The 207,031-nt window shown below is 43.5% G+C and overlaps 1 protein-coding gene across 3 annotated transcripts; it reads left to right on the top strand.

Moving 5' to 3' along the window:
- Window positions 1-802: 802 nt before the first annotated feature.
- On the top strand, window positions 803-172,904 carry LOC120932350 (rho GTPase-activating protein 7-like). 3 transcript variants are annotated; one of them, XM_040344672.1, is made up of 14 exons: window positions 815-970; window positions 49,964-50,035; window positions 77,572-77,653; window positions 78,421-78,490; window positions 81,996-83,308; window positions 88,120-88,263; window positions 97,020-97,179; window positions 101,712-101,910; window positions 102,547-102,763; window positions 121,025-121,139; window positions 125,061-125,282; window positions 126,561-126,781; window positions 155,640-155,813; window positions 172,350-172,904. In XM_040344672.1, exons 1-14 carry the CDS (start codon window positions 961-963, stop codon window positions 172,438-172,440), a joined length of 3,090 nt encoding a protein of 1,029 aa, XP_040200606.1. In that variant the 5' UTR covers window positions 815-960; the 3' UTR covers window positions 172,441-172,904. The 3 variants fall into 3 exon arrangements, with proteins under 3 accessions (XP_040200607.1, XP_040200606.1, XP_040200605.1); XM_040344671.1 differs by having other exon boundaries at window positions 815-1,039; window positions 172,350-172,903; XM_040344673.1 differs by lacking the exons at window positions 126,561-126,781; window positions 172,350-172,904 and having other exon boundaries at window positions 803-1,039; window positions 155,640-155,755.
- Window positions 172,905-207,031: the final 34,127 nt, after the last annotated feature.

Here is a 207,031-nt window from a genome sequence, read left to right as displayed (position 1 = left end):
GGTTCACTCTTTTTCAGCTGGGGAACGCAAGCAAGATCATATGCATTCCCGACCTCTAAATGTACTGCTCTTTGGCAGATGCTGATGGTGCTATTAATTCTTAATGGCAATGCCACGCATGGGAATTGCCACGCTCGGGAATTGCCACGCATGGGAATTGCCACGCATGCCAAGCTGCGACGCGATTTAAAAAGAGGAGGATCGGGGTTTTTCCCCCAAAATTCTTGCAGGAAGTATATAAATGTGACATGCGTGCGCTTGCACATCTATGAGTCTTAACCCTTGCAGTGCCGGTCGCATGCATTTTCACAAGACACTAGGGGGTTGATTTACTAAAGGGAAATCCACTGCAGGTGCACTTGCTGTAGATCGCCGTAGATCTGAGGGGAAGCTCTGAAATGAGGGGAAGCTCTGCTGGTGTTATCATCTAATCATAAATGCTGTTTTTTATTTTCCTTGCATGTCCCCCTCAGATGTACAGCAACTGCACTGCCGAATGCACTTGTAGTGCAAAGTGGATTTGCCTTTTGTAAATAACCTTGCCTAATAGTGGATCTAACTCACCGCTCTGTTTAAATCTAAAAAAAATAAAATAAAAAAAATTGCCTTTAGTAATACTTTACCAAACAAAACAAAAAAAGATCAATTAAGAAAATCATAGCTTGACTTTTTCAAAATAATGCGCAAAAATATCAGATCTCAAAACCAAACTGCCATATGGTAAAGCACAGAATGGGGCTACAATATCCTCCAGAAAAGGAGGACTTGAGCTATGATCTGATTGGCTCTGTTGTGGAAAGCTCCTCCCACATGGAGTTTTCCTTTTCCCAGCCTGGGGCTGTGAGCTCAGTGCTGATCTTGGAGTGATGGGAAGAGGTGCTGGAGGGACTGACACTGGAGCACAATGACCAGGACAAGCTGGAGATAATAACCTTCCTGGATTAGCCTGCTCTGCAATATATGGATACCAGTGAGGATCTTGTTTGACATCTTTCTTTATGGTTTAACTGGGGAAGAGTGAGCAAAATGATTGGAACACGTGAGTCTGCCACACTTTCTTTCTGCTTAAAGTGCTTTGTGAAGTCCCAGAAATGAGAGCTTTACATACAGCTTCTCATATCACACATGGATCCATCCTTCTGCTTGGTCACAGCAATGTTCCCACATGTATCACAGCACTGACAGCTCCTGTCATCTCCTTCCTTACCCATTGGAGGTGCCGCTCTTCACCCTGTATTTCTTTGTAGTAGTTATTTAATTCTTTTCATGTTTTGTTTTACAGTAAAACCTTGCTTTGCGAGCATAATTCGTTCCAGAAACATGCTTGTAATCCAAAGCACTTGTATATCAAAGCATTTTTTTTTACAGGGTATAAAAGAGAAGAGAGGCACCTCTAAGTGTAGCAATAAGTTGCTAAATGTTGTACCTTCAATAAATGTAACCATACTGCTACACTTAGAGGCGCCTCTCTTCTTTTTTATACACAGTTGTGACATGACGCTACTCTTATATCAAAACATCGCTTGTATATCAAGGCAAAATTTATTAAAACATTTTGCTTGTCTTGCAAAACGCTCTCAAACCAAGGTTTTACTGTATTAGGATGTTGGAGTTAATATTGGAGTTAAATACAGATTTACTTACACGATGTACCATAGGCAGCCTTAAAGCTTTTTGTTTATATTGGCTTGTTCCTTGGCTGCCATGGGGGTGTGATCAATGTTCTCACAGCCCAGAGGTGTACCGATTGGCTGATACTAAAGATGTTGCCCTTGGAAAGGTGCCCATTGTCGGCAGTCTGCATTCATTCACATTTGCATGCCATTCACATTTATTCACTATCTTGCTATTTTACAAATACAATTCATTCTCACACAGTTCTATTCTAGACACCCATGTTCTATATTAAGTAAGTGTTTTAGTGTAAAAAAAATAAAAGTGTGTAAAGCGAAGAAAAAAAAAATGTTAAAGCGGAGTTCCACCCAAAAATTCAACTTCCGCTTTTCGGAAACCTCCCCCATGGTGTCACATTTGGACCCACTTCCGGGCATAGATTCCCATGGGAGTCATGCCACTCCCCCCGCTGTCTCCTGGGAAACACACTGGTCCCAGGAGAGGGTGGGGACCAGTGATGGCACGCGGCGCTACTCGCGCATGCACAGTAGGGAACCGGGCAGTGAAGCCGCAACGCTTCACTTCCCGATTCCCTCACCAAGGATGGTGGCGGGTGCAGTCGAGGGACGAGTGATTGCTCTGCCTTGGCTGCCAACATTGCGGGCACGCTGGACAGGTAAGTGTCCATATTTTAAAAGTCAGCAGCTGCAGTATTTGTAGCTGCTGGCTTTAAAAAAATATATAATTTCAGCGGAACTTCCGCTTTAAAACGAAGCCCTCCAGCATCGTGCTGTCGCCGCTGACAGGGCTTCCATCTTTACCCAGTCTTCATTACGGTTTTGCTGCCTTTGGCTACATGAGTGGCCGGGGGCGCAATGATGTCACTCCCTTGCATGTGCGCGGGAGACAGTGTTTACAAAGCAGGTTCTGAAGGTCCAGCCCGGTATGGCAGACCTTCAGAGTGCATGCGCTGTTGACGTCACTAGCTGCATGTACTCTGAATATCTCCTAAACAGTCCAAGTTTATTAGTGAAATTTGTTCCAAGTCTGATGAAGTACTCTTGATAACGAGTATGTCTAAGGTTGACAGGATGTCTGGCTGGACACAGTGAAGCTAGCTTTTCCATAATTGCAAACAAGTATAGGAGCAATTGTACACTCCCCCAACATGGATATCAGCTGTTACTTGCATGCCCCTATGCCCATTTATCAGCAAAGAACATCGGATAAAACTTAAAAACCTGCCAGCTCACTTGTAATGAATGCCATGTCCTCTTGTCCAGTTTTCTAATTTTTGTTACTGTAGCACTACCCCCGGGGGAGCTGCTGGTTGTTTTTGGGTGGCACATTTACCTTGTGGCTCTTCCGAATTCCTAGGGATGAATGGTGCATATAGCAATAGTAAAGGAATGTCTGCAACAAGTGTCTTTGCTGTGCTCTTTATTACCCAGTCGGGTAAAAACAATGAACGGGTGATGAAAGGGATAGAGTTTGCAGGAAGACGGAGAACAGCAGATTCAGGCGTAGTATTTGGAACAGTCCTGTTCCCATATATAACACTTTCCGTACCACTCCTGGCAGCCAGAGTATCACTCGAACATTTGTAGGATAAAGTCTCTGCCACAGGCCCTCTCTGGTTACAGTTATGGAGGCAATCCTCCGTAGGTGAATTATGCCTGGATCTCCTTCTTAATGTCGCCCAGGTACCGACTGACAGGTGATCAATCCTTCAGTGTCCGGCTACCTTGATCCCCGGTGGTTTGTCGAGACCCTTTTGGATCACCAGCCTCTCATTGGCGCTCTTCAGATGGACTCCCCACTGAACAGCTATACCGCTTGGGATCCTCAAAGGTGGGAACCCAGTCGCTCACTGGGTTCCTGTCGCTGTTTAGATGTTCCGGGCCAACATGGCCCCGGAAACCAGGAACACCACATGGCACGCACGCCCCAGCCAGGTAGGCCATAACGCTTGGGCGGCGTGATGTGCCACACTGGACAAAGAAGACCCAGAACCAATGGCGTCTGCCCTATAAATACCCTCCCCCAGCATGCACAGCGAGGCTACACCCTACTGATTGGCTGCTGGGGAAGAGCACCCAAACCTTGACTCCACTGCTGCCATCTACTGCACAGGGGTGGGAAGAGCACCCCAGTGTAACAGAATAGCCTACAGCACAGCCAAGCTGAGACAGAGACCCTGTTTTGAACATAACAATCTGGATCTTAACTACACTCTGATCTACCTCTAAATTTAAATAGCACCGGTACTCCAAAGTAACCAGGCGCTACATTACAAAGAGATTTTTGCACAAATTTTAAAGGGTTCCACTTTTCATATTTCATATTTGGCTCTGAAAGCATTTTTCCACCTACACCAAACAAGTGGAAAAGCCTTTGCACTTTAATGGCACGTACACACGATCGGAAATTCCGACAAGAAAACTGTGGATTTTTTTCCGACTGAATTTTAGCTTAAACTTGTATTGCATACACACGGTCACACCAAATTCTGACCGTCAAGAACGCCGTGACGTACAACACTACAATGAGCCGAGAAAAATTAAGTTCAATGATTCCGAGCCTCCATGTTTTTTTTGCACGTCGGAATTGCATACAGATGATCGGAATTTCGACAAGAACTTTTCCCATCGGAAAATTTGAGAACCAGCTCTCAATTTTTTGCTGTCGGAAAAAAAGTTCAATGCTTCCAAGCATGCGTCGACTTGATTCTGAGCATGCGCGGGTTTTGAACCGATGCTTTTCTGTACTAACCATCGGTTTGGTCCGATGGGGCAGCGGTCCATCGGTTCGGTTTTGAAGCATGTTTTAAAATTTTGGACCGAAGGAAAACAGACCGATAGCCTATACACACGGTCGGTTTGGTCCGATGAAAATTAACTTCGGTTCATTCTCATCGGACCAAACCGACCGTGTGTACGGGGCCTAACAAGTTTTCTTCTAAGATTGCCCTGTATTTTGCTTCATCCATCTTCCCATCAACTCTGACCAGCTTCCCTGTCTCTGCTGAAGAAAATCTCCCCCACAACATGATGCTGCCACCACCATGTTTCACTGTGGGGTGTATTTAGGGTGAAGTGCAGTGCTAGTTTTCCGCCACACATGGCTTTTTGCTCTTTTTTTTTGCTTTTAAAAAGTTACATTTTGGTCCCAACTGCTTCTCGCAAACTGCAAATGGGACTTCTTATGGTTTTCTTTCAACAATGGCTTTCTTCTTGCTACTCTTCCATAAAGGCCAGATTTGTGGAGTGCACGACTAATGCCGTGTACACACGATCGGTTTTCCCGTCAGAAAAAGTCAGATGTGAGCTTTTGGACGGGAATTCTGACCGTATGTATGCTCCATCTGACTTTTTCTGTCGGAATTTCCGCCAGCAAAAGTTTGAGAGCAGGTTTTCTGTTTTCCAGACGGAAAAAATTCCTAGCGGAAAAAACGTTCATCTGTATGGAATTCCGACGCACAAAAAAAACATGCATGCTCAGAATCAAGCAGAAGAGCCAAACTGCTTATTGAACTTCTTTGATCGCGGCTCGTCGTATGTGTTGTACATCACCGCGTTCTTGATGGGCGGAATTTGGTGTGACAGTGTGTATGGAAGACAAGCTTGAGCTACAATGGGCCTTGCCATTGTGCCATACTCTTTCCATTTTCATATGATGGATTGAGCAGTATTCTGTGAGGTGTTCAAAGCTTTGGATATTTTTTTTATAACCAACCCTGCTTTAAACTTCTCCACAAATTTATCCTTGACCTGTCATATGTAAACGGTATTCAAACTACACATGTGAGGTATCGCAGCAATTGTTAGAGCGAGAGCAATAATTCTAGCTCTAGACCTCGGGCCGGATTCAGATACAATGGCGTATCTGTCCGGCCCGCGTAACGTATCTCCGATAAAAAAATTCTAGAACATGCTGCATTTTTTTTTTATAAATTCCTTATGAAGAAAGAACATGCGGAAACACAGAGAACACACAGGTTCATAACACCGTAAATTGAACATTCCCAACATCCCCTACACATATCAAACAGAAAAGAAGGGAAGATCACTTGACAAAGGGGAATTGCTACATATGTCAGGCTCACAGGAATCCTCCGTCCCCTGCACGGCCCTGTTTTTGCGGCAAAAAGACGATTTTATCAGAAATGGGAGTGTCAAGCTTTGTAAGAACTGACTCGAACAGGCATAGTACCTCAATATCTGCACCCGCGGGAGCAGAGAAAGTAGAAAAAAAATAAGGAAAGAGTACGAGTGGGAAGGGAGAAACAGAAAGAGAGAAAGTTGAGAAAAAAAAGGGGGGGTGGGGGGGGGTGAAATATTACCATTTTCCAGTCACATCCACCCCACTTGGGGAGCGCTCAGAGTCGATCCTCTTAGGGGGACCGAGCTACTAGCTGTCCGTATTCCTTTAGAGAAGTAGAATTCGTGCCAGTGATACCGTGTTTTGGAAAATTTCTCATGTAGGCCTCTTTCTGTAGCTATCAAGTCTTCCATGTCATGGATATCCTTTACCCTCTTCAACCAACCGGCCACCGATGGAGGCTGAGTCTGCTTCCAGTTCAGAGGAATGCAGCCGCCGTGATCAGGAGCGGCAATATTAACTTTTTAAAGCTCTTACTAGGAATTTCATGATGGTGCAGAAGGAAGAGCTCAGGAGTCAACGGCAACTCCCGGTCCGTGAATTTCTGGATAATACTATGTACCTCTATCCAGAAGGGTCTCAGAATGCGGCATGACCAAAAAACGTGAAGGAGTGTTCCGACCTCCTCCCCGCATCTCCAGCATAAGTCTGTTCTCTGGGGGAACATCCTGTGTATTTTTTCTGGAGTATAGTACCATCGGGACAGAATTTTGTATCCAGTCTCCTGATGTCTTGCACAGATAGAAGTTTTTTGAGTAAAGAGAACGATCCGGTCCAATTGCTTCTCGGTAAATTGTAAGCCCAGGTCTCGCTCCCACAAAGAAACATAAGGGGGTCTATAGTCCCGGGGCGGAGATACAAGAACCTGGTACATTAGGGAGATCGCGTGTCTCAGCGGAGACTGATCCAGGCATAATAGCTCAAATGGTGTCAGCTGCCACCCATAGGCAGTCGGAGAAGACAATGTGCGGATGTAGTTGGATAACTGAATCTTCTGCCAAAAGGAGAGCCCACTCAGGGCTGGATCGTCTCGAATTTGTTGCCGATTCCGCCATTGACCGTTAATGAGAAAGTGCCGCACCTGAGACCTCTCGGTCAGTTTCAATTCCAGAAATTTAGGGTCGCTAAGTCCTATGCTGCATTTTTTAACAACGTTTTAAACTATGTCATTTTTCGGGTTGTAAAAAAATGATCGTGTGTGCTAAAACGACGTTAAAAACCCGCGCATGCTCAGAAGCAAGTTATGAGATGGGAGACCAGTTATGTTGGGCCTGGAATTCTGCTTTATTCCACTGCCCTAACATTTAGGTTTTTCAGGCAGCTTCAGTAGAGATGAGTTAATCAATTTTGTGGGTGTTAGAGAGAGAGTTTTATCTAGCTATCTATATATAATATTATCTTTCACCATTTACAGCTTTGAATGTTTGTTTCTTCTGTATTTTTATGTTGTACTGAACTTTAATAGAACCCTTTTGTACGAGAATGTTTGTTTATAAAATACCTTCCCAAACCATACATTTTCGGAACGCAGAGAAACCACAGAATGAAAAAGGTTGTGCCACCGATTTTCTACAATTCAAGATAGTTGCACACCTGTTTATATTTTCTATAATAATACACTAAAATTATTATTAGAGCAGACACACCACATAAATTACAAGTTTCCTATTAAATCTAAACAATAAAATTGTATTAAATAAATCAAAAATATGTTTGTAAATTTTAAATTGTACAGAAATCAAAGGTACTCAAAACTGTAAATAAGTAACTTGCACAAAAAAATTGGAGGCTGTGCATTAGGGTTGTCCCGATACCGATACTAGTATCGGTATCGGGACCGATACCAAGCATTTGCGCGAGTACTTGTACAAATGCTCCCGATGCCTTTGCCGATACCTGGGGAGGGCGGAGAGGGGTGGAGCGCGAGTCCTCAGCGTTGCCGGTGTAGTAAAAAAAGCATCACTTCCTGCGCAGCTACGTCGTGGGGCTCCACTGCTCATGCACTTCACCGCACCTAAACCGCGCATGCGCAGATGCTCATTTCAGTAGAGGAAAATAATAGACTAGAGCGGGCGGGCAGAGGCGGTGCGAGTTGCTTAATTACATCATCGGCAGCACTGCCTCCAGCCCTGCCCCTAATACGCCCCTAGCCTGCTCTGGAGAAGGGGGTGGGCCCCCTTGAAACTTAGCACTGTTTATATAAAGTGTCCAGTGGCGGCTGGTGCTTGGGGGGGGCGCAGACAAACTGAAAAATACTGAAACCCCCCACCAACCCCAATCAATTGCAGCCTCACTGTGCCAGTCAATTGCAGCCACTGTGCCCGTCATATGCAGCCATATTGAGGCCGAGTGCAGGGTGTACCAAGATGGGTGTTGCAGAAGCAGCATAGAAAAATTATTCCTCTCCTCAGTGTCCTGCCTATAACTGCCAGCCATCAATCAGTGACATCTGTTAGTGCCATCCATCCAGTGCCACTGCCAGCCATCAGTGTGCCACCTATTGGTGCCCATCAGTGCATGCCACCTATCAGTGCCCATCAGTGTGTGCCACCTATCGGTGCCCAGCCATAAGTGTGTGCCACCTATCAGTGCTACCTACTCAGTGCCACTTATCAGTGCTCATCACTGCTACATAATCAGTGCCACCTATTAGTGCTCATCACTCAGTGTCAGCCAATCAGTGCCGCCCATCTGTGGCCATCCATAAGTGTGTCCCACCTGTTAGTGCCACCTATCAGTAATACTTAATCAGTGCCACCTCTCGGTACTCATCAGTGCTGCATATCAGTGCCACCAGGTTTGAAAACTGTCACATGACATTAAAAAAAAGTATCGGTAATCAGTATCGGTGAGTACTTTAAAAAAAAGTATCGGTACTTGTACTCGGTTTTAAAAAAGTGGTATCGGGACAACCCTACTGTGCAATGTGGTAACACTTGATCCACAGTGATGTGTGTGTGCGTTGAAACAAACTGATGCAGGCATAAATTTTATCACGTTACAACACGTGGCAATGCATCACAATACACTGCTGTGCATAGCGTTAAATGAAGGTCATTTTAAAAAAAGGAAAAAAAAACAAGCACTGCAATGCATTGTAATGACGTAGTGCAGCACATGTGCATAACGAGCAGATCAGCGCACATAGGTTATGGGCACCAGCTGATATGAATATGCCTTTAGGGTTTTGCTGCACCGCAGTGATAATGAGCAATACTGCAATGTGTGTACTTTACACAAGACTTTTTTTTCCTCAGAGAATAAGTGCCAGGAACGCAACTATGAACACCCCCCAAACAACCCCCTTCCCATCCACATGCACACCTGACAAGTGGAATCAAATAGTGGGTGTGGCCACATTTGACTAACAGTGGGAGGTTCTTAAAGGGGCAATAAATACTACGAGTGCATTACACACAGAGTGCAGAGTTTAGGAGTGTGCTACACACAGAGTGCAGCACCTCTCTCGCTTGCAGGGATATCATACAGTGGGGCATTGGCATTTTGGCACCACGGAACAAATAGGAGATCACAGTGGGTACAGCCTACAACGCGAGGCCTCTCGCCTTCCTTGTCCCTGTCCTGCACTCAGTAGGATGTTCATTTTATATTAATTTAAATTATTATTATTTCAAATATTACATTTGTGTTTTTTCAACCTGACCACCCATGTAACTATGCAAGTGCTACTGGTTAATATACTGCCAGTTTACGCTCTAACTTTAGGTAGTTTGCCTTGGGTGTTGCCAGTATTTCATATCATGGCCTAGGTCGTGGCCAAAGAATATCGTGCTTGATTCCAGACATCCCTTTGGGGTCAAAGACAGGGCATTCTATAGACCATGCACCTTGGGGAAATTCATGGCAACTTATAACAGATTCACTTTAAGTATAAGATGGTAGGCTTTTTTTATTTTATTTTAGGTTTTATTTAGAGACCCTGTACGCAGATTAGTCTAGGACAGAAAGTGTGCAACGATGAATTAGGGCATGGAATGTGTCTTGTACTGAAATCAAGCAAACACTAAAACAATAGAATTGCTGTGGAGACATTTGCACAGGATAGACATGAGATAGACATGAGATTAAAAGGGAACGAGGGCAGGCACCTTACATTGAGGTGAATTGAAGGAAACTGTGGTTTCCTGTTCCCAAGTGGGCTGTAGTTCAGTTGTATGCATAAATTGGCAGCCTTAATTGACAGCATGTTTTAAAAAGAAACTTGGCCTTATTAAATGATTCAAACATAATGACGTTTACGTAACAGCTCTGGGAGTGAGTAGCTAAAGCAGTTGAATACAGGAACCTCATGCAATCCAACCATTTTTTGGATACAGAATAATTTTTCACTTACTGGTCTGTGGTAATGTTCAGTATACTGTATGTAGGGACCTTTTATTCTGAGGTTAGTTTACCTGTATTTTTATGATTTTAAATTTTAGCCTCAAAATGATCTAGCATTTGTCAATTGTTAAACTAAATGTCTTTTGTTCTCTTAAGATGGCCATCGATGGATAGAGTTGTGAATGAAAATAATTAAAAGAGGCACATCTAAGTATGCAGGCATCCGGGGTAAAGCTGTCCACATAGGCCATCCTCCTCACCGCCATCGACGACGTCCCTTCCACTCTGCGCTCCATGAGCGGATCAAGTCACGCTTTCAGATCAGTCTACTGCAGGGTAGTCTTTCCGATCATGATTGCAGATTGACAACAGTATTAGCCGGCAGTGCGGAGGATAGTCTATGTGGACAGCTTTAACCCAGATGCCTGCATACTTAGATGTGCCTCTTTTATTTATCAACCATGTGAGTTGCTAAATGTTGTACCTTCATTAAATGTAACCATATTGCTTCCCCTTAGAGGCGCCTCTCTTCTCTTTTATACTCTGTATCTCCTGATGGATTTTGCTTCTAATCCCCTTGAGGAGGCTTCCATTTGTGGATGGACATTATATGGTTACACAACCTGGTCACATTGCTATAATCTTTTTATATGTGTAGCACCCTCTACTTAGGTAGTGAGCTAGATTAAAAATGTTGTCAGTGCAGATAAATTTAGGCTGGCTTAGCTAAAAGCTAGGCCTGTTTGTTTTGATCTGTGGGCTGGGAGTGGTTTAGTGTAGGCTGGTGAATCACAGCTAGTTTCATCTTTTGGTTACGTCCCTTCTGTTCTCAAGGCTTCTAGAAGGAAAGAGTGGAAGAAAGGTGGAGCTGTCTGGGGTGTTCTAAGGAGCCCTGACCAATCCTTAACCTGGATTGGCAGGGGGCCGAATAGAGCCGAGCCGACCCGAGCTTCTTTCGGGAAGTCGTGACACGCTGTGTGCGCCATCGTTTAGCATGTCAATCAATTGGTATGACAATAGGAACGCCCACTCCCGTGGGATTCCCTACCCGGAAGCCGCGGTGAATTCCACGACTTAACGCTATCTACGGCAAATAAAAAAAAAGGTCAGTGTCATTTTATATGCAGGACTGGGCTGGATTTAGTGTTAGGAATTTTTTATAGGGTGAACCTCCACTTTTAATACCTGGAGTCAGCCCAGCTGGGGATGAGTTGTTCTGGTGAAAGAACTGGAGATGGAGTATTAAGCTGTTGGGGCCTTAAAGGGAGCCCCCCAGTCTGGGGGTGTGGCGTTGGGCAAGGGGGCCCGGAGCTGAACTGGAACCCCACACAACCCAATGGGTGTCCTGAACAAGAGCAGGAGAGGATAGCGGGAATACTGCCAGGCAAGTCTCCAGGAGGGATTCACCAGGTGTCGTGAGTGGCAGTTCCAATCGGAGAGGCATGCCAGAGAGGACTGGAAGTGTGCAGTCAGAGGTAAATGCTGAGCCAGTGGAAGAGATTGTGATGTTACTGGCAGTAAAGTCGGGCTGCTGCAGTCAGAAGGGCTGTCAGGGCTTGCAAAGGACTAACTGGGATCAATAGTCTACCTAGGCAAGCGAACTCTAAAGATATAAAGGTCAAGTGCAGCGCCAATTAAAGAACCACCTGTGTGGTGGAACTTAGATGACAGACAAATATATAACAAATGGTAGTCAAAAATGTGATTGAATAAGAGCAATCCTACTCCTCCAATAATAAACCTCCACAACCGTGAGTAGGTATGAAAAGTATTGTGCACTTACAACAGAATCTGTGAACTGTTGTAACAAACCATTAAATATATTAATGAATAAACATGTGAATAAACAAGTGAATCTCAAAAATAGTGATACATATAGTCCCAACCAAATAGAGAGAGTAGTCCATACACCGTGAAGGTGGTACGAATGCAATTTCCCCTCAGGCGGACGTGGACAAAGTATATCTTTCAAGATGCAATCCCAGGAACATAAAAAGGTTAGGTACCGGATGGAGTGGACCCGCAACTCACCGTACGGTGGGGGGTCTTAAAGGCTCTGATGGGCCGATTGCCCTCTCTGGTCGCCGTCTAGGTTTCAACCCCTTTTGCTGGTTACCCCAGATGTGGTCTGTATTCGGTATATTCAGGATATACCCATGGCCAGATATATTACTCCAATCCGAATCCCGTGCACCACAATAGTAAACCAATGTGTTCCAATCAGGAGAAAAAAGGAAAAAAGCTCCTCATAGCGTAAAAATTTAAAATTTTATAAAATTCCAAAAAATCACACTGGATTCCTTCAAAGTTCATATCCAAATCCAAAACAGCACACAGAAAATATAAAATCACAGCAATCACCCACGATAAGTACATAGGTAAAAAGTGTTGTCCAACAGTGCGCAGTGGAAAATGGTAAGGACCAGTGTACCCGACCGGTTTCGTCTGAGATAGACTTCAACAGGGGTGTCCAATCACATTTTTGACTACCATTTGTTATATATTTGGCTGTCATCTAAGTTCCGCCACACAGGTGGTTCTTTAATTGGCGCTGCACTTGACCTTTATATCTTTTCACAATTATCCTTTTGTTGTGTTGGCTGCTTTACAGTTTAATTTACCTTTTCAGTTTAGCGCAATATATTTTACTACATTTATTTTTTTAAGCTAGCTCTAAAGACTTTCCTATTTTTGTTGCTACACTAAAGGGGCCTGCGGTCCCTGCCTATAATAAGGAACTTTGCTAAGGCCTGGCTAAACCAGAGTTAGGCCTAACCATGTGCGCCTGAAGAATTGTGCTGGAGGGAGAAGGAGAGATCTGAATTGTTCCATACCATGCAAGAATCAATTTCTGGGCATCCCATGAATTCCTTAACCCCATCCAAGTTCTAATCCCTCAATAAAATACAAAAACAAAGCTGATGGACTTGTTCATTGTCTTGGGGTATCTGTAAGTGAATGTCGGGCTGGGCAGGGCGACAGATGGGCCACATCACTCAGCAGCCCTTACAGGGGTACCGCTACATATGGACTATAAACTGAAGGACCTATGAATAAATGGTTGTGGAATGAATCATTTTAATTTCCATTATTTCTTATGGGGAAGTGCTTTGGATTACAAGCATGTTTCTGGAACAAATTATGCTCGCAAACCAAGGTACATGGTTTGTTCGAGAAAAATGTTCCATCCTGCTCCTTTGAATTTTCCCACCACTGCGATTAAAAACTCATATTGATTTGACCCCACTTTTGATTCGAAAAACAAACATTAGAACTTTCTTTTCCTAAGAAAATCCTATACCATATGTGGGATAAATACTTGTTGATACTTGCCACATCAGATCTAGTAAATCTGGAAATATCACAAGATGAAAATGTGTTCATTAATGCGTTTCCCCAGTTTTTGTCTTGTATATTATATGCGGAGGTCCTAATATAACACAATTTTCGACAGGTTGGTCTCTGTGAATGTTCAGTTTCTTTGACATAGTAAAAAAGTTAGGCGAATGCATACCCTTAACCATATATTGAATCAGTATAAGCCAGTTTCTGTGGGTGCTTTAACTATAAATCGGGTTTTCTCAAGGAAACCCCAAATCCAAGGTAAGAGTACAAATATAGGTCAAAATGTTAGTTTTGTATTGGGAATTTCATGATATAATACAAAACACTGAATACAGCATGTAATATGTATAAGGAATCTCTTCATAATGGCCATTTAAACTATGCAATATACAGCAAAGGATTTAATAACAAAATTCCCAAAACAGAGTAGCAAGCCAAACCTCACATCGAGCAGAAAAGGTGGAAGTGGATAAACTAAACTTTATTTTGGACGTGAAAACTTCTTAATTAAAAGGGGTTTAGCAGGTATTTTTTATTTATTTTTTGAATGGTTGAGAGCCTGTCTTTTTAACATGCATTTCAAAGATGTGGTCTCCTTTCAACCTAAAGGTACCACATCTTTATGTGCTTTCCAAAAGTAGAGTGATGGATTTCAGAGCTCTCATTTTTCTGGAAATACAGAATACATTGGTCCAATAAGTGATTTCTAGAATCCTTGTTTAAGAAGACATAGATTTAATATCAAATGGCATGTTTTTGAACATTCTAGGGCTTATGATAGATGATTGGATGACGGAGAGCTCCCTCAAACTTAATGAATCCAAAACAGAACTCCTCTTCCTCCATGCAAACCGAAAACCCCCTAGCATGACGTCCACACCACCCATTATCCTTGGACAAAGCATCATCCCCAGCACAAAAGCCGAAAGCCTCAGAGTCATCTTTGACTCAGACATGACAATGGATGCACAAATAAGATCAGTAGTCAGCGGATCTCACCTCCTTCTTCGCCTGTTGCGTAGACTCATCCCCCTTCATCCCAGAAGGAGACACAGCAGCAGTAGTTGGAACAATCATCAATTCTCGACTTCATTATGCAAATTCCCTCTACCTAAGACTTCCCAAATACCAAATTTCACGTCTACAAGTTGTCCAGAACACAGCAGCCAGACTGGTAATCACCCCGTTCCTGAGGACCCTCCATTGGCTAGCCAAGAAGGATCGGACTACATTTAAGACCCTCTGCCTCACTCACAAATGTACACAAGGAAAAGCCCCGCAATATCTCTGTGACAAAATAAAGCACTACACCCCAAGTCGCCCCCTCTGGTCAACTAACCAGAACCTCCACATCTCCAAGGACCCTGGCTATGGAACGCTCTACCCGCAGACATCTGCTCGGAAGAAAACCATCTGGCCTTCAGGAAGAAGCTTAAGACACAACTCTTCTGAAGACACCAGCGCACACTTGCTACAAAAGCGCCTTGAGGCGATTTAGTTAGTTTCTAGCGCTATACAAGTTACTCATTCATTCAATGAGAAAAGCAAAAGCATGATCTGACCCTTTAAATTGATCAGTATCACAGTACGCTATGTTCCTTAACAGTCAACATAATCAGTTGCAACATAATTAGTCACAAGCTAAGCTACTATGAAGAATGGCAAAAGTCACACCACATTGGGTGTAACCACCAACAGAATTCAGTAACAACTTCAGCAAGATTAATTAAGCCAGCCATATATGGATCTAAATTTGGTGGGTTCAGCAGAGACCAGCCAAATTTTGTATCCATGCATGGGCTGTATACAAGTCTATCAATATACATTTGTATTTCAGTCAGCACCACCAGCTGTAGCCAGCAGTGCTGACCAATGTGTTCTGACGATGGTAAAGTCTCCCTGCTGTCAGAATACAATAATTCAGTGGGAGGGATCCTCCCATCAACATCGAGTGTATGGATAGGGGAATTTAGTTATTTTCTTGCGTTTCAGCCGTCTGGGTTAATGAGAAAAATACGACTCATGTATGGTCATCCTTAGAAGTGCATAGATCCAGATTGGCTTTTGGGTGACCGTATTCCAGATCACTGGTTGTATGCTAGGTTTAGAAAGTGGATTCCAGGGGGCGTGACCAGTTCATACACTCTGCGTCTATGGATGCCGAATGAATGACTCAGGAGCGCACCTGCTATATATATATATATATATATATATATGTATATACATATTAAAACAATAATGTTTTCATGCATCTTATATTGGTTTATTTATTATGATTTGCAGCAGACTCAAAAAACTATTCAAGTGCCATTAATGCATATTCCTGTCAGAAATACAAAAAAACACAGTCACTTCCAGCACTAATAGGTCTTCCAAGGTGTGGCGTAACAGATATCAGATAAAATGGTGTTGTGAAAGGTATATATGGTATACCAAATCTAGGTGGATGCTGCCTTTCTCAAATGGGTTAATCCGAAAGGAACTACAAGAAAAACAGAAATGGAAGGCGCGCACACCTTTAATAAGACATTTTTGTGTAAAAGTGGGTACTCACAAAATGCAACTGACAAAAGGCCATAAACACAGTGCATGGACATGCACAGAAAACGGGGTACAGCTAACACGTTTTGGGGGTGCACCCCCTTCCTCAGAGCTAGGCACTGTGTATATGGTGTTTTGTCAGTTGCATTTTGTGAGTATCCACTTTTACACAAACATTTCTTATTACATTTTCTCTGGTAGTGCACTAGGTGTGTGTGCGCCTTCCATTTCTGTTCAGCCAATAGAAAAAAAAAATAGAAACCTCCATATACAGAACATGCTAAGCAAAATGGCTGTTTTTGCAGAGCACATTGCTAAGGTTGCCTTAAATTTAGTTATTTTGCTGTGATAAGCCTTTTTGTTAAACAAATTACCCCTTGACAGATGTGTGATAAGCAAGGAAAAGGCTGAACATAGGATTGTGATTTGTAAACACTTTTATATTTCCTGACAACTTTCCAAAAGATTCTGTACTAAAGGAAGGGGTTTCTTGTCACCACCCTGCAAATGATTTGACAAGTTATCTATACGCCATCTTTCTGTAAACACATCTTATGTTCTAAAGACAAAGCATAATGGAGAAGCTTTCCTATGGTTACTTAAGGCACAAACAGTATAACATTCACAGTGGAAAAATGTTGGCTTTTTGGCCCTTGCGTTTTTCTAACTCAGCCTTTGGTTTTCATATTCTGCCTGTAGACATTACAGAAAGTCTGTCAGTGAGTAGGGATGAGCCCGATGTTCGAGTCGAGTGTTCGCCTGTTCACCGAATAGCGAACCATTTGGGGCAAATTCGAGAACTGGGAAACACCCTTTAAAAGTCTATAGGAGAATTCAAAAGTGCTAATTTTAAAGGCTTATATGCATGGTATTGTCATAAAAAGTCTTTGAGGACCTGGGTCCTGCCCCAGGGGACATGTATCAATGCATAAAAAGTTTTAAAAACAGAAGTTTTTTCGGGAGCAGTGATTTTAATAATGCTAAAAGTGAAACAATAAAAGTGAAATATTCCTTTAAATTTCATACCTGGGGGTGTCTATAGTATGCCTGTAAAGTGGCTTTTATCTGTATTGTGGGACCCAACAATTCATTATAGCCACAAGCAGTTTTAAATGACTTTTTTCCTTTTGAAATGTCATTTTGCTGTAAGGACTTTTCTAAACACTGGGAAAATGCGCCACTTTACAGGCATACTATAGACACCCCCCAGATACAAAATTTAAAGGAATATTTCACTTTTATTGTTTCATCATTAAAATCACTACTCCCGAAAAAACAGCTGTTTTTAAAACTTTTTTATGCATTGATACATGTCCCCTGGGGCAGGACCCGGGTCCCCAAACACTTTTTATGACAATAACATGCATTTTAACCTTTAAAATTAGCACTTTTGATTTTTCACGTTCGTCTCCCATAGACTTTAACGTTCGCGTGTTTGAACACATTTTTTGCCTGTTCGCATGTTCTTCTGCGAACCGAACCCGGGTGTTTGGCTCGTCCCTATCAGTGAATATAAAAGTGTTAACAATACCATTTGTGCAGCCGATGCTGCTACTAGGAGCATAACCAAAAACATGTACGGCCTCTGAGGCCGCGTACACACGATCGTTCCAAACCGATGTGAATGGTCCGACGGGCCATTTCCATCGGTTCACCGCTGAAGTGGTCTGATGTGCGTACACACCATCGTTCCAAAAACCGATCGGGTCAGAACGCGGTGACGTCAAACACACGACGTGCTGAATAAAACGAAGTTCAATGCTTCCAAGCATGCGTCAACTTGATTCTGAGCATGCGTGGGTTTTGAACCGATGCTTTCTGTACTAACCATCGGTTTGGACCGATCGGGCAGCAGTCCATCGGTTTGATTTTAAAGCATGTTTTAAAATTTTGGACCGAAGGAAAACAGACCGATGGGCTATACACACGGTCGGTTTGGACCGATGAAACTGAACCTCGGTCCATTCTCATCGGTTTTGTCCGACCGTGTGTACGGGGCCTGAGGCTACACAATTACAATGTTCACCAATGTATATTGTCAAATTTAAAAGAAGGTAAAGGACAGGAAATATTTCTACCTCTACAAGAATAATTATAAAATGTAATTATGGGCAAAGTCAAAAAGTACAAGTATAATGAAGTCAGGAATTAGCATGACCTAGATGTATTGCTTGCTGATCCTGCCAGTAAATCAGTTTATTTTTCCATCTTCCTTCTACAGGCCAAGCTGTCCAACAAAAGTGTCAGGTACAGGGGTTGGTACAAATCATTCAACCTGTTCATGGGTGCTTACCACAGTCAGTCTTTATTTAGTAGCTGAATCCTTTTTTTTTTTTCAAAAAACATTGCAACTGTTTAAAAAGTATTAGAGTGGACCCTGCAGTAAAATACAAGGTTTTCCTGTATTGTCCAGGCCCCCTCATCCTATAAAAAATCATAAGCAAATCATACAAAAAATGTACCTGTAAAAGTGCGATTTATACTTGCTGTATCCCCATCTTCTGCCATTGGTGCCTAGGCAAGGTTGAATTCACATTATTAAATCCTGGGGAATACAAAGCAGCCACAATTGTAAGATTCTATATGCATTTAACATTTTATGTAAGTTTATTTTAACTGTAAAAGCCTCCCTTGTAGACAATCAAAAGAAAGCCCAGCAATGCCCTGTGTCAGTTGCGGCTGGTGCTCAAAATTTTTGGGGGGGGCGCAAACAAAGGAAAAAAAAAAATCAATTGCAGCCTCACTGTGCCCATCAATTGCCGCCACTGTGCCTATCAAACGCAGCCATTGTGCCTATCAAACGCAGCTACTGTGCCCATCAAACGCAGCCACTGTGCCATAAAATTGTCGCCACTGGGCCATGCCATCAAACACAGCCACTGTGGCATGCCATCAAACGCAGCCACTGTGCCATCAATTGTCGCCACTGTCCCGATCTGTCACGATCCCTCGATGTAGTCCCGCCCTCGATGTCACTTCAGCCAATTAGGTTACCGGTAACCAGATCGGTAAACCTGATTGGCTGAGATGCGTGTCAGTGTTAACCAAGGAACGCACACCCCGCGCGTCCCCTGGTTAACTATTTGGAAGCCGCTGGCTCTGATAGACACTTCCACAGCTAACCAGCTGCCGTTATTCAGATGGCCGGCATTCACCAGGGGGCCAGCCATCTGAATAGTGGGCGGCAGCAGCGACAATACATAGATTCATGCAATGCATGAGTCTATGTATTGTTTTTCAGTGGCGGTCAGGGCCGTCTTAATAGCATCATGGACCCCTGGGCAAAGTAATGCTCTGGGGCCCCTACAATGGAGACAATGAAGGTAAACAGAAATCAAGTAGGTAGGAGGTAGGGGATATCTAGGGTGTAGAGGGGTCAGAGTGCTGGGGGCATATCTGGGATGTAGAGGGGCCGCCCGGGCTGAAGGACCAGCTGCTTTGGGGAAAGAGCAAGGGCCCCCCATGCAGCTGGGGCCCCTGGGCAGTGCCCAGGTGTGCCCTCTAATTAAGACAGCCCTGGTGGCGGTGCAGGAGTGAGAGGGGGCGGCGCTCCTGCGCCCTCTATGGATGCACCGCCACTGCCCTGTGTTATAAACACAGTAGACAGCATGACTGGAGATGGTTCCTTCGGGACAGTGCATTTGCGTCAAAGGGGTTAAGCAATGACTAAAGGTGGGTTGGTGAGGGGGTATTAATTTGGTGGCAAGTTATTTGTGGGGGGGGGAATTAAAAAGGAGGAGACTTCTGCATCACGTCAAATCACATTAATTACGAGGGAACAAGTTTTTTTTGTCACTATTTATTTTAGTTAGTTTTTTGTTTAAAATAAATAATGACTTGGGCTTTGTGTTGTGTTGGAAAAATGTACAAAAACTGCGATATGGGAAAAAAAAAATGAAATCAGTAGTACATAAGCGGGGACTCATAGTATAGCATATAAATAAGAGATTAGAGTCGCGCTAAAGATTCAATTTTACAGATATATCTGACAAATCTGCACATAAACATTCTTAAAATAGTCCCCAAGTGCTTGTAATTAAGAGCCTTGAAGTTTCCTCATGATAAAAAAAACGTCATCAATCACCTTAAGTGAAGAGTCTATTGTTTGAGGAAGGAATGGACTTTCTAGGCACCAATAGTTGACACAGAATACATTTTTATTGATGCAATCCCAAAGGATGGGTAATTGAATCAACAGTACAGTACATATGAGTAAAAATACATTTAAAAAACATGAATTATCACAGAATAATTTTGTAATAATAAAACAACTCAAATTTTTTTTTTTACTAAAACCAAAAGAGGTCCACTAGAGACATCAACGTAGGTTGATGGCTAACGTATATGTTAGTAGACAATTTGCATGAGCTCTATATGTTTCGCAGTTGAGTGCTTCTTCAGGAGATATAGGTTTTCTAAAAAGGAAAAAATAGACTATTATTGGTTTACAGTTTAGTATTGAGCTAAACATTCGTAGATAACCATAGACCGTATCATGCGTGCATTGAAGCACTATAGCAAAAATTGCATCTATGACCAGGGTTGCCGTAGCGTCACCAATAGGATAGCACAATGAGGGACCATACACCCCGAAGATGTAGGGACACACCCAGAAAAGTTTGTAGTGTTAGAAAAATGGGTTCATGCAAAACATGAGAACATTGGTATGGATGTGCTCACAGGCTGCAGAGGGTACCGCAAAGTAGTGAAGGAAAGGTAATAGTGGTGGGGGGGATAGGAATACAGATCAGAGAACCTCCAATAAGAACCAACATGGTGATGGAAGGGCCTATATATGATGACACAGGAAAAAAGCCAGAGGCAATAGTTATATGCCTACCATTGATTTTAAAGTCCAGTAGGAGGAGCTGGATAAGGAGGTAATAAAAATAACCAGATTGGACATTTGGTGAAATCTGGTTATTTTTATTACCTCCTTATACAGCTCCTCCTACCGGACTTTAAAATCAAACTTTATCCATTACCTTGGATGGTAGGCATATAACTATTGCCTCTGGCTTTTTTCCTGTGTCATTATATATAGGCCCTTCCATCACCATGTTGGTTCCTATTGGAGGTTCTCTGATCTGTATTCCTATCCCCCCACCACTATTACCTTTCCTTCACTACTTTGTGGTACCCTCTGCAGCCTGTGAGCACATCCATACCAATGTTCTCATGTTTTGCATGAACCCATTTTTCTTTTTTTTGTTTACAAACTTTTATTGTAAAAGATAGAAAGCGGTACATATCTGAATATATATATAAAAATACAGCATAATTACAAAAGCTGCGGTAAGTCCATATCAGAAACAAAAATATTATATGACACAGCAAAGCAATTGGGGGTAACAAGCTTCTTTTAGAGATGGGGGATAACATGGAAGACCTTGAAGGAAAATTGAGGAAAGCCGTGTTAAAAGGAGTGTGGTATAATAATGGATTTAGTTTGTATTGAAAAAGAGAGGAGAATATTCAGACCAGGGGGACCATTTATTGTTGAAAATGTGCATGGTGTTTTGTAGAGTATGGGATATTTTTTCCATCAAGTTTATCTCGTTGATCCTGTGTTTAAGTGGGTTTCGGAGTATTGTTGGAGATTTCCATTGAGATGCAATCAGCCAGTGTATGGCTACACAGATTGTATGGATGAGTCTCATATGGCATGTGGAAAGATCCGTGATGGGGGAAAAAAGCAAACAGTTGTGTATTGTAAGGATAATTGGTTTATCTGAAATTTTGGAGGCGAAGCCTTCAAGCTGTAACCAAACGTTCTTGACCTTATCGCAAGACCAGAAAACGTGGGGGAAAGAGCCTGATTCATTACATCCTCTAAAGCATGAGGAGGAGACTGAGGGAAAAATAGAGTGGAGTTTAGTCGGAGTGTAATACCATCTTATAAACACTTTTAGGGCTGTCTCCTTGATTGCAATAGATTTGGTGCATTTGTGTAAATTGGTTATACAGTTGTCCCAGTTTACTGGGGAGTACGTAAAGTTAAGGTCCTGTTCCCATTTAAGCATATATGATAATTTATTGGGCTCTGTGTTGTTGGTCAGGATGATATAAAGCTCTGAAATGAAACCCTTCTTCCTGGGGGAATCGCGACAGAGTTTTTCAAAATGAGAGGGAGATTGGGTGTTTGTAGTTTTGAAGTGAGTGTCAAAAAATTGTTTAATAAGGAGGAAATTGTCGAATTCCGAGTCCGGAATCTGATATTTAGCTTTCAGAGAGGAGAAGGGGATGAAGTTCGTACCTATAATAAATTTGTTAAGTGTAGTGAGGTTTTTAGTTATCCACCAAGAAAGGTCTATTGGAGAGTTTTGTTTGAATTTTGGGTCTCCTATAAATGTAGCAAACGGTGGGGATTTAGAGGTGAGGTTATATTTTTCATTATGGAGCTTCCATAAATGATAAGAGTGCGCTACTATTTGGTTTCGGGAGTTTAGGGTTGGAATTGAGATTTTATTCCCCCAGAGAATACCCGAGATGGTGAACAGGGTTATTGAGGATTTCTCAAAAGCTATCCAGGGAATCTTGGAATGCGGGATGTGCCATTGTGCTGTTTGGGTCCATCTTGCTGAAAGGTAGTATAACCAAAGGTCTGGGAGGCCGAGGCTGCCAGACTTCTGGGAACTGTGCAAGACTTGTCTAGGAGAACGGGGATGAGAGTCCGACCAAACGAATTTGTTAATATCAGATTGGAATTTGGTGATAAGAGATTTATTAATTCTAATGGGGAGTGCTCTAAATAGATAAAGTAATTTTGGGAGGAGTGTCATTTTAATCGCTGTGATTTTACCGAGGAAAGAGATCTTAAATGATTTCCACATTTTAAGTGTCGTCCTTAATTTTTAAATCATCGGGATGTAGTTTTTGATTGCTAGGTCATCGAGATTAGGGGTGAGGTGAATACCTAGATACGGAAGAGAGTCTGGAGTGTAAGAAAATTCGAAGGAGGAGCGTATGGAATCTAATTCCAATGGGGGGATATTGATGGGCATGCCTATTGATTTTGAAACATTGACTGTGAGGCCTGAGATGGATGCGAAATTGTTGAGGGTTTGTAGTAGGTTAGGAAGTGTATTTACCGGTTGTGTGAGGAAGAGTAGCATGTCATCTGCATACATACTTAATTTATATGTGTTGGGTCCAGATGAGTAACCTTTAATATCTGGGTTGGTGAGGATTGCTGTGGAAAGTGGTTCAATTGCTAGTGCAAAAAGTAAAGGGGAAAGGGGGCAGCCCTGTCTAGTACCTTTGCCTACTTTAAAAAATTCAGAGTTACAACCCGGGAGACGTATTCTAGTGGAGGGGTTATGGTAAAGTGCATGAAATGCGTGTAAGAATTCGCCAGTGAAGCCATATTTCTGCAGAACACTGTCCAAGAATGACCAATGGACACTGTCGAAGGCTTTGTTTATGTCAAGGCTGAGCAACAGAACAGGGTTGGAATGTAAGTTGGCATCCTGGACTATATTCGTGACTAGCCTGATGTTATCTGTGATTTGTCTTCCGGGGATGAAGCCTGATTGGAAGGGGGAAATGAGAGTGGGGATGATAGAGGAAAGTCTATTAGCTAGGAGTCTGCTGAATATTTTAAGGTCATTATTTATGACGGAGATTGGTCTGTAATTTTGGGGGAGTGTATGGTCTTTGTTGGGTTTTGGGATTAGGGACATGTTAGCAAGTAGCATCTCATCTGGAAAGTGATCACCTTTTAATGAACCCATTTTTCTAACACTACAAACTTTTCTGGGTGTGTCCCTACATCTTCGGTGTGTGGTCCCTCATTGTGCTATCCTATTGGTGACGCTACGGCAACCCTGGTCATAGATGCACTCCTTTTGCTATAGTGCTTCAATGCACGCATGATACCGTCTATGGTTATCTACGAATGTTTAGCTCAATACTAAACTGTAAACCAATAATAGTCTATTTTTTCCTTTTTAGAAAACCTATAGCTCCTTAAGAAGCACTCTACTGCGAAACATGTAGAGCTCATGCAAATTGTCTACTAACATATATGTTAGCCATCAACCTACGTTGATGTCTCTAGTGGACCTCTTTTGGTTTTAGTAATTATTTTTTTTTTTTTGTTTTATTATTACAAAATTATTCTGTGATAATTCATGTTTTTTTTATGTATTTTTACTCATATGTACTGTACTGTTGATTCAATTACCCATCCTTTGGGATTGCATCAATAAAAATGTATTCTGTGTCAACTATTGGTGCCTAGAAAGTCCATTCCTTCCTCAAACAATAAACTCTTCCAATACAATTTAGGATGTGGCATCGCAGTACCCTAGGACACCCATAGTCCATCCTATGGTTTGTGTACCTTAAATTTGTCTAAATTAAGTGAAGAGTCCGCCACCAGTTAGTAAGGTTTACTTCTTACCGACTCCAAGTGATCCCCCTTTACAGAGGATCATACAGCACGCTTGGTTTCTACCCAGACTGGGTCTTTCTCTCAATGCAACCTTACACCTGTCCAGGGGGCACTGCTCACTCTCTCACAAGGATCGGTGGATGGTTTATTATAGAAAACATAAAACTCCATATAGCGTAAAACCTTTTAAATCGTTTATTCAAAGTCAAGTAATGTACTTACATATCGATCGTATCATAAAAGCCTTCAGTCTGGTGTGCCGGCCGCTCTGGGTGTACCCCTGTCAAAGTCACGTGACCTGTGACGCAACACGTCCGGATGAGCCGATGCAGACACTTCCGGTGTTTCGTTATACTGGACGTGCAGTGAGGAGGAGAGCTGCTTGCAATGCTTACTTATATCAATATGCGTTTTGTGAGTAAATGTGAGTGAATATTCTCTACTGAGTAGAAGTAATCAGCATATAGCAATCTTGCGCGATGATGATGTTTTATTTATTTTGAAAATCAATTCACCTGTGTATTATTAAGTTGATTTTTACCACACTATTAATTTTATTTAACAATCATTTAGAGCACATTTGAATAGCTGCAGCTGAATTTCACTAAAGCAGGCCATACACGGTCGAATTTCGAACAAATTTTCTTTTCAAGATCAGAACGTTTTTTTTTTTTTGTGATCCGATGATGCCACCATTGATTTTTGAAATTCAGCCGACCAAGCCTTCATGTTGCTACAGAAAATAATTTTCGTGGCCGGTAATATTCTTTTCTCTCCGAGAATCTTCTTCTTTTCTTGCAAATGCGCATTTTTTTTTCTATTACATTTCTAGCACGATTCTCCTATCATTGATTAGAAAATCGTTTGTTTTTCAAAAATTTGATTGCCGCACGAAAATAGGCTGTTGCTGCAGCCCACTAACAGTGTGGAATTCGTATGAAAATTCTTTGATACGATTTTATGAAGAAAATTCTTTCGAAATTCGAACCGTGTATGGTCGGCTTTACTCAATTAGTCTTTATTTATTTTCATATTAGCGCTTAAAGGGTTTGTAAAGGAATTTTTTTTTATCTTAATAGCTTCCTTTACCTTAATGCAGTGCTGTTTTCATGTCCTCATTGTTTGTTTTTGCTCTCAAGTTGCTGTAATTCTTCTCTGATCTCCACACTTCCTGGTTGTCTGTTTCCTGATAACCACAGTACTGGGAGCTTTCTCTCTGTGGTCACTAATCAAGGAGGTGTGATTACTGTGTGTCTAAAACCCCACAGCACCAATCAGTTTAGTTTTCCAAACCATCACTGCCCTGTATTGCCTCTGTGGCTCTGTACAGCAGAGAAGCAGAAAAAAAAGGAAACAAAACTAGAAACTACAGGTACAATATATGATTGATTTTTATCTATTTTTAAACGTTTTTTAAAAGGAATCAGTTAACTATTTTTTCTCTACAGTTGTATTCAAAATTATTCAACCCCCACTGAAATTGATTGTTTTGCCCAGTTTGACATTGATTTTGATCATCCTGTCATCCTGCTTACAATTAAATCAAAGAGGCACGTGTAGGTCAGACAAATATAATATAACATTTATAATGAAATAACCACACATGTCTTTTCTGTGCTCACATCATTATCAGTTTTATTCAACCCCCAATTGACATTCAATCTTAGTACTTAGTACAACATCCTTTTACAGTTATAACAGCTTTTAAACATGAAGCATAGCTTGACACAAGTGTCTTGCAGCGATCTACGGGTATCTTCGCCCATTCGTCATGGGCAAAAGCCTCCAGTTCAGTCACATTCTTAGGCTTGCGCACTGCAACTGCTTTCTTTAAGTCTCACCAGAGGTTCTCAATCGGATTTAAGTCTGGTGACTGCGATGGCCACTCCAAAATGTTCCAGCCTTTAATCTGCAACCATGCTCTAGTGGACTTGGAAGTATGCTTGGGATCATTGTCCTGTTGAAAGGTCCAACGTCTCCCAAGCCTCAAGTTTGTGACGGACTGCATCACATTGTTATCCACTATCTCCTGGTACTGAAGAGAATTCATGGTACCTTGCACACGCTGAAGCTTCCCTGTACCTGCAGAAGCAAAACAGCCCCAAAGCATGATTGACCCCCCGCCATGCTTCACAGTAGGCAAGGTGTTCTTTTCATCATAGGCCTTGTTCTTCCTCCTCCAAACATAGCGTTGATTCATGGGCCCAAACACTTCTAATTTTGTTTCATCAGTCCACAGAACACAATCCCAAAACTTCTGTGGTTTGTCCACATGATTTTTGCATACTGCAGTCGACTCTTCTTATTCTTTGGAGACAGCAAGGGGGTGCGCCTGGGAGTTCTGGCATGGAGGCCTTCATTACGCAGTGTGCGCCGTATTGTCTGAGCAGAAACTTCAGTACCCACATCTGAGAAATCTTTTGTCAGTTCCTCAGCAGTCACAAGGGGACTTTTCTCCACTCTACGCTTCAGGTAGCGCTCAGCAGTCAAAGTCAGCATCTTCTTTCTGCCACGACCAGGTAGCGTTTCAACAGTGCCCTTTGGCTTGAATTTGCGAATGATGCTTCCTATGGTGTCTCTTGGTATGTTTAACATCTTTGCAATCTTCTTATAGCCATTGCCCTTCCTGTGACGAGTAATCACCTCTTCTCTTGTCTTCCCGCACCATTCTCTTGACTTCACCATGTTTGTAACCACACCAGTAAATGTCTAGAAGGAGTATCACAGTCATTTTAAAGCTGCCTGATTGGTGCTTATTAGGCTTTATTGATGCTCCCTGACATCCACAGGTGTTTTCAATACCTGATTGAAAGCACTTCAATGAACCTCTGTTCTTCAGAGTGGTAGTCTTTAAGGGGTTGAATAATTGTGTAAATGAAGAATTCACAAAATAAACATTTACTACTGTATTACAAAACCAATTGATGTCATTTTAGTTGCATATGGTTCGTTAAGAAGTCCTTGTAGGATTTCATTTTGAATACAATTACAAATGTACACTAAATTCCCTAAAACCCTTTACAGCATTGGGGGGTTGAATAATTTTGAACACAACTGTATACCCTGTAAATAGTCATTTCAGCAAAAAAAATGTTTTATTTACAACTCCTTTAAGTCACCCATTTTTACTGTTCGGGTATGCTGGATGTCATCATGCTGTTTAGGGTGGATAGAGGAATTTCTTAAATTTTTTTTTTTTTTTCATTCCGTCCACAGAATGAAAGATCCATGCGTGTATGGCCAGTAGTGAGAGACGCATGCTGCCAACATGTGTGCCATGGGTACATGTTATGGGAAATGTTAAAAGAAATGTTTTTGAGATTTAAAAACAAACAACAATTATACTCGTCTAGATGGATGCAGCATCGATCCAATGCTGCATCTGTCCCCTGCTGGCTCTGCAGTGAGAACCTCAGTTCTCTACCTCCACTCTGAGCAGAGGGCAGTGACTGTTAACCACTTAAGACCCGGACCATTATGCAGGTAAAGGACCTGGGCCCTTTTTGCGATTCGGCACTGCATGGCTTTAACTGACAATTGCGCGGTCGTGCGACGTGGCTCCCAAACAAAATTGGCGTCCTTTTTTTCCCACAAATAGAGATTTCTTTTGGTGGTATTTGATCACCTCTGCGGTTTTTATTTTTTGCGCTATAAACAAAAATAGAGCGACAATTTTGAAAAAAATCTATATTTTTTACTTTTTGCTATAATAAATATCCCTAAAAAATATATATAAAAAAAAAAAAAAAAAATTCCTCAGTTTAGGCCAATACGTATTGTTCTACATATTTTTGGTAAAAAATAAAATCGCAATAAGCATTTATCAATTGGTTTTATGGCATTTTTATTAATATTTTTTTCCGTTACTGCGACATTATAGCGGACACATCGGACAATTTTGACACATTTTTGGGACCATTGTCATTTTCACAGCGAAAAGTGCTATAAAAATGCACTGCTTACTGTGAAAATTACAATGACAGTGAAGGGGTTAACCACTAGGGGGCACGAAAGGGGTTAAGTGTGTCCTAGGTTTGTGATTCTTACTGTAGGGGGGCGTGGCTGGACGTGTGACGTCACTGATCGTCGTTCCCTATGACAGGGAACAGACGATCAGTGACAAGCCACAGAGAAGATGAGGAAGGTTTGTTTACACTCACCTCTCCCCGTTCTTCAGCTCCTGTGACCCGATCGTGGGACACCGGCGGCGATCGGGTTTGCGGGTCCCGCGGGCGCGGTCACGGAGCTTCGACTGGGTCGCGAGCGCACTGCCGGCGGCACGCACACGACCCACGGCTGGGCAACGTACATGTACGTGCTTGTGCCATTCTGCCAACGTATATCGGCGTTAGGCAGTCCTCAAGTGGTTAATCAGTGGTTCTCTGCTTACCCCTCTATTGCTCACTGGAGCGCCTGGCTGTGGAAGGGGGCAGGACGGCTGGCTCAGGCTTTCAATGTATCGCTAATGCTGCATTCATAGCTGAGCATTTGTTTTTCAGGCAGAAAGTTGCGTTTTTTGCCGCGAATTTGTACAGGTCAAAAGGTCACCAATGAAAAAAGAAGAAAAATTCCCAAATCTGTCCAAATTGAGCTACAAAAAAAGCTCCAGAACTTTTTTGAGCTTTGGGTGTTTGTCTTCAGGCAACGTGGAGTGAAGATGTGAACCAGAATAATTTATTTTTTTTCTTCTCCAATGTTTTGGAGCTTCAGGCTTCAAGCTACAAAACGCTGAGGTGTGAATTGGGCTTGAGAGGCTGAGCCAGATACTGGTCCAAGCATCTGGGTGGATCCTTACCATATGGTCGGGATCTGGACCGGCTGAGTGACATTTAGCCCACTGTTGGCTAAAAACAGATCACAGGATACAGAACTGCACTCCTGTGATCCATAAGAGAAGTATGGTCAAAAAAAGCTTTGCCACCATCATCACCCCCCCTGCCACTATCATCACCCCCCTGCCACCATCATCACCCCCTGCCACCATCATCATTCCCTGCCAGTGCCACTATCATCACCTTCTGCCACTATCATCACCCCCCTGCCACCATCATCACCCCCCTGCCACCATCATCACCCCCCTGCCACCATCATCATTCCCTGCCAGTGCCACCATCATCAACCCCATGCCACCATCATCACCCCCTGTTACCAAAGTCCTGTAGCTGCCTGTCTCAGTTGCTCTCTCTGCCACTGAGAGTGAGTGTCCCGAGTCCGACCGATGACCTTTTTGACTGCCTTGTTGTGGGCTGGCTTTGCCACTGCACTCACCACCAGGCTCAGTCGGCCTCAGCCAGGAAGGGGTCTGCCGTACCAGTCCTGTCCAAGTCCACACATCTCCGACTCCCGCGCGCGTTACCCGCCATTGCTTGCTCTGTCCACTCCACCACGATGCTCCTCCGTCCCCCGCTCGGCTCTCCTGCCTGACATATCATTGGTTGCGCGGCGCAGTGGGTGGGCTCGGCAGAGGCAGTAGGAAGACTCGGTTTAGGAGGATCGTATTTTCTCAGCAGATTCCGAAACTGCGCATGCGCAGTCCTGACCTGAGCCGCGGCGTTTTGTACCGCGATTTGCGGCGACAAAACGCTGCGATTGTGAATGCAGCCTCACCCCCTCTATGGAGATGGTTCACATCTCCTATGCCGAACGTCCGGGACTTGTTTTCAAGCGGCAGGCGTACGGCGTTTGGCGTGGAGATGTGAACCATCTCCATAGAGGGCAATGTGTTTTCATCCCTCCAGCGTCTCGGGGCTGCTGCGGCGTCACACTACAGGCGACAAAACGCCTAGGTGTGAATGGGGGCTTAGGCAGATTCACCCTCTGTATGTGTACTGTTATTGAAAGTGAAATTAAAAGAAAATCCAGAATATTGGATTGACACTGGAACAGTAATAAAGTTGAAAACTTCCAATGGGGAAACTAGTTTCACTTAATGTTTTGGCTATGGGACAGGAAGTGAAGGGAAGTCTCCTCTATGGGACATAGATGGCAAGAGAAAAAACCTGAACATTTGGACCATGTGTACAGCTGCCTGTTAGACAGACGCTGATTGAACGGCATGCTGGAAAACAGCTGATCAGCATTCTATCAGTGCTCATAGCCAATGGCTCAAAACGCTGACTGGTGTGTTTTGGGGTGGGGCATACAATAGCTCAGGAGGGATATCACTTTACTGACATTGCATAGTTACTACAGCAAGCGCCTCGTGAGCCGTTGAGTTTTTTTTTTTTTATTCAGCCTGCTGGGTTAAATGGAAACAAACTGCCTGTGTGTACCAGGCTTAAGTTTCCAAAGCCTTAGCTAACGTAATCACTGTAAATCAAAAATTGCTAGAAGCAGGCAGCTACCGCAACAGTGTAGAGAGCATGGCCCAGATCCACAAAGAAATTACGCCGGCGTATCTATTGATACCACCACGTAATTTCTAAGATGTATCCACAAAACAAGATACGACTGAATGTGGGCTCGATCCGACTGGCGTACGTCTGAGGCCTCGTACAGACGAGCAAACATGTACGATGAAAACGGTCCGCCGGACCGTTTTCAGCGTACATGTCTGCCCGGAGATTTCTGTATGATGGCTGTACTCACCATCATACAGAAATCCGCGCGTACTCGATACGCGGCGACGAGGCCGCGCCGTCGCCGCGACGATGACGCGGCGACGTGCGCGGCCCTGGCAGTTCAATGCTTCCACGCATGCGTCAAAGTCATTTGACGCATGCGAGGGATGGCGGCCGCTCAGACATGTACGGTAGGTCTGTACAGACGACCGAACATGTCCGACGGACAGGATTCCAGCGGGCATATTTCTAAACATGTTTAGAAATATTTGCCCGCTTGAAAAAGGCCCGGCGGGCAAATGTATGCTGGAATCCTGTCCGCTCGGCTGTACAGATGACAGAACATGTCTGCTGAAACTGGTCGGCGGACCAGTTTCAGCAGACATGTTCGGTCGTCTGTATGGGGCCTTAGTACGCCGTCGGATCTTAGGTGCATATTTATGCTGGCTGCTAGGTGGCGCTTCCGTCGATTTCCGCGTCTATTATGCAAATTAGCTACATACGCCAATCCACAAACGTATGTCCGCCCGGCGCTTTTTTTTACGTCGTTTACGTAAGGCTTTTTTCAGCGTAACGTTACCCCTGCTCTATGAGGCGTACGCAATGTTAAGTATAGACGTCGGGCCAGCGTCGAATTTTCCGTCGTGTAAGTCGCTTGCGTAAAACGTTCGCGAATAGGGCTTTGCGTAAATTACGTTCACGTCGTCTAGGCATTGAGCGGGCGTAATTTAATTTGAAAATCCGACGTGATACTGAGCATGCGCGCGCATGCGCCGTACGAAAAAATTTACGTGGGGTCAAGATTGTTTTACATAACACACGCCCCCCTGTTCCCCCCTTACGTCGGGAGATTTACGCTACCCTGCCGTAACTTTAGAGGCAAGTGCTTTGTGAATACAGCACTTGCCTCTCAAAGTAGCGGCGGCGTAGCGTAACTACGATACGCTACGCCTGCCTAAAAATACGCCGCCCTACGTGGATCTGGTCCCATGTGTCCAGACTAGAACTAAGAGCAAAGAAGACTTATTTTCTATTAACGCTTTTTTCTTCTACGGGAGTTCAGCAGCAGCAAAAACGGGGGTAAAAAGCCACATTTTTGTATGCATGTTGTGTCTGGCTTTTATCAATTCTATTGAATATGAGGAGGGGAGCTCCCATCAAGTTAAAGGAAGGCCCGTAGACATGGTGTATCTGGATTTTTCATTTGATACAGTTCCCCATAAACGTTTACTGTACAAAGTAAGGTCCGTTGGCATGTACCATAGGGTGAGTACATGGATTGAAAACTGGCTACAAGGGCGAGTTCAGAGGGTAGTGATAAATAGGGAGTACTCGAAATGGTCAGGGGTGGATAGTGGGGTTCCCCAGGGTTCTGTCTTGGGGCCAATCCTATTTAATTTATTCATAAACAGCTCTCTGTATTTGCTGACAATACTAAGCCAAGCAGGGCAATAACTTCTCCGCAGGATGTGGAAACCTTGCAAAAAGATCTGAACAAATTAACCACTTGACCACTGGGCACGAAAACCCCCTTAATCACCAGACCAATTTTCAGCTTTCGGTGCTCTCACAATTTGAATGACAATTACTCAGTCATACAACATTGTACCCATCTGAAATTTTTGTCCTTTTTTTCCCACAAATAGAGCTTTCTTTTGGTGGTATTTGATCACCTCTGCGGTTTTTATTTTTTGCGCTATAAAAGAAAAAAGACTGAAAATTCTGTAAAAAAAAAAAAAAAAAATCTAGTTTCTGTCATATTAGCAGGTTATTTCTCACACACAGCATATGCATACTACAAATTACACCCCAAAACACATTCTGCTATTCCTCCCGAGTATAGCGATACCACATGTGTGCGACTTTTACACAGCGTGGCCACATAGAGAGGCCCAACATGCAGGGAGCACCATCAGGCGTTCTGGAGCACCCAGGCCAATTCTGACATTTCTCTCCTATATGTAAAAATCATAATTTATTTGCTAAAAAAATTACATAGAAACCCAAAACATTATATATGCTTTTTTTTCAAAGACCCTAGAGAATACAATGGCGGTTGTTGCAACTTTTTATCTTGCACGGTATTTTCGCAGCAATTTTTTGAACGCGTGTTTTTAAAAAAAAAACAGTTTTGTGCTTAAAAAAAAAAAAAACAGTAAAGTTAGCCCAATGTTTTTGCATAATATGAAAGATGAAGTTACGCCGAGTAAATAGATACCCAACATGTCACCCTTCAAAATTGCACACGCTCGTGAAATTGCGCCAAACGTTGCTACTTAAAAATCCCCATAGGCGACGTATTGCAAGGTATTGGAGTATTGAGGGTATTGCGGAGTATTGGGGGGGTATTGCAGAGTATGGGGGGGGGTATTGCAGAGTATGGGGGGGGGTATTGCAGAGTATGGGGGGGGGGTATTGCAGAGTATGGGGGGGTATTGCAGAGTATGGGGGGGGGGGGTATTGCAGAGTATGGGGGGGGGTATTGCAGAGTATGGGGGGGTATTGCAGAGTATGGGGGGGGGTATTGCAGAGTATGGGTGGGTATTGCAGAGTATGGGGGGGTGGGTATTGCAGAGTATGGGTGGGTGGGTATTGCAGAGTATGGGGGGGTGGGTATTGCAGAGTAAAATAAAAAAAATGATGAGTGCAATACTCTGCAATACCCCACCCCATACTCTGCAATACCCCACCCCATACTCTGCAATACCCCACCCCATACTCTGCAATACCCACCCCCCCAGGGTGGGTATTGCAGAGTATGGGGTGGGGTATTGCAGAGTATGGGGTGGGGTATTGCAGAGTATGGGGTGGGGTATTGCAGAGTATTGCACTCATCATTATTTTTATTTTGCAGAGTATTGCGCAGGGATGGCTGGATCTGTGACTGCAATTGTCACAGATCCAGCCCACAGTGCGGCGGCTGCTGCTGCCGCCCGATCCCCCCCCCCTCCCTCTCCTCTCACACTGTACCGAACGGTACAGAGAGGAGAGGGAGGAACCGGCGTCATTACATGACGCCGGTTTGTTTACAAGTGATCGCGCCGTCATTGGACGGCGCGATCACGTGGTAAGGAGCCGCTTCCATTGGCTCCTTACCGCGAGTGCTGTTGCTGCGGGTCCCGTAGACCCGGCGAGCACCGGCGATCGCGTGTGCGCGCCCGCTCGGGCGCGCACAACGCAGTCTCTGGGAGGACGTACATTGACGCCCTCCTAGAGTACAGGAACCGCTCTGTAGCCGTATTTTGGCTATAGGGCGGTTACCAACTGGTTAATGGGGTGGGCAACTACATGGCAAATGAGGTTTAATGTAGAAAATTATAAATACTGCATTTGGGTGGCAAAAATATGAATGCAATCTACTCATTGGGGTGAGAACCTCTGGGGGAATCTTGGATGGAAAAGTCCTGGGGGTCCTAGTAGATGATAGGCTCAGCAATGGCACGCAATGCCAAGCTCCTGCTAACAAAGCAAACAGAAAATTGGCATGCTTTAAAAAGGGGATTTAAAATGATAATTCTCCCACTCTACAAGACTCTGGTCCGGCTGCACCTGGAGTATGCCATCCAGTTCTGGGCACCAGTCCTCAGGAAGGATGTACTGGAACTGGAGAGCGTCCAGAGAAGAGCAACAAAATGAATAAAGGGACTGGAGGACCTTAGTTATGGGGAAAGGTTATGAGCACTGAACTTGTTCTCTCTGGAGCGGAGAGGCTTGAGAGGGGATATGAGTTCAATGTACAGTACAAATACCGTACTGGTAACCCCACAATAGGGATAAAACTTTTCAGCGAAGGGGAATTTAAGGTTAGAATGCATTATTGTGGAAACGTGGCTAAATATGCATAGCGTTAATGTGCCTTTATGTGCATTTAGGTGTTTTTTTAGTCTGGGTTCACAATAGAGCGGCTCACAGCAGGGGGTCCGGTGCATCTCCATTCACCCGTAAAGGCCTGATTTCAGCTTAAATATTTGGCTGAATTTGGATCTGAAACGGACCAAAGGACGCATAGGACTCCTGTGCAATTCGCACCAGAGTCGCTCCGGGGAAATGTGTAAACAGGCGCCATAAAGAGCCGGTCACAATTTTTTTTATGTTCAAAAGCTGTTCTGAATGCACAAGTGATTTTTTTTCCCCTCTAAACTCCTATGCAGGGGTGGATCCGGGGGGGGGGGCAACGAGGCAATCCCCCCGAGAAAATATTACCGACTCCAAGACACAGCCACCCTTCTAAACTATATTGCCAGAACTGGTTGCTAGGGCCGCCCGCCTGGCGTCTAGCAACCAGTAACGTCACAGTCTCAGAGTGAGGCAAAACGGAAAGAGGCCTGCACCTAGTGCTGCACTGCACAGCTGTCTCAAACCACCTCCTCCTTCTCCGGTGTGCAGCGGCATTGGAGGGAGTGGCTTGGCAGTAAGGAGGGACTGATTGATGTGTGTGTGCGATCTTCTTCATGCCAGTGTCTCTACCGCTCTGCTCCATCTCCGGCGCCCCTTTGGCCCACCACCACCCGTCACCCGGCAGCATTGCATGAAGAGAGAGTGACTTGCAGCAGCTGGCACAACCTATTCTGTCTGTGTGCTGTTGCTGCTCCACTGGCTGGGCTTGCTCAGATCCACAGCTGCCTGAATTCTCCTCCTCCCACTTGTGGCCTGCCCGAGCAACTGTCTGAGGGACCCAGCCCCAGAGAGGGGATAAAGTGAGGATTGGATGAAATAGTAGTATACAGTAATAAAGGAGAAGGTGAGTGAAAAAGTGGGGAGGGGGACAGTAATGAAGGAGAAGGTGACACAAGTGGGGGATAGTAATCGAGAAGGTGACACAAGGGGTGGAGAGGGACAGTAATAAAGAAGGTTACATAAGTGGGGGAGGGGGACAGAAATAAAGGAGAAGGTGACACAAGTGGTGGACAGTAATAAGGAAGGTGGCACAAGCAGGGGACAATAATGATGGAGAAGGTGACACAAGTGGGAGACAGTGATGAAGAAGAAGGTGATACAAGTGGGGGAGGTAGACAGTAATGAAGGAGAATGTGACGCAAGTGGGGGATAGTAATGAAGGAGAAGGTGACACAAGTGGGGGACAGTAATAAAGAAGGTGACACAAGCAGGGGACAGTAATGATGGAGGAGGGGACACAAGTGGGAATGAAAGTGTGGATAGAGGTGTCAAGGCAGTATGATAGGTAGATATTAAGAGGGAGACATCCCACTTAGGTTAAAGAGTTGCATTGGTGGGATCTGTAGCCCATAGAATAAATTCAGAGGAATATCGGAACATAGACCACGAGGTCCAGGTCTTGGAGAATTGTTCCTCTTTACCTGTTTCCTGCAACAATATTTGTTCCAAGCTATTGATTCGCGTCCACTTCAGTTGCCCAATCCCCAAGGGAAGGCATGTTCGTCGACTTCCAATGTCTGGGCAGAACTGTTCAAGCTGCTGGCCAGAAAGTGACACAGTCGTTTTTGATCGATTAGAGCGGTCCAGGGAGCATAGATAGAAGAACTACCTCATGAGAGGGTGTATTTGAGGTTACCATGAGTCCGCAGAGGGGGCATTCCCACCAAATGTGGAATAATGTTCCTTTGGATGACAAGCAATGCCAGCAGGTATCCAAAAGCACCACGTTTATCCAGTTTAAAGTCGACGGGCATCTGTACCAACGTGTCAACAACTTAAACCCTTTTTCCTGAGCTTTGGAGACTAAGGGCATTTTGTGAGTCAGAATGAAGAACTTTTGCCAGTCAACAGGTGAAATGGAGTGACCCAAATCTTCCTTCCAGGCCTATGTGTATGGGGGAGGTCGAAAATTGGAAACCATTTGTAGGAGAGAGTATAGTTGAGACCACATGCGTAGGGAGGTCGACCTGAACAGCATGTTCTCCAAGTCTGTCAAGTCAGTAAGTATATCAGTCAGGGATGGGAAGGTACGAAGGTAGGACATCACTTGTTGCCTCTGCAGCCAATGCATCGAAGTATAGGGAGATGGGCCAGAGGGAACGTTTTGAATCAGAGAAGAGTCTGAACGTAGGACTTGGGCAAGTCATCTGTGGTTCTCCTTACACCAAGGTCCAAAACTCACTCCCTGTAGGGCCCGTGGAAAAGCCAGAGTCCCAAACAGTGGTGTCATTGGTCCTTTTTGTGGAGATAGGGTCTTGGAGGAATTCAATCATTTTCATATTTGTACAGTTTGTCTGGTGAGATCGCCTAGGGGTATTCCTCCTTTCAAGAATTCAGCAGGCGTCCACGGCAAGGCGTGGAGATCTATTGGATTGAGATGGCTGTCTATTTGTACCCATAATTTGGTGAAGGAATGATGGAACAAGTTAAGTATACGCATGAGTACTGCTGCTCTATAGTATATTGAGGCATCTGGGGCTCCAGCTCCAATACGAATCTTGGGGAGCGATAGAGTCTCATAGCGTATCCAAGGGTGAGCCCCCCCCCCCCAGATAAAGGAGGAAAACAGTTGGCTGAGCTTCTTAAAGAACCAGGAGGGTATGAACATGGGAATAGTCTGGAACAAATAGAGAAACTGAGGGAGGATGTCCATTTTTAGAGCATTCACCCTACCTAGCCATGATAGGCGTTTCTTCATGTAGTTTGAGAGATCTGTCTTGGTTCTAAGCTGAAGGGAAGCAAAGTTCAGGGAGAACAATTGGGACCCTTCTGTGGGCATTTGGATTCCGAAGTAACGGATGGAAGTGGAACCTGTTTTAAAGGAAAACTTAGTGGAGACTTGGCAGAGGACCTCCTGGGACAGTGAGATGTTCAGGATTTCTGACTTAAGCCCTGTACACACGGCCTGGAATCCCGTCTGTTTTAAAACCATCAGTTTTCCCGACGGGATTCCTGCCAAGCTTGCCTTGAAAAGCCATGTATACACACGACCACACAAAAGACGCGCCGTTCTTTTGAATGGCAAGAACGCGGTGACGTCAAAGACTACGACAAGCCGACTAAATTACCTTCTATGCTACCGCGCATGCGTCAAATTTTTATCGAGCATGCACATTTTTTTTCCCCTTCAGGTAAGCATACAGACGATAATTTTTCTCGACAGAAAACACTCTGCCGGGAATCCCCGATGGGAAAATAGAGAGCAGGCTCTCAATTTTTTCCCGCCAGTTTTCCTGTCAGGAAAACTGCCATGGAGCATACACACGGCCGGGTTTCCCGGCCAAAAGCTCTCCTGGCAGTTTTCCTGCTGGGAAAACCGGTCGTGTGTACGAGGCTTTTGTATGATTCACTTTGAAGTTACTTCTATTTTCAGAATAGGGTGGACAGAGACCGATTCACAACATAAGAGACATAACACAGGTAATATTTTGTCATATTTATACTTTCCCACAGAGCTTAGTATTCTGTAATGTTAGCATGTCATTTTTCATGGATAGTCAGCAAGAATGAACCACTGCAACTTTATGTGAACGCATTGGTTAACACTGTGCATGCGCAAACAGATTGGTGATAAGTTATTTCCTATCCCTATTCAATCAGCTGCAGACTTTATTGAATGGTTCCATGTGTTCTGTCATTTATAGTAATGTACAAGCTGGCTACAAATATAACCAAGGTTTGCACGGGGTTGGTGGCCACCTCATCTGTAATAGATTCTTTCACTGAGTTGTTTGGTGTATATTTCTTAAATGCATTTAATGTGTTTGAAAATGCAGTTCCTGCACAAGTTGCATAGAATGACAGTTTAGAAAAAGATTTGAGACTCCGTTTCTTCTTTTCCCCTCTTTCTGGCCCCTGTGTAACAGATGGCCTATGTGAAACATCTTGAAATTTGTGTTACACTCGTTAGATTTTACTGCTGTTCTATGCTTCTAAAACCTACTAAAGTTGTTTACATTTTTTCAGGCATCTGGTGTGTGTAATTGTGGAAGGTTAGAGCCTGACCCCGCTCCTGTGGGAATGTAAAAGCATTGCCTCTAGAGTTTTATTAATTGCTGCAAAATGAGCAGTTAAATCTCCACATCTGTTGCCTGTAGGCCGGAAAGCAAGTATAAGAATGAGGTGATATTTGGCTTTGAATACATTTTTGCAGAAAAGCTAACAATTAATTTTATATTGTATGCATTTATATTTCTAATTCTAATTTACAGCTTTTTGCTAGAATAGCTAAATCCTACGTACAGGAATTCCAAGGTGTGATGTTTGTATTTCCTGTTTAACTTCTAACATCGCCCTCGCCACAGCTACATAGTTATCAGAGGACGTGATCAGCATGGGGCTTCCAAAATAACCTAAAAATCACATTTAAAAATGTATACTGTGAGTTTCCAGAAAAAAAAAAAGACAAGTGAAAACAATAAAAACACATATTGATACTAATATCTATATAAACCTGAAGCTGGATAATAACTGTTTATTCGCGTACGACTGACGTAAACGACACAAAATTGGACGCTGTCCCGACGTCCAAACTTAACATTGGCTACGCCTCATATAGCAGGGGTAACTTTACGCCGGAAAAAGCCTTACGTAAACGACGTAAATCAATGCGCCGGGCGCATGTACGTTTCTGAATCGGCGTATCTAGCTCATTTGCATATTCTACGCGGAAATCAACGGAAGCGGCACCTAGCGGCCAGCGTAAATATGCACCCCAAGATACGACAGCGTAGGAGACTTGTGCCGCTCGTATCTAGGCAACAGTGAGGCGTATCTGATTCTATGAATCACACTCAGAGTTACGACAATGTATCTGGAGATACGCCGTCGTAACTCCTTTCTGAATCCGGGCCTTAATGCTTAGAGGATGCTCTTTTCCTTGAAAAATAGTGGGTCTTGACAGTCTAAAGCATTATAGCTAAAGACCATGGGGCAAGTCTTTTTGGCACCTGGTTACCTTGCACTGATGCACAAATTCTGGTACCCAGTGCAGTTTCCAAGACACTACACAGTCACAGGGATCAGTTTAGGGACTTTACTAACAAGTCCACAGGATAGCTGCCACCTTCCAGCTTCCTTTGGTCACAGTCCAGTAAGTGAGACGGCACTTCTCAAGACCAGATCCTCTGAGGTGAGCTTCTATGATTGGCTCCAAACAAAGTCCATGCAGGCCTTCAGCTCTGACACCCCTGAGGCCTCTGGAGCAGCTGTACAGTCTATGGGTAAAATATGTGTAAAGATTACTAAAGCGCTGATGTGAATATAGTTGAACCAAAAAATGTTTTTGAACCAAAAATATTAAGATAATCAAAAGGTGATTGCTGCTAATATTGTGTAGTGTACTGATGTCACAAAAATAAATGAATTAAGGGTTAATACAGCGCTATCATCAACCTTAATAATACGCCCGACGTAAACCACTGCGACACGGTCGGTCCATCATTTGCATGGGGTGAAGCCCACTTACACTTACGCTGGCTTACGCCTTCGAAAATACGTTACGCTGGCGCATCTTGGTGAGTAATGTCTTTTTGAATACACTACATGCCTCTCCGCGCTGCTCCGGCGTAGTGTAAATAAGATACGCTTTGCCAGCATAAATATGCGCCAATGTATCTGAATCGCGGCCATTATCTATACATGGGGCCGGATTCAAAGAGATTTGCGCATTTATTACGGAGGCGCAGGGCAACGATTTTGCCCTGCGCCCCCGCAATTTTTTTGTGCTGCCCTCGATTCACGGAGCATAAGCTCCGTAAATTGCGCGGGCGCGCCGGCAAAATGCCCGGCGCAAGAGCACGCAATTTAAATGATCCCGAAGGGGGCGGGAATCATTTAAATTAGGCGCGTTCCCGTGCCGAGCGTAGAGCGCATGCTCCGTCAGGAAAGTTTCCCGACGTGCATTGCGGCAAATGACGTCGCAAGGACGTCATTTGCTTCAAAGTGAACGTGAATGGCGTCCAGCGCCATTCACGATTCACTTACGCAAACTACGTAAAATTCAAATTTCACGACGCGGGAACGACGGGGCAGGGGCAGCCTTGCACGAAAACCGCCGTACGTAAACGACATAAATTGTGTACGCAGGGCTCGCGCAACGTTGTGAATCGGTGTTAGTATGCAATTTGCATACTATACACTGAGCACAACGGGAACGCCACCTAGCGGCCATCGCTAGAATGCAGCCTAAGATATGCGGGCATAAGAGCCTGAATCAGGAGCACTCGTTACGCCGGGGCAAGTAAGAAATTGCGCTGTGTAACCTATGGTTACACAGGCGCAATTGCTTCTTGAATCCACCCCATGGTATATAGCTATATTTTGTGCATTTAGGAATGCATTCAGTTTCTTTTTTCAAACAATCTACTGAGTTGGGCAGAACTATTCCACATTTTCACAGCTCTTACTCTAAAAGAAGCCTTTACGTATGTGGAAGTTTAAATCTTTTTCTCTAGATGTAAAAAGTGCCCCTCTGTCCTTTTGTAATGACCTTAAAATGAATAAAGCTGGCTATACACTAGTATATTTTCCAACAAATGTTTTACCAATATTTTTTATTTGGTAGTTGGACAAATGTTATTTAAAATTATTTAAAGATGTGTTTGCTTTTAACTGATTTTGGAATGAAAATAACTTCCTGAATGAAAATCACATGCATTGGTGAAAATTGGTCCATTCAAGAAAAATTTCCCATCGTGCTCCTTGGAATTTTCTCATCACTGTGGTCAATAACAAATGTTGATTTAATCCCGCTAAGAATTATAAAATCAAATGAACATTCTTAAAATGAAAATTTAATTATATATGGCAATCATATCCCCATTTAGTTGCTTCTTTTCAAGAGAGACAACATTCAGTTAGTTAGTCTAATCTTTCCTTGTAGCAGAGCTCTTCCATGCCTCTTATCAGTTTGGTTGCCCTTCTCTGCACTTTCTCCAGTTCTCCGATATCCTTGAAATCCAGAAATTGTACTTTTAGGCCTTGTACACACTGGGTTTTTGCCAAGATCTCCTAAATATGTTTTTCCTGGGCGGAGAAAAGCAGCGTCAAATATGTACCTAAAGCTGCATTTTTGTATAAGCATTTAGATGAGTTTAGGATCGTCAAGCGATTGGGCTTTTTTTTTTATTTAACCACCGCACAAACATTTATGTCGGCAGAATGTCACGGACAGGCAAATGGGCGTACAGGTACGTACCCCTGCCGCAAGCTCCATGACTGTGCCCGCGGGACCCGCAGACTCGATGTCCTGCGATCGTGTCACGGAGCGATGCCTGTGTAAACACAGCATCTCCCCGTTCTGCCTAGTGACAGGACAGTGGTCGTCTGCTCCCTCTCAGAAGCAGCGATCAGTGTCGTGTCACAGTAAGCCCCTCCTTAACAGTTAGAATCACTCCCTATGACACACTTAACCCCTTTCTAGCCCCCTAGTGGTAAACCCCTTCACTGTCAGTCACATTTACACGGTAATCAGTGCATTTTTATAGTACCGATCGCTGTATAAATGTGAATGGTCTCAAAATGGCGCCAAAAGTGTCCGATGTGTCTGCAGTAATGTCGCCGTCACGATAGAAATCGCTGATCGCCGCCATTACTAGTAAAAATATTAATAAAAATGGCATACAACTATCCCCTATTTTGTAGACGCTATAACGTTTGCGCAAAACCAATCAATAAACGCTTCTTGCAAAAAACAAAAAACGCAGAGGTGATTAAATACCACCAAAAGAAAGCTCTATTTGTGGGAAATAAAGGATGTCAATTTTGTTTGGGAGCTACATTGCACGACCACGCAATTGTCAGTTAAAGCGACGCAGTGCCGAACCGCAAAAAGTGGCCCGGTCATTTGACAGCCAAATGGCCTGGGGCTGAAGTTGTTAATTGGTCAGAATAAGGTTTTACTTTTTAGCTTTTTAAACCTATTGCCCATGGGGATATATTTTGAAGTGTTTGCATACAGTCGGTTTTGAAGCATTTCCTATTTATGTTCTGTGTTGATGACAATATTCCCTATGTCTTAGAGAGCAGTCCTCAGCCTTGGAAAATTTGCTTCCAAAAAAATTGTGTTTTTATCTTTCCAGTATATGATTGTTATGTACAGCTTATATTAAATTAAATCCTGTTAAGGTCTGTGCATCCCAGATATTCTTTTGTATGAACTTTAGTAATAAGCTGCACGTTACTGAGACTATCAGGTCCAGCAGAGCATCATTTCCAGTTGGGGCTTCCATAAACTGTACCATAAAATTATCTTTCACTGTTCCAGCTGCACCAATAATCCAGTAATTTTTTTTGGGTTGTAACAATCCCCCATTATTATCATTGACCCAGTCCTTACAGCCCATTCTATCTTTGCAAGTAACTGAGTCTCCACTTCCTCATTAACACTGGGTGACCCGTAACAAAATCCACCAATGAATTTTAAAGTATGCTCACCTATATATGCAGCTTCACCTTTTATGCATCAGCACCATCAAACTCCCCATCTACTAGGCTCTTTCACACCCACTTTTAGATCACTTCTCACATAGAGACAGACATCCAGATTCAAAATACCAATGAAATCAGTTTTTTCCATGCACCAAAGCTTCTACTTTGTTTGGTAGACTTATGGTTTTGATGAAGAAAAACTTTAATCTGTTGTTGCATTTTTTTCACTTGCGCCTTTCATATCTTTTATTTGTAGTGATGTAATTGCCAAGGGTTGTTTGTAAAATGGTATTCTCCTCTCTCTATAAGTTACTGACCCCTGTCTTCCTTTTCTGCCCCTTTATATTTTAAAGGGTAGACATGTGCAATTTGTTTAGTTCCAAATCCATTTTTTTAAATGTCAGAATTTTTAATTTTTTTTAATTTCTGAATTTTCCGATTTCCAAAATTTTGAATTTCCGAAATTTCAAATTTCCAAATTTTCGGAATTTCAGAAATTTGAAATTCGAAAATTTAGAATTTTTGAAAATGTGAAAATTCGAAATTCGGAAATTTGAAATTAAGACATTTCTGAAATTCAAAAATTCGAAGTTTGGAAATTTGAAAATTCAAAATGCCAAAATTCCAAAATCCCAAAATACCAAAATTATGGAATTCGGAAATTCTAAAAATTGAAGTTATTGAAATTCAAATTCCAAAATCTGGAAATTCTAAAATTTGAAAAATTCAGAATTAAAAAATTCGGAAATTCTAAAATCTGAAAATTTGGATTTTCAAATTTCTGATTTTTAGAATTTATGAATTTCAAATTTTCAAATTTCCTGAATTTCTGAAAAAAGCAAAAAAACGAATGAAACTAAAACCAGAATAAATACCTTTGTTTCGGCAGTGCACATGTCTACCAAAGGGGCAGACAAGTAAGATACCCATCTAGCCTTGCAATAAAGTTCCTAGATCAGCAGACTCTTCCATTTAGATGCAAAGCATATAGATTGTACCCCAATGAAAAGACTGTATATAGATTGCCCAGATCACATTGCTGGACACCAACATCAATTAAAATGACAGAAAGCAGAAAACCAAGAATGTATGGGACTTTACGGGTGCCCTAGCATTTATACCAGGGGTCCTCAAACTACGGCCCGCAAACTGCCCTTCCATAAGATTGAAGCACTCGCATTCCCCTCCCCCTCCCTTCTGCTGCCTAATTCACGCAAGACAGGAAACATGAAAGGTGCGGACATAGGGTGGGATATTTCATGTTAAGAAGTGGGTGATTGGTTACTAGACAGTGGGGTGGTTCCAGCAACCAATCACCTGTCTTTGACATGAAAAGTCAAGCCCTGGACCTGTCATGCTTCCTGTCTTGCGTAAATAAGGTAGCAGAGAGGAGGGGGGAGTGCAAGTGCTGCGATCTTATGGAAGTGTGTAATATCGATGGGGGGGGGGCTCTTTGATTTGGGGGCTCTGTGATGGAGGGCTTTGTGATATGGGAGCTCTGTGAGAGGGGGGTGGGTTCTGTGATATGGTGGCTCTGTAAAATAGTGGCTTTGTGAGAGGGGGTGGGTTCTGTGAGAGGGGGGTTCTGTGATATGGTGGCTCTGCGAGAGGGGGGTTCTGTGATATGGTGGCTCTGTAAAATAGTGGCTTTGTGAGAGGGGGTGGGTTCTGTGAGAGGGGGGTTATGTGATATGGTGGCTATGTGAGAGGGGGGTTCTGTGATATGGTGGCTCTGTGAGAGGGGGGTTTTGTGATATGGTGGCTCTTGGGGGTTCTGTGATATGGTGGTTCTGCGAGTTGGGGGTTCTGTGATATGGGGGAGGCTCTGTGATGGGTGGGTGCTGTGAGGCTCTGTGATGGATATGAATCTGTTATGAGGGGCTTTGTGATGGGGGGCTCTGTGATGGAGAGGAATCTGATGGGGGGCTTTGTGAGGGTGGGATCTGTGATGTTGAGGAGTCTGTGATGGGGAGGCTCTGTGATGGGGGGGCTCTGTGATGGCGAGGAGTCAGGCCCCCCAACAGTCTGAGGGACAGTGAACTGGCGCCCCTGTTTAAAAAGTTTGAAGACCCCTGATTTAACAATGTACACCACAGTTATAATTTCTACATTTTAATAACTTGAAGACTGGCATGTTAAACCCCCTTTCTGTCCAGTTCATTGTTCAGTTTTCAGCACTATTACACTTTGAAAGGCAATTACTTAGTCATGCAACACTATACCCAAATTAATTGACAGATGAAGCTTTATTTTAGTGGTATTTAATCACCAGTTGTTGTTTTATTTTTTTAATATATAAATAAATATAAAAGGCCTGTAAATTTAGCAAAAAACCTGTTACAAAACCTTACAAATAATTAAACATTCTTAATATATTTAGGCCACAATGCATTGTGCTACATTCCTTTGCTAAAACAAAACTAATAGGTGTAAATGATTAGTACACACACTCCCAAAATAATTCATGGAGTACCTTAGATAGTTGCAACTTTTTGGGCATTTTTTTTTTGGGGGGGGGGGGAATGAAGACAAGTTAATTGTCACATACAGCATAGGCATACTTACAATACACCGGAAACACATTCTTCTATTATTCCCTATTATGGGAATATAACCTTTTATGAGCCTTTTGCTGCCTAGGTGCATAGGGGGGCTCAAAATCCAAGGAGTGCCTTCAGGCTTTCAAGGGACATAAATAGAGCATCTGAGTTCCTGACCACCTATCACATTTCTTGAATCGCCCACAAAATTACCCCCTTTTGCAAAACAGACTCATTAACACACCCTGCATCATCCACCCTCCTACCTACCCACACATTCCCAGCTGTACGTTTTTAAATTAAATGCAATCAATCAGTGATCAATCAGTGAACAAAGCTGAACTTAGCCTTTAGGGTTAGCATCTCTTTCCACCACAGTGACCTTTTTTAGCCTCATCACCTTGAACCCTATTGGAAAAGCCTACTGACAACAGATGGAAGACATCATTGATCATCCTTTTTTTGGCATCTCTCACAACTTTTCTGAGAATGGATGATTGCACGTAGTTGCTTTTAGCACCCTTTTCTAATTCTATTATGGGCTTACCCAGCGAAGGAGGGAAACAAGGAACAAGGACTTCTCCTGCTATGCTGTATACTCAAATACTGTATATACACACTTGGAGAGCATTTGTTTCTAGTCTTGTCTTTTATGGGGATACATCTGCATTTTATTTATTTATCTACTATTTCATTATTTTTACAGCAGGGAACTCTCTTTTACCCAAAAAGCTATTGTTCTGACCTGTTTTCAGCAGACAGCAGGCTGAAGTCCGTTGTCTGCTGACGTCACAGAGCCGGTCCAGGCTTGGGCAAGACCGTGACAATTAAGTCAGGATATGCCTGGACCGGCACCAGGCTCAGCCTCTCAGTGAACCACTGAGAGGCATAGCTGGTTGCCCCCAGCCCCTACACTGCTCCAGTGAGTGTTCATGCGAGGGGGGCAAAGCAGTGAGCTGATGACTGACATCAGCTATCTGCTCAGGGAACTGTGAGAACTGAGCCATCGGCGGTGTTAGATTGCTTGGTTCTCAGTGTTAGAGCCGGCAGGGGACAGATGCAACATCGGACCAATGCTGCATCTAGCTAGGTAAGTATGGTTTTAAAAAAAAATAGATTCCCATGCTTCTTTTAATGGTTTTATCCTGTACAAGTTATGTTGAAAAGCTGACTATACTAATTCATGTATTAGTAATCAGGCAATCTCTTTCACAAGCAACATGCATATTATAGTTTCAGAGTACAGTTACAGAAATAGAAGTGTTAACAGTGGCGGCCCGCCCATATGGGGCGCTCGGGCGCCGCCCCCCAAGCTGTAAAAAGAAAAAAAAAATTAACATTTTTTTTTTTTTTTAAATGTCACTTTAAGAGTGACCAGGCGCTGGACATGCGGCGGTCTATGGGAAGCTGTATACTCAGTGGGCTGTATACTCTGTGCTGTGATGCTGGGGCTGTATACTCTGTGCTGTGATGCTGGGGCTGTATACTCTGTGCTGTGATGCTGGGGCTGTATACTATGTGCTGCAATGCTGGGGCTGTATACTCTGTGCTGCGATAGTGGGGCTGTATACTCTGTGCTGCGATGGTGGGGGTGTATACTCTGTGCTGTGATGGTGGGGCTGTATACTCTGTGCTGTGATGGTGGGGCTGTATACTCTGTGCTGTGATGGTGGGGCTGTATACTCTGTGCTGCGATGGTGGGGCTGTATACTCTGTGCTGTGATGCTGGGCTGTATACTCTGTGCTGTGATGCTGGGGCTGTATACTCTGTGCTGTGATGCTGGGGCTGTATACTCTGTGCTGCGATGCTGGGGCTGTATACTCTGTGCTGCGATGGTGGGGCTGTATACTCTGTGCTGCGATGGTGGAGCTGTATACTCTGTGCTGTGATGGTGGGGCTGTATACTCTGTGCTGTGATGGTGGGGCTGTATAATCTGTGCTGCGATGCTGGGGCTGTATGCTCCTGACACTATGGGTGGAAGCAAGTGGAATACAGGTGACGGAGTGAGTATTCTATAAGGGGTGGGGCTTATAGGAAGTGGGAGGGGTCAAAAAGGAAGGGTGGGGTCTGGCGCCCCCCCATCCTAAAACTTCACCAGCCGCCACTGAGTGTTAATAGTTTATTTTTATCAATTAACAAAATGGAAAATAAATGCACAGAAGAGAAATCCAAATCAATATTTGATGTGACCACCCTTTGGCTTTAAAACAGCATCAATTCTCATAGATACATTTGCACACCGTTTTTGAAGGAACTCAGCGGGTAGGTTGTTCCAAACATCTTGGTAAACTAACCACATTCTGCCTCAAATCTTTATGTTTCTTCATATAATCCAAGACAGACTCAGTGATGTTGAAATCAGGGCCTTGTTGGGGCCAAACCATCACTTGTTCTCTACATTGAAGATAGTTTCTAATGACATTGATTGTGTGCTTGGGGTCGTTGTCCTGCTGCAGAATACCTTTGGGGCTAATCACATGATTGATGATCTTTACCACCAGCTTTGTATAATTGATTGTTCATAGACCTAACTCTAATCTTACAAAATCCCTGACTCAAGTGTACAAAGTGTGAAAGTGTAAAATACAGTATTTGATTTTGATTCTCAATTTTTTTTCTGTTCGCTCACTTTGCTTTTTGTAAATTGATAAAAATAATAAATTAAAATATATACGGTATTTAAGCATTCTTACTTTACAACATTTCTTCACACCTGCCTAAAACTTTTACACAGTACTGTATGTTGATAGATATTCCAACCAGCAATTCAATGATAACGTATTGTTTGATATTTTCCATCCATTGGATCTGTTCTGCATAGGACACCTGTTTCCCAAAATGATCATTTATAACACATACATCGAGGAACAGTTTGAGCTCCCTTTTGATTCCCATAATTAATTTTTATGTGGAACAGGTCATCCTGTTATATTGTCTCTCAGTAACTCACAAGGCACCACCAGTAAGTGTGCCCTAAGTTTCCCAAATACCTTTTTCTCTTGCATGTTTTACCATTTTATATCCAATTGACTCAAACTATGCCCACCTTCAGTGCCATGTTTTGCAATTTTACAAGAAATGTATGTAGTGGGTATGAAAATTCATCATGGTAAATAACATAAAAATTGGATGTTATTTACCGTGTTGAATTTTCATTGTCTAGTATGCTCAATTGTATCCAATAAATGCCATTTTAAATCAGAAATTGATTCATTATATTCTGGTTGTGTTTCATGTTAGTCCAACAACCGCTTCTCCCCTCCTTCCCCCTTCTCCCTTTTCCCTCCCCCAATGCCACCTTTTTTTATAAGTAACAGGGATGGAGGCCATGGCATATATTACATTATATTATTATAATGTCCCACCCTCTTTCCTCCAATTTTTTTCCCTCCAATTCCTTCCTTTACACTTATAACACTTACTGGCCAATAGGCTGGGAGGAGACCTCTCCTTATACTTTTTTTATTATATGTTCCAGGTTAATGACACATTTACTTTAAACAGGTGACACAACTTACAACATTTTTAGTTGGATTACTCTGTAGTAATATATAGTTGACCCAAAGGGGGTATTTACTAAAACTGCATGGTGCAGAATCTGGTACAGCTCTGGTGCAGCTCTGCATAGAAACCAATCGGCTTCCAGGCTTTATTGTCAAAGCTTAATTGAACCAGCTGCACCAGATTCTGAGTGCATCCGTTTCAGTAAATCTCCACCAAAGTGTTTCTCAAGCCAACATTTTTTATTTGTACATTTTAGTTAGAGTGTCAAAGGGTTAAACCATTGTCAGTAATAATACCAGAGGTTCTCACCCTACCTACACTAAAAGGGAAAAAAAAAAGTGTCAAGTAAGTTAGCATTTTATATACAGTATATTGAGTTGTTAAAAGTAATCTTTGAACATAAGAATGACTAATTGTGTTGGCATTTCTTTCTAAGGCTGCACATAAATGTTACCTTCTAATTCCAGCTATGCACAGAAGCATCCTAATGTATTGTGTGTGTGTGTGTGTGTGTGTGTGTGTGTGTGTGTGTGTGTGTGTGTGTGTGTATAGTATGCATGTATATTGTTGCAGTTGATGTATACTGTTTTACACAGTCAAATTTACATTTCTTTTTTTCTGTCATGCTAGAGATTGAAGCAAAAGAAGCCTGTGACTGGCTACGAGCAGCTGGATTTCCTCAATATGCACAATTATATGAAGGTAATTGTATAGGCCAGGGTTGGCCGGCCATTTACTACTTCCGTTAGATGCTAAGGGCTCGGTAAAATTAAATCCGCTGTGTTTGTTTACTGATAACAAGTGTAAATATAGTGGTATGCTTTGGTGGTACAGCTCTAGGAAAATATTATGTTATCTTTTATTGACAGTATTTCTTTGTTTTTGTAGCAGTGGAATAAATACACGAATGCCTTTATTTCATTGCCTTCATTCATTATTTCATTATATTAAAAGAATGGATCAGAGAATACAATTTGTATTTGTCAAATTGGAAATTGTTTTATTTTAATTGTCTTTAGAGTGCATAGTAGAAAAAGTCTAGATAATATTAGGAAGCAAAATGTGATTGTCCCACAATTTTTCTGGAAAATGCTTAAATGCCCCTTTTTATGCAAACGCTACGATTGGGTCCGCCTGTCAGTTTGTCACGAGGGCGTAAACGAAACCTCCATTCTCCTCTATGTCCATTTACAACCGCCTTCACTAAAAACAGACAGATGGGGATCAGTTCCCCTTCCGTTTAGTGGATTGAATGGCAGTCGAGTGTAAACGGACAGGCGGTCCATTTCTATCCATCTGCTCATAGAGGAGAACATGCATAGACAGAGTACACACAGACCTGTTACCTGCCTGTTCAGAGGGGATCAGTGGACAGATCTTTTGTTGAGCAAGCAAATCGCAGGCGGAGACTGCACCGTGTGAAAGAACCCTTATTGAAAAAATCACGATTTACCATTACAACAGTATAATGCATCTGATACACATAGTTTCTAATATGGAGAAAGGTTTCTTTGCTACGGACAAAACACCAAAGCACCACATCCCTGAAGTAAGAAGATATTATTGTGTTTATGGGATTTTTAAGGTGCGTAGACTAGTAAGTGAATCCAAGGAGGTGCATTTAAAAGATGCATTTTATTTTTAACATTGGATAAAATACTGTTTAAAAACAGTATAGTACAGATTCATATATACAGTCCTTAAGGGTACAGCAAGACTAGCATGGTTCTCAACATGTTTCGCTCTAAAGCTGGATTATCAAACTGAAATCAATGGGAGTTCAGGGATTCTAAAAACGCTACAGCCAGCCAAAGACTGCAGGAGACAATTGGAGGCCTTTAAAGAGAAAGTAAACCCTGATGGGTTTTACTTCCTCTTTTTCCCCTGCAAAGTAAAAGCATAATGGCTTAGTATCGCATACTGGCTCATTATGTTGCACTTACCTGCAAAGAAAGCCAGCGAGAGCCGACGGTATATATATATATATATATATATATATATATATATATATATATATATATATATATATATATATATATCAATATATATATATATATATATATATATATATATATATATATTACAGTACAGACCAAAAGTTTGGACACACCTTTTCATTCAAAGAGTTTTCTTTATTTTCATGACTATGAAAATTGTAGATTCACACTGAAGGCTTCAAAACTATGAATTAACACATGTGGAATTATAAATAACAAAAAAGTGTGAAACAACTGAAAATATATTTCATATTCTAGGTTCTTCAAAGTAGCCACCTTTTTCTTTGATTACTGCTTTGCACACTCTTTATGAGCTTCAAGAGGTAGCACCCCATCACTCTCCTTCTTGGTCAAATAGCCCTCACACAGCCTGGAGGTGTGTTTGGGGTCATTGTCCTGTTGAAAAATAAATGCTGGTCCAACTAAACGCAAACCGAATGGAATAGCATGCCGCTGCAAGATGCTGTGGTAGCCATGCTGGTTCAGTATGCTTTCAATTTTGAATAAATCCCCAACAGTGTCACCAGCAAAGCACCCCCACACCATCACACCTCCTCCTCCATGCTTTACGGTGGGAACCAGGCATGTAGAGTCCATCCGTTCACCTTTTCTGCGTTGCACAAAGACACGAAATCTACAGAAATCTTGGTAAAAACACACCTTTACCCCATTAAACTGGATATCTTGATGCTCTCGGATAAGGCACTTGTAGTTCAGGATATGCGCCACCATAGGTCTAGAGCAGAAATATGCAATTAGCGGACCTCCAGCTGTTGCAAAACTACAAGTCCCATCATGCCTCTGCCTCTGGGTGTCATGCTTGTGGCTGTCAGAGTCTTGCTATGCCTCATGGGAATTGAAGTTCTGCAACAGCTGGAGGTCCACTAATTGCATATCCCTGGTCTAGAGAGATGGCCCAGTGGTAAAGGGCACACAGGTGTTATATGGGCTTGTTTTATAGAGAATAGTGGAGTGAGGGTCTCCCTACAGCTCCAGAAGCAATTGTTCTACGAAGTCAATATGATTTATACAGTTTATTCTTTACGGTAGCTGAATGTTATTCCTTTTGAACCTATTCCCAAGATCCTAATTTTTCTGGTTGCTTGCCAGTGCTAGTTGTGAGGTGGTACAGGGTAGCTTATTTTCCAGATTGCTTATACTTCCTCTTTCAGGCCGCCCAGATATTACCTTATAGTGTCCACCAATGCTGCACATTTATTAGCATTTGCCCTTAAGACTAAAACTAGGGTAGATTGCTTCCAGCGCATAGGTGTCCCGATCCAGATTGTCTGGTGGAATATCAGCTGTGGCACTAGTAATGGTAGCCATGGCCATGAACAAACCAGCGCCATATCTTGTGAGATCTCAGGCTCCTCCTTGAGTAACAATGACTGGGACCCCAAGAGTTTACAGGTATATTACAGGATAACGCTTGCAATGTCTTTTATTGTGTTCATCTTAGCTTTCCTGTCTTATTAGTATTTTACTTTGTTTTGTCAGTGCATTTGGAGAGATGCTGTGGTAGGCTGGACTGGGCACCATTTTGGTTCTCCAGGGCTACAGTTTCATCTTGGTTCTTGTAAGTCATTTTCTTAACCCCTTCTTGCCTGCCCCAACATCACTTTAAACAGTTCAGAATGCACAGGAGGCTGGAAGGATTGGCAATCATGTAACCACTGTCACAGTGATCAAATGACTGGAAACTGGACCCGCTATCTACCAATGTATAGTCCAGACTGAATGCTCACTGCACGCTTTCAACACATAAACAAAGACTGCCCAGCAATGGATATGTGTGGCAAGTGGGCATTAAAGCCCACATTTTTTTTGCTGCACATGTGTGTCAGGTAGTCTTAAAAGGTTAAAGGTGAGGGCTTACCAGGAATTCTGAGGGCTACCAAGATTGTCTGTAACCAGCATGGGTCCACTTTTGCCAATAATACTGTAACGACACCCCGAATATGAGAGGGTTTAAAGTCATTTAGGACATTCCATTCCCGAACACCAAGGCAGCTACCGACACTCCAGTCAGGAAAACAAGAAACCCATACGAATAATTCTCTCCTAAATACGAGACAAGGCTCTGTATGAGGTTCAAGCAGGAATCACAATCTTTATTGAAAGACTACAGGCTTATATACAGTAAAATAAGAGGTGCATACATATCCTGCTCATATTACTCTTAAAATACACCTGTGACCAGACCTAATTAACATGAGCTAATTAACTAATCCCCTTTAGGCAGCCAAGATGACTCAGAGACATGACCTTTAGGCTAGACTTGCTGTCTTTTAGCTCAGAAGACACAATCAACATTATCACCAATCAACACAGAACTCCTTTACACAATGACAGGGTCAATTGGCACAAGCAACAATGAAAGACCCTTAAGCCGCGTACACACGACCATTTTTCATGAAGAGAAAAATTCAATTTTTTAAACTGGTCGTGAAAAACGGGCGTGTGTAGGCTCCAGAGCATTTTTCGCGATGAGAAAAATGGGCATTAAAAATTTAGAACCTGCTCTATTTTTTCTCGTCGTTTTTCACGTCGTCGTTTTTCTCGTCGTGAAAAATGGTCTTGTGTAGGCTTTAACGACGGGGAAAAAAATGGTAATGCTCAGAAGCAAGTTATGAGAAGGTAAATTTGCATAATCAGCCCAAAGGGTGACGCCATTCGAATGGAACTTCCCCTTTATAGTGCCGTCGTACACGTTGTACGTCACTGTGCTTTGGTCGAGCATTTTTATCACGATCTTGTGTATGCAAGGCAGGCTTGAGAGGAATCACGTTGAGAAATACTTTGTTTTTCAATGACATGAATGACGGCCATGTGTACGTGGCATTAGAAGTTATCCTAGACTCATTTACATTATAACAGACAACAGACAGACAGGTGGATGGAGTTGAACACATCAGCCTCTTTGAATTAACATGTTGAGTTCAGAATCAAACAAACCAGGAATAGTCTTTACGTATATCCTGGGAGATATTGTGGATAAATATTGCTGTCCCATCTCTGGAACGCGGCTAAATCCTGCATTCCCCTTACCTGGAAACAGTGGTAGAAGAACTGAATCAAATGGAAGATCTGGTCTTGACTACCAGACAGAAAAATGAGACTTGTGTAATAACATGGTCTGAATGGAACCTTTTCATTAACTCGGAGGGAATGACCTTTATTGATGTGAATCATGTTAATTAAAGGAGTGAATATAGTAAACCCCTTGATAGGAACTGGCCCCTTGCTGGAGCCGCTTGCCCTGATGGGGGCTGGGGCGAAAGAGGAGGTGGAGAATTTAATGGTTTTCTCTTTTTTGGGTAGGGGGAGGGAATTAAAGGGGAGGGAGGAGAGGGTTTGACACCCCAGGTGATGGATATTTTAGGACGGTGAATCTAGGGATAGGTTCTTTTGAGATCATGACCAAGGCCGGGAAATTTGCTTGATTAATAAATTGGGATGATGGGATTATTGACTATGCTGCTAGATAGCTGTGCTTTAATTACTATGATGAGGGATTAGTGGCTTGTAATATGGAAAGCAATACCTTGGTTGTGGTTTTATGTAAGGTGTTTTTCTTTTTTCCTCTGAAATAAAGATATAAATAGCCCTGGCCAAGAAATCATTAAGGGCCCGCCTGACCCCCCCCCCCCCACTCCATCTGAGCCCCCAGGCTTCCAGTTCTGGGAGGGCGTCCATGGATACCCTCCCAGAACCCTGCCTGTACGCATCTACAGATCACGCTAAAGGGCCAATCACAGCAGCCCTTAACGATTTGATCAGCTGATCACATGTAAACAGACTTGCCAGTTATCGGCAATGTCCTTTCCTCACACACTGTGTCTGTGTAAGGAAATAAGGGCCGTTAACCAGCAAGACTGTCAGTACATTGGTTACACTGATAATCATGGCACTGATGATCAGTCCCATTAGTGCTACCTATCAGTGCTCATCAATGCCGCCTATCAGTGCTGCCTATCATTGCCTCCTCATCAGTGCTTCCTTAGCGGGACTCTTAGCTGAGAACGTCTCCCTCATACAGCCCAGAGCCTGAATTGACAGTTCCCCCTCCCTTCTCCCTTGCATGGATGGGTGAGGAGAGAGCTGATCTACTCCTTCTCCTCTTGCCCCTCTCCTCCTGTGTGTGCACCATGGGAAGTGTGAAGCCCAGCAGCTGAATGATCAAATTCAGCTGCTTAGCTTCACACTTCCTGCAGTGCACACAGGAAGAGAGGGGTGGGAGGAGAAGAAGCAAATTGTCTCTCTCCTCTCCCATCCGTGCAAAGGAGGAGGGAGGGGGAACTGTCAGTGCAGGCTCTGGGCTATATGAGAGAGACACTCTCAGCTCAGTGCCCTGCAGCCAGCAATCCCACTGGGGACCCCCTGACAGTAACATTCAGGAAATATTATACATCTTGTATTTAATCATATTTAACATTATGTAAAACGAAAGCCAAACTCTGGCCAAAGCTTTGTTTAAAAAAAATGTTTTTTAAAGGAAAAGTGATTTTAATGATGCTTAAAGTGAAACAATAAAAATGAAAAATTCCCTTAAATATAGTGCCTGGGGGGTCCTCTTAGCCTACCTGTAAAGTGGCACATTTGTACTGTGTATAGAACCTGCTGCAGCAAAACTGACATTTATAAAGAAAAAATAAATAACATTTCTAGATTGAGATGGGTCTGCCTCCGATGAGTCTGCGTATGCGCAGTACGCAACGTCACTCCAGCTGTCTGCTGCACGGCAGGTTCAGTTTGTTAAACAGCGGGTTTTGCCTGTGTCTAAGGGCGAGTTAAAACACACCCCACAACCCACCCCGCAATAGCGAGGCAGAATCTGTTTGCATAGCGTCAGATACTGCCTCCGATACTGCCTCCGACGATCTGTGCATGCATTGTGTTGACTTTACACCAGCTGAGCCACATATCAGCTGGAGTGACGTTGCATACTGTGCATGCGCAGACCCATCGGAGGCATTTTTCAACTGGGAGCAGTATTTGATAAAACAGCGGCAATACAATTCTTTTTTTTAAATGGCGTGGGGGTTCCCCTCCCAATCTATACCAGGCCCATTGGATCTGGTATGGATTTTAAGGGAAACTCCACATGAAAATGTTTGAAAAAACAGTGTGGGGTCCCCCCTACAATCCATACCAGACCCTTATTTGAGCTTGCAGCCCGGCAGGTCAGGAAAGGGCAGACTAGCAAGTCCCCCCCCTTTCTGAACCATACCAGGCTACATGCCCTCATCATGGGGGGATTGTTTGTTGGCTGCATGTTGAGGACAAGGGTCTCTTCCCAACAACACTGGGCTGTGGTTGTGGGGGTCTGCAGGCAAGGGGCTTATCGGAATCTGAAAGCCCCCCTTTTTTTTTTTAAAGGTAAATTTTGAAAGCCCCCTTTTAACAAGGTGCCTCCAGACCCCCCCTTCCATGTGAATGAGTATGGGATACATAGTACCTCTACCCATTCACCAAAAAGTGTCAAAAAGAAATAAAAACACACACAATTTTTGACAATTTGTTTTTTATAATGAATGTCCCCCAATGTAGATCCATCATCAATCATAACTCTGCCACTGCTGGATTCTGCAGGCAGAGAATTTTTTTTCAGTGGCGGTGGTATCTTGATTGACACTGAATCTTCATCGGGAGACATTTTTTTATTTTTATTAAAGGAATTGTCAAAAACTTTTTTTTTCTTCTTGTGGACCCCATACTCATTCACATAGGGGGGAGCTGGGATCTGGGGGCCCCTCGTTAAAGGGGGCTTCCAGATCCTGATAAGGTCATGTGGCCTGGTATGGTTTAGTAGGGGGGGTGCTCTCTCCCTTCCATTTTCTGGCCTGCCGGGCTGCATGCTCGGCTAAGGTTCTGGTATGGATTGGGGGGGGGGGCACACCTTTTTTTTATTATTATTATTATTTTGTCATGGGGTTTTGGGTCTGGTATGTTATTTTTTTTTTTCATTCAGCTATACCAGCTATGCCCTGATTGGGCAAAGCTTTGCCCAATCAGGGCTTAGAATGCACTGTGCACAAATTTGGGTAACACTGTACCCAAACAAAATTTTTATAATTTTTTTCACACAAATAGGGATTTATTTTGGTGATATTTAATCATCACTGGGTTTTAAATTTTTTGCTAAATAAACAAAGACTGAAATTTTTTAAAAAACAAAAACATTTTCATAGTATGTTAAAATTGTTTGCAAACAGGTAATTTTTCTCTTTCACTGAAATGCGTTGATGAGGCTGCACTGATGGGCACTGATGAGCATTGATGGGAACTGATATGCGGCACTAATGGGCCTGGACCTGGCACTGATGGGCAATGGAATGCGGCTGCGTACACACGACCATTTTTAATGGTCTAAAAAAAAGAATTTTTTTTCAATCCGATTATTGTTAAGCCTGCCTTGCCTACACACGATCGTTAAAAAAAATGCTCTAGCAAAGCGCGGTGACGTACAACACGTACAACGGCACTATAAAGGGGAAGTTCCATTCGGATCGCGCCACCCTTGGGGCTGCATTTGCTGATTTTGTGTTAGTAAAAGTTTAGTGAGAAACGATTTGCGCTTTTCAGTCTGTTAAAGCGTGATGAATGTGCTATCTCTATTACGAATGCTAGTTTTACCAGAACAAGCGCTCCCGTCTCATAACTTGCTTCTAAACATGCGCATTATTTTCACGTCTTTAAAGCCTACATACTACCATTTTTTACGATGTTAAAAATGACAATGTGAAAAGCGGCGCAAAAATTTAGAGCATGTCCTAAATTTTTAATGCCCATTTTAACGTCTCGAAAATTGCTCTGGAGCCCACACGATCGTTTTTTATGACATTAAATAAAATGTAATTTTTCACATTGCAAAAAAAGGTTGTGTGTACGCGGAATAAATGTCCCTTTTTACACAACCCCCGTTATCAGCTTTCTTCTCCTCTCCTCACCCTGTCAGCGTGAGGAAAGGAGTGCCGATAACAGATTTCTGTTTACATCCGTGATCAGCTGTGATTGGACACAGCTGATCACGTGGTAAAGAGCCGCTGATTAGCTCTTTACCTCAATCTGTGATCAGCAGTATCTGGAGGACACTGTGATCACAAAATGCGTCGCCTGTGCCCTACTGCTGGTGCGATAACAGGAGGCCGTCAAACGACGCCCTCCTAGAACTAGCTGGCCGTGTTGTAGCTATCATTTGGCTATAGTGTAGTCGGCAAGTGGTTAAAGCATATCTAAACCCCAAAAATAGGTGATTCATATTATAGCTTATCAGTTTGTAGATATGGTGTCAGGATTGTTTTTTTTTTTTTTTTTCTTTCCTTTTATTTTCATCTGGTTATCCTGAAAGTGAAGCAGTCCATACATTGTGCTATTTTCTTTCCATCAACCAGGGGTTGAAAATAAACCTTTAGCCCCCATTCACATCTAGGCGTTTTTACGCCTGTAGCGCTACGCTGCTGCCGCCAGAGGGCTGGAAACACATTTCCCTCTATGGAGATGGTTCACATCTCCACGCCGAACGCAAGGACGCCTGACGCCTGCCGCCTGGAAAAAAGGTCCCGGACCTTTTTTTCAGGCGTCTTTCGGCGTTCGGCTAGGAGATGGGAAGCATCTCCATAGAGGGGATCAATCTGGGGCACATCTAGGCGGACAATACCGGCGTTTTGTCGCCGCAAATCGCGGTACAAAACGCTGCTATTTGTACCGCGGTTTGCGGCGACAAAACGCCGCGATTTCGTCCGCCTAGATGTGAATGGAGCCACATTTATTAGTGCATTTAGATGAGATTCCTGCATTTGGTGTTTGTAGATTGGCCTCTCGAGGCAAATTATGCCTAGTACACACAAAAAATAATCGAACAAATAAAAAACTTTCCGAGTGATTTCTGATAATCAGATTGTTAGTACACGGCTTTTAAGAGCCGATCATGACAGTTAATGAAAAAATCAGCCAAAGAGAACAGCTCCGACAGCCGACAAAAGCTGTTAAATGCCTGAGGCCGCGTACACACGGTCGACCGTTCTCATCAGTTAACCGATGAAGCTGACTGATGGTCTGAGGCCCCGTACACACGACCGAGAAACCTTGTTCGGCTGTCAGAAAACTTGTCGAGCCAAATGTTCCCATTGCCCAACGAGGAAATAGAGAACATGCTCTCTTTTTGGCTCGACGAGTTTCCCGACGGGTTTCTCGGCGAAAAGTGTACACACGACCGGTTTTCTCGGCAGAATACGTCTCCCATCGAGTTTCTTGCTGAATTCTGCCGAGAAAACCGGTCGTGTGTACGGGGCCTGATGTGCCTACACACCATCAGTTAAAAAAACGATTGAGTCCAACGTAGTGACTTAAAACACAACAACGTGCAGAGAAAAATGAAGTTTAATGCTTCCAAGCATGCGTCAACTTGATTCTGAGAATGTGTGGGTTTTTAACCAATGCTTTTGCATACTAACTATCGGTTAGGCGTCCATCGGTTCAATTTTAAAGCAAGTTCTAAAATTTTTGACCGAAGGATAACTGACCGATGGGGCCCACACACGATTGGTTTGGACCGTTGAAAAGGTCCTTCAGTCCGTTTTCATCGGTTTGGACCGACCGTGTGTACGCGGCCTGAGAAGTGACGTCACCCATAGGGTTATTATGAAGCTTTCGTTGTCGGCTACCTGTTCTGCACAATTTCACACACAGAAGCGGCCGCTGACAGCTCAGTGTTGGACCGGAGTGGCTTCAGAAAAGGTATGTATAATGATTTTTGCTTTACAGGGTTAGATAGGTAAGGCTTAGGCCTTGTACACAACGTTGGACCGTTTTCATCGGTTCACCTCTGAAGTGGCTGTACGGCCTATGTGTACACACCGTCAGTCCAAAATCCGATCGGGTCAGAACGCTGTGACGTCAAACACACGACGTGCTGAATAAAATGAAGTTCAATGCTTCCAAGCATGCGTCGACTTGATTCTGAGCATGCGCGGGTTTTGAACCAATGCTTTTCTGTACTAACCATCGGTTTGGTCCGATGGGTTTGGTTTGGTTTTGAAGCATGTTTTAAAATTTTGGACCGAAGGAAAACAGACCGATGGCCTATACACACGGTCGGTTTGGTCCGATGAAACTAAACTTCGGCTGCAAGTAGTTTTAGAGATTTTATTTTTAGGCTGAACTTCTACATTAAGATACTCTATTAGCCCCTGCAGCGAGATCATGGGGCCAGATCCACGTACAGCGGGCGCAACTTAAATATTCGGATTTAAGTTACACCGCCGCAAAATTTCGACCACAAAGCACTTACCTAGAAATTTGCAGCGGTGTAACTTAAATCCGTCCGGAGCAAGGCGTGCCCAATCTAATGGGGCGAGTCCCATTTAAATTAGGCGTGCTCCCGCACCGGACGTACTGCGCATGCTCCCGGCGCGATTTTCCCGACGTGCTTTGCGCAAAGTTACGTTGCGCCGAGTTTTGAGAATCGCGACGGGCGTAAAAGAAAAAAAAGAGTTGCGGCGGGAAAAAAAAAATGTAAACATTTTTTTACAGCGACGCGGGAAAGAAGGGTCTACTTTTACATGGTGTACTAAGTTTACACTTTGTAAAAGCAGCCCTAATTTTGCGACAGCAAACTAACACTTACGGAAAAAAAACGAAGGGAAAAAGCTTTGTGGATCTCCGTAAGTGCTAATTTGCATACCCGACGCAGAATTTCGAAGAGAAATGCCCCCAGCGGCGGCCGCGGTACTGCATCCTAAGATCCGACAGTGTAAAACTATTACACCTGCCGGATCTTAGGAATATCTATGCGCAACTGATTCTATGAATCAGTCACATAGATAGAAACAGGGATACGACGGTGTATCAGTAGATACACCTGCGTATCCCTTTTGTGGATCTGGCCCATTGTTCTCAATAAGTGGAGCGTCATAGATGGCTCAAATTTTGACTGATTCCTGCTTTATCAACCAAAAATTGTGCCATTGTGGCCCACAGTCATCACCCAGAATGACAAAGAAATAAAAAAATTGGCTTAGCCAATTAGAAAAGTATCAGCCAAACAGTGACTGCATCCCTTCAGACACAGTCTCTGTTTAGCAGCTCATCGTATATAGGCAGGTATAGGTGCTGCAGCTGCTGAATACAATATCCAGTGGTGGTTATTCCTTCCATTCATACTGTTTAGCATGGATGAAGTATGGATAGATAAATCAAGCCATGTATGGTTAGTAATGTAAAGTGTTCACTTAACGCAATACTGCTTAATTTAGGAATGAGGTGCTGTTAGTGTTGAGCAGAATATGCCATATTCGATTTCGCGATATATCTCGAATATATATTCGAATATTCGAGATATATTCGCTAAATTCGAATATTCGTGATATTTTATCGAAATTAATTGAATGCGATTTTTCGCTATTGCGAATGCGAAAATAATTGCGATTTTTTTAATAACTGCGGTAGGAGCGCTCTGATTGGCTTAGAATATTCGTGATATTTTATCGAAATATCGCAACATGCGAATGCGATATTTATTGCGGAATTTCGAGATATGCTGGAGGAGCGCTCTGATTGGCTTAGAATATTCGTGATATTTTATCGAAATATCGCAACATGCGAATGCGATATTTATTGCGGAATTTCGAGATATGCTGGAGGAGCGCTCTGATTGGCTCAGAATATTCGTGATATTTTATCGAAATATCGCAACATGCGAATGCGATATTTATTGCGGAATTTCGAGATATGCTGGAGGAGCGCTCTGATTGGCTCAGAATATTCGTGATATTTTATCGAAATATCGCAACATGCGAATGCGATATTTATTGCGCAATTTCGAGATATGCTGGAGGAGCGCTCTGATTGGCTCAGAATATTCCTGATATTTTATCGAAATATCGCAACATGCGAATGCGAAATTTATTGCAGATATTTCGAAAACTGCTGTAGCAGCACTCTGAAATCGAATATGTATGATATTTTAACCAAAATACATATTGCGATTGCGATTTTTCGATCGCGCATGCGCAATTGCGCGAACAACACGCGACCATTTCCTGGAGCCTTGCCAGTTTCCAACTTATGATCGCAGCGCAATCACACAGCAACATGGTTGGAAGCAATTTCACTAAGTCTGAGGAAAAGTTGCTGATTTGTGTAAGTATTTTGACCACTGTTATTTCATCATCTTCAACTGCATTTTAGTCTAGTTTAAAAGTTAGTATATATGATCAGATATTAGTATTTCACAAAAAATGTGTCTCCTGCTTTTACAAAACTACAAGTCCCAGCATGCCTGGACAGCTGCAGACACCCTGGTTGGCAAATGTGTATTTAGGCACTTTTCCTTGTTATTTAGCATAATGAATTTAACATTTTATTGGACATAGGACGTATGCGAACGTCCTGACTTCAGTGTCCTCAAGGCCCAAGGACGTTCGAATACATATTGCCCTTTAGATGTTGCAGAACTACAACTTCCAGCATGCCTGGGAATGCTGGCACTTCTAGTATTGTAAGTTCTGCAGGCCCACATTTTTCAGGCCTTTATGCACGGGTCTCTAAACTGTGGCACCCTAGATGCAGCAAAAGTAAAATTCTTAGCATGCACTGACAGACCGTGGCTGATGGGAGTAGTAGTTTTGCAACAGCTGGAGGTGGACTGGTCTTGAAACCCAGAGTTAGGTAACAAACCCGTAGTGTTTTGCAACCATTCTGCCTCCAGCTGGTTATTTTCTGTTGAAAAGCCTGTGGCGTGCAAAACACAACCCAAAAACTCCACCCGGTGCAAGGAAAAATTTGCACACACCTAAAGAGTGACATCACAAAAAACTGCGACGGTTGCATACGTCAGTGGTCCTCCGAAAAGGTCCCGTCTCTGACCCCCCGGGGCGTTAGGCTCCTAGGCTCCTGACAGGGAAAAGAGTTACTGTGGTCCATACAGCCGAAGCCATATGGACCCATCTCGGTCCAAGCAGCGCAATCAACACGCGAACAACACGCGACCATTTCCTGGAGCCTTGCCAGTTTCCAACTTATGATCGCAGCGCAATCACACAGCAACATGGTTGGAAGCAATTTCACTAAGTCTGAGGAAAAGTTGCTGATTTGTGTAAGTATTTTGACCACTGTTATTTCATCATCTTCGACTGCATTTAAGTCTAGTTTAAAAGTTAGTATATATGATCAGATATTAGTATTTAACCAAAAATGTGTCTCCTGCTTTTACAAAACTACAAGTCCCAGCCCAGCCCAGCATTTTAGTCTAGTTTAAAAGTTAGTATATATGATCATATATTAGTATTTCACAAAAAATGTGTCTCCTGCTTTTACAAAACTACAAGTCCCAGCATGCCTGGACAGCTGCAGACACCCTGGTTGGCAAATGTGTATTTAGGCACTTTTCCTTGTTATTTAGCATAATGAATTTAAAAAATTTTTGGACATAGGACGTATGCGAACGTCCTGACTTCAGTGTCCTCAAGGCCCAAGGACGTTCGAATACATATTGCCCTTTAGATGTTGCAGAACTACAACTTCCAGCATGCCTGGGAATGCTGGCACTTCTAGTATTGTAAGTTCTGCAGGCCCCCATTTTTCAGGCCTTTATGCACGGGTCTCTAAACTGTGGCACCCTAGATGCAGCAAAAGTAAAATTCTTAGCATGCACTGACAGACCGTGGCTGATGGGAGTAGTAGTTTTGCAACAGCTGGAGGTGGACTGGTCTTGAAACCCAGAGTTAAGTAACAAACACGTAGTGTTTTGCAACCATTCTGCCTCCAGCTGTTTTTTTCCTGTTGAAAAGCCTGTGGCGTGCAAAACACAACCCAAAAACTCCACCCGGATGCAGTGAAAAATGTGCACACACCTAAAGAGTGACATCACAAAAAACTGCGACGGGTACATACGTCAGTGGTCCTCCGAAAAAGGTCCCGTCTCTGACCCCCCGGGGCGTTAGGCTCCTGACAGGGAAAAGAGTTAGCAACGCATATCTCCCCTATACGTGTATCCTGTGTTGTTAATAATATATTCATAATTATGCAAATGATAATGGCTGCTATATTTATGCAAAAAAGGTGGCGACCGAAATGGCAGGATATAAAATCTTTCATGTTACCCCTGTCATTGATTAATAAGGCGAGAATGCTTCCAATTGTTGAATAGCATACATTTACGTCATATATCCATAAGGCTGTCAACAGAAGTATTACAATATACTTTGTTCTTCATCTTGCAGAAGTTCCTGGAAACAGGATACGATGAGCTGCGGAGGCAGCCAGAGAAAAGGGCTGTGGTCAGCGCCCTAATCGCTGACTTTGGCGGCCAACATGACCACAAGGCAATTGTTAAGAAGTGGTCTGACCTGAAGAGGCGCCAAATGGTTCAGGTCAGACGTCTTCGGGCTAAATATCATCCAGGTAAGTTATTGTTGACAGTTATGTTTTTTTTTTAAAAAGTGTATTTTGTGCGTGAACTCGAAAGAGAGAGGAGCCGGCCTGCAGGAGTTGGGAGGCCTCCCCCAGAGGCAATCTGCCACCTTTCTCCATGCCCCGGTTGGCAATGGCGGGTGTGAGGGGGTCCTCCCAACCCAACCTCGCATAGCACACCCACCAGGGGCGGGGCTGAGACCACCAAACTCAATTCACAGGTAGCCGAGAGCGGGATCCGAACCCCTAGCTGCAGAGGTGAATCAGTTGTCAGTGCAGTGGCAATCGCGTGGAGCCACCGCAGCTCCTTTGGTGACAGTTATGTAAGGTCATATGTAATTCATGTAAGGTCAGATGTTGTTAACCAAGATGCCATGTTGTGCTAACATATATCACCACCGGCCAAGGTATTCATAGTACTGTTGAAAAAAGACATGGGACAGCAGACAGGAACACAGAAGTTATGTGGGAACATAATTTTCCCATTGCTTTGCATGGGACTTTAAAGAAAAACCCCGACCATGGCAAGTGGGGGTGGGTAAGGTTTAAACCACCTATCCTATGTTTGTGGCTGACATATAAGTAACCTGTGTGCCAAGTTTCATATAAATATCTTTAGCCGTTTGTACGTGATGCTGGAACATACATACATACATACATACATACATACATACATTTATGCACACACACACGTTGAGTTTTATATATATAGATTACCACTAAATTCCTGTGTTAGGAGTGGGGTTGTTATAGTAATCCCGTGTGCTCCATCAGGCCCTTTTTTTAACATGAGATGGTCTGAACAAAACAAAGTAGACAAAAACAGCTCATTTTAACATGGTTGCATCCCAGCTCACGCTCAGTCCCCTGTAGTGCCCACAAGACCCTTTAATATAACATTGTCCCATTGGTTAACTGTCTATATAAATCAATTTGTATTCATATACAATACAGCAGAGTACACTGAATTTGCATACGTCATTAGAAAACATTTTTATAATATATGAACATTGTGTTATTATAGGAGCTCCAATGCCAGTTGTCCGCGCCAAGCGCAGAAGGCGCCAGGCCGATGAGGAGGAGGAGGATGCGGCAGAGGAGGATGCGGCAGAGGAGGAGATGCATGAGGAGGAGCAGCCAGGGCCCTCCCACTCCCCAACCCCAGCTCCTGTTGAGGAGCAAGCTGAGGAGCTTCCCCCCCCCACCACCCCAACTTCTCAAGCAGAAGAGCAGGAGGAAGAGAGCGGTCCTGTGAGCCTCATTCAGGAAGGTAAATATGTGCACAATGATTAATAACATTTCAACAACAAAATGTAGATATAAAAATGGACAACATATAAAGCGCACCTGTCAGATTGTAGAACCATAATATGGTATTGATGCTAGAAGTATACAGGTAGTGCATAATTATTAGGCAAGTTGTATTTTTTGAGGATTCATTTTATTATTGAACAACAACCATGTTCTCAATGAACCCCAAAAACTCATTAATATCAAAGCTGAATTTTTTTGGAAGTAGTTTTTAGTTTGTTTTTAGTGTTAGTTATTTTCGGGGGATATCTGTGTGTGCAGGTGACTACTATTACTGTGCAGAATTATTAGGCAACTTAACCAAAAAATAAATAGATAGCCATTTCAATGATTTATTTTTAACAGTGAAACCAATATAACATCTCAACATTCACAAATACACATTTCTGACATTTAAAAACAAAACAAAAACAAATCAGTGACCAATATAGCCACCTTTCTTTGCAAGGACACTCAAAAGCCTGACATCCATGGATTCTGTCAGTGTTTTGATCTGTTCACCATCAACATTGCGTGCAGCAGCAACCACAGCCTCCCAGACACTGTTCAGAGAGGTGTACTGTTTTCCCTCCTTGTAAATCCCACATTTGATGATGGACCACAGGTTCTCAATGGGGTTCAGATCAGGTGAACAAGGAGGCCATGTCATTACTTTTTTTTATTTAATACCCTTTCTTGCCAGCCACGCTGTGGAGTACTTTGACACGTGTGATGGAGCATTGTCCTGCATGAAAATCATGTTTTTCTTGAAGGATGGTGACTTTTTCCTGTACCACTGCTTGAAGAAGGTCTCTTCCATAATCTGGCAGTAGGACTGGGAGTTGAGCTTGACTCCATCCTCAATCCGAAAAGGCCCCACAAGCTCATCTTTGATGATACCAGCCCAAACCAGTACTCCACCACCACCTTGCTGGCGTCTGAGTTGGACTGGAGCTCCCTGCCCTTTACCAATCCAGCCACGGGCTCTTCCATCTGGCCCATCAAGACTCACTCTCATTTCAGCAGTCCATAAAACCTTAGAAAAATATTTCTTGAGATATTTATTGGCACAGTCTTGACGTTGCAGCTTGTGTGTCTTGTTCAGTGGTCATCGTCTTTCAGCCTTTCTTACCTTGGCCATGTCTCTGGGTATTGCACACCTTGTGCTTTTGGGCACCCCAGTGATGTTGCAGCTCTGAAATATGGCCAATCTTGTGGCAAGTGGCATCTTGGCAGCTGCACGCTTAACTTTTCTCAGTTCATGGGCAGTTATTTTGCACCTTTGTTTTTCCACACGCTTCTTTTGTTTGATGATCACGCTTCAGAAGCTTTGCAACTTTAAGAGTGCTGCATCCCTCTGCTAGATATCTCTCTATTTTGGACTTTTCAGAGTCTGTCAAATCCTTCTTTTGGCCAATTTTGCCAAAGAAAAGGAAATTGACTAATAATTATGCACACCTGATATAGAGTGTTGATGTCATTAGACCACACACCTTCTCATTACAGAGATGTACATTACCTAATATGCCTAATCTGTAGTAGGCTTTCGAGCCTATACAGCTTGGAGTAAGACAACATGCATAAAGAGGATGATGTGGTCCAAATACTCATTTGCCTAATAATTCTGCACTCCCGGGATGTGTTAGACACATAACAAGTGTATACACATGATAATGATTGATTAATAAGCAAAAAAAAATATTTATTTATTTGGTAACGTTATTTGAAATCCAAATGTTTTTTTATTATATCCTAAAAGCATCAAGAGATATGAGGAGGCAAAACAGACTCATCGAAAAGACGCACCAGAAGATCCTTCAGAACCAGCGGAAGATGAGCTACCTCACCCAACAAAATGCTCTGCTAGAGCAGCAGCTATCGGGTCAGATTGCGGAAATGCACCGCATTCAGAAACGGATTGAGAGCTATATTTAAATTTATTTTTTTTAAAAAAACGTATTTTTTGGAAATGTTTCATTTCTTTTTGAGATAGAGTTGTAGGTTTTTCAACACATCTAACTTCACATCAAACAAATCAACATCAACACATTTAACTTCATAATAAGCAAAAACATTTTATACTATTATTTTATTTAACATTAACCTAGGACAAACTAAAGCACACGACACAGACACGACGAACACAAAATAAACTGTTGAAAAATGAACATAACAAAAGCAACAATATATATATATATACAAAGAGAGAGAGAGGGAGAGCAAGAAAGAGAGAGAATGCAGATGAGCTCTTGCAGTCAGCCCAATGGTTGCAGTATAAATGCCGCAAAACAGGGTTTAACATAAGGTTCATTGTTATAGTTACACTTGCTGTTTAGATCCGGTCTGGTAGTCCGGTCTGGTAGCTTGTAGCGGAGGCTGTTGGTGGATCCGCTGTGCCAGAGAGGTCATGAAGCTTTACTCAGCATGGAGGCAGCAGCAGGAGTATTAAAATATAATATAACTAGACAATGCATTTCCTGAGGAAAATGCGAGTGGGAATGCTGAATAGCTTAATTGGTGAGCCCCTTGCCAAAGACATTCACCATAACCACTACACTATCTTTAGGACACACAGCTTCTTTCTCTATCTGCAAAGTATAGAGTATGCTGACTTCCTGGTCGCCCCTCCCCCCTCAATAGGTTTCCCCTCCCCCCCAGGTCAGTGAGGAGGAATATTGCACTGAGGTCAGGAAAGTTATTTATGGAAAGAAATAACATTACAAACGCTTTTAATTCACAGATCTAATACATGATTTAAGCCTCCAAACAAAGCTTAATAAATCCTCAAACGTACATGCAATTGATACAACGACTACACCGTTTGAAATACACGGCCCTTGTAAACGCATCGATATGAAATTTATGTAGATAAACTTAAAAATGTGGCCATGTCTGCGATTTAGAAAAGAGCGTCTTTGTGAGTTCTGCAGCAACATTTTTTAGATAATTTCACATGAGAGTCTATGAGACATAATTTCTGGCTGTTGCTCCAATAATTAAAACTAAAATACGTATCGCAGAATTGGTCACATTGCCATAAACCAGACAAGCATAGCTACGTTTTGATATAAAAATTGTGTATGAAAAGTAGATCTTGTGGGCGTGAGACCAATTTGTTTCCCCTTTTTGTAAAGATATTTTTAATTACAAAGATCTCCAATGTTAAGGTCACATGACAGACTCTAAATCCCCTCCATAGGATTACATTATAACCTATTGCATTTTTGTGAAAAATTCGCAAAACGTAAATTGCGTTTTCACCAAAAAATTGTAAACGATAACGATCTGAAAAGTCATAGCCGGATAGCTAAATATTTTGTGACCGCTTTAAAGTTTTTTCAGTGTCTGTAAGTGAAAGTATGAAGTAGCTGAAACTTTTGGCATGGCATGTGAATTCAAAGGGGAAAAGGATGTTCTCATTGACTTCAATGTTTAAAAAAAGGGTCTAAAAGCTTAAAATTTATAAAAGTGTAAAAAGTAGAAAAAAACTTGAAGAAGTCCCATCATTAGCTGAACGAGACGAACATTTTTACAGTTGAATGGTCTCAATAGCTGAAAGTATGCCGAAGTTACGCAGAACCAAAAAACGTAAGGAATAATAAGATTACTAAATTTACGGATATCAATACTGGAAATGTTTATTAAAGCATTCACACTAATTAAGATTAATACATTTACGGGTATCCATACTAGGAATGCTTATTAAAGCATTCCCACTAAGTATCACACAGGCATGATTTACAAGCAGTAGTGGTAATAGTAATACATAGCATAAAAACACTTGGGGAATACTTTACAGCATCAGTAGTGGTCATAGTAGTCAATAGTGTACCAAAAAATTGGGACACAGGTGTCTTGACTGAGCTGTAATAGTAGTAGTAGACATTGACAATACAGTGTCAAATCACTCGGGCAAGAGGTGCCATGATGAACAGCAGTCTTAATAAGAGTATATAGGGTGTGAAATAACTGCTGACATAGGTGTCTTGACTGGGCAGCAGAAGCAGCAGTAGTAGTATTAACAGTAGTAGTTGATACAGAGTCATATCACATGGGCAGGAGGTGCCATGATGAACAGCAGTAGGAATAGGAGTATATAGAGTGTCAAATAACTGCTGACATAGGTGTCTTGACTGGGCAGCAGCAGCAGAAGCAGCAGTAGTATTAACAGTAGTAGTTGATACAGAGTCATATCACATGGGCAGGAGGTGCCATGATGAACAGCAGTAGGAATAGGAGTATATAGAGTGTCAAATAACTGCTGACATAGGTGTCTTGACTGGGCAGCAGCAGCAGAAGCAGCAGTAGTATTAACAGTAGTAGTTGATACAGAGTCATATCACATGGGCAGGAGGTGCCATGATGAACAGCAGTAGGAATAGGAGTATATAGAGTGTCAAATAACTGCTGACATAGGTGTATTGACTGGGCAGCAGAAGCAGCAGTAGTATTAACAGTAGTAGTTGATACAGAGTCATATCACATGGGCAGGAGGTGCCATGATGAACAGCAGTAGGAATAGGAGTATATAGAGTGTCAAATAACTGCTGACATAGGTGTCTTGACTGGGCAGCAGCAGCAGAAGCAGCAGTAGTATTAACAGTAGTAGTTGATACAGAGTCATATCACATGGGCAGGAGGTGCCATGATGAACAGCAGTAGGAATAGGAGTATATAGAGTGTCAAATAACTGCTGACATAGGTGTCTTGACTGGGCAGCAGCAGCAGAAGCAGCAGTAGTATTAACAGTAGTAGTTGATACAGAGTCATATCACATGGGCAGGAGGTGCCATCATGAACAGCAGTAGGAATAGGAGTATATAGAGTGTCAAATAACTGCTGACATAGGTGTCTTGACTGGGCAGCAGCAGCAGCAGAAGCAGCAGCAGTAGTATTAACAGTAGTAGTTGATACAGAGTCATATCACATGGGCAGGAGGTGCCATGATGAACAGCAGTAGGAATAGGAGTATATAGAGTGTCAAATAACTGCTGACATAGGTGTCTTGACTGGGCAGCAGCAGCAGAAGCAGAAGCAGCAGTAGTAGTATTAACAGTAGTAGTTGATACAGAGTCATATCACATGGGCAGGAGGTGCCATGATGAACAGCAGTAGGAATAAGAGTATATAGAGTGTTAAACAACTGCTGACATAGGTGTATTGACTGGGCGGCAGCAGCAGTAGTAGTATTAACAGTAGTAGTTGATACAGAGTCATATCACATGGGCAGGAGGTGCCATCATGAACAGCAGTAGGAATAGGAGTATATAGAGTGTCAAATAACTGCTGACATAGGTGTCTTGACTGGGCAGCAGCAGCAGCAGAAGCAGCAGCAGTAGTATTAACAGTAGTAGTTGATACAGAGTCATATCACATGGGCAGGAGGTGCCATGATGAACAGCAGTAGGAATAGGAGTATATAGAGTGTCAAATAACTGCTGACATAGGTGTCTTGACTGGGCAGCAGCAGCAGAAGCAGAAGCAGCAGTAGTAGTATTAACAGTAGTAGTTGATACAGAGTCATATCACATGGGCAGGAGGTGCCATGATGAACAGCAGTAGGAATAAGAGTATATAGAGTGTTAAACAACTGCTGACATAGGTGTATTGACTGGGCGGCAGCAGCAGTAGTAGTATTAACAGTAGTAGTTGATACAGAGTCATATCACATGGGCAGGAGTTGCCATGATGTACAGCAGTCTTAATAAGAGTATATAGAGTGTGAAATAACTGCTGACATAGGTGTATTGACTGGGCGGCAGCAGCAGCAGAAGCAGCAGTAGTAGTATTAACAGTAGTAGTTGATACAGAGTCATATCACATGGGCAGGAGTTGCCATGATGTACAGCAGTCTTAATAAGAGTATATAGGGTGTGAAATAACTGCTGACATAATTGTCTTGACTGATCCAAAGGAGTCATGGGAGAAAATCATGTGGTCAGATGAGACTATAATATAATTTTTTGATCATAATTTCACTAACCGTGTTCGGAGGAAGAATAATGATGAGTACCATGCCAAGAACTCCATCCCTAATGTGAAGCATGGGGGTGGTAGCATCATGCTTTGGTGGTGTTTTTCTGCACATGGGACAGGGTGACTGCACTGTATTAAGGAGAGGATGACCGGGGCCATGTATTGCAAGATTTTGGGCAACAACCTCCTTCCCTGAGTTAGAGCTTTGAAGATGGGTCGAGGCTGGGTCTTCCAACATGAGAATGACCCAAAGCACACAGCCAGGATAACCAAGGATTGGCTCTGTAAGGAGCATATCAAGGTTCTGGCGTGGCCTAGCCAGTCTCCAGACCTAAACCCAATAGAGAATCTTTGGAGGGAGCTCAAACTCCGTGTTTCTCAGCGATAGCCCAGAAACATGACTGATGTAGAGAAGATCTGTGTGGAGGAGTGGGCCAAAATCCCTCCTCCAGTGTGTGCAAAGCTGGTGTAAAACTACAAGAAATGTTTGACCGCTGTAATTGCAAAGAAAGCCTACTGTACCAAATATTAACATTGATTTTCTCTGATGTTGAAATAGTTATATTCAGCACTGTAAATACATCAGGTCCGGGGCTTCATCAGGGAATGCATGGCAAGGGACCCTTCAGCGCCCTGAACCGACGACGGGTGCCAGAAAGTCACCGCCGATCCAGGACTCATTCATCTTTATGAATGTGAGTCTGTCCACGGAGTCTGTGGACAGACGGGTCCTCTTGTCCGTGACCACCCCACCTGCCGCGCTGAATGTCCGCTCAGATAGTACGCTGGAGGGGGGGCAAGACAATAACTCCAGCGCATACTGAGCGAGCTCGCGGCAGGTGTCCAATCTGGCAACCCAGTACTCCATGGGGTCGTCGGTGCTCATACTGTCAGAAGCACCGACGGACGCCATGTAGTCTGCCACCATGTGGGCCAGCCGCTGGTGGTGACTGCTGCTGCTGCTGCTGGTGGTGGTACTGGGTCGCTCGGTTTGGAAGAACATCCTCATCTCTTCCATTAGGTCCCCTGCTCGGCTGCAGCTGGGTGCAGCCACCTGCTGGGTGAGATGAGGGGGGACAACTGGAGGCCGGGGAGTTGCCTGCTCCAACCGTCTGACAATGGCTGCCTGCAGTTCCTCCATCCGGTGCTGCCTCCGGCTGGCTGGGATGAACTGCTCCAGTTTCCCCTTGCACCTGGGATCCAAAAGGGTGGCCATCCAGAAATCATCCCTCGTCTTGATGGTCTTAACCCGGGGGTCCCTCCTGAGGCATCTCAGCATGTGGGCAGCCATGGGGAAGAGCACAGCCCGCTGTGACTCCTCAATGCTGGCCAGGTGAATGAGGTGCGACTCTTCATCCCTGAGGCGCTGCTGGTCAAACTCAGACATGCCCAACCCCCGGACTATCGGTGCCCCCAACACCGGCTCTCCCTCCTGACCAGGCCCTGACTCCGGGACGACACCAGCAACCACCTCCTCCTCCTCTTCATCATCATCCTCCTCCTCCTCCTCCTCCTCCTGGTCCTGGCCCTGGTCTCGGTGGAGCATTGCTGACTCCTCCTGCTCCACCAAGGCACTCTCCCCAGCCTCGAGCAGGCGATCTAGTGTCCTCTCCAGCATGAACAGTATTGGCAGCACGCTATTGAGGCCAATTTGCTCACTGCTGACCATCTTGGTCGCCTGCTCGAAGGAGGACAACACTTGGCAGACCTGGTTTATCTGCCCCCACTGCGCACAGGCGATGAAAGGGAGTTGTGGTGAAGCCCTCTCAGTGCCTAGTTCCATCAGGTACTCCCTCACCGCCCTTTGCTGCTCCCACAACCTCTTCAGCATGTGGAGGGTGGAGTTCCACCGCGTCACACTGTCCACAATCAGCCTGTGAAGGGGCAGATTGTACTTCCGCTGCAATTTGGACAGGGACGCGGTAGCGGTTGGGGAGCGCCTGAAGTGGCTGGCAATCCTACGCGCCTTTGCCACAATGTCACTCAACCCTGGATAAGTGCGCAGGAACTTCTGCACCACCAGGTTGAGGACATGTGCCAGACAGGGCACGTGCGTCAGACTGCCAGCATGGAGGGCGGCGAGTAGGTTGCTGCCGTTATCGCAGACAACCATACCTGGCTGGAGCCTTCGGGGTGTCAGCCACTTCTGGACCTGAGCTTGAAGTGCTTTCAGCACTTCTTCTGCAGTGTGTCTCCGGTCCCCTAAACTAACAAGCTGGAGCACGGCCTGACAGCGCACGTGCCCCACACTTGAGTAGCTACGGGGGCGCTTGCTGGGAGGCTCAGCAGCTGCGGAGACAGTGGCTTGAGGGAGACCAGCAGTTCTCCCCTGGACACCCCGGGGCGGCACCACAAGATCGGTTGCCGCCGATCCCTCACCGACGCCTCGGAGGGAAACCCAATGGGCCGTGAAGCTGATGTAGCGTCCCTGCCCATGCCTGCTGGTCCAGCCATCCATTGTCAGATGAACCCTGTCGCTGACAGCGTGATCCAGCGACAGGGTTACATTCTGCACAATGTGCTGGTGTAGGGCAGGGACACCAGTCCTGGCAAAGAAATGGCGGCTGGGGACATGCCATTGGGGTTGGGCCTGCTCCAACATCTGCCTGAAGGGGTTGCTGTCAACTATGTTGAAGGGCAGCAGATGTTGGGCAATAACCCTTGCCAGGAGCCCATTGAGGGAACGCACACGTCGGTCTCCAGGGGGGAAGGGAGTGGTGCGGTCAAAGGCGTCTGAAATCGACGCCTGGCGCCGGACGGCAGTGCGGGACACAGACGTGGAGGGTGCTGTGGAAGTAGAGGTCTGGCTGCCGGTACCAGTACCTCTACTAGAGGGAGCGGGGGGGCATGACCTGCTGGAAACAGATGAAGATGTGGCAGGGGCTGCTGTACCCTGCTCACTTGTGGTGGTGGCGCTGCTACCACCACCACGCTTCATCTCGTCATACAACGCCCAGTGGTTTATCCTCAGGTGCTGGTTCAGGGCTGTGGTACCCACCCGAGCCAAACACTTCCCTCTCTTCACCCTCACTTTACAAATCCGGCAGATGGCCACGGTAGGGTTGTCTGCCACCAGGGTAAAGAAATTCCAGACAGGTGACTTCAGCACCGCCCTCCTGTCAGATGGGGTGACGCTTACTTGCACCTGCTGGGATTCGGTGCGCACAGGTGGAGCTGCCTGCTGCTGCTGCTGCTGCTGCTGCTCCTCCTCCTGACACCTCCTGCTGCCATCACCAGTGGAGACCCTGACGATGGTCTCCCTGGTGGTGACCTGGCGCACCGTTTCACCAGGGTGCCTACCTTCCCCGTCGTCACTGACGTAGTGAGCCGACGCGTCAGATGGCAACCATGATGGGTCACCCTCTTCGCCCCCAGAGATGTCAGACCAAGGGCTGAGATGTGTTGGTCTGAGGGAACCACGTGACATGGAGCCTCTAGCCTGGCTCCGCTGTCCCCTCACCCACGCCTGGGTCTGACTAGGTGCTGCTGTTTCCTGCACCAAAACAGCAGCACCAGTTTGAAGGGATGTCTCTGGGATACTGCCAGCAGGTATCCCATCCTCCTCATCCATCCCTTCAAAAAGGTCCTGACCATCAGGACAGAGCTGGAGGTCTGCCTGATGCATGGCCTCCCCCAAGAGATCCCTATCACTGTCGCTGTCGAACAGTAAGATGCTGGACTCTTGGGGGCTGGGGGGGGGTAGTACAGGCAACGGTGTAATGGTGGTACTACTGTGAGTCGGGACCGACGACTCAGTGGCACTGCTGTGCCCCATGTAGTCCACCACTACTTGAGCCTGAGATGGCAATATCGGGCGGCTGCCCGATGGGAAGAACTCCCGGATCAGGCGTACTCCCCTTGCACCCGATCCTCTACCACTAGTAGGGGCACGAGAGGTACCCCGTGCTGGCAGCGATCCAGCACTGGGAGTAACTCCCCTACCCCTGCTGCCACGGCCACGGATGCCGCTCATTATTGCTGATATGTGTGTGGGGGGGGGTAAACTTTATTGGGGGGGGAAAATGTGAACAAAATGTGTTTTTGTGTTTTTTTTACAAGACAGGCACGCAGACAAAGACGTACACAGACAGCTACTAAACTATAAGAAAAGTAGTACACCAGACAAGGACTACAAAATTAAAGAAAAAAAAAAAAGCACTAAACAAACACTAACTTTTTTTTTTTTTTTTTTTTTTAAACACAAAACACAGACACTAAACACACACTAAGCTAAGCTAGATGAAATAAATGTACACTAACAGTGTGTACACTTACTACACAAAATTTAACTAAACTGAACACAAAACTTAGCTTTTATAAAAGCTCTTTAGGGAAAACTAAACAAAATTTGAACTGAGATGCCTATCAAATATCACTGAACAGCGAACCTGCAAGATCTAACAGTAACACAAGATGAACAAAACTTAGCTTTTAGAAAAGCTCTTTTATAAAGCTCAGCAAAATGTGTTCTGAAATCTCTTGCAAATATAACTGAACAGGGAGGATTGCAGGATCAAACAGTAACACAAATGAAAAAAACAGCACAAAACAGCACAAAACGTAGCTTTGAAAAAAGCTCTTGGGTCTATTGCTTTGAAAAAAGCAGTTGATATACTGGAAAAGATCCACTGGAATCACTAAATAGCAATGCTGGTGATGATCTAAATCAATCAAGAACAAAGACACAGGAAACCAGGAACACAGAAACAGCCTCCACACTCTATAGCCAGCTTCTGAATCTGCAATGAAATGGTGCTGGGAGTGAGCTTATATAATGTCCATGCAGGCAGGTTCCTATTGGTTGCTAACCTGTGACGAGTGTGGAAGGAGAACTCTGATTGGCTCTGATGCAAAAGGGCGGAGCAAATAATCGCGCAATATTCCTATTGCCGAATATTCGCATTGCGAATATTCGGCAATATAAAATGATCGCTTCAGCTACTCGGCCCAATGGCTCTAATCATACCAGCAATGCTTTCAGACGTCTATGGAGATCACTAGGATGTGATCTGTTTTAAAAATGAAACTGTAAAAATCGCTCTGATGCGGAAGATCGGGGCGAGGAAAATAATCGCGCGATATTGCGTTTGCCGAATAATCGCATTGCGATCTTTCTGGAAAATTCAATGAACGCTTCAGCTACTCGGCCCAGGGTCTCTAATGATACCAGCAATGCTTTTAGACGTCGATGGAGATATCTAGGATGTGATCTGATTAAAAAAAAAAATTGTAAAAAATCGAATATTCGGAATTGCGAATATTCACCGCGAATTTCGAAATATAGCGCGATTTCTCGAATATGCTATATTCGAGTCGAATATTCGCAATGCGAATATTCGTGAGCAACACTAGGTGCTGTGCATTCCTAAACAGACATATATTATCTCGGTGTTATTTTTGTACACACATAAAAATGTAAGAAACCAGCTTGCCAATAAAAGTAATATGTAAATATCAATAGTAGCAATATATCTTAATATCAACAGTAGTAAGCATTTCACGTGGTTTTAAACTGATATTTTTTTGCAGTTCACAACAATTGCTTTTATTTTGTTTCAGATTTACTGTTCCCCATTGACATAGATCTTGTGAAGTACGATCATGAATTCCTTGATCAAGATTCAATGCAATCACTGCTCAGGCAAGTTATTTTTCTAGAAGATGAGCCATTTGAAGAAATGTGAAACCAAACACATAAAATTTGTTTACATAAATAATACATTTATATACTCAAAGGTTGCGTCTTTGACTGTCCATAGAGATACAAGCAGCAATCACTACTGATAGGAAAGTGTACTTACTTTTCATACTGAGGATTCTGGCCCTGAAATTTTGGTCTTGCCTCCCTTATTTTCCTTATATTTTCTTACCCGGTAGGGAAGTCCAACTGCTGTAACAAGATTCTAGTAGTTGTGATGAGGGGTAACTGTTCATCAAATTGGTAAGCCATTAGCCTTTAGTGCATACAGATTGGGGGTTATTTACTAAAGGCAACTCCATTTTGCACTACAAGTGCAAACTACAAATGCAAAGTGCACTTGAAATTGCACTGAAAGTGCACTTGGAAGTGCAGTCACTGTAGATCTGAGGGGGACATGCAAGGAAAATAAAAAACAGCATTTTAGCTTGAACATGATTGGATAATAAAATCAGCAGAGCTTCCCCTCATTTCACATCTACCCCTCAGATTTACAGCGACTGCACTTCCAAGTGCACTTTCAGTGCGAATTCAAGTGCACTTTGCACTTGTAGTTTGCACTTGTTGTGCAAAGTGGATTTGCCTTTTGTAAATAACCCCCATCCATTCCTGGTGTTGCCAACCTGAGTTTTCATTAGGGAGAAAAATTCATAGCTGACTATTTCAGTGTACTTTTTAACACGGTATTACCAAAATAATTTATTTTTCAGGCGTCTGAACACCTTGAACAAATGTGCAAGTTTGAAAGTGGAAATAATTAATCATGCCAAACAAGTACCGGTATGTTGGTTTTATTTGTATTAGTACAATTTCTTTCACAATATTTTATTATATTTTGACAACATAAAGAAAATTAACGTATATGTGTGAATATTAAAGAGTAATACAATGATACCTCAGTTCACAAACTTAATTTGCAAAACGACTGGTCGCAAACCAAATTGGTTGCGAACCGAGGAAAATTTCCCCATGGGGTTCAATGTAAATCAGGTTAATCTAAACTTTTTTTTGTTTATTTCTAAAATTATGAAATGTATGTACACATTTTATATTAAACATATATTACATACAGTCTTTTATATTAAGCTGATCTCTTTCATGTGTACATCTAAAAAAAAAAAAAAAAAAGCTATAGCTCCTCTTTAATTCTTGATTGAAACAATTCCAAACCCCAGTTGAAATTACTAATCTAGGGGCCAGAAAACAGCACTGTGCATCCAGGAAAATACCATTTGAGGGTATAATAAAGTTGTATGATTCATATGAACTATTTTTCCATGATTCCCAATCAAGTGTGCCAACCCTCATGATAGTCAGATGGCAGAAACCCCTATCTGAGTGGACTGGTTCGCCTAAGACTGTCATCTTGCACTGCTCTTCTCAATATGAACGTGTCAGAGCAAGGAAGATGGCCGCGGCTCGTGTTCGTGATATAAAGCAGAGTTTGTGAACCAAAGCAAATTTTTGTAAGCTCTTCTGTTTGCAAACCTAGTTGTTCGTGAACAGAAGCATTCGTGAACCGAGGTATCACTGTATTTGGAAAAAGAAAATATGGACAGCCGCACTCCAAAAAACCTTGATGGTTGTATTTATTTAAAAAAGGAAAAATGCACTACAGGTCACAGCACACAACATGGGAGTAAAACAGCTGACGCGTTTCGCACTATAAATTAGTGCTTAATCATAGCTGTGATTTTGGAGTGCGGCTGTCCATATTTTCTTTTTCCATTTGTTGCCTTGTGCATTGCCAGCACCCTTAATCTCCTGAGACCATACTGACACAATCCACCTGGAGCAGTAACTTTCTTTCTATCACTGTATTTGCTAATTAACTACCCCCTTATTACTTATCAAGTTTTAGCTAGAGATGCACTTTAAATATCCATTTAAATTGTTTGCTTACAGATTAGTGATAACAAGTTCTAATAATTCACTAAATGTATTTGATTGTAGAAATGTATATCATGCTTTAAATGACAGAAATTATGAGATAATAAAGTGGATTCTTCTAATGTTAACACCACATTGAATCACTCAAGAACGTGTGCCACCACCGTAGAAAACCTTGTTTACCAGATGGCAAGCAAAACCAGGCATGCGGCTATAGCCCAGCCAAGGCCTTTGCTTGCACAGAAGATCATGGAAATAAGCCCTGGATAGATGGCTGCCTTAAGATATCCACAACTCGATACCACCGTTCAATCACAGATCGTTATTTCAGCAACAAACTCAGCAGTGGACCCAGAAAAGAAAAACCAATCATAGCGTAATATTGTCTAACCAGATATTTATTTTAAAACAGTATTGCACTTACAATTGCAGAGTTTAAAAGTCGCGCATAAAAACACAGAGCCGGCCAGCTACAAACAAACTCTCGTCCTCCTAGCGAAACAGCGTGGTGACGTCAGCACTTATCCTCCACCAGACGCGTTTCGTCATACGTGACATTGTCAATGGGGAACCCATTGATCCCCATTGACAATGTCACGTATGACGAAACACGTCTGGAGGGGGATACATGCCGATGTCACCACGCTGAATCGCTAGGAGGATGGGAGTTTTATTTCCATTATTTTCTGCGCAGACAATATTACGCTACGATTGTTTTTTATTTTCTGGGTCCACTGCTGAGTTTGTTGCTGAAATAACGATCTGCGATTGAATGGTGGTATCGAGTTGTGGATATATTATCCAGGGCTTATTTCCATGATCTTCTGCGCAAGCAAAGGCCTTGGTTGGGCTATAGCCACATGTCTGGTTTTGCTTGCCATTTGGTAAGCAAGTTTTTTCTAAAGGTGGTGGCACACTTTGTTCAGTGATTCACTGTGGTGTTAACATTAGAAGAATCAGTTTTATTATCTCATCATTCCTGTCATTTGAAGCATGATATCAATTTCTACCATCAAATACATTTATTGAATTATTTGGACTATATTAGCACGGATTCTCTTATTCACTCGTATTTTGTGTATATCTCACATTAAGCTGCTGCTTCCTGGATTATGATTATTATTTTGTCTAACTGATACATTAGCACAGTATTTTTCCCTTTATATAACAAATTCTGTTTAACCAGCTGTAGCCCAACAGCTATTATTACCATAGATAAACTGGTTCTTAATGATGAAAAAATATATCTTGCAGCAAATAGTGTAAATCCAGGGAAAAACTGCTTCAACTGATGCATTCTTTCACTCAAGGGGATTGGGTAGAATTAAAAAAATTCCTTCTCCCACAGTGATTGCCTATGAAGACAAACTAATCTAAATAGCATCCACTTAAACTTCTCAGTGGCCTTTCCACAACATATGTGCATTAAAGGTGGCCATAGATGGATCAAAATGCAGCCAGTTCTGCAGGGCCCAGGTGAATTTCAATCCATTTGTGGCTGATCCTGTTCAAGATCAGTCAATCTACTGATCGACTTCTCACAAACAGACTTGCTGCAAAACCTCTGCTGTTAGCATACAATGACACAGTGTGGAGGATTCCTGCATCCACCTGGAACGCATGTATGGGGGAATCAGTCAATTTTTTTGAAGGACAAATTGCTGAGCCATGTATGGCCAAATTAGATAACCTTGCTGTGTCTCCATTGCAAAACAAGGTCATCTTGTGGGTTTTCATATTGTCCTGCATCTTTGCTGCAGGCAGATACTTAAAGGGGTTGTAAAGGTAAAAAAAAAAATTCCCTAAATAGCTTCCGATACCTTAGTGCAGTCCTCCTTCACTTACCTCATCCTTCGATTTTGCTTTTAAATGTCCTTACTTCTGAGAAATCCTCATTTCCTGTTCTTCTGTCTGTAACTCCACACGGTAATGCAAGGCTTTCTCCCTGGTGTGGAGAAAGCCTTTTGAGGGGGGAGGGGGGGAGCAGGAGTGTCGGGACACTCTCTACTTTGCAGATAGAGAAAGGAGCTGTGTGTTAGTGGGCGTCCTGACACTCCTGCTTGCCCCCTCCCCCCTCAAGAGGCTTTCTCCACACCAGGGAGAAAGCCTTGCATTACTGCGTGTAGTTACAGACAGAAGAACAGGAAGTGAGGATTTCTCAGAAGAAATAAGGACATTTAAAAGCAAAATCGAAGGAGGACTGCACTAAGGTAAAGGAAGCTATTTAGGGATTTTTTACCTTTACAACCCCTTTAAATGGCTACTAAACAGTAGCTTTAATATTTTTAAAGGCTTTCACTAGTGGTGTGGTTGACCTAGCCATCTTTATAATTGACCTGTTAATGTTATTGCTAAGTTGCCTTGGTTTTTAAACCTATTACATTTTATTTTGAAGAGTGATGAGTCCGAAGATGATGAACCCTGTGCCATTAGCAGTAAATGGTCTTATCAGAGGCAAAGCAAACGCTGGTCCCGTCTGGAAGATCTTGACTTTTCTTCATGTGAACAAACATCGTCCCTTTCTGTACGAATAGAAAAGATCCCAGTAGTGGATGCTTTGAATCGAGGAGAAAGAAATGATGCATCCTCAATGTACAGCTCCAGCAGTGGTGAGAGTGGCTGCTTTTCTAAAACATATGAAGATCTATCAACAAGCAGATCCTCTTCTAGAGCTTCATCCATAAAACATATTCCTCCAGATTCAGCTTTTAGTGGCCCTCCTTCCACTGAGATGCTAAATATCACAACTGAGAAGTTGGTTGATAAGCCTCCTGGCAAGAAAGATAGTCTGCTCAGGAAAATGGAGAAGTTTCGGCTTAGAAGCTCTGTTGTAAAAAGAACTCCACATCCGAAGGTAAAACCTATCATTAGTAGCCCAGTTCTTCTTGATGATCTTGATAACGAGAAATTGCGCAGTCTTAACTGTGTAAATATTTCAGACTTTACGGAATCACAAAGAGAAACTACTTTTTCTAGCTCTCTCCAAACATGTAACAGTAGTAGTCCATCTGAAAACAGCAGCACCATGAGTACCCCAAGTCCAATTATTAGAGTCAGAAGTCATATGAAGAAATGGGGAGTAGATGAAGAATATGTTGAAGCCTCCAATCCTACTTTGTGGAATGGAAATTCTGAGCAAAAGCTGAAAAATGAAAGAAATTTGCATGAATGTCAAATATTTCACACACCACAAGGCCATAGGCTTGGGACATTTCCTAAAACTATTACTGCAAACAGCATTCTATCGACCAAAGAGACTTCTGTAAATAGGAGAACTGGAAGCATCCATGGCTTCAACAGTACCAGGATTAGAGCTAATGGTGTCAAAGACACTGAAGCTCCACTCGTATCACTTGTCAATAGACTAAGTATTTATGATAATGTGCCCAATGTTTCCTTCCAGATTGATGAAATTTGCTCACCTGATGAGGTTTTTTCAGAACTAGATAATGTTATTGAGGATGTCAACGGACTCAGCAAACTGGTCAGTTCTTGGTCTGAAAAGATGTCAGAGGATGGGGGCTCTGATTTTTTCGACTCTATGTCATCATGCCCATCCTCTCCTAAAACTGGTCATTCCCAAGTGAAGGAAAACTTTTCAGACTATTCAGACCTCAACATTTCTAAACTGCATACAGACTGTGAATATCCAGATCTGCCATATATAACAATTTCAGAAATTCAAACTCCCCTAATCAACTGTAGCAGGTTAGTTAATGATTAATTCTGCCTTTGCTGTGAAGTGATATTTCTTATTTTTAAAGTATTTCTGGAAAAAAATATATATTGATTCTATGTCTCCGCGATACATGCGCCTTGCCCCATGTTTTCTCCCTTTAAAGTATGCTGCAAGTATAAAAAATAGGGGCCAGATCCACAAAAGGGATACGCAGGCGTATCTGCTGATACGCCGTCGTATCCCTGTTTCTATCTATGCGACTGATTCATAGAATCAGTTACGCATAGATATTCCTAAGATCCGTCAGGTGTAATAGTTTTACACTGTCGGATCTTAGGATGCAGTACCGCGGCCGCCGATGGGGGCATTTCTCGGTGAAATTCCGCGTCGGGTATGCAAATTAGCACTTACGGAGATCCACAAAGCTTTTTCCCTTAGTTTTTTTCCCGTAAGTATTAGTTTGCCGTCGCAAAATTAGGGCTGCTTTTACAAAGTGTAAACTTAGTACACCATGTAAAAGTAGACCCTTCTTTCCCGCGTCGCTGTCAAATTTTTTTTTTATTTTTTTTTTCCCGCCGCAACTCTTTTTTTTTCTTTTACACCCGTCGCGATTCTCAAAACTCGGCGCAACGTAACTTCGCGCAAAGCACGTCGGGAAAATCGCGTCGGGAGCATGCGCAGTACGTCCGGCGCGGGAGCGCGCCTAATTTAAATGGGACTCGCCCCATTTGAATTGGGCCGCCTTGCGCTGGCCGGATTTAAGTTACGCCGCTGCAAATTTCCAGGTAAGTGCTTTGTAGATCGGGCACTAACTTGAACAATTTGCGGCAGCGTAACTTAAATGGGAAAAGTTAAGTTACGCCTGCTATTTGTGGATCTGGCCCTATGTGCCCACAACCTTCCTGTATTGGGCTGACAACTCTGCTGTACTGAAAGCTCAAGCAAAGTTATTTGATGCCTAAGTTCTTCCCTGCTGGACTACAGAACACTTTCCCCTCTCCTTATCTACATGACATACAGCGGAGATGTTCTGTGCTCCAAGAATAGAGACCTGAGCAGAGCTGATCATAATACTTTGGGACCTCATTGCAAAAGAGGCAACATTGTCCACTTAAGTAATTTAGCAGAATACTAGTAGGTAGATTCAGGTAGAGTTAGGCCGGCTTATCAGTAGATAAGTCGACCTAACTCAGAATCTACGTTGACTTATGTTTAAGCGTATGCTCAAACAGAGATATGCTTAAACATATCTAAGATAGGACGGCTTGCGCCGTCCTATCTTAGATTGCAATATTTTGGATGGCCGCTAGGTGGTGCTTCCATTGCGGTCGGCGTAGAATATGTAAATTAGTTGATACGCCGATTCACGAACGTACGCCCGGCCGCCGCAGTCAATTAATGCCGTTTCCGTAAGGCATTAGCAGGCCTAAAGTTATTCCATCTATTAGGTGGAATAACAATGTTAAAGTATGGCCTCCATTCCCGCCCGAAATTCAAATTTTTTACGTCGTTTGCATAAGTCGTCCGCGAATCGGGATTTACGTTGTTTATGTCCACGTCGAAATCAATAGGCCTGTGCGGCGTACGTAGCCGCAATGCACACTGGGAAATGTTAGCTAACTTACGGCGGCATAGCCTAAACAGGCTAAGCTACGCCGCCGCAAGTTTAGGCACTTCCCTCTGAATCTACCTATAGATTTTTAGAAAGATCGATGGGTATCTTACTGTATTTGCAGCATCTTGGTGACAAAACCAAGAATGGAGAATTGTGCATGTATTGCAGAGATGTCATTTTGTGCAGACATAAAGTTTGACATCTACTTTTAACTTCTTGAGTGGTTGTTTTATATATGCACAAAAATATGCATATGTTAGGTTATTTTGCATCTACAGTGCCTTGCAAAAGTATTCACCCCTCTTGGTATTTTTCGTGTTTTGTTGCCTCACAACCTGGAATTAACATGGATCATTTGAGGATTTGCATCATTTAATTTACAGAACATGCCTACAACTTTGAAAATGTTTTTTTTTTATTTATTGTGAAGCAAACAACAATTAGGACAAAACAGAACAAGTCAATGTGCATAACTATTCACCCCCTTAAAGTCAATACTTTGTAGAGCCACCTTGTGCGGCTATCACAGCTCCAAGTTGCTTTGGATAAGTCTCTATGAGCTTGCCACATCTTGCCACTGGGATTTTTGCCTATTCCTCTGTGCAAAACTGGTCCTGCGCCTTCAAGTTGGATGATTTGTGCTTCTGAACAGCAATCTAAGTCTGACCACAGATTTTCTATTAGATTGAGGTCTGAGGCTTTGACTAGGCCATTCCAACACATTTACATGTGCCTCTTCCCCCACGACCCTGTTTGGTAGTTTTGGGGGTTTTCCAGCAGGGGGATTATTGGAATCTTACCAAGGTGGCCCCCAGATCCCGGCCGCACAGATATAAACTCATTGGGAAACATGGGGTATGGCTTTGGGTTCCAAAGTAGCATGACAAGTAGCACAAGTGTGAATGGGGCCTTAAAGCCGAATTATAAAAAAAAAAATCATTAGCACAAGGGACATTACTTACTTTTAGTGTTAGGTGTTCCTTGTGCTGCTGTGTGCTGGGTTCAAAATCTTCCTCCTCCGATGCCACCCCACCCTTGCTGCTGTAATATTCTAGTGTGGTGGGGGTTACTAACATTAGGGGAGCTGTGACAGGCTAGTGCCTGACTATGCCTGCCCTTTCCACCCAGCTACATTCAAAGAAGCTGGTACTACAGCTTCTATGAATGAAACTTCACCTGGAAATGGTGGGGGAGGACCTTTCAATCATCCACCTGCTGTATTGTGAAGTGGGTACTTGAGTAATAGAGACGGGCTTGGGCATGTTCGAAATCCCACATGCCCGATCCCACCAGGAAGCCAACACTGCACACGGTTAGTCACAGGCAGTGCGACATTTCCCAATTCACAACTGAACAGATCGGGAAATGTCTCCCTGCCTGTGATTAGCTGTGTGCAGTGTCAGCTCTGCTTACTGGTGTAATCGGGCTCATGGGATTTTGAACATACTCGAGCCCATTTATACTGAGTAATGAATGACTGTTGTGTAGACCAGTGTTTCTCAACTCCAGTCCTCAAGGCGCCCCAACAGGTCATGTTTTCAGGCTTTCCATTATTTTGCACAGGTGATTTGATCAGTTTCACTGCCTTGGTATTTACCCCAGCCATTTCATCTGAGGGAAATCCTGAAAACATGACCTGTTGGGGCGCCTCGAGGACTGGAGTTGAGAAACACTGGTGTAGACACCCTTTACATGGAAGGACACTTTTAACGCCCCAGTGTGATCAGATCTGTGCTGGTGACAAGTGTTGATTGGAGACTTTTTTCTTTTTGATACATGTGTATGTTTATTTTAAAATGTCTCTGCTTTAAATCTAAATTCTTTATGCTAGTTATACTTCAAACTACTGTAACATTATTGATCACAATTGTTTAATAATTGTTATGAGCGCTCAGACATAGAGTACTAGTTGAAGTAATACTATTATCTTTTTCTTATGTATGCTCTATACCAGTGGTTCTTAACCTGTGTTCGATCGAACCCCAGGGGTTCGGTGAGTGAGTCTCGGGGGTTCCGCGGAGGTCACACAGGGCTGCCGGTACAAGGCAGGGGCGGACGGGTGCCCTGGGTGATACCATTTCGTATAGGAGGGGGGGCGTAGCCGCAGGTGAAGCTCTGCCACGGACGCGGCCGCCAGCGCGGCCAGGGGCACTGTACAAATTGTGTGCCGAGTGCACTCCTGAATCCGGGACCATCACCTCCCGGCTCCCTTTCCTGTCTGCTGCAGCCTGTTTACTCCCCCTATGAAGGAGTCTCTTGGTCTCTTCCAGCGGCGTGATGTCACTCCACTCATGGCTGGAAGGGGGGGACTCGGAGCGCTGAGCAGAGAGCTGTGTGTCGTTGCTGCCTGTGACGAGCTAGAGAAGCAAGGACTAGTCTCGAGGAGCCTGCCTGACTAGTGAAATTTGAACCTAGCAGACAGTGTGCTAAAAAAGACTACTGAACTTGTTTAAAAGTAAGTAGAACCTGTTAATAGCATATAATTAAATGGCTGGATTGGGGGGGAGGGGAGGAGGCTGACTGAGGTGAGGTGACCAGCACTTTATTAATATAAAATGGCAGATAAAAAAAATGTTTTTGTGTTATTTTAAATGAGCCTTCTCTGACTAGCAAAAAAAAAATATATATATATATATATATATATATATATATATATATATATATATATATATATAAAAATTGCAGCCTCACTATGCCATCACATGCAGCCTCTGTGCCAAGAATTGTCGGCACTGTGCCCATCACACGCAGCACTGTGCCCATCACACGCAAAATCATATTTTATTTTTCCAATTAAGAAGGGTTCGGTGAATGCGCATATGAAACTGGTGGGGTTCAGTACCTCCAACAAGGTTAAGAACCACTGCTCTATGCAGTGATCAAAAAGATCGGTCATGTTTTAAGATGTGTATAATTAATAAATAGTGTATGTAGTGTATTGCAGCTAGTTTTTTTTTTTTTTTTAAATAGTTTATATAGTTACTATGAGATCTTTTAAATCTTTCCCCTATACAGGGCTGTTTTTGTTTTTTTCATTAGGGTGACTCCAGACAAGTAGTACTTTAGATTGTGTTTTGAATAAAGATTTGTTTAGTTTCATACAAACTATGAGCAATGCCTAATTTCTTTCTTTATAAATTATACCTTTTTAAAAAAAAAAAAAAGTGCTAAGTATGCTGGGATACAGTAAGCATTTTAAGCTGTTTGTGATTTTCAAATTTGCAGAGAAAGTCCAGAGCCTGAAAATGTTTCCATGCAAGTTGAAAGACAGTCAGCAGCTCACTTGAACAGGATCCAGAAACTGTCTTTGTTAAAGCTCACAGCGCTGATGGATAAGTATTCCCCTCCCAACAAACAAGGCTGGAACTGGTGAGTTCATGGGAATTCTGTGTGACACAATCTGCTCTAACTGAAACCCTGCCTATATTTCAGTGGAACTAAAGGAAAATTATTTAAGGTTTGCACAAAAGCATAAACTAATTTTGATTGTTTTTCCATGAGATATATTGCTTTGTCATTAGCGCAGTATTCAAAGGGAAGAAGTAATATAATTGTCAAATTTAGTGTAAATTTTATTTGTTTCGATGGAACATGGGAAGACTAGAACCACTGTCACATTTTTATTGCTGTTTATATCTCATATGAAGTGACCCACCTCTACTATTAGTGATATTGATTGCTGTCACTGGCCATTTGTTATGGGGAAATCCAATCTCTTATGCTAGTCACAAACCATAAAACCTCAATATGTATTATCCTAAACCCACAGTTGATCCAGAGAAAGGCAAAAAAATAATGCATAATCCAATTTGCTCATGGGGGGGTATTCCTTTCTGATCTCCCAAGAGGCAATCAGATATTGCTTGGATCATCTTTGCCCATAAATATTAGTATCCAGTTATATTTTGTGCATTTAAAAAAGAATCCAGGCCTCTTTAAAAAAATAACTAAATCTGAGCTGGGCAGACGCTATTTTCCACATTTTTACAGCTTTATGCCGCGTACACACGACCGATTTTCCTGACGAGAAAAATTTACTTTTTTAGATTGGCCGTGAAAAACATGTGTAGGCTCCAGAGCATTTTTCCTTGACGAGAAAAATGGCCATTAAACATTTAGAACCTGCTCTATTTTTTCTCGTCGTTTTTCACAACGTCGTTCTTCTCGTCGTGAAAAATGGTTGTGTGTAGGCTTTAACGACGGGGAAAAAAACGTGCATGCTCAGAAGCAAGTTATGAGAAGGGAAATTTGCAAAATCAGCCCAAAGGGTGGCGCCATTTAAATGGAACTTCCTCCTTATAGTGCCATTGTACGTGTTGTACGTCACCACGCTTTGCTCAAGAATTTTTAATCATGAGAGGTATCACGATCGGCTTTTTCTCACTCACGTCTGACAGACGCGAGTAGAGGAGAGCCAATCGGCTGCTCTCCTGACAGGGGGGTCTGTGTTGATAGTTTATCAGTGCAGCCCCCCCTCGGATCCCCGCCTAGGACCACTAGGGAAGCCGCCCAGGACCACCAGGATGGCCACCCCACTGGACCACCAGGTATGCCCCCCTAGACCACCAGATCTGTGGCCAGGCAGCTGTCAATCAATGCCCAGGCAGCTGACAATCGGTGCCCACCCACAAGACCTGCCAGTGCCACCATGGATTCCTATCAGTGCCATGTATCAATGCCCATCAGTGCCCAGCAGTACTGCCTATTAGTGCCACCAATAAGTACCCATCTTTGCAGCCTTTCAGTGCCCATAAGCGTTGCCTATCAGTGCCCTCCAGTACCACCCATGAGTGCCCATCAGTGCCGCCTATCAATTCCCATCAGTGCTGCATATCAGTGCCACCCATCAGTTCTGCCTACCAGTGCCCATCGGTGCCGCCTTATCAGTGCCCATCAGTGAAGGAGAAAACATACTTATTTACAAAATTTTATAACACAAATGCAAAACTAAATATTTTTTTAAAAAATTTTCGGTCTTTTTTTTATTATCTTAGTAAAAAATGAAAACCGCAGAGGTGATCAAATACCATCAAAAGAAAGCTCTATTTATGGGAACAAAATGATAAAAAAAATGTGGGTACAGTGTAGCATGACCAGGCAATTGTCATTTAAACAGCGACAGCGCTGAAAGATGAAAATTGGCTTGGGCAGGAAGGGGCGTAAGTGCCTGGTATTGAAGTGATTAATGATTAGCTTTTATTTTTAATGCAAAAGGAACAAAAATGTTGCTAAAAAGTAAGCTTATAAAGTTTTAGCTGAAGTTTGGTTTCAATTTGTTAAGCGCTTCTAAATCTGCGAGTGCATCTTACCCTACCCTGCCTTCAGACTGACATTGCTGCTGTACAAAGGTGCCTCTGTGCTCCTCAATCCAGATTGTAGGCAAACTAATAAAGGAGGTGTGTTACTGGCCAGATCACCAGATGAAAACAAAGGGGGGGGGGGGAAAGCCTAAACAAAAAAAACACTCCTTTGATTGTTAAAGCGGTGGTTCACCCTGCAGAACAACATTTCAGCATAAAATCCGGCATAGTAGCGCGAGCTACACTATGCCGGTCTTAATTTTTTTATCCCCGTACTCACGGTTATATTGTACATAGACGATTCCGTCTGCCGCGGGGAATGGGCGTTCCTAGCAAGAGGGAGGGTGATTGACGGCCGGCTCTGGCACGTCACGCTCCCCGAAGACAGCCGGAGTAGGTCTCGGCTCTTCACGGCGCCTGCGCACAGGCTATGCGCAGGCGCCGTGAAGAGCCAAGCCTATTTCGGCTATTTCCGGAGAAGCGTGACGTGCCAGGGCCGGCCGTCAATCACCTTCCCTCTCCATAGGAACGCCCATTCCCCGGAATCTTCTATGTACGATATAACAGTGAGTACGGGGATAAAAAAATACAGACAGGCATACTGTAGCTCGCGCTACTATGCCGAATTTAATGCTAGAGGGAAAAAAATTTTTTTATTTTTTTTATATAGGGTGAACCCCCGCTTTAAGCTGCAATGTTTTCCTGTTTTAATTTTAGGTTTAATACAACATTAATTAGTGCTGTTATAAAGATGCTATCTTGTTGTAACATCATTGACCTATACGTTCCAACCTCTATCGTTTACGAACAAGTTAAATAGAATTGGTTGCAAGAAAATATGCCATTACTTACTCACCACCCTCTGGATATGCTCTTGCAACCAGTTTTCTATCCAGGTACATATGATCTCATAGTTACATAGTTACATAGTAGGTGAGGTTGAAAAAAGACACACGTCCATCAAGTCCAACCTATGTGTGTGATTATATGTCAGTATTACATTGTATTTCCCTGTATGTTGTGGTCGTCCAGGTGCTTATCTAATAGTTTTTTGAAACTATCGATGCTCCCCACTGAAACCACCGCCTGTGGAAGGGAATTCCACATCCTTGCCACTCTAATGCTGCGTACACATGATCGGACATTTCGACAACAAAACCGTGGATTTTCTTCTGATGGATGCTGGCTCAAACTTGTCTTGCATACACACGGTCGCACAAATGTTGTCGGAAATTCTGATCGCCATGAACACAGGCACATACAACACGTACGACGGCACTATATTTAAGGGAAGTTCGATACCAGTCGTGTTAGTAGAAGTGTTAGTTGAAGTTTGGTAAGAGACGATTCACGCTTTTCAGCCTTGTGCTTTTCAGTCCGTTACAGAGTGACGAATGTGCGAACACTAGTTTTACCAGACCGAGCGCTTCCGTCTCGTACTTGATTCAGAGCATGCTTGGAATTGTGTGCGTCGGAATTGTCTACACACGGTTGGAATTTACGAGAACGAATTTTGTTGTCTGAAAATTTGAGAACCAGTGTGACAGACCTAGCCGGGACAGAGGCTTTTGGAGAGGACTGAATGCAAGCCTCTTGCTTTCCGATTATAGGCCAGGGCCTCAAAACAGCAAGATGGATGGGTTATCCCAGCAGACGGACCTGGAACCTTAAGACTACTTTTCCAACATTCACGAGTTGACCCGTTCAGGGTCCCACTGTGGCTGTTGGACTATTTCCCAGGGGTGAGTATTGTCATGAACCTTGGAATACTGAAGTATTTCTCCTTTGAATCAGTTACACAGTGGGGGGTCTTCTGCCCTGTCTTAAGGCTAACCACCCCCCCCCCCCCCCAGACGGCTCCATGGTCTGGAAGAAAAGCATTGTTCTGTTTGGCTGTTTATGTACTTTAATTACCCCCTGGGGCTTCTGTCTCATTACACATATCACTCATTCTATTCAAGCTATCGGACCAATCCCTGCTGACCCTGTTTCAAGTCCTCATTTGCATGGCCAAGAGGACCTAATTGAGAACTACAATGTACTTTATAATTGACCAATAGGAATGTGGTTGTTGGCGGCAGGGTGTTCAAGCTGCTCTGTATAAAAGTGTGTGTGCATCCAATAAAAGAGATTCCTGTTTGAACTTACATACAGCCTGCCTGGTGTTTGTTCTGAGCTATCACAAATTGATTCTGGATAGCTGTAGTTCGAATCCCGGAGCATCGGATGGCCTAACCATCAGACGTTGCGATCTGCAATCTGATCCAATAGTAGCAGAGGAGTGTCGAGAGTGGAACCGAGCGAGCAAGGGTCTCATTACAACCAGCTCTCAAATTTTTGTTGTCGGAAATTCTGACAGCAAATGTCTGATGGAGCCTACACACGGTCGGAATTTCCGACAACAAGCTGCCATCAAACATTTATTGTCGGAAATTCAGAGCGTGTGTACGCGGCATTACAGTAAAGAACCCTCTATGCATTTTAAGGTTAAACCTCTTTTCTTCTAATTTTAATGAGTGGCCACGAGTCTTATTAAACTCCCTTGAGCGGAAAAGTTTTATCCCTATTGTGGGGTCACCAGTATGGTATTTGTAAATTTAAATCATATCCCCTCTCAAGCGTCTCTTATCCAGAGAGAATAAGTTTAGTGCTTGTAACCTTTCTTCATAACTAATGTCCTCCAGTCCCTTTATTAATGTTGTTGCCCTTCTCTGTACTTGCTCCATTTCCAACACATCCTTCTTGAGGACTGGTTCCCAGAACTGGACAGCATACTCCGGGTACAGCCGGACCAGAGTCATGTAGAGTGGGAGAATTATCACATTATCTCTTGAGTTAATCCCCTTTTTAATGCATGCCAATATTCTGTTTGATTTGTTTGTAGAAGCTTGGCATTGCATGCCATTGCTGAGCCCATCATCTACTGGAACCCCCAGGTCTGCTTAGTATCATCCACAAATACAGAGATTGAACTGTTTACCCCATCCTCCAGGTCTATTATGAACAAATTATATAGGATTGGTCCCAGGACAGAACCCTGGGGACCCCACTTTTCACCCCTGACCATTCCGAGTACTCCCCATTTATCACTACCCTCTGAACTCGCCCTTGTAGACAGTTTTCAATCCATGTACTCACCCTATGATCCATGCCACTGGACCTTACTTTGTACAGTAAACGTTTATGGGAACTGTAAAAAAATGCTTTTGAAAAATCCAGATACACTATGTCTACTGGCCTCCCTTTATCTAGATGGTGGCTCACCTCCTCGCTAAAGGTTTATAGATTTGTTTGGCAAGAACGATTCTTCATGAATCCATGCTGATTACTGCTAATGATACTGTTCTCATTACTAAAATCTTGTATATAGTCCCTTATCATCCCCTCCAAGAGCTTGCATACTATTGATGTTAGGCTAATTGGTCTGTAATTCCCAGGGATGTATTTTGGCCCTTTTTTAAATATTGGTGCTACATTGGCTTTTTTCCAATCAGCTGGTACCATTCCAGTCAGCAGACTGTCAGTAAAAATTAGGAACAATGGTCTGGCAATTACTTGACTGAGTTCCCTAAGGACCCTCCGGGTGCAAGCCATCTGGTCCTGGTGACTTATTAATGTTCAGTTTTTCAAGTCTATTTCTAATTCTGTCTTCTGTTAGCCATGAGGGTGCTTCCTGTGACATGTCATGAGGATAAACACTGCAGTTTTGGTTACAGAAGCCCCCCCTATTACCTTGTGAAGACTGAGGAGAAAAATAAATTCAATACCTTCACCATCTCGCCATCCTTTGTAACCAGATTCCCTTCCTCGTTCTTTATGGGGCCAAGATGGTCTGTCCTCCCTCTTTTACTGTTTATATATGTCATGAATCAGGTGTGATCAGAACTGTGTGGACTGCACAAGTGAACCAGGTTTCTTCACGTATATAGGTGAAGAAAGTAATAATTTATTCATGAAATGTGAATAATATGTAACGCAACCACCTCCAATGGCAAACAGTGCACAACAAACCAATATTAGACCAGACCCCAAAATAACAATCAGATGAATAAATATAGCCAAAAGGGAATAACGGAATCGTAGTCTAGCTAAGCCATGGTCATAATGGGAAATCAGCAAATGGGGGACAAGGAGCAATGGACAGGGAGAGGGTCAAAGGGATCAGATAGCAGGGCAGGGATCCAGGGATACAGGACTGACGGGAACAGGTACAAATAGGTTTGGGATCAGGATCAGAGTCAGGTTCAGATAACAGGTTCAGGCAACAGGTTCAGGATCAAAGTTCCGATTAGGGCACAAGATGAAGCCAAGGCAAAGTGTGTTGAACTTGCCAGGTTTTTATACCATTACCTGCTATCAGGTTCAGGTGATTCCGAATTGCAGGAGGAGATATCTGCTCCATCCTACCAGGATCCACCCACTGGTGGATGCCAGCACTGCGGCCCAAATATCGCATAACACCAGCAGGGAAAGGCTCTCCTGACAGTTCCAAACTGCCAGGAGACACCTGCTGGTGGACATCAGTACTGCACACCAAATATCAGATGGTATTACCAGCGAGTGGAACCTTTCCTGACAATATACTTAAAGAATTTCTTGGGATTTTTTTTGCTCTCCTCCGTTATGTGTCTTTTGTGTTCTATCTTAGACGCCCTATTTACACTCTTATATTTCTTGTTAAATTCTTTGTAAAGTTTGATTTCTGATGGTGATCCCTCAGCATTGTATTTTTAGAAGGGGTTCTCATAAGTGCCAAAATACCTTAATTTGTAAACTAAGCATTTCTGGGGTACTAAATCAAATGCCTTAGCAAAATTTAAAAATACTCCACAGGCCTCGACTATCCAGATTACATGGTACCATTCTAGTAAATAAGCTGTCCTTTTTAAAAATTAGGAATAATGGTCTGGCATGTTGGACGATGCAACTTGATGGATAAAGTTTTAATTTAACCTTGAGGAGTGACCATGGAAGAAGCTTCTTTGAAACTTTGGTAAAGTGTATCTATGGTCAAACTGTAAAATCATATATTCATTTCTACAATGTATTTCAATTATTTCTAGCCTACTTCTATTATTAGGAATGATTCTAAAGTTTGTAAACTTGCATTGTGACACATTTACTTCCTTGAATTTGTTGCCACTTATTTACTGTGCCTTGTTGACACACACTGCTGTGTCAGAAAAATCACAGAGCCTTCTGAACTACAGAGGTGCTGAGAGGAGGAGTCTCAAGACATAAAGTCAGTACAGGAATCTCAGCTTGCAGGCAGCAAGGTACCATGGTATATTATAACAGCCCTCAAATTTTCCACTCGCACACTCGCAAAGTGGAAAATGGCTGTTGGCAAGCGTGGGGCTGCCTCAGAGTGGGGGAGTTAGCACCGCCCACACTGTTTCCTAGCCAGGGGAAGAAAGAGGAGAGGAAGAGGCAAGCCGTCCGAATCAGCAGAGAGCGGGATTGCCCGCTGTAATAGCTTTCATTAAAACTTCCCGTGTTCCCAGGGCTCACGTCACATAGCTCCACCTCTTGGCCCGGCGCCTTTGATAGACAGAATGCAGGTCCAATGCAGGTAATGAGACGGCATCAAAGGCGTCGGGCCAAGAGGCGGGGCTATGTGACGGTGAGCCCCGGGAACACAGGAAATTCAAATGAAAGCTATTACAGCGGGCAATCCCGCTCTCTGCTGATTCGGACAGCTTGCCTCTTCCTCTGCACAGGTGAGGCTGTAGTGGACACAGGTCAGGCTGCGTTCTTTTTCTTTGTTAGCTATAGCTGAAGATGAAAAAGAAAAGTTAACAGAAAATAAAACCAACATGTGCATCAGAAACCTCAATCCATAAAACAGTACAACATCAAAGGGGTGCAGAATCCCATAACCACACAGATTTCAGTCAGGCTGCACTGGTCACAGTTTAGGCTGCACTGGTCACAGTTTAGGCTGCACTGGTAACAGGTCAGGCTGCACTGGTCACAGGTCAGGCTGTATTGGTCACAGGTCAGACTATATTGGTCACAGGTCAGGCTGCATTGGTCACAGGTCAGGCTGCATTGGTCACAGGTCAGGCTGCATTGGTCACAGGTCAGGCTGCATTGGTCACAGGTGAGGCTGCATTGGACACAGGTCATGCTGTATTGTGCACAGGTCATGCTGAATTGGGCACAGGTCATGCTGTATTGTGCAGAGGTCACGCTGTAATGGGCACAGGTGAGGCTGCATTGGTCACAGGTCATGCTGCATTGTGCACAGGTGAGGCTGCATTGGGCACAGGTGGGGCTGCACTGTTGGGCACAGGTGGGGCTACACTGATAAAGTTGTTGTTAATATTTATTTTCATAACTTCAGCATTTAAGTGTCATTTTTGAGGGTGTGTTTAGGGGCGGGATTAGGGGCCAGGGCATGGTAGGGGTTGAGTGGGGCAACTGGTGGCGAGTAACCCTTAAGGCCTGGCTAGTAGCTCATGGGATATATAGTTCTTAGAAATTAAAAATAAACAGCAGAGAAGCCGCAAGCAAAGCATGCATGAAATTCAGAAAGTGTCAGAAAGAGGTGGCCAGCAGACAGGTAGAGAAAGCTTATATTGGGTTGCCAAAATAACTATTGATGGCACTGCTATTACAATGCTTATAGTATAAAATACATGTATGCTATGATCATACATTTCCTTTAACGATTTACCATGATGCATTGCTACTTCTACTTTGAAATTAAACAGAGTTGGGAGGATGTTTGTTGTGAAATATGCATGATGATTTATGTAATTCCTTTGTTTCCTTTTCATACAATTGTTTGCATACAATGATTAATTCTTCTTTAATTTATAGGAATGTTCCAAAGTTTATTCGTAAAATTAGGGTTCCAGACTACAAAGATAAAAATGTGTTTGGTGTTCCACTTATTCTAAATGTGCAGAGGACAGGCTATCCTATTCCTAAAAGCATCCTCCAGGCTATGGAATATTTGCAGATCCATTGCGTTGATCAGGTAATTTTCATCCAGCAGCTAGTATTCCCAATAAATCTTTTCTCCAAAGAAGATAATTGTAACAAAATGTGAAAAATTAGTCTTATGCGTCATCTGCTTTCTGTAAACATAATTTGTTCATATGCAGTATTTTATACTTACCGAACTCAAAAATTAAAACAAAAACTTAATTTTTTTTTTAAGCCCTGAATATAACTATAAATATAAATGCCTTTTAAAAAAAAAAAACTGAAACAACAATCTGAAATATTTAAATTAATAATGAAGATAAGTGCACAAGAAGAGATTACGTTTCATGGAGATGTCATAACAAACAGAAGACAAAGTTAGCAAACCTTAATTTTTCCTGTACTTGTTAAGCTTGGCCCCACACCACTCCCACTTTGTGACTCTCTATTGGCCTTTGAGAATGATTATCATTTTATAGGACCAATACGGAAGACAGACAAGTTTACTGAGCTTAGCTTTTTTAAGGAAAAAAGTCTACTGTCTACATTATGGCCCGGATTCACATACATCGGCGCATATTTATGCCGCCGTAGCATATCTTATTTACGCTACGCCGGCGCAGCGCACAGAGGCACTCACTGGATTCACAAAGCACTTGCTCCCACTTGCTGTTAAAGATACGCTGGGTTTCCTCTGCATAAGCCAGCATAGGTGGAAGTGGGCGTGAGCCATGCTAATGAGGCGTGACCCCATGCAAATGATGGGCCAAGCGTCATAGAAGTACTTAAAATGAACGGCGCATGCGCCGTCCCGTGTCCGCATCCCAGTGCGCATGCTCAGAATCACGTCGAAACAACTGCCTAAGATACGTCGGATTACTGCCTACGACGTGAACGTAACCTACGCCTAGTCATATTCACATACAACGTAAACTACAAAAGATACGACGGCTTGTGTTCCCTGGTCCATACCTTAGCATGAGTTGCGCCTCCTATATGGGGAATAACTTTACGCCGGACGTACGACTTACGCAATCCGCGTATATTATGCGCCGGGCGCAACTATGTTTGTGAATCGGTTTATCTCCCTCATTTGCATATGTGCATAGAAAATCAATGGGAGCGACAAATGCGCCCAGCGTAAATATGCGCCCACGATACGACAGCCTAGGAAAGTTACGTCGATCGGATGAAGCCTATTTTCAGGCGTATCTCAGTTTTTTGGGCCTGGTGCATAGATACAGCGGCGCATACTTACACTTACGCGGCGTATCTGGAGATACGTCGGCGTAAGTGCTTTGTGAATCCGGGCCTATATGTCTAGATCTCTGAAGGCCCTTGGCTCAGTTGGTGTAGTGCCTTTTTTGAGAGGTCATTTTGAAAATAGAGACATTCATTGGCACTCTTTCTAAATGGTTGTTCTATCTTGCACTGTGGGAACAGGAAAAAAGTAGGTATAATGAACCAGGTGCAAGGTAGATGGAGTAACAAGAAAAAAGGAGGAGTATCAAGAGTGGGGGGCATCTGGCTGGTAGGGCAATCTTTTTCTAAGATAATTAGGAATCCCTTAGTATGATCATAAGAAGGATTGCAGTTTAGGGGAAGCGTAAAAATCGATCCAGGTGTGCCATAATTCCAAAAAATTTGGATAGCTTTCATGAAGGCTGGCAACAGACTCCTCCATCCTCATAATGTGGTGGAGCTCTTCCACCCATTCCAAAATAATGGGAGGTGTAGGCGATTTCCAATGCCTAGGGATTAGTGCTTTGACTGCTAATATTGAGATTTAAAAATTCCCTTCTTAGTCTTAGCAATATGCCCCAGAAAAATAGGGTGACCTCTGGGGTTTCTGGCCAGGTGTTGCCTATAATGAAATGGCAGAGCTGGAAAATGGAATGCCAAAAAGGTCAAAAGGGAGGAAGTACACCACAAATGGCGCAGAATCCCTCCAGGTTCTCGCCACTTCACTAGAACTGGTCAGTAATTGAAGATATTATTTTGTGTAAGAGATTCAGGCTTCTATACCATCTAGTCAAAAGTTTGAAATTTTAGTTCTTGCCCTTGGGTGACTGGTTTTGAAGGTGAAAAGGGAATCGCTTGTGCCATCCCTCCTCCGGGATGGAGTGCCCCAACTTTCTTACTATCACTAAAGCAAAGCCCAGACCTCAATCTGGTCAGACTTAAAGATTGCTGTTCACAAGTGCAAACTATCCAACCTGAAGGAACTGGAGCAGTTTTGCAAGGAGGAATGGGCAAAAATCCCTGTGGAAAGATGTGACAAGCTCATACTTATCCAAAGTGACTTGGAGCTGTAATAGCAGCAAAGGGTGGCTCTACAAAGTATTGTCTTTAGGGGGTTGAATAGTTATGCACTTTTTCAGTTATTTTGTCCTACTTGTTGTTTGCCTTACAATAAATAAAAAACATATTTAAAGTTGCGGGCATGTTCTGTAAATTAAATGATGCAAATCCTCAAACAATCCATGTTAATTCCAGGTTGTGAGGCAACAAAACACGAAAAATGCAAAGGGGGTGAATACTTTTGCATGTGTGTGTGTGTATGTGTATATATATATATATATATATATATATATATATATATATATATATATATATATATATATTCATCCTATGGCGATACTCCAGATCAACTATATGGGAGCAGAGGGCTTGCAGTTGATGACGATCCATGAAGGCTGCTTGATGTTTAGCATGACCAGAAATAATTGGTGGAATGACATTCTCCACTGCCTCCACTCTGTTGTGGAACCCCTTTTGGCTCATGTGGAGATCCTCCATATCCCACTTGTGTCTGTCTTCCATGTCTTTAAATGTGGATTCAAGGTCTTGGTTGGAAGGAGGGAGAAGTATTTCTCCAAGGAGCCAGAGATGTCACACGCTTCCTAAATACTATCCAACTCCGGGTGGGTGTGAGTATGAGCCAGTCTGGAACCACCAGTGAAGCAGGTGGATGGGCCTGGGGAGCAGTGGCAGACCGTAATGCATGGCGCAGGCCCCCTAATCCATGCGTCCGGCCCTCTAATCTACATGCGGGCGTTGGACACATGGATTCCAATGTTTTTTTTTCTTTTAGAAGCACATGATTAGATCCAGAGGCTCTAATAGGCTTTGCAAAAGGGTGGTCTCATAGCATAGAGCCCACCCAGTTGTGCAATAATAGTGAATTAATAAATCGCTATTTTCTTCCTAATTCTCCTCCCGGCCAATCAGGATCAGCCTATTGGCCAATGGGAGAAGCGATCCTATTGGCTGTCGAGGAGGAGGAGGGAGGAGACACAGGGGAAGCCACTGCAAAGCACTAGGAGGAAGCGCTGCCCGCGACCTAGATGGGGTAAGTGCGGGGCTGGTGACCGACCGGGGGTGGCTCTGGGTGGATTGATCGCCACCCCCCAAAGAAAATATACCACCAGCTGCCACTGTTGGGGAAGAAGCCTCGAAGTCAGCTCTCTAAGGTGCCATATTGGGAGCATGACAAGAGGCCTTGCGGGGAGACTTGTGAATGAAAGTCCAAATGTCTGGCTTCAGGTATGCTGTAACCATCAGACTAAAGCTCTGGGCTTTCGTCCTGGGTTGCCTGCTCATTTCTGGGGTTGGGAATGCCAATGTGTGCAGTTCTCCGCAGTAGGATGAAAAGCAGGTGCAAAAGCTCAAGAGGTGAGCATCTTCGTGTGGCCGTTGGCAATCCACGCCCCATGAAATGTTTTAAATGTGGTATTCACCAAAGGTCATCAGGTATGCTGTAACCATCAGACTAAAGCTCTGGGCTTTCCTCCTGTGTTGCCTGCTCATTTCTGGAGTTGGGAATGCCAATGTGTGCAGTTCTTCGCAGTAGGATGAAACGCAGGTGCAAAAGCTCAAGAGGTGAGCATCTTCGTGTGGCCCTTGGCAATCCAAGCCCCATGAAATGTTTTAAGTGTGGTATTCACCAAAGGTCATCTATGCTGCTTTTGAATACTTTCACACAATCACTTTACATTGCCTGAGCTGTAAGTGTTGTCATGTTGTAACTCCCCCCCCCTTTATTTGTTTTAATGTAAGTTTAGTTAAGGGCTCTTTCACACGGGGCGGGGGACCGCCCTGTCATTCGCTGGCTCAGCAGGGATCAGCGGAGCGATCATGATCCGCCCCGTGAACCTCTGCTTGCTCAGCGGGAATCGCTCCGCTGATCCCCGCTGAGCCAGCGAATGACAGGGCGGTCCCCCGCACACTGTGCAGGGACTGCCCTGTCTTTTCTCCGCTCTTCTCTATGGGGGGGATCGGATGAACAAGGACCGTCTGTCTGTGTTCACCCAATCTGATCTGCAGACGGATGGATTGCGGAACCAGGTGAGATCGGGTGTCAGTGGATGTTCATCCGCTGACACCCGCAATCTCATAGGGACCAATGTATGTCCCTTTTTCATCCGTACACGGATGGATGAAAAAGCGGACATACGGTCCGCCCGTGTGAAAGAGCCTCAAGGATAATTTGTTAATTGGCACAGTCTCAAACACAAAATGCTTCTAAAATACTGCAAATGAATGATATACTGAAAACTATTGCCAATGATTATGTTTTTACAGGTTGGCCTTTTTCGAAAGTCTGGTGTAAAGTCTAGAATCCTGGCTCTACGAGAGATGAATGAATTAAACTGTAACTTTGTGAATTATGAAGGCCAATTTGCATTCGATGTAGCAGACATGGTGAAGCAGTATTTCCGTGATTTACCTGAACCTATATTTACCAACAAGTTGTATGAATCTTTCCTGCACATTTATCAGTGTAAGATCCTTCTCTGTTCTGCGTACCTTGTCACCCAGAAATGTAATGACTTTTTTTTTTTCTTTCATTAAATTTTAATTGTGCCATATCAGCGTAAAGTGGCAGGATCATTTTTTAAAGAACATTACCCCATTCACTCTTGCACGCTCCCGTAATTCTGTTCCTTCTTAAGACGAAACCTCTGTAGGCATTGGCATCACCTGACACTGCTTTAATGACTTCCTCTTCTCCCTTATGGGATAATGTTCATGAATAGGGATTATATATAGTGGGCATTTGGGCACCAATGATAATCCAGCAGCCAGATAATGAAAGGAGATGCCCCAAATCCTTCTAACTATAAACCTCCAAAATCTAAGTACAGTAGGTATCATATAGTAATAAAAACAACAACAACAGAATAAAATTATGAGACTTGTTAGCATTATCTGCAAAAAATTACACATGAATTTTTGGTATAGTCTGGAGAAAATATTGTTTGGGAAGAAAATTATTAGTGTTGGGGTTTCAAATAGCAGCTCTACTAAAGAAATGTAAAAAGAAACGCTACCTTCATCTGAACTTTTTTGCAGTTGTTTGGTTGTTCAGATTTTCCTGTGACTGAACCCATATAGTTTTTTTTTTCTTGTCTCTCAGATGTGCCAAAGGATCAACAAATGTTTGCAGCTCAGGCTGCTGTAATGCTACTTCCAGATGAAAATCGTGAAGCCCTTAAGATGCTTCTGTACTTCCTAAGAGATGTGGTTGCTTGTGCAAGTGAAAACCAGATGACCCAAACAAATATTGCTGTGTGTCTCGCTCCAAGTTTATTTCATTTAAACTCCCTCCGAAGAGAGAGCACTTCTTCAAACAGGTATGGTTCTGATTGTGACTGAGTAAAATTAACGTTTTATGGCATTTGTCTTAATGATCCAAAAGAAAAAGAAGAAAGAAGACCATTAAGTGAAGTATTTTTTTTTTTATTAGGATTTGTACATTTTTTTCCTCTACCCCTATCCTGGATTTACAATTTGCATGTTTTAATGCAATATGTAGTTAATGCGTGTAATACTTGCATAACTTCAACAAGTCCGTCAGAACTTGTTGAGGCTAACAACTGACAGCCCTACCATTAATAGAAAATCTGTTGCGCATGCACTGCCAATCTTGGAGAAGAGATGCTCCTTAGGAAAGATCGCAGTGGACAGTTAAGTATAGGATTTGGAGGACTTTCTGGATGAAAAAGGACAACATTTTAGGGATAACTGTACTAAAAGGGCGAGTTATCCTAGGGTTGGTTCACAACATATGCATTTTCTTTCTGCAGCAAAAATGCATAGACAGTAGGTTACATGGATTCCAATGGCATAGTTCTCACCATTATAGTGTGTTCCAGTGCAGTCAAGAAAACGTGCTGCATTTTTTTCCACATGGAACTGCAATTGGATGCAAACATCACACCGAAATGCACCAGAACGCACGTCACTAGCCTCATTAATCCTTTTGGGAAAAACATTTAGTTTAAAAAAAGACCAATCTTCTGCTTGCCCCAACATTTCTATTACTGCCAATAATGAGTCTTCACATTTCTGTTTACCAAAAAATATATTCGGTATTCTTCATATGCTGATATGTAAAAGGCCTTATATACATTATTTTAGGTGAACAGGTTTTTTTTATATATTGGGCCACAAATGCCAAAACTTGAATCTATCATATTTGATTTATGCAGAACATTTTTTTTTTTTTAAACATACAGCGGGTAAAATAAGTATTCAACACATTACCATAAGTAAATATGTTTCTAGAGGTGCTATTGGCATGAATTTTTCACCACATGCCAGTAACAACTCATGTAATCCATACATACAAAGAAACCAAAACAAATACGTTAAGAAATTAAGTTATATGTAATAAAATGGAATGACACAGGGGAAAAAGTATTGAACACATGAAGAAAGGGAGGCACAAAAAGGCATGCAAAGCCAAGACACCAGCTGAAATCTATCAGTAAAGTAATTAGAAAGCAATCCTGCCCCTTGTCAGTGCAAACTGATATCAGGTGGTTCAGTCTCAACCGATGGCCTATAAAAAAAGGTCTCTCATTACTAATGTGTCACACAAGAAACCTCTCATGATGGGTAAAAGCAAAGAGCTCTCTCAAGACCTTGCAACCTTATTGTTGCAAAACATACTGATGGCATTAGTTACAGAAGGATTTCTAAACGTCTAAATGTTCCAGTAAGCACTGTTGGGGCTATAATCCAGAATTGGAAAAACATAATTTCACCATAAACTGGCCATGACCAGGTGCTCCTTGCAAGATTTCTGTCAGATGAGTGAAAAGAATTATCAGAAAAGTGTCGTCCAAGAGCCAAGGGCCACTTGTGGAGAGCTTCATAAAGACCAAGAATTAGCAGGTACAATTGTTTCAAAGAAAATAATAAGTAATGCACTCAACTGCCAGGGCCTGTATGCACCCTCATTATGCAAGACTCCATTGCTGAAGAAAAAGCGTGTTGAAGCTCCTTTAAAGTTTGATGCACAACATTTAGAAAAGCCTGTGAAAGACTGGGAGAATATAGCCTGGTTAGATGAAATTTAACTCTTTGGATGTCATAATACACACCATGTTAGGAGGTCAAATGGCACTGCACATCACCCCAAAAACGCCATACCAACAGTGAAGTTTGGAGTTGGGAACATCATGGTGTGAACAGGGCTGTTTTTCAGCATATGGTACTGGCAAACTTCATATCATTGAAGGAAGGACAAATGGAAAAATGTACCAAGAAATTCTTGATAAAAATTTGCTGCCATCTACAAGGATGATGAAGATGAAATGAGGATGGACATTTCAGCAGGACAATGATCCCAAACACAAAGCTAAGGAAACTCTCAATTGGTTTCAAAGAAAGAAAATAAGGCTGCTAGAATGGCCCAATCAATCACGTGACTTAAATCCAATAGAAAATCTATGGAAAGAACTAAACATCAGTGTTCTTAGAAAAGGACCATGGAACCTTCAAGATTTGAAGACTGTTTGTGTGGAAGAATGGGCCAAAATCACACCTGAGCAATGCATGCAACTAGTTTCTCCATACAGGAGGTGTCTTGAAACTGTCATTACCAACAACGGATTTTGTACAATGTATTAAATATTGTAAATTTAATTTACCGTGTTCAAAACTTTTCCCTGTGTCATTCCATTTTATGACACATAACGTAATTTCTGAACTTACAAAGAAACAAAAACAATATTTTTTTATGTTCAGATTACATGGGTTCTTACTGACATGTGGTGAAAATGTCAATAGGACTTTTAGAAATATATTTACCGTATTTTCGCTTTATAAGACGCACCTGACCATAAGACTCACATAGGTTTTAGAGGGGGGAAACAAGAAAAAAAAATTCTTAACCAAATGGTGTACTAAAATATTTACCAGTGCCCATGAAATGCAGCCTGACCTGTGCCAAAGAAATGCAGCCTGACCATTGCCATTAATGCAGCCCTGACCATTGCCAATAATGCAGCCCGATCATTGCCAATAATGCAGCCCTTCATTCAAGGGACCCCCTCCTTGTACCACGACTCTCACCCCTGCCCCAACCTCTCACAAAGTAGAAAAAAATTGGCACTGTGTAGCGCTCCTCTTACCTTAACTATTGGTACTGTAGCTGTGGCTGGCTGGCTCCCGCGTCCTCTGTGGCTGGCTGGCTCCCGCATCCTCTGTGGCTGGCTCCCGCGTCCTCTGTGGCTGGATGGCTCCCACGTCGTCTGTGGCTGGCTGGCTCCCACGTCCTCTGTGGCTGGCTCCTGTGACTGGTTAGCACCCTGGCTCTGCTGTGGATGGGTCACCATGGCTGGCTGGCTCTTGTGTGTGGCTGGCTGGTTTTCTGGTGTGGGTGCATCACCCTGGGTGGATGGCTGCCACCCTGGCCCTGCTGTGGGTGGGTCACTGTAGGTGGCTGGCTGGCACTCTGCTGCGGGTGGCTGGCCTGGCTCCCTGCTGTGGGTCAGTGGGTGGGTGGCTGGCATGGTACACCCTGCTGCAGGTGGCTGGCCTGGCTCTGTGATGTGAGTCAGTGGGTGGCTGGCATGGTGCATCCTGCTGTGGGTGGCTGGCTGGCATGGTACACTCTGCTGCGGGTGGCTGGCCTGGCTCCCTACTGTGAGTCAGTGAGTGGGTGGCTGGCACGATGCACCCTGCTGTGGCTGACAGAGAGGGGAGCTGATAGAGAGAGGTGGGCTGACAGAGGGGGAGGGGTGCTGACAGAGAGGGGGCGCTGACTGACAGAGAGGGGTGGGCTGACTGACAGAGGGGGAGGGGGCTGACAGAGTAATCAGAGGGAGACCTTTAGGAGACACACAGCCGCCAAGCAGAGAGGCGGGACTCACACGTGCAGCTGTGCCGGTCACCATACAATGCAATCACTCACAGACCAGCCCCGCCTCCACATGTGACAAGCTCTGTCGAGACCAATCGCAGACGCCCATGTCGGGCACGGGCAAATTACCCCATTTGACCAATCACAGGGCGCTCATCGGCCATCGCTAAACTGGGCTCACAGCGGTCACTGTGTGTGAAATGTGCCGGCCGCCAAGGGCTGCATTTGTGCGGAAGTTGGCAGTGGGAAGACTTTCAGATTTTTCTCGTGCAGGGGGGGTGGCTTCTTTGATCAAAACACAAAACGGTCTTATGGTCCAAAAAATATGGTACCTAGAAAAATGGTGACGTGTTTAATACTTATTTTACCCACTGTATTTATTATTGGGTGTATATTAAAAGAACACCTAAAAGATTTCAGAGCGTATATTTTTAAAATTTAAACATGTTACAGTTTAATGCTATCAGTTATCTGATTGTGTGGGAAAGACTTTATCTCAGATTTGCTGGATCCCAGTAAAAATGATGTAAAGAAAACAAATTTCTCAGGCAGCTGTGGGACCACAGAAAAAGCTAGAGTGGGCTGCATCCGGTCAACATCCTGACATCTGGATGATCCTACACTAGATCAGAGTAAAAGCACATACTTCTGCCGTGGGATGTCTGCTATTTAGTTTGGTTGAAAGTCAAATCAGATAAAAAAAAAAAGTTTGAATAATTTACATGTTTTATTCCATAGCCCTTTTTTTCTTCAGAAAACACCCCTTATATCCTATTAACATGCATGGAGACTGATAGACATTTTAGCAGAATTACTTAAAAAGGATTAACTTTTTTTTTATTTTTTTTATTTTGAATGACCTAATCCTACTCTTTACAAATCTTTCTTGTATGCAGCATGAGTGGATCATTGTGTAGTGTGTTCTTTTTTTTTTTTGCGTCTTTTCTACTTAAAAAGACTACTTTGAAGGAACTTGCCAGATATATAGATGTTAATGTTTTACTTTGTAATGGAGTCTTCAAAGAAGTTCAATCTGAAAGCCCTGGCTCCAGGGATTAATCTCTTATCATCAGTTTCTTTGTGTGGTGTCATTCACTAGTGTTGTTCTGTAGATAATCAGGCAGGAAATATGTTGTAATGATGTCATAGAGAACTTTTACTTAAAGTTAAGAGTGAAAGTTAGTGATTTGTTATCTAGAATTCTCTAAACTATTTAGAATATTATTTAGGTGAAAATTATTTACAATAGGTCTTGTATACGTAATTACAAAGAAGGTACATATTTTACTTTCAATATACTGTAATTTATAAATTTTTATCACAATGAAGTATATAACCTCAAAACAACAGCAATAGATCAAACGTACATAAGCAAAACAAGAGCGGAAACATTGCCCCCCCAGGTATATGCTCCATACCAACAAATTACATTTGATGTAAAAAAAAATCTGAGCCAATGACTGTGGAACAGTACACAGCTCATATTGTAATTGGATATTAAGGTAGCATAGAGCTGCCAGCAACAGAAGCAGACCAAGTATAGAAGAGACATTCACCCCCCAGACCCCAAAACATATTTTTCGTGTAACATAATCCATGTAATTTTTCTCTTTGCTTGTGCAAGGGATACAGAAGGTTTCTTCCAAGATTTGGCAATAGTCATTTTGCCGCCCAACAAGATGCAGATCAAGCGTTGCACACTATTATGTGTACACTCAACCGGGACATTAGGAAGGACAATTTGTTGTGTTTGTGGAATTGATACACCTGTAACGCTAAGTAACAGAGCAAAGATACCATTCCAAAAGCTTTAAATCCTAGAGCACTCCCACCATACATGATACATAGATCCCAACAGGTTACACCCTCTAAAACATAACAGAGATGTGGAGAGATACATTCTTGCCAGTCTTGTGGGGATTAAATACCATCGGGTAAGAACCTTCACATTAGCTTCCATTAAGGCAACATTCACATTACCAGTAAATTAACATTAAAATTATTTATGCCATAGTTCAAGGTCCTTATTTTCTGCTAGAACCCTCTCCCATTCTAACATATAAGAACATTTGGGAGGAGTGCCCAGTAGTACCCCATAAATAAGATGGATACCTCCCCGCTGACCAGAGTCCTGTGTGCATCACTTCTCATAAGAAGTAACAGTGTGAGTGGCCTGTCCCTCTGGCTTGATAGATCTCAGAAAGTGGAAAAGCTGGAACAATCAAAAGTGTTCCATAAGAGACATCTCAAGGGTTTAATCGCAAAAACATAGTGTAAAAGAAAAATGTCCAATTCTATAGAGCCCTTTATCAAGCCACCACTGTAATGCCTTGGTATCCTGTCCCAGAGGAAAAAGCAGATTAGTCACTTCCTGCCCAAGGACGTCATATGATGTCTTTGAATTTCAGAGGGGATATCTGAATGATGCCTGCAGCTGCAGGCATCATTCAGATATCTTTCTAGAGCCAGCAGTTCTGTGCACTAAGCCGGCAGTTGAGACGATTGATCGTTCTTACAGGCAGCGGGAAGGGACACCCCTCCCTTCCGCCACCCTCTGGTGCTTACCTGGGCTCGCCTGTGCGATCGGAAACCCAGAGAAAGAATACGCCGCCACTGTATGATGATTATAGGCCAGATAGTCCCCAGTTATTGCTATGACCGTCAGAGGTCCGGGCGCAACGTTATGACGTCACGTGCAGCCGACGGAAGTAAACAAAGCCGAGTTCTTGGCTGGAAAGAAAGAGATCATATAGAGAAAGTATCCCCCAATATACACAAGGGGACTTTTAAGGTAACTAGTATACAGAATGTGAATACATTTTATTTAAACACTGTTTAAAAACATGGGGCCAGATTCACAAACGAGATACGACGGCGTATCTACTGATACGCCGTCGTATCTCTGTTTCTAACTATGCGACTGATTCATAGAATCAGTTACGCATAGCTAGCCCTAAGATCCGACAGGTGTAATTGAATTACACTGTCGGATCTTAAGGATGCAATTCTAGGCCGGCCGCTAGGTGGCGAGGCCATTGCGGCCGGCGTAGAATATGCAAATGAAGACTTACGGCGATCCCCGAACGTCCCGAACGGCCCGTCGATCTAAATCTACGTCGTTTCCGTCGAGTTACGCCGCGTAAAACTAGGGCTGAGCCCTAGTTGTCTGCCATGGTAAGTATGGCCGTTGTTCCCGCGTCGAAATTTAAACATCAACGTCGTTTGCGTAAGACGTCTGTGAATGGCGCTGGACGCCATTTACGTTAACGTCTAAGCAAATGACGTCGGTGCGACGTCGGTTAGCGCAATGCACGTCGGGTAATTTACCCGACGGAGCATGCGCAGTACGTCCGGCGCGGGAGCGCACCTAATTTAAATGGGACTCGCCCCATTCGATTGGGCCCGCCTTGCGCCGGACGGATTTAAGTTACACCGCTGCAAATTTCCAGGTAAGTGCTTTGTGGATCGGGCACTTAGGCAGGATATTTGCGGCGGTGTAACTTAAATCAGAAAAGTTAAGTTGCGCCCGGGCTACGTGAATCTGGCCCATGGTGTATATATCACCATGTACCAACATATTAAAAAGATATGACAGAATTAAATAGGATAAAAGTGTTCTCCTGGTGCTGTTTCTCACGCGTTTTAGGACCTGCGAAGAGTCTTTTCTTTAGGGGCATCCCATAAGGAGATTAACAAATTGCAACACTCTATAGTAAAACACAACATACATTAAGAATCAAAGGCCAGAGACAAAAAATGGGAGCATCGTAGAAAGTGAGTTTGGAAAAATACCAATCCAACAGAGTCTGCACCTTATCTGTCAATGGATAAAAGAATATTTATTGGATCATCCGATACCACTCTGAAGGTGTCTCATAGGAGGTGAGCTCTTTTATCACACCCATTTAGCTGAGAATCGAAAATGGTAATCACGCAAAGGGTCATGATAAAAAAAATATGTTCAGTCAATCATGAGTCTTGAAGGTGTTAGCTGTTTAATCAAGGGTCTACAAGTATGTCAAAGTAAGAGTGGTTCCTGTGGAGAGGGATATAGACACCATAAATAGCTTTCAACATAGTTGGTGGAAGTGGTAAATATAACTATCTACTGTACGTGTTAATGTGTTTGTGTGTGTATATATATATATATATATATATATATATATATAATATCCGTAGCAGCGTGTGTATACATACCTAGAGCAACTTTATTTAGCGCCTCTCTAGAGGGGCCAGGGGAAGCATATCATAATTCCTGTGTAAAGCAACCCCTCTAGAGATAGGTAAGAGCAAATCTGCTTTCACATAATATCTATATACAGTATATGCCTGTACATACTCGGGCATTGGCTAAACACTAGGATATGGCAGCATTGCAAATAACTCTCTTGACAAAATTGTAATTTTCAAATATTTAATCCCTCTCTAGTTTCCGAATCTAATTGTCGATAAGTAGATAATGCATATTGACCTTGGAATCAAAGAAAACACCTGTATTTGGATTTTGCAAAAGCATTTGACACAGTTCTCCATAAACGTTTACTGTACAAAGTAAGGTCCATTGGCATGGACCATAGGGTGTGTACATAGATAGCTACAAGGACATATGAACAAATTAATGGGGTGGGCAACTACATGGCAAATGAGGTTTAATGTAGAAAAATGCAAAATAATGCATCTGGGTGGCAAAAATATTAATGTAATCTACTCACTAGGGGGTGAACTTCCTGGGGAAATCTAGGATGGAAAAGGACCTGGGGGTCCTAGTAGGACGATAGGCTCAGCAATGGGATGCAATGCCAAGCTGCTGCTAAAAAAGCAAACAGAATATTGGCATGCATTAAAAAGGGGATTAACTCCAAGGATAAACTGATAATTCTCCCATTCTACAAGACTTTGGTCTGGCCTCACCTGGAGTATGCTGTCCAGTTCTGGGCACCATTCCTCAGGAAGGATGAGCTGGAAATGGAGTGAGTACAAAGAAGGGCAACAAAGCTAATAAAGGGTCTGGAGAATATTGGTTATGAAGAAAGGTTGCGAGCACTGAACTTATTCTCTCTGGAGAAGAGACGTTTGAGAGGGGATATAATTTCAATCTATAAATACCATATTGATGACCCCACAATAGGGATAAAACTTTTTCGCGCACAAGTGCCAACGCAATCATGTTATGTGCAGTAAGAGGAGTAGGTCATCCTAGTGCATGTCTCATTGATGGCACCTCCCTCCCGCGTCAGCGTGGCCACATCACGTGCGGCGGGGGGGGGGGAATGATTGGACCATCATTGCATCTGCATTACATCATGTACAGTGGGAGGAGTAGGCCATTCTAGTATGTGCCTCACTGATGGCACTATGATTGGACCATCATTGCATCTGTATTACAGGTGGCTGTCCACTGCATTATCAGCGCTATTGTATCATATATAATGGGATGGATAGGTCATCTTCCCATAGATTTTCCTATTAGCTGGACTTTCAATATACGCACTGAACAGCTAGCCGTTGCGCATGTGCTGGAAATAAATATGCAGTCTGATTCACTGTTTGCAGAGCAGATGTGGTAGGCATAGCAACCATAGAGAGATGAAAAGTAGAAAGCAGGTAAGTAATACACAGGAGGGCCAATGCTATTCAATAGGCCCCCCATATCAGACATAAAGATGCCATCCCGTATAGATAAAAAAAAGGGGGGTGGGCATTGGTTAAAGAGAGCATATAGGGCAGGCTCCCACAGTACCTTCAGGAAAGAAGAGACCAAGAGTGACATTTGGTCTATGCATATCAAAGGACATACAAGTCGCAGAATTCAGTGCAGTCCATAAGTTGGTCAGCCATTTCCAAAGCCACTTCCAGGGGATTATAAAGCTATCACATGAAAACAATGACATCAAAGTACAGTGTCTAGTATGAGATTACGCTCAGACGTGACAGTCAATTCGCAATTGGACATATACATTTGACATACATTAAACGGTCCAGAGACAGCCCCATTAGAATTATAGATTGTAAATAGCTACAATTGGCCACTTAGGGGGGGCAAGATGGTATTAAAGGGATAATGTGCTAAGAATCTTTTTCACAGATTCCTGACACAAAACCTCTAGGAATGGTCAAAAACTTAATTGACTTTTTAATCCTGGTGGGGTGGTAGCCCTAAGTTCCGTGATCCAGCGTGCTTCATGCTGGAGGAGTCCCCTCCCCCCTCCAAAATTTGGATGAATGTGATCCAGGATCAAAAATAGAATTTGGGGACGTATACCTCTATGATAATCCCTAACATGTCTCCCTAATGGGAGCTCAGAGTTGGCTGTTTGTATACTCGTAATATGTCTACCCGCACGTTTATGAAAATCCAATTTTGTCCTGCCAATGTAAAAACTTAGTTTTAGAGGGTTAGTTTCTAGACGAAATGAATCGTCTGTTGAGTAACTTCTTCTTAACCTTAAATACTGACTATAAGGGATTGATTGTACCAACGGTTGAGGGTGTGCACTAGTTGCATGTAGGATTGTGTTTCCCGCAGTGAGCTTTCGAAAATGACTCCCATTAATATTTTTTATGATTTTCACAACCAAAAAAGTAATCATAGCAGCACTGCAAGACATTGATGAAAACTCATGACATTTTAATGTATATAACAAACCCAAGGGTGACTTTGCCAAACAATGCTAAGGAAATAAAAAAGTAAGGAGAACTTTCAAACTTCAAAAAAATCCTATAAAAACAGAAATTTTAAATATAGGAGTGGAGAAAAAAGAAGAACTTGCTTTGCAAAAACAATACTCATACACGTGGGTGAGAGGAGAGTTAACTTATCTGGGGGTTAAATTGACATCTACAGTAGACGGTCTGTAACTTGCCAATTTTATCCCTCTGTTAAATGAGATAAAAACAGATTTAAAAAAGAACACAACAAGAGCACTTTCATGGTTAGGAAGGATAAACGCCTTTAAGATGACTACCCTCCCAAAAATAACATATAAATTCCAGATGTTACCCATAGATATCCCTCAGAGTTTTTTCAAGACCATTAAAACAATGCTGATAAAATATATATGGAAAAACAAAAATCCAAGAGTAAATTTTGGAACACTTGATGCCGCCACGTCACCAAACCAGGAAGTAAAATACTTCCACGCATGCGTCGAATCCATTCGACGCATGCGGGAGATATCTGTCCACTGGTTAGGTGTACTAACCAGCGGACATGTCCGCCGGACAACTTTCCAGTGGACATGTTTCTTAGCATAGGTAAGAAACATTTGTCCGCCGGATATCTGTCCGCTAGCCTGTACACACGATCGGATCTGTCCGCTGACACTGGTCTGCGGACCAGTTTCAGCGGACAGATCCGGTCGTGTGTACAAGGCCTAACGAGAGGAAAAAAACACGGAGGATTAGCAGCACCGGATATAAAGAGATATTATAAGGCCACGATTATTGCACGAATGGTAGAATGGGGAAGCAAACACAAAGAGAATGAAAAAAAATGTATTTGAATGGAAAATATTATAAGTAAAACAACACTTCACAAAAATGCATGGATACCACGAAAGTATAGAGTGTTGGACGTAGACACGCATAGATTAACAAAGAATGTTTTCAAAGTTTGGGATTTGATACACAAACAGAATAAATGGATCTACAATTCACCTTTAATGTCACTCACGGAAACAAATTTTTTCATACCGGGGAAAGAGACACGGTTGGGAAATAAAATGGGGGCTGCACAAATAAAGGACATTACAGAACAGGGAAAGATAAAAACACTCCTGGAGATAAAAGAGAAAAACAGGTGGGATATCAACTACTGGGAATATCTACAACTAAAACATCTGATAAATTCAATACCCACACCATTAAGAGATGAAAAGAAATTAACTCCACTAGAAAAATTGTGCTCAACGCAAATCCCAATAAAACATGTGATATCAAGAGTATATCAAATCCTGACAGAATTAGAGCTACAAGGAAAACCTTACTTTATAGTAAAATGGGAGACAGAAATAAGCAAGAAATTTGAGGACCAACAAGTTGAAAGAATAATAGCATCCGTACATAACATCGCAACTGACATGAATACAATCGAAATGAACTATAAATGTCTTTCAAGATGGCATAGGACACCCGAAGGGATTAATAATCCCCACTGTGCTGGAGGGAATGCGAACAAATTGGAACAACCACACATATATGGTGGGATTGTCCAAAGATAAAGGAATATTGGCAGGAAATTCGGGAATTAGTGGAGGTAATAACTGGAGAAAAGATAGTTAACAGCATACAAGCCTGTCTGTTCCATGAATCAAAAGAATCAACCATAAGATACAGGAAAACATTAATCCCACCATTAATAAATGCCACAAAAGGACTCATACCAAAAAACTGGCTAAATAAAAATAAACCAGACATAAAAGATTGGTTTGAAAGAGTGGAAAACTATAGCAAAATGGAATATCTTTGTAGTTGTGAGGCGGGCCAACTCAATAAATATAACAGAAAATGGAGACGGTGGAAAGACTTCAAAACATCGGAGGAATATTTGGGGAAAATAATAGAGGAATAGAGAGGTAGGAACAAACCAGTTGGGGGGGGGAGGGGGAAGGAAAAAAAAGGGGAAGGGGGAGGGGGAATATGTATTGTAGCAATACAATGTAGTGATGTAACTAGTTAATGATAGTAACTCCTCATCATCCAAAAGGGAACATTTCCACTCCCCCAGGTACAGGTTGGCATACGATGGGGCACAACATGTCCCCACCGCCACCTCCTTTTATCTCAATCTTTCGAGCCTGAAGAAGAGATAGGGGTGGGTCTTATAAATCCCCTATCTCTCCATAAAGAGAACCTATTCCTTGTAATGGACATTTGCAAGTTGGGCACCCCATAATCCCTTACCCCAGGGTATCTGCTAAAAAAAAAGATATAATTTTTGGGGTTCTGAGTAATTTTCTATCAAAAAAAATGTTTTTTTACATGTAGAAGAGGAGTGCCAGAATAGGCCTGAAATGGAAGTGGTTAAAGCGGAGTTTTACCCAAAATTGGAACTTCCGCTCATCGGATTCCTCCCCCCTCTGATGCCACAATTGGCACCTTTCGGGGGGAGGGGGGACAGGATACCTGTCTTTGACAGGTATCCTTTCCCACTTCTGGGAGTCCGGGCAGCGGACCATGACGTCAGCGCGGGGATCCCTCCTCCCTACCTCCCCCGGCTGCTGGACCAGTAAGAGAGAGGAGCGAGCCTTGCGCATGCGCAGTAGAGTTCCCGTCCCAAATTTTTTCCATTTGAATTTTTGTTGCTTTTTCATGCTTTGAAAAAAGACATCGTTTTTTGAGGAGTGCGGCGATCCAGGATTTTTCTTTCATCTCATGGTAATTGAGCACAGCCAGCACCCTCTTGGTTTGTTGGGACGGAAGCAATGGGGATTGATTGTTTTTAGAGCGGTATACTTTTCTTCAGTAGAGTTCCCGGTGTGAAGCCGAAAGGCTACACTGCCGGGTACCCTTACCCACAATGGCGGCGGCAGCACCAGACAGCTGATGGAAACATCAACTGCGGGTGCTGACATCGCTGAACTCCAGGACAGGTAAGTGTCCATTTATTAAAAACCAGCAGCTGCAGTATGTGTAGCTGCTGGATTTTAAAATATTTGTGGGGCGGAACACCGCTTTAAAGATATGTGCTAGCAGGCAAAAAGAAGAAAGGAAAGCCGGATTTTGTCTTTGCTTGTCAAACAATGCGAAGGAGTGCGAGAGAGTAGGCACTAAAACAGAAGGTCAATGTTTGGGCTGGCGACACAACAGGTAGTAAAGAGTATAAGCTGGGGTAGCCAATCTCTTCATGTGTAACCAGTCTGGCTTAGCAAAGCGGGAGTAAACCACAGAAAGCTGTGCTAACTGAGTTGCCTGGTAGTACAGTGGGAGACTAGGTAGACCTAACCCCCCTCTCATTTTAGGTTGGAACAGTATCTGTCTAGATAACCAATGCCTCTTCAGCCCCCCCCCCCCCCAACAAATACCTTGTCACTATAGGTTGAATTCAGTAAAACCATGTGGGGATAGGAGTGGGCAGGGAACAAAAAAAATTTAGAAGTCTGGGAATCAGGATAATTTTAATGGTATGAATCCTGCTGAACCAGAAAAGATTATATAAAGACCATTCTTCTAAGTCTGCCTTCAATTTCCTGAAGTGGGGCAGATAATTAAATATATCAAGTGAGTAAATTTTAGCAGTAAGCTGCACACCTAAGTATGATATATTTGTTTTGCTCCAATTAAAAGGAAAGTGTCCCCTGAAGGGAGTAAGCAACACAGCCATAACCGTAACATTTAAGGCCATCAACTGATGAATTCACCTCAAGCCCTGATACTGCTCCAAACTCCCATAGTAAATGTAAAATGTTAGGTGTGGAAATCAACAGAGATGTCACGAATAACAGTAGATCATCTGCGAAAAGAGCAGACTGGTGTTCCTGTGACCAATGCACCCCGTGTATGTCTGGGTCAGCCTGAATGGCTATCGCCAAGGTCTCTGTCGCAATTGCGAACCAGCAGAGAGAAGGGGCTGCCTTGTCTCGTACCCTGGGCAATAGAAATTGGTTGATAGAGATGGCCTTGAAGCCTTACCTGCGCTTGCGGGGCAGAATATAGGGCCTGTAAAACCACCAATGGTCATCCACATTTTTTGAGTGCCATTTTGTATTGAACTGCCTGGTGCTTATTGGCCTGAATCCTGTATGTTTCTATGCTTTCACTATGAATTGATGATAACATACAGTATATACAGTGTACTGCATGTGTATGACAGGCCTATAACCTGGCAGTAGTTTCTCCTTTTAAGTAGGGCTAAAAGAATCACCTGACCTCATCCAGCATGCTGCAGAGGAGGACTTTTGCTGTCTCTATTGAATCATTGGTCCAACATACCCCCAGCTCTCCAGTCAGCAGGGAGCATGAGCTTTGCTAATTAAAGAAATAGAACTTTGTTTCAGCAGGGGATATGTGCGACCTAAAGGGAGACCTCAACCTCACAAGAAACAGACTTTTCCACTCAGGCTGTGGCTACTTTCTTAAGCTGGATACACACTACCAGTTTTTTCGTCAGTCAATGGGCAGATTTCAGTTGAATGCAGGAGTCCCCCAATGCCAGGATACACTAATCAGCACTGCAACTGATTGGCAGCAAACCACTGATTGAAGCAGTCCCATGCAACAGAAGCCAATCTAATGACCGGCTTCTGTCAAACTAGGAGGACTACACACAGCTTGAAATTTAGCCGGTCCCTGATAAAATGGCCAGACTTTGATCTGTGTGTACCTAGCTTAAAGAAAATATACTGGAACGTTGTGCAATTTCAATATATACTGTGCTATAACACCCATAATAGTGTCAGTGCATGACATAAAAATCTCCTATTCTTGTGTAAAAAAAAAAAAATTAAACATACAGTAGTTGCATATTTAGTCAATCTAGTTCAACCATAAAAATAAAAAAATATTATACAATCCCATATACCCAACCCACAGTTAATCCAGAGGAAGGTGAAAAGCGTGGCATTGCATGCTATTAGTGAGCTTATGATCTATCAAAACCCCCATGCATGCATTGAAATTTAAAGGATAAGTTCACGTTTGGGAGAATGTTTCACATTACACCCATAGTAAAGGTGTAACATACTCCAGCTGTCTTTCCCATAGTTCTGTTAATAAATTGAACTACAACTACCATTGCAGCAGATGGCTTGTAGTTTTCAATGAACTGTGATGGCGCTAGTGAGTTCTAATAGTTCCTTGTTTTTCCTGGTCTTCAGTAACTGCATGTCTGTACGGGAGGTACAGGCAAACAGCTATACTGAGAGCATGCAGGAGCCAACTGATCACAGGTGCAATGCTTTCCAGGCTCCTGTGGGAAAAAAATAAATGCAAATTTTTTTTTCTGCAGAAACATGTGCATTTAATGTTTTCCCAAGTTGTAAACTTAGCCTTTAAAGCTTTTAAAATCCTTTAAAAAAATAAGACATTAGTCCTCTTCTTCCAAAAAGTGCCATGGGTGATAGGGGCATATCACTCCTAACATTGTCTCTCAAAATGAAATGCATTGAGAAGGGGCTCAGGTAAGTGACATCATGCCGTATTTTTCAGAGCAAATACCCTCACACTAGCAGAGGTTGCAAGTGGGGTGCCGCTCTATTAGATGCATGGGTTTTCATCTCTAGTGCTGAGTTTGGCACTTTATAATGTGATTGTATATGTCTTATTTTATTGCTAATGTTTTGGTTCAACTAAGATAAATTAAAATTGTGTGAACAAATGTATAGAAAAATGTATAAAGTTTTATTCATACAAAATCAATAAAAAAACAGCAAATAATCAAATACAGATTAAAAAGCATGGTAAAGATCTATGTATATCACCAATATAATGGTCTCCATAGGGGGAGGATCAAAGTGGGATAGTTGATCACGGATAGCATCTCAACTAGTTTTGTGGTTTCTAATGCTGCTTCGTCAGGAGAAAATCTGTAATTTGATTGAGTAATCAATAACAATACATTTGATAAAACAATATAATAAAATTTCTTACAGAGATGTCAATAGCAATATATACATGGGGAAAGAGCGATGCTGCTTACTCATAGCCCAGGCAAACACAGAACAAGGGGCGCCGCCAAAGGGTTCCCCTCGGCGACTAGGGGGACATTTATCTGGATAAATAAGGGTAAAATAGTTGGAATGGGTAGACTGTACATTTGGAAGAACTGTGGGTGAAGGGTTGTGAATGTAAGGTGGGAGTGTGGTGAAAGGTAAAATTGGAAGTAAAATGAAAACTTTTGCCTCACTTCCAATTTTTCCCAATCTCCCCCCATACAAATTTTCTCCTCATGTTCACTAAAATGTAAAGGCAGAAGATAGAAAACCATAAAGCAGAGTTCCACCCATTTAAAAGTCAGCAGCTACAAAAATTCCCCCCCCCCATACAAATTATCCATATATTGCCAGCTTAAGGCAGTAGTGCTGATCAGTGTATTCTGACAGCGGAGGGGGTGCCACTGTCCGAATACAATAGGTCAGCAGGGAAGATTCCCGTATCCACCTTGCTTGGCTGATTGAAAAACTGGTCAATTTATGGCAGCTTTACTTTAAGCTTTATCTTAGCCCTTTTTTCTTTCTTTTTTTAGATAACTGTGTTGCATACTCTAGTGTGTGCTACTAGAATGAGAATATGCCAATTTTAGTCTGGCCCAGGGATAAATGTGATTAACTAAATCTGGGTCAGGGTTATTAGAGGCCAGAGCTGAGTGACTCGTCATCCATGCCTCCCCCTGTTTCTAGAATGTGGGAGAATGTTCTAGAAGATAGTGGGCAGAAGCTAGGAGGGGTTGCCTGGAATATTTAGGGGCCCTTAGCCAGTCCTCGGGTTGTGGCCTGGCAGAGAACTAAGGAGCTTTAAATTGTTACAGTATGAGCCATGCCAGCAGGAGAGTTGGGTGGAAGATGGAGAAGCAGTGCTAAGGGGAGGCTGTCGGTGGCCCTTGAGTGACCCCTGCCAGGGAGGGGTTTTACCTCGAACTGGAGCTTAGGAGGCTGGCATGGAACAATCTCACTACAGGAGGCAGTTGGAGGGACCCTAACCAGAGAGGCAGCATGAGCAAGGAGAGGCAGTGAGTAGATCAGCATTGTGAAGGGACAGACAAGGGGAGAGACTGCCAAATGTAGCAGATCTCTCTTGACAGCAGTGTGCCAAGTCTTCATCTAACCTTGCCCTGGGCAGTCTCCATGTGTATGTCAGTCAGGAAGACTGGGAAGAGAAAGCAACCAGGTGGGCTGGTGGCAGCCAGGCGGGCTAGCATTTCTACAAGCAGTAGAACTGGTATCAGTGTCTACAGAGAAGCAGAACATGGTGCAAGATGATGTTCACTCCACGTATGCTACTTTACCAAGGGACTGAAAGTTCCTAGCCTGTAGTAGGCAATTTGCTGAGTTAAAGGGTCACTAAAGGAATTTTTTTTTTTAGCTAAATAGCTTCCTTTACCTTACTGCAGTCCTGGTTTCATGTCCTCATTGTTCGTTTTTGCTCTGATGTTGCTGTAATTCTGCTCTGTTCTGGACACTTCCTGGTTGTCTGTTTCCTTTGGACCACAGTACTGGGAGCTTCTGGTTTCGTTTTCCAAACCATCACTTCTCTATGGCTCTATACAGCACAGAGGCAGCATAACATGCAAAAACGAAACTGAAACTAAAGGTACATTATATGATTGTTTATCTATTTTTAATCGTTTTTAAAAGGAATCAGTTAACTATTATGTCTCTATACCCTGTAAACAGTCATTTGAGCAAAAAAAAAAATTTCCTTTACAACTCCTTTAACAAGAGTCTGTTAGTTCCTCCAGGAGCAATCCAGCAGAAGCTGTACAAAAAGGGAACCAAGTTTGTGCAGGAGAAAGGAAGAGGAGGAATCTGTAAATAAGGAGGACGTTGTCCCTGGTTCTGTTTTTTGGACATTTGCAAGTTGGGCACCCCATAATCCCTTACCCCATTCTAGTTATCATCCCCTAATAAAACAACAAAAACAACCAAGGGACTGATTTCTGTATTCGGATGAAAGAAGGAAATGCTGAGTGATTGGCTGTGTAGCAGTTGGGAACCCTGACATCAGCAATTCCTACACAGGGTAGTGCTACCACTGCAATGTTATTTTGTTATGCGCAAATATAAAACATTATCCTTTTCTTTGAATTTAGGTCAAGTCAGAGGAAATACAGTACTGGAAAACCAGACCAGAAAGACTTAAGTGAAAACTTGGCAGCAACTCAAGGCTTAGCTCACATGATTGCAGAGTGCAGGAGGCTATTTCAGGTACATCATTGATTTTTATCAAGAAGATACTGCCTTTTTTATTTAAAAATACACAAACTGATGCATCATCACATGGCAGCATCATCACATAAAAATATAAATAGCTCACAACTCTTACTCATGGTTGGACTTTTTTCTTGTAGACAAACTTGTTGCAGATAGTGTCTAACTCCTCTATCTAAGATATCACATGGTCCAACCATGCACCCTACTCTTTACAAATAGTAGAGGGAAACACTTTTGCACCAACACATTTGTGGAGATGCAACAACTAGGTAATACAAAATCCTGAAAATCAGAAAGAAATAACCCAACTTTTAAAAGAGTTTTTCAAATTCAATGTGCCCAAAGCCACAAATCCCTTTGCTAATTGCAATGCCCACAAAGGTAAATTACTATGCCAACAATAACAAAGCGGGCAAGTTTCTAGCCAATAGACTCAAGGCCCTGAGAGTTAAGACTAAAATCCCACATATTATACATCCCGTCAACGCAAGACACACTTACTAACCCACAGGCAATAGCCAACTCGTTTGCTGACTGTTACAGCTCAGTATGTAATTTGAAAAATGAGCCAACTACCCTTCAACTCTTTGAAACCGCTATTAGAATACATGCAATGCCAAGCTGCTGCTAACAAAGCAAACAGAATAATGGCATGCATTAAAATGGGGATTAACTCCAGGGATATAGCGATAATTCTCCCACTCTACAAGACTCTGGTCCAGCCTCACCTGGAGTATGCTGTCCAGTTCTGGGCACCAGTCCTCAGGAAGGATGTACTGGAAATGGAGCGAGTACAAAGAAGGGCAACAAAGCTAATAAAGGGTCTGGAGGATATTGGTTATGAGGAAAGGTTGCAAGCACTGAACTTATTCTCTCTGGAGAAGAGACGCTTGAGAGGGGATATGATTTCAATTTACAAATACCATAATGGTGACCCCACAATAGGGATAAAACTTTTTTGCGGAAGGGAGTTTAATAACACCCGTGGCCACTCATTAAAATTAGAAGAAAAGAGGTTTAACCGTACACACGATCGGTCCATCCGATGAGAACGGACCGATGGACCATTTTCATCGGTTAACCGATGAAGCTGACTGATGGTCCTGCGTGCCTACACACCATTGGTTAAAAAACTGATCGTGTCAGAACGTGGTGACGTAAAACACGACGTGCTGAAAAAAACGAAGTTCAATGCTTCCAAGCATGCGTCGACTTGATTCTGACCATGCGTGGTTAAATTTAAAACAAGTTGGCTTTTTTTTAACCGATGGTTATATAACCGATGGCACCCACACACGATCGGTTTGGACCAATCAAAATGGTCCATCAGACCATTCTCATCGGATGGACCGATCGCGTGTACGCGGCATGAGCGCAGGGGCGGACTGACAACTCATGGGGCCCCCGGGCAATCGGAGATTATGGGGCCCCTGGGAAATAGATTATGGGGCCACACAGTATACAGACACGCAGTATACATACACACAGAATACACATACACACACTAAAAAGGTACTGGAGAGGAGGGGCAGCTTTAATCTTGGGATTTTTTTTAAAAAACAGATTTTTACATACTATCCCTGGTTTTACTGAGGCAGGCAACCCTGATGGGGCCCCCTAGTGGCATGGGGCCCTCGGGCAGTGCCCGAGTTTCCGAATGGTCAGTCCGCCCCTGCATGAGCGTATGTTGATTGGTTTGCACAAAAGTTGTAGCGTCTACTAACTATGGGAAAGATTTATGGCATCTTTATTATTTTTTATTTTTTTTTACTAGTAATGGTGGTGATCTGCAATTTTCAGCAGTATTGTGACATTGTGGCAGGCAGATGGAACACTTTTGACACATCTGTGGGACCATTGACATTTATACAGCGATCAGTGCTATAAAAATGCACTGATTACTGTGTAAATGTCACTGGTAGGGAAGGGGTTAACATGACGGGGCGATCAAGGGGTTAAATGTGTGTTCCCTTAGAGTGTTCTAACTGCATGGGGATAGGACTGAGTAGGAGAGGAGGCATATCGCTGTTCCTACTTACTGGGAACAAATGACATGTCTTTTCTGCCCTGTGCTGGCGCTCGTGCACGCGATCACAGGTGTTCAGCGGTAATCGCGACCACTGGCCACGCGCATCGGGTCCCCCGCCGTGTAGGGGGCGCATGCGCCATCTGGCGGCTTTCAAAGGAAACCCAGGAACCAGTTAAGAACCCTCGGGTGCAAGCCATCTGGCCCTGGTGACTTATTAATGTTACATTTTTTATGTCTATTTCTAATTCTATCCTCTGTTATCCATGAGGGTGCTTCCTGTGACATGTCATGGGGATAAACATTGTAATTTTGGTTACTGAAGCCCACCGATTCCCTCGTGAATACTGAGGAGAAGAATAAATTCAATACCTTCACCATCCTTAGTAACCAGAATGCCTTCATCATTCTTTATGGGACCAATATGATCTGACCTCCCTTACTTACTATTTATGTACTGTAGAGAGTCAGCCTAGGGCAGGGTTCAGAAGGGGTTAACTGAAAAGAGCCTGTACTTCCCCTTCAGACCCGCTTATTGCCAGCTGGGCTGAAAGTGTCAGTGAGGAGTTGTGTGTTTGAAGAGAGAGACAGCAGCATTCTGTGTCAGAGGATCCATTGCTGGATTGGGGCCTGCTGGGTGAGCTAAACGATTTAAAGGCTATTGCTCTGGTACTGCTACTGTGCACACCAGTCTGTGGGTGCAGAGACTGAACTTTTTCCATATGTACACCTGTTTGTTTTGAAGTTTTGCTAAATGAAGCCACTTTTGTTTTACTGGACTGTCTGAGCCGGCTGTTCACCCTTCTGATCCCTTACAAATTGGTAGCGGGCAGTTTAAGGGGTACACGCCAGTCCCATGTCCTGGGTGAAAGCTGAAGACTTCAGAACAAGCCATGGAGGAGCTAATTAAACAATTGGCAATGGCTAATGCCCAGACAGTCATTGTGCAACAGGAGACAAACCGCTTACTGGTTGAACAGCTAACAGGACTGCAAAAGGCAGTGACCCAGCAGGCTACAATCCAACAATGGATCCTCCGACACAGCATGCTGCTGTCTCTCTCTTCAAACACACAACTCCTCACTGACACTTTCAGCCCAGCTGGCAATAAGCAGGTCTGAAGGGCAAGTACCTGCCCTCTTAAATTAACCACTTATGAACCCTGCCCCAGGCTGATTTTCTACAGTACTTAAATAATTTCTTGGGATTTTTCTTACTCTCCTCTGCTATGTGCCTTTTGTATTCTATCTTAATCGTCCTGATTGCACCCTTACATTTCTTGTTGCATTCTTTGTAAAGTTGGAATGCTGATGATGATCCCTCAGCCTTGTATTTTTTGAAAGCCTTCTCTTTTGCTTTTATATGCATTTTTACATTGGAGTTAAGCCACCAAGGACTTTTATTAGATCTTTTTTACATGTATTTCCCATTGGGATGCACTGGCCGAGATGAGTTGAATCTTGATATAGCGCGGTCATTTACCCCGTAGGATCCTGACGCACTTACATACACATACTAGGGCCAATTTTTAGACAGGATCTGATTAACCTACCAGCATGTCTTTAGAGTGTGGGAGGAAACCCACACAGGCACAGGGAGAACATGCAAACTTCAGGCAGAGGGTGCCGTGGTCAGGATTTGAACCAGCGACCCTATTGCTACAAGGTGAAAGTGCTAACCACTACACCACTGTGCTGCCCAAGGGCTAATGCCCTTATTTAATGACTCTATCTAGAATTTGCAGTTCAGTTTTGGGCACCAGTTCACAAAAAGGCTATTGGGCAACTGGAGAGTGCAGAGAAGGGCAACAAAACTGATAAGAGGCATGGAGGAGCTTAGCTATTAGGAAAGATTTATGTACAGAATTAATTTTTTGTGCTGTTTTTAAGGTACCGGACTACTGCCATGACTTCTGTCTAAGTATTTGTCAGCCAATGTCGGAACCTTTTAAAGTGACCAGAGACCCATGCTCAAACTCATTGGCAGCATATTGCAATACTCTCAAATCCTTGGAGAACTCTATGCAGGATCTTCTGAGAGACGCAAAGGACAAATTCCGTAGCTGGGTGGCATGTGCAGGATTTGAAAATGTTGAACTAGCTTACAAAAAGGTTTGTAAAATATACCTTATTCTTTTGTAGATGTGCACCTTTTACTGGAAATCCCTTTTAGCTAACTTTGATGGCAAAAACAGCCAGATACTTCAATGCAACCTACCACCAACTGTTTATTTAAAGTGCAATTTTACCCACAACAACAAGTCAGCTAACTGTTTTTCTAATTCTTCCAGTAAACTTAAAAAAAAAACAGCATCATACTAATATGCTTTTACTAAACAGGAGCTATGCCAATACAAACTACTTACAGTTACAGAAAAACAATACACGACCTTTAGAGTCCTGCAAATATGCATACATACACACACACTTACTTGAAAATAGTCCTTGGAAAAAAAGGAAAAAACATAAAACATAAAATGTCCCATGCTGTAAATCCATCGCCAATCACAATGAATAATGTCTGCTGACTGCCAAATGAAAAGTATGCCAGACAAATAAAAAGGCAGGTTCCTGACAGATTATTCCTATTATTTTATAAGAAAACACAACTGGCCTTGTGCAAACACATGCTTAAACAATAGCAAGCGAAAGAGATAATCTCATAAGAAAACTGAACTTTTTGTGTCTGAAAATCCCAAATCTGTGTGTGTGTTTGTGTGTGTATAAATATATACATGTGCACACCATTGGTACTAGTATATAAAGTAGAAAACTGTCAATGTTTGGGGTTATAATGATCTCAAGTGATAGCCCTCGTAGCCCAGTAAAGTAAAATGTTCCACGTTGCCTATTTTATTTGGAAAGCCGCTGGCAGTGGCCGTCAGAATACCCAAACAGCAGTTGAATATGATTGGATACCAGCCGCTGCTCAGGTGACATTTTTCCTGTCTGGTTCTTTCAATTTTTTTATTGAAGGATGTCGGGCAAGATGCGGCTAACGGGACCACCCACTTTGCAATATTCAAATAGTGCATAGTCAGTTTAAGATTGGGGGTAGGATTATAAATTGGACATAATTCCATAGCTCACACGGGGAATCTCTCAAGGTTCCCAGACCTTTCCCAGTTCAAGGAGTAGGGTCCATGCTTCTCACTGCTAAACTGAAGTTTATCAGTAAAAACAGAGGCAACTGCCTCTATTTGTACTAATATTCAGTCTAGCAGTAAGCATCAGAAGTATGACATAAAATGACAGTATTCAGAGTAGCTCATTAAAACTTGTGTTTATACCGTAGTGTGTTTTTCATAGAGTTGGTATAAAATCAAAGCTCTAAATATCTTGAGATCTGGAATTCTGATGGTTTGTGTATATTACGTGTTGTAATCTCAGGTGGAAAGTAATGACTATCCAATCAGGGTATGGAAAGTGTCTATTGAACTTAATGCAGCACCATACGTGGCCTTACAATATATTTTGAGAGAACAGCATACATGGGATTCAAGTTTACAGCAGTCCAAAATCTTAGATACTCTGGATGAAGATACAGAAATCTACCACTACTCCATAGAGAGCATGTCTCCAATACCATGCAAGGAATATGTCATTTTAAGGTAATTTCCTTTTTATGCAATTTATATAGTAACCTCTGTACATTCATTCAAGCACAGTACATGAGCAGCTGATACATATTAGTGTGTCTAAACCCTTACAAAGAACTTACAAATATAACAAAATCACAGTTGATCTTGCCACAAATCCACTGCTGTCCTGTGTCCTATGCACTCTGCAGTGTTATCTCAAGCATTGTTCTCAGCCCTGTCCAGATAACCTCCATGAACAATAGAACACTACCCCCCCCCCCCCCCCCAAATGCAGTGGCATACCTAGTGTATTTTATACCAAGAGCAGATAATTTTCCTACATATGTCAAAAGCAATCATTATTATTCATAGATTAAACAAATATTATCTAGAAATGAAATGAAGATCAGTACAGGACACAGGCTGTAAGTTCATGCACTCTGGGTCATAGGCTGGTACCTTCAGGTGATTAGACAAAGCTGTTGAGAACATACCCATGGGCATCCCCACCATGACCCTACCCCATTCTATAAGTCCTGAGTTGTTTGCTAAAGTCCTAAGGTGTTAGACCTCTTCTCTAGGGAGGAGCCGAACACCCCCCGTTCGGTTCGCACCAGAACCTTCGAACGGACGGAACGTTCGCGCGAACATTTAGAACCCCATTGACGTCTATGGGACTCGAACGTTAGAATTCAAAAGTGCTAATTTTAAAGCCTAATATGCAAGTTATTGTCGTAAAACGTCTTTGAGAACCCGGGTCTTGCCCCAGGGAACATGTATCAATGGAAAAAACGTTTTAAAAACGGACGTTTTTTTTCAGGACTCCTGAAAAAACTACTGTTTTTAAAACTTTTTTTCCATTGATACATGTTCCCTGGGGCAAGACCCGGGTTCTCAAAGATGTTTTCACAGGCATACTATAGACACCTAGCAGGTACAATATTTAAAGAAATTTTTCATTTTTTTTTTTAAGCAGCATCAAAATCACTGCTCCTGAATCTTTAGGTGCAAACTACAGCACACGGCCAGTACACACCAAGTAGCTTTAGGTGCAAACTACAGAGCACATGGCCAGTACACACCAAGTAGCTTTAGGTGCAAACTACAGAGGACACAGGCAATAAACCACGTAAGAATACTGCAGCTAGCACAATCACCTGCCTGCCAGTAAATTAGGAAGAACTGATCTAGCTAAACTACACAGTGTATAAATATATGTACAACACCTGGGATGTATATATATCCTCTACACACTGTAACATTAACTGACTAGCCTGCCTGCCTGCCTGCTCTATCTACCTGCAAAAAAATTACACTCTCTGTCCTCTCTTAACCACCACAACACACTACACAAGGCCGACCTGCAGGCGGCCTTTTATAGTGTGGGGCGTGTACTAAACCCCCTGAGCCATAATTGGCCAAAGCCAAAAAGGGCTTTTCAGTTACTAGGCCCCATCCTCTTTTTTTTTTTTTTTTTTTTTTTTTTTTTTTTTTTTTTTTTTTTTTCTTTCAAATAGTTTTTATTGGTATATGTCAAGCATATCAATACAATATTATCAAGTGCCGTGTGGTATACAGTGCATAGTAACTTGCATAGTATCAAATAGAAGGTACAATACCGGGTTATCTACTGTGCCGTCCATGTACCCACCAAGTGGGCACCTAGACGGTAGGCAATATATAAACAGAATGTGAACAGAATACCATTGTGTAGCCAAACAGGGGGGGGGGGGGGGGGATGAGGGATAAAGAGGGAGGGAGGGGGGGGGGGGGGTAGAGAGCATCATAAGTATCAATACAATCAGGGGATCATTCGATGGTCTATTGGCCTTTGTACCAAGTTTGCCAGGGGTCCCAAAGGGTCAGTACCATGGAGTAGGAGTGTTTCCTACGTGCAAGGGTGGATTCGTATGTGTAGTGGGTTCTCACCAGTCGCACTACGTCTGTCAGTGATGGGACAGTTTTGGACTTCCAGTTCCGAGCGATCAGTAGTCTTGTTGCCAACAGTACATGTACAGTTACCAGTCTCAGGGGTGGTGGGATGTCTTCAATGGATAGATTAAGGATAGCTAGCGGGGGTGTCAATGAAATGGGTGTACCCAGAATGTTCTGTAGCATCAGCTCCACTGATGACCATAGTGGTCTTAAGTATGAGCAGGACCAGAATATGTGGAGAAGAGTACCAGGGTTTTTGCATCCCCTCCAACATTCGTGAGATGTGGCAGGGTGGAACTTGGCTATCCTAGTTGGTGTAAGATACCATCTCATCAGCAGTTTTTGTGAGAGTTCCCAAAGGGAGGTGCAGGAGGTGTATTTGTGGTTGGCTTTGATCGCTGTTTGCCATTGACGGTCAGAGAACGGGGTAAGTAAGTCATGTTCCCATTCTAGGAGTGGTTTGGATTTAGTGAATGAGTTTTTTTCTTGGAGGGTTGAGTAAATTATGGACGTACCTTTGTTTTTCGTTGTATCAGAGAAGAGGAAGCGCCATATGTGCAGAGGTAGGTGTCCTTCCAAGGGACGAGAGTTGTTAAGGCAATGTTGCAGTCTATAGTATGTGAGGTAGTCTGAGGCAGGGGCCTGTAGGGTCTTTTGGGCGTGGAGAAATGATTTGGTGGCCACTAGGGGACGTAGTTCGTGTACGTAGGATATGTGGTCGGACAGCCAGTGGGGAACAGGCAGGTCAGGGGTCAGCAGCTGGAGTGTTTGTATGGGTATTGGGGTAGGTTTGGTAGCAAGGGTCGGCCAGGAGGAGGAATGGAGTACCTTCCATACTTTGACAGTGGCCTGAATAGTAGGGGAGTATATGGAGAGTAGTGGGTATTTGGCGGTCGTGCTGAATAGCCATTGGGAAAGGTTGGGGCCAGGGACCATGTGGGATTCTATAGCGCCCCAAAGTGTGGTGGGGCGTTCCATCATCCACTCGCGCATCTGTGAGATTATAGTGGCCATATAGTAATCTCTGATGTCTGCTAGGCCCATGCCTCCCACAGACCTATGTTTGATGAGTTTAGCCTGGTTGCATCTGGGTTTTTTGCCTTGCCATAGAAAGTGTCCAAGTATGGATTGTAAGGATTTAAGGTATGACTGTGGTAGAGGGATTGGGAGCGTCCTGAAGATGTACAGTAGTCTGGGTAGGATCATCAGTTTAAAGGCCGCGAGTCTCCCCGCCCATGAGAATTCGTGTTTGGAAATTTTTGCAGTTTCTCGGATAAGCATCTGTTTCATCTCGGTATAGTTTTGGGGGAATAGGGTTGATGTGGATTTAGTCAAAGTGATACCTAGGTATGGTATACCTGTGTCCGCCCAAGGGTATGGGTATTTGTGTCTAAGCAGGTTGCTAGTGATGGCGTCCAGTCCTATGTCTAGGATGTACGATTTTTGTTCGTTGACCTTATAGTAAGATACATTAGCAAATCTTTTTAGTAATAACTGTACCGAAGCCAGGGAGGAAAGGGGGTTACTTAGCATTATTATCACGTCATCGGCGAACAAATTGATTTTATGGTCTGAGGTGCCTATTTTTAGACCTGTTATTGAGTCGTGAGTTCTAACATGTTCTGCTAGGGGTTCCATGATGAGGTTAAAGATTAGGGGTGATAGGGGGCAGCCTTGACGTGTGCCATTGGAAATCATGAAAGGTTTTGAGAGTATTTCGGAAGTATATACCTGGGCTGACGGGGAGGAGTAAAGTGCCATGATGGCGGAGAGTATGGGACCCTGGAACCCAAATTTTGTGAGAGTCGCGTGCATGTAACCCCAGTGGACCCGGTCGAACGCCTTCTCTGCATCCAGTGATAGGAGCAGAGAAGGCGTTCGGGTCGACCCCGCGGCGTGGATGAGGTTAACGAGTCTACGGGTTGCATCAAAGGCTTGCCTACCTTTAGTAAAGCCGGATTGGTCCTTGTGGATGAGCAGGGGCATTAGGTCTATTAGGCGGTTGGCTATTAGCTTGGCGTGGATCTTGGCATCCAAATTGAGGAGGGAAATAGGACGGAAGTTCTGGGCACATGTGGGTTCCTTGCCTGGCTTCGGCAGAGTGACAATCAGGGCGGATAACATTTCCGGGGGGAGAGAGGAGGAAGAAGCAGCATCGTTGCAGACAGTAGTCAGAAAAGGTGCAAGTATCTGGCCGAATTTCTTATAGTACTCGCTAGTCAAGCCGTCAGGGCCTGGGGATTTATTAGAGGGCAGACCTGCTATCGTTTGTAAAATTTCTAGGGGAGTAAAAGGTGCGTTCAGCGATTCCAACTGCTCCACAGACAACTTAGGGAGATTGATGTCTTGGAGAAATGCTTCTATGTCTTGGGGAGACGGTTGGGGCACCGAACTGTCATCTTTGAGGTTATATAAGGTGTTATAGTAGTGGCTGAAAGCATCAGCAATCTCCGTGGGGTCAATAAGTTTCTTTTTTGAGGAAGGGTGGAACAGGTGGGTAATTTTGGTTTTGGTAATATGCCCCTTGATTCTATTGGCCATGAGCTTGCCAGCTTTGTTGCCTGTGGAGTAATGTGTGGCTTTGAAGTAGGTATGGGCCCTTTCATAAGATTCTAGCAGGTGTGCCCTAAGGTCACTTCTCAGGAGGTCTAGTTTATTTTTAGTATCAAGGGTAGGATTAGATTGGTTCTGAGCCTCCAGTATTCTTATTTCAGAGGTCAGGGTGTCTAGGCGGTGTGTTTTCAACCTCCTCTCTCTCGCCCCAAGTTGAATAAATATTCCTCTTATGAACGCCTTGTGTGCGTTCCACAGCATAGAATTGTCTTTCACAGAACCTGTATTCAGGGAAAAAAATTCAGTTAGACGGTCTGCGATATACGCAGAGTGTTGTGGTGAGTGAATAAGGGATGCATTAGCTCTCCAGATCCTCGATCGTGCGAGGGAGGGAGAGGCATTTAAGGACATGGTGACGGGTGCATGGTCGGACCATGTAATGGTAGAGATATCAGAGTTCGAGATATTGGGAAGGGACCATTTGTCTACCAAGAAATAGTCAATCCTCGTGTAGGAGTTATGGCGGGGGGAGAAATATGAATAGTCTCTTTCAGTGGTATGCAGACATCTCCAGGCGTCGTATAGGTCGTGTGTTCTCATGAAGGAGCCCATAGGTGATGCAGTCCTGCCCGTTCGGGAAGAGGCATCCATCGAGTTGTCAGGGACTATATTAAAATCTCCGCAGATGATAAGTGTTCCCTGTTTAAAGCGAGTGAGTTTTTTCATAAGCTTGGATAGGAAGCTGATCTGCCTCGTATTAGGGAGGTAGACATTGACTATAGTGTATCTTACATTGTCCAGGGAGCAGTCTAGTGCAAGGTACCTTCCGTTGATATCAGACATGCTGTTGTGGAGGGTAAATGTTATGGTGTCCTTGATGGCTATTAAAACTCCATTTTTCTTCTCAGGGCCCGAGGCCTTAAGGATAGTTGGGAATTGTTTGTTGGTACAGGTCGGCTCTGCCGTGAGTTTAAAGTGCGTTTCTTGCACACAGATGATGTCACATAGGGACGTGCGGGCTGTTTTCCATAGTGACGCCCTTTTAGCAGGGTGGTTTAGGCCTTTAGCGTTTAGGGTCATAAATTTAGGCATTTTCAGGAAGGTGTAGTAAGAGCGGATAATTAGTTACTCACAGTTCGTCGTGGTCTTCCAGGTGTGGGATCAGGTGGGCTGTGGCGTTGATCTACGTCCTAGTTCAGGAATACGTTTTCTCAGATGTGTGGAGCTCTCCAGGGATCCGGTAGAGAGGGGAAGGAAAGGAGAGGGTCAGGGAGCACAAGGAAGGGTTAACAGTAACAACGATAGGTGCAAACAGGTTAACAACAGTGCTGGGTGTGTATAAAACACCGTGGTCAGTAGTATATCAGAAACGACTACTGAATCTTTTTTTGGGGGGTAAAAGTCCGTGTATCAACTGCAACGAGCAGGCACCGACCGGAGTGCATATGTGAGCAATAGGTGGTATCGCACCAACCCTATGGTCAGTTAGTAACACTGGGGTGGGTTTCCATGGCATTGTGGTGTGGATGGTCAGGAGAGGTGTCACGAGGTGTTGCATTGCCATCTGGAATAATGTGCCACTTTTTGAGGAGATGGATGCCTTCTTCCACCGTGTGTATATTATGTTTAACCCCATTTCTTGTAATCATAAGTTTGGTCGGGAATCCCCATTGGTAGGGAATCTTGTGGTTGTTCAGAGGTTTGGTGATGGTCTGGAGTTGTCTCCGCTGCTGACGGGTGTATTGGGAGATGTCAGCGAAAAGCTGCAGCTTTGCGTATGGCGGAGGTAGCTGGCCCAGCCTTCTGGATTTGGACATGAGCATGTCCTTGGCGTGGTAGAAGTGAATTCTCATGAGGGTATCACGGGGTATTTCAGGTGGCAAGTGGGAAGGTTTTGGTAGGCGGTGGATACGGTCCACGATTGTCTCCACAAGGGGGAGATCGGGTAAGAGCGTGGTGATCATTTTTCTGGCGTATGAATTGAGGTCAGCAGGCAAAACCGATTCTGGGATGCCGCGTATTTTCACATTATTGCGCCTTGACCTGTCCTCGAGGTCCGCCATCTTGGCGCGCAGCCACTGTTGGTCGTCTTTTGCGTGGTCATGGGCATCTATTAAGTCATTGACTGTTACTGTCATGGCGCTCATCTGGTGCTCAATACGGTCCACCCTCCCCTTGACATGTGTCATTTCGTTTTTAAATGCTGAGATCATGGTGGAAATATCACTATGCAGCGATGTGTGCAGGGAGATTAGCATGCCCTTTAGCACTGTGTCCATGACAGGCTGGTCGGTAGTGGGAAATGCTGCTATAGGGGATGATGTTGGATCCAGTGAGGGGAGGCTGTCTAGTGTAGGCCTTACCTCAGAGGCCTGGGGGTGAAGGTCCATCCTCATCCGCGCTTTAGCAGGGCTGGCAGTCGTGGAGGACGGTCCGGAGGGTGGCGGTGGGCCGTGAGGGGGTGAGCTGGGATGTGCGATTCCGTCCCCATCGTCCGGCAGGTCAGTGTAGGCTCTCTCTCCTCGCGGTGAGCGGTCGCGGGCGCCATCTTGGATTCGGGCGCCGTGAGGTGAGGAGAAAAAATCAGTCAGTTTCCTCGGCGGGCGGTAGTCCTTTCGTTTCCTGGAGGTGCCAGGCGGGTTCCCCAGCATGTGTTGGCTTTGGTGATGCATTTTTAGGGCGTAGGTTGGCCGCTTAGATGTCGGATTCTCCGGTCAGTGCAGGAGCTGTGGTATCAGGCTTCCATGCAGCTCGGCGGTTGGACACGCCCCCCCCATCCTCTTTTTTTCATCACATTGCCTCCCCCATGTTTTACAGATGACGTTGTGTGCTTTGGATCATGAGCTGTTCCAAGACTTCTCCACACTTTTTACTTCCCATCATTCTGGTACAGATTAATCTTAATTTCATCCGTCCAAAGAATGCTTTTCCAGAACTGGTCTGTTTTTTTTTTAGATGTTTTTTTGGCAAAGTCTAATCTGGCTTTTCTATTCTTCGGGCTTATAAGAGGTTTGCACCTTGTGGTGAACCCTCTGTATTTGCTCTCATGAAATCTTCTCTTGATTGTAGATTTTGACATTGATACGCCCACCTCCTGGAGAGTGTCCTTCACTTGTCTGGATGTTGTGAATAGGTTTTTATTTACCATAGAGAGGATCCTGCGATCATCCACCATTGTTGTCTTCCATGGACGTTCAGGCCATTTTTATGTTGCTGAGTTCACCAGTGCGTTCTTCCTTCCTCAGAATGTACCAAACTGTTGATTTGGCCACTCCTAATGTTACTGCTATCTCTCTGATGGATTTGTTTTGTTTTCTGAAGCCTTACAATGGCCTGTTTCACTTGCATGGACAGCCCCTTTGAACACACGATGTAGGTTCACACCAATAGATTCCAAATGCAAATAACACACTTAGAATCAGCTCCACACCTTTTACCTGCTTAATTGATGAGGAAATAACAAAGGAGTAGCCCACACCTGGCCATGAAACAACAGCTTTTGATGAAATTGTTCATTTACTTTTGGCCCCTTGAAAAAGGGCTGATGACTATTCTTAAGAGCTGTAATTCCCAAACCCTTCCTCCAATTTGGATGTACATACCCTAAAATTCAACCTGAGAGTGCGCACTTTCAGCCTATATCCATTATATAACTATTGCTTGAAAATGTTTAGGTAAATACCTGAAAAAAAATTGGGCCTGTGTCCAAATATATATGTATGTGAACACAGCCTTACTGTTCAATTTGAGGCTGTTCCTTCTTTCAAATATCCTGCTGATGAAAGGCTCTCTTTACTCTCTGAGAAAAGGGGAATAAATAGCTTTCCTAGACATCTAAGACGCCTATCTTCATGTTCCCATTTATTCACCTCATCATCATTTTGTACGTTTTTGCAGTAGGGGGTAATGATTTTAATTTTGTTGCACTGCCATTTGGCCTATCCTCTGCTCCCAGAGTATTCATAAAGGTACCTAAATCTCTTTTAGCCCTTCTCAGAAGGGCATCCAAGTCAAAGGCTGTCTATACAACCTGCTCTTGAAGGACTTTCCTTCAAGAGCAGAACTGGCTGCAAACATCCACAATGCAATTCAGTTGCTCCAGGCTTTTGCATGGATAATCAGCTTCCAAAAGTCTACTCTCCAATCCTCTCTTCACCTGGGCCTGATTCTGGATATAAACCAGGCAAAGTCTCCCTCATATCTCTTGCTTGGGTCTTGAGGTCAAAGAAATTCTCCTCTGTGAGATTCGCCATAAATTTTCTGGGTCTTATAGTGGCCTCCATCGAGGCTGTCCATTTGCCCAATTTCATTTCAGACTTCAACAAGTCATTATCCTGCAATGGAACAAGTAAGCTTCTTCTCTTAATCTATCTATGCTCTTATCCAGTCAGGCAAAAAACTCCCAAGCCTGGTGGATTCATGTCACTGAAAAGAAATGATAGATACCAATCTCACGGTCCAAAGAACGTGGTTACCAGTGGAAGTCAAGCTCCCCATCAACATCCTGGAGTTTAGAGCAATAAGGATGACTCCTCACCATTTGACCCCCTCTTCTCCAGAGACAACCAGTTGGAATGCAATCAAATAATGCCACGCATGTGACGTACATCTGTCACCAAGAGCCATGCAGCCTTGAAGGAAGCAAGCTAGATCATCTAATTGACAGAGAAACATTTCCAGCAATCCCTGCTGTCCACATCACAAGAAGGGACAACTCAAGGGCAGATTACCTCCGCCATCACCACCAGGATCAAGGGGAACAGGCCCTTCAGTCCATCCTCCTCAGCCTGGTGGAGAACTCAAGATGTGGACATACTGGCCCCCAGATTCAACACCAAGTGACCTAAGATACCTCTGTTTATAGCAGGACAATGGATCCTCTAGCACTATCAGTAGATCTCTAGTAACCTGAAAAAAGTCCAAGAAATTAGATTTTTTTTAGGACCCTACAAAATACATGATAAATCCTTCTTACCAACTCATGACAAAGGATTGGTCAATCTCACACCATGCTGTCACTGATTACACAACAATGACACTTTCAGCCTCACCCTGCACAAAGATTTTCCAGCACTCTGGACTAGGGATGAGCCGAACATACCCGGGTTCGGTTCGCATCAGAACGTTCGAACAGACCGCGGGTTCGCGCGAACATTTAGAACCCCATTGAAGTCTATGGGACTCGAACGTTCGAATTCAAAAACGATCATTTTAAAGACCAATATTCAATTTAATGTTGGTAAACGTCTTTCAGAACCCGGGTCTTGCCCCAGGGAACATGTATCAATCGAAAAAAATATTTTAAAAACGGACGTTTTTGCGGAGCAGCGATTTTAATGATGTTTAAAGTGAAAAAAAAAAAATGAAAAATTCCTTCAAATATCACACCTGCTGTGTGTCTCTAGTAGTGGCACATGTTTAGAAATGTCCCTGCACAACATTAAATTATTATAAGAACAAAGTAATTTAATACTGGTTGCGCACGTGCTGTGTGGGAACAATATCTCGATTATTTTAGGGGTGGTGGGGGGGTGGCATTATCTTTTTGGGAAAGCAAAATTGTAGAAAAAAGGGCACCCCTCAAACATACTGTAATTGTAGCGCAACAAAGAGCCACGTGCAAAGTATTGCATCAAAAATTGTTATTAGGCGCCCTTGTTACACAGGGGCATAAAAATGTGTCCGTAGGCGCAACATAACACTGCAACCCCTCCCAATATCTGTAATTGGAGCGCAACAAGGAGCCACGTGCAAAGTATTGCATCAAAAATTGTTATTAGGCGCCCTTGTTACACAGGGGCATAAAAATGTGTCCGTAGGCGCAACATAACACTGCAACCCCTCCCAATATCTGTAATTGGAGCGCAACAAGGAGCCACGTGCAAAGTATTGCATCAAAAATTGTTATTAGGTGCCCCTGTTACACAGGGGCATAAAAATGTGTCCATAGGCGCAACATAACACTGCAACCCCTCCCAATATCTGTAATTGGAGCGCAACAAGGAGCCACGTGCAAAGTATTGCATCAAAAATTGTTATTAGGTGCCCCTGTTACACAGGGGCATAAAAATGTGTCCCTAGGCGCAACATAACACTGCAACCCCTCCCAATATCTGTAATTGGAGCGCAACAAGGAGCCACGTGCAAAGTATTGCATCAAAAATTGTTATTAGGTGCCCCTGTTACACAGGGGCATAAAAATGTGTCCATAGGCGCAACATAACACTGCAACCCCTCCCAATATCTGTAATTGGAGCGCAACAAGGAGCCACGTGCAAAGTATTGCATCAAAAATTGTTATTAGGCGCCCTTGTTACACAGGGGCATAAAAATGTGTCCGTAGGCGCAACATAACACTGCAACCCCTCCCAATATCTGTAATTGGAGCGCAACAAGGAGCCACGTGCAAAGTATTGCATCAAAAATTGTTATTAGGTGCCCCTGTTACACAGGGGCATAAAAATGTGTCCATAGGCGCAACATAACACTGCAACCCCTCCCAATATCTGTAATTGGAGCGCAACAAGGAGCCACGTGCAAAGTATTGCATCAAAAATTGTTATTAGGTGCCCCTGTTACACAGGGGCATAAAAATGTGTCCATAGGCGCAACATAACACTGCAACCCCTCCCAATATCTGTAATTGGAGCGCAACAAGGAGCCACGTGCAAAGTATTGCATCAAAAATTGTTATTAGGTGCCCCTGTTACACAGGGGCATAAAAATGTGTCCATAGGCGCAACATAACACTGCAACCCCTCCCAATATCTGTAATTGGAGCGCAACAAGGAGCCACGTGCAAAGTATTGCATCAAAAATTGTTATTAGGTGCCCCTGTTACACAGGGGCATAAAAATGTGTCCATAGGCGCAACATAACACTGCAACCCCTCCCAATATCTGTAATTGGAGCGCAACAAGGAGCCACGTGCAAAGTATTGCATCAAAAATTGTTATTAGGTGCCCCTGTTACACAGGGGCACAAAAATTAGGCCTTAGGCCACGTGCAAAGTATTGCATCAAAAATTGTTATTAGACGCCCCTGTTACACAGGGGCACAAAAATTAGGCCTTAGGCCACGTGCAAAGTATTGCATCAAAAATTGTTATTAGACGCCCCTGTTACACAGGGGCACAAAAATTAGGCCTTAGGCCACGTGCAAAGTATTGCATCAAAAATTGTTATTAGATGCCCCTGTTACACAGGGGCACAAAAATTAGGCCTTAGGCCACGTGCAAAGTATTGCATCAAAAATTGTTATTAGACGCCCCTGTTACACAGGGGCACAAAAATTAGGCCTTAGGCCACGTGCAAAGTATTGCATCAAAAATTGTTATTAGACGCCACTGTTACACAGGGGCACAAAAATTAGGCCTTAGGCCACGTGCAAAGTATTGCATCAAAAATTGTTATTAGACGCCCCTGTTACACAGGGGCACAAAAATTAGGCCTTAGGCCACGTGCAAAGTATTGCATCAAAAATTGTTATTAGGCGCCCCTGTTAAACAGGGGCAGAAAAATTAGGCCTTAGGCACTGGTGGCGGAGCACAGAAAAACAAAATTTCTTACTAGCTAACAGCATGAAAAGTGAGGAGGAGAAGGATATTCCATCAGCAGCACAACAGGACAGTCACTCAGCATCAGCAGTCTCAAAGGGATCTGATATTTCAACACAAAATTCTTATTCAGTAACATCAGCATCAGGTGCTTGGTAGCCGGTGTTGATCCAAGCCTGATTCATTTTGATGAAGGTCAGTCGATCAACAGAGTCGGTGGAGAGGCGTACCCTGTGATCGGTCACAAAGCCTCCAGCAGCACTGAATGTACGTTCTGAAAGAACACTGGATGCAGGGCAAGCCAGTAGCTCAATTGCGTACTGTGCAAGCTCTGGCCAGTGATCCATCCTCAAGACCCAGTAAGCCAGAGGATTTTCCGTGGGGAAGGTGTCCAAGTCGGATCTTGCCGCTAGGTATTCCCGGACCATGTAAACCAGACGCTGGCGATGGTTGCTGGAACCGGTCAGACCTTGGGGCTGCGGACTAAAAAATTGTCTGAACGCATCGGTCAGACGGCCACCTTCTCCACCGCTCCTTCTCTGACTCACCGAAGCCTCAGCAAGACGTTGTCCAGGGCCAGGTTTTGGTAATCCCCCCGGTTCTGGGAACGCATTGCACAGACCCTTCTGCAAGGCCTCCCGCAGTAGTTTCATCTTCTGCTCCCTCTGCGATGGCAACATAAGATCCGTTACCTTACTCTTGTAACGTGGATCAAGGAGAGTTGCCAGCCAGTAATGATCCCTCTCCTTGATAGCACGTACACGAGGATCCTTACGCAGGCTTTGCAGAATCAGGGAGGCCATGCAGCGTAGGTTTGCAGAGGCATTCGGGGCACAGTCCTCTGGGTCACTGAGGACGACAGGATCCTCAGCCACCTCATCCCAGCCACGTAAAAGTCCACGTGTTCCTTGGGACTGTAAATGATCCCTTGAAGACTGCTGCTGTTGATGCTGAGTGCTAGGCTCCACCTCCATGCTGCTGATACAATCCTCCTCCTCCTCCTCTTCCTCATCCTCCTCCTCCTCTTCCTGTGTTCCAGGTGGGCAAGCAGGAACAGTGTCTGGATAAAGGGGGCCTTGAGAGGTAAGGAAGTCCTCCTCTTCCTCCCTCTGTTCTGCCTCAAGGGCCCTGTCCATTATTCCACGTAGGGTGTGCTCCAACATGTGAATAAGCGGGACAGTCTCACTGATGCATGCACTGTCACTGCTCACCATCCTCGTGGCCTCCTCAAATGGTGACAGGACAGTGCATGCATCCCTGATCAAGGCCCACTGGCGTGGTGAAAAAAACCCAAGCTCCCCTGAGCCAGTTCTGCTGCCATATTGGCACAGGTACTCATTGATGGCCCTCTGCTGCGTGTGCAGCCGCTGCAGCATGGCCAACGTAGAGTTCCATCTGGTGGGCATGTCACAGATTAGGCGGTTCTTGGGCAGGTTGTATTCCCTCTGGAGGTCTGTCAGCCGAGCAGTGGCATTATATGACCTCCGGAAATGCACACAGACTTTCCTGGCCTGCCTCAGGACATCCTGTAAGCCAGGGTACCTGCCCAAGAACCGCTGCACCACCAAATTGAGAACATGCGCAAAACAGGGCACATGGGTGAGTTTTCCACGTCGCAGGGCAGAGAGGAGGTTGGTGCCATTATCGCTGACCACCATTCCAGGCTTCAGCTGGCGTGGCGTCAACCACCTCTGAGCCTGCCCCTGCAGAGCTGAAAGAACCTCTTCCCCAGTGTGGCTCCTGTCTCCCAAGCACACCAGCTCTAGGACCGCATGGCATCTCTTGGCCTGCATTCCTGCGTAGCCCGTCGTACGCCTACGGAGCACGGCTGGTTCTGAGCCAACATCACCACAGGAAGAGGCCACAGAGGAAGAAGAAGAGGAGGGGGTGGAGGAGAGAGGTGTGTCACAAGCAGTTGTAGTGTTTTGGAGGCGTGGTGGTGGAACAACCTCCAAAACTACTGTGCCTTGACCTGCGTCCTTCCCAGCTGCCAGCAGAGTCACCCAATAGGCCGTAAAAGACAGGTAACGTCCCTGTCCATGCCTGCTGGACCATGAGTCAGCGGTAAGATGCACCTTACCACTGACCGCCCTGTCCAGCGAGGTATGGACATTGCCTTCCACATGCCGGTAGAGAGCCGGAATCGCCTTCCGTGAAAAAAAGTGGCGTTTGGGTACTTGCCACTGAGGTACTGCACATTCCACAAACTCACGGAAGGGGGCAGAATCTACCAACTGAAAAGGTAGCAGTTGAAGTGCTAGCAATTTTGCTAAGCTAGCATTCAACCGCTGAGCATGTGGATGGCTGGGAGCGTACTTCTTTCGGCGCTGCAGCAGCTGGGGCAGGGAAATTTGTCTTGTAATATCAGTAGATTGGCCGGATGTACTACCACTACTACGTTGTGACACACCTATTTCTACACCTTCGGTGCAGGCTGCAGAGAGGACTAGGGGTCTAGTGGGGTTTGAGGTCACAGAAGGGCAAGGGGAGGACCGCTTTGGTCTTAGGTGTGGGTCTTTCTGGTATGCCTGCCAATGAGCTGCATGGCAGGTCGACATATGTCTGGACAAGCATGTGGTGCCCAAGCGGGTGATGTTTTGGCCACGCGAGATACGCTTGAGACATATGTTGCAAACAGCAAAGGTAGCATCTGATGGACAGGTTTCAAAAAAGGCCCACACCAAAGAACTTTTGCTGTACCGTTGAGACACAGCAGCGCCACGTAATGCAGTTGGTGTACTGCCCTTAAGCTGACCCCTGGAGGGCTTCCTGCCTCTTTGAAGATGTGCCTGTGCCTCGTCCTCTTCCTCCTCCTCCTCTCTCCTACCAGGCACCCAGGTAGAGTCAATGACCTCATCATCCCCTCCCTCCTCATCATCACTGGCGACAACCTGGCAGTATGCTCCAGCTGGGGGAACATCACTCCCAGATTGTTGTCCCTCTCGGCCACCCCCTCTCCCTGGGCTCACATCAATGCCTTCCTCTATCAGTGTTCCGTCATCGGAGTCTTCAAAACGCTGTGCATCTTCAGCTAGCATGTACCCAACACTGTGTTGAAACAGTTCGGGGGACTCCTCAGGAGGACACGGTGGGACTAGGGAAGGATTGTGTGATCCCATTGTGCAGAGGGTAGAGGACGCCTTGGCAGCTGCTTTGCCAGACAAACTATAATCAGTCTGTGTGAGAGAGGATGAGGAGGATGAGGACGGCTTGGTCATCCACTCAACTAATTTCTCAGCATGTTGAGGCTCAACACGGCCAGCTCCCGAAAAGAAGGACGAGCGGCCACGGCCACGTGCTGAAGAGGATGCACCACATCCATCACCAGCGTTACCTCTAGATGCAGAGCCTGCTTGCCCTCGTGACTCTCTGCCTCTCTTTGTCCTTCCAGCCATAGTTATGCGTTCAGGTGTTATGTAACAAAATAGTCGCTGTCACACCAACTGCGTTCAGATGGTATTAAACAGCAACCACACAGTAAGAGCGACTTGGCTCAAGTGTAAAGTAACAAAGTAGTCGCTGTCACACCGACTGCGTTCAGATGGTATTAAACAGCAATCACACAGTAAGAGCGACTTGGTTCAAGTGTAAAGTAACAAAATAGTCGCTGTCACACCAACTGCGTTCAGATGGTATTAAACAGCAACCACACAGTAAGAGCGACTTGGCTCAAGTGTGAAGTAACAAAATAGTCGCTGTCACACCGACTGCGTTCAGATGGTATTAAACAGCAACCACACAGTAAGAGCAACTTGGCTCAAGTGTAAAGTAACAAAATAGTCGCTGTCACACCAACTGCGTTCAGATGGTATTAAACAGCAACCACACAGTAAGAGCGACTTGGCTCAAGTGTAAAGTAACAAAGTAGTCGCTGTCACACCGACTGCGTTCAGATGGTATTAAACAGCAATCACACAGTAAGAGCGACTTGGTTCAAGTGTAAAGTAACAAAATAGTCGCTGTCACACCAACTGCGTTCAGATGGTATTAAACAGCAACCACACAGTAAGAGCGACTTGGCTCAAGTGTAAAGTAACAAAATAGTCGCTGTCACACCGACTGCGTTCAGATGGTATTAAACAGCAACCACACAGTAAGAGCGACTTGGCTCAAGTGTGAAGTAACAAAATAGTCGCTGTCACACCAACTGCGTTCAGATGGTATTAAACAGCAACCACACAGTAAGAGCGACTTGGCTCAAGTGTAAAGTAACAAAATAGTCGCTGTCACACCGACTGCGTTCAGATGGTATTAAACAGCAACCACACAGTAAGAGCGACTTGGCTCAAGTGTAAAGTAACAAAATAGTCGCTGTCACACCAACTGCGTTCAGATGGTATTAAACAGCAACCACACAGTAAGAGCGACTTGGCTCAAGTGTAAAGTAACAAAATAGTCGCTGTCACACCGACTGCGTTCAGATGGTATTAAACAGCAACCACACAGTAAGAGCGACTTGGCTCAAGTGTGAAGTAACAAAATAGTCGCTGTCACACCAACTGCGTTCATATGGTATTAAACAGCAACCACACAGTAAGAGCGACTTGGCTCAAGTGTAAAGTAACAAAATAGTCGCTGTCACACCGACTGCGTTCAGATGGTATTAAACAGCAACCACACAGTAAGAGCGACTTGGCTCAAGTGTAAAGTAACAAAATAGTCGCTGTCACACCAACTGCGTTCAGATGGTATTAAACAGCAACCACACAGTAAGAGCGACTTGGCTCAAGTGTAAAGTAACAAAATAGTCGCTGTCACACCGACTGCGTTCAGATGGTATTAAACAGCAATCACACAGTAAGAGCGACTTGGTTCAAGTGTAAAGTAACAAAATAGTCGCTGTCACACCAACTGCTTTCAGATGGTATTAAACAGCAACCACACAGTAAGAGCGACTTGGCTCAAGTGTAAAGTAACAAAATAGCCGCAGTGACACCAACTGCCTTTAGTTGCTATTAAACAGCACGCACGCAGTAATAACGACTGCGGTCAAATGCGATTTAACAGCACGCACGCAGTGACACCAACTGCCTTTAGTTGCTATTAAACAGCACGCACGCAGTAATAGCGACTGCGGTCAAATGCGATTTAACAGCACGCACGCAGTGACACCAACTGCCTTTAGTTGCTATTAAACAGCACGCACGCAGTAATAGCGACTGCGGTCAAATGCGATTTAACAGCACGCACGCAGTGACACCAACTGCCTTTAGTTGCTATTAAACAGCACGCACGCAGTAATAGCGACTGCGGTCAAATGCGATTTAACAGCATGCACGCAGTGACACCAACTGCCTTTAGTTGCTATTAAACAGCACGCACGCAGTAATAGCGACTGCGGTCAAATGCGATTTAACAGCAGGCACGCAGTGACACCAACTGCCTTTAGTTGCTATTAAACAGCACGCACGCAGTAATAGCGACTGCGGTCAAATGCGATTTAACAGCACGCACGCAGTGACACCAACTGCCTTTAGTTGCTATTAAACAGCACGCACGCAGTAATAGCGACTGCGGTCAAATGCGATTTAACAGCACGCACGCAGTGACACCAACTGCCTTTAGTTGCTATTAAACAGAACGCACGCAGTAATAGCGACTGCGGTCAAATGCGATTTAACAGCACGCACGCAGTGACACCAACTGCCTTTAGTTGCTATTAAACAGCACGCACGCAGTAATAGCGACTGCGGTCAAATGCGATTTAACAGCACGCACGCAGTGACACCAACTGCCTTTAGTTGCTATTAAACAGCACGCACGCAGTAATAGCGACTGCGTTTCTGTGCAATTCAATAGCCCAGTTGCATTAACAGCGACTGCGCTTCTGTGCAAATAAATTGCACACGTGCAGTAACAGGTAATGCGTCTGTGTGTGCAATTAACTAGCACACGTTAAATAACACAGAATAATTTAGTGGTCTTGCATAGCAAGAGCACTTATTGTTATCTCACATATATATTATTATTATTCTTATAGCCAAATTTGCCCCCCTAACTCCTCCCACAGTTTTTACACTACATAGACGAGTAATATATCGAATCGTGCGGATTGTTCCCGATCGGTGGGCTATTACTGTGTGGAAAATTTCGCCAAACCGTTCGCGAAATATTGTAATTTTTGCGGCAAAATTTTCCCATAGGAATGAATGGGGAGCGGTAGAGTGTGGGATTTCTAAAAATGAAAAATCATTACATGATTTGCAAACTGCGACCACACCCTCATTTTCAAGCCGACCTACACAAATCTTATATCAAAACGTTCAGCTATCCCTGCTGCCTCCACACGTGTTCACGGCTAAGTGATTGATCAAACCGTTTTCACAATATGATAATTTGTTTGCAACCTACGCCATCCATTATTTCAATGGAAGTCAATGGAGGTCAAAGTTTAGAAAACTAAAATCATCTTTGGAATTTGTAAACTGCGACTGTGCCTTCAATTTTATTATTTCAGAGACATACTATACATCAAAATGTAGGTCTGAGTCTTGTGATTCGTAAAATATAAAGATATTCGCTGTACGATTCATAGTTTTTAAAATACAACCATTTGAATAGGACAAGTATTTAAGAAAAATCCAGGATCTGAGTCTCTGCTTAGAGGCTGCATGCTTATGTTTACATTGGTTTCCTAGGAGACGCTGAGGTAATAAAAACTCCTCACGCACAGCTGTAAGGGGATTCTATAGCTCCTCCCACACAGTTGTGAGGCAGTTGTGAGGTGTTTTCTGTGAGGTAAATACCTTAATTTGAAGGACAAGTATTAAAAAAAAAATCCTCAATTTCTGCTGTGTTTACAGAGAGCCTGCAAACCAAACAATTGGTTTCCTAGGAGACGCTGAGGAGTTTAATAACACCTCACAAACAGCTGTGAGGTGAGTTGGCTCCTCCCACACAAGGCTGAGGGAACTTTCCTCTGCTTGCAAGGGTCTCAAACTGGTGGCCCTCCAGCTGTTGTAAAACTACAAGTCCCATCATGCCTCTGCCTGTGGGAGTCATGCTGGTAACTGTCATTCTTGCAATGCCTCATTGGACTTGTAGTTTTGCAACAGCTGGAGGGCCGCCAGTTTGAGACTCGAGTGTGTTTGCATATGTTTACATTGGTTTCCTAGGAGACGCTGAGGTAAAATCCTTCATACACACATCTGTGAGGGCTTTCTATAGCTCCTCCCACACACTGTGAGGTGATATGGCTCAGTTTTTTTTGGCTCTGCGTAACTTCTGCATGCTCTGCATATAGCAACCATACATAGCAACCAGTCCATAGAAACCAGTCCATAGCAACCAGACCATAGCAACCAGTCCATAGCAACCCTCCATAGCAACCAGTCCATAGCAACCAGTCCATAGCAACCAGTCCATAGCAACCGTCTATAGCAACCAGTCCATAGCAACCAATCCAGAGCAACCGTCAATACCAACCAGTCCATAGCAACCAGTCCATAGCAACCAGTCCATAGCAATCAATCCATAGCAACCAGTCCATAGCAACCAGTCCATAGCAACCAGTCCATAGCAACTGTCCATAGCAACCAGTCCATAGCAACCAGTCCATAGCAACCAGTCCATAGCAACCGGTCCATAGCAACCAGTCCATAGCAACCGTCCATAGCAACCAGTCCATAGCAACCAGTCCATAGCAACCGTCCATAGAAACCAGTCCATAGAAACCAGTCCATAGCAACCACTCCATAGCAACCCATCCATAGCAACCGGTCCATAGCAACCGTCCATAGCAACCAGTCCATAGCAACCGTCCATAGGAACCAGACCATAGCAACCCTCCATAGCAACCAGTCCATAGCAACCGTCCATAGCAACCAGTCTCTAGCAACCACTCCATAGCAACCACTCCATAGCAACTGTCCATAGCAACCATTCCATAGCAACCAGTCCATAGCAACCAGTCCATAGCAACCAGTCCATAGCAACCACTCCATAGCAACCACTCCATAGCAACCACTCCATAGCAACCGTCTATAGCAACCAGTCCATAGCAACCAGTCCATAGCAACCAATCCAGAGCAACCGTCAATACCAACCAGTCCATAGCAACCAGTCCATAGCAACCAGTCCATAGCAATCAATCCAGAGCAACCGTCCATAGCAACCAGTCCATAGCAACCAGTCCATAGCAACCAGTCCATAGCAACCAGTCCATAGCAACCCGTCCATAGCCATCAGTCCATAGAAACCGGTCCATAGCAACCAGTCCATAGCAACCAGTCCATAGCAACCGTCCATAGCAACCAGTCCATAGCAACCACTCCATAGCAACCACTCCATAGCAACCCATCCATAGCAACCGGTCCATAGCAACCGGTCCATAGGAACCCGACCATAGCAACCGTCCATAGCAACCAGTCTCTAGCAACCAGTCCATAGCAACCAGTCCATAGCAACCACTCCGTAGCAACCACTCCGTAGCAACCACTCCGTAGCAACCACTCCATAGCAACCAGTCCATAGCAACCCTCCATAGCAACCAGTTTTTGATGGGGCAAATAGGATGGTGCAGTTTTGATGGGGTAGTTTTTAATGGAGCAGTTTTTGATGGGGCAATGGACCGAACTGGCTCGACACACTGTTGGATCACATTTACATCTCCAGGGGCACCGTCTCCAGTCAGGAGTATTGGTGGAGGCAAGACCACGCCGCACAATTTCCCCAGAAATTGTATCTTTTCTAGTTATATTTAAAGTAAATCCCTAATGCAGGCAATACAACACGTTAGAGCGCTGCATGTAGAACAATCTCCTGCCTGATAGATAAACTAGCTGAGCTGTACAGTTTATAAATATATTGACAACGCCTAAGGATGTGAATATATTCTCTACAAACTGTACTTTTAACTATACTGACTACACTTCCTACTCTATCTATCTTTCTATCTATCTATCTATCTATCTATCTAGTTAAGACACTGTGTCTCTATCTCTCTATCTCTCTCTGTCTGACTGACTGATCTTCTCTAGAACCGCCAACACACTACACTAGGCAGCCGTGCAGGCTGCCTTTTATAGTGGGGGGCGTGTACTAATCCCCCTGAGCCATAATTGGCCAAAGCCACCCTGGCTTTGGCCAATTATGGCTCTTCGTTTTTTGAGCGCTGTGATTGGCCAAGCATGCGGGACATACAGCATGCTTGGCCAATCATCAGCGCTCAACGCCCCAGTGAATTATGGGACGTTTTGCGTCACTCGAATTTGGCGCGAACGACCCGTTTTGTTCGAGTTTCGACGAACGATCGAACGACCGATGTTCGAGTCGAACATACGTTCGAATCGAACGCGGAGCTCATCCCTACTCTGGACCACAATCTAAGTGCCAGCAGGCTGAGAGTGATTGTCACTGGACTAAGTTAACTAAAGAACCCTTTAAACTGCCACCACCAACTTTTATCGAAATGTTGTAAACTTTCTCACGATTAGCAATAACAATTATACATTTTTAAATAAATGTTTGTACACACATACACACTGTCACAGACAGGTATATTCAGAAATGTATCATGTAGTAGTGCTCTGTAAGAGACAGGGATTCTTTGAGTTTGTGTTAGTGTGTTAGAGACAGTTTTAACACTTCAAAATATGGTTTACTAAAGAAAAGGTCAAAGTGGTGCAAATAAAAAATTCACAGAAAAGGGTATTACAAAGAAACAAAGACAATAATGCAACAGAGAAAAAAAGGAGTTGAAAATAAAGAATACTTGCAAATCCTGATTTGCAGAGTCCAATCAATAAGCAAAGACAGTACAGTGGCTCTATCAAGTCTAATTGGGTGTTCTTTGGTTTGATGTTAAACAGGAGCGGTCCAATGTGGTTGTAGTCCACTTTTTGTATGTTACCTTACCTAGTAGGGTAATTGTCTCTTGTTGGCTCCCCTTATTGCTTAATATAGGGGTGTTTTGAATCAAAATGTTACAAATACACAGAGGGAGGTAACTATATCCTTATTCTGGCTGTGCTGTTATTATTTCATTCGTTTTTGAGTCTTGGCTGATAACCAGATACTCAAATGTGTATTGCTATGATTTACGATACAGGGTGTGACTGGATGTGAACAAGGCAGTATGTGTTCCCTGAGAGCTCCACATCACTCCTGCTCAATTATCAATTTTTTTGGAGCTTTTTGGCCTGAATTTCGGTACCTGGAGTACCGGACCCTGTAGTGCTGATCCTGGTTATGAAAAAGGGGGCATCCAAGGCTGGGAAACAGTTGCAGAGAAGCCAGCGCCGGACCCGCTCTACACAAGGCCCAGACACGAGTCCCGCCGCCACCATCTTGCCTTCTCCTCACTCCACTAAACAGGAGAGAAAACAAGCCAGGAGAATGGCAACCGTAGCTGCTGCAGCTAGAGAGTCGGACTCTGGTGGTTCCCCTTCTGCCTCTCCTAACCCAAAGATGGCTCAGGATGCCATTACAAGTCCTATCCTGGAAGCCATTAATTCCAGCAAAGTGATGGTGAGCATAGACCACCTTACTACTGAATGCACTTTAATCAGACATGACCTGGACAAGATATGGGGACGACTTACAGTAGCGGAGGACAGGATATCTGAGGTGGAGGATGTCTTCCATTCCCATGGCAACCAACTATCAGAATTGCAAGCCATGGTAAAATCGCTGCAAAGCAGAGCTGATGACGCAGAAGACAGGCAGAGGAGGAACAATGCTGGAATTGGGGGAGATCCCTCCAACATATGTGGTGGAACGAGCCCACAGGGTGCCCACGGGTAGAAATTCTCCTGGAGAATATGCCCGCCCGTTCCTAGTAAGGTTCCTGAATTATAGAGACCGGGACATGATTTTGGCAGCCTCACGAAAGCATTGAGCTAAAGTTTGAGAAAGGTGATGCTGTTCCTTGATTTCTCAGCAGAAACAGAGGAAGAGGTGCTCCTTTAATGATGTAAGGAAAAGGCTGAGGGAGAAGAATATCCAGTACAGTATATTATACCCTAGCAAGCTGCGGGTTCAACACAATGGTGCGGTTAAGTTTTTTTTAATAATCCACTGGGTGCGTGCAAATGGCTGGATAGAAATCCTTGATGACTGCTCGGGACTGGATAAATATTTACCTTTCAGTTTTACAAATGTTGTGCCTTGAACTGACTGTACATCTATCTGGGCAGTATGTGTGGTCACGGGAAGTATTGGTTTTTATGGGTTGTTATACACATTTTTTATGTTTTTTGCTCTCTTTTGTTTCCTCCTGCACGCAACAGGCTATATTTCAGTTTTTCCCTGTTCTCATTTCAGATGAACTGAACCTGAGGAGTAATTTTGTCTTGACGCCACTAAATGGCACTAGTTCACTATTTTACAGGCATGGATTTTACTATTCCCCTTTGCTCCATTTTGTTTTCGTGTTTCATGCTCCATTTTTGTTCTGAGATGTGGAGCTTCCAGATGTCACAGGAATATTCACTTGATTTGTCGGACACTTGAACCTTCCAATCATTTTTCAATTTCTTTGTTTTTTTTTTTTTAGGTTGGGACTAAAAGCTGCATACCGGACAATGTTCGTTTTTTTTAACTTTACCTAGGTTTTTGGTTTAGTTCTGGTATAATAGCAGGGGAGGGGTATGTCTTTGTTTTTGTATGTGGGTTGTTCTATACTCCGTTCTCAGCTCTCTATATGTAGGGGCTGCCCTCCCCAAGGGAAGGCGGCCCCTTGCCTCACGGTATCATATAACTGCTTTCTGGGTGGGCCTCCACTATGCAATGCTTTTAATATATGCACATGGCTATCCAATTAGAGTGGTATCCTGGAATGTACGGATCCTGAATAGTAAATTTAATAGGGCCTCTGTGTTGCAGTATCTCAAACAAGCTCGACCGCATGTCGTCCTTCTGCAGGAGACTCACCTGGATGGTAGTAGGATACTTGCATAGCGTAGGCCCTGGATTCACAAGGCATTTCATGCCACCTTCTCTTCCATTTAGTAGGGGAGTGTCCATTCTTATCAGTAAATCTGTTCCCTGCACTGTCCATCAGGTGATCTCTGATCCGGGGGGGCAATATATGGCCTTGGTCCTGGACATTTGTTACTGTAAAATGTTGTTTTATCTGCCGCCCCCATTTAATGTGCAATGTTTATATGATTTATTGGTTAAACTGGCCCCCATGCCCATCTTACACTTCTGATGATGGGGAAAATGCTACTTTGAATTCATTGGACTCTTCTAATCCGGGAAGGATGGGATCGGTGGATCTTATATGCTGGGCATCGGTTGCATGGCTAACTGAAATATGGCGATCAAAAAATCCCTCCAACAGATGCTTTTCGCACCTGTCGCAGACGCACCGCCCTTTGGCCAGGATTGATTTTGCTTTTGGTAATTCTGCAATGATGTCATATGTGGGGGACGTTGCTTATTTGGCTGGAGGCTTATCTGATCATAACCCACTTTCCCTCTCCTTGACCCTCCCCTTGGGGAGGGGGTCGAGGGGCTGGAAACTTTCTCCTGGTTGGCTGCAAAATGATCAGGTAGCATTTCACCTTTTTTGACTCGGTAACTGACTATTGGGCAACAAATCTGGAGTACGCATCCCCTCCGATTGTATGGGATGCCCTTCAGGCGGTGGTTAGAGGGGAATGTATTTCAGCTATAAAGAAGGTGCGGGTGGAACAGAATGCTGAGGTTCAACTGTTGCAGGACAAAGAGAGAGAATGCACGGAGAGTAATACCAGCAATCCATCAAACTCATCCTACACTGCTTTGTTGGAGGCTAGCTGATGCTCTCCCTGCATTTCAACAATTTGGCGCATACGAAGACAAAACATAGGGCTGATTTGCTGTTTTCTGAGGGAGACAAAAATGGGAAACTCCTTGCTAGGCTGGTAGCTGATTCTCATCAACTTGCGAATATCCTTGTCATTTGACGCAGTGACGGAGCACTGGCTAGTGACCCCACTGAGATTATTCCAAAAAAATTCTCGGCTCTTTATGCACCCATTCCTCCATATGACCGGTTGGCCCTCAAAGACTTGTTGGGGGGTCTTCCCCTTCCGAGGCTATTCGACACTGATTGGGAGGTCTTGGAGGCTGGGATTACCAATAAGGAGGTGGTAGCGGTAATTTTTGCTTTTCCGCCCCATAAGGCCCCCCGGACATGACGGGTTTCCAGCGGACCTTTATAAGGTCTACGCGGACCACTTGGCACTGTTAGCTTACTGTGCACAGCAACAGCAATTGCCTACGTCAATAATTGATGCATATATGATTTTACTCCCCAAACCAGGTAAAGACCCTTTCGATTGCTCATCTTATAGACCTTATTAAACGTGGATCTGAAAATCCTAACGAAAGCTCTGGCGAGGAGACTGGCAGGCGTTATTTCCTCTCTGGTAGATATTGACCAGAGATAGTAAGTCTTCTGACACTAACTTGAGATGGCTATTTACTCACCTGCAACTCCCTAATTTTTACTCTTGTACTAGAATTGTGGTATCCATTGATATCGAAAAAGCATTTGATTCCATTGACTGGCACTACATGTTGGTAGTGTTGGAGAAAATGGGATTTGGCCCAACCTTTAGACGGTGGATCTCACTCCTTTACAGCAACCACAGAACAGCAGTTCGCCTGGGCATTCACACTTCCCTCTTTTTCCAAATTGGTAGGTGCAGTAGGCAGGGATATCCCCTGTCACCCTTTCTGTTTGCTCTCATGATGGAACCGCTCGCGGTTGTGTTGAGAGCGGCCGGGGAGGTTCAGGCAATTAAGGTGGGAACTATTGACGAAGGCCTGGCACTGTATGCGGATGACATGTTGTTGTTTCTAAGGGACCCCAAGGAGTCACTGGAGGCAGCGTTGCATATTATGAATGAGTTTTCTAAGTATTCCAGGTTGAAAGTCAACTGGAATAAATCATCTATTTTGCCACCAGATGCAGGGGCCAGGGACATTGCTGACCCCGGCCCTTCCATTGAAGTGGGTCTCGCAGATCACATATTTAGGGGTCAAGGTAATGGCGGATGTAGTTGATTACATGCCCCTTAACCTGACACCCCTTTTGACCTTTTTTAAAGCAGAAAGTCCAGGCCTGGCAAAAACTCCCTTTATCGCTTATAGGACGGGTTAATCTACTGGAGATGAAAACTCTCCCGGTCATTTTTTTTTACGGAATGCTCCCATATGGATTCCTAAGTCCCTTTTCAAAAAATTGGATGGCTTCACCAGCTAATTGTGGTCTCCTAAACAGCCCAGGATAGGATTTAAAGTCCTGCAGGAACCATGGGGGGAATGTGGTTTGGACCTACCTGACTGGGGGAAGTATTAGCTGGCCAGATGGTCTTCGCTCGCAGGTGGCTGATCTCGGATGATGGGGACTCAGCCACGGTCCTGGAGGCGGCACACTTGGGCTCTATAAATCCTTGCGCCTGGCCATTCATAGAGGTATCAAGATGGATCTTCCTCTTATTGCATCTATGAGGGTCACGATCAAGGCTTGGGAGGAAGCGGTGGGGATGGCCTGTCCCAGTTTTCAGGGTTTATCCCCTTCCACTCCTTTATGGATGAACCCTAAATTGCCACACTTTTTTATTTGTTTGAAGATTCCATGGGATAAGTGACCAGGGGAATCAAATTGCTCAAAGATTTCACTATGGATGGGTAATTGCTAACGCTTGATCAGCTTAAAGCCAGACATGACCTGCCTAATTCACAGTACTTTAGCTATCGTCAATTGAGACATGCATTTCAATCACAAAAAATAGGACCATTGAATCCTTTCCCTCGGGCCTTGAGAATTTACTTATGATGGAAGAACTTCCTAAAATGCTATCAGTTACCTACAAGGAATTGTTCAAAGCTAGGCCGAAGGCAGTGCTCAAGTGTAGAAAGTGGTGGGAAGCTAAAGTCCCGGACATTCTGGGGGAGGACTGGGACGACGTGGGCACACCTGTTTCAATATTTGGTAGCAGCTAGGGACAGATTGATTAATTTTAAGTTCCTGCAAAGTATCTATTACACGCCAGCTAGACTGGCGACTATCTATCCTTCTGTGCAGGCGGAGTGCTGGAGATGTTCCTGTGCTCCAGCTGCTGCTGAACATATATTTTGGAGCCTTCAGATTGCGCAGTTTTGGTCTGAGGTTACCTCATGTATATCGGCGGTTTGATTATTCCTGTTACGGTGACGGTTAGGGTGTATCTCCTGAGATTGGTGGAGGCGGTGGTCCCGTCCCAGGCTCATAGAACCCTACTCAACATCCTCTTATTCTATGGGAGAAAGGCCATACTGTTGTGATGGCGCAAACCGGGGGCACCAGATCTACGATTCTGGAAGGGGCTGGTTAATTCTATGATGCCTTATTATAAAGCAACTTACTTATCTAGAGGCTGCGTGAAGAAATTTGAGAAGGTGTGGCAGGCATGGTACAACTCTGATTTGACGGTAGGTTAGCGCATGCGGATGGGAGATGGCCAAGTTGGTTCTCCTGGGGATGGAGTGGGTCTGCTGGAAGAGTTGGGGCTTGACCTTTAATATTGGTTGATTAGAGTGGTGAGGCAAGGATAATGTATCCGGGAGTACATGGGTGAAGGGGGGAGTGGGAACTGAGTATGGGGGTTGTTGAGGGGAGGAGGGGGTGAAGGGTTTCCTGATAGTTAGCTAGCACTACTGTCAGAAAGACAGGGCAAATGGTTGTACCTGTGCATGTTGGCCTATCACCGACTCTGTTGTGCTGAGCCGGTTGCTGTTGTATGTTTTTATGTTTTGTCAAAAATCAATAAAAAATAATAATAAAAAAATAAAAAAACTCTGGGCAAGTCAGACAGCTTTATAAGGGCTTTCAGTGGATTTGGCTAATAGGCATAAGAGGGTCTGCCTCTGTCCTGATCTGATAAGGAGGTTCTGGCATCGGCTAACAGGGTGTGTATTTTACCAGATGCTTCCTGGGGGGGTGAAGAAAAGGGGATCACTGCTGCTATTCACAAACTTGTGTTAGAAACTGTCATTGCTGAATTCTGAACAACAACAGGCTCTCAAAATTGTTAGATGCAAAAAGTAAAGTATATACCTCAAAATACTATACTTCCTTATAAATAGGTCCTATAGTAGCATTTATGTTACTTTGGTTAAAAAATAAAATAAAATAAATACTCAATATTAATGTCTCAGATTAGTGCAGTTTTAGTCCAGGAAACGTTAAAAAAAAAATAGGAAAAAATGCTAACTTTTTTTTTCTTTGTAGAGGGAACTGAGTGATCAAAAACCACTGATCGCTCAGTTCTTGGTCTTCAGTGAGCAAAGAGCAAGTGACTGTCAGTCACCGGTTCTTTGCTCTGCCCCTCCAGTGCTCACTGAGTGCTGGGCTGTGGGGTTGGGAATGGCTGGCTTAGGTCCTTAGCAGCATGCTGAAAGGCTGAGTCAGCTGCAGGTTAGGCATCTAGGTGCATTCCGACATTAAAGTTGGGATCTGGTCAAAACCTGGACTTGGCTGAGTGACGTCTGGTGTCAGCGGACTTTAGCCTGCTGTAGGCTGAATACAGGTTCCAGGAGTTCAGAATGAAGTGCACTCCTGTGACCCACACGAAAAGTAGGGCCAAAAGAGATTTGGCCTTGCTTCTCCTTTACACCGTAAAAAAATAAGTTAAAGCCTGGTGACTATTTTTTTTTAAATCATTTTTATACAAAATTTTCAAAGAAAGAATGTACACATCTGGCCACTATTTTTTAAACTTTTTCCAGGTTTTTACAAATAACTTTAATATATAATTGAGACAAAGTAGTCTCTATACTAAACTAAGTCTTTGGTCTTTGTAAATCTCTCTCTATATATATATATACAAGATGGATTTTCTATAATTGCATTATTGTTACATTATTTTTCAGGACATGGAGAACTGACCCTAAAAGTGGCACTTGTATTTTGGCAGCAACTTCAGTTGAATGTGAGGATGTTGAGATCACTGGGATCCTGGGACATGTCGTTTTGTGTGAGCACCTAATAGAAAACATCGGCACTCAGAAGTGTAAAGTAACCTATGTCTGTAGGACAGACACAAGGTAAAACATCCTAAATCACTGTAGAATATTAACTAAGTGGTAAATAAGTAAGAAATTTAGAGCTGTCCTGTGCCCTATAAAAAATGTCTGTGTTGTCTCAAAGAACTTACTTGGGCCCACCGAATTATCTATGATTACAAAATGATTAGCATTAATGTTTTAGAGATCTGAGAGTGGCAAATGTTTAAAGCGAGGTTCCACCCAAAAGTGGAACTTCCGCTTTAAACACTCCTCACCCCCTTACATGCCACATTTGGCATGCAATTTTTGTTGGGGGGGGGGAGTGGGGGCTTCGGTAGGAGTGGGACTTCCTTCTTCCGCCCAGGGACCGCCTCGGCAACTTCTCCTCTCGCCTTAGGTGGCCCCTCCCTCTAGGCGATCTCCTGGGACACGTGACAGGTCCCAGGAGATCGCCTGTCCACTCATGGAGTGTGCCTGGCCGTGAAGCCAAAAGCTGTCACGGCCGGGTGCCCTCAGAGTGAATGGAGGTGCCGGCGGAGAGGGGGGGAGAGGGGGGGAGAGGAGAGGAGCGGAGCTCCGGTCGGCTGCATCGCTGGACTGTGGAGCAGGTAAGTGTCTGTTTATTAAAAGTCAGCAGCTACACTTTTTGTAGTTGCTGACTTTTAATAAACCCAAAAAGGCTGGAACTCCCCTTTAAGTAATTTAGTAGAAGACACTAGCAGGGTTAACACCACTCAGTCCACACTTTTTTTGTATTGACTAATGTGGTGCAGTTTTCCTGTACTGGGGGTGCAGCACATTGTTTCCATATGTTTCGTGCAGATTACATGTGCTTTGCAATAGACTTCTATTGCATTGGGTGGTTTTGGTGCATTTTCTAAAAGCGCACCAACATTCCTGCATGCAAGACTTTTGATGTGTTTTCAGAAAACACACCAAAACCACCTGATGAAATAGAAGTCTAAAGCAAAGCACAGATAACTTGCAGGTAACACTGCACTGCACCCGTGTTGCAGTAAACCTGCACAGCATCAGTGTGAAAAAATAATCCATACACATCCACTACTTAAAGGAGAACTCCAGCCTTAGCTGTCATCATCTCCTGCAATCAGGCATCACCTGAGTCTGATTGCAGGAGATGTGTATAAATACCCAGCAGACATACTCATACTTTGCCCTGGTATCTTTCCTTGCGCCCTGACCCTGAGAAGCTCTGTATCTGTACCTGATCCTGTTCCTGTCTGTTACCTGAACCCTGAGCCTTGAGCCTTGTACCTGTCTGTACTCATCCCTCCTGTGATCCATCCATCCTCTCCTTGTCCTGTTTGTTTTCCCTTTCCCCAGCTGCTGACCTCCTGTTGACGACCCTGGCCTGGCCCTGTTTATGATTCTGGTTTTCACCATTACTTGTATATATTTGTCTGTTACTGTTATTATTTGTGGGTTCTGTTTGGTTGTTGTGCATTGGAGGTGGTTGTATTTATATTATTTCACGTTTGGGTTTCCTCTGTTGCCGTCCACACAGTGTACAGTATATATAGATAAAAACGACAAAGGAACATGTACTCCGATTGCAAACAATTTTACTTCAATCTTCAAATCATGTAAACATACAGCAAAAGCAGCTACTGTACAGGTTCAAGCATCCCTGCTCTTCATCAGGCTGATAGGCTTAGTGTGATAGTTTGAGAAAAGAATCTGGCCCGGATTCACAAAGCACTTGCGCCGCGTAAGTGCAAATATGTGCCATTGTATCTATGCGCCGTGCCCACAAACTAAGATACGCCTAAAAATAGGCTTCATCCGACCGGCGTAACTTGCCTACGCCGGCGTATCGTGGGCGCATATTTACGCTGGATGCTCCCATTGATTTCCTATTCAAATATGGAAATGAGGGAGATACGTCGATTCACGAACGTACTTGCGCCCGGCGCATAATATACGCGGTTTGCGTAAGTCGTACGTCCAGCGTAAAGTTATTCCCCATATATGAGGCGCAACCCATGCAAAGGTATGGACCAGGGAACACAAGCCGTCGTATCTTTTGTCGTTTACGTTATACGTGAATATGACTAGGCGTAGGTTACGTTCATGTCATAGGCAGTGATCAGGCGTATCTTAGGGAGTAGTTCCGACGTGATTCTGATAATGCGCACTGGATGCGTCCACGGGACGATGCATGCGCCGTTCGTTATTCATAGCTTTATGGCACGCGGACCATCATTTGCCTGGGGTCACGCCTCATTTGCATGGCTCACGCCCACTTCCACTTACGATGACTTACGCCTAAGAAAACAGCTGCGTCGGCGTAGCGTAAAGAAGATACGCTACGGCGGCATAAATATGCGCCGATGTATGTGAATCTGGGCCTCTCTCTTTATCCCAACATCTGAGGGTGTAACCCCACAGGTGGACCCCATCCGTCCAGATCAGAAACAATCAGAATGGATCAATTGGATCCAATTTAACCCTATGTTAGTTCAAAGAGAGATTACAATCCCATATACAAATCCACAATCAATGAATATTACAAATAGTACATCAAACAGTGATATTGAAAATTCATATGTAACCAAAAAATGTATAAATAAATCTAGAAAAAAACAAATCATACAGAAAAAAATGAAAAAAGGTCAAAAGAACAAAAACATCCAGTATAGACACAAATAAATATAGAAACCTCAACTCTTCACCTAATATTCCTTATATATCATGATTCAAAATACAAATGTATCAGTCCAAAAGATAGATCATAATTCTCTGTAGATCTCCTGAGTACATCTCATGTCGTACATCTGATGGATTCCAATCGTGATCTGAAAAGGAAAACATGCAAAATGCCCGATTGATCACTCAAAGAAAATGATATAAATCATAATCCCTATTAATTCCTTCAGGATGAAGAAATCGTAATTTCTTTATCCACCAAACCTCTTTGTTTGAGCTTTAAAATCCTGTCACCTCCTCTCCTCTCCTATGTCGTGGAATTTCCTCTAGCACCATAAAACGTAGGTCTGAATCCCAATGCCCTTTTTCCAGAAAATGTCTGGAAACTGGCAAACCTGGCTGTTTGTGTCTTATGGTACTGGGGTGCTGAGCGATTCTATCTTTTATCTTTTCCCCAACATAAATTAAGTTACAAGGACAGGTGAGCATGTAAATTGCATAGGAGGACAGACATGTAAAAGAAAACTTTTAAAATGACCTTGTCCCAATTGCTGGAATGGACATAGTGGTCACCTTTTATCATAAGGTTGCACTGAATGCAATTCAAGCAGGGAAAGCATCCTTTCCTTTTCTTTCCCAAAAACTTTATTTTGGCTTCCTGTTCTTTGGGTCTAAATTCTGATCGAACCAATGAATCGCGTAATGTTTTATTCCTTCTAAAGGCTTTAATCTGTGTTTGCTGAAAGACCTTAATTTGTGGATAAGCTTGTTTCAAAAGGGGCCAGTGCTTGCTGATGATCCTAAATAAATGCTCACTGTAGCTGTGATATTGCATAGAAAAAGGTAGTCGCATCATGGATGTTTTTTTTTCTTATTAAAGCTACATTCATTTCCTCCTGATGTATTTTTTTCACTTCTTGATCAATGATTTTTCTCGGGTATCCGCGTTCACTAAATTTTAGAACACATTTCTTATATTCTTGTTTTCCTAATAGTTTCATTGGTCACTATTCGTCTCACCCATAGGAGTTGACTCCTAATGATAGATTGAAATACATGGGGGGGGATGAAAACTGTCAAATAGCAGAAGTTGATTTCTATCCGTTGGCTTTACATAAAGATCAGATTCCAACCGGCCCTGATCTATGTAAATCCAAGTGTCCAAAAATGAAACAGATGTACCCCCGATATTCATTTTAAATTGTGTCTGTGGACAAAAATCGTTCAGCATCGCATCAAAGGCGATCAAGGATTTTTATCCACAGATGCAATTTAAAATGAATATCGGGGGTATATCTGTTCCATTTAAAAAAGATCTAATGGCACTTCTTGATGAACAAGCTGACTCATTGGAGTCAGCGGAATCTGACAGATTTAGGAGAGCAAGTGACTTGCGTATCAAATCCCTTAAAATGCCCCCTATACATAAATATCACTGGATACGTCTTTTTCTGGACTTAGTTAAAAATTATCTTAATAAGATAATAATTAGACTCTCTGAATTAGAGGCAGCAGGCGACTTGACAGTCAAGGGAAGGGATAAGGGTGGTAACATAGTACTGCTGTCAGATGACCTGTATGAGCGAGAGGTCTTCTGACAGCTACGTGATGAATCCACTTATCTTAAGCTGCCTTCCAATCCCTTCCCTGCCCTGGCTGCTAGAGTCAATCGTACAATTTGTTTTGCTTATGAAGCCAATCTACTTGGCTCCAAAAAAGGGGACTACCTGAAGATTGGGGAATATAATAACCCCACGCTTTATATGATCCCAAAGCTTCACAAATCCCTCGTTGACCCACGGGAAGGCCAATTGTTTCGGCAATCAATGGCCCACTTGAACGAGTTGGTAGGTATGTGGACAGCTTTATTAAAACGATGGTTGCCCAATTGCCTTCCTATGTATGGGATACAATGGATGTGCTTGTGAAGCTACAAGACTTGGAGGTCCCCCTGGTGCCCTACTCGTCAGGATCGACGTAGAATCCTATATACGTCGATATCCCATGAGTGGGGCCTCAGGGCAGTTTCCTTCTTTCTGGATGAATGTTATCCAGAATTTGGAGCTCAGAATGAATTTATTCTTGAGCTCCTGGAACTTGCCCTGACCAACAACCACTTCCAATTCCTAGAGTGCTATTACCAACAGGTTAGAGGCATGGCAATAGGTGCACCCTGGGCCCCCTCATATGCCTGCCTCCACCTTGGCCTCTGGGAACTGGAGGTGGTTTACAGGATGCTGATGTACCTTGGTCAGGTACTTACCTGGCTGAGGTACATCGATGATATCCTTATGATCTGGCGGGGCGACCGGGAGCAACTGCATGTGTTTCTATGTGAACTTAATGTTAATGAAAGGAACATCAAACTTACTCATGTGGTGGACTCTCGGTCCATTTAATTTCTTGATTTGAATGTTTCCATTGTGGACAATCAAGTGACTACTAGTACTTTTAGGAAACCTACCCCTGCTAACACCCTGCTTCAGGCCTCTAACCATCACCCTGACCATTTGATCAGGGGGATTACAGTTGGCCAGTTCCTGCGACTTCGCAGAAATTGTTCAAATGATGCCGATTTCCAACGTGAATCGGGTGAAATGCATGCTAGGTTCAGGGAATGTGGGTATCCCCAGAAGGTACTGGATAGGGCACGGAAAAGGGCCTGGAAAACAAATAGGAAGGATCTCCTTAATAATAAGCCCAAGACAGCCACTAAGAATATTTCCCCACGTTTGATTACCACCTATGGGGCACAGTGGAATGAGGTCAAATCTGTCCTACAAAAACACTGGAGTGTGCTCACTAGATCTCCCCTGCTTAACGACATTGTGGGGCCTTCACCACAAATGGCTGCTAGAAGGGCCCGTAATCTTAGAGACACACTAGTTCATTCGGAACACACTAGGGAGCAAACTACAAGCTGGCTAACTGACTTACCGCCCCTTAAAGGGATGTATGCGCGTGGTCACTGTCAAATATGTGATCATATAGATAAAACTGCAAAATTCACCAATGCGGATGGAAGCGTTATGTTCTCTATTAACATATTTATTAACTGTGCCACTATGAGGGTGATCTATATGTTAGAATGCCCCTGTAAAAAATATTATATCGGTAAGACCAAAAGACAGCTTTGCATCCGCATCTGCATCCGCATAGGTGAACATCTGCGTAGTATTAAAAACTTCACTAAAATTAAAACAGATGCAAGCCAAACACAAACCCAAATGGGGAAAAAAAGAGAGGAAATGTCACCTATAGCGTTGCATTTTGCCGACTTTCATCAAAGCAGCACGTCTGGCCTGAAAGTTAAGGGAATATACACTCTCAACTTGTCAGCAAGAAGGGGGGACTTTGATACAGTCTTACTACAAAGAGAGAAAATGTGGATATTTAGACTGTACCTTCAGGCCTGAATGTAGAGTGCAGTTTTCAATCCTAGAAAGATAATTATTGTAAACAACTATGATAATCTTTCATCCCTACCATATGAACCTGAATGATTAATTTCACTACCACAGCATGGAAGGATATTGCCTTGCCCTACCTGCAGTGGTGTCCTTAGCGGTACATATATTTATCTTCAATGACCGGCCTTATTGATGTGTGTTGCTTGCTTTGACCAGTAACATGCATTGATACACATCTCTCTTTATGTGTCAGATTTAGAAGACTCTGGCCCGGATTTACGTAGGAGAGCGCATCTTTGTGCGGGTGTAACGTATCCTATTTACGTTACGCAACTTTGAGAGGCAAGTGCAGTATTCTCAAAGCAAAGTTGCGGCGGCGTAGCGTAAATAGGCCGGCGTAAGCCCGCCTAATTCAAATGTGGAAGATGTGGGCGTGTATTATGTAAATGTATTGTGACCCCACGTAAATGACGCTTTCTCCGAACGGTGCATGCGCCGTCCGTGAAAGTATCCCAGTGCGCATGCTCCAAATTAACCCGCAAAAATCCAATGCTTTCGACGTGAACGTAAATTACGCACAGCCCTATTCGCGAACGACTTACGCAAACGACGTAATCAACGGAAAATTTGACGCTGGCCCGACGTCCATACTTAACATTGGTATGCCTCATCTACGCCTCATATAGCAGGGTTAACTTTACGCCATGAAAAGCCAAACGTAAACGGCGTATCTGTAATGTGACGGCCGGGCGTACGTTTGTGAATCGGCGTATCTAGCTGATTTACATATTTCTAGAAAAAATCAGATTAAGTACACGCCCCTAGCGGCCAGCGTAAATATGCAGTTAAAATACGATGGTGTAGGAGACTTACGCTGGTCGTATCTTATACAAATTCTGGCGTATCTGATTCTTTGAATCAGGCGCCAAGATACGACGGCTCAGACTCAGAGATACGACGGCGTATCTGGAGATACGCCGTCGTATTTCCTACGTGAATCTGGGTGTAACGGACATATGCATGCTGCCGGGACATCGATAATCTTCATGCAGGGGGACTACAAGGAACTGCATGGCTTGTCACAATTGGATGTACCGCATTGTATTCTGAGCTCAAAGGGTTAACTGGACAAAGAGTCTCTTTCACTGCTGAATGCTAATGTTCTCTTCGCATAGCTAATGAACTCTTTTGTGGAGGTAAACAGCCCCCCTGCGAGGTGTATGCTGATGGGGATTATGTGTGAGTGATAATTGTTTTAAAGGTTAATTGCATTCTATTGTCTGATCAAGTTAAGGAGCCAAAATGGCTAGCAGCTGATTGGCTCAAGGGAAGGTCATTCTTTCAAAGTGTGTGTATTGAAGTCCCCCCTGGGGGGGGGGGGGAGTGTCATTTGTTTCTGTACAGTTGTAAGCAGATATAAGCAGGTGAAATATGCCAAATAAAGTCAGTCTGCTTGACCCTTCAAACGTAGCACGTCTCGTTTCTTGGAAGGGCGTTCGATGGGATATACCGGCGGTACTTGCATATCGCAGCTTGCCAGGGAAAAGGACGTCTCCAACGGCCGATACCCCTCACTACCAGTGGGTAGCCGTTACATTGGTTGGTAGCAGTGGGATGGTCCTTTTATCCAAAGAGCAAGTGCTGAATGGAGTCGCAGTACGCCAGGCTGAAAAGATCCACACTAAAAGATCTATTGGAGAGTCGTGGTAGGAGCGCCAGCAACAGACCACGGAGGGAGCTGATAGCTGACCTGCTGGAGCTGGACGAAATGGATGGATCCATGGAAGGAACGGAGCCCCTTGCACCGGTCAGCAAAGAAGATGTAATTACTGGGATTGTACAGCGGAGATTATCCTTGTATCCAGAAACGTCCGTGGAACTAATCAACCAGCTGTTCCGGGAAGCAAGGGAGGAGATACAAACGAAGAGGGGACAAGAACTGGAACTGGTAAGAGCGAGACAGCCCATTACACCTGCAGTTCCTACCCCCCCACCCGTGGCTACAGGAAAGAAAATACCGTTCACTGCATTTAAAGCTTTTGTAGAAAGTGAGGAGGAAATCGATGGATATTTGGCGGACTTTGAGAGGCAGTGCTCACTACACCAGGTACCACCAGACCAATGGGTCACTATTTTGTCGGGGAAATTGTCGGGCAAAGCCAATGAAGCCTTTCGGGCTCTCGCTCCAGAGGATATTTTACAATATCAGCAAGTTAAAAAGGCGCTGCTAACCCGATATGCCGTAACGCCAGAAGCCTACCGCCGGCGCTTCCGGGATTCCAAGAAGATGGCTGTGGACTCCCACATGGAATGGGCCAACCAGTTACAAAGGGTGGCATCCCTTTGGGTCCAAGGGTGCAAGGCCAACACCGGGGAGGAAGTATTGCAGCTGTTCCTAATGGAACATTTCTTCCAAGACCTGGCCGCAGACATACAAGACTGGGTACGAGATCGCCGTCCCGCTAACTTAAACGAGGCGGCTCGGCTAGCAGATGAGTACGCGGAGACAAGGAAAGTAAGCCAGGGTACTATGCGGCTGGCTCAGAAGGTAGAACCGCGTACTCCAACCGTCACCCCACGCCCAGAGTTTCGGGCTCCAGTCCCACCACATCCTCAGGGGCCTAGCAACTACCCCCGGGATTCGCCTAGGGTGACGTGCCATCACTGCAGCGACACGGGACATATTGCTCGTTATTGCCCTTTGAGAGCTACCAATAACAATTGGAGACGCACAACACCCAACACAGAGGTCACTCCATCACGTCCCTCTGCGGCCCACTGCCTGGAGACCGAGGGGGGCCCTGAGGAATGTCTGGGAATTTGGTATGAGGCAGACCCAATACAAGTGGCCTCTCCAGATAACCGTCAGCATCACCGTCAGGAGGTACGAGTGAATGGACAAGTAGCACAAGGCCTAAGAGATTCCGGATATACTATCACTCTGATTCAAAAACATCTGGTAAAGCCAGAGAACGTGTCCAATCGCACAGTTGCCGTCCGGGTCGCAGGGGGTGCTGTATTTCGCGTACCCACCGCCCGGGTGCACTTAGACTGGGGAGCCGGGTCAGGAAAGACCACAGTTGGTATCATGGACAACCTACCTGCCGAGGTGGTGCTGGGCAACGACATTGGCCCTCTGACTTCGGCTTATTTACCTACACCTGCTGCTGCTTGTCCCCTGACCACCCGCGTTGCTGGAATCAACCCGCTTGCTGCTGAGAACCGGGTAAGACTACCTTCCCCGACATGTACTGTAGATCAGGCACAATATCACAGTCTAAAATGGGAATGTGACAAGTTGGCCAGGGAGAAATCAGAGATGCAACGACACTATGTCATGTATTATGAGATGTCCCGTGGCTTGAACATTGAAATGCACAAACAGGCGGAAATTGTCAAAAGATTAAATGGGATTTGCATCCAGGTGGTGCCGTATCTGTCCCAAGAGCATCAGCAACAGGTTTTGGGAGCCATTGAGAGAGCAAAGCAAGTGACTGTTCCAGAATTGAATTCTATTCTTCACCGTCACCATCAGCTACCGACCTGGTAAGCCAATGGGAAGGCCGACGGACTGTCCAGGCAAACGGAACTTTTACCCTAACAGCAGACCGGACATCCCCAAGTTGATCCGAAAAGGATCAATCCGGGTCTGCCGGAGTGTTCCACAAAAGGGGGAGTAGTGTAACGGACATATGCATGCTGCCGGGACATCGATAATCTTCATGCAGGGGGACTACAAGGAACTGCATGGCTTGTCACAATTGGATGTACCGCATTGTATTCTGAGCTCAAAGGGTTAACTGGACAAAGAGTCTCTTTCACTGCTGAATGCTAATGTACTCTTCGCATAGCTAATGAACTCTTTTGTGGAGGTAAACAGCCCCCCTGCGAGGTGTATGCTGATGGGGATTATGTGTGAGTGATAATTGTTTTAAAGGTTAATTGCATTCTATTGTCTGATCAAGTTAAGGAGCCAAAATGGCTAGCAGCTGATTGGCTCAAGGGAAGGTCATTCTTTCAAAGTGTGTGTATTGAAGTCCCCCCTGGGGGGGGGGGTGTCATTTGTTTCTGTACAGTTGTAAACAGATATAAGCAGGTGAAATATGCCAAATAAAGTCAGTCTGCTTGACCCTTCAAACGTAGCACGTCTCGTTTCTTGGAAGGGCGTTCGATGGGATATACCGGCGGTACTTGCATATCGCAGCTTGCCAGGGAAAAGGACGTCTCCAACGGCCGATACCCCTCACTACCAGTGGGTAGCCGTTACACTGGGCCTCTGTCTCTCCAATTATATTTTTCTTTAACCAATTTTTTATACATTTTTATATTAATTACTGATTAATTGGTGATTGTTTTTTGATGGTAGATATGAGGAATATATTTGGGGATAGATATATGCCCTTCTATTCAATTCTCATTTTTTTGTTATTCCCTTTATTATTTTAATTTTCATGTGTTTCCTCTGTGCAGTTCTTCATTCTGTGTCTGACGGCTGTTTAGTAATTCGTTGATTATAAGTCATTCACCAAATTGATTTATCTAATTATTACATTTATATTTATTTATTTTTGATTCCCCTTATAATGATGGCTGCCCTTGGGTGGCTGCTATCAGCCTTTTCTGCTTTACATTCACTTACACCAGCGATGTGATTTTCAGAAATGTCTGTGACTGATGAAAGAGCTCATTTTTGATATTACTTTAGGAGACTGACATCTAGTGGCCTTTTTATTTATAATGCAACTTGAATGCTATTAATTGGTCAGCCGAATAGCAGTAGGAGATTTTTTCCCCAGAACAGGGCTACTGTACCCTGTGGTATATCCAGCTGATTTAAACATATAGCAGCCTGCTGTGATTGGCTCCCTACCAACAGGAGAGGCGGACCCTAGCAATTCCGTATGATCCTTTCCATATCCAGGCTTGATGAGCAGACCGCTGGTCCAATTTAAATGCATTATGCTGGTGTTGCATGTTTAAGCTGTCATTGCTTCATGAACTTGTTGCATTATCCAGCCACTTTGGACTTGCTTTTCATGCTCTGCTGCTACCCTGCTTCTTGCCCTCTACACGCGGCTTCAAGTGTGACTGACCTACCTCATTGACTGCCTTGCATTCACAGCCTTTTATCACCGGATACCTTGTCCAATTGTGCTGTGTCAGTAGTGTCTGATGTCATCTATCCATATGAGCCCTTGCGCACAGCTTTTTTCATAACTACTCTTATGCATTCCGCATAGGGGACCAGGTCAGCCTATTTGGCTGATCCATCAGTTTGCAGTGTGATCAACTGGATTTCACTTTCCAGCTGGTCACCCTATTAGAGTATTGCATGCATGCACTTTGTGACGAGTCGCAGTTTTAATATAGACAACGTTGTCTTATTCATTTTAATTGAATTAGGTGTTGGTGATGGGTTTTGAGTGCCTGCTGGTATTTATGCAATTGTAATTTACATATACATTTTTTACCAATAAATTTAAAAAAAATTCATGCGGCGTGGTCCACCCGTGGCTTCTTTATCCAGGGGGTTCCTCTTATTTCTCCCCAGTGGTTTTGTTTTTGCATAGATATTTGGCCAACGGAGACCGCATCTTCTAGATGAGACCACAATAAATGGGCTACTGTGCTAGGATTTCATATTCTGTACAGTAGTTTGATATTTAGTGAGCAGCGGACCTAACCCCCTTTTTCTTTTACCCTTTATCAGCCTTGCTGACTCCTCTCCAAATGAAGCATTTATGGTTGTGGCCAAAAAGCTAATCTTTGGTCTCATCATTTCAAATGACTTTGTGCCAGAAGATTTGAGGCTCGTCTCTGTGCTGTTTGGCATATTGTAAGCGGGATACTTTGTGGCATTTGCATAGTAATGGCTTTCTTCTGACGACTCGACCATGCAGCCCATCATTCTTCAAGTGCCTCCTTATTGTACATCTTGAAACGGCCACATCACGTTTTCAGAGGGTCCTGTATTTCCCCTGAAGTTATTTTGGGGTTTTTCTTTGCATCCTGAACAATTTTCCTGGCAGTTGTGGCTAAAATTTTAGTTGGTCTACCTGACCGTGGCTTGGTTTCAACAGAACCCCTAATTTTCCACTTCTTGACTAGAGTTTGACTTTTTATACACACACACACTAATTACAAGCAAACAGATCACAGGCGAGCCATTCAAACCCCTTTGTGTCAACTTGTGTGCATGTTATCAGGCCAAAATCACCAGGGTATGTAAACCTTTGAACCTGGTCATTTGGGTAGTTTCTGTTGCCATTATGATTTAAAAAGAGTAAACACAGTTGATTGTTAATAAATGGCTTAAGCCAAACACCATGAGTGAAAGAAACATTTTTGTGTTATCATTCATATTTTCTGAAAAATGCCCAATGAATCATAAATTCTGCCAGGGTATGTAAACTTATGAGCACAACTGTATTACATAGTTAGTCAGGTTGAAAAAAGACACAAGTCTATCTAGTTCATCCAATTAAAAAATAGATAAATATATCAAATAAAAAAATCATACAATCCCATATACACAATCCTATACCTACAGTTGATCCAGAGAAAGGTGAAAAACTCCAGCAAAGCATGATCCAATTTGGTAGGAAAATAAATTCCTTCCTGATCACCCGAGAGGCAATCCATCATCTGGATCTTTCATTTTCAATTTTTAGCACCTTAATTTTGAAGTTGATATCAATTGTTTTATAAGTGATTATTAAAATCTCTTTTATTTGAGCATTGATAGATAATTGCTAATATGGGTCCAGTTGTTTTTGTGAATAATATAATATTTTATTCCATGATTTCATTGGATTTCATTTTATGTGTTTTGATGTTTTTATTATTTAAGGTTTATCTGGTATATACTGTATACTTGTTATTGAAAAGTGAAATTATTAGATTTGAGATTAATTTCCCTGCTTGGACTTGTATTTGTGATAATTCCGTTTCTACGGTGATACTTGCAAAGGAAGGGTTAAGTGCACAGGTGGATGAACTAGAGTGCTTGTGTGCATCTAATCTTGTGCCTTTTGCCTGTGACCGGCGGTAGTGAATTGGAGCAGTGGGAGTTAATGACTATAAGGAGTGTGTGTGTGTGTGTATGTGTGTGTGTATATATATATATATATATACTACCTGATACCACTTCTAATATTGAGATGAACGCTAAGGCCACGTACACACGATGAGAACGGTCTGATGGACTGTTTTCATCGGTCCAAACCGATCGTGTGTGGGCCCCATCGGTTATTTATCCATAGGTTTAAAAAAAGCAATCTTGTTTTAAATTTAACCGATGGATACCTAACCGATTAGAAAAAAAACGATCGTTTGTAGTCACGTCCATTGGTTAAAAATCCACGCATGCTCAGAATCAAGTCGACGCATGCTTGGAAGCATTGAACTTCGTTTTTTTCAGCACGTCGTCGTGTTTTACGTCACCGCGTTCTGACACGATCAATTTTTTAACCGATGGTGTGTAGGCACGACTGACCATCAGTCAGCTTCATCGGTTAAATGATGAAAACGGTCCATCAGACCGTTTTCATCGGATGGACCAATCGTGTGTACAGGGCTTTAGAGTCCATGCACACTGAAGCTGATAAACGGACATTAAAACTAGTAGAGACGCTAGGAAAAAAGCGGCGTTAAAAACTCAGTTTTATCAGCGTTTTGCATTGTCGTCAAAGCAAATTTAGCAACTCTAGATTTGAGCCGCATCTCTCTGCCTATATTTAAAATCAATGGTTGCCTATGGGGGCCCATTGATTTGAATAGAAGTTGCACCAGAATTCGGATCATGATGATCCAACTTGCGGTGCGACTTGTGTGCTGAGGATCTTGAAGGGGAACCCCTGGCCAAAATGAAAAAAACGATTGGTGTGGGGGTTCCCCCCCAGAAAAATATCAGACCCTTCAGTCTGGTATGGATTTTGAGCGGAACCCCCTCCCCCAAAATCCATACCAGATACTTATCCGAGCAAGTAGCCCGGCAGATCAGAAAAGGGTGGACGAGCGAGCGGCCCTCCCCTCCTGTACCATACCTGGCCACATGCCCTCAACATGGGGGGGGTGGGTGCTTTGGGGAAGGGGGGCCCTGCGCCTCCCACTCCAAAGCACCTTGTCTCCATGTTGATGAGGACAAGGACCTCTTCCCAAAAACCCTGGCCAGTGGTTTACAAGGAGGCAGCCACCCTATATAAATGAGTATGGGGTACATTGTACCCCTACCCATTCACCTAAAAAAAAGTGTCAAAAGTAAACACAGCACACAGATTTTTAGATTATTTTATTAAGGCAGCTCCGGCATCTCTTCCAATTTCTCCTTCCGTCTCCGGCTCTTCTCTCTCTGCCATTCCTTCACCCTCTCCGGTTCTTCTGGGCCCCTCACCAATTTAATATTTTTGCATTTTGGCTGGGGGTTTCCCTTCAAGAACCTTAGAACACAAGTTGCATCATCATGATCCGACTTCTATTCAAATCAATGGGCTTGCATAGGGAACCATTGATTTTGAATAGAGGCAGAGAAATGCTTGATGAGGCTTAATGCTCTGTATACAGCGTTAAACCGTGTTTAATAGCTTTTACCGGTATCTGGTGTTTTTAGGGCATTCAGACAACAACCCATAAACTTCCCTGCTGATAAACTTAAATAAAGGTCCCTGTTTGTGCATGGACACATAGGATAACATCGAGGGGAGTTTAAGGGCTGTTAAAAAAAAAAAAAATTGCCCAAAACTCCCAAAAACATCAGTTTATCAGCTTCAGTTTGCACTTAAGATTTTACCTTTTGTGAGTGTGATTTTTAATTCAAGTGGCTGTTGCAGATTTTATTATACCATTGGAGGCTGTCTTTTGTATGCTTTGGTGAGTCATCTTCTGAATGGTGATTTATCCCACGTTTCTATGACCAATATATACAAGTCTTATTGCCAATCATGAGAATGAATAGCAAAACGGTTTGGTGAGTTTCTCTCTGGAGGGGGAAGTGTGTCCCACAAACACAAGTGGTGGTTTATGGAAATTCCCAGTGAATATATTCACAGCACCATTGCACTGTTTATGGGCCTTGATGGACTTTATTTTTCACACTTTATTATCTTTGTGGTTAATGGTTGTGTGTCACAGTGCTAATTTGAGGTTTGAGTTGTAGATTCACTTGTGCTTTTTTCAATGTGGTTATAATTAACATTTTATATTTTTTAAGATAGCAGCAGTGACATTTTATTCATGTGTTTTTCACTATTTTTCTTGTTTTAATATTACTCAAGGATTACAGGGATATCACATTGCTTGTTCACCTCCTTGAAGTAACCCCAAAAGGGTCAAACACACCCTGCACATCGAAAAAAGAGAAACCCCCCAGAATGGGTAAGCTCCCAAATCCTAAACATAATGTTATGTTAAGGTTATGTTTAGGATTTGGGAGCTTACCCACTGACGTTTCTGCGTGCCTTGGCTTGGCACCTTTTGGGCTTGTTGGAAGTTGCTTGGGGGATCCTACTCCTTTATGTGCCTTTCGGGGGGGTTGTTCCTGCCATTGCTGGGAGATGCACCAGTTCAGCCAGGAGTCTGTACAGTGTAGTGATGGGTATGATGTGTGTGCCATTATATTGCTGTATTCTCCTGATGTTTATATGTATAGATATTCAATGTGATTTTGTACAATATTCTAAAATGTGGCTATTTGTATTATATACAGTGTGACTCCACGTTAATATTAGCCCCTGACGAAGGGACGAAGTCCCGAAATGCGTTGGGCTCTACTGGATCATCGTGGGCAAGCTACGCACCAATGCACTAATTATTTTATCTTTTGTATAAATTGATTATTATCAATAAATCTTCATTATTATTACTTTTTGTGAATTTGAGTTGTTACCGTTAAAGTCCCATTTTGGGTGGTTTCTCTTTTTTCGATTTAACCCAGGGATGTTGGTAACACATGTAGGTCTCTTTTGATGTTGCTCCATGTTCCGTGCGTACATCCTCTCCAGGGGATCGTCAGAAAAAAGGGAGAATCAACAACAGGTAAGAGTACTTCTTCTGCAATAATATCTCCAATCTTTAGATCCACAAAATCTGGATCTAAAGTTTGGAGATATTATTACGGAAGGGGTACTTACCTGTTGTTGGTTCTCCCTCTTTTCTGACGATCCCCTGGAGGGGATGTACGCATGGAGTGCAAGGTTTGTTTGACCCTTTTGGGGTTACTTCAAGGAGGTGAACGAGCAATGTATGTGGTGGTGGGATCACTTTTTCCCTTGGAGTTTGTTTTGAAGATTCACCGCTCAAGTCATCTTTTGCACAAACGTGGAATATATTTGCTTCATACATTCTTGGACTTTTATTACTTCTTTATTTATTTGATATATGTATTTGTTTTCACGTTTAGTATTTATACAGCGCTGCTACACCTTATATAATTTAATATTTATGTAGCTACAGTATAATGTCTTAGTACAATGTAAGTTTTTTCACATACTTTGTTTTACAGGGGTCGTACAAGTGAGTGGTACAATAAAGTTTTTGGTCACATGTGTGCCACTGAGATCCAGCGAATAAAAAACTCCTTTGACAAGAAATAAGCAATGAAGACATGGACAGAGAAGCCATATGGATGATGATTCCTGGCCACTTTGAAGCAAAATGAATGTGACCAGAAAAGCCAATGCAATCTGAGGAACTGTTTCAATAGTTTTTGCATGTAGTTTTTTTTTTGTATTATGTAGAAAAGGTACTTGAATTTGTTTTAATTTCATAATACATAAATATAGATTTTATTTATGTACAAATTATATATTATGACAAAAATGTATTAAATTTATTATAAATATATATAAAAGACATTTTGTAGAAACATTTTTTGAGGTAAAGCACATGGTTCCTTAGTTCTCTTTAACCCCCTCCCACTGACAGTGCGCATATATGTGGCCTGACTGAAGTAGGTATTTTTTCCGTGGGGTCGTATTTATGTGTATCTGTCTTTGTGCTGGCAGTGCACCGCACAGCGTGCTCCCAGCACAGAAACCAGGCTCTCACCAGGAGCCCCAGGAATCCTGGTTCCGAGTCACTGTGATAGCCTCTGATTGGTGATCAGTCTCTGTGCAGCCCACCCCTGTGGTTTCTTTCTCACTGAATAGAGGGAGAGATACATTTGGGGTTATCTACGAAGGGCAAATCCACTTTGCACTACAAGTGCACGTGGAAGTGCTGTCGCTGTAGATCCAAGGGGGGCATGCAAGGAAAATAAAAAACAGCATTTTAGCTTGCACATGATTGGATGATAAAATCAGCAGAGCTTCCCCTCATTTCAGATCTTCCCCTCAGATCTACAGCGATTGCACTTCCAAGGGCACTTTCAGTGCAATTTCAAGTGCACTTTGCAAAGTGGATTTGCCTTTTGTAAATAACCCCTTTATGTATCTCTCTCCTTGCAGGGAGAAAGATATAAACAAACAAAAGTGTATAAAAAAATAAGTAGATCAAGGTTTGATATAAGTCAGTGTCAGGGCCAGTGCTTGGGTCAAGTAAGGATCAAAGGTCAGGGTCAATGGTCACTATAGTTTGGGTAGGATTAAAAAATAAATAAAAAATGTTTTAAATTTGTATCAATGTTAGTCAGTGTCCATAGGTAGGATAACGAAAAGCAAGATGCACTATTGTTTCTGGGCTTACTACGGGTACAAACAACAACTAACATACACATATGTAGTATCACTGCAATCATCAGGTGGAGAATTTATTTTGGGTTGTTTTATGGTAGGTTATGATAGTAGCATGAAAATATATAGCTAAATGTAAAAATAGAAGCTGCTACGATCTTGGGTCAGTTTTCCTTTTATAATAAAAAAACATCAGGAAATATTCGTTTTATCACCAAATGAAAGCCCAATTTCTCCTAAAAAAAAAAGGTATAATTCACCTAGATGCACAAAGTAGTTGTGATATGTATGGTTTTACCAAAACATGTCAAAGTTGCAAAATTGTGCTTAGTCATTAACATTTGTTTTGGCCTCAGTCACTAAGGGGTTAAAGAAAAATCGATTATGTATTTAAAAAGCATAAAATTGTACGTCTGTAAAATACTTAACTTTTTGTATATATGGAAGAAGAAACTATGATCGATGCTTTGTGGGAATTAATAAATAAATGTCATTAAAAACAATACACTTGATCAAGTGATGATGATATTCAGACATTAAATCCAATAGTAATTCCGGCTGTGTCAGTCCAAGCTGCAAACTGTGCAAATCTACAGTACAATGTGAAAAATAAGTGTGATTATGTCTTCAATCCAAATTTACAGTAAAAAAACATTGTGATCATAGAGGGATTCCACCACTGACATGTAAAGGACGGCTACTCACCTTCTGCTATGGACCTTCAAATGATAAAAAGTCTCACTGCGCATGTTCCCCTTTAACAGCTGGGTCCAGCAAAAGACAATTGGCTCCTTCAATGTTAACCTCCTCTGATTATCACTAGATCACTTGTATTATTTTTATTGACATTATTGAACTCTTTATTTTTGAGTGCACTTTTTGACATTTAATAGCACAGCACTTTTTTGTTATTTATTTAATTTGCAAAGTTGGTAACTTTGCATGCTGCAGCTTTGCTGTTGGTTTATTTAGTTTCACTAAATTTATATTAAATAGGTGAGTGTGAATGGAATTAATAAGTTCTAAATGCAGCAGTGCACACTGCATTGTGACCCTTAGCTTAGGCTCCAGCTGTTACTGTGCTTAGAGTTGTCTGCATCTGCTATTACGGAGTTATACAGCAGCCCTCAGTCATGGGACACAGAACAGCTGAAACCTGTCTGCTCCGCAGCAACAGTCAGGGCCGCTATCAGGGGGGTACAGGCTGTACACCTGTAAGGGGCCCGGATGACAACCCAATTTTTTCCCTTTTTTTTGTAATGGGCCCGGAGGTCCCCTGGGCGCCAGATGGCAACCCCCCATTTTTCTTTATTTATTTCTATAAAAAATAAATAAAAAATAAATTATATACAGTATATATATATTTTTTTATTAAAGGGCCCCAAAGGTCCCCAGGATGGCAACACCCCTTTTTTTATAACATTTTTTAAAAAAATGTGTATACTTTTTTTTTTTATTAAAGGGCCCAGAGGTCCCCAGGGCCCCGGGTGGCAACCCCTCCCCCCCCCCACCCTTTTTTTTATAAAAAAAATGCATTTTTTTTATATATATTTTTTTCTTTTTATTAAAGGGCCCAGAGGTCCTTTTTTGTATATTTTTTTTTTTTAAGGGGCCCAGAGGTCCCCAGGATAACCCCCAATTCATGGCACCCCCCCCTCGCTTCTTCTCAATTCACCCCCCCCGCTTTTCAATCATTTTCTTTCTCAATTAGCGGTGACACCCCCCCTCCCCCCGCTTCTCAATTCGCAGGGGGCCCATGCCACGCCTGAAGCTGTGCCATGCCTGATGGCGGCCCTGGCAGCAGTCCCTGCACTGATGTCAGCCAGGAGAAAAATGGGACTGTGACAAGGTTATATGGTGTTCCTCTCAAAACTCTGCACTTAGGTCTTTAAACCTCTCCACGCCTCAGATTCTGCCCTCATCTCCTCTGGTTCTTCCTTTTTCAGTTTCAATTTTTATTTTTTTAATAAATAGATAATGTAAACAGTTACAAAGGTTTTGCATCATTTCAGTTTCCATACCAAGGTTGAAATGCTCAATAACCGTGCATTACAGGTAAATGAATCCTATTAGAAAAGATTGCACAGGTCTATCAAGTACATCACATCCAACTGTACTTAGAAAACTACATCTCTGTTAAAGGGGTTGTAAAGATTTGTTTTTTTATTTTCTAAATAGGTTCCTATAAGCTAGTGCATTGTTGGTTCACTTACCCTTTCCTTCGATTTCCCGTCTAAATGTTTTTTTTCTTTGTCTGAATTTCTCACTTCCTGTTCCTCCTCAGTAAGCTTTCCACCATCATCTGAGCCGTTCTGGCCGGGGGTTAGTCAGCGTGCTCGCCCCCTCCCTTAGGACTACATCCCTGCGGGGAGACACAGCGTCTGCCCACCCAAGGGAGGAGGAGCAGGAAGTGAGAAATTCAGACAAAGAAAAAAAACAATTAGAATGGAAATCGAAGGAAAACGTAAGTGAACCAACAATGCACTAGCTTATGGGAACCTATTTAGAAAATTAAAAACAAACCTTTACAACCCCTTTAAGGCCCCTTTGACAGTGGTGCACTTTTACTATGCAATTCCAGCATGGCAAAAGCATATGAAAACTGTTCCCTATTAAATGTAACTGTTCACACTGCAGGTGCACTGGCCTTTGAAAAGTTCTGCATGCCACATCTTTGGTGCAGTTTTTCAAAAGCGCACCTTCCATTGTAAGTCAAAGGCAACACATTAAAAGCGCATCAGTGTGAAAGCGCCCTTAAAAGGTCACTAAAGAATTATTATTATTTTTTTAGCTAAATAGCTTTCTTTACCTTACCGCAGTCCTGGTTTCATGTCCTCATTGTTTGTTTTTGCTCTGATGTTGCTGTAATTCTTCTCTGTTCTGGACACTTCCTGGTTGTCTGTTTCCTGATGACCACAGTACTGGGAGATTCTAGTTTCATTTTCCAAACCATCACTGCTCTATGGCTCTGTACATGCACACAGGCAGGATAACATGCAAAAACAAAACTAAATTCAAAAACAAAAGTAGATGCAAAAACGAAACTACAGGTACATTATATGATTGATTTGTATCTATTTTTAATTAATTTTAAAATGAATCAGTTAACTATTATGTTTCTAAACCCTGTAAACAGTCATTTCAGCAAAAAAAAAATTCCTTTACAACTTCTTTAAGCTGCACAAAAGCACATCAGTGTGAAAAGGCCCTAAGAATGAATGGGTAAGAATAAAGTCAGATCTAAGTCACATTGAATCCACACCCACAGGGCAGCCCCCCCACATAAGGTTGCATCATTTGGTTAACCACTTCCCGCCTGGTCAATAGCATATTGAAGTCCGGGAAGTAGTTTTGTTATCCTGACTGGACATCTATTAACGTCCTGCAGGATAACAGCCGACGCGTGCCCGTGGCGATGTAAACAGGATGTAAACAGGAAGAGCCGTTGATCGGCTCTTCCTCACTCGCGTCTGACAGACGCGAATAGAGGAGAGCCGATCGGCGGCTCTCCTGACAGCGCAGCCCCCCCTCGGATGCCCACACTGGACCACCAGGATACCGCTCCCAGGACCACCAGGGAAGCACCCAACATGTGGATGGCCAGGTAAGACCCCATGGCCATCCACATGTACAAATGTATAAATAACATATGCCAATCAGTGCCCACAAATGGGCACTGACTGGCATCATCATGGCACAACAACATTTGTGATGCCCAGCAATGCCACCCACCAGTGTCATCAGTGCCACCCACCAGTGTGCATCAGTGCCACCTATCATTGCTCATCTGTGCCCATCTATCAGTGCCCGTTTATCCCACCTATCGGTGCCACCCATAAGTACCCATCAATGCCAGCTATGAGTGCCCATCAGTGCCAGCTATGAGTGCCACCTATGAGTGCCCATCCATGCCACATTCCAGTGCCACCTATCAGTGCCCATCAGTGACGCCTAATTGGTGCCCATCAGTGACGCCTTATCGGTGCCCGTCAGTGACGCCTTATCGGTGCCCATCAGTGATGCCATATCGGTGCCCGTCATTGAAGAAGAAAAGGTACTTAGTTACAAAATAAATTAACAGAAACAAAGAAAATGTAGTTTTTTTTCAAAATGTTCGCTCTTTTTTTATTTGTTGCGCAAAAAATAAAAATCGCAGAGGTGATCAAATACCACCAAAAGAAAGCTCTATTTGTGGGAACAAAATGATAAAAAAATTGTTTGGGTACATGACGGCGCAATTGTCATTCAAAGTGCGACAGCGTTGAAAGCTGAAAATTGGCTTGGGCAGGAAGGTGTGTAAGTGCCTGGTATGGAAGTGGTTAAAGTGTCCATGTGGATTCATAAACCTTGCACCTTAGAAAAAGAAGACTTTAAATGAGGCGGTGACCGGGTAAGGTCAATTGCCTCCATCCCTATCTAATTGAAAACAAGACGACTAAGGGTTGGGACTTTAAATTAGGCAGGCAGGTAAGTAAGTAGTTTAAATTTATTGGAAATCAATGATGAGTTGCATGAGGGTAATCATGAGAACAAGGAAAAGCAATAATTCATTGGGTAGATGTACAGCAATGACAGTTTGTCACACAAATAATACAAATCACATAATACAAGTGATCACTAAAGATAAAACATGTAGTTGGCATAAAAAAATTGGCATAGCTCTATACATTTCGTGGATTCAGCCACTCTTCAGGAGCATGCACATGGAAAACTGAATGCTGTTGTATAATGGTAACAAGAATATCTGTAAGGTCTGACCCCGTCACGGAAGGAAATTCAAATAAGGTAATTAGAGGTAATATTGCCTAGGATAAACCCCCCAAAATCCTACAAACAAATCAGCGCTAACAAGGTGCCTAATAGTATATAAAAGTAAATAGTGAAACAATCCTCTACAAAAAATTGACATTTAACAATCCAAACACAATTGTATATACAATGGGTGTAAAATATGTATCCGGTGAAAAAAAGTCCAACCAAATGGATGGTAATGTAGCAATAAGGTGAAATAAATGTCCTTGCTGAAATATGAACGTGCTGTATATCCCACAGTGAAAGAAGCTGAGAGCACCTAACTTTGTTGTATCTTTCACTGTGGGAAAGCAGGAATTTCACCTGTTTATGAATTGGCTGGGACTACCAACGTTTGTTCCTTGTTTCATTGTAGGATATACAGCAAGTGTAACATGCCTGTATTGGATCTGGCTATTTCCCATCTCAGCGTTTACCTCAGGCCGCGTACACACGATCAGTCCATCCGATGAGAACGGTCCGAAGGACCGTTGTCATCGATTAACCGATGAAGCTGACTGATGGTCTGATGTGCCTACACACCATCAGTTAAAAAACTGATCAAGTCCAACGCGGTGACGTAAAACACAACGACGTGCAGAGAAAAATTAAGTTCAATGCTTCCAAGCATGCGTCGACTTGATTCTGAGCATGCATGGGTTTTTAACCAATGCTTTTGCATACTAACCATCGGTTTTGACCTATCGGTTAGGCGTCCATCGGTTCAATTTTAAAGCAAGTTATAACATTTTTGACCTAAGGATAACTGACCAATGGGGCCCATACATCATCGGTTTGGACCGATGAAAAGGTCCTTCAGTCCGTTTCCAACGATTTGGACCGACCGTGTGTACGCGGCCTTACAGTTCCAGTTGAGTGTGTCCCAGCTTTCAAAGACCCAGTGCACTAAAAGCCTTTTTTTTTCTCTGTAGAGCAGCCCTTGGTTGTGTCTATGGTCTTTTGTCAAATCTTGGAAGTCTGGGCCAAGCATGTGGCAGATCCCTCAGTACTCCAAATACTGGAGCCCCTCTCAGTAGCTCTGCACTTCTGCATAGATGGTTTGAGGGATTTCCTGTGTTCAATTCTCACCTGGCACTCATGTCAGTACAGATGTGTAACATCCTCTGGCTGTAAAATTGGTTTGCAGAGACAATTTGTAAGAAATGTTTAGAAAGGATTCAATTTGACTGAGAATGACCTCTCAGAGAGTCACTAGACACCTTAATGAAGGATGTCATGGGTAGAAAGCGCACGCTTACCTAGTAAGAAGAAGCCTAAGGTGCCAAGGCAAATTCTGCCATTTTCGGAAGAGTTTCTTTCAACCTCTGCTTCAAAAACCAAGTCCTCCATTTCATTCTGGATGTCAAAGCCAGCCAAGTCCTTAAAAATAAAAGGGGGGGGGGAGGCCAAACTTGAAAGTGAGAGACATTAAGTTGCATTTTCGACTGTCTTGACACAGAACATCTCAGATCTCTGGGTCCAAGAAGTGATGACACAGGGGCACAAGCTGGAGTTCTGCTCCCTGCCTGCCTCCCTTCAAACCTAACCACCTCTCTAACAAGATTGTGGGCCCTTCAGACAGCTTTGCAGCAACTCCAATCTTTGGGAGTGATTGTTTCCTATAAAGGAATAGTTTTGGGGATTTTATATTTAAACCAGTTTGATATTCTGAAGCCTAGTGATGGTATGCATCCCATCCTAGATTTCAAGGTCCTCAACACGTCCTTGCAATTCCAAAAGTTTTACGTGTAATTGACCCATTCTGCAATTGCAATTGCATTCTGCAACAGGCATTTCTACCATCAATAGACATCAAGGATGTATGGCCCGGATTCACAAGCCACTTGCGCCGACGTATCTCAAGATACGCCAATGTAAGTACAAATGTGCGTCGTCGTATCTATGCGCCGACCCACATACAAAGATACGCCTAAAAATAGGCTTCCTATGACCGACGTAACTTGCCTACGCCGTCGTATCATGGGCGCATATTTACGCTGGGCGCATTTGCCGCTCCCATTGATTTTCTATGCACATATGCAAATGAGGGAGATACGCTGATTCACGAACGTACTTGCGCCCGGGCGCATAATATACGTGGTTTGCGTAAGTCGTACGTCCGGCGTAAAGTTATTCCACATATATGAAGCGCAACCCATGCAAAGGTATGGACCAGGGAACACAAGCCGTCGTATTTTACGACGTTTACGTTGGACGTGAATATGGCTGGGCGTTGTTCCGACGTGATTCTGAGCATGCGCAGAAGGATGCGTCCACGTCCCGGCGCATGCGCAGTTGGGCGATTCGTATCTGTCGCTCGGCCCATCATTTGCATGGGGTCATGCCTCATTAGCATGGCTCACGCCCACTTCCACTTACGCCGACTTACGACTTGGAAACCCAGCGCAGATTTGGCAGCACTGGCTTTGTGAATCCAGTGCTTGCCTCTATGCGCTGCGTCGGCGTAGCGTAAAGAAGATACGCTATGGTGGCATAAATATGCACCGCTGTTTGTGAATCGGGGCCTATATATCCATATATCCCCTTTTATTTCCCCTCTGAGAATGAGTGTTTTCCCTCTGAGCTCATGTCCAGACCATGCACTTCTAGCAGTCTGATTTTACACAGGGTCATTGTGCCTCATAGTGGCCTCATTTGGGTAAGCAATGTTCACCCAGTTTCACTCTAGGCATCTTCAGCTCAGTATGCTAAACTGTGGGAAATGCCCCCTCAGGCTCTAGACAGACCCATCCTCCTGAGTCCCAAGGCCAGGATATATCGGACCTGGTGATTGACGTGCCCTGCACTGCAATTGGGGGAAGTCCTTTCTACCTTGCTGGCTCACATGATGGATGCCAGCCTGTTAGGCTAGAGAGGTGTTCTAGGAACAGAAAAACAGCAAGCAAACCCAGACTTCCCAGTAACATTCTTGAACTAAGAATTTTACTTAGATTAGCCTATACCTGCTGCGTGGATTGACCACCTTCAGGAATGTCCATTGAGGATTCAGTCAATCATCATGGCAGCACCAGAAGCCGCACAGCCTTTGAAGAAGAAAACCTAATTTAGGCTTGGGCTGAAAGGCATGTTGGGAGCCTTGTTAGCAGTTCATATTCCTGGAGTAAACAGCAGGTGGACTTTCTCAGTCAGCGTCTGGATGCAAGGGAATGGTTTCTTCACTCCAAAGTGTCCTGGGACACCTGTTAAGTAATAAATGCTGATAATTGTAAGCACTCCTGTCCGTAGTAAATGGTTTGTCTTATCCCTTTAACTGATACATCAGCAAAAGAGCTAGTTCTTTTGTAAAACGGCCATGATCACCAATTGAAAATAAGAGAAAGCCTAAAAAAAAGAAAACTAACACAGCCATCACATCTATTGGTAAGCTGAAATATAATGTTGCTTTTGGGTTTAATACAGCATTAAGATGCTTAGAGTCAGGCACAAGGATGGCAGACAATGTCTGTCATAGAGATGGAATGTTGAACCTTTTGCAGGAAGGATGGTCTTGGGCATACAACAACCTAGTGGTTGCAAAGTATGAAAGGGACTATAGTACTGAGATACACTTAAAAAATGTTTTTGTTACCAGAAAGGGTTACTATATTGATAAGAAATTTTAAGGGAATATCCCTGATGGGTAAGAAGTGGTTTCTGGCAGACAGAACTAAGTCCCAGAGGAGCACAGGGTGCTACAAGGGGGGCATGGTCCAAAAAACAAGAGGTGAAGCTAGAGGCCTTGTAAAGGAATAACTTGCCCTATTAGGGTGTTAAGAGCTATATTCTGGTCAGACTTTTTTTTCAAGAAGACCAGACATGGGGCACCAAGTAAATTCTGGGATTTAACTACTCTGACTGCTGGCGAAATAATTATCTTCAGGTATGGCAAAAAAATCATCCTGGATATCAACTTTGTTGAGCTCAGGAATTAGGCAATAACAGACCAAGGGACACCTCTGTCCTTTAAGACCTGGGTTTCAGCAGTCGAGTACTAGCCTTAGAAAAGGAACTTACTTTTGGAAGAAGAATCTTTTCTTGTGGAAGTAAAAGATTGTAGAACAGATCATGAGGTCTGAAGCAGGTGAATAGTCTTTTGGATTTCCTACAAAATACAAAGGGGATGCTTCCTTCTTTGTAGAGCAGTCGGCCAAGCCTTGTGCTGGAATGAAGGGCTGAACTTAGGTTTTGAAGCTAAAGCCTTGAAGGAGCATAAAGGTGCTCTGTGTTTAGATGAGATACGAACATCCAAAGAGGATGGTTTTGTTACCCATCTCTGAGCAAGCAGAACTTTCCCAGCTGTGACCTCATTAAATGAGCTGGTCAAGTGTCCTACCAAACAGGTGCGTTCCTCAAAAAGGCACCCTTTGTATGCAAGTTCTGCTTTCCTGGCTTTTGGCCAAAGAATCCTGTGATTATGAACAAAGATAAAAGCCATTCTAGATATATGTCTCATAACGTGTTCTAGGATATCTATGCAAAAAAGAAGAGCAGACGAAAGAAACTGTAAAACTGAAAAACAGGGTCACGATGGTTGTTCGTTGTCCTGGGCCAGTTAGCTGTAGTTTGACAAATAAAAATAGCAGCAAGAGCTGGTTGCAGGGCTGGGCCTGCCAGGGTGCAGAGAGCTTTTAGGAGTGTCTCATATCTATTGCCCAGAGAATCTTTAACTGATGATGTTTGTATAAGACATAGACTGCAAGGTCAACCACAGAAATGGCCTGTAAACTTTTTTTTAACTGGATGGAGCTCAGCAAAGATATTGAGGGGAGTAAAAATTATTTCAGGAATTTCCCAATCTTCATTCTATTCGCGAACAAAGAATGTCTGTGCCCAAAAGGGGTATGGCAAGGTGCAGAAACATCTACCTGTACAATGCCAAGGCTTTTGAGTACAGAGGCAACAAGCTTTTCAACATTAGTAAGCATTTTGCAGTTTGTAAGTTAGTAAGCTCCTTCAATATGAGTGTGGGAGAGAGAAACCTCCTGCAGCTTCCTTCAACATTCTCTTCATTGATTCTGTGTCATCTAGGACTGGCATATCAAAGTCCAACTCCAGTTGTGAAACAGGAGTAGGAAAAGAAGCGGGGCATTTTTGGGCTCTAGACAAAGATGGCCGAATTAGGGCCATAACCTGTCTGAGAAATTGTGATGTAGGTACAGAATTCTGCTTTAGTCAAGTAGGCTGCCAGATACGTGGCTGAATAGAGCTAAAATTGGATTCTCTAGCTGGTTTTAAGACTGGTTTCTGCTCTGGTGCATGGGATGTATCGTCACTTTAACCACTTAAGACCCGGACCAATATGCAGATTAAGGACCTTGCCCCTTTTTGCGATTCAGCACTGTTTCACTTTAACTGACAACTGCGCGGCGGTGCGACGTAGCGCCCAAACAAAATTGCACTTTTGACACATTTTTGGCACCATTGTCATTTTCACAGCGAAAAGTGCTATAAAAATGCACTGATTATGTGAAAATTACAATGGCAGTGAAGGGGTTAACCACTAGGGGGTGCTAAGGGGTTAAGTGTGCCCTAAGGGAGTGATTCTTACTGTAGGGGGGCGTGACTGCAGGCGTGACATCACTGATCGTCGTTCCCTATATCAGGGAACAGACGATTAGTGTCACTGCCACACATAAGAACGGGGAAGGTGTGTTTACACTCACCTCTCCCCGTTCTTAAGCTCCTGTGACCATTCGCGGGACACCGGCGGCGATCCGGTCCGCAGGTCCTGCGGGCGCGGTCACGGAGCTTCGGACCCGGTCACCAGCGCGCTGCCGGTGGCGCGCTCGCGACCCCGCTGCTGGGCTCTTAAAGGCAACATACAGGTACGTGCCTGTGCCCAGCCGCGCCCTTCTGCTGACGGTAGAGTGAATGTTCGCCTGCTGTTTACAGTTGACTCCCTTTTGCCTGGTCTGTCATAGGGTATTCTGTGGGGTACTCATGGAGCAGAGTGTGGGAGATAAGGTAAATGTGTCTTGTAGGAAAGGGTGCTAACCCAGGTGTACACCATCCTGCCATGAGCCCTTGTGTCAAAAGGGTGGGAGTAAGTGCCTGAGTACCTTTAAAAGGGCTATGGGCAGAAGCAGCGTTAAAATGTGCGACCAGTGGTGTAATCTAGGAATGAGCTATGATTGGTTGCATTGTAGAGTGAATACATTCCAAACATAATTCCATGGTGAACCTCTCAGCTGTTCCCAATGGTGGACTGTGTCCAGACTTCACCTGTCACAGTGGGAATACCCGCTAAGGTGTCTGTAGACTGGGTTCCGTTGTATTCGACCACAGCCCTGGACCTGTATGGCACCCTACAGCTAACTCAACCTATGCCACCAAGTGCCAAGGTGAGTGCCCCACCCAGTTCCCAAAACAATATTACAGGCTTCGAATATGTCCACAGTGTGGGGTCCAGGTATGGTTTCCAAGGTTTTATAGACAGTGAAGTTGATTGAAAAATTATTTTGAAAATTAATGTAGTTAAGCCAGTTTCTCCAGAGGGAAAAGTGGACAATCACCTGCATACACTAGCAGAAACAGAGGACTCACTGAATGAGAGGCTTCCTGGGGGAGTAGTGTGTCCAATCATCTGATGGTACAAGCCTATAACCCATGGTGTATGAATAAGATGCCTGTGCCCTGTACTGTACAATTAAAGTGGAAGTTCAGTAAAAATCTAAGGCTAAATCTACTCTCACCCTCATATCCATCCTGTGAAAAAAAATATGCTTATACTTACCTATTTTGAAGCTGTTCCAGTCTGGTCACATGATCGCTTAAGCAGAGGCTTCAGTGAAGAGGAAAGATTACAGACAACGGCTACAAATGCCTGTGTTGCAAGGTCACTCATAGGCTTACAGTGTACTATGGGGCATCCATTGTTGGTTGCCTCTCCTCTGCACTGAAGCCGACACTGGGATATGATCATGTGACCAGACTGGCTTCAGGTTAGAGAAGTTTTTTTACACAAAGTTGTCCATTTATAAGATATTTCTAACACATAAAATGTACATAGCAAAAATTACACCCCAAAATACATTTTGCTACTCCTCCTGGGTATAGCGACACCACATGTGTGAGACATTTACTCAGCTTAGCCACATACAGAGGCCCAACATTGACATAGCACCTTTAGGCATAATACGAGCATAAATGACACCTCTAATTTCTCAACCACCAATACACTTTTAAAGGCCCTGAAGCACCAGGGCAATGGAATTGCCCACAAAATGACCCTATTTTGGAAAGCAAACAACCCAACGTATTAGCACTGACAAACAGAGAAAATAAGTGAAAAGCATATGGAAAGCAAAGGGAAACACTGCCACTTATGTCAAAGCTTGTTTAACCACTTCCTGCCCGGCCTATAGCAAAATGATGGCCGGGTGGTGGTTTCATTATCCTGACTGGGCGTCATGACGTCCAGCAGGATAACCCCATAGTGTGTGCCCACGGGGGCACACCGCACAAAGATCAGGAACAGCGTGTGTCCCTCGGACATAGCCCATCCCTGATCACGATAAACAGCCAATGAAATTGACTGTTTACCACGTGGTCGACTGTGTCCAGTCACAGACGGTCACTTCTGAGCAGTTGAGGAGGCACGCACCACGGTGATCGGGGATGGCGTGTGTTCCTTGGACATAGCCCATCCCCGATCAGGGTAAACAGCCAATGAAATTGGCCGTTTACCACGTGACCAGCTGCGTCCAATCAAAGCGGTCACAAATGTAAAACAATGAGAGCGGTTACTATCTGATCCCTGCTATCTCCTTACGATCGTGTGAGGAGAGAGCAAGGATCAGTGAGTGATCAGTGTATTGTCTGACAATTTTCATTGTATTTTACTGTGCACAACATGCCCTAGCTGACCAAGTGGAATCTGCACTCAGAGTGGAATTCCAGGTGCTAAAGCAAGAAGTGTCTGAGATAGACAATAGAGTGGCAGCATTGGAACAGGATAAAGGGGATGTGGCACGTACAAAGGGGATGTGGCACATACAATCGATCACCTTAAATCTGCCCATACTGACCTAGCTGATCAAGTCGTTCAGCTTCCCCTACTTCTTTTTTTTTTTTTTTTTTAGCTTCCCCTACTTCTTGATGACCTTGAAAATCGCAGCTGTAGACAGAGAATTCGGCTACAGGGTATTCTAGCGCATACAACGCAGGCAGAACTCCACTTACACGTTACTACCATCTTTAATAGATATCTGGTCCGCCCCCCAGAAAGAGAGGTTGCCATAGATAGGGTTCACCGTACTCTCAGACCTAGATCTACATTTCAAGACAAGCCAAGAGATGTGCTCTACCGACTGCAAGCCTACAAGCTTAAAGCGGAGGTTCAACCTAAAAACATTTTTCTAACATTACATTGTGCTCACTTCAAACATTGACAGTATGCTGATTTTTTATTTATCTTTTTGCTGTACATACCGTCGTATAGCTATCCCCCCCCCCCCAAATTCCGGGTAGTGAATCCCGTGGGAGTGGGCGTTCCTATGCAGAGGCTAAGTGATTGACGTGATGACAAAAACTTCCCCCCTTATGCACCTGGGGGAAGTTTTTGTCATCACGTCAATCACTTAGCCTCTGCATAGGAACGCCCACTCCTGCGGGATTCACTACCCGGAAGCCGGGGGGGAAAATAGCTATACGACGGTATGTACAGCAAAAAAAAAAAAAAAATCAGCATACTGTCAATGTTGGAAGTGAGCAGGTTGGGATGTCTGTATTACCCACCCAGCTTCATTTGACTCGTTGGTACATATTATGCCCTCAGAGTGTTATACTAATGTTTGTTTACTAGCAATAGATGGCTTTGCCCTTGCAGGGTCCCTTGACTTTCACAGCCTTTAACACCGGAAGGGCCCTGCTATGCACAATTATTACTTTTCCTTAGTGGGGCGTATTCAACAGAAAACAAATTAAGCGTTTAATGATTTTACCTGTTATTGTGTTGGGAGGACTGATTTTATATGGTTTTATACAAATTTTGTACAAGTTACCATGTTACGGTATTCTGTCTTTTTCATTTGTGCTGGTGGGGGCCCCTTGGGTCAGGGCTCCTCATCTGAAAGTGCCTTACCGCTACCCACTTTAGGCCTTCTCTGCCCTGGTGGCAGTAGACTTCCTCTTGAGAGCCTTAGCTTTATTGCCCTCTTTCCTCCTTTGCCCTCTTTCCTCCTTTACTGTTTTTTAGAATTCCTTCCCCCCCACCCCCCTGCCACTTTCTCTAGCCTTAGTTTAGCCATTGTTAAATCTTCTTCTCCCTTCTCCCCCTTCTTTCCTTTTTTTCCCTTTCCCTCATTAGTACCCTTACACCCCTTACCCTCCTCCCCTGAGGTTGCATCGACAGCCTGCTAACACCACATCAGCCATGTCCATAAAGATTATTTCTTGGAATATCAGGGGTCTAAATTCCCCAGAGAAACAAACTAGTTGCCTCAAAGAGCTCTGGAGACTGAGGACTCACATAGTCTTTCTGTAAGAGACTCAATTCAGAGCGGACAAGATCCCTAAACTGCACAACAATAATTTCCTGATGGTCTATCATAGCCCATCCCCATCTTCCAAAGTCAAAGGAACTAGTATTCTTATAGCCAAGTCCCTCCCCTGGCATATTTCCGATGTGTACCGAGATCCAGAGGGCAGATTCCTTCTGCTGAAAGGGAAGCTTTATTCCCGCACTTTCACACTGGTGAACGTATATCTGCCCAATGCCAATCAAGTTATGGCTCTAGAATAATTTATTTCCACTCTTGATTCCTTCATAGAAGGGACCCTTAAACATGACCACTGAGCCTCGCAAAGACTCCTCTGTGGGACTGACCTCCTCCCCTAGAGGATCCAGACTTCGCCTCAAGGATCTTCTCCACTCACATGAACTGGTTGACATTTGGAGGATTTTCCATCCTCAGGAGAGAGATTACACCTACTACTCAACATCACATGGCTCCTATTCCAGAATCAACTTCTTTCTTATCAAACATTCTACTATCCCTCTAATCTCCAAGGGCGGAATAGGTCATATTGCAATTTCAGATCATGCGCCGATTATATTAGAAGTTACTCCCCAACAACAACAATTTAGCTCACCAATATGGAATCTAAATGAGTCACTGCTAAAAGACCCAGAAATTACAGTGGACATACTGCGCAAACTGAACAATTATTTCTCCATAAATTCAGGATCTGTAGGAAATCCCCTTTCCTCGAGGTCTGCACACAAATGCGTTATCCGTGGGATCTTTATTAAGCACGGACATGAGGTCATATGTTAGGTAGAGCTCTTAAATACCAAAATTGCAAATCATTTGTATCCGCTTTGACTACCCCATCCGGTGCAAAAATACTTTCCACTCCAGAGTTAGCTGATGCCTTCTGCAAGTTTTATTTGGATTTATATAACTTGAGATCTACTCCTACAACCCCTCAACACACTACTATACTTTCAGAAATAACAACTTACCTGCAGGAGGCTCAACTTCCTATGTTAATGCACGATGAACAGAAATCTTTATCCCAACCACTTTTAGCTGAAGAATTTGCAGCGGCCATTGCTGCTACCCAGCCTGGGAAAGCCCCATGTCCAGATGGCTTTACCCTTGCATATTACAGGGCCTTCCAATCGCAGCTCACGCCTTATTTCTTACTAGCCTTCAATGCTATTACAGATGGTCAGAGTGTCTCATCCAAGCTACTAACGGCTAGCATTTTGGTTATTCCGAAACCAGGCTATATTGTGCCAGCAACTGTCCTATTTCACTTTTGAACTGCTACGTTAAGCTATTTACCAAAATCATAATGAACGCCATCATGCAACGTCTCATCCCCCTAGATCAGGTAGGGTTTATTCAATCCGGCAAGAAACAATACCATTATAACCCTAAATATTATTGAATCGGCCAAGAACCTCAAGACCACTCTGATGCCTCTGTCTACAGATGCAGAAAAGGCCATCGACAGAGTAGACTGGGCCTTTCTCTTTGAAACCCTCAAGTGTTTTGGTATGCCTCAATCTTGTCCTGAATATCTACCATCTATACAAACACGACTGTCACTGTTAGAGTCAACGGCTTTAACTCTGACTACTTGGGGGTCTCTAATGGCACCACTCCTTTTCATACTCACTTTAGAACCATTTCTTTAACACATATGAAATAACCAGGATGTAAATGGAGTCCAAATCATTACTCTCCACCACAAGGTGGCGGCTTATGCCGATGACCTTCTTTTTTATATTACGGAACCTCTTAATTCCTTACCCTTCCTATTATGGGAACTGAAAAACTACAGCACCCTGTCCAACTTCAAGGTAAACCTCCAAAAATCTGAAGCTCTTAACGTTTCTATCCCAGACTCCACCCTTACAGGTCTACGGCCCAATTTTCCCTTTAGATGGGCTGCCCACTGTATCCAATACCTAGGGACAAAAATCCCTGCAAATCTAAACTCCATATTTAAACTTAATTTTCAGCCTTTTTTGTCCTCCTTGTCTACTGATTTAGAAAGATGTAACAATCTGGCCTTATCATGGTTCGGCCGCTGTAATGTGCTAAAAATTAACGTGATTCCCAGACTTTTATACTTACTGCAAGCCTTACCTATTAGGATTCCCCAAACATTCTTTCATTCAATAAGATCCCCCTTGGGTAATTTTGTCTGGCGGGGTAAGTCTCCCCGACTTGCCAAAGCACTTCTGCTCCGACCGAAACTCAAGGGAAGAATAGGGTTCCCAGATGCAGCTCTTTACTATACCGCGGTCCACATGAACAGAGTGGTTGACTGGTGTAGGCATAGCGCCACTAAATTATGGGTATCCTTGGAGCAGGACGATGCAGAGACATCCATCCCAGGCCTTCCATGGGCTGGAAAACAATGTACACCTCTATCATCACCCCTTAATTGGACCTACTTTGTTGGAATCTGAAAGTTTTTTTATAAACATTCCACTCTCAATAGTTTTCCTTCCCCTAGGACACGGATAAAAGGGCATCCTTACCTGGTGGATCTTCGAATCCTCAAAGAATTTGCGCCTTAAGTTACGGCGACGTAGTGTATTTCTGGCGGCGGAATTCAAATCGGCGGGTAGGGGGCGTGATTCATTTAAATGAAGCGCGTCCCCGCGCCGAATGAACTGCGCATGCGTCGTTCCGAAATTTCCCGCCGTGCATTGCGCTAAATGACGTTGCTAGGACATCATTTTTTTTACTTAGACGTGAGTTACGTCCATCCCTATTCACGGACGACTTACGCAAAAAAAAACATGGCAAGTCTATCTATACGCCGCAAAATACCAGCTTTAACTATACGCCGGAAAAAGCCGACTACAGACGACGTTAGAAAATGCGACGGCCGCGCGTACGTTCGTGGATCGTCGTAAATCGCTAATTTGCATACCCGACGCGGAAAACGACGCAAACTCCACCCAGCGGGCGCCAAAGTATTGCATCTAAGATCCGAAGGCGTACGAAGCCGTACGCCTGTCGGATCATACCCAGATGCCGTCGTATCTTGGTTTGAGGATTCAAACTAAAGATACAACGCGGGAAATTTGAAAGTACGCCGGCGTATCAGTAGATACGCCGGCGTACTTGCTCTGTGGATCTGCCCCCCAGTTCCTGGATCACTGGTGTGCTTTCCAATTGTCGCATCTTCTGAGCACATTACCTAAGCCACACCTTTTTCAGAGACCCATCAGCCCATTTAGAGAACTCTGGGGATGGTCAGATATGGAAATCTTTGTCACTTCCCCACTAAACTCTACTAGATCTTCACAAGCAATCGGAACCCCCCTTTCTTACCAAATGGCAAAAAGACCTCTGGGTCACTTTTACAGAACAACTAAAAGATAGGATTCTCTTTTTTGCCCCGCAAATCATCATTATGTAGTAAACACCAGGAAACAGCTTACAAAATCAGGACACAGTGGTATAGAACCCCAGCTGTACTGGCCAAAATATTCCCACAAATAGTCAATCGTTGCTGGAGATGTGATTCCCATAAGGGGCACACATTTGCAATTTTTTTGTGAGTGTCCTGGAATCCGTCCATTCTGGCATCAAGTCCTCTAACTTATCTTCAAATTCACGAATATCTCATTGACCAATGACCCTGCAGCAGTTCTTCTTAATCTGACCCTTCTTTCCCCGGAAAAGGTACCATAAATCTTTGCTGAAACATTTATTTAACATAGCTAGAGCATGCATCCCAGCCTTGTGGAATCAACAATCTCCCCCTACCCTTGCCCACTGGTTCACCAGAGTGAATGATATAGAAAGCATGACCTCTGATAGCTGGGAAAAATCGGAAGAACATAAGACCAGATGGTTCTACTGGGATCAGTTTAGTTTCTCTGACAAATACTCTCAAAACTTATGAATCATCCTATGCCTCTCTTGGACTGAAAGGTGCATGGACATTTCAACCACCAACCTCTCCATTTAAACCCCCCCTTTTTTTTTTTTACTCCTCACTACTTTTTTTTATATTATTACCCTGTTGACTATACTGTTTCTAGGCACACCAGCCGATTTGCCACTTTTCGTGCATCTATAAATAAATAAATAAAAAGAGAATGAGGTTCTTGGGAGAATTTTTGGATACACAAAAAAATTCAATAGAACTTCCACAAGGGAAGATCAGTCCTCTAGTAAAGTAAAAGGTGCTTTAGTAGTGAAGTCTCTTCTAGAGAACAGTGCCTAAGTATCCTTGGTTCTTGTCAACTGACCAATTGTTTTCAAATAGACCATTATCACATTGGACCTCAACCAAACAGGTTGGGGGATGCATTTCAAAGAGCATGCTGCTCAAGGTCATGGGATGTTCAGCTTACGAAGCATAGTATTGAATGCTCTCGACATGAGTGCAGTGTCCAAAGAACAGTGAACAAGAATTGTACTGTGCTTAGACAGCAGTGGAAGGGTAGAATTCTTAGGCTGTCAGTAGAACTTCCAGTATCAATAATTGCAATTATACCATTTTGGCTGAGGAAGCTCTGGTGTCTGTCTCTCCTACAGTTTAGCATTGAGTCACCACTGCCTCTGCTAGTGATGATGGATCTGCTCTCTCATGGCCAGATTTCACACAGCAAAAGTCCTTTATCACCAAAACCAGCCAAGGTTCTGCAGTTCTTACAACTGGGGCTGAACAGGGGCCTAGTTTAAAATGTTTAAAGTTTATTGTTCAGTGACCACTTACAGGGGTTCAATGAGCCCTTAACCCCTTAGTGATGCAATTCTTAAAAGGCTTGCAAGAAGTTATAGACCTGCCAGGAAACCATTGTTCCCCAAGTTGGATTTGCTGATGGTCCTCAGCTCTATCAAGGCCTCATTTCTATTCCACAGAATTGTCTAAACTCTTCAATCTAACCCTAAAAACCATATTTCTGGTTGCTATAACCTCTGTGAAAAGGGTATTAAAGTGTTACTAAAATAAACAGTGCAAAGCGAGAGGGGGACAGCAAGATAAGGTTAAATGTTTGATCTTGCCCAAGGCAGCATTATAAAAAAATAAATCAAGAATTGATTTCCATACGAGGTATACGCTCCAGATTACTTGTGGTGGTGTTCCTGACAATTGAAGATCTTCCTATATATTTACACAAGGCGTGATTCTCCTAAGGTGAGCATCCAATTCACTGTTATTTTGGCATGGATTGAAGTTTGTTTGAGCGGGAGCTTTATCCACTCATTTTATGATCATCTGCCCTCAAAAAGGTGAACTTGAATTAGAAGAATGGTCCCGGTACTTTAATGAGGCTGGTGTCAGCTTCTTACGATTTCTGGTATCCAGGAAAAATAGCAAATTGGCCAGAGTCGATGGAGAGATTAAGGCTCTTAAGGATAGTTTACTTCCACACAAAGATGGGGAAGAATACAAGGATAGAACCAATAATCTTTTAAAGACCCTAGATAAGGAGGAGAGGGAGCAGAAAATTCAAAAGAGAAAAAAAATTTGACTGGCAAAAAAAATGGCTACTGAACAACTGGCCAGACCAGACTCTAAAATGGATGTGATAACCCAAGGGGAGGACGCTCCAGCAAGAGTTTCTGGGGAGGTACAACATTTACCGATGGGGAGTGAATCTCAGAAAACTCCTAAAAAATCCCAGAACAATATTAAATATGGGGAAAAGGGTAGACGTGTGTCTTATCAATCACCACAGAGGACATCAGGTCCTATGAAAGGCAGACAACATGTGAGAAACTCAGCTCCACAAAGACAAGGAGGCACCTATGATTGGGGCTTTGGGCAGCCGTTCAATCAGGGACAATATCAGATGTACAGAGAATCCCCCCAGAGTATGAGAGGCCTTGACAGAGCACCATATAGCAATTACGGTTTTGCTATGCTGCCCAACCAGGGTTCTAATTATGGTAACCGATCCCATCTTGAAAGGGAGAGGGATGATCGTGATTATGAATATGGGGTGGACATCCAAAATAGTTTTTTTCCCTTGAAGGATAAAGAAGGTCCCACCAACTATGCTTTTAATGATCATGACCATGGACGTAGGGACCATGAGTCCTATAGGTCAGGTCTATCCAGGGATCACCATAATAGACCAAATGATAGAAATCAGGAACAACAATATTGGGGTTTTCCCAGACCCAATTAAGGGGTAAAAAGGCCGGTAGAAAACAAAGAGGAACCAGAGGGGGGAGGAGAGCAGAGTCTAAAAAAGAAAAGAATGCAAGTAGGGATGGTATCTTCAACTCGAAAGACAGGGTTGCCCCCAATGTTGTGGACCCTCCCACTAAAAAGGTGTCTTTTTTTCAGAACCTTTCAGGCTACCACCAGTGTCGCAGGTGTCAGGTCTGCAGACTAAATAAGAGCAAAATCGGGAAAACAGAGTCCTTTGTCTCAACCAGCACATCAAAGGAACATCAAATTGAACCGTTTATTACTGCAGCTCAATGGGCATTGTATATTTATTGCAACGCCTGTGTGGGCTTCAATATATAGGCAGGACCAAGTGGTCCTTGCAGGTTCGCTTTGGGGAACACATTACTACTAATAAAAGCGATTTCAAATACCATTTTGTTTCTAAGCACTATGCCATCCATTACAATTGTAACCCGGCCAATACACTCTTACTAGGGATTGACAAATTTAGTGCCCACTGGAGTGGTAGCTCTTTAGTCAGGGAGCCATCAAGGCTTGAGATGGCATGGATCCATAGGTATACGCTGTTATACTCCGTATGGCCTTAACATAGACACAGACGTCAACGCCTTTATTGACAATGATTAGTGAGCAATGAGCATTGATGTGAACTAGCTCTGAGCTCCCGGCCGACCCTTTTGTCAGTGGTTAGGTATCTAATTTTTTTGACCATGGATTGATCTGTAACCTAAATTTCCATCTAAGTGAGTTTATATATGCTGGTATATCTTCACATTGCCATATTGTAATATTAGGTTGGTGTTACATTCTACATTAGGTAGATGTAATTTGCCTTGTATTTGGTGAGCGTATAGACGGGTCTATCCTGTTTGGAGAGGTTTTCCATCTTGGTCTCTTTTCATCCATTTTTAGTGCATCTATCTATTGGATGAACAGACGGATGATTCATTAGTATTTTCCACAACCACAATTCTTTTACAACTTTTCTCTTTTATCTAAAAATATTGATTATAAATATTTTTTGTAATTTTTTTCAGATACATCATTTTCAAATTTAGATTGCCACTGCAACATAATCGCTGCATTGTCATATCTTTAGGGACTGCTAGGAGTCGCTGGGAGATAATTTGGCTAGGGGCAACACCAGTAGGCACTGACACACGTCTGTCACAATAATATGGAGCTCCATCAATGAGCCCCGATTGATGTGTGGCCCTCCTGGGTTTATTGAATGATCTGATCCCTTGAGAGCAGTGCATTTTAGTTGATTTTTGGTAATGCATACAATGCCATATCCTCTCGCTCTTAACAAGAGTAATGGAGTTTTTACAAGAAACAGTTTGATTTTGTAAATATGTATTAATATGCTTTTCAGATTATACTACCCCCATTTAAATCGGTTGCCCATGTGATAATATATTTTTAGACTAAATGATGCAGACACTGGTCCTGGTTTTTATGTGCTTAGATACATATTTTCCGGGTTGATTCAGTGTTCCACAGCTTGTGAGCAATTGCCCCATACCAAAATGGTGGTTTTTACAAAGGGGACACTCGGAGCTCAGAGCTGGGCATTCCCTTGTTTGTAGACTACATTAGGTGGTGAGCCAGCACGCCGCCCATGCCCCAGGACGACGTCATCTGTGACAAAACGGAGTAGGGAGGAGCGTCGTGCTGACATCACCGCAAACAATGCAAAGTCCCAGAAGTAACAGGCAGCTATCGAGAGCCTGCCAGCTCGAATGTATTTGACACGCTAATTTATCTACGGCAAATTGTAAGTGCAATCTTGTCTTTTAAAACAATAAACGTTTTATGGAATTATACTATGGAAGCCCTTTTTATCCTTACTTGGGGAATCACTGATTGTTGGTAATATCGAGGACATCTGGAGTAGAGGATCTGGGATACTCTGCTGCCAAGCACAGAGACCTGGGGATGGGGTATAAGCCACAGGCGAATGCGATCTCCTTAAAAAAGAGATCTATCCAGCTGGTAAGCGGCAGTATTTTCAAAAGGTGGAGGACTTTCCTATCATACCCGGTCACATCTTCTTGGGTGCTTTTTTGGTCATACATTACTGTGGATCAGTCGGTTGAGGAACTTTCATATGAACTGTCGCTTTGAGTTTTGCATGTTATGGAACTCAATAGAGATAAATGGACACTCAGAGGGCACTTTAGTCCCCTTGATTGGTGGTATTTATGCACACTCATGAGTTTACATGTTCAATATTGATATATCTTCAGGTATTGGGAGGGTTTGCAGCCCTCATTGATTCTGGTGTTTACTATATGATATATATGTCACTGTATTTTTCTTTTCACTACTTACACAGCGCAGATTACTTTATTTTAGTTGATTTATAGTATCTCACATAAAGTTGCAGCAGTTCACCATTCACTCCATGTCACTTTATTAATGGATTTAGAGTGATTTACAGACAGCGCAGTAATCAACCTTTGACAAGAATTGTACTGTGCCTAGACAGCAGTGGAAGGGTAGAATTCTTAGACTGTCAGTAGAACTTTCAGTATCAATAATTGCAATTATACCATTTTGGCTGAGGAATCTCTGGTGTCTGTCTCTCCTACAGTTGAGCATTGAGTCACCACTGCCTCTGCTAGTGATGATGGATCTGCTCTCTCATGGCCAGATCTCACACAGCAAAAGCCTGGACTCGTTTATCACCAAAACCAGCCAAGGTTCTGCAGTTCTTACAACTGGGGCTGAACAGGGGCCTAGATTCAAATGGTTAAAGTTCAATGTTCAGTGACCACTAACAGGGGTTCAAGGAGCCCTTAACCCCTTAGTGATGCAATTCTTAAAAGGCTTGCAAGAAGTTATAGACCTGCCAGGAAACCATTGTTCCCCAAGTTGGACTTGCTTATGGTCCTCAGCTCTATTAAGGCCTCATTTCTATTCCACAGAATTGTCTATGCTCTTCAATCTAACCCTGTAAACCATATTTCTGGTTGCTATAACCTCTGTGAAAAGGGTATTAAAGTGTTACTAAAATAAACAGTGCAAAGCGAGAGGGGGACAGCAAGATAAGGTTAAATGTTTGATCTTGCCCAAGGCAGCATTATAAAAAAATAAATCAAGAATTGATTTCCATACGAGGTATACGCTCCAAATTACTTGCGGTGGTGTTTCTGACAATTGAAGATCTCCCTATATATTTACACAAGGCGTGATTATACCCTAATTCCGCGTACACACGATCGGCTCGTCTGATGAAAACGGTCTGATAGATCGTTTTCATCAGACGAACCGATCGTGTGTGGGCCCCATCGTTTTTTTATCCATCAGTGAAAAAACTAGGAACTTGTTTTAAAATGATCTGATGGTTGAAAAACAATCATCTGTGGGCATGTCCATCGGTTAAAAATTCACGCATGCTCAGAATCAAGTCGACGCATGCTCGGAAGCATTGAACTTCATTTTTCTCAGCACGTCGTTGTGTTTTACGTCACCGCGTTCTGACACGATCGGTTTTCATCGGATGATCGTGTGTACAGGGCATTAGGGTCTTCTCCTAAGGTGAGCATCCAATTCACTCAGAGATGGAGGACATTGAAATCACTCTGTTATTTTGGCATGGATTGAAGTTTATTGTTTGAGCGGGAGCTTCACGCACTCATTTTATGATCGTCAGAGATTTGGACTTTTCAAGTTATCACTACTGCACTTTATGTTTATTTACTTTTTGTTTTGGGTGTGGAAACACACATATTGCTGTATATATGTTTCACTCACCTATGTGTGGGATTTAGATAGAGGTTTATATATTTAAACACCAATTTCAGTGTTGAATAAGCGTGCCATTATTTTATTCTTATTGTTTTGGGTGTGAGTTCACAAATTAAATGGTTGCAGCAGTTTATACATGTATGCATTGATTCAACACAAGATATAATTTTTTTTAATTCATATTTTATGCACTAATTGTGTTTATGCATAGCAGCGCACAAGATTTTTACACAAAGTTCTACTAAACCCACAACAGTAAAATCAGTCTGTATATATATATATATATATATATATATATATATTGTGACAGGAAGTCAGGTAAATCTGTGGGTGTTGTCACAGACGGGACATACATTTCTGCCTTGTTTAGACAATACACCAATTGTTATTAGGCGCCGGCTGCAAAAGTAGCCAGAAAAGGTCTAAGGGCGTTGGAAAACGTCAGCTGTTCAGAATAAGGGAATTAAGGCCTCAATAAGTAATCCAGAGGATTACCACTGAATTGCTGCATCCTGAGGCTTTGTGAGGAAGGAGAGCAGTGTACTGAATTCTTTTGAGGAGGTGATTGATTTTTCTGTGTGATAAAAATCAAAAGACTATTGTTTTTCTGCTGTATAACCAGCAGTGTCTGCCCAGCACTAGGCTGTGCCAGACTCATAGATAGGTTCCTGTGTGGTGAAGATAGACGCCCCAAGTGGCCAGGGTTTATTTTATGTTTGATTTTGTTTATGTTGTTTGGATGCTTGCACTTGTTTCCAGCAAGATGGAAGAAGAAACCCAAATCTTTGTTTTCAACCGTCTTCGACTGCCTGTCTGTATAAATTCAGTGTGTAGTGAACCCATTCAAGGGGTCACACACCCCGCTACCGAGCTAACCCCTTACACATGGTGGAGAATGCGGGCAGTTAAAGTAAACCCAAAATGGAGGAGATACTGAAACAGCTGGCTATGACAAATGCAAATCAACAGCAGACGAATGCAGGTTTGCAACTCAACGACAGGCTCACCAAGAGAGCATGGCAGCTCAACAAAAGGTTTACCAAGAGAGCATGGCAGCTCAACAACAGGTTCACCAAGAGAGCCTTGCAGCTCACCGAGAGAGCATTGCAGGCTTGGAACAGAGACACCAGCAGCAAATGGAGGCCATCGTGAAACAGCTTCAGAGACAGCAGACCGAGGCTGGGAGTCAGGCCAGTAACATACCGACTTTTCGGGTAAGACACTTATTGCCAAAGATGACTGCAGATGAGGACCCTGAGATGTTTCTAACCACGTTTGAGAGAGCAGCGGAAAGAGAGAGTTGGCCTAAAGAACAGTGGGCTGGACTAGTGGCCCCCCTATTATCTGGAGAAGCCCAAAAGGCATATTTTGATTTGGAGCTTGTAGAAGCAAAAAACTATGATCGATTAAAAGAGGAAATATTGGCACCTTTCGGTGTAACCCTGGATGTCCGTGCTCAGCGGGTCCACAATTGGAGTTATCAGCAGAGGAAGCCACCGCGGTCGCAGATGTATGACCTCATCCATTTGGCTAGGAAATGGCTGCAGCCAGAAACTCTGTCCGGACCAAAAATTTTGGAGCGAGTAGTCATGGACAAATTTCTTAGGTCTCTTCCTAACACCCTGCAGAAATGGGTGAACCATGGTGGTCCGGAAACTGCAGACAAACTTGTAGACCTGGTCGAAAGGTACCTAACAACAGAGAATTTGTCCTCTTCCACCAGAGACGCACAGACTTTTCACCCCAAGACCAGACCCTTCCCACCTATAGGTAAGACTGCATCAAGGGATGGGGGTGGAGAGAGGTACCAAGGAGCAGCTAGAGGAATTATCGGGACTACTGCTAATGTTTGGCGAGAGCGGCCTGGAAGACCCATCCCACAGGAGAGGACCAGAAGGTTGATTTGTTACCGTTGCCGAGAAGAGGGACATGTAGCAGCGGTTTGCCCAGCGGGCGATGAACCCATGTAGTGTGACTTTCTGACAGAGAGACGACAGTCCTTTTTTGCAACCACATGCACTGCAGTAAAGGGAAATGAGAAACCTTTATATAGAATGTGCTTAGATGGTAAAAATGTTGTGGTATTGTTGGATTCAGGTAGTCTGGTCACCTTAGTGAAAAGTGATCTAGTGGTGGGAAAAACCTTACATCCTAGGAAAATGGCTGTAGTTTGTGTACATGGGGACACTCGAGAATATCCGGTGACTGCGGTTTCCTTTGAAACCTCCCTCGGTAACTTGTGTCACCAGGTGGGTTTAGTTCCCAAACTGCCACATGACGCCATTGTGGGAAGAGATTTCCAAAAATTCTGGGAACTTTGAGACTGCCCAGATTCCCCAGTAGGTGGTTCTTCTGAGTCTGAACCATCTACTCCAGAAACTTATAACTGTGAGGATTCTCCTGAGTTTCCATTCTCAGTATTAGCAGGGGAAACACCAGTCCCTAGGGAGGAGCCTGCTACCTCAGAAGAGGAACAGCGGGCGATAGGGTTTGATGACCTCGAGGTGCACAGAGAAAATTTTGTCACTGAGCAATTGAGGGACCCCACATTGCTAAGAGCCCGGGAGAATGTAGTGAAGATAGATGGGGAGTTAGTTAACCCTGACGAGAGGGTTGCCCTCCCTTACTTCATTATTGAAAGGGACCGGTTATATTGAGTGTCACAGAGGATAGAGGACACCATTGAGCAACTGGTAGTGCCTAAACCGTACCGCAAGATGGTTTTGGAACTGGCCCATGGGCACATTCTTGGGGGACATTTGGGAGCGGAAAAAACCCGGGAGAGGATCACCCAGAGGTTTTATTGGCCTGGGATCACTAAAGAAGTGGAATTGTACTGCTCTTCCTGTCCAGTGTGTCAGATTACTGCACCCATGCCACATTTCCGCAGTCCGTTGGTACCCCTGCCCATTATCGAGGTCCCATTTGAGAGGATCGCCATGGACTTGGTTGGCCCCTTACTGAAGTCCACTAGAGGGCACCAGCACATCTTGGTAATAATGGACTATGGAAATGCGAAAAACAGTGCGCTTACCAAAAAATACAAATAAAAGCAGCAAACTCAAAAATGTTATACCAACATAAATAGCAATAGTAAAGAGGTGGAGTTGCGCTAAACCATAAAAAATATGCCTTTGTCGGTCATATAAACACAGGAAAAATGTGCAAAATAAATGAAATAAAGAGTCCAAAAATTCTGACAAAGTCAAGTTTAAGTGAAAATTTTTTTGAAGTCCAACAATCAGAAAAGTGGTGTAGTAGCGTGCTGCTACTCAGGTGAAGCAAATTCTGGAGACGTAACTATCTGATAATGCTGACCCTTACCGAGATGTAGGATCCTAGTGGATCAAAACGAGCAAGAGGCCAAACACCTGGGCCACACAGGGGATCGGAATCTTGATATAATCCTCCCGGGAGCTCATCAGCAAAGCGACCAGAAAAAAACGAAAAAAACTAAAATAGTGTGATACTGTGGGATAAAGGGTAGGACACAGGACATCCCCCAGTGATGGGCAACAAACAGTGTGACATAAACCTCCACCAAAGGACACACTGACCCTTACCAGAGCCCTGAAATAGCAGAGGAGATATGAATGACACAGAGCAGTAGATCCTGTTGCCGTCACCGCAAGTGAGGACGCATCTGTCCTGTTACCTGGCCGGCTTTTATTATATGCTGTGTTTTTTCCACGATAGTGTAAGTGCGCTACTTTACTTTTATTAAATCTTTTAAACGATATCATGCTATGGTGAGCTTTCTTCCCTATGTCTACCTGACTGCTTGGTACATATGAGGACTGTCTGACCGTTTGATGCTTAAGAGGATCACGTCCGTGAGAGAATCTACTGCTCTGTGTCATTCATATCTCCTCTGCTATTTCAGGGCTCTGGTAAGGGTCAGTGTGTCCTTTGGTGGAGGTTTATGTCACACTGTCTGTTGCCCATCACTGGGGGATGTCCTGTGTCCTACCCTTTATCCCACAGTATCACACTATTTTAGTTTTTTTTCTGGTCGCTTTGCTGATGAGCTCCCGGGAGGATTATATCAAGATTCCGATCCCCTGTGTGGCCCAGGTGTTTGGCCTCTTTCTCGTTTTGATCCACTAGGATCTTACATCTCGGTAAGGGTCAGCATTATCAGATAGTTACGTCTCCAGAATTTGCTTCACCTGAGTAGCAGCACGCTACTACACCACTTTTCTGATTGTTGGACTTCAACATTTTTTTCACTTAAATTTTTTTCACTTAACTTTGTCAGAATTTTTGGACTCTTTATTTCATTTATTTTGCACATTTTTCCTGTGTTTATATGACCGACAAAGACATATTTTTTATGGTTTAGCGCAACTCCACCTCCTTACTAATAATGGACTATGCCACCTGGTACCCAGAAACGATTCCTCTCCGAAACACCTGTGCTAAAATCATTGCCAAAGAGTTGTTTCAGGTTTTCAGCCGTGTGGGTCTTCTTAAGGAAGTCCTAACTGACCAGGGCACCCTGTTTATGTCTAGGGTGACCAAAGAACTTTGTAAACTCCTGAAAGTGACCCAATTACGTACATCAGTATATCACCCTCAAACAGACGGGTTAGTGGAAAGGTTTAATAAAACCTTAAAACAAATGTTGAGGAAGGTGGTGGATAAAGACGGAAAGAATTGGGATTATCTGCTCCCTTATCTGATGTTTGCAATAAGAGAGGTTCCCCAATCGTCCACAGGGTTCTCTCCGTTTGAGCTACTGTATGGGAGGCACCCCGGGGCCTACTGGACATTGCCAGGGAAACATGGGAGAGTGAGAGTTCCCCTCATCGAAGTGTGATTGATGTGGCCCAAATGCAAGATAGAATTGCCCAAGTGATGACGATTGTGAAGGAACATTTGGCTCAAACCCCATTGGCTCAACAAAGGATTTACAATCGTGGGGCCCAGGTCCGTTCCTTTGCACCTGGTGATAGGGTGTTGGTGCTGGTCCCCACGGTCGAAAGTAAATTCCTAGCCAAATGGCAGGGTCCATTTGAAGTGTTGGAAAAAATGGGAGTGGTGAATTATAAAATTAGCCAACCGGGAAGACGAAAACCTGGGCAGCTCTATCACGTGAACTTGCTGAAACCATGGAAGGATAAGACTACACGATTTTCTGCTCGATTTAACCTGGCTGTCCCTGAAGTTGGGATAGTGGAGACTCTATCCAAAACTCAGATACAGGAGGTTAAAGAATTTGTGCTCCGTAATAAGGAGAAGTTTTCAGACCTGCCAGGTTGGGTCTCCGGAGTTGAACATGACATTATCACCACACCAGGGGATAAGGTCAAGTTGAAGCCTTATAGAATTCCAGAAGCCCGGCGAGAGGCAATTTGCCAGGAAGTAAAAAAAATGCTTGAGCTGGGGGTGATAGAAGAGTCAAATAGTGATTGGTCCAGTCCCATTGTTTTAGTGCCCAAACCAGATGGAATTTGGCAGTTTTGTAATGACTTTGGCCGCCTGAATAAAATCACTTTGACACCTATCCTATGCCCCGCACTGAACTGATTGATCGCCTAGGCACTGCCCGGTACATGACAACGTTAGACCTGACCAAGGGTTATTGGCAAATTCCTCTCTCGGAGTCGGCCAGCGAAAAAACAACATTTGTAACTCCAGACGGATCTTTCCAATATCGGAGGATGCCTTTTGGGTTACAGAATGCTCCTGCCACATTTCAACGCACCATGGATAAGACCCTTTGGACTCATCGAGCCTATGCTGCTGCATACCTTGATGACGTTGTCATCCACAGTGAGGATTGGGAATCACACTTGCCAAAAGTTCAGGATGTGTTGGATTCCATCTGTAATGCCGGGTTTACAGCCAATCCAAAAAAATGTACCCTTGGGCTAGAAGAGGCAAAGTATCTGGGGTATACCATTGGAAGAGGTCTAATCAAGCCCCAAATAAACAAAGTTGAGGCTATTCAGGATTGGCCACGTCCCACCAACAAGAAACAGGTTCGTGCATTTTTGGGGATCGCGGGCTATTATCGCCGCTTTATCCCCCATTTTGCCTCACAGGCTGCTCCCCTGACCAAAGGGATGGAGTCTGTCATGACCAAATGGACTCCCGAAGCAGAAACAGCTTTTCAGGCTTTAAAACAGGCCTTATGTAGTCAGCCAGTTTTAAATTCGCCTGATTTTTCACGGGACTTTGTGGTTCAGACAGATGCGTCAAATGTGGGCTTAGGAGCTGTACTGTCTCAGATTATCAAGGGGGAGGAACACCCTGTTATGTACCTCAGCCGAAAGACCCATGAGGAGAATTATGCCACCATTGAGAAAAAATGTTTGGCGGTAAAACGGGCTTTGGATTCTCTCCGGGACTACCTCGTGGGTAGACAGTTTGAACTGGTGACGGATCATGCCCCATTGAAGTGGATGGCACAAAACAAAGAGACCAATAGGAGAATAAATAGGTGGTTCCTGGCCCTCCAGGAATTTAGTTTTGTGGTAACGCATCGCCCCGGTGCTAATGGAAAATGCAGATGGGTTGTCCCGAGTGCATGCCTGCCTGGCAACCTGTGTCCCAACCCTAGGGTTGAAACAAAAGGGGGGGGTATGTGACAGGAAGTCAGGTAAATCGCTACCGAGCTAACCCCTTACAATATATATATATATATATATATATATATATATATATATAGTAAAGCATGCTTATTATACTTACTGTGGAACCTACCTAAGGGGTTAATCCTCCACATTGTGTAAAAAGGCTGTTTGATCCCATCTTCTCTGATCCTCACCTTCTTCCACTGTCCCCATCCCCAATCTCCTAATAGAATAGAGCCTTGGGGTCAGACAGCACATGCTTTGTCTGGTGTTTATTGCTAAAGTTTTTTTTTCTTGGGAGAGCGCTTGTGAACAAAGCCAATCAGCACTGTCCAGCCTCGTAGGACAGTCAGAGGAGAATGAATACTCCTCCTATAAGCTTTAACCAGTGTTTAGCCAGACACTGATAGAAGTCACAAGACTGCTACAGTTGTGCTCATAAGTTTACATACCCTGACAGAATTTATGATTTCTTGGCCATTTTTCAGAGAATATGAATGATAATACAAAAACTTTTTTCACTCATGGTTGGTGTTTGGCTGAAGCCATTTATTATCAATCAGCTATGTTAACTCTTTTTAAATCATAATGACAGCGGAAACTACCCAAATGACCCTGATCAAAAGTTTATATTCCCTGGTGATTTTGGCCTGATAACATCCATTAAAAGGTAACCATCCTCACCTGTGATCTGTTTGCTTGTAATTTGGGTGTGTGTATAAAAGATCAATGAGTTTCTGGACTCCTGACAGACCCTTGCATCTTTCACCCAGTGTTGCACTGACGTTTCTGGATTCTGAGTCATCGGGAAAGTAAAAGAATTGTCAAAGGATCTGTGGGAAAAGGTAGTTGAACTGTATAAAACAGGAAAGGGATATAAAAAGATATCCAAGGAACTGAGCATGCCAATCAGCAGTGTTCAAACTCTAACCAAGAAGTGGAAACTGAGGGGTTCTGTTGAAACCAAACCATGGTCAGGTAGACCAACTAAAATTTCACAACTGCCAGGAAAATTGTTGGGGATGCAAAGAAAAACACATAAGTTCAGGTGAAATACAGGACTCTCTGAAAACATGTAGTGTGGCTGTTTCAAGATGCACAATAAGGAGGAAATTTGAGCTGCATGGTCAATGCGCCAGAAGAAAGCCATTACTACACAAATGCCACAGTAAGTATCCTGCTTACAATATAACCAAACAGCACAGAGACAAGCCTCAAACCTTCTGGCACAAAGTCATTAGGAGTGATGAGACCAAAATTTAGCTTTTTGGCCACAACCAATACATTTGGAGAGGAGTCAACAAGGCCTATGATGAGAGGTACACCATTCCTACTGTGAAACACTGAGGTGGATCACTGATGTTTTGGGAATGTGTGAGCTACAAAAGCACAGGACATTTGGTCAAAATTGATGGCAAGATGAATGCAGTATGTTATCAAAAAAAAACTGCAGGAACATTTGCATTCATCAGCCAGGAAGCTGCGCATGGGACGTACTTGGATATTCCAACATGACAATGATCAAAAACACGGCCAAGTCGACCTGTCATTGGCTACAGAAGAATAAAGTGAAGGTTCTGGAGTGGCCATCTCAGTCTCCTGACCTCAATATCATTGAGCCACTCTGGGGAGATCTCAAAACGTGCAGTTCATGCAAGACAGCCCAAGAATTTACAGGAACTGGAGGCTTTTTGCCAAGAGGAATGGGCAGCTTTACCATCTGAGAAGATAAAGAGCCTCATCCACAAATACCACAAAAGACTTCAAGCTGTCATTGATGTTAAAGGGGGCCATACACTGTATGAAGAACTGGGGTATGTAAACTTTTGGTCAGGGTCATTTCTGTTGTGAATATGATTTAAAAAGAGTAAACACAGTTGATTAATAATAAAAGGCTTCAGCCAAACACTAACGATGAGTGAAAGAAAAGTTTTTGTGTTATCATTCAAATTCTCTGAAAAATGGCCAAAAAAATTATACATTTTGCCCGGATATGCAAACTTATGAGTACAAATGTATATTGACTTCAAGATTTACACAAAATCTTTGAGCTAGAACACTGATTTTTAACCACTTCAAAACCAGTCCAATTCTGACATTTCTCTCAAATCTGCATTTTGTCCTAGAAAATTACTTGGAAACCCCAAAAATTATATATTTTTTTTAGCAGAGAATAAAATGGAGGGTGTTGCATTTTATGTCATACAAAATTTACGCAGCAGTTTATCAAATTTTTAGGGAGAAAAAAAAAACTGTGTGTTCATTAAGCACAATATAACACCCAATTGTTGGATAAAGATGTTACGCAGAGTAACTAAATACCAAACATGTCAGTCTTCAAAACTGAACACGCTCCTGGAATGGCAACAAACTACGGTACATTAAATTATCCATAGGCAACACTTTAAAAGGTTACCAGTTTATAGTTACACAGGAGGTCTGGTGCTAAAATGATTGCTCTCACACTGATGTTCGCAATGATACTTCACGCAATGGTGCATTCACAGTTTACATATGCATTTGAGCATGGCTTCCTCCATAGATACAGGCTTTCTTTAAAAAATGTTTTGTTTTAGATTTTGTTTAAAAAAAAATTAAACTGTACCTTTTAATTTTTTATGAACTTTATTGCTATCACAAGGGATGAACAACATCCTTTGTAACAGAACAGCCAGTGACAGGTCCCATTATGGAGAGCTCTGGGATCTATTACACCTTAATACCACCTCAATACAAGGCTTTCTATATATACACTGTACGCACGGCAC

This window comes from Rana temporaria, chromosome 3, assembly GCF_905171775.1.
Source record: "Rana temporaria chromosome 3, aRanTem1.1, whole genome shotgun sequence".
Taxonomy (NCBI): domain Eukaryota; kingdom Metazoa; phylum Chordata; class Amphibia; order Anura; family Ranidae; genus Rana; species Rana temporaria.
Note: the sequence above shows the minus strand (reverse complement) of the source record. Positions and strands in the feature narration are given on the sequence as shown.

What these genes read in the sequence shown, in the direction of transcription:
- LOC120932350 (XM_040344671.1), top strand. An exon ending in AGATCCATTGCGTTGATCAG is followed by an intron (nt 97,180 to 101,711) that starts GTAATTTTCATC and finishes ATGTTTTTACAG; the next exon opens with GTTGGCCTTTTTCGAAAGTC. An exon ending in AAGGAATATGTCATTTTAAG is followed by an intron (nt 126,782 to 155,639) that starts GTAATTTCCTTT and finishes ATTATTTTTCAG; the next exon opens with GACATGGAGAACTGACCCTA.